Raw genomic sequence first — 282,300 nt, 5'->3', positions numbered from 1 at the left:
GTCCCCTTAGCTGACAGAAAACTAGACAGAAGCATAGGCCAGTGTGACACACCACACCCCTAATTCATGGAAAGTAGTGGGATGACGCACTGCATCGTGAGCACAGCACATTTCTCTGACTGGATAGTTTAACCTTAGCCAGTAGCCTATACCCGAAGGGTGTATTTCAGAATGTTCTTCCTCAGCCCTTTGTCAGGCTCATTTCTTAACGTGTGGGTTGCACAATTGCTTTACTGCAAACCGGTTTTGCATTTATTGCATTTATACAATCAGCCTCACAATTCAAAGTTTTCTTAAAAAAGCAGGTCAAGTACAAGAGTCGCCACCGCCCCCCCTTTCTTTTTCATTGTAATAAAGAGCAGAACATAAGAAAATCCAGCACTCAGAGCTAGTTTTAAAAAACAAAGGTCTGAATTATGGTACATCAAAGGGAAACAGTAATTACTAACTCTTCATTTTTACATGTATGTGATTCATGAACTGCTTTATGAACATGAAGAAGTGATTTAGGATGGCTCAGACCCTGGTAAAAAATTAAGTTAATAGTAATGAGCTGATTTCCATAGAAATGGGCTAATCTCTAACCCAGCTACCAGTGCCCGGCAGAACCAAGCCTCCCTGGAAATAGGCTTGGTGTTTGCAGCGCTTTTGCTCCTGCAAAGGACAGACCTTTGCTCCTGGCAACAGAGGGTGTGGTCTGAGAATTTAAGATGGGGGATGGGTTAAAATTCTATTTGACTACATTTCACACTATAATAGCAGGTGAAACTATGTAGATCTAGGAGAAATAGGTAGCTGGCAAACTGTGAATCAATTTTAAAAATAGTGTGTTATAACAGGGACACTCGGTATTATTCGGGAGAGTGGAAAATGCAAAGAGACATTTTTTAAAAAAATAGTTGAAAAACTTTATTAAGATTTTATTGCAAACAGTGCATCCACTTTGGTCACTTGGACAGTCAATCCAGCACCTTTCCCCAGTGCACAGTAGCTACGAAAGGTTCCTGATGCAAAGGAGCTGGGGCAGTTCTGCTGCATGGGAAAAGATGGCCAAGTGGCCTTGTAGAATGTCAGGGTTCCCTCCCCACTCTGAGGTACAAATGTGCGGACCCACATGAAAGACCCCCTAAGCTTATTTCTACCAGCTTAGGTTAAAAACTTACCCAAGGCACAAATCCTTCCTTGTCCTTGGATGGGACAAGGTGGGAGTGGTGTCAAGGTTCCTTCCCCACTCTGAACTCTAGGATACAGATGTGGTGACCCGCATGAAAACCTCCTAAGCTTACTTTTACCAGCTTAGGTTAAAACTTTCCAAGGGCAAAGGGTAAAATTAATTTGTACCTTGGGGATTTCCACTGCCACCACCAAACTTTTACTGGGTTTACTGGGAAACGTAGTTTGGACACGTCTTTCCCCCCAAAATCCTCCCAAACCTTGCACCCCACTTCCTGGGGAAGGTTTGGTAAAAATCCTCATCAATTTGCATAGGTGACCACAGACCCAAACCCTTGGATCTTAGAACAATGAAAAACCATTCAGTTTTCTTACAAGAAGAGACTTTTAATAGAAGTAAAGGAATCACCTCTGTAAAATCAGGATGGTAGATACCTTACAGGGGAATTAGATTCAAAACATAGAGAAACCCTCTAGGCAAAACCTTAAGTTACAAAAAAGATACACAGACAGGGATAGTCATTCTATTCAGCACAGTTCTTTTCTCAGCCATTTAAAGAAATCATAATCTAACGCATACCTAGCTAGATTACTTACTAAAAGTTCTAAGACTCCATTCCTGTTCTGTCCCTGGCAAAAACAGCATACAGAGACACACAAACCCTTTGTTTCTCTCCCTCCTCCCAGCTTTTGAAAGTATCTTGTCTCCTCATTGGTCATTTTGGTCAGGTGCCAAGGAGGGTACTTTTAGCTTCTTAACCCTTTACAGGTGAGAGGATTTTTCCTCTGGCCAGGAGGGATTTTAAAGGGGTTTACCCTTCCCTTTATATTTATGACGCTACATTGTATCATAATCAGTGGAACTGGAGTCAGAGGACCCATGTTCCTTGGTGGGACTGCTATTGATGGGACAAGGACACCAGGTGAACTAGGAAACACTGGAGTGCAGCTGGAAGCACCCAGCCACATGGATAGAGCAATCTATAAGGTGTAATAAAGTTCCACTTGTTCAGCTTAACCTCCACTTGGCTTCACTCATTGCTAATGAAATGTGGTGGCAGGCACTGAGTTGTGAGTTCTCTGCAGTACTGCAGGCAACAGCGTGAACCCTGGAATTCAATCTGAAGCCCTCTGGAAGCCTGGATTGTTCGTGGTGGATGGAGGCGTGTGAGCTGTACACGGACCTGGCTGCGCAGGAGGGTGACAACAATAGGAAAGTAAAACTGTTACTTTACCTTATTGGGGAACAAAGAAACTCAACACTGCCTCAAGCCTCACAGCATCCCCAGGAGCCATGGGGAACTATCGCTCCCGTAATTGAACGAGACTGTGAGATGACACAGGTTTTCATAGAGACCAATCCGAAGGGGAGGGGATAGACTCCCCTCCGCCAGTCACTGCCTTACGCACAGTGGCTGATACATGCAATTTTGAGGACTCAACAGACTTAATTCGGGACAGGATAGTTTGAGGCAAATGGGATCAGCACCTGAAGGAGCAGCTGCTCCAGGAAGTGATCTCTCCTTAGACAGATGCTCAGACATGGGGCATGCAACAGAAGCCTCAAGAGGAAGGATGAAGGCCCCGGGAAGCACAACCACCCCAGAAATACATATAGCACTCAGCAGGTGGCCAGGGTTCCACAGTGAGATGCATTGAATGTGGGAGACATTCCCACTCAGGTGACACCTGCCGATTGTGTGATAACCACCAGCACATGAGTGGGAATGAGTAGGTAAAGCCGGAGAAGCGCCCCGCACAAGTACAGCATTGCAAGGAATGTGGCAAGTTGAACCACTTGAGCAGCATGTGTAAAAACAGAAGAAGCTCTCAGAAAAATTGAGTCAGACTTGCACAAGAGAGGGAATGCAGATTTGACACCATGGCTCTCTCCTGGAGTCCTGGAGGGTGTCAGGTCCAGGCTGTAGGGACAGAAAAGCAACGAGAGACCATACCAAACTCTTTGCATGCAGCAATGGTAATAGGGAAATGCTATTTGCAATTTCAGCTAGATAGAGGGGCCTCCTGCAATGTGATTCCTCAGGATGAACTAGGCTTGAATATGCTCAGTAAAAAGAGCTGTTGCAATTTAATAATGTACAATGAGACCATAATGCAGCCCATAGGAAAATTTGACCTCATAGTAACTAACCTGAAAAATAATATATGGTACCAACTGAAGTTATAGATGGTGGATGACCACAGACCCCTCTTGGGAAATACAGCCATACAAGCCATGGATCTGATCAGAGTGCAGCATCAGAATTTTATAGTTGCAGTGCAATTCGCAAAAGGAGGCGTCCAATGGACAATGGAGACAATTTCATAGGGGGATATTTTCAAAGGCAATGGGTGTCTCGAAGGAAAGCTGCCGTTGGAAGTAGACCGCCCACAGTGGAACCTGTGTGCTTACCATGAAGGAAAATTCCAGTAGCACGACATACTCTAGTATGCAAGGAGCTCAAAAGTCTGCAAAGCAGGGGGAGCATCCTAGCATCTGTAGCAGCCAATATAACCTGGATTAGCAACAAGGTGCTAGTAAAGAAGTCATCAGGCAAATTATGCCTCTGCATAGACCTAAAGCCACTGAACTGGGCATTGAAAGATGCCACTATCCACTGCCCACAACTGATGCTAGAACTCTCCAAAGCCAGAATCATTATGGTTTGTGATGTGAGGAAAAGGTTTTGGCCCATAAGCCTGGATGAAGAGTCCAGCATGCTAAACACCATTTAGTCATGACAGATAGCTGCACATGCCAATGGGCATAGGCCCAGTACCAGAAATGTTCCAGGGAAGACTCATCCAAGCACTGGAAGGACTGCCTGGGGTGAAAATAATTGCAGACTATATTCTTATTATAGGTGAAAGGAGTAATGGTACAGAAGCTGAACAAGACCATGACTGAAAACTGCAAGCTTTACTACAGCAATCTGGGGACAAGAACATAACATTCAACCCAGAAAAAATGTTGACTCAAACTGCATGGCGTGATGTACGTTGGACATCTGCTCACTGCCAAGGGACTAAAAGCAGACCCCAACAAGATCAAGGCAGTCAGAGGCATGCCTACTCCAGTGGATGTGAAAAGGATATAGCACTTCATAGGAATGATAAATTCTCTGTCCAAGTTTTATCCACAGCTGGCTGCAGTAGCAGATCCTATACATCAGCTCACAAGGGAGGATGTTGAGTGGGACGGGGCAAGTTCCAGCAGGAAGCATTTGACATATGAAACAAACGGTAACAGGTGCCCGTCTTGAAGTACTACCAGCCCAGAGAGCCACTGACACGCCAGTGTGATGCTTTGGAGAGAGGATCAGGTGTAGCTTTTTTTCTGTTTTGCTGGAGCAGCTGGTCACTTAAGCCAGCAGAGCCAGGTCAGACCTGAACAGGGGTACAATCAAATAGAAAAAGAGCTTCTGGTTGTGGTATTTGGAATGGAGCATCAATACACCCTTGGTCACCCATTAATAGTGCAATAAACCACAAATCCCTAGAGACAACCATGGCAAAGCCCTTTCTTAATGCTCCAAAGAGATACCAGAACATGGGATTCCAGGACAATTACTGGTGTTAGCTGACACCCTGAGCAGGGCGTATATGTCCAGCATCAGTGAGTTTGGGGTAGGAGAGGAGGACATGGAATCCATGAACATGTCACACTATCTCCCAGTTCCATACAGTGACACTGATAGAAATCAGAGCGTCTACAGAAAAGGATGTCCAATCACAGGCAGTCAAGAGAGTGATACCAGCTGGGTGGCCAGAAGACAAAAGGTAGGAACAGAACCATATTTTCAAATTAAAGATAAGATGAAGCATGCAGGATGCAGTTATATGTCGAAGACAGAGAGTTGTTGTCCCCACCTCATCGCTTAAGGAGGTCATGCAACAAATACCTCACACCTGGATACTGACAGATGTCTCATATGGGCGCAAGCATGTGTTTACTCACCAGGAACGAATACACAGCTCAGCTCCTTGATAGAAGGGTGTGACACCTGCCGATTGTGTGATAACCACCAGCACACAGAGACTCTATTGCCAGTGAGCTGCTCACCCAACCATGGGAAAAGGTGGGAGCAGCCTCATTTACCTTCAGTGAAAAGCAATAGTTGATTAAGTGGATGACTATTCAAATTCCTGGGCAGTCAATGCCTTACCTGATACAAGAAACAACTCAGTGATTGGCAAACTGAAGGTCATATTGCAAGATATAGCATTCCAGACCCAGTATTCACTGACAATGGATGTCAATTTATCGCAGAAGAGTTCAAGGAATTTGCACACAAATAGGAGTTTGACCACCACACCAGCATACCCTCAGAGTTATGGTAAGCTGGAATCAGCTGTGAAAACATCTAAGAGACTGTTGCACAAGCCTGTGTCTTCTGGTTAGCGTGTTTGGCACACAGGAATACCCAAACACAGGGGTGCCAATCCAGTCCTGTGCAGGTGTGGATGCGATAAAGGACCAAAACCCTGCTACCAATGAGGGAAGAGCTGTTGCAGCCAGAAGGATGGAGAAACTGCCAAGAGGAGATGTCCAGCAAACAGAGAAAGCAAGCACCAAAATCAACAGGCCAGCCAAGGATTTACCGGCCCTGGAGACAGGCACGGCTATGAGGAGCCAGCCATTAGAGAGACACCAGAAGGAGTTGCGAGAGGTGCAGTGACACCCAGGTCAGAGGAGGTGACAGTGCAAGAGGAACGAGTGATCCGAAGAAACAGGCGGCACTTACAAGCCAGCAGACATGACACCTAAGTTCCCTCTATGTTGTGCGGCTGGGCGGCCGCCCAGCAGGTTATCAAGTGCCACACAAGTCAGGTGTAGCACTTCAGGTGTCCCTCCCCGCAAGACTGATGTCAGGGTGTCCCCCTCCCCCTGCACCCCATCTCCACGGAACCAGGTGGGATACGACAGGGCTCAGGACCAAGGGAGCTTGCTGGCAGTTGCAGCTGTGTCTGAACAAGCCAATCTACTTAAAAGGGCATCGTACCTAAAGGGACATCTCTCACACACACACACACACAGTCTTTCACACTCACTTCCCAACACATACTTGTATTATTGTTGTTGTTACTTCTTTCAAAGTGTGTTATTTTAATTTTTTGACTGGTCTATGCATTTCATAATTTTTCTCTCTCTCTTACGCTTCAATTTAATTCTTTGAATAGTGAGTTCTAAAATGCCTAACCTGTCCTGGCTGGAGTAATGATCCCTATGGTAGCTTTTAAAAATATATATATTATATCTAGGTTTTTGGTTTCTACTAGCAGCGCACATCCGCACATTGCCTCGGTATGGTGCACATAACAAAATTCATTCCGCACATGGATGGAAAAAATTTGAGGGAACACTGCACAACCCCCGTATCCCGCAGCTCTCCCAAGGAACTGCGCTGTCCCCACTAAGCCACCCATGCTCATTGAGGAGCAGCAATAACATGGAAGCTGGCAGGAACTGTAAGCCCGCAGTTATATTGGCCAAACAATACTTCCTCCGCTATATTTCATACTGCTCATTGTACTATCCAGCTTAGTAGAGATTGCAGCCAATCTAGTAGCAGAGGGAGTGCCGTGCAATCTACTTTGTACACAAAGGGCTAGATTCCCAAATAAATTTAGGCATGATGATGTTCAGCCTCACCACACCTAACTTTTAGGGGCCTAGAAAATCACTGGCATTCCCAAAGCCTGTGACCTAGGCTCCCTGTACAATGACATTCAGTGCCTCGGCTCCGTCTACAGCGAATGGGGAGACAGAAGCTCCTTAGAATGGGATTCACAAAAGCCAGCCAATGGGTGATGCCAAGCTGGGGATGTGAACTAGGTGCCGCTCCCTCTCAGAGATTGGTGCCGAAATCCAGGCTGCAGGGCAGCACCTCCCTCTGGTTGGGATTCTCCATTGCAAACCCTCATGTGGCCTCGTGTGGCCGTTTTAGCCAGGAGGAGCTCTCTTTTGGCCCAGTGGTAGAGCCCTCCCCCCCAGGTCACATAACCCCTCAGCCTGAAGGGGATTTGAACGGTCATTGGCCACCTCTCAAGTGTGTGCCATGGTCACTGGGATAGTCTGAAGGGTTGCCTCATTTCTCCGGTTGAAGCTGTTCCACTGTGGCTAAATCATTATAAAATTCATTGGAGCAGGGGGATTGGATCCTGGGTCTGTCAGGTGAATGCTCTCACCACCAGACTGCAGAGTCATCCGCAGGCTTGCTCTCTCTCTGGCCCAGCGCTGAGGCCGTTGTACTGTGGATAACTAGAAAACAAATCATTGGGTACACACCCATCCTCCTTCCCAGACATTCTGTGTAAGCTCGTCTATTGGGGCCCGAGCCAGCAGACGAACTCGGAACATGCTTGCCTGATCGGGCCTGATCTACCCCCAGGCCTTGTATTGCCAGCACTCTGGGGTTTAGGTGTCTGGCTCCCTGGCATGGGGCCGCAGTGCACATGCACTGAGGCAGAAACATAGGTACCTAGGGAACTTTTACTACAAAAATTTAGGTGAGGAGCAAGTTTTGGTGCCTACAGGGTTCAGCAGCAGCTGAGCAGATGTTGGTGAATCCAACTGGGGCCTGATGCTGGGCTATAGGCATCTAAGTCCTTTTGTGAATCTAGCCCAAAATGTCTTCCATGCAAATTGCAGGCCAGTGTTGCAGCATGACTGTAAATGTAAAATAGGGTTGCCAACCCTCCCAGTTTTGCCAGGAGTCTCCCAGAATCTGGCTCTATCTCCCGGAGGCTACTGAAGCCAAACCAAGAGATTTTAGGCTGCTAAAAATCCGGCGGCGCAGCAGGGCTAAGGCAGGCTCCCTGCCTACCCTTGCTCTGCGCCGCTCCCGGAAGCGGCCAGCTTGCTGCCCCTGGTGGGGGGGCAAAGGGTCTTTGTGCACTCCCCCCTTCCCCCCCAGCACTGACTCCGCAGCTCCCATTGGCCGGCAGGGGCAGCATGCAGAGCCCCCAGGCCCTTCCCCCACCAGGGGCCACAGGGATATGCTGGCCACTTCCGGGAGCGGCACAGAACCAGGGTAGGCAGGCAGCCTGCCTTAGCCCCGGTGCACTGCCTACTGGGAGCCGCCCAAGGTAAGCACCACCCAGCCAGAGTCCACACCCCCGCCCGCACCCCAACTCCCTACTCTAGCCCTGAGTCCCCTCCCACACCCAAACTCCCACCCAGAGCCTGCACCCCTCACCCCCCACACCCGTCCCAGCCCTGAGCCCCCTCCAGCACCCAAACACCCTCCCAGAGCTTGCATCCCACACCCCCTCCTGCACCCCAACCCTTGCCCCAGCCCAGAGCCCCCTTCTGCCCACAAACTCCCTCCCAGAGCCCGCACCCCTCACCCCCTCCTGCACCCCAATCCCCTGTCCCAGCCCTGAGCCCCCTCCAGTACCCAAACTCCCTCCCAGAGCTTGCACCCCACACCCCCTCCTGCACCCCAATTCCCTGCCCCAGGCTCAGCCCAGGGCCCTCCTCCCACAGTCTGAACCCCTTGGCCCCAGCCTAGAGTCCACCCCAGGCTCAGCCCGGTGAAAGCGAGAGCAAGCAAATGGGGGGAGGGGAGATGGAGTGAGCAGGGCGGGGCCTCAAATAAGGGGCACAGCCTCAGGATAGGCCCTCAGGACAGGGGTGGGGCAGGGGTGTTTGGCTTTGTGAGATTAGACAGTTGGCAACCCTAATGTAAACACAGGTGTAAATGATACAGCAGTGCACAGAGTAAGGGGCGGGCTCAGGGCTGTAGCTGAGATTTAAAAGCAGACAGAAAATGTCAAAGGCAGTTTTGGGCAACAGGTGCTGCTGAGATGTGACCCTGTGAAAGAGCAGAGGCGGCCAGTGGCGAGAGAGCCAGTCACGAGTGGAGGGAGCCAGGGGAGAGGCCAGCACCAGCTCATCGAAGGCTGGAACACACAGGCAGACAGTTGGGAAGCAGATAGCGAAATGAATGGGGAGCTGGTGCCGTTGTCTGAGGACGGGTGGGATGTGGCTGTGTCCTCGGACACGTGAGGAGGTAGGCGGGCGGCAGCGTGCTGCACGTGGGGCTAGTATAAGTAACCATAGTAATGTGCTTAGCTGAGCACAGAGCTTCAATCGGGCAGGATTCAGCATTTCAAAGCACAGCTCTCCTTTGTGACTCCTACTATAGGCTTAAAATAGACCACGGGTTATTTATAGAAACTGTGAGAGCTAATCCCGCTTGGATCCCTCGAAAGGAATCATATGATGAAGGGGGTTTTAAGTCACATAGAGCCCAGATCCTCAAAGATATTAAGGCACCTAATTCCCATTGAAATCAATGGAAGTTAGACACCTAAATACCTTTGAGGATCTGGGCCCTCAGCGTATTGCCTCCCCAGCCCTAGGGGAAGTTAGACTAGACCCATGGCTGGTGCACCTTACGCTCTGCGTATCGTGGTCCCCGTGAGTGCTGGGACGTAGAAACAGCCATAGTGCAGTGCAGTCCCCTCCCTCCCCAATCTGTACCTATCATTGGGTGCTGGGAGCAAAGACGGTGCGGAGCCCTTGTGCTAGCTCTACGTCAGCCAGGGAGCCCCCCTGCACAGGAGGGATTCCCAGCAGTCTTTTTCATCTCATTTTAAAGTCCCTTTCTGCTGCTGCCTTAGTGTAACTGAGATCCAGGCCCGTGGCCTGCTTAGGATTAAAGGTAGCTGGAGTTTTCTGACCTGGTGGCAGGCAGTTGGGGGAAGATAACACTTTCATCTGATCATACTCACAATTATTTAAAGACTGGGCAACAGAGGCCAACATAACTGAGATCTGGTTTTCTGGACTGAAACTAAGGAAGAGCAAGATTTCAGACTTCTAGTCACATGAGGCCTGTGGGGGAGCCGTATCCTCCAAGATGAGACATGGAGGCTGCTGGCAGACTTGGCTTGTTTCCCCATCTGCACTAGGAGAAAGGGTGTCAGTCACTACAGCCTGCTGGTTGGAATAGCTGGAACGTACAATGCAGCAGGTACTTGACATGGGCTGGTTTCTCCAGTGGGTTGGAACACCTGGGATGAGCTGTTCGACCCAGGTGCAGCTGAGGTGAGGGCTGCTCACAGTGGTTTCTCCCAGAGGTTGATGTGGCATGCACAACTATTTTTGGCAGAGTTGCCAACTTTCACACGGTAAATAAGCACCCTGACTTTCACAATAAGCCAAAAATCAAGCTAATCCCATTTCAAAACAAGGCCAAAACAAGACAATCCCTAAGAACCCCAACACTCTATGTGACTAGATCCCCTGGGGTGCAGCTTGGGACTGTGGTGAGCCCACTGTGCACCCCTGACTCTCTCTCCCCCCTCCTTACCTCTGCTTACTGGGAGCCAATAAAAAAAAAAAAAGCAGAAACAAGCTACAAGCCAAAAACTAGCCAACAAACAACTCACAAGCCAGTTAAGCCAAAAACAAGCCAATTTCTGCATTTTTTTTTTTTTTTGCGGGTTTGGTGTGTCTGATTTTAGGTTCATTAGTTCAGTCAGTGCCTGCTGATTCCACACTTCAGTACCAATCATAGGGGAGTTACCCCAACTACTCGCTCCCATCATGGTCTTGCCAGGTGCTGCAGAAGATCCAGAATGAACTGGGATTGGCTTGGTTGTAAGGAGTGCAGGGTACATGTAGATTTGCCAACATGCTTCTGTCACTGGTTTTGCTGTGTGAATGTATGCAACTGTTGCCCTGACCAGCGAGACAACCAACCATTTCATTCAGTGTTCCTGTCTACTGTAACTAATGACAGTCACTGGTATGCAGCACCTCACAGGATCAAGCCCTTAGACACATCCTGAGTTAAACGAAAACACATAACTCAGACACCAGTCACAGAGCTGAGGTGGGAACAGCTTGAGAGGGAGTTAGAGAAAATGAGGCAAAACTCCCTGTGACATCAATAGAAAGTATGGTGGGGCAGGAAGAGGCTCAAAGGTGGTTTATAATCACCTTCCCATTCCCCAGATCCTACCTGGCTGTATACCAGGCAGGATTTCTGGAATAAGTTAAAGCAGCCTAAGGACTGCTCTAAATTACACCATTTGTCAATGTTCCTGATGGGCTGTGATGGCAGGGGTAGGACAAGGCAACCCTAGTCATGACCCCCTACATCAACCACAGACTGGGAAGGAGCCATTAGCCTGCTCCTCACCAGCAGAGGACCCCCCTCTGCGCTGAGCTCATCCTTCCCTGGCTGCGTCCACTTTAGAGCATGGTTCTATGGACTGGAGAATGTGGCTCTTTGTGACAGAACTACAGAATCCAGTCCTCCCACCCCCAATTAGTGATGCAGCCCAGCCCACTCTGCAGCATCTGCTTTATGATGCATACATGGTAGAAGCTGTTCATAGGTCTCTTTTGCCACTGCACATGCACATGGGGTGACACAGGGGTAGGGAAAGTTTACTGCCTTTTTGTGGTCTGAGCGGCTATGGCAAACGGCTTTTTCCTGTAATGTTGCATAAACCTGATAGTGCTGTGTGCTCCAAAAGGGGCTGGGGCGGGGGGGGGGGGGGGAATCTGTTTTCCTCGTCAAACCAAAGCACATCAAAGCTGCCCTAAAAAATTAAAACTTCTGGTTAGGGTCTTAATATATTAATAAAAAGCAAAACATGGATCTATTTCAAAGCACTCGTTCCAAAGGTCCTTGCTGAATACGAAACGGGAAATGGTTCCCGTTCCTAGACACCAGCAAAACGGCAAGCCTTGCTTTTAATATTTTTCACCTGCAACCCTGGCCTAGCCTATGGGCTGACGAATATTTCGCTCTGTGGACTAATCTGATGATGTTGCACAGCAAGAAAAGAAAACATTTCAAAGGTTGAAAGAACTTGGAAAAAAATAAAGTCACACACGCGACACTTCCCCTTCCCCAGAGAGATAGGATTGCTGCGTGGCTTTCCCTTTCCTGACGATAAGCATATCCTGGTGGATAAAAATACATTTGTTCTTACCGTAAATTCCCTTTTGTCAACTCCTTCATCCCAGGCTGGGTGTTGGGATTTAGGCTTCCTTACAGGCATAGGAAGCCCAAGAGCTTTGCCTGTTTAAACTCTGAAGAGCAAAGGGAGAAACAATAATAGCCTGAGTTTTCTCACATCAAAGTCAACGACACAACACCCATTGGCTTCACCTGGACAGACCCCTCAAGATCTAGACCATGGCAACAGGAATACAGCTCTAAATTACATATTCTTTCACAGGGTCCCATTGACTTGGCAGCAAATTGGACCTCAATTCTTCAGCAACTTCAAATACATGAAAGAAAATGGAGGGCTTTGTTGAATTAAATCTGAGCAGCAGATCTGTTGTCTAATTAAATCCTCTTTCCCTACATTTTCCAGTGTGCCACAGATTTCTGTACTGGCAATGCAGAGCGATGTGCCACAAAGTGGGAACAGATGGTCTAGGGGGTAAAGCTCTAGTTTGGGACTCCAAAAACGTGGGTTTAATTTCATGATCTGCCATGGGTTTCAGGTGGGCCAGAGCCATAAAAGGACTTAGGTATCTAACTGCCACTTTAGGCACCAAGTCCAACCGTTAGGCACCACTAAGGTCTTCAGGACCCCTGCTCAGCTGCTGTCTCATTTTGGAGGAATGAAAGTCCCCATGCTGCTTAAGGGTCTGTCAGTGAGCATCAGTGCCCATCTCACAGCTAAGCCCCAGCAGGGTTGGCTAGGCCTTGCCCTGCTTATCTCAGTCAGGAAGGTGTTGACAGAGCATATCTAACGCCCCAGAGAACATCCAGGCATGGGCGGCAGGTATCACAGGCCAGGGGAGGTGTGGGCCTGCCCTGCCCATACTCCGCCCCCAGGCTTCCTCCTGCCTGCTTCCAGTTCCCCCTCAACTGCTGGGGCTTGGGTTGGGACTCAGGACAGCGGGGACTGCGCTGCCCGGCTAGTGCCACACTGCTAAGACGACCATATTTCCCCAAAGGGAAAACAGGACCGCACAGGGCTGGCCCCAGTCACTCACCCGAGGCCCCCTCCCCCTGCAGGGCTAGCCCCAGCTGATTGCCCAAGGTGCTCCCCAGACTGTCACTGGTCCCTCAAACCCTGCCAATCCCCTGCTCGAGGCTGTCGCTGGTCTCTCGTCTTTCGAACCCTGCTGGCGCTGCTCTCGAGGCTGTCACTGGTTGCTGGAACCTTTCCTCCACCCACCTCCACCCCAGCCTCCCGCCTGCACAGGGCTGGCATCTCCACTCGCCCCCTGCACATTCCTCCACACTGCAGCCCACGTTTTTGACAAAAATGGGTGTTTGTCCCGTTTGTTTTTGATCAGTTGGCAAGAATGGGACAAATGCCCTTTTAGGCCAAAAAAGTCAGGACGGCTGGGACAGAGCTTAAAAAAGGGACTGTCCCTGCCAAAATGAGAGGTATGGTCACCGTACGCACTGCGTGCCCACCTGGCACTCTGGGGTTGGGGCAGCGCGGGGCTGGCAGCTGTGGTGGGGGTGCTCTAGGCTCTGGCAGGGGAGGGGCCGGGGGCTAGCCTCCCCCAATGGGCAGATCACGTGCCGCCCATGTATACAGGGGAAGCAGCTGCTCCCTTATAACCTTTAGCCCAGGGATTAGGGCATTCCCCCAGGCTGTGGGGAGACCTGGATTCAGTTCTCCTCTCTGCCTGATGTGGAGAAAGGATTTGAGTGGTGATCTCTTACCCCTCAGCTTCATTCTCATGCTCTTTCTCTGGCCCAATGCAAATTTAATTATTTGATACGAAGTGGAACAGCTTCAACAGGGGAGAGAGACAGCGAGCCCTGTCCCAGAATGCCCTATAGCTGAGCCCTGCCCCAGAATGCCCTATAGCTGAGCCCTGCCCCTGGGAGATTCTCGGATCAAGGGCCTGCCCCACATCAGGCACAGTGGGGATTTGAACCTAGGTCTCCTGCATTCCAGGTGAGTGTTCTAATCGCTGGACTATAGGATCCAAAATGGGTACCCCTCCCAGTGTTTTGTGCTGGGCCCTATCCAGTAGGCATGCTCAGAGCATGCTTACCAGCTCAGGTCCCGCTGTTGAGACAGGCAGGGGATTACATAGTCTGAGGATCTCAGCAGCAGAAATTTAGGCAACAGCTAAACAGGGGTTTTGAGGATCTAAATTTTGGAGTTGGGTGCCTAAACCCATTTGTGGCTCCAGCCCTGTGTGTGTTACTGGCCAAAAGACACAGCCAAAGGAGCAGGCATGATACCAAATGAGTTTGTGCTAGGAGTGCTGTGATGGCCGTCCACTCAGCCACTGTGGGCAGGGTGTTGCCGTACTCAGCAAGGCCCACGGTGCTAGGGAAGGCAAAAAATAAAATAAAATAAAAAAAGATGTTTTGAGAAGCATTGAGGAAGGGGCAGCATGGGAAGGTAGCTCTGCAGTTAACAGAACAAACACCTCAGTGTTCTGTAAATACAATAGGTGCCTTTCCTAAGCAGACACGAAAGGCCCATTGCTCAAATTCATCTGGAGGACAGAACTGCTACGTAAAAACCTTTTATTGTTGTTAAGTGCAAAAGCTACATAAACAAGAAGCACAGATCCAAACTCAACCGCCAGGAAGGTTGGTGCAGACAACCTGAGGGCTCCAGTGTAAACATGGGCTCGATGATACAGAATCTAATGTTGATTTACTTTTGTTGCTGGTGTTCCCATGGTTATTGCTGCGTAGATGGGCTCTGCCGTATCTCCTCTGTCTCACTGAGACTTGGAAACAACGAGGGGAGGTTGAACTTGGATTTATCTTTATTCCACGGGCCGGAATCCTAACTGCTGCTGGGTTTCCTTTGCCTTTCATGTACAGTGGAGATATTGCTCCCCCGAAGGCTTGAAGACTCTATTTTACCCCACCCAGAAAGTGGAGGCTTATTTTTTGTTTTAATTTTTGAACCACAAAGGGGACAAAAACCAAATGATTTGCAAAGAGTGCAGGTAGGAAAGTACTGTAATGTGTAGACATAGCACTTTTCATGCAAGGATCTTAAAAGCACTTTGCAAAAGATGAGGAAACTGAGGAACAGAGAGGTTAAGTCACTTGCCCAAGGTCATACACTAAGTCCAGAGACAGGACCACAGATTTCCATGCTCTAGCCATGTATCACATGGTGGATGGCATAATAGCCTGAACCATCAGGTCTGAAAATACCACATCTTGCTGGAACTACTGACAGCGCCTTGTCATACTAAGTTAGATACTGGCAGTGAACTATCTGGTATGCAGTGTAGGGCACAGGAGATCTCAGCCAAGGTGCGCATGGGCACTGAAGAGCCCAAAGCTATTTTCATAATTGTAGAGTTTAGCCCTTGGAGACTCAGACGAAAATGTCACCCTCTCACTACTTTTGCAGTGGATGTTGCCCTCCACCCTATAGTTAGCTGCATTTCACTGCCCACCCCCGATAGCATACAAATTACTTTGAGACTTTTGGAAAGAAAGCCTATTTATGGATATATAAAATATAAGGTCGGTATGGTCCTAAGGACTCCAAATTCTGCTAGAGTTGCAACCAAAATAGCAGTTACCTGGGGCATGGACAAGGCATCATTTCTGGAATTCCAGCTTTCATATCACAGGGTCGTATCTTCTAAGGTACTAAGTGCTTCCCACAAGGCCCTGAGCATCCTCCAACTCTCACTTGCTTTGACAGGGACTTCGCACCTCCCAGGACTGAGCCCAAGTGGCTCTCTTAGGAAGTAAGGTACACAGGAACAGATGCACACCACAGCATTAACTATTTGCTGAAGCACAGCAGAGAGATGACATTCCAAATATCAAACCAGTCACCATCTATTGATGTTGCTGTTTATCACACTCATCCAAAGATCTACAAGCCATACACCCATGTAGGGCTGCTAGTGGTTCAATAGGGTGAGTTAATCTGTGCAACACTAATTGACCAGTTATTCAAAAGTAATTGGGCCAAACAGTCCTAATACAAGCATGTGAAATTGTTGGAGCTGCACCCACTTGCAGCAAGTCTGAATTTGGTTTCCAGTTTTGGTTTCTTTAATATACTTTATTGCATAAAGGAGCCATTCTAGAGAAGCGTCTGGAGAGGATGTGCCTCCAAAATGGTCAGAGCCATAGTTTCTTCACTGAACGCAAAAAGTGAATCTGGGTCGGCCGGAAAAAAGATCAGGTTTGACTGTTTGATCAAGTGAAGAGCCTGGGACAAAAATTCATGGCTTCTGGTGAAGAATTGTGTCTTGCTTCTCTAGCCTCACCATGACAACTGATAAGCTTCTGATTAATGAGAAGCAGCACTGAAGGAAGGGTCTTTCAGTCATGCATGCAGAACTCTTTCTAACCTATAGAAGAACTTGTGACTCTGATACTAGTTAGGTTGTTTTTGTTACCTAGTACTTCAAATTGCATCCTCTTGCTTCTCCCAAGATCCATCTTTCTGAATTTCATTTATTACCCAAATCTAGTTTTTATGAAAGATGTGTAAGCCCCAATAGTCCAAGAAAGTGCAAAATGTATCTCTATCATATTTTATATTAAGGTACCATTTATACAATGTTAATAATATATGTTGTTATACCCATGTTTCAGAGATGAATATTGAGTGTTATAAATGATAACTACATCGATAAGTGGTGTTATATTGACCTGGACTAATAGTTATCTATCAATCATATACTTACCCCTAATAAATGGAACATTAATATAAAGTATGCCTGATAAGGACAGAATGCATATATACCTTTTTGTACTTTATGTGACCTATTTACCCATCTATTTTTCTAAGTTTGTTACTTTGGTTAAAAGTTTCAAAAGTGCCTATGTGACCTATGTGCTTTTGAAAACTTTTATCTATTGTATATTTGACAGCACTTTGTGCATAGTTAAGTTTTCACTGTGTGTGTGTGTGTGTGTATTTTAAAAAGGTTTCCCTCCTTTTCTGCTGCTGCTTGAGACAGGAAAATGTGAGTGTAAAATCATAAAAATTGGCAAAGGGACCCAGGGTAAGGGGGAGCACCTGAAAATACTAATCATTCATTTAAAAAAAGAGACTAGATTTCAAGTTGTGTCCTCTTTTTAACCTTCCATTTAAAGAAGAAAAGGGGAACACTGAAAATTTCACTTGAAATAATCAATTTTGGTGGTTCAGTAATCATGTTTAAAAGAGATCAAAATTCACTTTCAAAGTTATAGGGAACTACATTTCACCATTTAAAAAAAAATCAGAAAAATAAAAAAAAGATGCATTAGGTATAACATGGAGTAATTCATAAGTCTTCAAGCCATTAATGTTTTATTTTGTTAGTTTATTAAACACCTTTAAGACAATTACTTTTGGTCTGCACCCTTCTAAAAATATTTCAAGTTTTGAACGGACCTCCAATACGTAAAGCAAAGGTTACTTTACCATACACAAATTTCAGATCAAAATACAACACACTGTTTTCTGACATTTATAAAACCCGGTCAATACAAACTACATTAAAAAAGATAAAACACTTTCACTGATCCTTGGTACAATATTACAGCACAATTTGCACATTGGCAACTAACTCCCCAGAGCACAATTCATGTGCTTTTAAAAGGGAACCTCCCCTTAGTTACCCACCATTATACTGAACATGTAAACAAAGTAAGTGCTACTTAATCCAGGAAAAAGTTTTTATTATCCCTTTTTGCATCATTAAAACATGTAAACCTTAAAGCAATTCTGCAAGAAAGGTTACTGATAAGACTCAATTAATTGTTCCACAGTGTAACTAAAGTTATGCAGGATTACTCCATGAAAATAAACTGATGGAGGTGGACCAGAGTTTGTTGGGAGATTTTAGACAAAGTACATTCAGCAACATATTATTCCTAATAATGTATTATAAAGCTCTCAAATCACATCCCTACCAAATTATTTGAGGGTACATCTTGAAAAATTACCAATTTCAACACTTGAAAGACATTCAAGTACACACAGTCTTCTTTTAACTGTTTATACAATTTGTTCCATTGCAAACCCCATTTTTTCAGCAGTAGGTCACAAAGTGCCGTTTAAAATTGCACATTTAAAAAAAAAATGAGAATACATGTTTGTTCATAACTATTCCTAAGAGCTTGGACTTTTGCTAACCTATGAAAGATGTGGAATCTCTTATTAAGCAAAACACACCAACAAATCAGAAAATATATACAACTATGATGAAAATTGAAGTGTGGGTTGACAAACATTCACTTGGAAGTCCCTAAGTAGCAAACATAACCAAAATGTTTTGGAGAAGAGAAACTAAATCAGAGTAATGACAAAATATAAGCGATCTGATTTTTGCAAACTGTATACCTTATGTTGCATAGGCAGTCGAGGCAATTGCTCATGCAAATTAGTTGTGCGATTCATATTTTCTGCCTGCAGTTTTCAAAATCAGTCTTTTTATTTTTCCCTGTAGTAGTTCTCCAGTAGCCTAATTTTGCTTACAATTTAATTGAAAGTTCACTTACTTTATTGTTTCCACTAATGCTAAAAGAATCTTGTGGATCAGTTAAGGGAAAATATATAAACCAATCCAATTACATGTATATTTAATTTTTTTCAACACATCTCATCTGGTTCTGATTCAGAGCCCATTAACTGGGATACCATAAGAACTCTGGAACTTTTCAGGTTGGTGACCATTAATGTCACAATGATATAATGAAGGAAAGTTGCATACTGCACAAGTAGTACATATTCTGTAATTAGCACTCAAATGTAAAAACTATAGGATGGAAAGAAATTACAATAACTATAAATTTGGTAACTTAATTGGTCAAGTACGACTGAATTACTGCACACTGCTCTTCTCAAAAGATAAAATGTTCCAGCATTCTGCCCACACTGCTAGGATTATTCCCTTAAAGCTACAAGTCCATTCTAAACTCACTATACTGATACTACGAAAAAACTTTGTGGGGGGGGAATTAATGTACAGGGTTAGCTAACAGCTTTGTAGTAACTGAATGGAATGGAAGGAGGAACCATGGGAAAATTTCATGATGTAGTTTAAAAAATATTACAAATAATTTTAACACAAAACAGTAAGTATATTTGAAAAATGCATAAAAACCCTGTCAATACAAAAATCCCCACTAAAATTACATAGCTAATGAATTTTAATCTAAATATTGTATGTGCTTTTCCTATAAAGGCCACTTTGACATCAAAGTACAAAAATTGTACATTTCCCAAAATAATGTTTCTCAATTAAAAATATTGAATATGGAAGCATAAGAAACTTCTAATCTGCTAACAATGTGGACTGGCTACTTCTAAGGAAGAAAAACATTTCCTAGAATCTAACATTTTCAGTAAACAAAAACAAAACACTTTCAGACTTTGTTCTGATTGCATTGTTCTATAGAAGAATTGGGGTCTAGGACTGAAGTGAAACCAACAAGACATTTAATTTCAGCCAAGCAGAGTTGATTTCAGACACTTCACAGTGCGATATGTCAGGTCAGAGGGATATGTACAAGTAAACAAAGGCTAACCTGAATTACAAAGGGCAAAAAATAGTAATGGGGATTAAGAAAGAGGCATGGGGTAAGGTAAAAATATGTCCAGTAAACCAAAAAGTCCACCTAGAGGTTAATATAGAGGCGGCAAGTGAATGCAGGCAAGAGGTGGTAATTGAAAATTATTCCACTGATAATTTACCAGTAGAATGTACAATTAGAGGCAAACGTTTTCCATTTTTAATCGTGTTAACAAGGGGATGAGTCAAAGGGGATAGAAACACCATAAGACAAAACAAACTTTACTGGAAGACAAAATAGTGAGAGAACTCAGGATCTCTAGCAAGACTCCGGAGCACACAGGATCCATCTCTGAATTCTAATGTAAGTGGCAAAACCAGAAGAGTGGCAGAAATTAAACAGATTTAGGCTGGGTTTTTGGTATCTAACTTCTTTAGGCTCTTTTGAAAAGTCCAAGCTACAAGTATTTCTGAAAATATCAGCAGCACCAGTGGATGACATAGGGACACATGCAAGATCTACATTTACCTGGAAGGATCCAGTAAGCTACAATGACCCAATAAACCACTGGCATAAAGGAGTACAAATGCTATGAAGTTAATGGGATGATACTCACTCCAACTGCTGGTAGATCTGGCTCCATGTCTAGAAGCTCTGCTTCAACAGGAAGAAGTTATTGGCAATAGTAATAAGAGACTGCCTAGTGGGAGACACCGGGAAGTATATTATTTAGAGAGAGTCAGAATGCTTAACAAATCAGAGAAAAATCTGGCAGGAAATGGTGGATGTAGTTTATTTGGATGTAAGATTCTTGGGCATCAGTCCATCCAAAGCTTTCCGAAGCTAAGATCAGCATAGTATAAAGTGACAAGTATTTGAGTGGATAAGTAATTGGTTTTATTTTAAAGAAAAAATATCATAGCCAAAACATGCTGATATTAAAAACTAAGCACTTCAATAAGTTTCATCTTCAAAAAGCTTTAACCATTAACACCCCCATTTTGCAGAGGGAGTCAGAATAACCTGGGGAGACATTAAAGTGAGAAATCCAACCTCACCTCCATGACCATGGCAGGCCTCTCATGCAATAGAGCTATTGTGGTAGGGCTGATGGGGGAGAGGAAAGAGGACTGCATTTGGAAAAGCCACACAACACATGCACCCCTGTGTTGCAAAAGGATTGGCTCCATGGTGATCCTTGTGTGACTACACAGGGTCCCCAGTTGCACAGATCCTCCAGTCTTTCCCCTATGGAAGAGGCAGGGTGAGGCTAAAGAGGATTCCTACGATCATGAGTCAAGGCTCTTCCAGACCCCCATCTCTCAAGCAGATACACTCAACCTCAGCCTGATTCCCCGATTTGGCCCCGAGTGACTTATACTATTCAGTTTTAAGTCAATTAATGAAGATCCAGAGTGGGGAATAAGATGGAAATAAAAGATCAGTTTCCATAAATTACAAAAAAAAAAAAAATCCAAGTTAAAACCTTCAACAACCAGCAAGTTTACAGAATGACAGTCTATGAACAATTCAGTGATGTATTAACCTTGTTCCTAAACTGCGTATATGGGACCGACCAGATAAGCACGTCTCCAGAAAAACCTATACTTGGAGGCTTTCTTATGGAAAAGTGACAATATATTTTCCTTGACCCAGTCAGACAGGGTTTTACAGGAAAGTCCTCATAAGATAGTGCTGTCATAGAAGATATTGATGTAGGATACCGCAGGCGTAGCACTATGCAAAGGCTAGACATTATGGGGATGTCAGCATTCTGACTTTTCTAACACTAGTTTCACTGAATGACTAATGCAATTACAAATGCTCTATTGGGATTGTTATTGCATTGTCTAGTGCTAAAACATAGGAAGGAAACAAGGTGTGTGAGGTAGTATCTTTTACTGGACCAACATCTGTTGCTGAAAGAGACAAGCTTTTGAGCTACAGAGAGCTCTTCTTCAGGACACCTGAAGAAGAGTTATGTGCACCTCAAAAGCTTGTCTCTTTCAACAATGGAAGTTTGTCCAGTAACTTCACCCACTTTCTGTGTCTCATACCCTGGGACCAACATGGCTACAACTACACTGCAAAAAAACATTAAGGGCCCAGTAGGGATTGCATATGATTCAGCAGCAAGACTGGACCTAATAAAAAGCATGAGTGTTTTATTATTCTTTAGCCCAACTCAACAGGATCCACGATATTGTATATACCTGGTTTAAAGAACGCAAATCCTGAAGTCAGCGTAAGAAGGAAAACGGTGACTTTTCTTTTGAAGGAAAGATTAGAAGAATCTCAAATAGCCAGACTCCAAAAGAAAAAATCGTGAAAAGTGTTCAAACAATTAATCAAAGTGTACACATCCCTATAGTTCTTTTCTATATGCTTGTAAAGAATTTAACTGTCAAATTCTTCCTAATATTTATTACAATACTTGCTATACTGCCTTGTAGTAAGACTTCCACATTCTTCACTCCCAAATTTCCATTATCTTCCACCAACATGGCAATACTGCGTAAGAGGACAATTAGTTCCTCTGCCACAGGTATTAGCAGGGCTGAATTAATCACAGAACCACTGCTTGCAGGCCCACAAACCAAAGGGAGCCCTATTCTAGCCTTGTTCAGAACAAAAATGTTTTACGTTGTTGAGATTTGCATTTTGTTGCAATGTCACAAAAAACATTCCATTTTCATAAAAGGTCTGTGAAATTTTACTATTTCTCATTTTCACTCAAAACATCCTTTTTTGAGCAAAAATTCTAGCCTTTTTTAATGTCACTATTTTGAGTTTAAACTGTCTGATTTGGAACATTATCAACCTTCCCAATGAAGAACATGAAAAAATTGACTTTTTATAGCCATGCAAAAATCACGTTTTACAAGATTTCAGAGGATGGACATTGGACAAGCATGGAGTTAATTGCAATGAAATTGGGAGAACTGAAACAAAACACTTTCAGTTTCCTAAAGCCCTACCAGTATCACAGCAAAGTAGAATCACAAACTTCAACCATGATGTAGTGACATGTAATGCCACCTACATCTCTCATCCCAGGGCTTGTATAACCCATTTTTTCTTGCCCTGCTACATAGGAAATGATGTGGACCCATCCTTACCAAAACTCTCAGAGAGCTGCAGAGGCCACGTCTACACTGCAGCAGGGAAACGTTATTCCCAGTTTGGGCAGATATATACATACTAACTCTGCCATTTTTAGCATGCTCGCTCAAGCAATGTGGCCACACAGGCAGTAGTTCAGGCTAGCCACCGAAGCACAACCCTGTCTGAGATCTTGGGTATCTACTGGGGCAGCAAACCAGAGCCACCAGGGCCACATTGCTCTTTACAGCATGACACCTTGAGCAGAGCTAGCTTGTGTATGTCCACCTGAGCTAGGAATTACACCTCCCAGTTGTAGCGCAGACGTATCCAGAGACGATCTGTCAGTGGGTTTGGCTCTGGTGCCCCCTCCTTCAGCTTTCCTAAAAAAGGGGGAAGAGTCTATAATGAAGTATGGGGATGCTTTAGGTTCCATTACTTTTTGGTGAATTCCCCAACAGGCAAGTGGACAATGCATATAACTCCCATCCCCCCTTCACTTATGGGTTCCCTGCATGGAGGATTCTTAGTAAGTTTGTAATGCTTGCCATGGGGGTAGCTGACCCCATTTTATGTTTGGAGGAGTGACATAGGCTCATAAATGGCTATAATCCCATGATTCTTCCCCCTCCCCCAACTGGTGCAGGAGCAAGAGCTTCTATGTTCTCCATGGCATCAAAAATGTTTTATAATTGTCAGTTACCAATTCCCCAAACTAAGCTGATGATCTTGATTAAAAGAAAACAGGATTAAAACACAGCTTTTTATCCCTTAGCCGGCGTTTAAGGAACTTGATCATCAGACCCACTAAGACTGTTTTGTGCTGCTCTGCAAAGCAAATAAAGCTATACCACTTCAAGCTGGCACACCACGTAAGTGGCAAGGCTGAGGGAAAAAACGTGGGGGTAGAGGGAGGCCATATCCAGAGCTCCACTGTGGTGCAGTGGTCCCTAGCTGCGATAGTGGCCCTTTGTAGGCCACTGCACCAAATGCAACTTGGATCAGCCCTGAAGACTGTGCCTCAGGACTGGCCCAACAACCAGAAAAATCAGGGAGCCACATGGGTGGGAATGCTCCCCACAGGCAGGATGCATGGGGCAACCTTGAGCCAGATCCTCAGAACTGGCTGAAGAACTATGAATAAAAAGAATGTAATGGGTATCCCCTATGTTCCCAATGAAACGTTCCTCAATTCATAACTTATCAGTATACTCCACTGGCAGTGTACAGAGCTCCTTGTTTCGTACTCATTAAGGGTATATCTACGCTGCAATCAGTAGATACAATCTAGCTAGATCAAAGCTTGCCCACGTAACAATAGCAGTGAAGCCGGGGCAGCTGATCAAGTATGTACCAGGGGGGTGTCCTGGGTGGATGAGGCTAAATCATTCGGCCAGGGCTTCGCTGCTATCATTAATCTACCTAAATCGAAGCTAGCTGCAGTCACACCTCCCAAGTGCAAAGTAGATGACTATGCATGTTCCAGCAAATGGTACATTACAATTTTAGTTTAACTGGGTTAAATTTATCTGAACTGCAATTTAATATGAATATTTTGAGGAAAGCTTTCATTGTGAAATGTTTCATATTTTGATTTTACAGAAAGATCTGACGGGTATTTCTTAAAATTTTCATTTGTATCTTTAAGGCCCTTACAAGTTAAGGAGCTGTACAAAACTAAAGGTAATTGCATATAAGCACTGAATATTCAAGAAAAAGAGCACTAACAGTTATCAATTTACTAGTGTCATTTTAACAAGTCAAACACAGTGTTTAAGAAATCAGAAGTGTGTCAAAACAGTACATTTAGGAAAGAAAGAATGAATTGGTCCCTTTTTATTCAACTGAACAGAAGCTGGATACCTGAAGGTTCCAAGGTAGGTGGAAAAATCATGCTCTCAAATCTGGAAGATGGAAATCATCGTAGATATTCTGCTCTCCCTAGATGGGCAGGTTGGGAATTCCACACAAAAAGGGCCTGATCCAACATCAATCAAGTCAATAGGAGTTTTTCCATTTACTTCAAAGGAGATGTAATCAAGTCCACACAAAGAGCAGAATATACAGTAGGAATAGAGAGAAGCTTGTCCAACTGGTCTAGTTCACAAGTACAAAAAATTTTAATATATTAAAATACTTTCCTATTTAAAGCCATAAGAACATATGCCTTTGACTGCTTCTTACATTTACGGTTTTTACCCACGAAAGCTTATGCTCAAATAAACCAGTTAGTCTTTAAGGTGCCACTGGACTTCTTGTTTTTGTGGATACAGACTAACACGGCTACCTCATGATACTTATAAAAGTTTAGTTACTTTCAAGCAATTGTCTTGCAGCAGCTGCAGGAGAACCCCTATACCTGCTAGTGAAGACAAACATTGTTAAAGGAAACTAGGGAAAACCATCCTTGGACAATGGCAATATTCCACCCTGCTTCCCATTTGCTTCTAGCCTTTTGTTAAAGGCTAGAATGCAATCTAAAAAAAAAAATCCCACAATTTGGCAAAGTGCAAAAAATAAAATAAACCACTGAGGTAGCTGGGTATAAGGGTTTATCCCCAAACAAAAAAAAAAATCAAAGGACAAATTATTAAAAAGAAATACTTCCTGCTACAAATACAACAGATACGTGGAAGCGTGCTACACATGGTCTATCCATAGACCAATCATAGGTATTCAGGTGAATTATAACCCATACATATTGTAATTCTAGATGTTTGATGGAAAGCAAGTCTTAACTGAAAATGCACAACTGAATTATTAAAGATAAATAATGCAATGCGTAGCATAGAAGAGAGTACAAAGCCAACATAACATAAGAATGGCCATTGCCATTGGTTCTTATGTTCTTAACACAAGAATGGCCATACTGGGTCAGACCAAAGGTCCATCCAGCCCAGTATCCTGTCTACCGACAGTGGCCAATGCCAGGTGTCCCAGAGGGAGTGAACCTAACAGGTAATGATCAGGTGATCTTTCTCCTGCCATCCATCTCCACCCTCTGACAAACAGAGGCTAGGGACACCATCCTGGCTCATAGCCATTAATGGACTGAAACTCCATGAATTTATCTAGTTCTCTTTTAAACCCTGTTTTAGTCCTAGCCTTCACAACCTCCTCAGGCAAGGAGTTCCACAGGTTGACTGAGCTGAGTGAAGAAGAACTTCCTTTTATTTGTTTTAAACCTGCTGACCATTAATTTCATTTAGTGGCCCCTAGTTCTTATATTATGGGAACAAGTAAATAACTTTTCCTTATTCACTTTCTCCACACCACTCATGATTTTATATACCTCTATCATATTCCCTCTTAGTCTCCTCTTTTCCAAGCTGAAAAGTCCTAGCCTCTTTAATCTCCCCTCATATGGGGCCCGTTCCAAACCCCTAATCATTTTAGTTGCCCTTTTCTGAACCTTTTCTAATGCCAGTATATCATTTTTGAGATGAGGGGACCACATCTGTACACAGTATTCAAGATGTGGGCGTACCATGGATTTATATAAAGGCAATAAGATATTCTCCGTCTTATTTTCTATCCCTTTTTAAATGATCCCTAACATCCTGTTTGCTTTTCTGACTGCCGCTGCACACTGCGTGGATGTCTCCAGAGAACTCTTCACGATGACTCCAAGATCTTTCTCCTGATTCATTGTAGCTAAATTAGCCCCCATCATATTGTATGTATATTTGGGGTTATTTTTTCCAATGTGCATTACTTTACATTTATCCACATTAAATTTGCCATTTTGTTGCCCAATCACTTAGTTTTGTGAGATCTTTTTGAAGTTCTTCACAGTCTGCTTTGGTCTTAACTATCTTGAGCAGTTTAGCATCATCTGCAAACTTTGCCACCTCACTGTTTACCCCTTTCTCCAGATAATTTATGAATAAGTTGAATAAGATTTGTCCTAGGACTGACCCTGGGGGAACACCACTAGTTACCCCTCTCCATTCTGAAAATTTACCATTTATTCCTACCCTTTTTCCTTGTCTTTTAACCAGTTCTCAATCCATGAAAGGATCTTCCCTCTTATCCCATAACAACTTAATTTACATAAGAGCCTTTGGTGAGGGACCTTGTCAAAGGCTTTCTGGAAATCTAAGTATACTATGTCCGCTGGATCCCCTTGCCCACATGTTTGTTGACCCCTTCAAAGAACTCTAATGGATCAGTAAGACATGATTTCCCTTTACAGAAACCATGTTGACTTTTGCCCAACAATTTATGTTCTTCTATGTGTCTGACAATTTTATTCTTTACTATTGTTTCAACTAAGTTGCCTGGTACTGATGCTAGCCAGTAGCAAAATGCCAGTGTATACAAAAGTAGAGTTGTTTGTGACATATTCCGTGCAGTTCCATGCAAATTTAGGGATCAAAACTGGGCTGGAGCAGTAACAGAGCCATGGTGCTAGCAAGGAAGAAAATGGAGAGGGCAGGAAGTAGTTAAATAGCAGGCCCTCCACAAGAATGGCGGGAGACCTGTGACCCTCTGATTCCATAAGGATTTGAAAGCTGCCCCTCTGGATTTCCAACAGAGGTCTGCAAATCCTCTGCCCCTTGATTAGGCAATTGGTCGTTAACACTGCAGAGTGAGCTCTAGGCCCAAATTACTAGCTGTGTCAAATACGTGATGGATGCAGTTGAGGAGAGGGTCAGAAAAGAAGCCAGTTGCAGCCAGATTTCTACAAGGTCAGGCCCCTAGAGGCCATTCTGGCAGTTTAGGATTACTGGGGCACTGGATCATTCTAGCCATGGTTTCAATGCCAGGAGCTGCAAAGGAGGCAGCACGTGTGCCAGAATTTATGGGCCCTTTGCCTGGCATGCCACAAGACTCTAAGCGTGCGTGTCTGTCTCTAGGAGCTTGATATTTCCCTCCTCACTCTCATGTTTAATATTAATGACATTTTAAAAGCCCGCTATTAGTACTATGTAAGGTCTGAATCAAATGCACTTAAGTATCAATACAATATTGCACTACTCAGTATAATACTATCCAGTCTCAATGAGAAATATATTTCTCTAGTGTTAAAAAAAACAAAAAACAAAAAAACAAAAAACTCCAGGTCTGAGGAGAAAAACTACTAGGTTTTGGAACCTCAGGAAAAAAATTAAACTCAAATGGGGCTGAAGATTAGCCCTTTTTTTGCCCCAAAATAAGGATAAACTGTATTTTAGCAGATCATCCACAAATTATTCTGTGTGTGTGTTAGAGCCACCAACTAAAAAGTTTAACACTAATTCTTAAAACATTTGTTCATGTGACTGCATCTCTTGATTTCTACTGAAAATGATCTGAAACCGTAACAAGTGCTTTAATGAATGCTACCTTAGTACAGTACAACTTGATTACTGTACCAGACATCCTTCTTTGTACTCCTGCTGGCTCTTAGTCAATATACAACCTTAACGGAAGTTAGTAAATTTCTTGTTCCAAGTTTTGGGGAACAAAGTCTTATTTGTCTGTAAAGCATTTATCATTTACCAGCTCTTATTCTAACCACAAAAGGTTGAAAAGGTATTTTTCTGCTGCTCTAGTGCTACATTTTTTTAAACTCAAACCATTAATACAAGCAATAAGTGACACAGCTTACTTCTTACCTTTAAGCTAGAATCTATGTTTTCCTATTGTGCTCCATGAATAAATTAATCAAAACAAACAGATGCTGCCTAGCCGGAGCTCTCAAACATGAATTCACTAAAGAGAGAGAAACTCAGGAACAGCGAATGATAAATATGTTGTAGCCTACTTCCTATTGCACATTAAGACCCAGATTTTCAGCAATGGTCTTTGATTTTAAAGGTGCAATTTTGTGCAAAAAAATTGTTTTTAGCGTGCCATTAAACAAACACAGGTATTCATGTGCATGCACAAGATTACATCAATAAAAACAGTGACAGAGCTGGGACCTGGTTGAAAAATCAGGCCCCCAAACTGGATTTAAATTAAATACAGCTTTAAAAAAATACATTAACATTAGCACTGATTTGGAGAGGGAAGGGAAATCAGATTTAGAAGTACTTACTATGTATAATTAAAACCCCCTCCCCACATATTTACATTTTCATAACTGATCATTGAAGAAATAATTTAGGTAAGAATTTCTTCTAGAGATAAGAAGAAAGCTTCCCTTCACCAAAAAGGTCTCAATATGATCTCATTTCATTATTAAATGAGAAGGCCATACCTAGCTGATGGCATAATTCATCTACAGTCTGAGCAACTCTGTGACAGACGTATTTGGTATTCACATGCTCGTCCTGGTTGGAATTGAATATAAAAGATACCATGCAACAAGATATAAGCTATTATGCTGAAAAGTTCCAGCCTTCCAGTTGTTTTAAGGCATTACAACATGGTCTTTCAGCTGATCTCCAAATATTATTGGGTACAATTTCCCCTTAGTTTTAAACATGTATGGTAATTTAATTTTTATAAGTAGCATGCAAGCTACCTATTTTAGGTTTGCCAAGAAAATTTAAGGGATTCAAATCACAGAGAAAGTTAAAGTACCTCACCTGTTGGTAATGCCTTATGGTTTAATGCATTTATTACCATAGTCCCTATTTTATATAACAGAGAAAGCTTTGTGTCGGTTTAATTAGGCACTTGGAAAGGTCTTAAAGCATATATTAATCTAGATTTTATTTAAAAACTGGTAACTAGTCCAACTATTAAGTTACAGAAATGTCATCTGCCATTTTGCCAAACTCAGTAGGGCTGCCATGTTATTATAGCATTTAGTAAGTACTGTCTGTAAACAAGTGGTTCTTCCTAGAGTGATGAAATTTAACATCACACCCTACAGAGGTTTTGGAGATAGGTTGTGTATTCAAAAGGCCCAACCTACCAACAGACCTTAGAACATTTGCTTGTGCATTCTGAAGTAAAGCATATTTATATTTATACACCCCCTGGACTAAATCCTACAGGGAGCCAAGTGCTATCTTCAAGTCAATGGACACTGAAAGCAATCAGGTCCCAAATCTTATTAGATGAATGATGTAAGTGTGGTTGCCAACCCTCCAGAATTGTCCTGGAGTCTCCAGGAATTAAAGATTAATCTGTAATGTGATGAAACCTCCAGGAATATGTCCTACCAAAATTGGCAACCCCAGATGCAAGGCTTACAAAAGTAAACACTGTGCCTCAAAATATATGTATATTTTCCTTTATGATGTAGCATGCTCCTGAAACATGGACCCTACCTGGTAAAGAAAGCTTTTAATCACACTAATAAAGCAAGAGGATGGCAAACATTAAAAAAGTTACAGTACTAATGTCTGTCTAGAGCTGAACACTTGCCACCAGTTTAACATCAACAGCACCAAAAATCCTGCAAATTAACCAAGAATCAGTACATTCTAATTGAAAATAAATTTATATCTAATGAACCCTGGAGTCAGAATTTATACACGCAGCTCAGGAACAAAATAAAGTTAAGAGAAATCCAGACAGAATGCTTAATATGTCAAGAACAGAAAATATCCTGATCCTAAATTCAATTAAACAACACAAAACTCCTTGAAAAGTGTCATTGAGAGTGGCACAAAAATACACATTGGTTACAATATAAGGAACTGTAGCCTATGAGTACTTCTGTGTCCCTGTTAAAACTCACATTTGCTGTGACTTAACCTGAGACACAACCTTCTTTCTGCGGGCGAGATTAGTTAAAATGAATTGCACTTTATCTAAATATTATTATTGTCAGCTGCCATTTTTTATTTACATGCATGTAACTAGTGCCCTAATAAAGAGCAGAGTGACCATACGCATCACGTGGAGTGATGTTTCAAGGCAGCAACGTACAGTAACAAAAACCTGCAGAACAGTATTAAAAATAATAAAGAGATTTACAGTGTTTAAAAGAAGCATTATTTTACAAAAAAAATCACTTTTTTTTAACACAGTGAATTTTAAATATCCCTGTACCGCAACAGAAGAGTAGTGTATTATCTGTATATACAGAGAAAACCAAAAGTTTGGCACTTATAACAGCTTTCCTTTTGTTATTGCATACCACACCGTGTATGGCAAATACATAATACCATGAACAATCATCCTGTACAGACTGTATATTTATGGAACTACCAAATCAAGAAACTGCACTTAAAACGTAAAAATTCACTTTTGTACCATTGTGCAATTACCAAGACATGCAAGCACAAGAAATATTGCAAAAAAATTAAATACTACTACTACTGAACTCTTTTGAAAAAATTACTGTACTAACATCTCTACTGGAAATGAAACTGCCTGGGATTTTTTGGAAGGGGAACCCAATGCATAAAGGTAAAAGTCAAGTGCTGCTGTAGCTTTGATGAATATCCACCTTTTATATTTTCAGTGGTAACTCCGACTCATAAGACAGTGTATGAACACACTTTTGAGTATTAGGATTCCACAGGCACACAGGACAAAGTTTGTCTGCAGTGATTAATAAATAAGCCTTTAAAAATTGGGATTAATTTCCAGATTCATCTTTTCTTGTTAGTTTTAAAGAGAGCTTCAGGGCTACTGCAAGTCACTTGATTGAGGACAGCAAAGTTGACATGGCATTGTCAGGATAAATCATGTGCTGTTGCTGGTAAAATATTAAAAGGAAAAATGACCTGTTTTGCTATAGTTAAGCAGAGGACTCTTAACTAGAGCTGTATAAAGGGTAAACAAGCAAAGAGGTGGTGAATTTGAAACCCAATCTAGCATTGGATGTTCAGCAGCACAAATTTCCCATATGATTATCCAATGTGTAGAAATAGACTTGGATTCCCAGGCTTAAAAGACCAGAGACTGGTTACTATACTGAAGCCACATTGGTTGGCTGGGGAGGAAAAGGTGCCAGGTGGATCTTTCCTTAGCCTTTGCCAGAGTCCTCAAAGCAAAACTTTACCAGAAACCATGCACTATACTAGTTATTTCTGTTTTTGAACATGCCCTCTACCCCTCTGGCAAAGAAGCCACAGGCTTACACTCTTAAAACAGGAATAGGACAGTGCCCACTATGGTTAAGGTTGCAGAACCATTAACCCCTATTTATTTTATTTATTTATTTTAATAACTTTCCAAAACATTCACGTTTTATTCTGAAGTTCTCAACTCTAGCCTCCACCTTAAGGTGCATTTTTTTGGTAAAGTGAACAAAATTCTCTTTTCATTTATTTATTGTAAAGTTCAACCTAAGGGAAAGCAACACAAACCACCACTATTACCATTTTCAATTTTTTTTTTAAAGATAGGGCTAATACAAAAATGGCTGAAGTTTGAAACTTGACCCAAACAATTCTCACTGAGGCCTTTGAGTTTACAATAAATACTTTTCATTAAGACACGACCATTTAAAAACTGCATACTAAGCATGCGTGATGAATGTTTTCCTTAACGCATGCACTGTGTACACAGGAAGTTAGTTAGCTGTACACTTAAATGTACACTTATTGGTTCAAAAAATTTAGGCCCCAGTCCTGCAGTAGTTAATAGAACTATTCACATGCTTAAAGTGTGTAGGTGTTTCAGAATAAGTTGCTTACACTCCTCTGTCAAATCCAACAGAGTATTTTAGCTACACAAGACAATTATTTTAATTTTCCTTTTTTAGAAAATCCAAAAATAACCCTAATGTTAATCCTACTTTACCTTGTTAAATGTAAACTAACTTTTACTTATTAACTTTTACCATAAAACATGGCCAGAGCACACAGAATTTGTGATTTATTTAAATTTATTTTGTGTATTTACTACCCAGTCTTGCTGGGTGATGAATACCATTTGCTCTCACTAACTTCAGTTCTCAGGAGGTATTTCTTGCAAGATATTAGCTAAAGTTTTCAAAAGCATCTAAATTATTTAGGAGCCAAAGTTCATTTTCAAAGTGACTTGGGTACTTAGGCTCTTTAGACTTAGAGCATGTCTATACACAGCCGCTATAGTGCCATAGTATGGATGCTTCCCATATCAACAAAAGGGATTTTTCAGTCAATGTAGCTAATCTACCTCTTTGAGAAGCACGAGGCAAGTCACCAGAAAGCTCTTCTGTTGACCTAGCTGCATCTACACCTGGGGTTAGGTCAACCTCTAACTATGTTGTACCATGTATACAATTTTTCACAGCACTATGCAATATAGCGAGGTTGATCTAATTTTAAATGTAGACCAGGCCTTAGGCTCCTAAATGCCTAAATCATTTTTGAAAACAGAACTTATGTGATTTTGAACATTTTACCGTAAGCCTTTAATTTATAAAAAGTGGAAATCTTTACAAAACTTTTTCAACAAAAAAATCTGAAGATGGAAACAGAGGTTTATATTTTTGTAATAAAGAATATAACAAATTTAAAGACAAATACTAAGTCAAGTAAATTTCTACCGCAATGTGTACAAAACCATTAAAAATATAGTGATTAAAAATAGGTTACTACATATACTGTTCAGATTCTGCAGCACTTCAGCATTACAAAAAAAAAAAAAATCAATGGACTAAATTCTGCCTGCAGTTATTGATTTAATTGGATTATTCTGTTAACATTACAGAATGATGATGAAAATTAGTAAGCCTTGGAATGTTTCATTAAGGAAAATTTAGATAGTTGAACACTAGCTATTTTGTTCTATTTGTGGCCTGTATTTGAGAAGATTATTTTGGATGGATCAAAGGAGTTAATCTGGATTTGTGTGTGTGAATAACTGAGGGCAAAACCTGGCCCACTGATTTTTGATTGAGGTCCTTCAAAGTTTCCGAGTGGAAAGAACAGTGTCTTGTAATAGAACCGGCAACACTACAAAGTATTAGAAGAGTCTTTTTAGGGTGGAGATAGGGATAAGTTTCAACTGCATTTCCAGCTCAATTTCTTCCCCTCCCCCCTTTTCTTCTTTCTTTCTTTTGTTTTTCAGTAGTGTTGTGTGTCACCCATCACAAGTAACAAAAATGAAATTAAGTAATGAGGTAAAGTGTGTTCTACCAGCAGATCTTTCGTACTAACATAACTCAATTAAATATTACTCGCAGTGGTAACAAGACTTAAAAGGAAAAAGCCATAAGACAAATTCTTCACTACAACTGAATTCTAAAACAAGCTTTCAAAGCCAAAAACCTTAGCACAGAAATGATAAGTAAACCAGCTTCTGATCCCAATATAAGTTGCCTGTACAATTTCCTTTAAAACAGGAACCTGAAATCAAGTTTTCCACAATACATATATATCCCTTTTAATGCCCCACCTTTCCTTCTCCCCTTTTGCACAAATACACATCCTCAACACTGCAAACGTGCAGTGATTTTTAAGTGATCTGAAGGGAAAAGGAGTCCTATTTCTCTCAGAAAAGCGACTCGTGCTGCATTCCTTTACCAGCCACAGTAAAGGTGTGACATATTCTACGCCTCAGTCCTTCCCTTTACTTCACTCATTGCAGCTTCCAAAATCCACACAAAGAATGCATGCTGGCCCACCCCCAATACACGGAATCTTCAGAGCATTTGAATGACACAGTGTAGAAAAACAGTTTACACATCTACAATATATTGTAACTCTTAGTTCAATTTTAAATATATTTAAAAGATCCTTAGGAATGAAAACATCGGAAATGAATGAAAAACATATGTACACCTCCACCCTTGTAGGCACAGACCTTGACTAGTGAGGAAGGGCTAGAAATAAAGGTGCAATGACCAACATCTCCCTTGAACCGATTCAGATGAAGAACAGTCTTGCAGTATACCAGAGAGGTTGATTTTCATACAGCATATCTGTATTAAAGCTATCCAGTCGAAGACAGCATGCTAATTCTTATCAATTCCCCTCAGGGGAAATGCACCTTAAATTTTTTTTTTTACTTTTCGATACCATTTGTTATATTACCCATTCCTTCCTGCTTCAGACGCAAGGAACTCCCTCATTAGTGTAGTTTACTTTTTTAGATAGTTAGGACTGAAGGTGTTCCCTTTGTCATGGTATTTTTTTTGTTTAATATAGAGCTATTTATCCCCCAAACAAGAGCTGAGACTCAAGTTTTTAAGCATTTTAAAACAAAAACAAAAACAGATACCATACCAAAGCACAGCATATAATGTAAGTTTCAGTTGCAATAGCTTTGTTTTTCCTTATATAAAGCTATGTTACGGTGGACTGTGTTAGGTTTCTTCCCATCTCCTCCATTTTTGCAGGACTAATCATGGGGAAGGAACACGAATACGGAACAATCCTTGCTGAAGCTGCAGTCGGAAAAGCTTGCAGTTTGCAATCCGCAAGGCTGCGCAGCCAGTGCGGCGAAGGTCTGATGGAAATAATGGTTTAGTATGGTGCCATGTTCCTGTGCTCCTTTTAAACTCTCTAACGTAGTCATAATTGGTACCTAAAGTTAAATAAAAAACAGAAATTCATTGTACACTCAGTTACAAAGTATCAAGCAATTTAAATCTAATGATGCCAATATATTTCCAGACCAAATGGAAGAACAAAAACTGTTCTGATCAATTTCTGAATATGTTGGCAGACAAGTTTTCAAAAGAAAAGCTGAGAAAAACTTGTTTTAGAAGAACAAAACAAAGGAAAGAGCAACAACAAATTTGGGACCCATTTTACCTAATTTTCACAGTTACACATAGGTAGCTATGAAAGTAAATTAAAAATCTTTCAAGAGCCAGTAGAGAGGTAGGTGACATCCAGAGTAATTAGTTCCAAACATTGGTACAGGCAATGCCAATTTTAGAAGCTACAATGTTTGAGGATTTCAAAACACCAGTGGGATGGGTTCTTTGCTGGAAGATGGAGCACTCCATGTGAAAGAGAACATCTGGGAAAAAGAGGTTTAGCAATTATGAATAAAATATGTATGTCGTGTTCATATGACACCTAGTTTCTGTTGTGACAGATCATCATTTTGGGCAAGTTCCAAAGCAAAGAATTATAATACAGGCCTTTGAAAAAACATGTAGAAAACAAAGTCAGACATTCACCACAAGTAAGGAATAGGTCCATATATTTCAGAAGCTAAAGAGATGTTCTGTGGATGTACAAATCAATATCCTATACGGATGTAATGAACTAATTCTTTAATGTTTCAAAGACCAGTATCCCACTCTAATCATTACTGGAAGTGCCATGGGTACCTGCTCTTCTTTCTTTAAACTACTATAAAGATTTCTTAGTATTTGCTTGGCAACTATGCCAGCTCTGTGTGTCAGAGCCATTTCCAGCACAAATCCAGGGTTTAACAAGAACGTCGGGGGGCGGGGGGCGGGGAGCGGTAGGAAAACAAAGGGAAATAGGCTACCTTGCATAATGACTTAGCCACTCCCAGTCTCTATTCAAGCCTAAGTTAATGCTATCCAGTTTGCAAATTAATTCCAATTCAGCAGTCTCTCACTGGAGTCTGGGTAGGGAGAAAACCTGGATTTGTGCTGGAAATGGCCCACCTTGATCATCATACACATTGTAAGGAGAGTGATCACTTTACATAAGCTATTACCAGCAGGAGAGTGGGGTGGGGGGAGAGAAAACCTTTTGTAGTGATAAACACCCATTTTTTCATGATTTGTGTGTATAAAAACATCTTCTGTATTTTCCACAGTATGCATCCAATGAAGTGAGCTGTAGCTCACAAAAGCTTATGCTCAAATAAATGTGTTAGTCTCTAAGGTGCCACAAGTACTCCTTTTCTTTTTGCGAATACAGACTAACACGGCTGTTACTCTGAAACCTATCTTGAAGAGGTAAACTTGTAACACTAGTTTCTAAAATGTTTCCTACATAACTTCATTGCTCTCCTTTCTTTCAAATGTGCGGTGATTGTCCTTGGTATATATTCTCTTAGCAACATTTACTAGTGCAAAGAAGCAATGACATCGTTGCAGAAATCTCCACAGCATAGTCTTGCTATGAGTTATTATTGTTACTCAATTTGTAGGCTAAGCAGATGCACCAAATTGCTGACATACCAATGACAATGATTTTGAGGAACAGTTATGAGGTTCCTTCTCTATTGTACACACAAATCCAAGAACTTGCTGTTAGCCTTGGTCTATTTTCCTAACCTTAGCAGCAGTAATCAACCAAAATATCCTAAAAGAATTCTGAAATCTTCTGGGGCATTTTAAATCGTGTTGGTGCTCAGAAACACAAACATAGGATTCCCAGTCAAAAGGCTAAATTCTGCTGTTCGTTATCTGTCAATTTAATATAACAACTCCCCCACCCCCAAGGTCAATGGCAACTAAGAGCACAATGTGACTCAAAATCTTGAAACTTGGACCAAAATACAAAAATCTTACTCTTTTATTCTAAGAAGTCAATTTAAATAATTTTAAAACGTAAGAAAATTAGAAGAAAACAAGCAACCTGAAGTTACTAGTTCTGATTCTAACCTGTATCAAGATCTCCAATGACATAAATACTGGCCCCAATAGGTACAGCTCCATACACAAAGGAAGAACTGGCTGGGATGCATAAATTCTGATCATTTAGATAAATCCATCTGTAAGAAAAAGCAAAAATTTTGTACATGATTATTGACAAGATCTGTGCGCTAAAAACTCAGACGCTTTTCGACAAAACAGTTTTGCCAATTATAAACGAAAGCAAAATCATGCAAACTGACATTTTAGAAAGAGGCTCTCACTGGGAACTGGGCATCGAAGTTCCTTAGTCCTTGTCGATCAGCAAAGATATTGTGGAATAAGCTATTTAGTTATTCCACAATAGCTCCCTGTGTGGACGTTATTCCAGAATTCCACATGGAGAGTTATTCTGAAATAGCTTATTCCACAACAGCTATGCCGGTCAATTTCCCTGGGTAGACAAGACTTTAGCAAGCTTTGAAAAGTCTCAGTCTTTAATACTTGCTTTTACATCTATGCTGATTTTAGGACACAGTACAGGAAATAGTAAGCTCTTATACTATGTTTTTGTTACCAGTATCTCCCCCCCTAAAATTCTCATGCCAAACTTGTAGTCCTACTCAGTCATCGTCAGAGGTAAATTATTACTTAAGAAGTATGCAGCAGTTGATGAGTTTTATTTTCAAACCAGGAACAGGAGAGTAGACACTCAGAGTGCTTGAGGATTTTTGGTAAGTGAATGAAATGTCTAGCCTTTTCGGAGAGGAAGACAGTTTTTCCAATTTTATATCATGCTCTGTTTGGTTTCCACCCCTGTTGAAATACTAGGAATCACAGCTGTTTTCTCATTAAAAGGATCCTCCATCTTCAACACCATGGCAGTCTGACTTTCTTACTGACTGAAGAAGACCAATTGTTCCTACAAATACCCTTGCAAGCCAGAAAACTAATGTGCATTCACAACAAATATGCTGACAAGACTGGTTTATACAGTTGTCTGATTGTAAATACTTGAAGTACAGAGCTGCCAATTTAATTGCCTCTTCCATGGTTTTGAAGCAAATATCTACAGATTCCTGCCACATTTCTACAGATGCTGATATACTTTTATTTACAGTTCAGTGCAGAATAATCAAGACTACTTAAAAGTAACCTTACAAGGGCCATAAAGGACAATATGGGTAAGGACAAGAACTTTTGGGGAAAAAAATTTACAGGAGTCCTGAAGATTTTGGATAAAATGCCTGGAGATTTAAGGAAAAATATCCCCACAGATGTTGCCGACTTTTTTGTATTCCTGTTCCATCCCCATTCATTACTCAAAAGTAAATTCTTTCTTGATTCAACTCAGTCAATTTGATGGGAAGCTGATATACAAATAAGTTATTTTAGAAAGAAACCGAACGATTTGTAAGGGCTGATTAAAACTAAGAATTAGACGCCTACATTTCTACTTTGCTCTGAGCTTTCTGTATTGTATGACAGAAGCTCACTCCAGTCTCACGGTTCAGTACATTCAGATTTATATCTTTAAAACAAGCAAATAGCATCATACTTTGTTTAAAACAAGGAGAAAGGATGGTCTTGTGCTCAGGTACAAGACTAAAAGTCAGGAGACTTGGGCTGTATTCTTTTGGACAAGTCACTTAATCTCTCCAAAATATCTTTTCTAAATCACCACTGGTCTGCAACACCTTGGTAAACATACCAGTGCATTACCAGGGTCAGTGCTAATGCTGTAAATAATTTGTTTTAAAATCCATCCTTTTATAGAACCCCAACCTTCAAACCGGGGTGGGGGGGGAGAAGGAGGGGGAAAGTAAACAAGTTAGTCTGCTAAAAAACTGTAGTATCTTTCTCTGTGTTGAGACTGTTCAATGGGCTCAAACTACTTTGGAAATATCTTTAGAAAAGTGCTTCTGGGACACTACGCTGCATTCCAAGTTTCATCCAGAGTAAATTTTTATAGAACAGTTATAAATCCCTGAAAACAATGGGTTTGTAATGGAAACAGCTGTTCAAACTTAAGAGCTGTGTAGCGGCACAATTGAGAAACCTCAGAATTTATCATCATCAACGGTTGTTGCATCACTTCACCTTGAATAATGCACCCTTTTAAAACTCATAATTTTAGTTCTAAACTGCCATGTATATATTACATTGATTTCATCAGCAAGGCAGTCATGCAATACTGAGGTTTGTCTATAGAAGGTTCATTGATAGAGTAATAACTACATTATTGTTCCCCTAGTTGATTTGAAACATTTGAATTATTACAGGATGGATGGTAGTTGTCTTTCCACTGTTTACAGGCAACATAGGTAATACACATTGTAATTGCTACCTTTTCCAGGGATCTGGTGGTGATATGTATAAAATGTGTTTTTATGTATATAAATAATATGTGTTTTTATGTATATAAACCCCCCCACCAGCATGTCCAACTACAGTTGAGACTAATGTTAGTGAAGGACTTCTTTCCTCCAGCTTGCATTCCCACTCCCCACCACATCAGCCTTCCTCAAGTGTTGTCTTAAGATGATGAGCTTTCGAGCATGCCTTGAAAGTTTACAATTTACTTATCCATCCATGTTAAGTCATGGGGCCCGCCCTTACAGAGAACAGCCTGCCAACAGCTCCCTCCTACGGACCAGGCGAAGCTCCAGCTTGAGTGCTTCCACTGATCTCAGCTGTGGTAGTATGGTATAGAGAGGCAGGGTTTTTTAGTTGGTTCCCATGCCCTAGTCCCCCTCACACAAAACTTTTATGAAAGGTGGGTACAAATATCTGCTCTGCCTGATTCTTTCCATCCCCCAAGTTAACTTGATACAGCCTATCGGGTCCCTTCAAGTCTACAAGTATAGGTTTCAAGATCAGCTGAAATTTACAAAAGATCCAATTACTCTGCTTGTGGCTGCTCACTCTAGTTCCCATAGAAACTCACAGTGAATCACTATAACCTGGAAAAAGGACTTTTCAGTCTAATTCACCACTGCAGTCTTACTTTAAGATGGTGGGGTTTTATTCATTTATCTAGCACCAACTGGTACAACATCTGGGCATCTCGCATTATTTAACAAACCACATACACAATGTAACTTGTGTATAGGGAGAAAACCACTGCCAGTTCTGCAGGAGCCCAAGGACAACATTCACAATGAAAGGCAACATGAGACAACTTCTTCTATCACAGCACTCTAGAAAAGTTCAACTGTGAAGCCTACCAGAATAGTTGTGTTCACGCTGCCCTGCGGGTTACAATCTCGTGAATCAGAGGAAGAGAGAGTTTTACAGACAAACACCCCCTGCTGCAAACACACTGCTTCCCTTCTGTACCCCCGTGGGAGCTGTATGGAAACAACCCCTTACTGTTTTTGGCAATTTTACTTCTCTTTGCCTGAATGAAGGGGATTCTGCAGAAAGTACCAGATCTTGTTATAGCTGTCATTTATGGCTGCAGCTGAAGAGATGTGGGGCAGGAGAGCAACCGTCTACCATCAGCTAACCCCTTACAGAGCAGACACTTTAGGAGGGCCGCTTCATTGGGTCTCTTCCATCTCCCTTACTAAAGGACAGTCATGAAGGCATAGATTCTAAGATTTCATTTTTGCTTCCACCTACTGCAAGGAATGCACATACCAATATTTTCACTACATCCGAGAATCTCATTCTGGATTAGATCTAGATAAACTGACAAAAATTTTAATGTGAATAAAAGGCAAATGGGGGGGGGGAAGGGGAATTTAATTTGATTTACAATAAAAAATAATGAGTGGCTAAGTCATTATGCAAGGTAGCCTATTTCCTCTTGTTTTTTCCTAGCCCCCCCCCGCAGATGTTCTGGTTTAACTTGGATTTAAACTTGGAGAGTGGTCAGTTTTGAAGGGGTTTTACCAGCAGGAGAGTGAGTTTGTGTGTGTATGGGGGTGGGGAGGATGTGAGAAAACCTGGATTTGTGCTGGAAATGGCCCACCTTAATTATGCACATTGTAGGGAGAATGGTCACTTTGGATGAGCTATTACCAGCAGGATAGTGAGTTTGTGTGTGTGGTTTTTGGGAGGGGGGTGAGGGGGTGAGAGAACCTGGATTTGTGCAGAAAATGGCCCAACTTGATTATCATGCACATTGTGTAAAGAGTTGTCACTTTGGATGGGCTATCACCAGCAGGAGAGTGAATCTGTGTGGGGGGGTGGAGGGTGAGAAAACCTGGATTTGTGCTGGAAATGGCCCACCTGATGATCACTTTAGATAAGCTATTACCAGCTGGACAGTGGGGTGGGAGGAGGTATTTTTTCATATTCTCTGTGTATATATAAAGTCTGCTACAGTTTCCACGGCATGCATCCGATGAAGTGAGCTGTAGCTCACGAAAGCTCATGCTCAAATAAATTGGTTAGTCTCTAAGGTGCCACAAGTACTCCTTTTCTTTTTAATAAAAAATAAGACTACTTTGAGTAGGAGGAAGTTCTGAGGTTGTCAACCCTCCAGGATTGGCCTGGAGTCTCCAGGAATTAAAGATTATGTTGTGATGAAATCTTCAGGAATTCGTCCAACCAAAGTTGGCAACCCTAGGAAGTATACCAATACAGAAAGGTACGCTGAATATGCAGAAGCGTGAGAACTTTTCACAACTCCACTGGAAACATGTTCTTTCTTAATGGACCTGACGTCAGTTTGTGCTGGGAAATCACGTGAATCAATTCAGCTTTTGGGTTCATTTACACAAGGAACTCACGGATTATGAGCCTATGTGATCCTAAAACTAGCTGAGAGCCCAACAGCTTTTCTAGTGTGGACTGGAACCAAAAACAGAAATAATCGAAGTTGTAATTGCTCATGAAAACTATGTATTTAAAAAATAGCCAAACTTTTCAGAAATGATTACAGCAGTTCTAACAGTTAAGCAAGGAAGCAACAAAAACAGGAAGGGCAAGAGGTCATTTTTCATCAGAGTTTGATTCAATTCCAGCTTATTGTAGGTTGCTTATTTGCCTGCTGTTTGCATAGTATGCAACTATACTGTACTGAGAAGTTCACAATACGCAAGAGCTACGAAGTACTCTTTTGTAAGGCTACTCTTTTGTGCACTTATTTTCTGTAAATCGTTCTGCTGAAATCAAACTGAAGGAAGAGGCGGTGACAGCTTCCTTTGTAACTGTAGACAGAGCTGATAGATAAGGCATGTAAGACTAACAACATATGTTTGTATATCTCCATTGAAGATGACGGGGGAGGGAGAGGGACACTTGAGCTTTTCATTTTTTTTAAAGCAATAAGTGAATACAACTAAGACATGGCCCAAACAGCTGGAATTCATAATAAGAATTGGTAAGCGTTCTAATTCTGAATTAAAAGTGAAGTACAGAGACAGAATACAGCAGTTTACATGAAAAATACACTGTCTAAAGTGTGTACCTACTGTGAACACAATCCTTACAAATAAAAAAAAGTGTCTATTTTCAATTTTACTTTATACATTTGACAGCACTTCATGCATCGTCCATATCTCCTTTACTGATACTGAAGGTATCCTGGTACATTTCATGGGAGCATTTTTCTGTTTCTGGTTATAAATTTTGTTGCAAATTAAAAAAAAATAAAATAAAAAAAAAATCTGGACATCCTATTTAAAGGCTTCTCTCTCTATCAAATACTGGAATATTATAGAAATTAGTCAGTCATTTTAAAAAATTCAGTTTAACAAGGCATCACTTCTAAAACAGCCAAAAAAAAATGCATACAAATTTTAATAGTGCCTCTCAACCCCAAGACTATCAAAGCATCTCAAATCCAGTGTACAGAGCACCAGTGCTATGCAGCAGTTTATGGGGTTGAGGGCAGAGCCAGGAAGTCCGTTTTCTCACAGAATGTGGCACTATATGTTGGAGGAATGCAGAATTCTTATGGGCCACTCTGTACGTTTTTGAATGGAGTCATAGGATCCCCAATACTGACATTAAACAGGCAAAATCTTTGCTTAAAGTCATCATCCAAATTCTTCCATCCCCACACCTGATACACCAGGGTGAGCTGGATGTCGCTCATCAGATAAAACTTTGGAGGCATGAAAGACTGAGTTGCCTTGACCTGTGGGTCTTCAGAGTTCAGACACAAAGTCTGGTGCTACATCTTAAAGCCACCTCCACCCCATCTTTTCAAAACTTCCTTTAAAGCTATCTAAATATATCCAAACTGTTTTAACTAGGACATATAGTTCACAACCGAACTCAAACAACGTGGATTATAGAACGATCTCAAGAGGCCTGGAGAGCAAAATACATTACCGACATATTGTCAGTCAAATTCATATGCCTAGATGCAAGATCATTCCAAAACCAAACTGATGCAGAATTTTAAAAAGTGAGATTATCAGATAGAGCAACACTTAAGACGTCATGAGGACTACTAAAACTATTTAATCTTGTCCACATCATATTATAGTGTATGCTGACACTCCACCTTGTTTCCCTTTAAAAGCTCTGACAGCTATTTTATTAATGGTCCTTATAATTAAGTTTTGTACAGGTCTCAACATTTAGACGTTTGTTTCTAAAAATGCCTCATCTGGTATGAAGAGATGTAGGCAAACTGCTAGGCATTATAAGAGTTTGTAATAACAGAAAAAGATAGTAATTTAGGTGGGGGCAGAGGGAAAACTATGAACACTAAAACCATATGTGGCAGCCTATTGTCAGAGTGAGATAAAGGCATTAACAAATTAAGGCCTCGCTCCTGCAATTCAGTTCATACCTTCTGCTTCCATACCAATGCACCCTTGAGCCTGTGCAGATCAGATAACCAAAATGAGGCCCAAGTTCTCAAGTAACAAGATCCAGGAGTTGGAATGCTACTGAAGGGGTGAGGGATATAAGAAGGGGATTGGATAATCGGCACATATATGTTGCTATATAAGTAATAAATATTAATATCAAATGGCTGAGTTGACAGCTGGGGATTTATTAAGAAAAATTTGTTTCCATTCACAAAGGAGATGTACTTCATGACAATGTACAGACTATTCCAGCATCTGCTACCTGTAACTAACCTCAAATCTCCACGATCTGCAAGTATGCAGCAGCTGTCGTTTTTCTGCTTCTCTCAGAGATGTTGGGCCAAAACAGGCAAAGTTTTTGTTGTTGTTGTTGTTTTAATTCATTTTTGGGGCCCACTTACAATTTGATTTCCTGCTATGAACATATCAATGAGAACGTGAGAATCTTCCAGTCAATAGTCTAAAGATGTTTATTCATGCAGCAAACTGTAGAAGGGGATGTTGCTATCATCACAAGTGAAAGCCAGAGAACAGAAAACATTTAGTTTCTGTCTACACAACAGTAATTGGCTCTCTGTGGTACAATACACAAAAATCAACAGATAAAGGAAAAGTCCAAAAGGTTTTTTGTAAGTATCCTCCCAAAGTATGTATATTATGCACTAATCTCATTTCTGCTCCTCCATTTAACACAGAGGCAAAATCCCAATTATATTTCCTTAAACTTAACACTCTGGATAGCTGTGAGTCACATGCATACACACCAACACCACTGCAGCTTTAGTCAGAAAATAAGTGGTTCCAATATCATCCATGCATTTTAACTAGACACAAATTTTGAAGTGCACTGCCTTTCTAATGGTATTGGGATCCGAGATGTGTTTTCTCTTCCTTTATATAAGGGAAGCCTTTTTGAAGGGACATCTTCAAAGCATGCAGTTTCCTTCACAATTCCCCTACTATGGGAACAAGTAAATTGTCCAGTGACAAACTACTATGCAGTTAAGAGAAGACGGATTAATTAGCGGCAAACAGGTAAAGATTTAATATTTGTGTATATCATAGTAATGACATACTGTTGAATCATTCTGTAATATGAGGAGCAAATGTTACTCATTTAATTCAAAACTCATGCTCAGCAGAGTGTTAATGAAGTTATAATGATGTATATAACAAAGCATATCTTTTATAGGACATAAGTAGAAGATTCTGTACTCCAAGCAAAGCAGTACAGATATTTTTTATTATTATTAGAATACATTATCCACAGATTTGAACAATTATTTAAATTTCAGCCTTCCACTCAAATTCAAGTAATGAAAAGTAGGAAATGACAAGGCTGAATTAGATGAGAAAAATGAGTTTTACATGTTTTTCCAGTGACAGCCAACTTACCCTCATTTTGTTTCATTTTGAAACTTAACACACACTGTATTATATCAGTAACAAGATCACTTCATTATACCAGCAATCTTTCTTCAGAGAATATGAGCACTATTGAGACACTATAAAAAGTGTTTTGTTTCTTAAAATGCAGCCTCTTTGTATACAGTCTTTTTTAAATAGATGTGACTGCAATAGTTACAACTTCACTAGACTCTAAAATGCTTTTAATGACTAAGATGAACTATATTCAAGTTATGCAGCATTCTGAATGTATTTGAAATACTCAATGACTGCTAATCTTCATTACCAAGATTTATTCAACTAAAATATTACATGGTAATATAGCACCCTCTTCTGGTAAACAGCATTATAAAAAAAATACTATCCCTTCTAGCTCTGGTTACTGAAGCTACCATACCATCCAAGACAGGAAGCAAGTGTTACAAAGCTGGAATATTACCATCATTTACTTCTGGACTATGGGCCAAATTTTTATCTTGGTCTTCATCACTTCTCCATTTTTGCAGGCACCAATAAACCTAGCATAATTTTACACTTGTGCTTCAAGATGCTTAGAAGTCCAGGTCCCTAAATGCACTCTTAGTTATTGGCATCTGCAAGACACGGAGGCTATTGTCTGAAATCCTGGCCCAGATGATGACTAAAATGGAAGTGAAGGTTAAATTTTTTCTGCGGGGAGGGAAAGAGACCTTATAGTCTTGAGAGATATTCTTTAAAAATTTGACAAGTTCAATTAACATTGACAGTTACAGTATTACTAATTTGCCTTTTCCTTTACTAGTTTTACAAGAGTCAATACCAAAACTTACTATAAAGAAACCCATCATTGTAACTGCTGAATAGTTGTAGCTTTACTCAGTTGAATAGAATCTACTGTGGTTCCTCATCTAACGTCTCTGCCCAAAAGTGGCATCCTTGGAAGAGTTTTTAAACCATTGCCAGTTATCAACATTTGTACTAAACCCACTAAGAAGCAATGACAACAACTCACCTGTCATCCCATCCATATCCAAAACTTTTTAGAAACTTTAACATGAATCAATCAGCATTGCTGGAAGTTTTAAAATTATCATGTTAACATGGGATCTGGAGTCCTACTCCAAACAACTTTTGAAAAACAGATGCAACCTGGAAGCATTTCAGTACAAAAGAGTGGCAGTCAGTGGGGGTGGGTGTTTAACACAATTTCAGAAGCTAGATCTTTCTTTTCTGAGCCCCCAACCCTCTTGCCATTTTTGTTGGTTTATAGTTACATTTTCCCCAAAGCCTCTCTCCCCTCTATTGCTATATGAAGGGACCATGGAAGCAACAGGAGACACCAATGACAGCTGGACTATACACAAAGTAAACAAACTGGAAAAAATATAGAAAAAGCTATTTTTCTTTTAGGTTATTTCAGTTATAGTCATCTTCGGTTTTACTTGTAACAATAGATAAAATATTTTCACACCAAAGTTGACGATGTCACTTTAAATCTCCATCTTCAGAGATAAAAATCAACCTAGATCCCACTATTTTATTTTCATTCAATGGAAAGCCCACAAGTCTTTATATATAAAGACAAGGTCTTGAGACATGAACATTTTTATCCCCTCTATCCACTCCAGGTCACTCCTTGAAACTCTTAGAATTTTTGACAATTATAAAAACTAGAGCACATTCCTGATTTATAGTGAAATAAGGAGGGAAAGAAACACAGCAGATATTAGACCTTGTAAGTTATGAACAACCAGGAATTATGCATAGCCATTACCTTGCTAACAGCCACTTCCTTTGATAAAATTGATACCACAGTTAGAAATATCTAGGTCAGTTTTTTTGAGGTAAGAGGAAAAAGAATAATTGGCATTTGTTGAGAAATTACATGAACTGCAATGCTCTATTATACCACAAGGAGAGAAAAAAAGAGTAGGAGCGGAGTTAGAGATTTTCTAGGTCTACTCCTAGAACTACTTACCTTTTAAACTCATCATGATAGAATTCAGATTTGCATGTCACCATCTCACTGGCCTGATTATCATCACGACTTCTGACTCCACCAAACACGTAAAGCTCTGAGGCAACTCCACATGCCACTGCCCCAAATCTGAGAGCCAAAAGGAGAAGGAAACAAAGAATATTTAACATATATACACCCATCACCCTGTCCATGCCCTAGCACAATTCTCTAGCTCTTCCATATTCAGCAGAATTAGATCAAGTATGAAGTAATATTTAAAACCGCTCATAAGTCATTGTACAAAATAATAGAGCAGCAGAGTATCTCTTTGGAGACAAAGATCTAAGTTCAAATTCAGTATGAATTGTAAATACTGACACAATACCATTTATGTTTTTCATCCTGTATAATAGCAGTAATTCTTGCAACATAGGGAGTCTACATGAAACAACTATCTTTGGCCACAGATCCTCAGCTGCAACTGAGAAGTATCCAATGCTTCTCGGAGCAAAGGGGGTCAAAGGTGGCTTTGACCATGGAGTTGTCTGAGAATACTGCTCTAAATTGCAGTAGCAATAGGAGAACCAAAGGACTGTGTCAGCAGCCAGAAATCACTGGGGCCTACACAATGGTGCCCTGGCTATCCCCTTTCCCATCCCACCTCTCCAGCACTCCATCTGAGGCAGCAGCTACTATGACAGCTTCACACCACCCGACAATTAAGTGAGACACACGGAATCCACCTTCAGGCCACTTTTGCCAACTTCAGGGCTGCTTTGCATTACCAGAATGGCACAAAACAGCCTCAACTTACCAAATGACCCGGGCCTTAGTGTTAAAACAGCTGTTAACTAGTAAACATATACTAATGTCAGACACGCACACAGCCACACTGAAATTAACATTAACAATTGATTAGTTTTTTTAAAAATAAGTGGGTTGGGACCATGTTTTTAAATCCATATAATTTTTGGTTTTAAATGATAAACAAGTGTCCTTGTAACCTGGATGTGCATGTGCATCTTATTCACCTTCTCTCTTTTAGTGGACAGATGGCTGTCCATTGCTGAATCCGAGGATCGTAACATTCAACAGATTCGAACAGTTTTCCATAGGAGCCTCCGCCCATGGCATAGATTTTCTTCTTCATAGCTGCATAGCAGCCAATCTTTAAAAAAAAGAAAAATCAGAAGTTGAAATCTATAGTACCTTAAACAGACAATGTTCTGTGTTCTAAAAGTGGCAATAAATTCATTGTTCAGTAGTCAGCCAGTCTCATTAATACAACACAGTCTGAGCAGTAAGGAAGCAATTTCTAACAATAAATAAATACTGAATTTCTAGTTTTCAGCAAAAGAACAACATTTGTATTTGCTTGGAAAAGAAAAGAAAACAAGTTCACATTGAGTTACACACCCCATTTTCACTTAGAATTACTCTGTAGAAACAGTAGAACAAGTATCCCCTAAAACTGCCCCTTATAATTAGCTAAAAAAATATAAGACTTATTATGGATAGATAACCATAAATAACAGTCCGTTAGCTTATTAATCTCTGTCCAAAGGGAAAAAAGTACAGCAAGAGTGAAGGTAAAGCAATTTTCACATTGGGCTGCAGTTCAGTTTGTACAGTGATGCCTAAATTTTAAACTCATTTATTTCCATTTATTATACCTTCTTACAATGATTCCTGAGGTTCTCTTCAACAAAATGTATTGACTGTACAAAAATGCATTACCAACATTTTGCTTACAAAATAAAGCCAATGAATTAGCTGTAGGATATATTAGCTTTCAAATTTTCATTAGTCAGACTGATGTAGTTGCACTAGTTTTTCTTCAAGTTTATTCATTTTTAGTAATAACATAAAAGAGATCAGACCAAATGAAATAAGATTTTACATTATTTTGAAAGGGCAGTATCATTAAACAAGTAAACAACATGCATAAAAAAGCCCAGCACAGGTTCCTTCTTTCATTTTAAAATTAATCACCATTGATGAATTTTGCATCTAAGGGAACGATGAAAGCTATGGAAAGAAAAGGACATTTGGTTTACCCAAACTGCATCTCAAACAGCAAAGTCTATAAAAATTTGGTCTAGAAAAACATTTTGCTTTGATATATAAATTAAGAGAAGAGAGACTCCTTTGCTCCCCCCACTCCACCCCCATATTATTTTCATTGAGAAATATTCACTTCAAGTAAAAGCTGTAACATAAACAGTGCAAGTATTTGAATAGGGACTTTAAAAAGAGAGTTTAACAATAATGCTTTTCTAAATTATGATAAAGTTCTCTTACCTTTCTAACCATGGTCAGATCTGGCTGCTTGGTCCAGGTCTTGTTATAAATGTCATAACACTCCATAGAGCATAGCTCCCTTTCTCCATCCTCACCTCCCAGAATATACAGAATTCCATCAATCTCTACCAAACCAAAATTATGTCGTGCCTATAGGAGACACCAATAAACACTGTAGTAGCATATTTACAACAGTAATGGTTGTGTAATCATTTTTAACACTTGCCCTACCTGCAGAAGTTTGTAACTCAGATCACCTCTGTTTAAAAAAAAAAAGTCATGATGCAAAATATCAATCTCCAGAGCAAGCTTTTAATTCTCTAATTTAATATAAGAACATAATATAGGACAAATAAGAGCATTATGTTAAAACAGAGGTTCAGCAAGTGAATTGTAGCATGTTTCTTTAGTATTCAAGTATCTGAGCTATGGACCATACTCCATTCTTCAACTAATCCGGAAGCAAGAATTTCCCCTTCCAGTGACCAGGTCTGGCCAATCAATGCTGCAAACAAACAATCTGCACCCATAATTCCGCATTGGTCCAGCTCTCCGGGTGGTAGCAGTGGTGGAACCTGTAGTTTAGTCTGAGTACAAGTATTTTTAAACACGTTTTCTCTAACCTTATTCAAAGTAGGCTGTAAAAACACTGCTACAGATTCCACCATCATCACCAGAAGAGCTATGCTAAGATCTTCTCAGGTGCAAGGATAAGTTATTTAATAGGAGGCCTATGGTGAAGAAAATTCTGCAGCACAATCAACTTCTTAAATAAAATAAAATCCCATACCTGCTTAAAAAAATCAACACCCCATAAATGTGACTTTCAGGACCTAAATTCATAAAAATTGGAATAGTCACTTTTTGATGGCAACTAAAACATGAAAAAAGAACCCCCCCATCCCCACCCACGAAGCCAAGCTGGCAAGTCTATGATAAGGTTCTAGACACTATCTATGTGTTGCTCTGCCCCCATTTCCTGCCCATCCTTCTGCATGGTCCAATCCTCTCATCATGTTAGATTCTCAATACTATTTTTATATATACACATTTTTTTTTAAAAGGCCAATAAACTCTAATGGGTTACTTCATGAACAGAACCAACCACCAGAGTTCATAAGGAATTCTACAGCTCAGCTCCATAGCTAGTTCTTCAGTAACAACCAATGTTTTCCAGCAGTTGCAGTTATTACTAATCCAAGCTTGGCATCTAGGAAATATACAAGAAAAAAAATCTGCACCATGGCTTTGGTTGGATCAGGTGCAAGCAGCTGGAAAATCAAATTGGTCTGACCTATATACTTCATCCTATAAGTACCATCTGTCCATGGTACTTATATGAACCTCATCAACATAGCATCTGAGTGCCTCCAAATCTTTTAATGTATTTATCCTTACAACATTCCTGTTAGGTAGGGAATTACTATCATCATCATTTTACAGACCGGGAACTGAGGTACAGAGAGGCCAAGAGACTTGCCCAAGGTCACAGTAGAAGTTTCTGGCAGAGCAGGGATCTTCCAAGTCCTAAGCTAGTGGTCTAACTACTACGCCATCCATCCTGTATTTTTCAAAGGAAAAATAAACCCCCATACAGTTGGATAGTGATCTTGCCTCGTTCATTGCTGGCAAGGAACTCCATGAATTGGTATCAGGATCATATTTTTCTCCAGAGCTCAGAGTTTCCTTATTTTCATCTTGACCTCCAAGTACAAACAAAAATCCTTCTGTAAAACAAAGTGCATGTGAAGATTTTAAAATGGAAGTCACACCAACACTTGTCACAGGGCATTGAGCTACATCTTGGAAATCACGGGTTCCTAAAAATGCCTTATTGAACTCCAGACTGGCAAAGGATAAAGAATGTACTTTTCCCTGTGGTTTAACCCACCAGTGCCGACTCTACAGGCAAATTCAGCACTGGTGTATCCAGTGCAACACTACTGAAGTTATAGTGTGGTTACTTGAGTAAAACATTCCCAAAGCGACAGATTCAGCAGACTCCAACAAAATATCAAATTATGATTCCATCAGAGGGAATCCTCACAAAACAAAGCAGCAAACTGGGGGAAGGCGGGTGGGGGAAACGAACAGGTTTGAGTGCAGCTTGCTCTAAGAAAGCAAACTACATTACAAACTATACCCCATTTTGACAATCTGGTGAGTTTACACTCCATTGGCTTAAAGTAACATGCTGTCATTTACCTGCTGAGAGTACTCCATGGTTGATTCTTGGAATACTCATAGGGGCAAGTTCAATCCAGAGTTGCCTATTAGGATCATAAAGAGGACACATGCATCGCATCACAGCTGTTGGTTTCCGTGACCTGAAAAAGGAGGAAATACAGATGTTCTATTTTATATATGTATGAATGAATACTTACAATGCAGGGTCACTAAAATTGCTTGCTCAGTCAAGTATTTTAAGTATAGATTCATAAACGTGTGCATCTGGAAAATACCGCAAAGACACGGTCCCAGCACAAAAGAGCTTACAATCTAAGTTTGTAAGCATACAAGCAAGAGGGAGGGAGGTGGGGAGAATATGTGATGCAAGGTAATTAGATATGGCCCTAGCCAATGAGGAATTTTATATAAAAAGCAGAGTATACTATCATAGAACATTAGTATTTCTTCTCCCAGTAGAATGAGTTTTAAATGTAACTGAACAAGATGTGTTACTGAGTTTTTATCAATAGTGAGTTAAGGTCAGAGCAGGGTCAGCAAAGAACAATTCCCTCCTCCCAACCCCACAAAATACTTGAAAAAGGAAAGGAGAATGGACATTGTCACCTTAAATTGCAATGTAACAAACAAAGAATCTACTTTGGCACTGCAGGTAGGTCCTGATGCTAAAGCAGAGATTTAATATTTTATTAAAATGTAACACTGATCTGAAAAAAAAAAACCCTGTAAAGTAAGTGTTACTTTTGGTGTTCCATATTTATTCTTATTCAGGACTTTCACATCAAACCCACTCAGTTTACAAGTCTGAACAAAATTTTTCTGACACCAGCATATGGCACCACAAAAAGTGAGGCAGAAAGCCGAAGACACAACAACTATCAACACTGTTTTAATCCGAAGTTTGCTATGGAACCACACTGCTATTATAAGGACACTCAGAAACCTCACTCAGCCAATCAGTGGACCTATGATTAAATTTGATTAGAATAGTTTTTGTTTGTATGGTGTCTAAGGACTATGATAATGCTAAATATTTAACAAGTATTAAAATACAAATAAAGATGGATTTTCAGAGGTTTAAGTTAAGTAGCTCATTCACTGAAGAAATTTGACATTCTAAAATGGATCAAACATCAGGGTGTTCTAGGCACATCTAACCATGATAAAAAACAAGTTTTGTAAATGTGCCCAATTAATTCAGCACTAAATGGGCTAATATTAACTTCACTTCTTTATCATTAGTAAGAACATAAGACTGGCCATACTGGGTCAGAGTAAAGGTCCATCTAGTCCAGCATCCTGTCTTCTGACAGTGGCCAATGAATGCCAGGTGCCCCAGAGGGAATGAACAGAACAAGTAATCATCAAGTGATCCATCTCCTGTCACCCATTCCAAGCTTCTCGCAAACAGAGGCTAGGGACATCATCCCTTCCCATCCTGGCTAATAGCCATTGATGGACCTATCCTCCATGAACTTATCTAGTTCTTTTTTGAACCCTGTTAATAGTCTTGGCCTTCACAACATCCTCTGGCAAGGAGTTGCATAGACTGACTGTGTGTCGTGTGAAAAAATACTTCCTTTTGTTTGTTTTAAATCTGCTGCCTATTAATTTCATTTGGTGACCCCTAGTTCGTGAGTTAGGAGGAGTAGCAAATAAAAAATTCCTTACTTTCTCCACACCAGTCATGATTTTATAGACCTCTATTATATCCCCCCTTAGTCATCTCTTTTCCAAGCTGACAAGTCCCAGTCTTCTTCATCTCTTCTCATATGAAAGCTGTTACACATTCCTAATAATTTTTGTTGCCCTTTTCTGAACCTTTTCCAATTCCAGTATATCTTTTTTGAGATGTGGCAACCACATCTGCATGCAGAATTCAAGATGTGTGTGTACCATGGATTTATATAGAGGCAATATGATATAATTTTTATGAAAGTTACCATCGTCCCACTAATTGCTTAAATAGTGCAAGTCATTTCTGTCAGTAACATACTGAATACTTACACTCTTTCTTCACCACCAACAGTCACTATACACTCAGAATAACCTCTGGGCTTGAAAGAGGCTAACATTGCCTCCCCCTGCTGTGGTGGAGTAAGTGGAATGTTGTTACATTCTTTGACAATCTCCCGTACCAGTGGTTCGCTCATCATCTGCTCACGCAAATAAGTTGAATCTAATCCTGAAACCCACACTGCTGACATGACATCCTTCAGGTGAACCTAGAGAACCAGAAAAATTCAATATTTCCAGAACAGTTTAAAAAACAGAATTTTGTTCACCATACTTTAGAATATAGCTTCAAGAGAATTCTAATGTGATGTATTTATTTTATACACAGAAAATACTGAAAAATATTTTATGGATAAAACAACTTTCTAAATAAAACTATTTTAGTAAGCACAGTTTAAGTCTCTAGGTCTTGTGGCAAACAATGGTTACTTCCCCATACCCAACAATAAGCTCATACATCAAACACACAAAGACTAACAACTTCTTTCAGTGTTTTTATCTGCAATAAGAAGGGATGCAGCTACAGTATAAGCAAGAATTCAGCTCAACAGCCCCAATCTACTTTCCATCTATATACACAGTGTAATATCTAAATCCTAGAAATGCAAGAATACAGGAAAAAGAAAATTTATCTACACTGTATTCCCATCAGGGAACTTTAAACAAGCATAGAATGTGGGCCCAATTTACTAAACAGACTACTTAATTTAGTGCATCCTAACCTTTCTTAATTCTGAATCATGGGAGATCCATCTAATTACTGCTTCAAATACATATCTTTCATTTCCAACATTCAGCTTTTCCAGGGATAGCACTTCTTTCAGTTTTTGGGGACTCAGTTCCAGGAACTCCTCTGTGCTGCTGACATCTCGGAAGTGAGTTTCCAGATACTCCGAGGCAAGGTAGTAAACGTGATGCAAACAATAGTGCAGTGCAAAGTCTCGAATACCAATACAGTTCTCAGCAGCTATACAACCTTCTAAAAACTCACAGCAGAGAGTTTTAAGATCTGTAAGAAGCAGGAGATCAGCTGCCTGCAGAACATCTTGGATAGTGTCTTCATTTAGCCTGATCTGCAAGAGTTTGTTGTAAAAAGTTACAACTACAATTCACAATTCTGTCTGATATAACTTTATAACTGGTTTCAGAGTAGCAGCCGTGTTAGTTTGTATTCGCAAAAAGAAAAGGAGTATTTGTGGCACCTCAGAGACTAACAAATTTATTTGAGCATAAGCTTTCATGATGAAGTGAGCTGTAGCTCACAAAAGTTTATGCTCAAACTTTATAACTGATTCTTAGGGCTGGTCTACACTATCACTTACGTTGATGTTCACACTTACCCAGGGTATGAAAAAGACAGCCCCCTAAGTGACGTAAATTACATCCATGTAAGCGCTGTCCACACCTTATGGAGGTGCAGTAATTATGCCAACAGAAGAGTGCTCTCCTGTCAGCATACCTTGTCTTCACCAGATGCGCTGCAGCTGCGCCAATGTAGGCTTCAGTGCAGACTTGCCCTTAGTGGCTGAATAATGGAATATAACACAGGTGTAGAGGATGATTCGAAACTACCATGCAGAAGGATAAAGCCACTGCTGGTGGGCAACTTAACTGGGGAGAGGGAGGGTGAAAGCTGGGTAGAGGACATCTGAAGGGGTGTTTTGTCTGAAGGAACCATGAAATTGGTAAACTCATCTGGGAAAATGAACTATATTATGCTGGTAAGACAAATCAGTACATGCAGAAAAGAGACATTACAGCCCCAAATGCACTTTTTTCTTCTTTATTGTGGCCTTGATGAAGAAACTATTTTTAAAAAAATGGTTTCAGCTAACCAAGAGCCGATGCCACCTGATGCCTGTCTGGAGACCTATTTGAAATTAATTTGGCAATGTCAGTCTTGTTCCTGATGGACAAAACAAAAGTGGATTTTAATCTGAATTTTGCTGGGAGTCTTAGTAGGGATTAGGGAGGACTGAACGGCTGTGGAGACAAATAGAACTTTGCCAGCCTTAAATGGCTGGAGTTGATGGATATCGGCAAGGCAATGAGGTGGGAAGCGTGGACTGCCCAGATAGAAACTGTTCTGTGGGAAGGTCTTCAGTCTCCCAATCCAGACACCTTTCACAAGTATCAAATCACACATGCTTTAAAACCAACTCAGTGAAGAAACTAGTAGGGTTTTTCTTTTTTGTGGGTTTTTTTAAGTTTAACGTTTATTGTTTAAAGTTTGTTTCTTGGGATACATGACATTAAGCAGAGCAAGAGAAGCACATCTGAAGTGCTTACAATCTATTTTTGGTTCATACCAGAAGCCTGCATTCTGGCGTACAGAAGTCATTTCATAGCAAAGACTTAAAGCACAAAGTTCACTATTACTGCCTTTTTTGGATGACAGGATAAGACAAAAAGCAGGGGTTTATCTCTAAATGGTCCTGCTGAATTAGACAGTGAGAGATGCAATAATTCTGTTAAGCACTGTACCTGCCCACTGAAGATGTAATCCAGTATCTCTCTCATGATTTCGACAGAGATCCCTTCGAGTTCAATCTTATATGTAGATCCATCATCCTTTGGAGGATTATAGTTCAATTTTGTTCTGGGGGGAAAAACAATAACCAATGAGTCTGCAGTATCTGATTACCAAAACATCATGGGTAGTACTTCCTTGCAGAAGCTCTCAAAGCAAGGTACCAGGATATTGTTAGAAGAAAGGTATTTTTGTGATATCCTACACAGATACCTGAGCATTCCAACAGGGTGAGGGGATCTGAATCTAGATGTAATGTATATAACAAACAGACTTTATACCAGCTATGTTGGAGAAATTAGGTTAATATAATTTAAGAGGCTAGTCCGATTAACCAGTAATCATGATTATGGCTACATTTTAGTCACGGGTATTTTTAATAAAAGTAATGGACAGGTCACAGGCTGTAAACAAAAATTCACAGCCTGTGACCTGTCCATGGCTTGTACTATATACCCCTGACTAAAACCTGGGTGCTCAGGGCGGCGGGGCACGCCTAGGGTCTCCACTAGTGCTGATCTTAGCATCAGAACCCACCCTCCTTAGATCACTTCATTGTATGGACTTAAAACAGAAACCCTCCTATTAATGAGACAATTCTGTTTAGAGGTTTCAGATCTAACCAAATGTACGACTGTCTTAAACAGTGTCCTGTTTCAGGCCATAATAATGGTTAACCTGAAATCACTTACTTCAGCCCAAATCCAAAAAACAAGAACAGAAAAAAAAAAAATCTTGAGAACATTGTACTTTTACAGAATGGGCGATTATGTTTTGGAGAAAAAGGACAAATATAAGAAGCCCAGAAACATATATCTATTCAGAACCATGCAAATGCACACTGAATATACCCCTTTCAACCTTAACTCTATCCCCATATTCTACCCTGAGGACAACTGGAAACAATTAGACCACATTATCCATTAGACAGGTTAACTTTATCAGTGAGCACAAAAATGTTAATAGCTTACTTTTAATCTTAATTAATTTATGTGATAGATAAAGTGGTCTTAGAATTTCTATTTGTTCTCAGTGTGTGAAAAAAAGGTAGGTATAGGTATGGAGGCTGGGCTGTGCTTAACTGTGAATTTCTGTAATTTAATTTTAAAAGATTTTGAAATTGTTTAAATAGAGATGTTTCAGCCAGTAAGTACACACGGATGGTAGAATAGCAGATATTTAATTAAAATTCCCAGGACACTGATTTATTCCGAGTGTCTGAGTTGCATACCTGCTGCATAGTCACATATCTAAGTGACTGGGGAGGCTGACAGCTGTTATTAGCAAACCCGCATGTATTGATTTACATAATTGCAGTTTGGTTGTTTCAGTCTCTAATTTGGGAATAGGCAAAGGTCTTTTCTCTGATTGGCTCCTATACAATTCTCCGAACTTTGGAGTTGTTTGGCATCAACAGATAAGGCTGCTTCAGCTTTTCTTATGTTAACTTAAGGAAATACAACACTAAGATTTACATGCAAGGCAAAAAAAAAACGAAACAAAAAAAACAAAACAAAACACCCCAACATATCAAAACAGCAAAGAAAACATTGTATCAACCAGTAAAAAGGGAAATTAGGGTAAGGAAGAAGGGGTAAAGTGGAGTTTTTGTTTGTCCACTTCTCAACTCGGCCCTCCCCTTCCAGAGCATCAATCTTTTTCCCTACCAGAATAGCTGCAATATTTGTTATTACATTGTATGCCCTGGGAGTAAGTACAGCCTCTTGCTCCAAATTCACCTTTGAAAACAATGTAAGCAAAAGTATATTGTTATCCTGGGGAGAAGAGCCCTGCTGACTGAAGTGGACAGAGAGATTTCTATAAGAGGAAGAAGAAAAATAAGGGAGAAAGGTTAAGAGGATTTTTTTAAACTATTTTCTTAAACCATTTAATTTGCAACAGGTTGAGAGCATATTTTATTAGGGCGTATTTTATTAGGGTATTTTGAGAATTTGTTTTCCCTACTTTCACTTAAAATTTGAATACAGTGCTTAATTTCTAATATCAGTATAATACCATGAAGCTGCTTCCTATTTATTCAGTAATAAATACAAAATGTTGTGTGCGCAATTATATATAGATACCCATAAATAAATAAAATTATGAAATCCCGTCTTCCTGTTACGAAGCCACAGTGCATGTAGGATATCTGAAAAAATTAGCCAAAAAAAGTGTGTGATATCAGATGTGCAAATCCAGAATCTGCTCTTGAAAAACAATATGAAAAAGACAATATGAAAAAACAGAATGACAGCTGTTTAGTAAACATATAACAATTCACATATATAAAGGAGTACTTCAGATGAAAAGAAAAGGCCCACGTTTAAGGACAAAGTCTGAAGTTGACCAGAACCACACATTCACAACCAAGGGTATACAATGAGTTCAGCAGATTCATACAATTTCAAATCAGTAAAACTCAAAGTGACATTACTCTTGGTCAATTTAAGTTTGATCCTTTTAGGCACATCTAGAAATAAACATTTTACTTAATGACATATCCACCTTCCATTGTGCTGTGACACTGGGAATACCTTTCCCAGACCTAAAGAAGAGTGTTGTGTGGCTCCAAAGCCTGTCTCTCTCACCAACAGAAGTTGGTCCAATAAAAGATATTACGTCACTCACCTTGTGTCTCCAATATCCAACCAAGTCAGACACATTTGTGAAAGGGGAAAAAAATATGAATAAAATGCAATGCTTACTTATTGTGAACTGACAGTAATAAGATAGCAGTATATATTTCTATAGTAGTAACACCAGTTATAATACAGTTTTAACCTTCAGAATGCTGGCATGTTCCTCAATGACACACACACACACAAAAAAAGCAGCCTAAGTGGAGGACATAGATATTATGTCTGCAAAGGCTCCACACTCTCAAAAAAGAGATGCAATTTCAGCCTTTTTGAAGAGTACTGCCCTATTCTTGTGTACCTCCACTGATTACAATAAGGAAGTCTGGGGCACAGTCTTCATGGCGAGTTATTTTACCTTCAATAGGTTACAATAAGAAATAAATCTTGTCTTTGAAACTGAACAGTAAATAAATAAGTTTGCTAGTCTCTAAGGTGCCACAAGTACTCCTTTTCTTTGAACAGTGAAAAATTCTCAGCTACTTTATCTCACATTGAAAACCACCCAGCTTCATAAAAATGCCTACAAAGCTATTGTAGGATGGCAAAAAACAAAAATCAAGAAATAAATACCTACAATTTCTCACTTTAAAAACAAACAAACAAACACACACACACCTTCCTTCCCGGATTATCACTTTGCACCAGAAAGACTAAGCTATAACTAAACTATAGGTAGACCAGCAAACCCTCCTAGCATAGACACATCTTAGATCAACAAAAGAGATTTGTTTTGCCGGTATAGTTTATACCAGTTCCTTGGAAAAAAAAAAAACTGTATCAGCAAAAGCACTTTTTTGTTGGTATAACTGCATCTACACTTGGACTTTGGGCAGTTCAGAAGTGCCAAAAAAAGGAATATCCTTTACCAACACTGCTATTCTGACAAGTTTCTAGTGTAGACCTAGCCTAAGGCTAAAACATGTTTGTCGTAGTGACTCAATCCCAAATTTTAGAAAGTGAGCTCTACTCAATACTAGTTAGAGAGATTTGACATGTCAAGGCAATACTCCAGACTCCCCATCAATAATAAGCATTGAAACCTCCTCTGCAGATTTAGGTACAAACCTGCTCCACGCCAAGACACAATTAAGGCTAACTTGGTCTCCTCCCAATTCAGGTCCCACATATGGGTTTGAGACACATCAGAGCACCATCTCCCCACATTAACACTAAGTCTTGTTTAATTTTACCATTAAAAAAGCTAGACATCTGATAATGTGTTTGGGTTTATACCTGTAACACTCTCCTCTCATTAGGCTTGAATTTTGCGCGTGCAAAATTTTTTAGATCATATTATAAAATAGGTCAGACATAGAAACATGATGAAGCAGTTTAATACCACCCACTTCCTCCTCCAAAATACATGTTACAATGAAAGAAGTAGGATTTCTTTTTCAGGTCACACCCCGGCCCTTTGGCAGCACACATGAAAGATATCTGTCTTCACCACACCCTGTAAAGAGTGCCAGCTTTCCAAATATTTTGCCTACGTACTTGGTTTTTAGGTGCTCTGTAACGAATGAGCAATGTCAGATCCCAAGGCAAATAATCCACACAACAGCTCAGTGTAAAAAATAAAAAAGGGGAGGGGGAAGGGAAAAGGAGAATTTTTTTTTTAATTATTTTTTATTTTTTGTTTTGTAAGGAGGAGGAGGAGAGGATTGCATATAGTTTAAAGCTTTTCAGAGTATAGAAAAATTAAGTTTGGCTAAAAATTAGATAATTAAGTGTTTGCATATTAGAGGAGGAACAAGACAATTCCTTCAACAGCAGCCACAGAGACAGTTAATACATAGCATTCAGCATGTTTTTCTAGCACTATCAGCATTTCCAAGTTAGGGCCCCACTTCTATAACGTCACTGGAATTTTTGATTCATTTTACTGTGTTTTAAAGGCATTGTGCTGGATCATGATTTCATTTGCCCCACTAGAAATCTGATAGTATTCTGCTGCAGCCAATGGATTTAAGATTTACAGCCAGTGTGGATTGGAATCTGGCCGTCAAGCCTGAGGCCTTCTCTATAGTTGGGATTTAGCCATCAGTGGCAAGATGGATTGATTTAAATCATCATTTTAGTCAACTTTTCTATTTGTTCTTCAGTTATTTTCTAAAAAAAGATACATCAACCAGTGAGAATGTAACTACTAAAATATGTTGATTTACAGCTAAACAGAGCCTTTCTATTCAATTTAGTACATCTTCTTTGCTACCTAGGAGGGTAAGCTGTAACTATATACATTTATTTAAGCAATTACATAGCTTACTATTTTCAGATTCTTATTAGCTGTACATTGTTAGAAAATGGTGAATGATGGGTGGAATCAAATATTCATAACTTGAGAACTGAGCCAAGCAAAGCTTAGGGAAAGAGACTATAAAATAGGTGCATGAAACCACTGGGGTGAGCTCAATGGATGATCCTGATGATGGTGTATCCTGGAGTCAGAGGCTGGCTCCCAATGCCTGTGATGATTTTTCCAGTCTCTTGCACCCAGTAGGATAGCCTCTAGCTCCCCCACAGGATCAAGCCCTTAATATAGTACATGACCTATTGAGACATATTTATAAAGCTTGATCTCAAAAGTTAGATGTTTTCCCCTGATTTTTCTTTATATAACAGAGAAGTAGCCTTTAACTAAAGTTTTTCATAAAGGTTTATGCGGATTCAGCATATTTTTTTAAAAAGAAAAATTATAATTTAAATAAAAACATGAAAAATATCCAATATAAATTAAAAAAATTACATTTTGATTCCCCCCCAGAAAATCACTTCTTTTTATCCACCCTTATCAGTGGGCAGAAACTACTTAGCTATGCCAGTGCAAAACCCAAGCACAGACAAAGAAGCTACAATTTGCAACAGTTGAGTTCATCTTGGTTCTAAAGTTAGATAATCTCAACTGGTACAAATTGCAGTTTTCCTTGTCTACGTTTGTGATTTGTACTCATGTAGCTGCACAAGTTTCTGGCCACTGATGGAGAAAATCACAACTAATCCCAACTAGAAAATCTTGTCCACCACAAACACACTCATTAGTGACAACAGGCATATCTGAAAGTGTCGATCACAGCTTGTGTTCGTTTGAACTGTGATCAGAACCAATTCAGCTATGGGTACATTCTGCACATAGACAATCCTTAACCTTTTTGTGTCAACGCATTTGGAAAGTGAACTGAACTATTCTAAAGTAATCTTTAAAAAACTACAAAAACCCATACAATATTATTCAACAGGTAACAGCTTAGCTAGTATTAAAAAAAAACTAGTCGTCATTATCTCTCTTTGATTAACTTTAACTTAGAGTTTCAATTATAAAGCTTCAAGCCATCATTCTGCTGCAGGTGCCACCTAAATTTGGCCATTATATAGCTCATGTTTTCTAACTTCCACTTCATAACAACTTGAAATTGAAAATAGCTTGCAGATTCTTACTAAAACATTTCCATATGTATTAGGCATCATTTTGAAACTATTACTTGTCTACTTTGTCGTCTCCACTTCTGTTCAAAGGATGCCATGCCTGGAGTTTGGCTCTTAACCACATGAGCTGGGCCTTTGCCTTGCTTAGAAATACAAACTGTCTGCCAATTTGTTCACTCTGCTCTCAAACATCTTACCAACATGTACTAGAAAGGAACAAGACCAACTGCAGATTAGGGTTGCTAAATGTACACATTATAAAAAATAAGATATATATATTAAAAATATGAGATGGCAGGTCCCTGCTAATAATTTAGAACTTGCAACCTTATGAGATCATCATAATTGGAAAACATTGGCCTTAATGAGTTACCAGAGAGAAATCTATTTTTTCAGGTCTTTATACATGCCCATCACCATGGTACCTGAAAGAAGAAAGCAGCAAAATGCAGCCAAGCTTTATAGCAACTGGAGGATGAAGCAGTGTGAATGAAAATAAATTATAAAAAAACCCAATAAAACAGTGTGAAGATAGGGGTGTCATGATCATGCTACTTTGTAGATGTGAGAAGGCAGTCAGCTGGACAACTGAGATCTTGGGAGGCTATGAGGAAGGAACATGAGACAGTCAAGGAGAAAAAGAGATCAGATGAGGATTTCAGCAAAGGCAATGATGCACACAGCCAGTATTGCAGAGTGCAAACTCGCTGGCACAAGATATTGGGTAGGTCTACACAGCAAAGAAAAACCTTTGCCAGCTTACTCGGGCTCCAGCCCAAGCCCAGAAGCCTACACAGCAGTGAAAGAGCCCCGCAGCCAGAGTCAGCCAGCACCGGGTTTTTCTTTGCTGTGTAGACATAGCCACTGAAGCCAAGACTTAGGAGGATTAAAAAAAAAAAAAGGGGGTAAATATTTGCAAAGATAGCTACAGTCGCACTAGATAGAATAAAACTGTAAAAAGGTATAAACCCACATGCCTCAGGATTTAACCTATCATTAAGTATTTGGGATTAGGAATGATTTCCCTTTTATTATTCCATAATGTACACTATAGAGTTTCTTGCATTTTCCTCTACGGCATCTGGTACTTCCGAAGACAGGCTACCAGACACTATAAACTGATGGTCTGGTCCAGGATGACAATTCCTAGGTAGTGACAGGCTGATTTACATAAATAGAAGTGTGGTAGAAAGAGAGTTTGAGATCAAGGAGAACATACGTGGAGGAAACAATTGGTCTGAACTGACAAGGGAGCTAGAAGAGAGCGCTATTTGATTCCCAATTGGTTTCTCAAATTTGAATTCTCTTGTCCAAATAAAAGAAAATACAGTAACTACAACGTTAAGTGAGGAGTTACGATCCTGAAAAATGCAACTTTAAGCGAAACGATGACAAGTGAATCCAATTTCCCCATAAGAATTCATGTAAATGGGGGGGGGGGGGGAGAGGGTTAGGCTCCAGGGAAATTTTTTCACCAGACAAAAGACTTATTTATATATATATACACACACATACATACACATACACAGTATAAATTTTAAACAAACAATTTAATACTGTACACAGTGATGATGACTGTGAAGCTTGGTTGAGGTGGTGAAGTCAGAGGGTGGGATATTTCCTAGGGAATACCTTACTGCTAAATGATGAACTAGCAATTGGCTGAGCCCTCAAGGGTTAACTCATTGTTGTTAATGTAGCCTCACACTCTACAAGGCAGCACGAATGGAGGGAGGAGAGCCAGGGCTGCCAGTTCACCCTGGTTCCAAGCCCCCACCAGCTAGCTGCAACGGGCTGCTCTTCCTGCAAGCAGTGGACAAAGCAGGCAGCTGCCAATGACTTTATAAGGCAGCATTGCACAGCTTTAAATGAGCATGTTCCCTAATTGATCAGCAACCTAACGATGAAACAACATTAACTGGGATGACTTTAAATGAGGAGTTACTGTAGTCTCTTTGTGTAGAACAGGCCACTGAAAACAAAATCAAGTTTATCAATTCAATAAACTGTGCATCTAGGGTATTGCACAGACCTTCACCAGTTCCATGGCTCTACATTCTTAAGGACTCGAGCAGTAAATATACATTTTTGGATTGATTGTGTTTAGTATGAAAGATAACAGATTAGTAGACATTCATATCGTAGCGACCTCTGTCTCTTTAGTATTACAACTTTTTATGTAAAATCAAAATGGGTTAGAGGCACAAAGGGATTTAGGCACTTAAATCCAAAATTTAGATTCTTAAAACCCTGCTTAGCTGATGTCCAAATGTCTAGGCACCTAAAATCCCTTAGGTACCTAAATTTCTGCCAGTGAGACCTTCTTTGTATAGTCCTGCTTTAACAAGCCCTAATTAACATCTTCCTTATCAACCTTAGCATGAGCATTGTATACTGCATTACAACCTCATTTTATATACAGTATATCATTATGCTCCACCATGCCCCCATCCAAATAAACACACTCTTAAAAAGCACTTCTCAGGAAGGCCAGACACATTGAGTTTCTCGGCCAAGCTATTTTTTGGGATATGGTAAACCAAATGAAAGTTAGAGAAAGTTTTTCAGAAAGCCAACAACTCAGATAAATTTTCAAGCATGGCGTTTAAGAAGTAACTCCATTTAAGTCAATAGGAGTTTTTACACTGACTTCAGTGGGGCCAGGATTTCTCCCCATTACTTTTAAAACTACTTTTGTGATTTATTCCAAATGTCCTAGAAAAATTCTACCTTAAGACGCAGGGAGACTTGTAAAGAAGATTAAAGCTAAGGTGAAAACTAGCTTCCCATAACATCCCTGGACTACAGAATGGCTTCAAACCCAGCACATTGAAGAATGTATTACCATTGTATATCATGATTTGTGTGTATGTAATTAAAAAGTAGCTGAGCTGAAAGGAAGGGTGAGAGTTGAACTTTGGACTGTGGGTAACTATAGGAAATTTCAATCCCTAAAGTTAGTTTTATCAGTACATGTCGGAAAAAAACAAGGCCTTGTATCAAGAGTGCTTCTGCAACTTTAACTACAGCAGAATTTTGCATTAAATTATTTCATTGTTAATGTCACAATCTCATTCAGTTAAGGAGACTGTTTTCAAATAGAAATGTTTATGAAACATCTATAGAAACCTTTTGTAACTGCAGAGAGCAACTGAACAAATGAACAAATAAAAAGCAAAGAGAAGATTCCAGCACTCATGAGGAAAAAGACAACATTTATATTAGCCAATAAATGATGTAAGACAAGTGATACTGTGGCTGCTATATTATTTTCCTAATTAAAATCTTACATAAATTCTCAGACTGATTTTGAATAGCACTTGTTTATTAAGTCCAGTGTTAAGCAATGCTTAGAACTAAATGTATACAATGAGTAAGACATTTTAGTCATCTGGCTTCTCAGACTTCACAACAACAAATCAAAATGCTGTAAATCAACAGTACTTAGGATAGAGGGAAACACGGGATTAATAATGTGACACAAAGCCTTTCGCAGTTGGGTCTCCAATTCAAATCCAGTTCAGTTAAAAGTTGACAGAGACAGGTTAACATCCTAAGGTTGTTTATTGTTAATAATGTACATTATAGTAGTGCCTACAGGCCAACTGAGAACAGGGCCCCATTGCACTGGGCACTGCACAAACAGAATAGTAATCAGTCCCTGCTCCTCAGAGCTTACAGTCTAAATAGACCAGACTGACACAGGATAAGGGAAGGAGTACAACACAGGCAGAGTGAATTGTGTAAAGGCAGCAAACATCTTGTTAGTTTCAAGGCTTGTTTTATTTAAGAACCTCCATGAGATGAGTTGGTCTCAAGTTTTGAATGGAGAAGTTTGCACATGACCAAAAATACATAAATAAACTACAGTATTTGTTTGCCTGAAAGCTATTTCCATGAGACTGGGGTTAGAGTTAATTTTAAATAAATTGAAAAATACTGTGTGCTTATTTTTACATATACCAGATTATTGTACTGGAGACAAACCAAATTAGATTACTAGAGAAAAAGTAAGATGTGGTAATAGATATATTACTAAATTAGGAGATTATTTAGTAATAGCACCATGTGCATACGTCAGCTGCAGCTAAGCATAGCGACAGTTTGAAAACGAAGGACAAAAACATGTCCATGTAGCTGAAAGTCTAAATTTAATTTCAAATACAATACTTAACCCTTCAAAGCACTGACTCTATAATAAAGTTTATTTTATCTATAAATATGACCTCAGAAAATTTTTCTTTGTTAACAATAATCCTCACAGGCATATCTACAGCAAGGTCTACCATAAAATAAATGAACTGATTTGATCCTATTAGAGGATCATTTTAAGTCTCCTAGGCTATGTCTTCACTGCAGTCAATTCAGGTGCTTAGCACCCAAGTCAACCTAGATCGGGAGTGAACAGCCATAATGCACATCCCAAATCAAGTTCCTGCATCCTCAGTGCTGCAATCACATGTGTGTTGCTAGGAGTCTTAGTCCTATTCCATGTGCTGCATGCAGTAAGCTGAGCTGTTGTATAATCTTTTCCCCAGTGAATTGTGGAAGAACTTGTTTGTCCTTCTGGGTACATGGGAGCAACTGTGGGAAGGCACTGGAGGATTATCAGCACTCGAGTAATTTATTCTTTGTCCTCAGTGCAAAGTGGGTCAGCTACTAGCCTGAGCACTAACCTACACCCCCCGCCCCCCCCAGCCAGATCAGCTAGCCTGGAATTTAAAGCATCACTAAACTCAGGTGAGAGGGTTTTCGTGTGTGTGGACAAGTGGGGGGGGATCAAGGGGCAACACCCAAGTAACAACCCGAGTTAACTGCCGTGGAGATGTACCCAACTGTCCAGCTCAGTGTAAATAGTGTTCTCTTTAATACGCTATTACCCAGGTTAGGACAGATAATCTTTGCATGTTACCTACTGAATGTCACTTTTTTAAAAAAAGGCAAGAGAGAAATAACTTTGTAAAGTGCTTTAAGATCCTGTGAGGAAAGATACTATAGAAGTGCAAATTAATTTAAACAGCCCCAACAGTATTGTGAAGTAGAAAAGCATTATTATAGCAATTATACAGATGGAGAAAATGTGGCACAGAGGGCGTAAGGGTTACGTTTTCAATGAGTCTCATGCAAGCGCACAGCACTGTTTGTAGGCCTTTGCAGGCCCTTGCTGTTCTGCACATGTAAGACAGTTAAGATTTTCAAAGGTTTAGGTATGCACATTGAAAATTATGGTAAAAATACCAGCCAAGAACCTTAGTACAGATGCAGCTTATTCCAGTAAAAGAATGCTTTTGCTGGTATAAAGCTTATACCAGTTCCCTGATGGGAGGCAGGGGATCCGAGAGGTTAGAGTATTGATTGGGCCTCAGGTGACCTGGACTCTATTCCTGGCTCTGTCACTGGCCTACCGGGTGACCTTGGACAAGTCACTTCACCTCCCTGTGCTTCAGTTTCTCCCATCTGTAAAATGGAGATAATGACTCTGTTTCATTTGGTACAGCACTTTAAGACGTAATGATGAAAAACCCTAGGAAAGGGGTAGGTATTATTATTACTCTAGAGCTTTTACCAGTATAAAAATGTTGTAAGAAGCCATCATCAGCAGTACAGACCTAGCTCTATTCACCTTCCCTGGGTTGTGTAACAAAGTCCCTTTGGACATGTCAAGATATCAAAAGGGCCATTTCTAGAGGCTGCAAAATGGTATGCTGTAATTCTCCTCTGCTCAAGCCTAGTGATGTACAAGATTCAGGTGCCAGAGATGCAGGTGAAGTCTTCTGCCTCTTGTGGGTGAGAAACTTTGCCCTGGTTACACATTGTGGCATCAGATAAATATGTACATCTATAAAGTGCCTTTGGAAGCACTCACCCAGCCTCCCTGGATCTCACTGCCCTCATAGTATTACAAATGTGATTGGACGGAAGATCATGACAAGCCCGCAGGACAACTCAGCAGTGAAGACCTTACTGCCACTTCAGCCAACGAACATTCACAGATTAAGCAGATTTCCTTTACTTGCATCCCAGCTAATGCAATATGGGTGTCCACAGGGAAGCAAAGGCAGATAGGAACTAGCATATGTAGACCTTCTGTATGGTAAGCCCGTGGAGGTTCAGAATTGCTGAGTATTTGCCAGACCCTTCTTTCCTTTCCTTTAGCAGCTGCTATTTTTAACTGCAGTGGGTAATCCGTCTGTCAGAGGACCAGTGGGAAACCACCGCATCTTTGCCTCCTAACATACATGTGCCTAAGTCACAACTATCAGTCTAAGCAATCCTCATGCAAATCTAAAAACAGGCCATGCACCTCTCTCTGTAGCCATGCCAAGCAGAGCCTCTCTCTCTGACACACCCTAAACTAAGTATTTACATGTTGATTTGGGCAGACAGTACACAGATTTGGAAAATCTGACCAACGACTTGCCCAAGGTTTCAGTGCATGTGACACAGCAAGAAATAGAAACCAGAACTCCAGTCTTGACTCCTGTGCTCTAAGGATTATCTCTACTTCCTCCCAATTTGGTTACATTTAAAATACCACCTCACATACTGGGTACATACAAATCTGATTTCCCAAGCATAACTACCCACTTCTTCCAGGCTAAGGAAAGCTGCTAGGACTGTTTCATTAATTCTAAACCTTAAACTGGGACCTATACATTGAAGTGAAGTGAACCCATATTGTGTTGAGACCTAGGAGATGGTGTCTCGCACTGAGTTCACAAGACAGACACACAAGGTCTCATTTAGAATCCTTAGTCTAGGCTTAAATTGGATGACTGGCGAAGCAGCAGTTCTGCAGAAAAGGACCTGGGGATTACAGTGAACAAGAAGCTGGATATGAGTCAGCAGTGTGCCCTTGTTGCCAAGAAGGCCAATGGCATATTGGGCTGTATTAGCAGGAGCATTGCCAGCAGATGGAGGGAAGTGATTATTCCCCTCTATTGGACACTGGTGAGGCCCCACCTGGAGTACTGAGTCCAGTTTTGGTCCCTCCACTACAGAAGGGATGTGGACAAATTGGAGAGAGCCAAGCGGAGGGCAACAAAAACGATCAGGGAGCTGGGGCACATGACTTACAAGGAGAGGCTGAGGGAACTGGGCTTGTTTAGTCTGCAAAAGGGAAGAGTAAGGGGCGATTTGATAGCAGCCTTCAACTACCTGAAGGGGGATTCCAAAGAGGATGGAGCTTGGCTGTTCTCAGTGATAGCAGATGACAGAACAAGAAGCAATGGTGTCAAGTTGCAGTGGGGGCGGTCTAGATTGGATATTAGGAAACGCTATTTCACCAGGTGGGTGGTGAAGCACTGGAATGGGTTACCTAGGGAGGTGGTGGAACCTCCATCCTTAGAAGTTTTTAAGGCCCGGCTTGACAAAGCCTTGTCTGGGATGATTTAGTTGGTGTTGGTCCTGCTTTCAGCAGGGGATTGGACTAGGTGACCTCCTGATGTCTCTTCCAAACCTAATACTCTATGCTTCTATGACTTCAAGCTCCAGAATATCTTACAGTGACACCAAATATAGCAACGATCAAGCAGATCTCAGAAATGCAGTACCATTTAAAAATTAGTATGGTTTGTACAACAATAAATGGGACTAATGTTCACAGCACCTACATAAAAGTTAAAGATGAGTTACAGAGCAAAGTAATAAAATCATTTTAACTTTACCACTCCTTTATGATGCATAAAACTGACCTCATATTATTTTTAAGCTGGTTTTTGCCTTGTTTTTAGACTTTCTACATTTCACACACACATTCCCATAACATCTCAGTCACAGGCTACTTCCTAAATTTTACGTTTAGATGTGAAGAGATAATTCCCTTATTTGCCATGACCTATTTCATCTGAAAGGGAAAAACTATTGAACTGTCAAGTTCTGCTCGACACTTCTGTTCTCCAATGCCAGTACCCTGTCTTACCAGTTTTGCTAAACTAAAGACCCTGAGAAGTCAGGGAGTCAGGCTAGACAGCTGCGATAAGAAAAGGAGAAGAGTATAGGAGGCAGGGAGAAGGGTAGAAGTAGGGAAGATGAGCAGCCTTGGTAAAAAGTGGTTGGGGGGTGGGGAGGGGCAAAATTACAGTTGTATCTCAGAGTTTGGTTTGGAAGAACCTGGTTATATGTTGGAAGCTCAAGGGAATTCACTGAAGAGATGAGGAAACTGAGAGAAACATGATCTTTGAGTGTTAAGATATGTCAATGAAGGTTACTTTTAATTAGCAAGTTCCTTGTGAAGGTGGGATTTGTGCCTGAGTAACCTTAACTCTTCTAGCACATTATCAAGGGGTGCAGTGCATGTACTCTCAAAATGCATGATATTTTTCTTCTTCTTCCATAGAGAGCATCTCAAATTGATCTTATGGTATCAATCAATAACTCTAGTCTTTTAGTTAAAAAAATGTATAGGCTTTTCAATTGCGAAAGTAGCCTACTTAATGTAAATAGATACACTGTTACCCTGGTTAAACCAGCCTTGCAAGAATATGATCTCTCTAAACCCCTCTCGGCAGCCTAGTAACCTCAAAAAGACATTAACTTCAAATCCTACTGGGGACTAACAAAAATGAGTAATTCGAAGAAATATTCAGTTGGCAACAAGGCATTTAAAATATTGGGCCAAATCCTACCCACATTACTCTCACTGATTTCAAACTCATGTATTTGATTAGCCTATCACTGACTTCCCTCCCTTAATGTTGATAGTTTTAAAAAAATATGGATAAAATGCTTGTTGTTACTTATACATCTCATTTTATTTCACTGTCACCTGTTTTCTATACCCTCTCTCTTCTTATCCCACCGTGTCATGTCTTACTTTAGGCCCCAATCCTGAAAGCCAATCTACAGAGCAAATCCTTGTGCTCTTGCAGAGAGTAGGGCCCTAGCACTTAAGTTGAATGGGTAGGGAGTAGTTCTTTTTTGGTCTCTCTACTATCATGCAGAAGTAAAAGTACTACAGAAATAATCATGAAGTCAAATTTAAAATTTATAAAGTTCGTGGCTGTTTCATTCTGTATATTTTTATTTAGTTTTAATTGCTAAGCATGTTGAAGCTATAGTACTGTATGTTCAAATATCACATTATCTGAAGTGTGTGTAGAGTTGCCATAAATACAATAATACTGAAGGGAAACAATTTCTAGAATGCATTTTTCCTTAACCCAAATAAAACAATGTATCTCTGGGTGTGTCTACACTGCCCCACAGTTTGGGCAACAGGGGTGTAAATAGCAGTCAGCAACAAAGTGCTGCACTGTAACTCCCCCATGTGGATGCAGCAGGCACGCATCAAAAGGTTCCTAGTTCACATTAACATAGTCCTGTTTGAAGAGGATCATGTTAATGTGCAGCACATTGGGGTGCACACTGCTATTCACATCTCTGTAGTCCAAACTGTGGGGCAGCAAAGACACGCCCTTAATTCTGACAGGGCTGATGCACGTAGTCAGAACTTTACTAAATACCTTAGGGAAACATGTTCAATATGTGATGCACAGCATTCTTCCAAGATGCTGATCTTCAGTGAGTGTGGGTTCATTTATGTTAAAAACTTCAAACAGTTTGTGAACTTGGACTAAATTAAACTGAAGTAGTATTGCCTGACAGATTACTGTTCAAACAACCATCACACATGTACTTCCCAGAAAGTAGTCAACTACACACGTCATCTACATCTAGCCCAATCTATGCAGATTATCGTAACATTTTCTACAGGCAAATGCAACTGGCGTGGATCTGAGCAAGTACCCAAGTATTAACAGAGGCCTGCCATCATTTGGGATTTACTGTACTTTAATAATAGTCAGCCGTATACTGCCTCTTCAGATACAAGAGAATTAGACATTTGTCACCTGCTAACAGTGGTACAATCCTTTAAAATGTTTAAAAAATAATCATTTTTAGTTCATGTACTCTGAGTCACACACTGCCACGTACTGTAAATATCCTGCCATCAAAGGCAAAATTGTCACATCATTGGATTCTTAAACTTTGACTACACTAGGAAAGTTTCCCACTGCTAGCAATGGCTGCACCTGAACTCAGTGTAATTATGGTTTAATTGTGAGCACAGTCCAGAACAAATTGTTCAGCACCAATTCAGAAACCAGGATTGTGTTGACTATTGTCTGTTCTGTCCTACACTTGCAGTTAAACTGTGACCCCCTTGCCAATAACAGCCAGTTTTCGCAGTGCAGACTCCGCTATGGTATGTTTGGTGAGATCCAAAGAACATTTCATTATATTGTTAGGGTAAGAGAACTGCAAAATTTTGTACAAAGAAAGAAGCAGCCCATTCATGTTGTGTTTAAAGTTAAAATAGGTGTATTTCAGAACCAATAAGTGTCTGCTGGAAGCTTACATATTGCCAGAAATAAAACATCTGACACCATCTGTGACACAGGCAATATATTTAATACTAAACCAAGCTTTAAAACAAACAAACAAAAAACAACTTTAAACCAACAGTGAAGCAGGATAATGACTAGTTTACAAACCCTGGAAGAGCCAAACTGTCACATGAATTTACAAAAAGCAAATACCCAAGTCTAGAGTGCTGACTTTGTTTAGAGCATCTGACAGACCATAAACCCAGCATTTATAAAGATGAAATTACTTAGCATATGTGCATTGCTCTGAGAGCACTATACAAAGTACATACTATTGAGAACAACAAACCATACTGAAACACTGCCCTTTACTTTCATAATCTCCCTACCACTCAGAATTAACTTTTGTTTTCCTGGTTTGTTGGTTTAAATCATGCCCTTAATATTCCCTAAGTAGTTTGGAAAAGACAAAGTAGGTGAGGTACTATCTTTTATTGGTATGAGAGGCAAGATCTCCAGCTTACACAGAGCTCTTCTTCGGGTCTGGGAAATGTAATAGTTTAGGACATATTCTGTTTAACAAACAAATAACCTCATAATAAAGGCATGAGTTAATGCAACAGAATATCACTTTTCCTCCAAAGGCATTTCAGACCATTCTACACTCAGTTATATAATTTTAATCAACTTGAATTGCAGCATTGGTCAAGTTAAACTTTTCTTTTATAAAGCGTTTTTTGGTGTGTTTTAATCACTAAACTGTAGCAGCTCTTTCTTTAGAATGGTAAAATACTCAGGAAAGTATTAAAAGCCTTAGATTTAATTGACAGCATATCTATATAGCAGATTGTGAAACTTCCATCTCAGCTGTTTACAACTTGTCTCCAAAATGCCAAGGGCAATTAGATTTCCTCCTTAAAAACAAAAGCTTTTTTTCTTTTAAAGTTATAGGACCACAAGTACACACACAAAAACCCACCCACTTTCCAATTATTTCCCCTAGGAGAATGTCAAAAAGCTAAATGCAGGAGGTCTCTCCCCTTAATTTTCAAAACTAAACAGGTCTCTCCCCAGCTGAGATTGTGTTTGCCAGGTTGTAATGGAAACAAGTGGATAAGCACTTAAATAAATAATGTTGGTAAACAAAACAAAAATCAGACTTCCTGTATCAATTTACTGGCAGCCTCCTAGGAAGAGATGGGCTGGGCGGGGAATTGGCAGAGCCATCCCACACACACACAGCAAGTGCCCAGGCACTGCAAGGCTGGCGCCCGGGGCTGAACTTACTTTCGGGGGCGGGGGGGAAGAACCCGCGCTCTGCTGGGCCCCTGTGCCCGCTGCCCTTCCCGCAGGGCAATGGGCTCGCCCGGGGCTCACCTGCCGATGGGGGCCGCGGGCCGGGGCCTCCGAGGGAGCGGAGGGTCTCGAGGCGGAGTCAGGGCCCGAGCAGCGGCCTCAGCGCGGGCCGGGGCCCGCTGCCCCCTTTCCCTCGCGGACACGCCAGGGCCCTGCGCCCCTCCACCTCCGAAGGCGCCGTCCCTGGGCTCCGGCCCGTGCCCCAGGACCCCGCTCCCGGCCTTGTCAACATGCCCCCGCCGCCCCCTCACCTGATGTAGGGGCTGGCGGCCGCCAGGATGTTCTTCTGCACGGGGATCTCCGCGCCCTCCAGCACCAGGTGGGCGTCGCAGAAGCGGCTCTCCTCGCGGAAGGAGCTGAGGGCCCGCAGCAGGCGGGCGGCGTGCTGGGGGTCGCTCACCGCGCTCGGTCCCGACATGCCGCCGCCGCCCAGGGCCGCGTCGCCGCCGCCCGCCAGGGCCGCCGCTGAGACCGGGGCCGGCTCCGTCTCGCCCGGCTGCCGCGTCCCGCTCCTCCGTCCCCCGCCTGCTCGGCGACCGGCTTCCTCCCTCACTGCCCCGGCACCATCGCGCCCGGCCCGGCTCGGAGCTGACATCATCTCCCTGCGCTCGCCGGCCCCGCCTGGCGGGGAGGAGCCGGGGAGCCGCGCGGGGCGGCGGCGGCGGCTGCGAGGGCGGCTCCGGCCTCGGGGCTGGGGGGAGGCTGCCGCCCGGTCCTCCCAGCGCGCCGCCCTGCCGCAGCGCCCGCGGGGCTTCCCGCCAGCGGCTCCGCTCCCGGCCCAACTCCCCTCCTCCCGCGCTGGGGGGCTGGCCGCACCGCGCCCCTCCGCCTCAGGGCTGAGCCCCAGCCCCCCTCAGTTGACACAGGTCAGGCTGACTCGCGTCAGCCGGCGCTCAGGCCCTGGCTGTGGGGCTGCGCGGTGGGGTGGGGCGGGGCCGAGGCGTGTTGTGATTTAGGTACGAGCCCTGTTGGTTTGCTGTGTGGGAGCCGCGCGAGCCATGGGCCCGAGTTAGAAGGGCTGCATAGTGCAGTGTGGATGTGTTAGCACCTCCGACTCAGGTGTAAACACAGGATTACAGGGCAGCGTGGGTGCTCCAGCATGGGCTTGGAAACCGTGACTCTGCAAGCCCAGGTCCCATAGACCTGGCATTACAATGTAGTGCAGTGTAGACATGCCCTCTGAGGCCTCCCCTGAGCCCCACTGTAGGGCCTAGGAAGCAGGGACCTTCCCGCTGGCACAGGCCCTTGTAACTGCTCTGACATGGGAAGGAAAGTGATTCCCGAGGCTAGGGACTGACCATCTTACAGATCTCTGTAGCTGGTCTCATGGCCTTCCGGATGTTTGGGTGTAAGGTGCCTTGGCCTGGACAAACTGGAGAACCGTTTATTTTTGAAAATTTAGGGGGGAAACATCATCACTTTTGCTTTTTTGACATTATCAAAGGGATGGGACTGGATGCAAAGCATTATCCATGTGAGTTTGGTCTTCCCGGAAGATTGGAAAAGGGCTAATGTAATACCCACCTTTAAAAAAGGAAAGGAGGAGGATCCAGGGAACTACAGGCCAGTCAGCCTCACCTCAGTCCCTGTAAAAATTATGGAGCAGGTCCTCAAGGAATCCATTCTGAAGCACTTAGAGGAGAGGAAAGTGATCAGGAACAGTCAGCATGGATTCACCAAGGGCAAGTCATGCCTGACTAACCTAATTGATTTCTATGACAAGATTACTGGCTCTGTGGATGCAGGGAAAGCAGTGGATGTGTTATTCCTTGACTTTACAAAGCTTTTGATACAGTCTCCCACAGTATTCTTGCCAGCAAGTTAAAGTAATATGGGCTGGATGAATGGACTATAAGGTGGATAGAAAGTTGGCTAGATCATCGGGCTCAAGGGGTAGGGATCAATGGCTCCATGTCTAGTTAGCAGCCGGTATCAAGCGGAGTACCCCAAGGGTCGGTCCTGGGGCCGGTTTTGTTCAATATCTTCATTAATGATCTGGAGGATGGCATGGACTGCACCCTCAGCAAGTTTGCAGATGACACTAAACTGGGAGGATTGGTAGATACGCTGGAAGGTAGGGATAGGATACAGAGGGCCCTAGACAAATTAGAGGATTGGGCCAAAAGAAATCTGATGGAATTCAACAAGGACAAGTGCAGAGTCCTGCACTTAGGACAGAAGAATCCCATGCACTGCTACAGACTAGGGACCAAATGGCTAGGCAGCACTTCTGCAGAAAAGGCCCGAGGGCTCAAAGTGGAGGAGAAGCTGGATATGAGTCAACAGTGTGCCGTTGTTACCAAGAAGGCCAAGGGCATTTTGGGATGTATAAGTAGGGGCATTGCCAGCAGCTCGAGGGACTTGATCGTTCCCCTCTATTTGACATTGGTGAGGCCTCTTCTGGAGTACTGTGTCCAGTTTTGGGCCCCACACTACAAGAAGGATGTGGAAAAATTGGAAAGAGTCCAGCAGAGGGCAACAAAAATTATTAGGGGGCTGGAGCACATGACTTATGAGGAGAGGTTGAGGGAACTGGGATTGCTTAGGCTGTAGAAGAAAAGAATGAGGGGTGATTTCATAGCTGCTTTCAACTACCTGAAGGACGGTTCCAAAGAGGATGGATCTAGACTGTTCTCAGTGGTAGCAGATGACAGAACAAGGAGTAATGGTCTCAAGTTGCAGTAGGGGAGGTTTAGGTTGGATGTTAGGAAAAACTTTTTCTCTAGGTGGGTGGTGAAGCTCTGGAATGGTTACCTAGGGAGGTGGTGGAATCTTCTTCTTTAGAGGTTTTCAAGGTCAGGCTTGACAAAGCCCTGGCTGGGATGATTTAGTTGGGGATTGGTCCTGCTTTAAGCAGGGGGTTGGAGTAGATGACCTGAGGTCCCTTCCAACCCTGATATTTTATGATTCTCTGAAATGAAAAGTTGTACTTGTTTAACTAAAGATGTGATATTGCACTGATGGGAGAGACCAGGGGAAGCCTACATACCAAATTGTGGCCCCAATTTAAGGTGTGAGAGGGACATAGATGACTATCTCACTGCCTTTGAGAAGGCTTGCAGTTTGAACTAGGTTGATCCTGTGGACCGGCACCACTGTTGTCACCCCCGTACTTGCTCCCAAGGTGATAGAGGCATATAGCCAGATGGATGGAGGTGATATTGGGGACTATGAACAGTTCAAAAAGGCTCTACTGACTAAGCTTGAATTGACACCTGAGGCTCAAAGGAAAAGGTTTCTGGGTCTGCAAAACACCAAAGGTGTGACACCCTGCAGGGATCAGTTCTGGGTCTGGTTCTGTTCAATATCTTCCTTAGTGATTTAGATAATGGCTTAGAGAGTATACTTATAAAATTTGCATATGATACCAAGCTGGGAGGGATTGTAAGTGCTTTGGAGGATAGGTGATAGTTAATGGGGAGATATTCATGTGGTAGAGAGATTCTGGGGGAGAGAACTCTTGGCAAACCCTGTGTGGTAAAACTCCATCAAACGCTGAAGGGATGTACAACTCCGAGTAAGGTTCCAAATGTGAAGCCATGTGCCCTGCCTACAGCTTGCATCCCTGTACAGACACAGGAGTGATTGGTAGCAGGGTTCTTCATGATCTCGCCTTTGACATCCTTCTTAGGAATGACTGTATCACTTTAAGACAAAACACAGTGACTCTTCTTGTAACAGCCAAGGGCTTGAACCAGGCGCTGACACGGAGCCAGAGAGCTGCACAGAAGGTGTTAGCCAAAATGCAAATAGAGTGGCTGGCAGGGAGCAGGAGGGGGTTTCCCCCTTTATGGTAACACAAGGGAAAGGCTTTTAAGCTCAGGATACCTTCCTGTCTGTAAGCACACACCTGAAATTGAGTGGGGTGGTGGGAGGAAGAGTTCCCATGCATCTCCACACTGGAGGTGTGAGTCACCATGGAGCTAAGGAGTGACCCCCCTGGAGCCCAATGCTATGACCAAAGGAGCAAGCTCACTGCCTATCCTTACACAGAAGCAGAGGAAGAGCTGAGCCCTGGGTGGCTGAGACCCCAGCTGAGTACAAGGAGAGACATGCAGGGAAGGAGGACTGCCAAACATGTTTGCCCTGTCTTGGCATGAGAGAAGCCCCAGAGAAAAGTAAAGCAACCAGAATACTACTGCTAGTAAAAGAAGCATAGTCATGTGGTGGCTATAGATATGGTGGGTTCTCTTAACCAAGAGATCCCCAAATCACTTCCTACCGGGAGGGGGCAACAGGTTGATTTCCAAAAGGGGAAATGTGTTCCTCCCATATGCACAGTCCTGGGGTGAAGACACAACTCGGGGGGGGGGGGGGATCTGTCAGTGCTGGGGAGCGCCATGCTATCCAATTTCCAGAGTCCCAGAAATACAGCTAGGTTAAGATGAGCTTTCCAGGTGAATAAACCTACCTAGATCCCCCCAAATGCTCAAGAGGGGGGTCATTTCCTACCCCCACTAGAGCTAAGGACACCCCAGGCTGCAGCCAAGATGGCTGACACATGGAGGAATGTGGGATCACTGCCCTCCTCACCCCCTGGAAGGCGAGTGGGCAGAGGTGATGGCAAGATCCCATTCCAGTTTCAATGCTAAAGGTGTTGGGATGGCAAAAGAGCAGAGGGATACATAAAACTCCCCATGTGCACACTACTAGTGTCATCTCAGACAAGTCCTAGGGGGAGGATGTGGAACTGCTCCGTACTGTGCTATGAAAACTGTGCTGTACATAAGAATCTTGAAAGTGCCCCATAGGATAGCTACCAGGTGGATGGGAACTATGGTGGTAACATCTATGAATAATGACTGGAGGTTCAAACTTCCCTAGGTTACTGGTTAAAGTGACCCCACTCTGTTTGCTCTCAAAGGGGGAAGAGATGTGACACAGTGGGAATTTTTAATAATATTTTAAAGAATAATATGCATGCCAGTAGTAATTTGACTGGAGATTGCTATCCATTGGGTGCCGAAGGCAGAGCTGGAGACCTGAGGGAGGGTGTGTTTCACAGAATCATCTGGGGTGATAAGAAAGGGTCATTAGAGGACTGGCTGAAACTGACCCATATCAGTGGAGGATCAGGAAAGACAATGGAGCCCCAAGGACTGAACAGTTTGCACCTAACAACAGGAAACTCCATCAAGCAGGTGAACCCACTGTGGTCCTGCAGAAGGACAATGGGCTGAAAGGCATCAGGTGGCTTTTGGAAAAACTCAGCAGCTCTCACCTTGGACTGACAAAGAGCAATCTGGAGAGAGCCAAAATGGATTGTATAGCAGCTTGGCTACACTAGGGGCAGTTATACCACTTCAATCATACCATTACAACTTTTGTGTATAGACAAGGCCTTACATTGGTTTAGTTTGCCCCAGGACACTATCACACCTCTAGCTAAAGCATCCCCCAGAACATGTATACCTTCAATAATAGAATGTAGGGTTTGAAAGATATGCACTCAGCCCTTTCCAAACTCTGCATTCTATTATTGAAGGTATACATGTCCTGGGGGATGCTTTAGCTAGCTAGAAGCACACCACTTCTGTATATGGCTCTGGCGTGCAATGCCATGAAGGCAAATTCTATAGATCACAAACTGCTTTAAAGGGTTATCATCAGGTCACTTTCAGCCCAATGTTCAATCTGGGGAGTTGTGGGGGGAAGGATTGTGTATGTGTGTCTTGTTGTGTGTTGTTTTCCAGTATACAAACATTTCTATTGGTCTTTAGGGTTGTAAAAGTTTAAAAAAAAAAAAAAAGTTAAAATGGCCAAAGTTCCCCTCGCAGAATCTCCAACCAAACAATGCCACATCCTATCTAGTGCATGAGTCCCAAAGAAGAAACTGACTCACTTACCTTGCTGAAGCAGAAGAGAATGGAAAGCAGAGTGAAGAAAATTTAGATATAAGTACTCTTCCAGGTCTAATCAAAGTGTTGTTTGCAACACAGGTGAGGAAATAGTTCTGTAAAATAAAAATAATTTTGGCCTGTATTCCTTTAAAGTGAATTTGGCTTTGAAAAAAGGTGACAGTCTGTTTGACCATCATTGAGAGACACAGGAGAAACGTGGCAGCATGACTGGGTTAGAGATCGAAGAATTCAGCTTCAGAACAGCTACAGCACAGGCACTGCTGGGCAAGCTTCACTAAATGTTCCTGCCAATGTGCCTCAACTTTGAGCTGGATCTGTCTGTTCTGTCTCTTTGCTCATACCATTCAATTCTTGCTCTTAATGCTGAAATTTGCCAAAAATGGGGAAGGGATGGAGCATTATGGTAGTTTTTGTGCTGAGGGCGAAGTCTTAAACCACCAGTGAATTTCACACCATCCAATGCCCAATGTGAAATATATTGGTGGTTTTAGTCTAGCTTAATTTTTATTTGGGAAATGAAATGGTGGGTTTAGTCCAGCTTCAATGGACTTGTGTTCTCAGCTCAAAAGTTAAAATATAATTCCACCTCTTCCTCCTCATTGAGAATCTCAGGAGAACCCCCAGGGTTTGATGTCAATGAGAATTTATAGCAACATGTGAGATTGGACCTTCAATTCTTTTCTATCAGAGCTATTGGATAGTGGAAATCCCTGAAGGCAGTATTGCTAGGGTACTTTTAAAATGGAGGGGCAATAAGCTGAGGCAAAAATAAAATAAGGCTGGTGAGTCAGTTTTTCCTTTTGGGGGGGTTCAGGAAATCAGTCGCCCAAATTCAGGTTCACATCTTCAGTCTTTTTTATTCTGCTTTTTACAATATTTATGTTTTTTCCTATAAAATCTGACACTTGTTAGAAAGACATCTTTTCACATTAAGAGAAACTAAAGACTAACCATTAACAAGAAAAAAATTAAGAAAATAAGAAATAAATAAAGCGAGATTTATTTGGATTCATTCATTCTTTTCAGAGCCACAGCTGCCAGCTAAAGTAACATTCCCAGAAGGGAACCAGAAGCTGGCCCTTTTCCAGTTATAGAGACTTTATTTAAAAAAGGACTCTACACAAGATTTTTAGGCCATATATTTAACATGCCTTCATTGCACATTAGGAAATGGCCTGATTCCAGCTGATTCTCCTTTCCTTAATAGCATTCAGTGTTTAAGTGATATCAAAATTACAATTTGGCACTGAATAAAAATGTCTTAACAACTGTGATGCTACTCTATCAAAGTTACAGTGTGTCTGATCCCCTTATATACCAGCTCAGATGCATATTTTTGTTACTCGCTTTTCTTTAAAGCGGAGATATCAGAAATTATTTTAACAACAAAAATATACTTGAAATCAGGAGGACATATAAATTTATACTATCTTTTATCATATGTTAAATGTATGGCTTAAACAGCTTGATGGCGTCTTGTTCAATAGTCCTGCTACCGGAAGAATCAAAATGTAATAGCCTTAAATAAAATTTTAACATGAGAAATAATGAGTGGTTTTGCAAAGGCAACTTTCTCTTCTCCGAGCAACACAGCATCCCTAGACTATGATATTTTGCTCTTCATGAAGGCAGATCTAATGATGGCGCTGGGAGATCTGCACCATAGGCCCTGATACAGCAAGGCACTGAAGCAAGTACTTAGCTTTTAAATATGTGAATAGGCTCATTGAAGCCAAAACTTACAGTTAGACACTTGTTCATGTGCTTTGCTGAATGGGTGTCACAGAACAAAAATATCATGCTCCAGGTTTGTTGTGCACATCTGAAAAAGAATGTTGACAGACATTGAGTATGTGCTTAATGTCCTTGTACAACATAAAAGAAAGAAAGCACAAAAATAGAGGGGACTATGTGACTTAGAACCCCAGCAGTGAAATACTTTCCACTACATGGTCAGTGTGATATAAAACATGGATAAATATATATTTTTAAATATCAGCAGGCTAAATCTTCTGCTTTGGGTGCAAGTTACTGGGTGGGGCTGGGCTGGGGAGACCCCAGAAGGTGCCAATGCCCCTCAACTGTTGAGGTGGGTGGGAGTTGCAAGCACTCTGCACCTTGCAGTATATATTGAAAGGGACATTATTACTCATACTTTGGGGCTTGCACAACCAAGGGAGTAGTGCTTTGAATAAATTAGTTTGAAAGCTGTCATTAAGTGGCCTGATTTATTCAAAAACAAGTAAGTTGTTATGTTTCTACTGCCACCGGCGTGGGTTATTATGTAGGGAAAACATGGTTGTGTGTCTGGTTTTCCCTCAAATTAGTAAACCATGACTTGGTTCCTCATATAGTATATGTAGGTCAATAAGGGAAGGTGTAACAAATAATACACAGTTTTAGTAGGACAAAATAATTGTCCTGCTTTGCTATTTGGGCCATTTAATGAAATGTTTGGATTAGTTGATAAAGATCACATGAGTACTGGTACCAGTTAGAGGGCCAATGGTCACATCTTTGGAGTAATTATATCCTGACTGGCCTGATTCTGCTGCACGATAATTTCTTGTTTTCTAAATTCAATTGGGGCCAGTTAAACTACGTTACTACAGTTCAAAGGCACCAGGCTAGATTCTCTCTGACTTACACTGGTAGTCTCTTGATCTATATTGGTGCAAGAGGAGAATGAAGCCTTTCAGTTTTGTTCATAGTGAAGAATGGCAGGAGTCCAAGTCATTGTGATATACATCTGATTACCACATATCCTTTCCACAGGCATAGATTTATGCCAAGTTGCCACACCAGAGTAATCAGTGAGCCCTGTCCCAGTCTGCAAAAACACACACCCCTTGATATTTTCAGCCTAAAAGTGACAGTATTGTCATAATCAGCCACAAATTACATCTTAAAAGAAGAAACTTCTTCCAAAATTCTGCTGGAGCAACTTTTTGGGTTATTTTATTCTTGATTCCAAAGGAATCAATTTGGATGGGTAGGCTAGGAATTTAAAGAGTTGTGGCCTGTCAAGTTTCCTCCCCCACTCTGAACTCTAGGGTACAGATGTGGGGACCTGCATGAAAACCTCCTAAGCTTACTTTTACCAGCTTAGGTTAAAACTTCCCCAAAGTACAAATTAATTTTATCCTTTGTCCTTGGAATAACCACTGCCACCACCAAACTCTAATTAGGTTTACTGGGAAATGTAGTTTGGACACGTCTTTCCCCAAAAAATCCTCCCAACCCTTGCACCCCACTTCCCGGGAAAGGTTTGGTAAAAATCCTCATCAATTTGCATAGGTGACCACAGACCCAAACCCTTGGATCTGAGAACAATGAAAAAGCATTCAGTTTTCTTACAAGAAGATTTTTAATAGAAATAGAAGTAAATAGGAGTAAAGGAATCACCCCTGTAAAATCAGGATGGGAGGTATCTTACAGGGTAATTAGATTCAAAACATAGAGAATCCCTCTAGGCAAAACCTTAAGTTACAAAAAAGACACAGAAATAATTATTCTATTCAGCACAATTCTTTTCTCAGCCATTTAAAGAAATCATAATCTAACGCATACCTAGCTAGATTACTTACTAAAAGTTCTAAGACTCCATTCCTGTTCTGTCCCTAGCAAAAACAGCATACAGAGACACACAAACCCTTTGTTTCTCTCCCTCCTCCCAGCTTTTGAAAGTATCTTGTCTCCTCATTGGTCATTTTGGTCAGGTGCCAAGGAGGGTACCTTTAGCTTCTTAACCCATTACAGGTGAGAGGATTTTTCCTCTGGCCACGAGGGATTTTAAAGGGGTTTACCCTTCCCTTTACATTTATGACATGGCCCAAACCATCTTGCTTTCAAGTCAATGGGACCTGGAGTACACTTTTGGGTTGGTAAGTGGCTTTTAGTTAAATCTGAAAATTTTCTTCATTTGTACTGTTTCTCTCTCACTTCAATCAGACAGTAGAAATCATGTTAACATGCCCTGCATTACATAGCCCAACTATGTATGGAGCAGCTCAGGAATAATAAAGCGATGAATAAAGAAAATAAGTCTTACAATGACTTTTGACTGTTTTTCTACCTTCAACATAAATCCCAAATACTTATTTAGAAATTAGTAGACAGATCTGAATTATTCTTGGAAAACATTTTCCTGTACCACATTTTATGTCTACCAGTGTCAGAAAGTCCCAAAGCTGACTAGGTTAAAGAAGTTGACTGGGTTAAGAATCACATTTGCTCTACATAATTACCATAGACTTGGTAGTCAAATATGAACAATGCGTTTTCTACTACAGATGGAGTCCACACCCCACATCGTTACTAAAGGGAAGCCTGCAGTGGTGGTTAAACACCTGTCTTTTTACTTGAAGGCTGAAGCCCAACAAGTTTTAAAGGTGAGAGCTATTTTACATGAATGTTTGCAGATAAAGGACAGTAGGCTGGCTTTCTTTTAAAATGGCACTCTCCAAAGAATGGAAGTAATCGCTCTTATTTTAAGTGTAGTTTTCCACACTGGTGGTGTTATTGGGTTACTTATAAAATGTGTGGCAAATTGCCAGTACGATTATGATGGGTCCCGCATTTCCTCTTCTTGTTTGGGGTGGGTGTTCAGGCACAGTTTCCTGCCCCTGAACTAGCATATTTACTGTCCCACTAGTAACCAAGAGAAGGGTAGGGGAGAGGGAGGGTCCCAGCCCAGGGGCCCTAGGGATAGTGGTAAACCACTTGAACTAGTGCTTCCTTCCCTTGGGCTACTTCCCTCTCCTGCTCTTCAGCTTGTGGGACTTCCCGCCCTCTCTCTCTGCACAAGCCGGGTGTCTCTTTACCTAGGGTCTTGGTCTTCTAGCCAGCCACAGCACTTCTCCAAACTCTCCTTTGCTCTAACTCCTTCCCCTGCCTGATTGAAGCAGGGATTTTTTAATTAGGTGACTAGCTTCAGGTGCTCTAACTGGCTTCAGGTGCTTTTAATTAATCTATAGAAACCCTTCTTCCCTCTACAGGGAATAAGGCTTCTCCTCATCCTGGGACTTACATATCTCTCCTATATCACTCTCCTGCTGCCTTCTGGCCATGCTGTATCACAAAGGGTAATCAATCTGTTCCTTAGTGGGTCAAGTTCTAGGACACTGGGAGTGGAGTGGTGTATGTGTGTCTTGAAAACCTCAAAGACTACCATTTGTGCATGCACATCACATTGTGAAATGGCTCGTTAAATTTTAGGGTAGAAATCTATTCGAGGGCATGCAAATAGTTGGATGCCCAAAACTGCATGATTAATTTAGAGTCTGGCTTCAAGCCATTTTGATATTGTGGGCTAGATCCACAAGAGGATTTCGGTGCCGAACTGCCACTTTAGGTACCTAAATCCCAGAATCAGGCTCGACTGGGATTCACAAAAACATTGGCATCTACATTTTTGCAGTAAACGTTCCCTCTGTGCCTATGTTTCTGCCTCTGCATATCTGCACTGCAGCTCCATGCCAGGTGTCCGAATGCCTAGGCCCCAAAGCAATGCACAAACTAGGGGAAAGTAGGCGTTCCTTTGCCTACAGGCCTGATCCCGTAAGTGTGCTCATAGCTCACTTACTGAACCAGGCCCTTATAGGCAAGCTTGCACAAAATGGAGGGAGGAAGAGGCTGAACTCCCTCATCACTTTTGGCCCAATAGTTAGGGTACTCAGCTGGGATGTAGGAGATCCCCAGTTCAAGTCCCCCTCCACCTGGGTGGGGAGAAGGACTTTGAAAAGGGATCTGCCACCTGAGTGCCCTAACACGGGGCTGTGGGATATTCTCATGTGGGGCTCCCTCAGAGGAGGCAAAAGGAGCAGGGATATTAATGCGCTGCCACGGCAAAGGACCCTGTAGCGCTTTAACGTCCCTGGCCCTTTTGCCACCCCCCACACCGCCAATGGACCTGGTGGGGGCAAAGGGAGCAGCTGTCCTGGGGCCGGCGATTTAAAAGGGCCCGGGGCTCTGGATGCCGCTGTCACTACCCCAGCAGTGGCATCTGGGGCCCCGGGCGGCAAGGGCCACACAGCAAGGAAGGGCTGGCTGGAGGATGCTGACCCTAGCCCCGCCCCTTCTGCTCGAGGCCCTGCCCCTTCTGGGGGCCAGAGGCGCCCCCCCCAACCTGTACCAGTAAGTGTCCTCAGTTAATTTCACCCCTGGCCCAGTTACAGTACAAAAATAGTCATATACTACCATGCTTGTCTGCAATGCTTTGGCACCGTTGTGCTCTAACAATTTTTTAAACTGCAAATATGGGGGGAGACAAAAGAGTTTTCTAATCACATTAGGGAATATTTGTCCTGTCCACTGCAACAACAGCATACCCATATTAGAACACAGATGCTCCAAACTGATCATGGTGCAAATGCCTAGCCAGAGTAATGATAGACAACACCTGTTAGTGCACAGTTATACTTGCCGTGCAGATAGGCCCTAAGTTATCTTTCTTCCCCTGTGTGAAAGGAGGGGGTAAGGTAAGAGCAGTGGAAGTTTACCAGATATAGAACAAAGGAGGCCAGGTGACCAGGAGGGGTTTAAAATAAAGAACACAGAAGAACAGGGGTCATATGGGAAGAGGAAACACAGTGCAGGAGAGAGTGCAAGGTCACTAGGACCGGCTCTAGGCACCAGCCAAGCAAGCACGTGCAGGGGCAGCATTCCGGTCTTCCTTTTTTTTTTTTTTGGCTTGGGCAGTCGCGCTCTTGGAGCTTGGGGGCGGCAAATTTTTTGCTTGGGGCGGCAAAAATCCTAGAGCCGGCCCTGAAGGTCACAAAGCTGGGTAAGGGGCACCAGGAGGGAGAGGTCACATAGCATATAGAAACTGCATGGGGCCAGGAGTCCCTGCCTGCTTTCCTGAGTTCAGATGGCCCCAGGGACTCTGGACCACCCAAAGAATGGCCTAGGGCAGGGGTCCCCAACGCGGTGCCCGCGGGTGCAATCACGCCCGGTGGGGCAGTTGTGTGCGCCCGCAGGACACCGCACCGCCGAAATGCCGTCGCCGAGAAGTGTTGCCTTTTCTCAGCGGCATTTCGGTGGCAACGCTTCTTGCCGTTGCCACTTTTCGGTGGCATGGTGTCTGGTGCCCACCACAGTCTTCTGGAAATAGGAATATGTTAGTCCCACAGAAAGGTCGGGGACCATTGGCCTAGGGTAGTGAGGAAACTGAAGCAGGGACATGCATTTGTTTTGTATGATCGGTACTTTTCTGTGCTTTGTATGATTAAGTAAAGAAAAGCATAAAGGTGTTAGACTGTGCAAGGTGTGTGATCATAATTGCTGCATGCCCCTGAGAGAGTTAAACTGTCACCTGAAACTTCACCCCTTTTGGGTGGTGGTCTAGGAGCGGGGTGTGTTTAAGTAACTGGGATAGCTTGGGGATCAGTGCTGGTTCTGAGAACCTGGGATAGGTGCCTCATTTCCAAGAAGACGGTCCCTTGATATGCATATAACAACATTACAAGTAAAGAGACAAATCATCATTTATCTTTGAGACAATACAGTTAAATGCCATATCAGATATTCCTAAGGGAAAAACAAACATAATTACAGTGCAAGGTAAAGATTAATTTAAATACCATTAAAATATAATTAAGTGTTAATAAAAGCATACGTTCCATTTGAAATTAAGTTACTTAAGCTTCAGTTTCTTTCACAAAGCTCACCACCCGCTCCCTTTTTTTAATGCCACAAAATGATTAATACTGCAAAAGTTTTCTAGGCTCCTGATCAAAAAGCTGCAACACTTTAGACATTTCGCTTTGGTCTTACTGGAGCTTTAGAAGTCAAGCACCAAAGCAACAGATTTCTATGAATCATTACTGCCGTAGCTCATACTTAAAAATATCCCAGGAACCTATCCTTGCAACAAAGCCCATTGCCAACTGTGCCCACATATCTATTCAGGGGACACCATCACAGGGCCTAATAACATCAGCCACACTATCAGAGGCTCGTTCACCTGCACATCCACCAATGTGATATATGCCATCATGTGCCAGCAATGCCCCTCTGCCATGTACATTGGTCAAACTGGACAGTCTCTACGTAAAAGAATAAATGGACACAAATCAGATGTCAAGAATTATAACATTCATAAACCAGTCGGAGAACACTTCAATCTCTCTGGTCACGCGATTAGACATGAAAGTTGCTATATTACAACAAAAAAACTTCAAATCCAGAGTCCAGCGAGAAACTGTTGATTTGGAATTCATTTGCAAATTGGATACAATTAACTTAGGCTTGAATAGAGACTGGGAGTGGCTAAGTCATTATGCAAGGTAACCTGTTTCCCCTTGTTTTTTCCTCCCCCCCCCCCACGTTCTTGTTAAACCCTGGATTTGTGCTGGAAATGGCCCACCTTGATTATCATACACATTGTAAGGAGAGTGGTCACTTTAGATAAGCTATTACCAACAGGAGAGTGGGTTTGTGAGGGGGAGGGGAAGGGGAAGGGGTGAGAAAACCTGGATTTGTGCTGGAAATGGCCCAACTTGATTATCATACACATTGTAAGGAGAGTGATCACTTTAGATAAGCTATTACCAGCAGGAGAGTGGGGTGGGAGGAGGTATTTTTTCATGCTTTATGTGTATAAAAAGATCTTCTACACTTTCCACAGTATGCATCCGATGAAGTGAGCTGTAGCTCACGAAAGCTTATGCTCAAATAAATTGGTTAGTCTCTAAGGTGCCACAAGTACTCCTTTTCTTTTTGCGAATACAGACTAACACGGCTGTTACTCTGAAACCTTAAAAATATCAGGATTTCTGACAGGAGAGAGAGAGAGAGAGAACTTTGATCATATGCTGTCTTGAAACAATCCATGGAAGTTATACAAACTGGGCAAGCCTGACTCCTGCTGTATGCCATATTGTAAATACAGTACCTCCCCTTGCTCAGTATAGTCAGTGATGTATAGAATAAAACACAGCTCACTGCACATAGTGTATACAACTTGTAAGGTGTTATGTAAGAGAGAGGAGTGGTCAGCGTTCAGCCTTGTTTTGTATTCTGTTAAATATTGCTTTTTTGCAACAGTTACTTGCCTGTTGTGCAAATCACTATTATTTGTAATGAAAAGTAACTGTATAGATGTAGTATTTGGTTATTCTTTGCCATGACATAAGGTGGTTCGCAAAGGACAAAAGGGGTATTTGCCTAGGGTCAGGAGGTGGGTTGTTGCATTTTAATGTTCATGTAGTAAGATGAAGAGTCTTCTATTCATACTCTGCATTCAAATCCTTCTCTGGTATGAAGAGTCCATGCAGGTCCAGATGCAAGTTTACATTAACTGTGGCCCGAGCCATCTCTGTGAATGTTTTAGCATCCAAGATGAGCAGGAAGGGTGCTTTCCTGGGATCTGATGTCACAATGGAGGATAAAATAAGACCTAAAAAAAGTATAAATAAGGAATGTATTTAAAAAGAGAGACAGACTTGCTTTCCCAAATAGAAAAGGCAACATCATCAACTGATAAGTCTGGATAACAAAGGACAGCAATGAAAACTGCTTTGTGGATCAAAAACTCTGAGGCCTGGTCTACGCTGGGCGGGGAAATCGATCTATTATTGCCATGAATAATGTAGCTGAAGTCAACGTACTTAGATCTACTTACTGCAGTGTCTTCACTGCAGTAAGTCAACAGCTGACGCTCTCCTGTCAGCTCTGCCTATGCCTCTCACCCTGGTGGAGTACCGGAGTAGACAGGAGAGCACTCGGCAGTCGATTTATCACGTCTAGACTAGACACAATAAATTGACCCCCGCTGGATCGATTGCTGCCTGTTGATCCAGTGGGTAATGTAGACAAGCCCTAAGAATGCTAAAACAAAACTAATGAATGCCTCCATCTTGTTGCTGGTCTGCCTGGTGTATGCCACAAAGAAAAGACGCTGAAGCAATAGTCTCAATTACACATCACAACTGGTAACATTGTTGGGCATCTCAGCTGTGAGGCTAGGGACTTGAATGGGTCCGACTGCACTCCCCACCCACCCCTGTGGTTCCTCCAGAATAGCACTGGCAGGAGATGATGTGGGAGCTTGCAATACTACTGCATCTGTTGGATCTGGTCTGTAGTTAGACAGCTTCAAGCTTCAGACCATTCAGTCTAGCAGTTTTGAAGAATTCTTTGATGCCAACCTGATAAAAGATGGCTCCACTGGGCTACATGAAAAATCCAGTTGTTTTTAAAGTCTAGCTTGGGAGCATACACATGAGTTGATTTTGGCCCATTGTTCCTTTGCAGGAGTGGAAGGAAGCAGTCATATGCCCAACTTTGAGGAAGGGTGACACAATGAAATGTAAGAACTAGCAGGTCATCTCCTTCCTCATTACAGCCTATAAAAATCTTATTTTGGATACTCTTACATAGACTTATTGCTTGGAGTGGCTAAGTCATTATGCAAGGTAGCCTGTTTCCTCTTGTTTTTTCCTACCACCCCCCCCCAGATGTTCTAGTTTAACTTGGATTTAAACTTGAAGAGTGGTCAGTTTGGATGAGCTATTACCAGCAGGAGAGTGAGTTTGTGTGTGTATGGGGGTGGGGGGGATGTGAGAAAACCTGGATTTGTGCAGGAAATAGCCCAACTTGATTGTCATGCATATTGTGTAAAGAGTTGTCACTTTGGATGGGCTATCACCAGCAGGAGAGTGAATTTGTGTGGGGGGGTGGAGGGTGAGAAAACCTGGATTTGTGCTGGAAATGGCCCACCTGATGATCACTTTAGATAAGCTATTACCAGCAGGACAGTGGGGTGGGAGGAGGTATTGGTTCATATTCTCTGTGTATATATAAAGTCTGCTGCAGTTTCCACGATATGCATCTGATGAAGTGAGCTATAGCTCACGAAAGCTTATGCTCTAATAAATTGGTTAGTCTCTAAGGTGCCACAAGTACTCCTTTTCTTTTTGCGAATACAGACTAACACGGCTGTTACTCTGAAACCTGCTTCAAGAGAGGAAATAGTAGGAGATGATCAGTGTGGATTCTGGAAAAACAGGTTCATTGTGGATCAAGTATTTTCAATTCATACACTACTTGAGGAAAAAATGGGAATATGATCAAAATATTGTGACAAGGCACCTTCTTGGTTGGGGTAAAACAGTCCCTGTTGACTGCACAGGGGCAGTCCATCCTTCTCTCAGCCAGTGTTTTGTGCTTGTTTTTCTCCCTTATGGGAGGGAATGCAGCCTCCCTTCCTAGAGAGGATTGCTCCTCCCCTACTGGTAGCTTTTTTCTCTCTCCCCAAAGGGGAGGGTTTAAAAAGGTCTCACACAGCCCTTAGTTGGAATCAGCTGATCCTAACTGACCTCAGGCAACTCCCTCTCAGCTGATCCTAATTATTCTCTGGTAACCCCTTTTCAGCTGAACCTGATTGACCTGTAGTCACTCCTCCCCAGTTGATAGGGAGGACGACCTTTTAATCTTCTGGGACTGCTTTCTACCACCCACCCCCCCCTTTGCAGTAATTTGTCCTGAGTTTGTCACAATACATACATAGTTTTTATAGACTTTATAGGAAAGCACATGATCGTATAATCACAAGATGGCCTCTGGGCCTCAAGGAAAAAATCCCTGACAAAATTATTAGGATGGTACAGCTGGTACTAGCATGATCCTCAGAATGGAAAACCCACCTTATGAGAGGAGCCTCAAGGAGCTGGGCTTGTTTAGCCTAACCAAAATAAGGTTGAGGGGAGATAGGACTGCTCTCTATAAATACATCAGAGGGATAAATACCAGGAAGGGAGAGGAGTTATTTAAGTTAAGCACCAATGTGGATCCTAGAACAAATGGATGTAACTGGCCATCAACAAGTTTAGGCTTGAAATTAGGTGAAGATTTCTAACCAGAGGAGTGAAGTTCTGGAGCAGCCTCCCCGGGGAGCAGTGGTGGGCAAAAAACCTAACTGGCTTCAAGACTGAGCTTGACGAGTTTATGGAGAGGCTGGTATGACAGGACTGCCCCCAATGGCATAATGCCGATCTGCAACTGCTAGCAGCAAATATCGCCAATGGCTGGTAATGGGACACTAGGTGAGGAAGGTTCTGAGCGAAGCATATCTTGGAAGGATAACCTTACGGTCTTTGACCTCATGGCTCACCAAGGAGAAGATGGAAGAATAATACTGAGAAAAATCTAAGAGCGCCTAATGTGAATTACCATTAACAGAAAAAATTACCATTAATGGGGAAAATATGCCATTGAGAGAAAGAGGTTAGGGCAGATGGTGAAAGAAGTTAAGGACCTCCATCTCCATGGGCTACAGAGCGAGGGAGAAGAAGTAGCAGACATCTTTGTTTGCAGGAGCACAATGACTGGGGCTAATTTTACTTACCCTGTGGCACCGTTGCTCAGTGGAAGAGATTTCATATTAAAGGTCATTGACAATAAAACAGTTAAAATTTCTGATTCTTCATTGCAAGTCATCTTGACAGCTAAGGGCTCTACATACTTATATATATATATGTTTATCCCCAATTTATCAGAAGAGCAGTCTTCTTACCATCATCTTCTTCTTTTAAATCAGGACTGGGAACAAAGACAGGCTCGGCTGGCCAGCAGTGCTCCTCTTCCCAGCTGAGCTTTTTCTTTGTCAGAACATCACATTTTGTTATCTAAATTATTAAGACAAAAATAATTCTTCAATCTCCATTCTAGCTCTTAATTTTACAATCGTTCTGTGTACCGTACAACAGAGTGGCTGGGTAAAAAGATGGGATCAGTACTGCAAGTCAGGAAGCAATGAGATATAATTACTCCAGCATGCCACAGATGAAATATTTGGAAAACTTTAGGCTCCTCAGTCAGGTTTAGTGGCTGTATAGCCACAGAATCTTTGTATTTAATAGGAGACAATTTCACTTTAGAGCAGAAATTGATACTGTTTTACTACATTACAACTATACCTGTCAACCAAGGATCTCAAAGCATTTCACAAATATTAGTTAGTTATTTAAGCCAGATGACATCTCTGTGTCAGGTGAGTCAATTATCCCCATTTTACAGAACATGAGCTAGAGACACAAAGTTTAAGTGACCTGCGCAAGGTCGCACAGGAAGTTTATAGCAAAGCAAGGAACAGAATTCAGAACCTCCTGATCCTTAGTCCTGTGGTTCAATCATTTTCTTTTTGGTGTGACCTCAGTCTTCACCGAGGTAAAAAACCTTAAGTAGTTAAACCAAACAAATATTAAAACAAAATCAAAGAGACAAGGTGAGTGAGGTAATATCTTTTATTGGACCAGTGTCTGTTGGTGAAAGACAAGCTTTTGTGCTTACATAAAGCAGAAGAACGCATTGTCAGCTTGAAAGCTTGTCTCTTTCACCACCAGAGGTTGGTCCAATGAAAGATATTACCTCACTCACCTTGCCTCTCTAATGTTGTGTAATCAACACAACTACAACCACACTGCAAAAAACAAAGTCAGTTCATTGTGATGGTTAAGTAGCTAGTAAACCAATGGGGCCAGGATTTCACCCATGTACTGTAAATATCTCCACATCTCACCCAACGCCCAGTATGACAGAGTTACTATTTCACATTCAGCTCCGTTATCTTCTGTTTGCATCTGCATTGCTAAAGGTAAGTCACAGTTCCCCTTCTCAACCCCAAATCTGAAGAGATCCCTGACTTAGAACTTAAAGGTATTTAAATAAATTATAAGAGAAAATATACAAAACAATATCAGATGTCTTCATTGCATCTACTGCATATCACAGATGCCCAAAGGATTAGGCAATGTAAAAAAAAAAAACTCACCAAAACAAATTCTAACAACAACAATGGTTGTATTTAAGTCATCTGTAAAGGATGATTATCTTTGTTAGAAATCACAAAATTGCTGATTTGTTTGAGTTAGTACCAGATACGCTGACAAACATTTTATTGCATCATCGACTATATAATATTACATATCCAACTTTATTTTGTAAGCAGCTGGGATAATTAAAAACAGGAACAAATAGTGAGCTCTATCTGCTTGGCCTTATATTCTCAGTGTAGGTTTTAGGATAGATTGTGCTGAATGAGCAACAAGCATCAAGAGCCAGCTTGTCTACAGAACTTTCTCCTACCCTCAGTTAACAGGATTTTCTAGCTTACAGTGTACTTGTGTCCTAAGAAGTCTCTCTTTAAAAATTGGTATCATGGAGGAGTGTGGGGCTGGGGCTCTTCCAGTCTAGGGCTGGTGCTGCAACATAAGTTAAAGCTTCCTGAAAACATCAGAGGGTCAGAGTGAAGGGTGCGTTGTGATGAAATAGGCATCTCTGTTTGTGGTAATAACCATCCGTATTCTCAGCTGGTGTTAAGTGGACATAGCTCCATAATGAAGCTACGCGGATTTACAGCAGCTGAGAATCTGGCCCAATTGGTTTTATTTTTGTCATGTGGGCAATGTAGGACTTATGTCCTTAACTTTTCATCCTTTTGCTTTTAAGTGCCGGAGTTTGTAAATTTGATACGTAAACATATTGTTGCGACTTACTTGTTTAAGAAATGTGGATTTTTTATGTTTGGAACATTCACAGTACAGAGCAGAACCACAGGTTAGTAGTGTTCCAATTCTGACCTCACAACCAGGCAGCTTCACTATGGTTGTATGGATGTAGGTCAGGGCATAATTTGGACCATGTAGGTTAGCTAGTGAAATAAACTGCCTTCAGTATTTGAACACAGTTTAATTTGATTTGGGTTATATGAATACAGTCATGCAATATGCAATCAGTGTTATATTATACCTTTGTGGGAACTGGACTCCACCGAACTTCTGTTGCATAGAAATATCTGTATTTTTTGCCATTATAATCATAGTTGATGCGAGGCAGCTCTATTCCTACAGGTAAAGTGAAACATACATACTGATAACAAGGAAGAAAAATAGCACAACTGTACCCAGAATCATAGAATATCAGGGTTGGAAGGGACCTCAGGAGGTCATCTAATCCAGCCCCCTGCTCAAAGCAGGGCCAAACCCCAATTTTTGCCCCAGATCCCTAAATGGCCCCCCCCCTCAAGGATTGAATTCACAACCCTGGGTTTAGCAGGCCAATGCTCAAACCACTGAGCTATCCCCCTCTGTAAGACATGTTAAAAAAAAAAGTAGTAAATATCGTCAAGATCTTCACTTAACCTCTGCAATTTATATGCCTTGGCACGGTCTAAGTTAAGTTTTGCTTAGACTTTATGTACAGATATATGGATATATTTTTAAAAAACTGAAAGCTGAACAAGTATATAGGTGATACAAATTCATAAACCACTAACATTTCACTCTCATGGTTTAGCCTCAGCCTCATAATCCCCCAATGTATTTATAGCCTTACTATTCAGTTACCTTTCATTTTTCCATAAATACATAGTAATATAGTGTTTACCTGTGAGGTGTAATTGGAGATCTCTTCCCCAAAGTAAAAATAGATAAATGTATGCATATAGATAATCTTGCATATTTAGATCCTATGATCTCAGATCTGACCTGTAACCTTAATGTCATGATATTTTGAGCATTCATAATCTACTGTTCCTTGAACAGCTATTCCTATTAGACTTGCATTAATTCTTCATTTAGCCTGGATCTAGTAGTTAGGTCACCGAGGTGAACCCATGTGGCCATGCAGAACCCCACTGTTCACCTCCAGGACCTGACTGCTAGATCAGGGCTAGATTATATAGAAGTATTTAAGAGATACAAGCAGGGTGCTGGGACAATTTTTTATAGTGGGGGTGCTGAAAGCCATTGAACCAAACTGTAATCCCTGTATTTGATGGAAACCACTTCAAGCCATGGGGTGCTGCCGCATCTCCAACACCCCCACTTCGAACACCCTCGATATCACACTAGTCTGTTATTATAATGTACCTACATTTGAGAAAATACAATGGAAGATTTTTAATGAACACATCTCACCCTCACATAACATTTCAGGCTGACAATAGATGTTTCCATCTTTTTCTTTCAGAGCAGTTGCAGTAGTTGATGGAAGTTTGACTAAATTAGTACCTACTTCTGCATCCTGCAAGAGAGAGATGCTAAAAACAACAAGACATTTCAAAGGACATATTTCTAATTTAGGACCTTCATCAAGGTTGATTTTACTGTATGTAAATTGCTATTAGGTTCCATTTGGCATAAGCCAGATGATCCAACTTCAAAAGGCTGCCTTCTCAGATGCATTTATCTTGCATTATTAAACTATGAGCATTTCCATTTAAAAGCCCTTAATTTGCAGGGGATTCTAAATTCTAATAAATCGGCTATAGGTCAATCTTGATAAAGGTGTCAGCCCAGATGGTATTTTTGCTTTATCACAGCAGCAGTGTAAATTCATCATGTTATTTGGAAATTAGGGCTTAAGGCTGGGATTTTCACAGGCATTTAAGGGAGTGAGGCACCTAAGTCATTAGGGCTTGGGCTCTCATATCCCTTCAACTCCTTTGAAAATCCCAGTGTATAAAAAAATAATTGTAATGGCTTCTCATTTTAAGCGTGCGCATGTGTGTGTGTGTGTGTGTGTGTGTGTATATATCTAGCCCATGTATTATCCTCAGACAATGTTAAATAGACACCATGTATATTGAGGCCATTTGGTGTTTTTTAAAAAGCTTAACGCTGATATTTACTTTAATGAAAATGCCACAGAGTGTTCATATTAGTAGTTCAATGAGATTTTTCAGTATAGTGTCTTTCTGTACAATGTTGCTGAATTCTTAGATTGCAAGGTAGGAAAGCAGGACAATTTGAGCGGATCCATCATAAGAATGCAAGAACAGCCATACTGGGTCAGACCAATAGTCCATCTAGCCCAGTATCCTGTCTTCTGACAGTGGCTGGTGCCACATGCTTCAGAGGAAATTAACAGAACAGGGCAATTTCAAGTCATCCATCCCTTGTTGTGCAGTCCCAGCTTCTGGCAGTGGGAGGTTAGGAACACCCAAAGCACAGGGTTTCATCCTTGACCATCTTGGCTATTAGCCATTTATGGACCTCTTCTCCATGCATCAGATGTATCCTCCTGCATTGCTGCAGAACTGTTTTCATGGCATTAACAAGACCCAGTTTCCAGGGCGTAACAAGGCAGACAGTATCAGCCATTCCAAACTGAATCAGGCTGAAACTTGCCTGGCAAGTTGCTGAGCAGAATATGAGTTTTTCCTACAAAACAATGATGTTAAACAGATAAGCTGTTTCAAAGCTACAGAAAGGTTTGATCCTTTTCCCCACTTTAGTAAAGCTCTCATTGAAATAAAAATCCCATCATCTTCATAAAATTATTATTGAAAAGCAGCTAAGCTTTTTTTCAGAGGGGAGTTTGGTGGGTAGGTTGCGGGGGTTCTGTGGGGGGGGGGGCGGGAATAATTTTTCACAGGCTTCCACTAACGTGCATCAGATTGTATGTGCAAAAACCCATGCTTGCACCTGCCAATCAAGAGCCATATTGATACATCTGTTCATGTGGGGTAGCACCTTGCCCCACAAACAGTTTCATTGTCTTTGAAGAGACAGGTCCTATTCAACTTGACTAGTCTCCATGAACAAAGGAATCAGAAGCTGGCACCAGGTAACTGCCCATTGCTTGTGCAAATGTAAATTGCCCTGTGCACACAAACAATTACATACCTCCCCAAATTTTGTGGCTATCATTTAAAAAAAAATCAGGAATTTGGATGTGGCCTGGCAAACCAATGCTTCATACGCTTTTTCATTTAGTGAGTTATTCAAAATTACTGCTCAAATACAATAGATTGAACATTACCTTGCCAAACCGCAGAGGTACCACAAATCGCTTGCAGGCTGGTATGGAAGTGAGTTTGGTGTTTTCCTCAAAGCCTTCATTCAAGTTTTTTAAATAGAACATTTGATACAGGCTATTGTCTGAATAGGAAATGACATCAATAACAACATGGCCATCCTCCTCATAAGCATTCACATGGTGAAAAAGGACCATGGCATCTGTATAAATCTTGGTGGATATATCCTTTTTGGTCTGTTTGTCTATGAGGTGAATCCAAGTCTGAAAGATGGCAAACACACTAATGTTTAATAAGCAGCGAATACTTAATTTTTTTAAAAAAAAGTTATTTCATTGCAAACCAGTGTTTCTAACTCAATGATGGTACATTTGGTTTATTTATAATGATGGATTTGGAGTACTCAGGTTGTGCCATTAAGAGGCGAGATTCTGGGTAAGAGGCACAGCACAGAGCATGCAGGCTGGAGGTGGGGTGAGGCGGCGGCTTTCAATCCAGCTTTACACCCTCCCAATTCAGGGCTTCTCTGGGAGCTGAAGTGGCCCCCATAAAAAAATTTAGGACCCCTGGGAGGTGTCTAAATTACAGTCACCTGCGTCACCTGACCGGAATCTACACAGTGCTACATTCAGAGGCCCAACATGCCCTCTCACCCATGATTCCAACTCTGGCATACCAGGGGCATCCTCAGAAGACAGCCTGCATTTGCCTTCTCCTGTTTCTGCATTAGGAGAATTCTCCCTCAGCCGAATCCAGGGTTTTTAGAGTGCCTTTATGCCAATCTGGTCCTCTTGCCTCACATAAAGGAGCCAGAATGGGGATTGGAATCTCACCTAAAGTCTCTACACTTATTGACCTAAATGTGTATACTATTATATAATATGTTGTTTAAACTAGAGGTGATTGTACGTGGTTACTTGGCATGACAGATGAGCAGAATCTCTCTGCTGGTGTGGGATATTTCTATCCTTTTTCTCAGGTACCTTGACACCAGAGATTTACTTACTGGAATTTTAGATGGGGTGGTTTAGGAGTCTTAAGGAAAGAGCCTGCTAGCTACTGAAAATATATGTAGGAAGAGAGGGGAAAACACATTCCTCTAATGGGAAGTTACTGAACTTTTACAGCCAGGGAAAATATAGTATAGAGTGAGAGTGGTTGTGATTATTTTCTTGGCTTCCCCCACTGCTTGGTACGTAGTAGGAAAGGTACCTTATCTTCCTTATGGAAGGAAAGGCAGGATGCCCAGTTGACACCTCTGAAGTAGGCAGTTGCCAACTTGAGAATGTCCAGTTTGAATGGCTGCTCCATGAAGATGATATAATTTTCTGTAACTCCAAAGCTGTGATAGTAGCTTGGGTGAAGGAGAGACTGGGAAGGGATAGAGCACAACACTTCCAGGTGTTTGAGACAGGACAACTTCTTTTCTTTCTCTGAACATAAATTAGAAAGATGAAACTATAATTATGTACATAGTATTTGCCACCCAGAATCCTTTGCATTCTCCTCATAGGGGCAGAGTTCCTTCCCTTCTCCAGGATTATCAGGGGAATTGGCCCCCTAGCCAACAACTCACACAGATAAGACCAGGGCCATCCATGCAGAGGACCTGAGCCTTTGCAGTTACTCCCAGCCACTGGGGAGTTACTCACAGGCCACTGCCCCTGAAGTTCCAGCATGGAGGGGGACAGAAGATAAGTACTGTACGTACTGATAGCTGTACAGAAGTGACTGTATGCCCCATGCTAGTGTAACCTCCTGGTGAGCTTGTGCTTCTGGTCACTCTGTGCCACAGATTATTGGAGTCTATTACAACCCTACCTATAGTGCCTGGCTCTTAAATTGTAGCCGTTCATTCTTTTCACTCTGGAAGGCTCAAGTTCAGTCCTGGTGTGTTGGCCATTAGCAGCCAGGCCCTGCTCCACTGCTACATTTAACAGAAATACACAGATAGTAGATCATCGTAAAGAAGAAAAGGGGAGCAACTGTATGAGCTGCGACACGAGTGCAAAGAAACCAATGAACAGCCTTTGCTTTGGTGAGGGCTAGCATTGGCAAAGCTGGTGAGGAAACAGTTTCATGTATTGTGCCTCACTCTAACCAAACACTGTCTGTCCCCACTTTTATAGGCATTTTCACCCACTGTCCTTTTCCCTGAAAGTATATTTATAAAGAGACACATTTTACAAATTCAAATACTACATACTGGATACATTTTTTTTTTCTGTGCATCATCCGCTAACATATCTCACAATGCAGAGAATGGCAAGCTAGGAGTAGGGACCAATCCTTCTGAAACAACGACATTCTTTGGTACTGAAATATGAACAGGATACAGTGATAAAGATGAACCTGTTCAAACACCAAATACCCAACTAGGCCGAGCAGCTAGTTCAGGAGTCCCATCAGTCTTTTTTCAGTGTAATTTACATGCAGTTACTTACCACCTGTCACCTTAACAGTGAAATGTCAAATGTCTTTGTACAAAGAAGTGATGTTAAAAAACAAACAGTGATTCAGTTGGTTTCTAGACCGTTTGTGGCACAGCCTTCCACCCTCAAAAGAAAACAACAAGGAACTCGGACACTAGCAGAAGCCATCTCTTACCTGGCACTGAGGAAGGAATCTTAAATATAACATATTTTGTCTTCCCCTTGTCAACTATAGAGGTGCCCATATTGAGAACATTTCCAGCGCTGTCATAATGGGGATGAGAAGTCGCCAGGTTCACCGCTACATATTTATTGTAGTCAACCTAACCAAGTGACAGCATAAGGATGTATAAAGAGTACATGAAATTACTTAACCTATATCACAAAAACTCTCTCTACCTTTGGCACTAGTGGCCTTTCCACTGGCAACCCCAGCATGAGACCAAAGACTCAGGCCCTGTTTCAGGAAAGCCTTCCAATTCAGGAAACAACTTGCTTAACTTTTAAGTCTTGAAGTTAAAAACATTGAACTCAGTGGGACTTAAGCATGTGCTAAAAGGATTTCCTTATTCTGGGCTTGAATGGGTCATGGATGCTGAGCATTTAATCCTAAAGGTCACCTCCAGGGTGAGGCACATGGGAAGAAGGTTTGTGTAACCAAAGGTAATTGCCATTGCCAATCCCTTACTGAATGGGCTTCACACAGCAAGGCTGTTAAACCAGCAGCTTTCATGAGCAAAAAGATTTCTAAGTTATTTAAAGTCGATAAACCGTATTATAGCTGGGGATAGGGCCTGGGAGGTTATACATAGTAGAAAAGGTTAACTAAAAACATGTCTTAATGTATCTAGACTCACTTTTTTAGAAAATTAAAGAAATGTCTTGCATAAGGAAATTCAGATGGTCTAATGACTGAGAAAGTTGTGATATAACTGGCCTAGAGAATTAATTACACATCATATAAATTGTTGCATAATAGGGGGGATAGCTAGTAGGATCATTAATCAACCAAAAATAATCAGATGCCATAAACACAAGACCTGACATTATGCCTACAGCCAAGTAGGATTATGCACAAGTTAAAACTGCAAAAGCCAATACTTACCCTAAGACACCGGGAATTTTGTAGTTTGAAAGAAATGAAGAATAAAATATTGTAAGTTAAAATAACTGACATTGTAAGTTGGCAACAACAACCACCCCAATCTCCATGGCTCCCAAATGGCCTATTCTGACACAGGAAGCACTGGCTAAAAAAACATCTTTTCACATTTACTTATGTCAAATTTGGCCGCCTTTAACCTGACACCCCAGGCTGTAAAGGTCAGCATGACACTGTATTCATTAGCAGATAAAACATGGTATCCAACATGGATGCTTTACCTTCTCTAATGTCTCCAGGGTGTGAGGATTAATTTTCCTAATGAAATTAGTCTCGCTTGTAGCATAATAATCCTCACCAGTTTTCATAATATTGATCAGGCAGTTGTCTGTGAACTCAGGAATGGTGTGGGACAAGTAGCAGAATGCTCTGTGGGGATGAAAATGTTATATAAATACATTAATCTTTGAGAAGTTGCTTTCGCTCTCAAATGGGACAGACGTGATCATGGCTCTGTTTGTTACTTGTTTAGTGTTATCCTCCCCGTGAGCCACACATAGAACTGGAAGTTGTGCCTGCTATTGGAGAGCAGGATGTGACCTCTATGCGGCACAATCATTGGAAGTGGGTTTATTATTGAATTTGTACTCTCTCTGCTGGCTAGTCCTACAGCAACAGTCTTAACCCAATCTGGAAGTGTGGACACACACAACTGCTGCTTTTACATGCACAAACAGTTCATCTAATATCTGGCCCATCCTGCTCCTCTTGGAATCAATGGCAAAACAACCATTGACTTGAATGGGAGTAGACACTATCGTGTGTGTGCGTGCATGCAGTTAGAGATCACATTTTGAAAGTCTGGTCCAGTAGGTCATAGATATTGATAACTTTTTCAATAGGCTTTGGTAAGAAAGTGGTGGATGAATACTTCCTCTGACAATACCTTTTTATTCCCAATAATATTCCCTATCATATCACCACAGCGTTAAAATAAAGACTTTGGGCATAAACTGCTTGATTGTTTTCTGTAATTCTTGCTTAAAGAAATCAAAAGATTTATTGGAGTACTGCAAGTAATAACTCCAGCACACAGAGGCAGGACTTAAATTTGTAGTTGTTACTTGCAATGTGCCAATAAATCCTTTGATTTCTATAAGCAAGTATTAAATTTTTTAAAATGTATAGAAAGACTGGGAATTAGATCCCTGGCATTGCCAATGGTGTGTCAATTCTAAACTTACATACAAACATTGGGGCTTATTTTGTATATGCAGAGGGGAAATTGAAAAGCAGTTGTGTTGGAGAAATAGATAGCAGAACCTCGTTAGAAAAACATTGCTTACTTGGCAAATAGGTTTTTGCATGGATCTGGATAAGCCATAGTTCCAAACTCTGACACCACAATTCTGTTTGCTTCTATATTACAATTGTATGCGTCACTGCGGAGGTATTTACTTCTGTAGTAAACTTCGCCTGACAAAGGGCAAACAAAATCTTTGTATTACATGCATCCTCAGAAGATATTTATTTTCCTTAGAAAATTAATATAGAACACCTGTCAGATAAAGAAATTACAGCAGAACCTCATCTGGTTGGCCTCCAGTTAAGCAGACTATGGATTGCTTTCAACCCCTAATTTTTCAGGTGGTGTTCTGGGTCTCTGAAAAAATTTCAGGGGAAAATGGGGCTGTCTGTACTTTATTCCCATTGTTTATACTTATGGGCTGTCAACATTGATCGCCCAAATTTTGACTTACCCATTTTCCTTGGTTCACAAAATGTTTAGGCAATATTTTGTGTATCGGATGTTGAGAAGGTGGTTTTAAACTAAAAATGCCAGCACGCGAAAGCAACTCTACATTAACTATCTACATGATGGAGCGGGAAGAATAAATTGTAAGTTTCAAGTTCCTAAGGAATTGTTAAAACAAACATTGAGGGAGTTCTAAATTTATGAAAGACAACATGGCTTTTTCCTTTTTAAAAATCCCACTTTACTAAATTTGACCACTTAAGCTTTAAAGGCAGTTTCTTTAAACTCTCAATGATGCTGTCACTAAAACAGTCCCCAAGAAGAATCTGTAATTTCTCTGATGATGATTACAGAGCAGGAAGAGTCCTATTAGGTCATCTAATCCACCCCTAGTCCAGAATAACCCTTTGTTACATTCCTAAAAACCTCCTCTCTAGAGCTGGAATACTTGCAGGCAGCTGTTCATGGGCATGTTTATGATACTCATCACTAACATATTTGAACACCTGTAAACAATGAATTACGCCTCACAGACCCTTGTGAAGTAGGGAAGGATTATTATTCTCATTTTATACACTAGGAACTATCACAGAGAGGTGAAGTGACTTGCCAGTCATCACATAAGTCTGTGGGAGAGTCACACACAGAACCCAGATCCCAGAACTCTTATTTCTGTGCTTTAATCACCAGCCCATGGTTCCTCCATCAGGAAAACAGTATGTATCCCCAGACAATGGGGGAGGGGTGGTGGAAATTGATTTTCTTGGCAAATTTCAGTCTCCAGTATTTGTAAAAAAACCAGCACTCTTCTAGGCCTGAAGGAATGCCTGTACAGAGTAAGCCACTTCAAGCATATGGGCTTGTGTGTCTGAACAAACACAGCTCCCTTTGCTTTAGATGGTGCAATAAACTGGCAGTTTCAATGTCTGGCCATTTCTGTTTATGGCTGCATTCTTAACAGGCACTGAACTGGGCAGGCAGACAGGAAATGTGTTTCTGGAATCTCTCATCCCAACACAGCAATGGAAAATAAAAAAAATGGGGGCAGGGAACCCAATTCTCCTACAAAGCTAGTATATTGTGCAGCAAATAAGCACAATGAAAAACAGCCCCCATTATATTCTAAAGCAGATGAAATAATATTCTATTTCCATATTTTACGGTCAGGTTCAGATTAAAAAGAATATGGACAGAGGAAATATTGCTTCTGATCATTTCCAGCACCTTGCCTGAGGGTAGTAAGTAGGATTTGGACATTCATTTAAGTATTGTTTATATAAGCACATTAAATATACATGAGACCTGATTTGCAAGCTAAGTGGCACAGTGGCCTAGTTTCACTCTTGGCTGCTGTCTTAACTAGGTTCAAATCCTAAGAAGGGTGTTTAACCCATAATGTAAATAGGCTGTTTGCCCATGTCCAGGAAACCTCTGTACATGATGGTACTATTAGCTGATTCAGTTTGGAATCATGCAGGTACTGGGGCTCTGGAAGGAAGCATAGTAGCAAAGTCTCTATACCTCCTGGATGCGCCATGGTTACCTTCAGCTGTGGTGGAGGCAAAAGCTGCTACGTGCTTCCAAACAGCTGCAGAATGGAAATTGTAAATGGAAATACAACTCCTATTGTGAGCTGCGTTTCTTAATCCTTTACTTTAATGACAGGTTTCAGAGTAGCAGCCGTGTTAGTCTGTTAGTTGCCAACTGTGTCCACATATCTATTCAGGGGACACCATCATAGGGCCTAATCACATCAGCCACACTATCAGAGGCTCGTTCACCTGCACATCCACCAATGTGATATATGCCATCATGTGCCAGCAATGCCCCTCTGCCATGTACATTGGTCAAACTGGACAGTCTCTACGTAAAAGAATAAATGGACACAAATCAGATGTCAAGAATTATAATGTTCATAAACCAGTTGGAGAACACTTCAATCACTCTGGTCACTCGATTTCTGATCTCAAAGTGACTATCCTTCAACAAAAAAACTCCAAAAACAGACTCCAACGAGAGATTGCTGAATTGGAATTAATTTGCAAATTGGATACAATTAACATAGGCTTGAATAGAGATTGGGCGTGGTTGAGTCATTATACTAAGTAAAACTATTTCCCCTTGTTTATTCCTCTTCCCCCCTCCCCCCCACTGTTCCTCAGACGTTCTTGTTAACTCCTGGAAATGTGCTGGAAATGGCCCACCTTGATTATCACTTCAAAAGGTTTTATCTCCCCCCCCACGCCACAGTCCTGCTGGTAATAGCTCATCTTATGTGTATTTTTTCATGGTCTGTGTGTATATAAATCTCCTCACTGTATTTTCTACTTTATGCATCCGATGAAGTGAGCTGTAGCTCACGAAAGCTTATGCTCAAATAAATTGGTTAGTCTCTAAGGTGCCACAAGTACTCCTTTTCTCTTTACTTTAATGTCTACTCAAAACCATGGTATCTAGACCAGTCAACCAGAAATCCTGGCCTAGAGTGAAATCTTGATCCCACTGAAATCAGTGGGAGATTCGCCATTGGCTTCAGTGGAGCCAGGATTTTACCCCGGTGTAAATATTCTGTATTGCACAGCTCTACGCTTAGTACCCACAGCACAAGCCTGAGAGAGCCTCAGACGCCCCAGCTCCCATTGAAGTCAACCTCAGGAAGGGTCAAAAGACCTGGCCCTTTAATGGGTACTAACATCCTTGAGGAAAACATAATTGACTTACATTTTTAAAATATTTCAATGAGTTACTATGAGCCAGCTTTTTCTCTGCATTAGGGCAGGTTTGTCTCATGCCACACCAGCATAAATCTGACCTAAAGCCAGTTTAGCTGTCCCAGGGAGGGTCACCCCAGTGTAAGGGGGGGATCATCTTGTGCCACTGAGCCACTACAACAGCTCCTAGGCACCCCTTTCCCTGCAGCCAGAGAAGGGCTGTAGCTGGAAGAAAAGGGCATGGCTGGGCATTCCTGCTGCCCAGCAATCCTAAGGTTACATAGATACATAGATATTTAGGTCAGAAGGGACCATTATGATCATCTAGTCTGACCTCCTGCACAATGCAGGCCACAGAATTTCACCCACCACTCCTAAAAAAGACCTCACACCTATATCTGTGCTATTGAAGTCCTCAAATTGTAGTTTGAAGACCTCAAGGAGCAGAGAATCCTCCAGCAAGTGACCCGTGCCCCATGCTACAGAGGAAGGCGAAAAACCTCCAGGGCCTTCCAATCTGCCCTGGAGGAAAATTCCTTCCCGACCCCAAATATGGCGATCAGCTAAACCCTGAGCATATGGGCAAGATTCATCAGCCAGATACTACAGAAAATTCTTTCCCGGGTAACTTGGATCTTACCCCATCTAAAAACCCATCACAGGCCATTGGGCCTATTTACCATGAATATTTAATTACCAAAACCATGTTATCCCATCATACCATCTCCTCCATAAACTTATCGAGTTTAATCTTAAAGCAAGATAGATCTTTTGCCCCCACTACTTCCCTCGGAAGGCTATTCCAAAACTTCACTCCTCTGATGGTTAGAAACCTTCGTCTAATTTCTAATCTAAATTTCCTAGTGGCCAGTTTATATCCATTTGTTCTTGTGTCCACATTGGTACTGAGTTCTCAAATGGCTTTTTGGGGCCAATGGTAGCTGGTGCAAATTAGAGCAGCCTTTAGAAAGACTGATCCAGCACAGAAGCCCCAGGATCAGGGGAACATGCAAGGCTGACTTTAAGCCACCTTTGCACATTCCCCTTCTGAGGTGAGCACAGCATTTCCACCTCAGAGAAGGAAAGTCACACTGAGAAGGGCAAGACCAGCACCTGTTCTCTCTTTGGCAGCTGTGTCTGTAAGACTGCATTGACTGTCCTTCCCTTCATTTGATCCTCACTAGCTACACAAGCCCTTGTTAGTCTGATGTTTTGCAGGACTCCTAACCAGCCGTATGTCCGACAGGACCTTTAGCTAAGCATCTGAAACAATTCAATACACGAGTATTGTAAGCAGACTCCACCCACATTTATAAAACCTCACACTCCTGTTTAGAGACCAAGACTTGGTTTGGGTGCTCGCGCTATAAGGCTGCAACCTACCATTTTTAAATGTAAAACTGTGCATCAGAGCCAAGCCATCAAACCAATGATTATAGTGGGTTTCCCCCACTGTGTGCATGCCTGGACCATTGCGAAGAAGAATCCCCTGCAGCCAGCTTGGTAGCTCACCTGTAAAGAGAAAGGACACAGTTCACTTCCACTCCAAGTCAAAGGTGACCTTGTGCACTAAAGGACTAATTTCCAAAGGTAAGCAAGTCCATGGGTGATGCAAGTCAGGATTTTACAATTACGTATTTGCTCGTGCCATTTAGGTTTGCCTAACCATGTGGCCCTCATTATACGCAAACCTGAAAACATGAAATTACCTGAACATAATTTATTAATTATAAGAGATTGATGAGGGAGGAGCATTTTCTTCCTGAACTTTCATTTTAAAATTATCCATCTAATCCCATTTGCTATTCCCAGCAAAAGCCAGGCGTTACCAGATATAAATTATAGGAGTTATTTACAGATCAAATGCTTCAGTGGCCAAGATGCCATTGTAAACTGAAGGCTGGTTGAATTCCAGTAACAATCCCACTAATGAAATTACACAGTGTAATGAAGCGTTGTGATGGCAGCACTTTAGAACACTAAATGTCAATTCTCAGAGTGTAAATAAAGATTATAAATATTGTATTGATGCTACATAAGTGCTGTCCAGGGTTGAATACAAGATATAGGGATTTGGTGATTTATGACACATGAGGAACAAGAAATCAGCTAAGTTACTACATGTTATTCACAAAAGAAATCTTTGCTAAAAAAGCATTAAGGTTGCCAAGTCAAGCATTCACAAGTTAGGAAATGCCAGAATTAAGCTTGCCTGTTTTTCCTTTGTCATATGCATATGCTATTGTCTTAAATTACTTTATCACATTCTATTTTTTCCCCACAAGACCTCAGCCTCAGTCAGTGCACAAAATGGATGGCACTCATTTAATGAAAAGCTCTTCAATATTTTGTGTCTTCCTCATTGTTCAATGGGAGATCCCACTACACTCTGTTCAAACCCTGCTCCAAAGACAGAATTATTAATAGAGCTGATCAAAACACTTTCAATGAAATGTTTCGGAGTAGCAGCCATGTTAGTCTGTATCCTCACAAAGAACAGGAGTACTTGTGGCACCTTAGAGACGAACAAATTTATTAGAGCCCATGAAAGCTTATGTTCTAATAAATTTGTTCGTTTCTAAGGTGCCACAAATACTCCTGTTCTTCTTTCAATGAAATGTTTGTCAAAATATCTGGGTCCATCAAAGCTGAAACATTTTGCAGGGATGTACTGATTTTGACTAAGTTTTTGATAGGAAGATTTTTGAGGTCCAGGATGGTCTTTCTGGTCACTTCCACCGAGAAGCATTCCTGATCTTTTCTATCCAAAAAATGGCTGTTTGAACACAGTTTTGGTTTGTGAAAATGGTTGAAAAGTTCTGGTTTTGTTCCAATGCAGAATGAAAACAAATTGTGAAACCTTGAAGGCTGTCTTGAAACTGAATGGTCATCCTCTAGTCAGCTCTAATTATTCATTGCCTCATAGGCTTTTTTGTGAAATGTATTGCTCTAGTATCTGACTGCTTCATAAACATCAATTAATGTATTTTCACAACACTCCTTTGAGATGAGGAGCTATTATTATCCCTATTTTACTAATGGGAAACTGAGGCACAGAGAGTAAGGTCAAAATGATCCACCAATTTTGGGTGTCCAATTTAAGATACCTATGACCTGATTTTTCAGCATACTTAGTATTATATAGCACTTTGTTAAAAGCACAGCTCCCACTGACTTCAATTGCAGCTGTGAGTGCTCAGCATTTATTTTTCTTTAGTAGGTATAAACTTTAATTCTTTGTAGTTTAAGTAGGATGTGTTATTAACAGGCTCTAAGGCCACTCTGTCTCTCAGCCTTGATGCAAATAGGAAGGTGACCCTTCACCTAATTAAGCCATGAACAACTTGTTCCCTAATTTTTTGCTGGTAAAAAGGGCAAAGGGCAGTTGAAAAGGGACCTCTAGGAGTATTTTAAGAAAGGCTAAGTGGGAATATGAGTGGGTGAAAAGCAATGGCAGTCACCACTAGGTCATAAGTCACATATAAGAATGTGTCAAGGCCCTAGTAAATTCAGGGCCATGTGCACTCCCAACTGTTACCCCCACCAGAGGAGCAGAGGGGGCTGAGATACTTCCATGAAGCAATCTCCTGCTTATCACATTTTTGGAGTAGCCTATGCTTGTGGTCTAGTCTAACACCGGTTATTAGAAGAGAACTTCCAGTTAAAGGAGGAACTTTCCAAACTGACCAAGAGCCAAGCTTGTCCATCCGTGACTGGGAGAGGACCATGTTTCTGGGTTATTAGATTTGTGGTCCCCTGATTGGCTCCAGGGAGGTGCTATAAGTTCGGACAAGCTAAAAATCACCACCATAAGGATCAAGGTAGATGTGGAGAATGGCATGTTCCTCCTACTCCACCACAATGTCAGGAAGGGCTGATGCCTTTGCTTTCTGTAGGCTAGCTCTAACGAGGAGGAGACTAAGACCACCACTGGTTACGCCAGCTTGACTAGCACAGAGAAAGCCCACCGGTCAGCATGAGATACCAACCAGAGATATCATCTGTTCCCCTGACCTGCAGCTCTGTGCTGATGCTCTGAAGGCCACGAAAGCTGAAGAGCAAATCTTTTTCTTTTATTAAGAAACTTTCTTCTCCCCCCCACCCTATTTTGTTATTGGCAGGTGTCTCCATGCAATATTTCTGATTTTTCTTTAACCCTTTTAAAGGGTGTATGGTGTGCATGTGTACAAACTGTGCACATGTAAGCAAAAGCGTAAGTAACAGTATATGCCATGAATCATTTCCCAACCAACATGCTAAGTGAGTCCTCCCTTAAACCATTTTGTTACCTGGTTTGTGTCTGTATGCACCGCTCTGCACTAAGAGGGGAATGGAGAGTTGCAGATCAGTTCAAAAAGCAGATCCACATGGCCTGAGCCAGGGTTTAAATTAATGAAAGGGGAGGTGAGGGACCAGCCAGCTCCCTTCATCCTAAACGAGCCCCTGAGTGCTTAGAGACTCTAAAGGGGATGGACATATGTTCCCCTCTCCTATTCAGCTGGGGCCAGCCCAACTGCCAAGGTCTCATGAAGTTTCCCACCGGGTTGAGGAGGCACATCAAGGACAGAGAAGGAAACACCACCTTCTTAAGCTTCCAGCATTTAGTATTTGAAATAATTGACCTGTTGTCTTAATTTTATGATTTGATTACTGGCAGTGTTCATTTGCTACTATAATCAATTGGTGATTCCATTCCATATCATTGTTAAGGTGCTTCATTCCAACTGTGACCTTGATGTGAAAATTTGTATTGTGTGGTCTTACTTAGTTTAGTAAAAGTTTAAATAATTACCCACAGTGAGAAGTTAATTGACTAAGTTTGCTTGTTTATTAATTTGAAGAAGGGGTGTGTGTGTTGCCCTTTAGGTTGTTCGGGGAGGAAAAAAGTAATTTCGTAGAGTATTTGAGGGCTATTTGGCTCTGTTTCCAAATAAATATTTATCTTCCTTACAAATTAAAAACTGCATCATAATGCATATTCACAAGGGGTCCAAATTAAGGTTGTAAACAAACCAAAAATACAGCTATTCTACTATGTGACATCATGAGGGATGCAACGGTCATCATGAGGGATGGAACCTTTAGAGCCACCACTCAGACCTCGGCCACTTCAAAAGTAACTGATAGTACAAGTAGGTTGGTATCCTCTGTGGACCAGCACTAGAGGAGGATGAGACAAACACTTTCACAATGTGTTTCACAGATATTTGCTAAAAGCAGAGGAATGGTAAGACTCAGGAATCATGAGTTCCATTCCAGACTCTGGAGGAGTGTTATTTAATAGGCACAGACCTCTGCCTGTTCTCCCCAAATGTGACTCCTTCTGCCATACCCCTGCCAGCCTGTCCTGTCTCCAGTCCTCTCTCTTCTGCACATCTGTATCATCACCCTGTCCCATTCTCCACTTCCAGTCAGCACTAATCAGGCTTCTTGTTTCAACTCCAGGCTCTTTACCCAGCAAGTCTTAGTCTCACCCCTCTGGAATCCCTGTCCCCCAGCCTTCCCCCCATCCCAACTCCCAGTTCCAGTCTCTTTAACCAGACATTCCCAGTCCCCATCCCAGTCCTCGCTCCTCAATTAATCTCCATCCCCACTTGCTCCTACTCATCCTCCTGGGATCTTTGTCCAATGTCAGTGAGACCTCCCCAAGCTCCTTGTCCTAATCTCTTTGTCTAGCCTGTCCCAGTTCTCCTTTGCCCCAGGTCCTTTTCCAATCTGTTTCCCCACCCCTCTGACCTCTTTCCTCCTGACCCACTCATTCTCAGTTCCCATCTCCGTTCCAGACAGTCCCCGTCTCCCCCCCACTTATTTACTCTCAGCCCCTTCCCCGATTCCAGTCCCTCTCTCCTTCCCCCACCCGTTCAAGTCCCCCATGGTCTCCTTCCAATCTCTGCCTCAGTGCCAATCTCCTTGCTCAGCTAGTCCCAATCTTTCCCTGCCCCACCTTGACTCCCACCACCAGCCAGCCTCCATGCCCTTTGTCCCAGTCTATTCTCCTCTCCCAGGTCTGGCTCTTGTACTCACTATGTTTGAATCATGCAATTTTCTCTTCCATGCTGCCTCAGCCCAGCAGGAGGCATTGACTCTCCTGGGCTATCAAACACCCTACTTTCAATTCCAGGGAGATCTGGACCTGGCACAGCTCTCAGCAGCCCAGAGCTGCAACCTCAGGGACAATCCTGCTCAGCCCAAACTGGAACCTGCTCAGACTAGATGGAATCTTCAAGGAATCTGAATACTAAAATTCAAGTCTCTACCGAGCATGTGTGGACTCAGATGTTTTCAAAGACTTATAACTTGGCCAAATTTGCATAGATTTTCACAGGGATAGCAAAAGGCACATCCCTGACACAAAGGCCAAACCCCTGTCAAAGTTCAAGTCCTTTCTCCAAAGCATGGAGACAGGGAGCAGGACAGGCCTAATACAGTTTTTAAAAAAAAATCACCAAAATTTTTGAAAATACACAGAACATCTTGTCCCACCAGCCTTGTTCTCAAAACTGGCTGAACAATTCTGGCTGACATTTTTCAAAACACATTCAGCCTGAGGCAGACACCCGGCATGGAAAATTTCAGTCCAAATGGGTAAAGTTTGGCAAAGTTCTAAGCAACTGAAAACAAGCTAGTATAATGGAAAGAGTCAGGCAACCTTAATAAAAGGCAATTTTAACAGGCCCGTCTTTAATACATTCCAAGAACATTTATTTAACTAATACTGGATACACATTACTACTATTTATATTATAATCAGTCCAGTCATGGACCAGGATCCCATTGTGCTAGGCACAGTACAAACATACACACCTTCCTATGGTATTAGGTTTGCAATTCTGTGCAGAGGGAGAATAAATGGATGAAGATAACAGATGCACATTTGACTGTTCTAACAAGAGCTACAGAAGAGTCTAGACTCTGACAGCATAAAAATTCTTGTTACATGTTGTCAAGGTTCCTCCCCCACTCTGAACTCTAGGGTACAGATGTGGGGACCTGCATGAAAAACCTCCTAAGCTTATCTTTACCAGCTTAGGTCAAAACTTCCCCAAGGTACAAAATATTCCACCTGTCGTCCTTGGATTGGCCGCTACCACCACCAAACTAATACTGGTTACTGGGGAAGAGCTGTTTGGACGCGTCTTTCCCCCCAAAATACTTCCCAAAACCTTGCACCCCACTTCCTGGACAAGGTTTGGTAAAAAGCCTCACCAATTTGCCTAGGTGACTACAGACCCAGACCCTTGGATTTTAAGAACAATGAACAATCCTCCCAACACTTGCACCCCCCCTTTCCTGGGAAATGTTGGATAAAAAGCCTCACCAATTTGCATAGGTGACCACAGACCCAAACCCTTGGATCTGAGAACAATGAAAAAGCATTCAGTTTTCTACAAGACGACTTTTAATAAAAATAGAAGTAAATAGAAATAAAGAAATCCCCCCTGTAAAATCAGGATGGTAGATATCTTACAGGGTAATTAGATTCAAAAACATAGAGAACCCCTCTAGGCAAAACCTTAAGTTACAAAAAAGATACACAGACAGAAATAGTTATTCTATTCAGCACAATTCTTTTCTCAGCCATTTAAAGAAATCATAATCTAACACATACCTAGCTGGATTACTTACTAAAAGTTCTAAGACTCCATTCCTGGTCTATCCCTGGCAGAAAACCAGCATATAGACAGACACACAGACCCTTTGTTTCTCTCCCTCCTCCCAGCTTTTGAAAGTATCTTGTCTCCTCATTGGTCATTTTGGTCAGGTGCCAGCGAGGTTACCTTTAGCTTCTTAACCCTTTACAGGTGAGAGGAGCTTTCCCCTGGCCAGGAGGGATTTCAAAGGGGTTTACCCTTCCCTTTATATTTATGACACATGTGCAAACACAAGAGCCAGATAAGAAATCATCGCTGAAATATGAGGGGGTATATGTTATTATTCTAGTCTTCTCATGTACTTTCCTTTAGTCTGTAAGAGTTAGCCATATGAAGAAAGTGGCTCTCTTTAGTATTGCCACTAAAGGGCTGAGAGTAGATAAATAATGTACGTTTAATATATTCCAAGGGTTTTTCAGATTGCAAAAGCTTTATTTCTTGTTACATGTATAACAGAATTGCAGGGGGAAAACCACAAAAATTCACTAACTCTCTCTCTCCCTTTCCACCTCAATTCCCCCAAAAAGGATTCGTACCTGGAAGGGGGGGGGGGGAACAACCCTATAATCTAAACACCTTCCCTGCTCCATAAAATGCGTTCGTGCAGAGTTTCCCCAAGGCACGGGACTAGGCAGACACAGATTAAGTAGGTCTCTAACAACACATGGTGGGATTGCTTTCAGCCTTCATTAAGTGGGGCTCAGCTGGAAGACATTGTTACTGTATGTACACAATACTGTATACAGTAGAAGAGTTACTCTGCACACAGTGAAAAAGACTATTTCTAACACTGATCTTGTATCTATTTTCATTCTCTTAGCGAAAACAGCTAGAATCCTAATTAAAATATTTCATCATCATTCCCATAACCGCATTTGGTTGTTGGGGCACCCTATGAGCAATTAACTAATTGTCTCCTTCCCTGACAATTGTGTGTCAGTGCTTGAGTCTCTGAAGTCCATTCCTGTCCACTCTTTTATGTTGTCATTCCATCTCTTCTTCTGTCAATCTCTTCTTCGCTTCTCCTGTACTATCCCTTGGAGGATGATCTTGCATAGGCCAGAGTATCTTGTTACATGGCCATGCCACTTCAGCTTGCGCTTCTTTACAGTCATCAGGAGGTCTTCGTATGACCTACTGCATTGGGTGATGATGTTGCGGACCTCTTCATTAGGGAGGTGGTAGAAGTAGGAGATTCCCAGGATCTTACGGAAGTATCTCATCTCTACTACTCGTATTTTCTGTTCAAGTTCTGCCATAAGGATTGTGGAAGTATAACACTGTATAAGTATAGCGTTGTATAAGGGGACATGCTGGATACATTGTATATGAGAGGGCATGCCAAAACAAGTATCTGAGGGAGCACATGTAGGGACAGTTAGCTTTTGAATGGAGAAGCAATTAAGATAGAGCCAGCAGGTCTAAGAAGCAGGCATCAGAATGGAAGGTGTGAAGGGCAATTAGTTAAGTTAACTGGAAGCTGTTAAAGGAGATTGTTAAGGGTGGCAGGTAATTGAAGATACGTGACTGGTCTCAGGGATCTCGAAGGGTGGTGACTAAAATCTTTTTTCTTCTTTTGTCTGTAACTTGTTCTCCAAAAACTGTATAAATTAAGAGACACAAGCCCCACTCGGGGGGCTCACTTCTAAATGTATTAGCAGAGCAGCTTTGCTAATAAAACAGAGTGGTCTGATAAATTGTAAGTCTGAGTCAAACTTCGACAGGGTCCATGTGTCTCACACATGCAGAAAAATGGAGATGACCAGTGCGTGCAGCAGTTTCAGTTTGGATTCCAGGAAGATGGTCTTACTCCTCCAAATTGGCCTTAGCTTTGCCACTGCTGCTGCTGGCGCAATTCTTGCCAGAATTTCTGCTTTGGATCCTTCATCAGTGAGGACTGTCCCCAAATACTTGAACTGTTTCACTGTCTCCAGCTCGTCCACCGAGTGATATGTGAGCTGATCCCATCACGTTTGTCTGTCATCAGCTTGGTTTTCTCTGCACTAATTTCCATGCCGTATTTTGAGGAGGTTTCATCCAATCGTTTCACAAGGTTGGCAAGTTTATCTTCACTGCCTGCCAGGCCATCAATGTCATCAGCGAACCGAAGATTTGAGATTGTTCTCCCCCAAGAGCTGACTGTGCATATGTGATCTTCTAGGGTATCAGTCATTATCCACTCCAAGTAGATGTTGAACAGTGTGGGCGAAAGAAGGCAGCCTTGCCGGACTCCAACGTGGTGCGAAACCACTCTCCTATTGTGCCATTGACGAGAATGGCACTGCTGGCCTTGGCACACAGTTGTCTAACGGTAAGAATAAGCTGCCACCAACATTGTACTTCATGGTTCCCAGAGAGCTTCGTGCTATACTCTGTCAAACGCCTTCTTGAAGTCAACAAAGACGTGGTTGATGTCCTGCTGGTGTTGTAAGTACTTCTCACATAGAACACGAAGGTTGAAAATCTGTTCTGTGATACTTCTTCCAGCATGAAAGCCAGCCAGTTCTTCAGTGATGATGCTCTCCGCTTGTGATTTCAATCTGTTCAATATGACTTTCAACATCACTTTGCTGGGATGGCTAATTAAGCTTATGGTCTGGTAATTTTGACAATTGCAGGTGGCCTTTCTTTGACAGAGAGATGATTAGTGACTGTGTCCACACGGAGGGCCACTCACTGGTCTGCCAAATCTTGTTGCAGATCTTGGTGAGTATATCTATTACTATTTCTCCTCCGAATTCCATAAATCATCAAGACAAAGAAGGGAACAGTCTTACAGAAGAAAGGGACATCAATAGGTGGACAAACTACTGCTCTGATCTATACAACCACCAGACAAATGGAGATCCTAGTGTCTTAGGCAGCCCAGATTCGACAGAGGAGGATGACTTTCCAATACTGCGTGAAGAAGTGGAGACAGCTGTGAAATCACTCAAGAACGGAAAGGCTTAACAACATAATTAAAATATTTACAGACTATACAAACTTCACGGGACAAACTTCATTGGCCTTATTCACACAAGTAGTCCCAGTGGAGAGAACAGATTTACTTTTTGGAGTAAGGTGAGCAAGATTTGGCCCTAGATGCATAGAATTACCTAAAAGGTGAAGAGCACTGTAGAAGATAAATGGGGAAAGGGAAGATGATAAAGCAAGAGAGTGAACAAGAGAGTGTTCAGAGGGAGTAGTAGTACTCAAGAAATGACATATGGTAAGAGATCCAGCCTATTCAAGTTAGATACAATACAACATTTTTGCTCAGTAGTATATTTAGTTGAAGTAGCCCAGTATAAATATCTGGGAATAGGAATTTTATCTAACGCTCTTATTTGCACAACAGAACACTTCAGGTTATGCAGTCTCCAAAGACAGTCTAGGTGACTGTGGCCCTTTGTGGGCCCCTCCCAACCCTAAATGGGGCATTGGAACAGGAATCTGTGCAATGAACTTGGCCCACTGGCCATGTCCCAGACAACCCTCATACCCCTAAGGATCAGGCTAACCTGCCTTTCCTACCATGCATCCAAAAAAAAAAAAAAAAAAAAAGGTAGTATTTCTGCAGCATTTGGGGCTTTGTCGATCGGCAGAGGATTTGGCCTTGGTAAAGCTATGCTCTGCCCTTGGATATTTCACATAAGAAACGGCAATCATCTTTGCAATTCAAAGAACATCTAGATTCAAGTTAAGAGAGAGTCCTAATTAAAACATGTTCTCACATCAGATTAAAAATACTCTAAAGATATCTGGAGAGTCAAACAACAAAGACAAAACTCTTTCAGTGGCATATATAATGGGGCAAGGATGGTTTTGTGGCTAAGGTATTGTATAAAGCTTTAGAATACCTGGTTCAATTTCTAACTCTGCCACAAACTTCTTGCATGACCTTGTACACATAACCCAGGGCCATATTTTAAAGGTATTCCGGCACCTCAAGGTGTATATAGGCACCTAAATACCTTTCAGGATCTGGATACAGCTACACTGCAAAATAAACCCATGTCAACCCGTCTCAGAGCCTGGGTCAACTGACTCAGATTGTACGGGGAGACTTTGGCAAACCAGTAAAGTGCCTGAAACCACTATGGCTTATTGCTAAAAGCAGCCAAGTCAGCAAGCTGTAAATTGGCCATTCAGCAGTCTCAGTTTAACCAAGGCAGGAGGGGAGGGAGTTTTCTGGGTGCCACAGAGAGGACAGTATGCCCCCCGCCGTCCTTCCTGGTAAGAATTGTGTTGAAGTTGCTGATACAAGCATTTTAGAAGAGCAGAATGTGTCCCAGGAATGTCTATTGGGGCCTCCAGGCTTCAAACTCTGGAAAAACCCACACCTGGTTAATCGATAATCAGAAGGAACCTCTCACTTGACCATTGAAACTGCTTTCTTAACAAGTTGCTTTAAGGGACATGTCATTCTATTACTAATGTATAAATAAGGGGGAAAGTTTGAGGTGGTGGGACTCTTCAGGACTGGACTCTCCCTCTGGATGCATCTTGTGTTCCCCAGCGGCAAACAGGCTGCTGCTGTGCCACTCAAGAGCCACACTCAGCTTTGGTAATTATCAAGGGTTGGGGGTGTTGTGGATGTGTGCATAAGTGCTTGAGACTAAGTAAAGTTTAGCTTTAAGTGAAAGCACTCGTGTTGTTCTGTTTGTGCCAGCCATCTATCGGTTGGACGGCCGTGTCTCCCCTGATTTATTTCCGGACACCACCTTGCGCAGAGTAAAAGTTACCAAGAGCTTTGGGTTGAAAGAACCCTGGGTAACAAGATTTGTGAGGCTTGCGCCACGGGGCTAAAAATCACAGTGTAGACATTCCTGCTCAGGCTGGAGCCCAGGCTCTGAGACCCACCCCTGAGTGGGAACATCTACACTGCTATTTTTAGTCCCCTAGAGCAAGCCCAACACAGCAACTCGCTGCCGTGGGATTTTTAACCAGTGTAGATCTATCTTAAGTCCACCCTTTTGGCACCACTTACATTTTCAGATCTGCTGCTCAGCTGCTGCCTAACCTTGTAGGTTTTTAAATTGCCACCGGTCAACATTTGCAAAGCTGCCTATGCACTGAAGCCACTCCACAGGTAATGAGCTGCTTGCAGCCCTAGCTCAAGCCAAAGCCCTGAATCAGGATTCTCAAACTAGGTGGGGGAAAGCCTATCTTGCCAGCAAAGGCCAGTCAAGTAGGCAAGTTCTGAGCACACCTAACATTTGCTTCCTACCAGCGCCCTGCAACAGAAGGAAGCCACTGATGCATGGAGGCTCAGCAAAGCTTCTGCACAAAAGGCAGCCCGGGGCACTGGGAAACATAGGTGAGAGACAGACACACTGTTTCAACTGCTAGTCCATGGGCTACATAAGCAGATGACCTGTCTTAGGCACCTAGCTCCAGGAGAGGATTCGCGGCTGAGGCTCCCAAGCAGAGGTCAGCCACTTTAGGTGCCTAAGCCCCTCTTTTCTCTCTACCCCTCACCTCAGCATACCGCTCTAGGCTAGTTTAGGCAGCTTCCTGCTCAGCTGTCCAGATTCTGAAGATCCCTTCCATACACGAAACTCTCTCCTCATGAATTATAATCCCACAGTATTCTTACCAGCAAGTTAAAGTAGTATGGGCTGGATCAATGAACTATAAAGTGGATAGAAAGCTGGCTAGATCGGCAGGCTTAATGGGTAGTGATCAATGGCTCCATGTCCAGTTGGCAGCCAGTATCAAGCAGAGTGCCCCAAGGGTCGGTCCTGGAGCCGGTTTTGTTCAGTACCTTCATTAATGATCTGGGAGGATGGCATGGACTGCACCCTCAGCAAGTTTGTAGATGACTCTAAACTGGGATTGGTAGCTACGCTGGAGGGTAGGGACAGAATACAGACGGACCTAGACAAATTAGAGGATTGGGCCAAAAGAAATTTGATGAGGTTCAAGAAGAACAAGTGCAGAGTCCTACACTTAGGATGGAAGAATCCCATGCACTGCTACTGACTGGGGACCGAATGGCTAGGCAGCCGTTGGACGAGAAGCTGGATATGAGTCAACAATGTGCCGTTGTTGCCAAGAAGGCTAACGGTATTTTGGGATGTATACGTAGGGACATTGCCAGCAGATCAAGGGACATGATCATTCCCCTCTATATTCGACACTGGTGAGGCCTCACCTGGAGTACTGTGTCCAGTTTTGGGCCCCACACTACAAGAAGGATGTGAAAAAATTGGAGAGAGTCCATCAGAGGGCAACAAAAATGATTAGGGGGCTGGACCCCATGACTTATAAGGAGAGGCTGAGGGAACTGGGATTGTTTAGTCTGCAGAAGAGAAGAATGAGGGGGGATTTGATAGCTGCTTTCAACTACTTGAAGGAGGGTTCTAAAGAGGATGGATCTAGACTATTCTCAGTGGTACCAGATGACAGAACAAGGAGTAATGGTCTCAAGTTGCAGTGGGGGAGGTTTTAAGTTGGATGTTAGGAAAAGCTTTTTCCACTAGGAGGATGGTGAAGCACTGGAATGGGTTACCTAGCGAGGTAGCGGAATCTCCTTCCTTAGAGGTTTTTAAGGTCAGGCTTGACAAAGCCCTGGCTGGGATAATTTAGTTGGGGATTGGTCCTGCTTTGAGCAGGGGGTTGGACTTGACCTCCTGAGGTCCCTTCCAACCCTGATATTCTATGATTCTATACTAGGAGGAATGGAGCCTAACTCATGGCTGAAGATCCCACTGAGCAGCTGGTCAAACATTGCAATGCTGAGCAGAGTAATGCCTAAAGTACCTAAGGATCAGGGCCCTAGTGAGAATTTTTTCCCCCTCCATCTGCAAAGACTAGATGATATTTCCTATGTCCCCTGAGCGATGTGAAGATGAATCCATAAATGTTTGGCAAGTGATCAGACATTACAGTGGTAAAGTCATGTTAAATTAGCATGTTATTAGATAGGTGTCAAAGTCAGATTCAGGACTCACATAATTTGTCAGATCACTCTGTTTATTAGCAAAGCGCTTTGCTGATGCACCCAGATGTGAGCCCTCTCTGAGGCTCAAGATAACTTATTTATACAGTTAAGCCAAAGCCAATTTAACATAAGAGACAAAAGAAAGCAGAAACTGACAAATATACATACATATCTTATTTGCATACTAACGTTTACCAATCTCCTAGTTCAGTAGGAGCTCTAAGTTAATTAGTTTGAGGACCCATTGTCTCACACTCCTTAATGTTTCTCTTCCTGACAACTATATTTCAACAAACCCTTCAAGTAGCATTTCTTTAATGAATTATAATTTCAATATAATTCATTCTACTTTCACAATCCCTCCTTTTGGTCAAGCTACGCAATGACCAATAATGACTGGGTTCCACATATCAATCGTTCTTTATCTGTTTGTTCATCAGTGATATTTAAAATCATCAAATTAGCACTCTGGTTTGGGGCAGCTATCTGTGTAGCATGCCTGACACAATACAACAGGAAAGTAACTGAAAACATACAAAAATTATTAGGATTCCAAACAGGAGAGTTAGGGCTCCCTGAAACAACCAGTTTCCTATGCCAGAGAAATTGAAAAGGTTACTTAGCCACTTCCATAAAGAACTTGGCTCTTCGTGGGGAAGATATGCGATTTGTTCTAAGTGGCTAGCACGATCTATTACCTCATTGGTGTTGTCTGGTATATACACACAGCAGTCTTTTCCAATGAGAGCACAAGTCCCTCCTTTTGCCACGAGCACTATGTCCAATGCCTGACGGTTTTGGAGGGCCATCTGTCGGATTGCCCCTGTTTCTTTGGCCGGGGCTCTTAAACTTTCTCCGGTTTCATTTGCCATTATTTCAACTACTGCTTGTAACCTTAGGAGCCTTTTTGCATGATGTATTACTCCCCCTAATGGTATGAAGGAACCGCCAGTAGCCTCTTCCCAGGTTAAGGGGCTTATGTTATTTACATACCATTGGGCATCTGTTAAGTCCCTTCTTTTTCACTTGAAATTGCGGAGGCGTTCTCGAGGGAAGGTTCCTAGCACTCGGAATTGTGGGAAGAGTCGGGTGGGATAACAGATTCCTGACCAATTAGCTGGTAGTGTGGTATAAGCTCTGGTCCCACACACCCAGTGATGGCCTATTAAGGCCGGGAAGGGTCAGTTGCACCCATTTGTCATATAGGTGTTTGCAAAGGAGGAGTAGTATCCCCCAAAGGGTACAGGGTAATTCTCCTTACGAGGAGTGGTGTTATTTGCATGACATTGAAAGATTGTATTGTTTTCACTAAGGTTACTGTAGGGGGAACATGAGATTGATTTCTCGGTTTGATCCCAGGTTGAGAAAAAAATTCATATCTCCATACCCGGCCCGCCACTTTTTAGTTTTGTTTGAATAATCCCATACACCATTGGCCACAATATGCTGAAGGCAAAGGCTTTTCCCCAGATCCAGCCCTGTCCCATTACACACCCAACACCAATGATCTTTTCCCTCCACCACACTTATCCATTTAGATGCATTTATTCCCACCGCTTCCCAAGTGTCATTGCTGATCCATATTTTGTTAAACTGATGAGGCCCTCCAGTGAGGTCTGGGGACTTGAGTGGGATAGCCAGGACAGGAACACCAGTTTGAGAGTGGGCTGGGATGTGGCTGCAGACCCAGCAATTAGAAATATTAAGGGTCCGAGCTATCCACACCTGCTGCTGGATAAAAGAATGGTCATCGTGGTCTCCCCAGACCATAAGATATCAGCAGCTGAGGAACAGGCAGAGGAGCATGTTGGAGTCAAGGCTCTTCTGGTTCTGACAACCTCAACTGAGGGAACCTCAGTCACAGTTTTACGCCCAGCAGGCGCTAGGCTCGATACTGCTTTTTTTTTTTGGTTCGTCATCTGCTTCTGGCAACCCTTATGAGAGCGTAGATTGTAAGGTATTGCAGACTGTTCCTCTACACCTTCTTTTGGAGTCAAAATAGACTCTGCGTTGTCCTGAGGTGAGGATTGGTTCTCTGGGGATGGTGCCTTCTTACACTGTGAAGCATGTATCCACGCTGCGATGCCAGATAGTTTAACAGCCGTCTGTGTAGTAAGCAGTACCTGATGAGGACCCTTCCACCGGGGCTCCAAGGTGTGCTTTCGATGATGGCGCCGTACATAGAGACCCAATCACCTGGCTCAAGTTTGTGCAAGCGTCGGAGGTGGGTTCCGTGGGCCAGGCGGCTCGAACCTGTGAATGGAAGTGACTTACAGCTTGCATTAGTCCCTTGCAATACTGAAGGAGTGCACTGTGAGTCAAGTTCAAATCTGGAACGGGAGTAATGGTAGTCATAGCTCGCATAGGGCGTCCCATAACAATTTCAAAGGGACTTAATTTATGCCTTTGGGATGGAGTGGATCTCATGTCCATAAGGGCTACTGGCCAGCTTAATCCTGTAGAGTCACAAATTTTAGCAAGCTTATTCTTACGTACACCATTTCGTCTTTCAACTGCACCTGCACTCTCTGGGTGGTAGGGACAGTGCAATAGGTGTCTGGTATGCAATATACGGTCCAGGTGTTGAACAAGTTGTCCAGTAAAATGCGTACCCCGATCACTGGACAGAGTAGCAGGAATTCCCTTGGCAGGCATAATGAGATTTAACAAACATTTGGCAACAGACAGTGAGTCAGCCTTGCGACAAGGAGAGGCTTCAATCCAACCAGAGAATAAACATACCATAACCCATATAAATTCATATTGTCGACACTTAGGCATTTGTGCAAGAACGGTGCTTGAGGCAGGCCCCGGAACCCCTGGGCCACTTTTACAGATTTACCAATATTATGGCTTTGGCAAATGGTACAGGCTGCACAGTGGCGGGCTGCAAAAGAGCTAAAATGGGGGGCCCACCATCTTGTCTTTGTTACAGCAGAGACCATCCCCTCCTTTCCGACATGCGAAACACCGTGTAGCAGGGCGGCCAGAGATGGGCAGAGTGAAAAGGGGGCTACAAAGGTGCCAGTAGGCGAGCGCCAAAAGGAATCGGGATGTAGAGAGCAACCCTGGGCAACCCAGGATTCTCTCTCGGTTTCTGGGGCAGAGTCTTGGAGCAGAGTGAGGTCAGCGAGGGACCAGGAGGGTAAGAGGAGAGCGGAGAACAAGGGCATCAGACATTTCGACTAGGCACGCTGCAGCAGCCACAGCACGCAGGCGGGGGGTAAGCCTTGGGCAACAGGGTCTAAAGTGGCAGAGAAATAAGCCACTGGGCGGTTCTTTTCTCCGTGCATCTGAGTGAGAACTCCAAGTGCACACCCAGATTGTTCGTGGCAGAAAAGGGTAAAAGGCTTAGAATAGTCAGGCAGCCCTAAGGCAGGGGCAGAAGCCAAATCCTGTTTGAGGGAAACAAAGGCAGAATTGGTCTCAGGGGGCCATGGCATGGAGTCAGGCACAGAGAATCGAGTGAGTTCCTGGAGAGGTTTTACAAGGGAGGCATATTGGGGAATCCATTGTCTGCAAAATCCAGCCATGCCTAAAAACTTCCAGACCTGGCGTGGGGAGCAGGGTCGGGGAAAGCTAAGGATAGCTTGGACAAGGGTGGGAGAAAGTGCACAGGAACCCTGGGAGAGGAGAAAGCCAAGGTATGTGACAGAAGCTTGACAGAGTTGTAGTTTAGAGCGAGAAGCTTTGTGACCCTTATTTGCTAGGGCAGTAAGGAGCACTAAAGAGTCAGTTTCAGAGGCAGACAATGAACAGAGGAGTAGATCATCTACATATTGGACTAGTGTGGACCTGGACGGGAAAACAAGGTCAGCAAGGTCTCGGGCTAATGCTTGGGAAAAATATGACGGGCTTTCAGTATACCCCTGGGGCAGTGTGGTCCATGTGTACTGTTGCCCCTTGTAAGAAAAAGCAAACAGGAACTGGGAGTCAGGGTGAACCGGGACAGAAAAGAAAGCAGAGCACAAATCAACAACAGTAAAATGAGTTACATCTGGTGGGATAAAAGCCAGAATCGTTGAGAGAGGCAAGTTTTGATTCTGTCCACCTATGATTTGCCTCTTCCCACCACTGCATGAAACAATCAACCTCTCCCTTTGCCAATTTAGTTTTAAGTTGGCCGAGTTTGTCTTTTAAGACGTCTACTCAGTCTTTGTCCCAAGATCCTAACAGGGGCCACTGAATTTTGGGATTCTCCTGAGTTAGCTTTTTGCATTCCCATATACATCTTCCCCTTCCACCTCCCCAAGGTCAGCCTTTTGAAGCCACCCCCCACCCATGTCATGAGGTTTTCTGTTCATTAAAACACAACAATGCTAGCAACAAGACAAACACCACAGACAAACACAAAACCTAGATCCATGGTATTCTGAATTTTTCTTCCACCAGCGCCAGCTTGCTTGTAGAGTCTAAAAACAAAAGAAACAATTTCCAGCCCCCTGGTGGGGACAGATTATTGCTTCATAATAATACCACTTTCTTTTACAAATTTCCTTGCTAATTGCAGGAAAAACAGAAGAATTACCTCCAGGCTCTCCTTATTTTGTTCTATAGTCAGGCTAGTGAATTACCCCACTCACTGATCATTTATGAAATTCATGAGCTGGTGTACCTCAGTTTCCCTTCTTGTGCAACAGACCATGTTTGCAATAGTTTCTCTGCTGTACCAAGCTATAAGTTTATTCTCAGGTAATAGCTGAGACAGCTTCAGATTTTAGCACTATACACACACACACACACAAAATTCTCTTTTGCCTAACATCCCTTGCATTGGGATTACTCTTTTACACAACTGTACCCCGATTACACTTCCATCTTGTACAACTAGACACAACCAGGAGCAGCCAAGTTAAGTTCCAATAGAAACTCCTTACATCCTTTAGTGATTTTGATTACATTACCCAATCGTCAAACAATTTTGATCAGATTCTCTCTCTGCCTGCAGCAGTCCCTTATAGACCATTTCTGTGGGAAAAGGGCCCATTTTCCCTCAGAATAGCTGTAAAGGCTTCTGGGGACAGAAGCGTAGTGGTGGTAGTAGCCACTCTACCTGACCCCCTTAGCCTAGACCATTTTTCCAGAAATTTACAGGAGTCCGAACTCTTCCTAAAATACATAAACTGAGCCAGCGTTCCTTTAGGGAACTGTCCCGACTTAGACGCCTGGTTACCCATACAGGAGGACTTTACACACCAATCACACAAGAAGGAAAGTTGGGTTCGTCAGAGCGATGCCCGGTGCAACACACAAAAGGAGCCCACAGGCTACTGCCTCAATCGCCCTTGCTTTCACACCAAGGGTTTTACCCAAGGCGCGGTGCGGCTGCGATTGTGCAGATTTCACTCACTCAGACCGTGGGGACAGGAACCCTTTGGTCAGCCGATCCCCTGACGGAGACGGCACCCAGACTCAAACACACCACAGGGAGGACGGATAGACACAGAGACAAGACAGTCCTCAGTCCGGACAAAACACAGAAATAATTACCTGACCATATTCCTGATGTCAGATCCTGGGATCCCTACCAGAACAGAGTGGGAACCAACAGGTTCGATGGTGTAGACTTCACTGTGGTCATGTACCCTTCCGTTCTGGCGGAGGACCGCTCGGGCCAAATGCCCAGGTGCCGGCTTGCCACGGCCATCCTAAGAACAGTCAGGAGTCACACAGCCCCAGAGAAGACGGTTGCCATCTCGGTGGAACCTCCAAATTGTCAAAGTCAGATTCAGGACTCACATAATTTGTCAGATCACTCTGTTTATTAGCAAAGTGCTTTGCTGATGCACCCAGATGTGAGCCCCTCTCTGAGGCTCAAGATAACTTATTTATACAGCTAAGCCAAAGCCAATTTAACATAAAAGAGAAAAGAAAGCAGAAACTGACAAATATACATACATATCTTATTTGCATACTAACGTTTACCAATCTCCTAATTCAGTAGGAGCTCTAAGTTAATTAGTTTGAGGACCCATTGTCTCACACTCCTTAATGTTTCTCTTCCTGACAACTATATTTCAACAAACCCTTCAAGCAGCATTTCTTTAATGAATTATAATTTCAATATAATTCATTCTACTTTCACAATAGGATAGCACAGTGAGTTGTGAGTTAAATTCCTGGAAAGAAGGAAAGCCAAATAAAGGCCTCAGATGCAGACTGAGATCAGTACATAGAGTGAGTGATAATAGAAGCCACTGAAAAATACAGAGAAGGGGAGGTGTGCATAGCTGACTGAAAAAAATATTGAATGTTTAAAGATTTTCTTTGTTTCCTCAATCAATAAGTAACTGGACCATCATCTGTTTTAAGTGTGTTCTATTCTGAAAAGTGACTTTAAAAATCAGTATTGTGGGATTCTGTGCTCATTGTCTCTGCAGCATGACCTAAACCTGGAATCTGAGAGTCAAGTTGGGTCCTCTGAGGCACTGCATCTCTACTAACAAAGATTTTGCAGGTGAGATTTTAAGCAATTCTGGTTGAGGATTGCAAGCCAGAGAACATAGAATCCAGCTCACCCCTTATCTGTGTTAGCCATGACTACAGGAGTGAAAAGCAATAAAATCTTGTTTTTGTCTCTAACATCAGACGACATGATTCTGAATTCACACCAGGGGCAGATCTGTTGATTCAGAAGGTGCCACTTTTGCCTACTTGCTGTTCTGACAACCAGCACTCTTTATAAATCATTCTTCACCTCGCTGCATCACAAAACTCTTTAGAATGAGATAAAATGTGGCAATCAAATCAAGGCAAAAATACTAACCATGGACACAGTATCTACTGAAATGACTTCTGTCATAAATATAAAGGAAAGGGTAAACACCTCCTGGCCAGAGGAAAAACCCTTTCACCTGTAAAGGGTTAAGAAGCTAGGATAACCTTGCCAGCACCTGACCAAAATGACCAATGAGGAGACAAGATACTTTCAAAGCTGGAGGGGCTGGGTGGGGGAGGGAGAGAAACAAAGGTTCTCTTGGTCTGTGTGATGCTTTTCCCAGGAACAGAAAAGGAATGGAGTCTTAGAACTTAGTAAGTAATCTAGCTAGATATGCGTTAGATTCTGTTTTGTTTAAATGGCTGATAAAATAAGCTGTGCTGAATGGAATGTATATTCCTGTTTTTGTGTCTTTTTGTAACTTAAGGTTTTACCTAGAGGGATTCTCTATGTTTTGAATCTGATTACCCGGTAAGATATTTACCATCCTGATTTTATAGAGGTGATTCTTTTACTTTTTCCTTCAATTAAAATTCTTCTTTTAAGAATCTGATTGCTTTTTCATTGTTCTTAAGATCCAAGGGTTTGGGTCTGTGTTCACCTATGCAAATTGGTGAGGATTTTTATCAAGCCTTCCCCAGGAAAGAGGGTGTAGGGTTTGGGAGGATTTGTGGGGGCGGGGAAGACGTTTCCAAGCGGGCTTTTTCCCTGTTATATATTTGTTAGATGCTTGGTGGTGGCAGCAATAAAGTCCAAGGGCAAAAGGTAAAATAGTTTGTACCTTGGGGAAGTTTTAACCTCAGCTGGTAAAAATAAGCTTAGGGGGTTTTTCATGCAGGTTACCCAAGAATTTCATGTACCCTAGAATTCAGAGTGGGGAAGGAACCTTGACCTTCACCCAAAATGCATTCTACAAATATATATTTTTTTTCATTAAATCACCCACTTAAATCACATGACTTTAAATTATCCTGACTCAGGAAAACCGTTCTTTTCTCTGGTTTGTTCTGCTCTCTTTGTAATAAAGCCACTTGGCATTAATTATGTCTGCCTTTCTATTTGTCTTTCGAAACAGTTCTACAAACAGTTACAGTGTCCTGCTCTGACTCCAGGAAGTGAAAATGACAATGTCAGCCACTTCTCTGAACTGCAACATGGAGAAAGTGACTAGAGGCTAGTGACGGACTACAGAAAGAGAGAAACTGAAAGGACAAAGAAAGGGGGGGGGAAGGGGGGTGGCACCAGATCTGAATCTACCTGACTTTGTCGGCAACCACCAGTTTCAGTGACTCCTTTTCAAACTTACTTACAGGAAACATACATCCAAAAATGTCCATAAAGTGAGAAAAGTCCTGCAATTAGGGGATAGAAATTCGATCTGATCTCAATCTTCTAAACAGCCATTCACCTCTCTCTCATAGTCTCCCTTTCATTAGACCCAGCAGTTCCCCTTTTCAGTGTTGTCTTGGGGAAACAAGTGCTAGATTATTAACTCATTTGAAAACACAAAAATACCCACCCAGTTTGGACGAGATTTTCCTTACCTTTCACCTCTGCCTTTATGGGCTCTGGGTGCTCCTCTTTATTTCTACCAAAGATCACATCCATGTCTGCTGCACTTAAACTTCTTGTATATCCGCTGCACAGCTGGTGTTGCTCTTGTGGTACCCCCTCTGACTGGGCTGAGAACAGTTCTTTCCTGTTATTTATAGGGCCAAAGTGCACCTCCAGCCAGCTGCTGGTGACTGATAGCACGTAATACTATAATTCTCTCCCTCCCTCTCCACACTTAACTCTTAATCTCAGCTCCTTTGATGGACAGAGAGAACTAATTCATTTGTCGTGTTGCTCATGATTGAACAAGAGATCAGTTCGGCAGGGGGTTATTGTCTGATCCCACCTGAATCCCAGGGATTCTGAGAAACTTTAGATATTGATTAGATAGGGATCCTTGCCCATATGACAATGTTGAAGGAAAGAGCAAAAGAAATCTCCACCTGCTACTGTGATCCTGTTTTTAGAAGCTAATTAAAAAAAAAAGTCTCCAGAGCTGATCACATCCTTCTCTCTGGAATACAAGCTTGTGCCATTCTAAGAATTAGCAGAAAATGATCAGTGCAGTGCTCTGTGTTTTATTTTTTGACCAGACTGTTGGAAAGTAAGCTAAAGGGCACCTCTCTGAATGACAAATGGCTGTCTTCACAAACAAGGGTTGTAACATACATACCGTTGTGTGATTTGAGTGAAGTGGGGTTAGAGATTTTCTTTTTAAAGGAGTTTTAACTTCACTGCTTTTGTTTCAAGATTAGGTTCTGAGCTGATTCCAGTGTTGTTCATTTTGAAATGCTCCCGTCAAAGAATTATTTCAATATAAATCATGTGATTGCTGAGCAAACCAAGGGACTACATTTAACATGAACGATAAGACTCCTTGTACAACTGAATATTATACAACTTCATATGAGATTACCTTGGAAGTCAGAGACTTATTTGTTCCCATAATATGTATAAATCACCTCCTAATAGCTGATTAAGCAATGAAAATATTTACATGCTTATTTTACGTAAAATGTAGCTTTCATTACTTATGACAGCTCTTGCTTCCTTGTGGATATTGCTCCTTTTATCCTTACTCGCAGTCTTCCCACAGGTCTGCCTTCACACTGCACAGTTCCTCAAGGCAGCTATCATGCCTTCTTCTCCATTTGGAAGACACCTCACACACTGTGGGATCCACCAGAAATAAAGGATAATACATTAACACAAAACGGCTTCTAAATATGGAAATAAAGGTGCTTTGCTGGAGTCTGTAACATTAGTGAAGAAGCACAAGGATTTTAACAGTGAGGGCTTGAGAGGGGAGGAATCAAAGGTTGAGTAATGGGTTTGTTAGCAGTGACAGAGAATGGAGAGCATTTGGGAGGAAAGATAAGGGGCCTGATTCTCACACTACACCCATTTCCCCCTGTGCAAAGAGCCTCTCTTGCAACATAAGGCTCTCCACTGGTCCTGTTCCCTGCCCTGGTGAGGAGGGCATGGCCAGAGTATACTGCACAGGGCAAATAAGGGAGCAGGGGAAGCAGAACATAAAGCAGAGTCTGATCTAAATTACATCAGGAGCCAAACAGGTCCCTGCACAGTCCCAGAAAATGGGGAGCACAACGATGGCTTAAAACCACCTTTTCTCCTCACCTCCCAAAGGCCAGGAAGGAAGTCACTGAGAATCAGTCCCAAGGAGTCTGACGCCTGGTCTACAGTACATGGTTATTTTGGAATTAGCCTAGTTAATTCAAAATAAAACTGAGTCCATCCATACAACCAAACTGGTTTTGTTGATTTAAAGGGCTCTTTAATCCGGTTTCCGCACTCCACCTCGACAAGTGGAGTAGCGCTAAAATCAAGATCACAGTTCTGGGTCACAGGTACCGTGGATGCAATTTGGCGTTATTGGCCTCCGGGAGCTATCCCAGAATGCTCCCGTGACTGCTCTGGACAACACTGTTCACTCCGATGCACTAGCCAGGTAGGCAGTAAAAGCCCTGGGAACTTTTGAATTTCAATTCCTGTTTGTCACCGTGGCGAGCTCATCAGCACAGGTGACCATCAGCACAGTCCACCATCACAGGCAACCATGCACAGTCCACCATCACAAGAGACCACGCAGTCCCAGATTTGCAGACAAGCTCCAGCATGGTCCAAACGGGAGGTACTGGATCTCATTGCATGTTGGGGAGGCTAATCTGTTATGGCAGAACTACGTTCCAAAAAAAGGAATGCAAATACATATGCTAAAGTCTCCAGGGCCATGACAGAAAGAGGTTACTCCAGGGACATAGAGCAGTCGTACAAAAATCAAGGCGCTCAGGCAAGCGTACCAAAAAGCCAGGGAGGCGAATGGGTGCTCTGGGTCACAGCCCCATACATGCTGCTTCTACCGTGAGCTGCATGCAGTTATGGGGGGTGACGACACCACTACCTCACCACTGTCCATGGACACCTGCAAGGGGGGGGAGTTGCACGGAGCGAGGAGGATGAGTTATTGGAGGACAAAGAGGAGGACGACAGTGCAAAGGCGGCAAGTGGGGAATCCGTTTTCCCCCCTAGCCAGGAACTATTCTTAACGCTGGAGCCAATAGCCGCCCCCCACTCCCAAGGCATGCTCCTGGACCATGACCCTGGAGAAAGCACTTCTGGTGAGTGCGCCTGATTGGAGCCATGCGGTGGGGGTGAGGGGAAACCCAGCCGTGCTGGGCTGTTCGCGTTTAGTTTAAAGGGTTCATCCCTGCTCAGAGCCTCATCGGAGCCATGTGGTGGGGGCGGGGGTTGTGTGAAGCAATCATCCCAGACAGCCTGCAGGCCCTCCTTTTATATCGCAAACCCAGGCATTGCTTGTTATGAGAAAGGGGGCCCGGCAGTTTGAAAGCATTGAAATGAATGTGAAAGAAGCAGAACCCTGCATGCCCCTAGGGCTTACCATGACTGCCTGCAAGCTGAATTCTGTTGCCCAGCTGCATGTGATGGCTTACTCACACCAAAGTGGCAGGCACTTCAGTATAAGAGGCAAAATACAACCTTGTACAGAAAGAACATGGTGTGTACTATGAATTGCCTGTTTCACTGAGAAAGAGTGTCCCCTTTGTTCTCTAAAATTTATCTTTTAAAATACTACCCTCCCTTTTCCTCCTCCCGCAAGTAAAAATGTTTCAACGCCTCTATCTACTCCGTCCCAGAGGCTGGTCCAGATTAGAAGGTGGAAAAAATGAACTTGAGACTACATGTCTGCTGAGCTCTTGCAGTCCCCCAGCAATGATAGGGCCCAGCTGAATGCGTGGAGGCAAACAATTGCAGAGTCCTGTACAGCATTACATGAACATGAAGAGAGGAGGGACGCACGCGATGAGAGCAGGTAGGATGCTATGGTCAAGCTCATAGGGGAGCAAACTGACATGCTCCGCTGTATGGTGGATCTAATGCAGGAAAGGCAGCAAGACCACAGACCGCTACTGCAACCCTGTATAACCGCCCTCCCTCCTCCCCAAGTTCCATAGCATCCTCACCCAGACGCCCAAGAACACAGGGGTGGGGAAGGCTACGGCGACCCACACACTCAACCCCAGAGGATTGTACAAAGCACCAGAAGGCTGGCAAATCCTAAATTTTTATTTGGTTTCTGGACTTGCCCTTCCCTCCTCCTCCACCCCTCTAACCAAATCCCGCCCCCGCTCTACCTTCTCATTTCTCTCAATGTGTTGTGCAACAAATAATAAAGAACGGTTTTTAAACTATTGTGACTTTATTTCCTTTCATGTATCTAGCTATATAGATATAGGGGGCGGCTAACTTCAAGAGAAAAACAACTATCACACTGTACCCTGACCAGTCATAAAACTTACTTTCACAGCTTCTCTGATGCGCAGCGCACCCTGCTGCGCTCTTTTAATCGCCCTGTTGTCTGGCTGTGTGAAACTGGCTGTTAAGCAAGTTGCCTCAACCTCCTACCCCACCATAAATGTCTCCCCCTTACTCTCACAGATATTGTGGAGCACACAACAAGCAGCAATTACAATTGGAATATTCGTTGTGCTGAGATCTAACTGAGTCAGTAAACTGCGCCAGCGCACTTTCAGACACCCAAAAGCACATTCTATGACCATTCTGCACTTGCTCAGCCTATAGTTGAACTGCTCCTTACTCCCGTCCAGGGTGCCTGTGTACAGCTTCATGAGCCACGGCATTAAGGGGTAGGCTGCACCCCGAGGATAACTATAGGCATTTCAACATCCCCAACAGTAATTTTCTGGTCTTGGAAGCAAGTCCCTTCCTGCAGCTGCTCAAACAGACCAGAGTTCCTGAAGATGTGAGCATCATGCACCTTTCCCAGCCATCCCACAGTGATGTCAGTGAAATGTCCCTTGTGATCCACCAGTGCTTGCAGCACCATAGAAAAGTACTCCTTGCAGTTTACGTAGAGGCTGCCCTGGTGTGCTGGGGCCAAGATAGGGATATGCTTTCCGTCTGTTACCCCGCTGCAGTTAGGGAACCCAGCGCATTAAAGCCATCCACAGTGGTCTGCACATTTCCCCATAATTACTACCCTTGATAGCAGCTGGTCAAGGATTGCGTTGGCTACTTGCAGCACAGCATCCCCCACAGTAGATTTGCCCACTCCAAACTAATTCATGACTGACTGGTAGCTGTTGGGCATTGCAAGCTTCCCCAGGGCTATGGCCACTTGCTTCTCAATTGTGAGGGCTGCTCTCATTTTGGTGTCTTTGCACTTCAGGGCAGGGGACAGCAAGTCAAAGTTCCATGAAAGTGGCCCTACGCATATGAAAGTTTCGCAGCCACTGGGAATCATCCCATACCTGCCACGCTATGTAGTCCCACCAGTCTGTGCTTGTTTCCCGGGCCCAGAATCGGCGTTCCATGGCATGAACCTGGCCCAACACCACCATGATCTCCCAATTGCCACATGCCGTGCTTCTAGGAACACCTGTGTCCATGTCGTCATCAGTATCGTAATTGCACTGTTGTCGCTTCCTCGCCCGGTTTTGCAGGAACTGCACGTACTGCTGGATAATGCGCAAGGTATTTACAATGGTGAAAACTGCAGCGGACACCTGAGCGGGCTCTATGCTTGCTGCGCTATGGCACCTGCATGGGTAATCCTGGAAAAAGGGCGCAAAACCTAGGAGAGCAGAGTGGCAGCGGAAGAGGTGCTGTTCGATTCATGATAGCCAAAAAAAGGCAGGAAAAGGTTGTCTTCTGTAGCTTCCAAGGAGGCGGGAGCCCAGGGCAGACAACATGGAGAGGCTCGGTCGCGCAGCAAGAGCAGGAGAGCAGAGTTGGCGGCGGAAGCTGTGCTGCTTGGTTCATGATGGATGAGCAGAGTTGGCAGCAGAAGCAGTTGAAGAGAAAGAGTAGATATTATAGAGATCACATAGGAAGAGGAGAGGAAATGCGAGGTGGATTCACAGTAGCAGGAGAGCTGCGGTGCACCATACTGCACTGTCTGCTGAAAGCAGTATGGCATCTGCATACCAAAAAGGCAAGAAACGATTGTCTGCCATAGCTTTCATGGAGGGAGGAGCGACTGATGACACACACCCAGAAACACCCGTGAGAATGGTTTTGTCCCATCATGCACTGGGAGCTTATCCCAGAATTACAATGGGCAGCGGGGACTGCAGGATAGCTACCCACAGTGCACTGCTCCGACGTTAGATGCTAGATGTGGACGCACTCCGCCGAATTCATGTGCTTAGGGGGACACACAAATCCGAATGTATAAAATCACTTCCGAAAATTCGAATAGAATAATTTTGAAATAATTTCATACTGTAGATGTACCCTGACTGTGTTGCAGTTAAGCTCATGATGTGACAGCACTAGGTTGACCAAACAGCAAGTGTGAAAAATCGGGGATGGAGGTGAGGGAATAGGCGCCTATATAAGAAAAAGCCCCAAATATGGGACTGTCCCTATAAAATCAGGACATCTGGTCACCCTAGGACAGCCTGTGATGTATATGAAGATTTGCAAATCACCAGCATGCAGTTGGCAGTGGCAATAATGAGAATAAACCAGAGAAAAGGTGTAAAGGAGGAAAAGGAGGCTGCCAAGGACAGAGCCACATGGGAATCTCAAACTGTGGGAAAGAAGAGGACCCACTTAAAGAAATGCTGAAGGCAGAGAGGCAAGAGGAGAGCCAAGAGAGAAGAGTCATGAAGGTCAAAGGAGAGGACAACATACTGAGGAAAGTTTGAATTTTAAGAACAGGCTGGAAAAACACCTGTCAGGAATGACTTACTTTCACTTGGCACCGCTTCAGCCCAAGGGGATGATGGACTAGATGCCCTCTCAGGGTCCCTTCCAGGCCTATATTTCTACAAGTGACAATGTAAAATCAGCATAGAGATCCAGGGGCGGAGCTAGGTTTTGCAATGGGTCATTGGGCTGGAGAGCAAGCCGACCCCACACTCACCCAGCATGCAGGGCTCCAATGCATCACAGGGCTGGGCCCAGCTCCCCTCTCCACATGTTGAAACCTGGCACATGAGGTCACAGCACCTCTCAGGTTTGGCCTCGCTGCCCCTTCATTATGACTGAGGGGTGGCCAGGCCAAAGTGACCTCATGCACCACGGTGCAATGCCCAAAGCAGAGAGCCGGAGCCAGGCCCAGCCTGCAGGACAGGGTTCACTCTCCAGCCTCCAAAAGGTGCCATACATACACTAAAGGCTGCCAGGGAGCAGTCACCCCCTGGAACCAATTACCGCTGCCACTGGAAAGACCTAGGATGATGTGGATGGGGTACAGGCCTTGAGATTTGTCTAGGAAGAGCTCATGAGAAAACTTGATGAGAGTAGTTTGAACAGAAGACCGTGCAGCTGCAGGTGCTCAGACCCTCTGAAAAATCAACCCACATGTGTATTTTGCTGCTTAGATTTAGGTTTTGATAGTTAAACTTTAAAAAGCCATGTTTCAAAGTTTTGGCAAGTGTATTATAGCACTTAGCTAATACAGTATTTTCAGCCTTACAAGGGTCTATTCTACCACTTGCCTGGGGTAAGTAAATTTTTCCATGGCAAGCTAAGTGTTTTTAGTTTGCCTTCATAGATCATAGAATATCAGGGTTGGAAGGGACCTCACGAGGTCATCTAGTCCAAACCCCTGCTCAAAGTAGGACCAATCCCCAATTTTTGCCCCAGATCCCTAAATGGCCCCCTCAAGGGCTGAACTCACAACCCTGGGTTTAGCAGGCCAATGCTCAAACCACTGAGCTATCTGTCCCCCTGTCATCCTGCCCCATCAAATTAGCCATTTGAAAAGTATCTTAAGTTAGCCAGCTTTTTGGGGTTTGCTATACTGGAGTAGCATATAAGTCAAATATTTCAATACCTTTTCCTGGTACCTGACGCTCCAGAGGAAAGAAAACCCACTAACTTCACACTATACCCGATAGTAGTGCCATGCTATACATGGGGAAATGGGGAACTCCTTCCTGAAAACAGTGAGCAATCCCCTTACACTGCATTGGATTCAACTTCCCAGTTATATCAGCATATCGCTGTCTGAAATGATGTACATGTACAGATGACCCCAACTTCTGAGCAGCAACAACAGACTGACATGGGGGTTGGGAAAATGAAGGAGGTGGGAAAGGAGTTCTGCTTCTCGCTCACTAGGATCGTGTCTCTCAGAGACATTTCAAGGCATGTGGGTGCAACATAACCTTGGGTTGCCCTTCTGTATTAAGACTTCATCATCATGCTAATGATGGCATTTGAATTTGGGGTGGTGAATTTTCATGGTATTTTTACAGAACTGTATTTTTCCTCCCTTTATGTTCAGCCAGTAATATTACATACAGTATTATTACATTTATTTTAAAATAATACTCAGTTAGCAAAGGAAGAAGGTGGGAATTGGATCAAATTTCTGATTTCCCCATCACTTAATAGAATTTCTACCTCTCTGGTAGACCGAGTCCTCTGCTTTGGGAGTTTATTTACCCTACAGCAAGTGCTTTCTAAACAGGTGTAGACAGTAGATTATTTCTTGGTTGATAGTTTTCTACAGCAAATAGTTTCTTGGCCAAATATGGATGGTGGCAGGCAGTCAGAGCATGGCAGGGTGTGATTTCAGTTTCTCTTGATTTATTTTGAAATTCAAAGAGAAGAGTATACAATTTTACCAATAAGATCCTCCCTGAGATCTAAGGCTGTTTGTCAGCACAAAACGGTGCATGCTCAGAGTTCCGCTGGGAGCTTGCCCTGGAAGCATTTACACTGCTGTACTCTGGTTTTGGATCAAACTCTCTTTGTAAAATGGAAGACAAAGAACATACCACAGGACTACACCCTTGCCTGGCTCTGTGGTAGGGACACCCCGCAGCTCTCATATCTTGGTTTGTCAGAGGCAGGCGAGGGCACTGAAGTGACATGAGATCAGTACACAGGACTATAGTTGTCAGCCTCAGCAGACTTTGTAAGCCAAGGCAATCAAGTTATCACTATGTTGCACCTGGGTAGACCACGTTCTACAGCATCCATTTTAAGTCACCTTCTTTGAAGATGTAAGTGGACAGTTCACAATGCAGGGAACAGAGATAACTAATGGGTATGGAGGAGGTCCACAGGAGGAGAAAGTGAGGAAATAGAGGGGTTTTTTAACTTCAAGATAAAATAATGAATCAGGCCAGTGGTTACATATCAGCCATACCTCAGTACAGCCTGCCACTGGCAGCGTGAGCAGCCATTTTGCTGTTCCTTGAGTGGAGTGGAAAGAGGCCCATACTACTGAATGCTTGAGCTGATGTGCACAGGTTCAACAAAAGAGCCTGAAAGCAGGCTGAGCCCAGCAGGTCTCAGGGGTGGTGCTTTGGTGGCTGCATTGATAACACTATTGCTTTGTGTTTTCTGTTCACTGTCTCTCCCAGGCCTGTGGGTACAGAAAGTTTGTATAATTTGCATAAAACCTCCATGTCCTAATTTGAATATATACATTACCTCATTTACAAAAGTTATCCTCACAAATTCTTCACTTCCTCATCTCCCACCCCTTGCCAAATCCATCCTCCCCCTCAAGTTTCTGCTCCTTCCCTTCTCCCTGGATTTCCCAACTCACCACCCCACACTGGCTCCTGTCAAGTTTCCTCCACATCCCCCTTTTAAATTCCTTGCCCACATCATCTAGAGCCCCCACTTCAAGATTCCCCTCCAACACACTCTCTCCCTCCCCCCCACCCCCCACTCTGCCTCTTCCCACCCCTGAGCGTCTCTCCCACCTACAGCACAGTCCCAAACTACACAGTCAAAGAGCGATGCACTACATGATGGCTAGAGCGATGCACTACACATCACACTGCCTGGCACTGCACTCACCGTATCTCTGTGGCCATGGACAGCTGGGAGCTACACTCAAGGGGGAATCTTTAAGGCTAGTCCTGTAGGACTGCCTAGAGCAAGCTATAGCCATAGAAATGCAGCCGAGAGCTCTCCAAATGTAAACAATATTTGGGAGCCAGGTGGAAACCACTCAGTCAGATCCCTCCCAGCCAAAGGGAGGCTTTATATTTCTGAGCACTTTTCTTGGGAATAGAGTTTAGCAGACATTTAATACTCAGTTCAGTGCAGACTGTTGCCGAGAGGAGCCAGACAAATAACATACATCTATATTAGACAGTGGTGCACTTCTTTTCTAGCACTGCTGCTAATAACAGTGAAAGATACAGCACTGACAGAACTCGGGACATTTTGTGCCTGTCTCCTGTCAAGACTAGCAATGACACTGTTACTAAAAATAGTACCACTGCTGACCAATGGAAACAAAATTTTCCAGCCAAACAAGGCCTAGTCTTGTTCCTTTATTATAAAATAAATATAAAAGTCAGACTGTAAGCACGTTTGCTTTTGTGTATGGAAAAACAGTAGTGAATGTTTCACACAGTTCTCCGTATAGCTGCATGATAATAAAAACATAATGAAGCAATCTGTTTATCCTTGGACTTTGTGTGCATGTCCTATCAGGTATAATTCGTAACAACTTGTAGTTTGTCTACTCAAGAAGTAGATTAATACCTTGCTAAGCAGATGGGCAATGATATTATTGCTTATATGTATTTTCAAACACAAGTACTTATCAAAATGACCTTTACTACTGAAGGACCTTGAAATTAAAGTGAAATTATCATCAATGCTTGTAAGCGAAGGTACAAATTGTTGGATTCAGTTTCTATAGTACCCTGACTACATTTTCCCATCTATTATTATTTTACCAGGTATGGACTGTTATCTTACTGAAATTATATTGACTGATATCTCGCTGTGCCAGGAGATGTAAGCTGTATTTTTTTAATCTTTGTTAACGATTGCCTTGTGAACTTGATCTTTTTAAAAAAAAGTCAGATTTATCATCTATGAATAATACTTATAAACAATTATTGACATCTACTGATAAAATCCTTAGCTATAATATCAATAGCTAAATTATAATAATTTACTTGTTTACCACTGTTTTGACCAAAATAATTGTTTCTATAAGGAAAACTTTGTAAAAAATGATGAGACTTGTCTTTTCCTACATTCATCTTCATTCATTCTAAAGACAGAAGATGTTATCAGCAATATTAAATTCATCATTTAAGTAAATACGACACAAAACTGTTAATTAAGGATATGTCGACACAGCAAATAAAAGGTTTATTCTTAACTCTGATTAGCTAAGCAGCCTTAGCTAACCTGGGTTAAAACAGTGAAGATACAGCACCTCTGCTTTTAACTCAGATTAGCAGCTCAAGCTAACTCTTACAGGGAGTTGGGGTTGAACTCACACTGCTAACCTGAGTTAAAGGCCAGGTAGCGGTGTTTTCACTGCTATTGTAACTCAAGTTATTTGCAGCATAGACATACTGAGAGTTAAGGATGCTCAAGTGGTTTCCTATCAAGGGAATTACCAATTGAGCCAACATTAATATCCACACCAACCTCAACTCCTTCAGTCATCAAAACACCCTAACATTCAATGACTGCTGATTCCACAACAGCCTCCTCCTCCTCCATTCCAGTGTGTAACCAAGTACGATCCACACTTTCACTTACTCACCATCACACTCAGCCACGTAATCGTAACGACAACCTCCAACAACGTCAGGCCATTTACGTGTTCTAATGTTCAACCAGCATGTTCTAGAATTTACCGAGATGTTTCTGTCTGTATGAGCATGGAGAATATATCTAAATCTCACGGAGGCTGGAGTTAGGCTATGTTGAGTGAGATTGTGGATGGTGGAGGTATAAAGGGATCTACAGTAGGAGAGATCAATGGGATTCCACTATATTTCCTATTATCTTCTGGTTTACGTTGTTTGGTGAATTTTAAAAGCCTAAAGTGTTTTTTTCCTTCTGTGCATTTTTAGTTTTTCAGTCAGACTAATCTGCAGCTGTTTTCAGGAACCCTGCTGCCTAACCCAGTGTGGCCAAGTGGCTAGAACAGTGGACTAGGACTCAGGAGGTTTGGGTTCTCCTCTGTTCTTGGTCATGGGTCTGTTGTATGACTTTGGGCTCTGTGCCTCAGTTTCCCCATCTGTATAATGAAAATAATGATATTTATCTACTTTGCAAAGTTGCTATCTACTGATGAAACATACTGTAGAAGAGCTTTATTATATTATTATTAATGAATCCCACCTGTTGTAATCCTTTTCTCCTGTAGCAACTGACTTCCTGGCCTCATGTCAGTTGCTTTTCTCCTCTAAGCTCAGCAGCAGCTCAATAAGCAGAAGAAAAACTAAGCACCAGTTTAAACATCAGAAACAACAGGTCTGGTTCTGCTCTCACTTACACTTGTGAGAACTAGGAGTTGCAATGGCTGGACGTTCTGAATCAACCCAACTTTTTTGCAGTTCTGTCCATGCTATGGACAACTTTGTGTCCAACTATTCTTGTCCAACACTGAAAAGATAGTTAATGCTTTACCCAAGGAGGTTTAGAATGATAAAATCGCAGCCCAGGTCTCTAATTAAGATACCATCCAACTGTACCATTAGGGAGCTGTCAGGACATATCAGCAGGTATGTCATACAGCCCTTCCACATGCTATCTGAGTTCAAGACTAACCCAGATGCTCAGTGCAGGGGACATCTGACCAGCATGATCATGAGACACTCTTTGCACAGGTTTCTCCCAGTGACCTTGGCAGCAATCAAGTGTAGGAAGGGGCAAGAGATGCAGGAGTCTCAGCTGGGGAGGGAGTAGAAGACTGTAGTTGAAGAAACTTGTATTACTAGACCCGAGACAATTTTTAAATTTCCTCTAACAATATGCCAAGGGCTGAATGGAAGACCAGGAGGCCAGTCTGCCCCAGAGAGCAACCAGGCCGTATTCTCCAAACTGCCCCTTGTTACAAGAGCACTCATTTAGCACTATGCAGTGTTGTAGCCACAAGGTGGGTGAGGTAATATCTTTTATCCTTTATCTGTGAAGAGCAGCTCTGTGAAACTGCAACACTTGTCTCTCTCACCAATAGCAGCTGGTCCAATAAAAGATATTCTCTCCTGCATCTAGTCTCTCATTTGGCACTCACATTTATGCTCACCCCACACAGGCCTGTTTTATTCACCTGTCTGTGATGGTTTATCACTCACTTGTAGAGATGGGTGAATAATTCCCAACAAATGATGTATCGAATGCATTGCACCTCTTTCAGTCTGCAAATTGTCCATGAGCAAATAGATTTGCTGTTTGAACTTTTTCCACCAAATACATAATTTTCATTTATGGCAAAGGGGCCTACAGCTTTTGACTTGTTTAAAAAAAACAAAATAACCCCACAACTGTCAGCCAGGGACCCAGTCAGATTCTGTGCTGTGCCTCTCAGGAGGTGCAGAGAAGCAAAGGAGCAGGTGGAGGGAAGGTGGCTGCAAAATGGTGTTGCTACTTCCTAATATTAGGCTGCTCTCTGGGCTGCATGGCCTTTGCACAAATTAAAGCAGCCCTAGATATTACTCTCATTTAGGGCAGCCTTACCTGGTTCCCTGTGAGCTGTTCTGTAGCCCCCTCTTGCTTTCAACGTATTCCGATCTCACTCCCAGCCTGTGCCTAAGGGCAGCATGTCTATGTTGCCCCTGCTCCACTGGAGGTGTTCCCCAGAGGATTGCTGCAGCCCCTTCACGACACTGAAGCAGAGTAAAGTGGATATAGCAGGGCCTCGAATCCAATTCAATTTATTTTAATGGGACTGTTTTTGTTCTGTGTTTGTACAGCCCCTAGCACCTTGTGGTCCTGGTCCATGACTGGGACTCACAGATGCTACAATAACACAAATAATTAAAACACAAAGCTATTCTTGAATAGACTTAGTCCCATACTGGGTCATGGGAACAAAGAGGACACCTCTTTCAGGTTAGCACTGAACTTTATTTAATTCTTTCTGCCTCCGTGGTGATGTAGCTAAGATAACATGGACACTAATCTCTTCTCTACAGCCCCTTTTCACCTACATAGGCCTTAGTGTAGAATGCATTCCAAGCCACATCAGGCAATTGCTTACAACCCAACCATTCTCCAGTGCTGCAATAATCCATAGTTAGGGCCCTACCAAATTCATGGCAATGAAACATGCATCACGGACTGTGAAATTTGGTCTCCCCCCTGTGAAATCTGGTCTTGTGTGCTTTTACCCTATGCTATACAGATTTCACAAGGCAGGGTGAAACCAACATTTCTCAGACTGGAGGTTCTGACCAAAAGGGAGTTGCGGGGAGGAGGGGGTCGCAAGGTTATTTTAAGGGGGTCACAGTATTGCCACCCTTGATTCTGTGCTGCCTTCAGAGCTGGGTAGCCAGAGAGCGGTGGTTGTGGGCCGGGCGCCCAGCTCTGAAGGCAGCACCACTGCCAGCATCAGCGCAGAAGTAAGAGTAGCAGTACCGCAACCCCCCCTACAACAGCTTTGTGACCCCCAACTCCTCCTTTTGGGTCAGGAGCCCTACAGAAGGTCAGGACCCCTAAAATACCGTGAAATTTCAGATTTAAAAAGCTGAAATCATGAAATTTACAATTTTTAAAATCCTATGACTGTGAAATTAACCAAAATGAACCATGAATTTGGTAGGGCCCTACCCATAGTAGAACATCATGGCTGCTCTAACCCACACTGGGGGCAAACCAACCCATCCTGGGTTAATGGAAGCATATTTCCGCTCCTCTTGGTCCATGTAGCACAGAGATCAACTCCCCTGTAAGACTTTGGAACTGTTTTCAGCACAACTAGGAGACCAAAGTTCAAAAATATGAACCTTAGAGAACTGTAAATGCTTGGATGAGTCAAGCTTTCCTTACAGGAAAGTTTTGTAATAGAACGGAGCTCTGCAGTTGTTTGAACGTAACCCTGTGCTGTGGCTCGAGGGCAGCACATCTATTCTGAAGAGGAGTAAGGCTTACATTTTCAAACTGTGACTTCCAGTTGTGGTTGCTCAACTTGAGACCCTAGGGCCCGATTTTCATGGGGCCGAGCACCCACTGAAGTAAATAGGAGTTGTGGATGCTCAGTACCTCTGAATTATCAGGCTCAATGTCAAGCTGAGGTTCCAAAAACCAACATGCATTAACCAGCCCCAAGCATGCAAAAATAAGGAGTCAAGCCACAAAGTATCAAGAGGTTGGCTTAAGTATAATGAGATTTTAAAACTAAATGTTGGGTTATTTGTGTGTGTCATATGTTCAAGCTGTGCTCCAGAACCACGAGGGCTAGAAACTTTTTTTTTGGCCAGGGCGGCGGGGGGGGTGGGGGGGGGAGAGAATGAAAAGTAAATTGTGATGTTCTCAAAATGCCCCGACTCTAGGAACTGGGGATTTAAGTAAAACACCAAATAAAACAAAACTTGTGATAAAATTGTGAGAGCGGGCACCTCTGGTCTGTCTATAATGATTGACGGTTTCTGGAAACCAAGGCCTGACTCAAGCAAAATCTCACATAGAAAATCAAGGGCAAAGTGGGGAACAGAACTCAAAAGTGCTGATCCCCAGTCAATACTCTAACCACTAAACCACATTACCTTTGCAGTCTCCCATGTATTAGTTTTTTGTTTCTACGTGTTTATTGCATCAGCCTGTGGTCAGGCCCCAGTTCCAGCCCCTGCATCAAAGGTCAGCTGGGGCTTATTTGAAGCCCAAGAAAATCATTCCTTCTTAGAAAACCATCATTTACTTTCCTGAAATGCCCCATCTCTGCCTCTGGGATGGCTTCTCAGATAAGCCAACATACACAGAAAAATAAAATGCCACCCTGCACCTAAGCCGGTTTTCCAGGATCTACACACTGATATTCCCCACACTCTTGAAGAAATGGGAAGCGGCTTTCTTTGCCTAGGACGTTGCCCTCCATAGATAGGCCTCATTAGGCATAAAACACAGCTACCTGGGCTCCAGAGGGATCCCCTTGTCTCATCTCAGCTCCCTGGAAACTCTCCTGAGGCCTAGCTGCTCCTGGAGCCTGTCTAGGCCAGTGTTGTGTCCCTTCATTACGAAAATTGGGGCAAAGGTGTGGTGACTACGTAGAACCCCTTTGGGGCCCGGAAGAGTCATGCAGCCCCTGTCCAGATAGACAGACTCATGCAGACTCAAGCTAGCATACTAAAAATAGCAGTGTGGACATTGCAGCTCAGGCTGTAGCTTGGGACCTCAAGACTAGGGGGCTGGGTGGCCTTCAAAACACAACATAACATCCACCCCATTAATTTTAGCACACTAGTTTGAGTCCCGCTAGTGTGAGTCTGTCTACTCAGGGAGGATGGCTCCCTCCCAGAAGTAGTGTAGATATACCCAGACATTTCAGGACAGCAATTTGCTGTCAACATTTTGCTGTCAACATTTTAACACAGTATCCCTCAAAAACTTTGTGCTGACTAGTCCAGCATTTTTCTGCTGCTGAACTGGACTCATCCTTCTACCTGGTTTTCCCGGTGATGTCACAAATCCTGGACTGTGACAAGTTTCAAAGGGATGGCATCGGCAGGGATTTGCTACGGCTGCTGCACATCAGAGATTCTATTCTCACGTCACCTGACCTGGCCTATTGACAACATATAAAGCCATTGCCAGGAGAGTTGAGTCTGAGTTGTAGAAATTAAGACTAGCCAAATACGGGCCAGATTAACAACCACCATCATTTAGGGGAAAAGGCCAAGATTTTCAAACACAACAAGTGATTCTGGGTGCCTCAGTTTTTGGCAACTGAATTTAAGACACCTGAAAGGGGCCTGATTTTCAGAAAGCACAGAAGCCCTCTGAAAGAAAGGGCCCTTTAAAACATCACAAGCTTGGCACCCAAACTCACTTTTGAGAGTCTTGGTCATAGCTTCTGATCTCTAGAGAATGTCAAAGACTTCTCCCACTGCTGGTACACTCTCTCTTGGCTGGGTACAGCAGAGCAGGCTCATTCTACATGTAGCACCCAACAGCCACACCAGCCCTGCCATGGTCCCTCTTCCAATAACTCATCCAGGTCAGCATTTAGTTGCACCCCTTTCAGAATAACAAGAAGTCCAACAGATAAGTGTCCAGTCTCTCCATCCAGCCCACAGCCCTTGATCTAGGCCCAGTGGGTCATATGCCCCTTCCTCAGGGCTTCCTGTCATCCCTTCCCAAGGGCTTATGCCACCTCACCCATGGCAGACAGAAGAGCGCAGGTTCACCCTGAACACTGGAATCCAGTCAGGGACCTTAAGACAGACAGTCAAGGTTCAATCCCTCCAGCACCTTGCTGCTACCTTCCTAGACTTCTTCCAATCAAGCCTGCGAACAGGGCTCTCCCACAGCTTCTTCAAACTTACCCTTCCTGCAGGGGCTTGGATTCACAGGGCTCTCCTCTCAAATCCCTCAATAAATCCCAGAATAAGAGTATTAACATAACCCCCATTCTGCCCTCCTCAGGCTTGACTTTGCATCCCTCTTTTAGCCCTCAGTAGAGCACCTCCAAGGTACTTTCTACCTCTGATCCCAGAGAGAGACTGTAAAACTCCTTTGTGAGCCACACTTCCTTTCTTTATAGTAACCCCAGCTCCTCTCCCAGCTGAGATTCATCAGTAATTGGGGCTAATCAATCCTTCAGGTGAAACCAGGTACCTTAATTGAGACCTCACCTCCAGTTAACCTTTTTTGGGCCAGTGTGGTGTAAACACCACATCACACTTCCAAACAGTCTAGCAGTTGTCTTTCAATTCAACAATTACCACCTGCAAAGGTAAAAAAGGGGAAACGTTTTGCAGGGTGCTTTTGACAATCAGGTCTTATTTCATTGTGGTTTGTACCAAGGTCTTTTCTGATGTTTCAGACAGCACAGTGATTTCCCCCAGAAGACTTCACTTGATGGCCACCATCTTGTATGAGCTATAGGACAGGTTAAGACTCCTAGGAGGACCCCTAGACACAATTCTCAGAAAGATGATGGACTTATTCCAATAGGAGCAAGGGAGTTCACAAATGAAGTAGTTATTATATGGCATCTTGGAGTGACGGTTTGAAAATATGGGAAAGCTTTGTCACTGTTATAGTTAAAGCTACAAGACACAATCACTTTGCAAAGTCCATTTCATTTGGATTAATGTGCTTTAAATTAGCAAGTCATTGGGACAGAACACATGCTATAGGACTGGCTGGTCTGAGACAGCAGATACATTACACAACAAGGATTAACATGTTCTGCCCTTTCTTTTACATTTTTTAGAGAGTTTGTCAGAATGCCTCAGTGCTTTGCAAAAGGCAAACAAAAAACAGAGTGAATGGCTTTAGGCATACAAAAAATCCAGACATCTGAAATGCTCCATTACGGCTAATACTTTCCTGCTGAAACCAGAGTGCTGTACAGTGCTTTCAACATCTAGTGGTGATCAACTGCACATCCAACAACCTACCTGGGACAATGAGGGAGAGATTTAATTAAGCATTTTTATGTCTCCACATCAAAATATACAAATGCAGATCAAGCACTCATATGCACCAACATGATCTTTTGTATATATCAGAAGCACATGGCTATTTGAACTACTTTTGTTACCCCTATGTATCCCCATTTCATACAGTCCAGGAGAACAACAAACTATTGTATCTCGGTTCAATGAAGCCTCAATACTAACTTCTATCTTGAGGAAACTATCTTAAATGAAGATGAGTTTATATGGTAAGAAAAATGTAAAAAATCATGTTTTTTACAAAGCATTAAATTCAAGGGGCACTTTCCACTTGAAATCTAGTCAGTTTCCAAAAATTAGTTTAAAGGAGTTTCAGGTACTGCATCTGCCCCTGAAAAAAATCCCTGCTGATTTTGGTTACTTTACAGAGATATTTTGCTGTCTTTAAATGTTTTTCTCTCCTCTGTTACTGTGTGAAAGACCCACACAAATACCAGAAAAGTAACTGACTGTTCACGAGACAGTGAAATGCACAAAGTCAGCAAACTTCTCTAATCTCTTTCACTTATAGGCGTTTGACGGGTTACTCGTGGCAACAATAGATTTAAAAAAAAATCACGCAGCTGCAGAAACTGTTAGCTGGGGATTCATCTGGAGAACCTGCTTTATTCTTTAGGCAGTTCTACTCACCACTGTGCTCTTACAGGCCTGATCCAAGGTCCACTATAGCCAAAGAAAAGACTTCCCTTGACGGCAGTGGACTTTGGATCTGCCCCATCAGTTCTTCCTGTGGCATCTCTAATTCTGGCATTTCTAACAGGATCTGCATGAAACTAGATTCTCAGCTGCAGAGAAAGGATCAAAAGATATGAAAGGATAGATCCATATCTCACAAATATGGCACTGTGTATCATTTGGAGGAACTGCATATTCCCATATCACTGAGTCAGACTCATGTAATAAAGCACAGCCTTCTGTATCTGGGCCTCCTCTCTGAAACCTGTGCTCTCAGAAACAGCATCTGTTCCACGGACTTAAATCAAGTCCAGCTTCCTCAAGGCCAGCCAGATCAACAGGGTATGGGAGGATTAAGGCCCTTTCAGAGAAATGTAATTAAAATATACAGTATTGAACCAAGTAAACAATGCACACATTCAGCTCTGCGCCTCATGACAAACTTTATAGTGCATGATTTGACCTTAAAATACCTTAGTTCTTCTGTGCCCTGCTGAGCTAGTTGAGTGGCTGGGAAGGGGAGTTGCAGGACAGTCTTTGAATTAGAAAAACAACAACGAGGAGTCCTTGAGGCACCTTAGAGTCTAACAAATTTATTTGGGCATAAGCTTTTGTGGGCTTTAACCCACTTCATCAGATGCATGGAGTGAAAAATACAGTAAGCAGGTATAAATATATAGCACATGAAAAGATGGTAGTGGCCTTACCAAGTTGGGGGTCAGTGCTAATAAGGCCAATTCAATTAGGGTGGATGTGGCCCATTCCCTCCACCTGCAACAAACCCCGTTGCCAACTCTGTCCACATATCTATTCAAGGGACACCATCATAGCACCTAACCTCATCAGCCACACCATCAGGGGCTCATTCACCTGCACATCTACCAATGTGATAAATGCCATCATGTGCCAGCAATGCCCTTCTGCCATGTACATTAGCCATACTGGACAGTCTCTATGCATAAGAATAAATGGACACAAATCAGACATCAAGAATTGTAACATTCAAAAACCAGTAGGAGAGCACTTCAGTCTCTCGGGACACTCAATAACAGACTTAAAAGTGGCCATTCTTCAACAAAAAAACTTCAAAAACAGACTTCAGCGAGAAACTGCAGAACTGGAATTAATTTGCAAACTGGACACCATCAAATTAGGCCTGAATAAAGACTGGGAGTGGATGGGTCACTACAAAAAATAATTTTCCCTCTGTTGATACTCACACCTTTTTGTCAGCTGCTGGGAATGGGCCACATCCATCATGATTGAATTGGCTTCGTTAGCACCACAAAAAGTAATTTTCCCTCTGTTGATATTCACCCCTTCTTGTCAACTGTTGGAAATTGGCCACATCCACCCTAACTGAATTGGTCTCGTTAGCACTGACCCCCCCCCCAACTTGGTAAGGCAACTCCCATCTTTTCATGTGCTGTATATTTATACCTGCCTGCTGTATTTTCACTCCATGCATCTCATGAAGTGGGTTATAGCCCATGAAAGTTTATGCCCAAATAAATGTGTTAGTCTCTAAGGTGCCACATGGACTCCTCATTGTTTTTGCTTATACAGACTAACATGGCTACCCCTCTGAAGTCTTTGAATTGACACTCATACTGTAAGTGCTCATGGGCTTCAGTGCATATGGTTTTCTTGGTAAGAAAGGCTTGAAGCATAAGACTTAAAAGTGTCACATTTTTGTAAGACATGATTTATCATCAAACATCAGAGCCTGAATCTCCTTGCACTTACACTAGTGTAAATTGAGCAACCACACTGAATTCAGTGGAGTTACACCATGTAATACCCAGTGCAAGAGGAAAATCAGACCTGGAGACTCTAGGGTAAAAAGAGCTCTAATCCTATTGGGTATGCAGAGCCAGCAGACTTTGGGAAACTTGGAGGACATCCTTTGAATGAAAGCTCAAAAGCACGTATGCAATTTAGCTCATAAAGACTGCGGTCTAGCTTCCCAAAGGCCATCCCACTACTTCTTATTAGAGTGTCAGATCCACAGGCTTACAAATGTAAACTTAAGGTCCCCAAGACATTCTGATAACCAAGGAAATATTTTAATTTGAAAAACAAGTTTGTTTTAACATTAACTCTCTCATCTACTTTCTCTTAAAGCCACAAGGCAGCAATGATAGTATAAATAATGGAGTTCTGTTTAGCTTCACAGGGGATCATGCAAGCATTTTCTTTTTTGTCACCAGATATGGAATTCACCTGGGTTGTTTACTTGTTTTGAATGGAATGCATTAAAAATCCCAAAGTGAAACTTAACTGGAACAGCTGAGAGTCTCCTGGCTGTGTGTTAAAACAAGAGCAGAGTGAATATCATATGATAATTATATATATCTTACACTAGCATCCCAAATCTGAAATAATAATAAGAGAAACTCAAGACAATTAGAGAATCTAGATGAGCAGCTTGGCTCTTTCCCATCTCTATAATTCCCTGTCCTCCTAAATTCTGATTTTTCTCCTTCTTCATTCATTCCTACTGATTACAGCTCTTTTTGTTGTTGCGAAGCACTCACCCACAAATGTTCAGTACAATGAATCCTTTGACGGCGAGGCATTATCTTAGCATACCATATGCCCAATGACAACATATATCAACTTTATCTTTTCCACTCATGGATGAGGTGAAAAGTCTAATGACCACTATGCAAACCGGCTTGATTTGGAATGGGACGTTTACACAATGGTTCTCATATCGCCCATTGCAGTGACTTAGCATCAACACTTACTGCATGTAGCCCCAGACGCAATAACCTTTATTTATTAGGAGCAATCTGTTCCCCATGCTATTGCTGGTATTATGTGACAAACAGCAAGGAGGAAAAAGAAAGATTAATGGTGTAACAGGATGACAGCCCAAGCCTTTGAAGAGAGAGGGACAAAAAGGGTGGTGATGTGGTGCAAAAAACCAGTGCTATGGAGGGCTCCAATCACTAAGTTAAGATGTGGCTTCTAATCACTGTTCTCTCCTCTCTTGTTCTCTGCTTGGCTTTGGAGAAAATTGCTCTTGAAGAGGGGATACCTTGTTCAAAGTACCAGGTGGCTTTCAACCTTTCGTGCTACGAGTTTGTGAGACTCCAGCGCACTTTCACGAGTGCCCAGAGCTGGTGCGAGAGAGGAGGGGGGCACCTCATTTTTATTGAAAATGAGGAAACTCAACAGTTCTTGCAGAAACATCTCTCCGAGGACAGGGAGTGGTGGATAGGACTGACCTCAAGTTCCCTTCAGAATGAAACTACAGAAGGTAGGTGATCTCAAAAGAGAAATAGTGCCTTCTTTTAAGTTGGGTTGCAACTTGAAAGAGATAGTACCTCACTGTAGTAATGCAAGGAAACCCTACTGTAGGGTTCTGCTGATGAGTCACTCTTTTGTTCTACTATCATCAGAGGACATCTAGGGGCATATACCAATGTATTACAGAGCTGCTTCTATTATGAGAGGCATCATGACCCTCTGGACCAGGAGTCTGGGCGTCTGGGTTCTATTCCCACCTCTGCTACTGACCTTGGACAAGTCACTTCACCTCTTTGCACTTCTTGTCCCCCTCCCACTCTTTGCCTGCCTTGTGTGTTTTGACAGTAAAATCCTTGGGGCAGAGACTGTCTTCTAAGATGTATTTGTAAAGTGAGTAGCCCAGTAAGACCCAGATCTTTGGCTGGGGCCAGTAGATACTATTGCAATACATAAAAAGAAAAGGAGTACTTGTGGCACCTTAGAGACTAACAAATTTATTTGAAAATAAGCTTTCGTGAGCTACAGGTCACTTCATCGGATGCATTCAGTGGAAAATACAGTGGGGAGATTTATATACATAGAGAACATGAAACAATGGGTGTTACCATACACACTGTAACCAGAGTGCTCACTTAAGGTGAGCTATTACCAGCAGGAGAGCGGGGGTGGGGGCCGGGGGGATCTTTTGTAGTGATAATCAAGGTGGGCCATTTCCAGCAGTTGACAAGAATGTCTGAGGAACAGTGTGCATGTGGGGGGAATAAACATGGGGAAATAGTTTTACTTTGTGTAATGACCCATCCACTCCCAGTCTTTATTCAAGCCTAAGTTAATTCTATCCAGTTTGCAAATGAATTCCAATTCAGCAGTCTCTCGTTGGAGTCTGTTTCTGAAGTCTTTTTTTTTGAAGCATTGCCACTTTTAGGTCTGTGATCGAGTGACCAGAGAGATTGAAGTGTTCTCCAACTGGTTTTTGAATGTTATAATTCTTGACGTCTGATTTGTGTCCATTTATTCTTTTATGTAGAGACTGTCCAGTTTGACCAATGTACATGGCAGAGGGGCATTGCTGGCACATGATGGCATATATCACATTGGTAGATGTGCAGGTGAATGAGCCTCTGATAGTGTGGCTGATGTGATTAGGCCCTATGATGGGGACACCCATGTATGGTAACACCCATTGTTTCATGTTCTCTATGTATATAAATCTCCCCACTGTATTTTCCACTGAATGCATCCAATGAAGTGAGCTGTAGCTCATGAAAGCTTATGCTCAAATAAATTTGTTAGTCTCTAAGGCGCCACAAGTCCTCCTTTTCTTTTTGTGAATACAGACTAACACCGCTGCTACTCTGAAACCTGTCACATTGCAATACATATAACTACTATTGTTATATGGACCCTATTTGGAAGACCTTACTGAGGTCCTATTCAAGCTGATGGCCCATTTTAAACACACTCACATATCCACACTCATGTAGACAAGAAAGACCATCTCAAACACAAGCCAGGACCTAATTTAATGGCTAGGGCAGGAAACTGTAAGCAAGGAAACCTGAGTTTTATTCATAGCTCTGTTACTGATTTTCTGTGTGACCAGGGGTAAAATCATTTTATCTCTCTCTGCCTTAGTTTTCCCATCTATATATTGGGGATAGAAACAATATTTAATATCTACTGTCCCAAAAGCTATAGGAATGTTATGCTTGTAACAGAAAAAAAACCCCAATGTCATGCTTGCTTTCTGCTTAACTCATTTCAAATGACTGAAGGGTTGTTCATCAGTTGTAATAATGGGCTAAATCCTGCTCTCCGTAACTCCAGTGTAAATCCATTGTAGACTTGCTCTATACTATAAAGTTAGAGAATGGAATTAGTCCAGATTTTCACTGGTATAGCAGAGCAGAATTTTGCCCTTTTTTATCAATATATATACACATAATATATACATATACACACACAAACAAGGTAAATTTGAGTGAAATTTAAGGGCCTGTGATGTGCAGGGAATCAAATTAGATGATCAAATGGTCCCTTCTGGCCTTAAACTCAATGAATTTATGAATGAATATAGATTCATAGATTCATAGATATTTAGGTCAGAAGGGACCATTATGATCATCTAGTCTGACCTCCTGCACAATGCAGGCCACAGAATTTCACCCACCACTCCTAAAAAAGACCTCACACCTATATCTGTGCTATTGAAGTCCTCAAATTGTAGTTTGAAGACCTCAAGGAGCAGAGAATCCTCCAGCAAGTGACCCGTGCCCCATGCTACAGAGGAAGGCGAAAAACCTCCAGGGCCTTCCACTCTGCCCTGGAGGAAAATTCCTTCCCGACCCCAAATATGGCGATCAGCTAAACCCTGAGCATATGGGCAAGATTCATCAGCCAGATACTACAGAAAATTCTTTCCCGGGTAACTTGGATCTTACCCCATCTAAAAACCCATCACAGGCCATTGGGCCTATTTACCATGAATATTTAATTACCAAAACCATGTTATCCCATCATACCATCTCCTCCATAAACTTATCGAGTTTAATCTTAAAGCAAGATAGATCTTTTGCCCCCACTACTTCCCTCGGAAGGCTATTCCAAAACTTCACTCCTCTGATGGTTAGAAACCTTCGTCTAATTTCTAATCTAAATTTCCTAGTGGCCAGTTTATATCCATTTGTTCTTGTGTCCACATTGGTACTGAGTTTAAATAATTCCTCTCCCTCTCTGGTATTTATCCCTCTGATATATTTATAGAGAGCAATCATATCTCCCCTCAACCTTCTTTTAGTTAGGCTAAACAAGCCAAGCTCCCTGAGTCTCCTTTCATAAGACAAGTTTTCCATTCCTCGGATCATCCTAGTAGCCCTTCTCTGTACCTGTTCCAGTTTGAATTCATCCTTCTTAAACATGGGAGACCAGAACTGCACACAGTATTCCAGGTGAGGTCTCACCAGTGCCTTATATAACGGTACTAAAACCTCCTTATCCCTACTGGAAATACCTCTCCTGATGCATCCCAAGACAACATTAGCTTTTTTCACAGCCATATCACATTGGCAGCTCATAGTCATCCTATGATCAACCAATACTCCAAGGTCCTTTTCCTCCTCCGTTACTTCTAGTTGATGCGTCCCTAGCTTATAACTAAAATTCTTGTTATTAATCCCTAAATGCATGACCTTACACTTCTCACTATTAAATTTCATCCTATTCCTATTACTCCAGTTTACAAGGTCATCCAGATCCTCCTGTAGGGTATCCCTGTCCTTCTCTACATTAGCAATACCTCCCAGCTTTGTATCATCTGCAAACTTTATTAGCACACTCCCACTTTTTGTGCCCAGGTCAGTAATAAAAAGATTAAATAAGATTGGTCCCAAAACTGATCCTTGAGGAACTCCACTGGTAACCTCCCTCCAACTTGACAGTTCACCTTTCAGTAGGACCCGTTGTAGTCTCCCCTTTAACCAATTCCCTATCCACCTTTCAATTTTCCTATTGATGCCCATCTTATCCAATTTAACTAATAATTCCCCATGTGGCACAGTATCAAACGCCTTACTAAAATCTAAGTAAATTAGATCCACTGCGTTTCCTTTATCTAAAAAATCTGTTACTCTCTCAAAGAAGGAGATCAGGTTGGTTTGGCACGATCTACCTTTTGTAAAACCATGTTGTATTTTGTCCCATTTACCATTGACTTCAATGTCCTTAACTACCTTCTCCTTCAAAATTTTTTCCAAGACCTTGCATACTACAGATGTCAAACTAACAGGCCTATAATTACTTGGATCACTTTTTTTCCCTTTCTTAAAAATAGGAACTATGTTAGCAATTCTCCAATCATACGGTACAACCCCTGAGTTTACAGATTCATTAAAAATTCTTGCTAATGGGCTTGCAATTTCTTGTGCCAATTCTTTTAATATTCTTGGATGAAGATTATCTGGGCCCCCCGATTTAGTCCCATTAAGCTGTTTGAGTTTCGCTTCTACCTCAGATATGGTGATGTCTACCTCCATATCCTCATTCCCATTTATCATGCTACCATTATCCCTAAGATCCTCTTTAGTCTTATTAAAGACTGAGGCATGATCCAGTACCTAAATGCGATGCAAAAGGAAACATTTTCTCAGTGAAAATCACTGAGACTTGGAAGACTCTGTTGTGAAAGGTGCTAAGCATTTAAAAATACAATTTTAAAAGAATACAACCAGAGTCTCTTTCCAGGTCTTCATCCCCCACCTCTTCCAATGGCACAAGCTGAGCTCTGTAATGTACTAACAATAAATTCCATAGGCTTTTCAGGAATAGGACGACCAGATAGCAAGTGTGAAAAATTGGGATGGGGGTAGCAGGTAATAGGCACCTATATAAGAAAAAGCCCTAAATATTGGGACTGTCCCAATAAAATCAGGACATCCAATCACCCTATTCAGGAACTGCATATGAGCATTTCCATCAAAATGCAGCTTTATATAAGTTTGTCTGACCAATACTGGTGTTTCTCCCCTCAGTCATGTTTATGAGAATGCATTCTTATTTAAATGGCGATATAATAGACTAGAACCCCCAGTCCACCTTGTGTGTCCATGGACCCCTGAGACATAGGGATTGGCACAGGTTGAGCGGTGCATTTTTGTGGGTGTCCTATGTTAAAATGTTGGAAGCACCTCACTGTTAATATTATTATAACTCTAATCCAAGGACAATTCAGACACATCTTGCAGTGGCTTGAATTTCCATGGACTCAATACCTGCTCAGGAGGAAAACCTGAATCTCTGTCAGAACAACATGCCTACATTACTCCAGCATAAGCATTTGAGAGGATATACAATGTTGGTGACATTGAGCTTGATCCTAGCACCGCAACTCAGGAAAAACTGCCTTTGGCTTCAGTGGGAGATTTGTCAGAGTAAGGACTGCAGGACTTGCATTACAGCTGTGCTTCTTACTGACAATAGCCCATATCTTCCACGAGGTGTGGCTTGAGCCTCTTCGTTGGAACTCACTACTTGGAGTGGCTGTTCCCCTCTCCTCTTATGGTTTGGGTTCTGGGTTCTTTTTTGTGATACTTGGTTTCTCCCTCCAAGGTGACTTCCTCATTGTGCTGAGATATAAAAGGGTGCTGTCCCTTGGGAAACTGAATAAGTTGCCACTGTTGGCAAGGAGTATAAAACCCAGTATACAGGAAACAACAAAGTACATCAATACAAACCCCAGCAAAAAATGCCACCAAAACCAACAGTATAACAAAGGTGAACGTTCCTGGGAGCAGGAAATTAGGATCTGGGGAAGGAAAGTGTTAGGATTAATTAACAAGTACTAAAAACATCACCAAATTTCTCACCTCCCACCTCTTCCCAACCCCCAGCTGCCCGCATGGCACCTTTCCAGGCAGATGGTACTCTGAGGGGTTGCTGCAGCACTGAGAATGTTGGCTGGTTTAAACAAAAAAAGGATCCTCTTACAGTGTCTTTGCCTCCAGTTGGAGCAAAGGCCTCTCCTGGCTCCCTGGGCTGCAGTCTTGTGACCACCTTTGTTAGATGGAGGAAAACGACAAGAAAAATAAGGCACAGTGCTTTATTTTAAGGGATATTTTAGGGAAACACCATTTCCCTTAGCATATCACAGATTTTTCTCTCAAGTGTACATTTCTACTGCCCTCAGTATGATATAATGAAATTATCATGCTTCAATTTAATGTTTAAAATGGTACTTATAATACATATCAATAAATCTTAAAATCAGTGACAGGTGGTCACCCTCAAAGGGACAAACCAATGAAATACGGGATGGTCCCTGAAAATAAGGGATGGTGCTCAACTTACTCAGCTGGCTCTCGGTAGCCGAGTCAGGTCTCTGCCACTCAATGCTGGTCTCTGCAGGGCTGGAACTGCCTGACCCATGCCCTAGATCCCACAGAAGTTCAAAGACTCTCTTTGTGGGGAAGGGGAGTTACTCAGAGACTGATTCTGAACTGTTCTGCTTCTCTCTGAGCTGCTCCCAAACTCCAAATTGAAACAAAAACATGCCTTTATATCTCTGAGTCAGGCCGTCCTCTCCCAGAGCAGATGAGCATCCCTGACTGCTTGACCCTATCACCTCTCTACTGACCTAAGCAGGAGTTTCTAGTCCATTCTGTCCCAAATCCAGACTCTAGTAGTCTTAATTGTTGTAGTCTAGACTCTGGAAGCTCAGTCCAGAGTTCCAGGAGCTGGCTAATTCCAAGTGATGGTTACAGACATTTTTGATGTGGTTTACTTTGTTCACAGGATCATTGATTTGGTTGGACACTTCAAATATAAGCTACAGCAACTGGCACGAGGATCAGCCGTCTCTCTTAGCCAATTGTGGGTACATCCTGAAGAATGCTGGCTACGAATGGGGCATGACAGAAAACTGCAGTCAGGAGTTTGACTTCATTTGTGAATTTGGTAAGGTGCACAGCAGATGGTGCTAGAACTTAGCATGCTGCATTTCAGGCAATGTTTAATTCAGCCAGGATTCATTAAAAGTCATCATTCAGTAAATAAATATCAAGCTTATTTAAAAAAAAACATAAAACCCAGGCAGCTGTCCCCTTTGCCTATCTGCTGGCAGAGGGAAAGATCCAGAGAGGGGTTGAGCACCAGAGTCAATGGGAGTTGTGGGTACTCAGCACTTCAATGGTACAGGTTCTAATCCTGACAAAGGAAGTGGTTGTTGTATGATATGGATCTTGATTGCAACGAGGGGCAAGGATGGGACTACCCAAGTCATTTCCACATGTGCCCAAAGCGAAGAATAGAAGCAGGTTCCAGAGATGAAAGGCCACTGCATTCGCTCACTAGGCAACTAGTGACTGGTTAATTTGGTCTCTAAACTCATAGTAGTAACTGGAAATCATTATCTGAGCATGTTCCTTTTGTCTTCTCTCATACCACATCTCCTGTACAGCACTGCAGCCTGCAATTTCCCCTAAGGTAAGGAGAGGGACTAGACCCAATAGTTCCCTCTGGCTCTCCAGCAGGAGACCAAACAAATGCAGCCTATGGTGCCTAATATTACCACCCAGGTAAATCCTGGCTTGGATCCAGCAGCCCTGGAATGGAGTGCTGACTATACTAGTTCATCCAATATACACACCCACATATAAGGAGAATTTGTGCTTCTCATCGGTTTCATGTGAATGAGGCATTTTAAGCTGCTCATTTGCATAAACTAGAGCTAAGGTCACAGGATCTTAGTATTATTCAAGATAGTTAAGTCCAAAGCAGACTGCGAGGAGTTAGGGGGGGATCTCACAAAACTGGATGACTGGGCAACAAAATGACAGATTAAAATTCATTGATGATAAATGCAAAGTAATGATATTGGAAAAAATAATCCCAACTATACACATATAATGATGGGTTCTAAATTAGCTGTTAGCACCCAAGAAAGAGTTCTTGGAGTCCCTGTGGATAGTTCTCTGAATATTTCTGCTCAGTGCACAGCAGTGGTCAAAAAGGCTAACAATGTTAGGAACTATTAGGAATGGGACAGAAAATAAGACAGAAAATATCAGAATGCCATTATATAAATCCATGGTGCACCCACACTGCTTTTGAATACTGTGTCCAGTTCTGGTTGCCCATCTCCAAAGGATTTAATGAAACTGGGAAAAGTTCAGAGAAGTGCAACAATGATGATCAAGGTTATGGAACGGCCATAAAGGAGAGACTAAAAAGGATTAGGGCTGTTCTACTTAATAAAAGAGACAACTAAGGGGGGGTGGATTATGATACAGGCCTATAAAATCATGAATGGTGTGGAGAAAATTAATAGAGAAGTGTTATTTACCCTTTCCCACGCTACAAAAATGTAGGGTCACCCGAGGAAATTAATAGGCAGCAGGTTTAATACAAACAAAAGGAAGCATTTTTTCACACAACGCACAACTAACCTGTGGAACTCATTGCCATGGAATGTTGTGGTGGCCAAAAGCATGACTCAATTTTAAAAAGAACTGGATACGTTCATGAAGGATAGGTCCATCGACGGCGAATAGCCGAGATGGTCAGGGATGCAACCCTACACTTAGGGCAACCCTAAACCTCTAACTATCAGAGGCTGGGAGTGGAAGACAGGGGTGGATCACTTCAGAAGTGCCCTGTTCAGTATACTCCCCCTGAAGCTCTGGGCTACTGTCACAGAAAAGATATTGGACAAGATGGTCTGACCCAGCCCGGCAGCTCTTTTGCAGCAGAGCCTGGCTGCAGGTTGACTAATATACACAGTCTCTGAATCCAGTATCCAGGCAGAGGCTGCAACAAGTTCTAGCAATGCTCCTTCCCTGCTCCACTGTCAAGTACAGTATTTTATGTATTTAAAATTAAAACAGGAATTTTTATTTACAACCAGAATTATCACCTCTCTCTTTGGAAGGAAGTCAGTGTTCATTACCACAGGGCCTAATCCAAAGCCCTTTAAAGTCAAAGGGACTCTTTCTATTGATTTCGCTGCAATGGGGTTTAGATCAGGCCTTTAATGAGCAATATTAGGGTTCAAAACGGATTAATAACAATGGGTTCCCTTACATTATTTGAAGCATAGAAACTCCTGGCATCAATCAACCATTTCAGAGACTGATCCAAATCACTGACTTGTTTTCAATATCTCCAGTCCATATCCACCAAGGCACAAATAAACTTCACTAATAGTTAGAGCAGGGGAGTGGGAGAGAGAACTATGTTCTTTTACCAGTTCTGCATGCTCTGAGTCTGGTCCTATGTCCACGGAGGTCAATGGCAGTCTTTTCATTGGCTACACTGGGTGTTGGCTTGAGCCCTATGTGATCTTTAGCCGCTCACATAACCGCATTGTACGTCAGTTTGCCCAGGTGTAAAACGGGAATCACAGTATTTAGTACCCCCCCACAGGGCTATTGTACGGGTTGAATAATACTTCTAATATGCTTGAATCCTCAGCGTGAATGTCTCTAAGGTCTAACAATCTAGTATAAGTGATCCTGTGACTAGATGTTCAGATACAATGTTGGCAAGTGCAGTATAAAAGCACAGATAGATAGATGGACTTGTAACTAAGCTTTCCTCCCTTCTGTCGTTCTTCCCAGAACTTTTCATGCTTCTCTGTCTGCAGTTAGAGCTTCACAGACCTTGTGGAATTTATTCTTTCCATTTCGCTGTTAGATGCATAATAAACCATAGCACCATACTGTAGTCAAAATACACATTTCTAAACAGGTTTTGAATGGATAGTGTTAGTCAATGCGTTACCTGGGGAGGTGGTGGAATCTCCTTCCTTTGAGGTTTTAAAGGTCAGGCTTGACAAAGCCCTGGCTGGGATGATTTAGTTGGGGACTGGTCCTGCTTTGAGCAGGGGGTTGGACTAGATGACCTCCTGAGGTCCCTTCCAACCCTGATATTCTAGGATTCTATGAATTAATCCTACTTTTTTAAAGCATAAATGCCATGCAAAAGTTGCTGAGGGAGCAACTATAATGACAACATTCTTTGTGGAAGGAAAAAAAAAAGCACTAGATAATAACCCCAATTAGAATTTGACAGCAAATTATGTTACAAGCTTATTTAGACAGCTCTAATCTGTAATCTGGTCATGTTGCTATAGATACAGCTAGGCTTAGATTTAGCCATTAAATAAGGAAAGCATACAATTACCACAGTGTGCACACACTGGCACTGCTAATTAAGGCTTTCAAGAGGAATGGTCACAGTTCCATTGGAGAACGATGTACTTAAATCTGGGGCAATTGAAACAATGTTCTTCTGTGGCTCCCATAAGTGACACCAAGGGTTTTCAGGCATCTTCTTTCTTAAATAATTCAGGTCACTGGAAGAATCCTAGACAGTTATCATCTTGCCCCTCAAAGAATAAGGTATGTGTGTTTAGGGGCATGATCTTGCTATGTTTACTCACCCACACAGTCCCACTGAAGTCAATGGGACTTCACATGTGAGTAAGGGGTGCTCCCATGAGTAGGCTGCAGTCAAGCCCGCTATTCAATAAGTAGGCTTTTCTCCTGGGCAGCTTCCTGAGCCTAAAGCAGATCACACATCACCTCGGGGCTGTTTCTGATCTTATAAGTAGCCTGAAACCTTTAACTTTTAAATGAAAAATTTTTGAATGAATTTTTTTTCAACGTTCTTCATTTTTAATTCACTTTTAATTTTTTAAGAAATGAAGTCTGTAAAAATGTTCTTTTTTTGGTTATCAAAACCAAAAAAAATGATGGTTTTTGTTCTTTGCCCCCTCCCCTTTTCCTCTCATTTCCCCATTTTCTTCTTGTTTTTCTTAGTTGTTGTCATTGTTCTACTGGGTGAGAAGAAAAAAGGGAGAGAAAGGGGGAAAACAACAAAAACTGAAAATTTTTGGTTTACTTTTTTTGTCAAAAAAACCCAGACATTTCAATAAAATGAACTCAAAACAAAAGGCATTATTCATTAAAAAAACTTGATGAAAAATTACAGCCAACTTTACCTTTTTGTTTTCCATCCCAGTGTCACTTAAACTTGTTTTTTTTAATACACACACTCTGCAGAGCCTTCCATCCCTCACTTCCTTCATATTGCAAATACAGCTTTTTGCTCATTCTAAGAGGCATTGAGGAGCCAGCATGCTAACAGTTGAGACTAGAGCAAGAGCTGATCAAAAAAGGGGGAGGGGGAGGGAACTGCAGTTTCCCCCAGCCCCCCGCCCCCATTTTTTCAGAAATTCACAGTTCTTAAACATTTCAACCAGCTCTGTAGTTGTTCAAAAATGGAGAAAGTTTCATGAAAATTCCATCTGCATTCCTCCCCTTTTTAAAAAATGTTGCAATTTTGTCAACATTTCAAAATTCAAAAAAAACCAACCCCACTTCAAAATAACTTTAGTTGAGACCCACCTTCAGGATTCACCTTGGGGGGTCTCATTTCCTGGGCAGGATAAGACAACACAGATTCCTGGTAGCGGAGAAGCTGTTCCTAGTCCCTGTGGCAGAGGATGAAAATAGGGCAGAGCCTGCACTGTATATCTTTGTCTGAGATGACATCTGCTCTTCCTTTTCCATCAGAATCTGGCCACAGCATTGCTTGTGATAATTTCAATGCCACCATGCAATGTGGATCAGGAGAAGTCATTCAGATTGCTGACAGTTTCTATGGGCGGAAGACCCCTCACTACTGTATATTGGAGACTCCCCTCCAGTTTGACATGGAAGAGGATTGTAGCTGGACCAGTGTCAAGGATGAAGTAGCAGGTAAATATCTCATTGCAGCATTTGTCAGAGTTCTACAGTAAACACTACAATGTGGTACCTAAAACAACTTACCTTGCTTTATTTCAATGGATGTTCATGGGTCAAATTCTGCTCACAGTAACACCAGTGCAAGGCCAGAGTTGAGTTTTATATTAGTGTTAGTGACAGCAGAATTTGGCCTATTAGTGGCAAATAAAAACTACATATACGCAAGCTTGATTCTAGCTGCCTTCTCCTATATAGCCCATTGTCCAGTGGTTTCAGCCACTAATCTAGGATTTGGGAGATCTGGATTCATGTCCCTATTCTGCCAGAGGCTTCCTGTGTGACCTTGGGCAAGTCTCTTGACCTCTCTGTGCTTCAGTTTCACATTTGTAATGGTACTTTTCTGCCTCACAGAGGTGTTGTGAGGATAAATACATTAAACATTGTGAAGACCTGATGCTGTACTGATGAAAAACCTCTATACAGAAGCCAGGTGTTATTACGATTCAGCTGTGCACTTCTTATGTTTTTAGCTTTACTCGTTTTTTCACAGCATGATCAAAAGCTTTCACTGTCATTTCATTGCAGTTTTCTCAGCAGAATTTAGGTTCATGCCTTGTTCCTTCTTTCTATCAGACTAAGATTTTATGGAACACATTTAATTGTTTATTTCTAAGGCAGAGCCCAGTGGCAGTTGAAGTGAAACCTCATGGAAGAAAAGTACATGTATGTAGATGAAAAAGACTGGTATTTATCCACCAGATTTTAGGCTACAAAGTCTTCTATTCACTTGGGACTTTATTCATCCATTGTTTCCTTTGCACAAATCCCATTAAAGTCAATTTCTTCCCACATTTCTCTTGTCTCTCTGGCATGGAACCTGCACAATATCATTGACTCTAATTCATTATTACATCTTTATGTTTATCTTTCCATCCTATTTAGGATGTCAATTTCATCTACTAAATACCTAAAAATTGGGTTCTACTTTATAATTGACACAACTATAAATCCAATGCACATCCTAGTTCCTTCCACTTTTGTAATAGTAATAAGGTTTTTTTTGCTGGTCTCCATCCAAAGCATGACTGATTCAAAAATCATGCAGCTTGTCTGATCATCTGTTCCTTATAGAATCATAGAATATCAGGGTTGGAAGGGACCTCAGGAGGTCATCTAGTCCAACCCCCTGCTCAAAGCAGGACCAATCCCCACTAAATCATCCCAGCCAGGGCTTTGTCAAGCCTGACCTTAAAAACTTCTAAGGAAGGAGATTCCACCACCTCCCTAGGTAACGCATTCCAGTGTTTCACCACCCTCTTAGTGAATTTTTTTTCCCTAATATCCAACCTAAACCTCCCCCACTGCACCTTGAGACCATTACTCCTCGTTCTGTCATCTGCTACTACTGAGAATAGTCTAGATCCATCCTCTTTGGAACCCCCTTTCAGATAGTTGAAAGCAGCTATCAAATCCCCCCCTCATTCTTCTCTTCCACAGACTAAACAATCTCAGTTCCCTCAGCCTCTCCTCATAAGTCATGTGTTCCAGTCCCGTAATCATTTTTGTTGCCCTCCACTGGATGTTTTCCAATTTTTGTACATCCTTCTTGTAGTGTGGGGCCCAAAACTGGACACAGTACTCCAGATGAGGCCTCACCAGTGTCGAATACAGGGGAACGATCACATCCCTCGATCTGCTGGCAATGCCCTACTTATACATCCCAAAATGCCATTGGCCTTCTTGGCAACAACGGCACACTGTTGACTCACATCCAGCTTCTCGTCCACTGTAACCCCTAGGTCCTTTTCTGCCCCTCTTTTCCCCATTTTTCCATTACAGAACTACGTTTGGTCATTTCCTTTCACCACTTCCACAACATGAGTGTAAGGTTCTGTCTCAGGCATTTAAAGTCCTTCTCTCCGGATTTACATATTATCTGTGTAAACTGGTTTCTGAATATGTATTAGACAGACTCTCCACTGAGTCCCTTGTTGGTCCATATAGCTATATTTTTACTAGTTGCCAATTCTAAATGTTGGGCTGTTGCTGAGATTCTGGGCCAGACAAAATCAAAACTAGTTCTATCCTTCTTAACTTTGTTTTTTGTTTGTTAAGCACTTCAGTGCTTTTGAAAAGCAGCCAGTTAACTACATAATGAAGTAAAAAGTAAAATGGGACTTTGCTCAGAAACCGATGGCATGAAAATGCCCCTTTTTTACTTCAATACCTACCTTTTCTTTGAGTTGTTGTGAAGTTTAAAGTTTCGTACTTTAATATATCAAATGCCAGTGCACATGAAACTGTGATGCCTTCCAGGGCAGTGCCACGGACTCCAGGCGTGCCAGGTGGCATCAGACGGGACCTTCTTTGGAGATCCTTGTCCTACATTGGGGAGCTACTTGTCTGTTCAATATCACTGCATGGAAGGTAAGTATTAAAGTTGTAGCCATAGTGCCCATGTACAATGTTTTAACATTGTGACTGGTGACATATCTCCTTAAAATAGCTTTAGAAGTTAGAGACAGGTCTGAACCAAGAATATCAGTCATGGATCTGAAATTCCCCAGTGTCTGAGGAGGTTCAGATCCAGCATTCAGGTTGGGATCCATCACACAGAGAAAGCCCCAAGTGGAGAAGTTCAGGTCCAGACCAAAATTTCCCCCAAATCCCAGGGGTTCCAATGGTGCTGTTCCAAATTCAGGTCCAACTTTAAAGGCAGACATTTGCTTTCTTTTATAATTTAATTATATGTGTGTGAGTGAACTCAGTACTTGTGAAAGATGCTGGCATGTTAGCAGTGGATATTTTAATATATCCACATGTAACCCTTCTGCCAATGGCATCAGCACCAACAAGGGCCAGATTCTTATTTTAGGAGATTTTCAATAATTCCTTAATTCTTGGTTCAAACCCCCATCCAGTAATCTGGGAACCTAAACCACTCTGGGGCCTTTGCTAGGCAAATCTGTACCCACGCTCAAGTACAGAGGTTTAAACAAATTAATTTTATTGGGGCCGGGGGAGAGAAAAGGAAAGTCCAGGTTGAACTAGGACAAATATTTCCAGTTCAATACCTTCCACCATCATTTACCTCAGGGTGTATAAATCAGAGTCCCAAATAATTAGACCCTGAATGGTTGATGCAGTTTGTTCTGCCTCCCATCTCACTTTGTGGGTCCCCAACTTCCTCACTCATAGTTTGTGATTCCAAGAGTCCAGGAGGACAATCAGGGTCCCTATTTTGTAGGTAGCTCTCTGATTTCAGCAGCTAGGACAGGGAGACCTCACCAGAGTCACTAGGCTGACAGATTGTTACTATGAATTCCTCTGTTCCCGCTGTAGTGCATTCAACTACTCTCACTCTGTTGTGACCTACGGGGGAATGCAACTACTACTTTGCTCTGTCTGCTGCTCACGTGACCAAAACTGCTGCAGGGTTCTGACCTCTGCTTGCCACTGGGTAGACAACTGGAACCTCTGGTGATCTCTGCTCCCCTAAAGCAATTACAGCTCTTAGCTCAGCTCTTCTAGATATAAGGGGACCAGTGGTGTTATGAACCCCTCAGAATCCCTACCACTCAGGAACAATGCATTCTCTCTGCCCTTTCTCTCTGGCTTTGTCCAGGGCCTCTTACTGGACTAGGGTTGCCAACTCTGACTGAAGCTATTCTGGAAGATTTTTTCCCCCCAGCATGATGTAATGTCATTTTCTTAAAATATCCTATTAAAATCTTCTGGATTGCTTTCACTAGTCACGAGGAGATGGATACCAATTCCAGGAGACTCCAGGCCAATCCTGGAGGGTTGGCCAACTTATACCCCCACCTCAGCAAACATCACTTTCATCAGGATGACCTCATACCCAGTCATTGTCCAGGCTTTGCCCAGGGAGGCTCCCAACAGGGTAATCTCAAAAATATGGGCCCTAAGTACAAAACTTAGTCAAATTATATATCCCAGTGTCCCCAAACTACTTGCAGTTAATATGTAAATAAGATACTGCCTCGCACAGTTGACTCCCCTGGCTGTCCAGTTGATGACAGCAGAGAACAGAGTTGATAGTTAAATGAGGTACTGCCTCATTTAAACTCTCCTTGCTCTCCAGCAGATGCCATCAGAGAGCTCACTCAGTTACCTCCCATCTCTGGTAGGTATCAAGCCACAGGGCTTACACAGAGAATAGGTGTAGCTGAGGCAGTAAATAGTACAAGTATCCTCAAAACTGCCTCAACAAAGTGGCTCAGCTGTGACAAAGAAGGGCTACTCCTAAATTTCCATGCCCATTCAATCCTTGGCCTCTCTGCTAAGAAGTTATCAGTTAGTGTGACACAGACACTTGTCCCCCCAGAACTGAAATGAGGCCACCAAACAGCCCTCAGATAGTCTTGAACTGGACTGGAGTAGGACCAGTGATCCAGAGGTGAATCTATAGCCTACTACCAGTGCCCTGAGCTACACAGTCCCCCAATTTTTTCTTCCTTCAGCTCCATATTCTCAAGGAAGGCTAGGCTGGAATAAGGATATGGCTAAATACAGATTAATTGCATAAGAAGAGTATGCTTAACAAGAAAGGTCACGTCAGATGACAGCTGTATAGGGCTTTGAATAAATACATATGACTAGGAATTTCAAGTATGTACAAAACACTCAAGAGTATAATTATGTTTCAACAAGAATCATGACAAGCAAAACCACGAGCAGGTGATGATGCTGTGCTCTGTGCATTATGTTTTACAGGTTTGCAGCTGGCCGTGACTGATACGTGCTTTATCTTTGAAAATATTACAGTTTCTCTGAAATGGCTACTCTCTCCCTATTCTGGCAACCTCTCCTGTATCATTAGCACTGGAGATGGACACACTATTGATCCCTATTACCCTCTAACGTAAGATGAAGATTTTGTACATGATTTTACAGAAAGGCTAAGGATTTTTTAGTTTTAGAGGTTTTGGGGGTATTTTGTGTTTCAAGTCACTTAAAATGAGACGCTGCAAATAAAGCAGTGACAGGACATGCAGGCAAGATGGGTGGATTGTGCTGTAACTTGCTTTGAAATTGTTAAAAGCAGCAATGCCTATTCTGCAAAGCTGCCAGGCATGATCTTTCATCTGCTCAGTATGAGTTAATTCCTTTTCCTTCCTAAAGTGAGCTTTAATGTAGATTCAGTACACACACAATTACTGAGAAACCTGTTGCCCTTCTAAGGAGAAACTGGCAAGGAGCTTAAGGCTAATATTTTGTTGGTTTTTTTCCAAAGAGTATTTTGCCATATTATTGAAAATGGTCCCATGGTGCTTTATTTTTCTTTATTTTTTTTCTAATTCCATGAAAACCTGGATTCTTCATTGCTGACAATTTTAAATCAAGACTGGATGTTTTTCTAAAAGCTATCCTCTAGGAATTATTTTGGGGAACTTCAATGGCTGGGATTACACAGGAGGTTAGACTAGAGGGTCACAGTGGTCCCTTCTGGCTTTGGAATCTATGAACTTTTTCTTTTAACAACCAAATATTTTTCTGCAGTATTTGAAAATCACACCTTGCTGCATTGTTCTAGTGCAGGGAAATCCAGAGAGAGAAACAGCCTAAAAACTCATCCATCTACTCACAAATCCAAGATGAGCAAAATGAAAAAAACAAAGAGCAGAAAGGGCAAAAAGTAAAGTGGCTGTTCAATATTCTTTCAGTGTTAATAGCTTATGGTGTTATTAATGACACAGGTAAAGAGCTTTATAAAAAAACATAGTATTATTTTTAGCTTGACCGTGTCTCAGCAAGTGAACATTTTTTATTGTTACCTCATTCCCTCACTCCCCCACTAACCTGGTTTGTCTGTTTCTGCCACCCGTTGTGTCTTGTTTGACATCTAGACTGGGTGCGCTATAGGGCAGGGATTGTCTCCTAAGGCCATGTATTACTCAGAAAAAGTGGTCCAGCTGAGATTGTGCTTAACCCACCTCAGCTAATGCATGTTAGCTAAACCTTATCTAAACTCAACCTTTTTCATAGTCAAGATAAGACCTTTATTACATGTCTATACAATGCCTAACATAACTTGGCCCTGACCTTTGACTGAGCTTCCTAGGTGGTACTGTAATAAATAAATAGTTCATAAATAATGGTCCCAGGGATATTTATTTTCTGCATTTATTTGCATTCCATGGTTTATCTCACCTTCTTATTCTGCTGTGGGCTTTGAGCTGGGCTAGACAGCATGGGGAGAGATTTTCAGAAGCCCTTAAGGGAAGTAATTGGGACTTGTGATCCTAAACCCCTTAGGTGCTTTGGAGGCTCTCCCCTGTGTTATTACAAACCCCAGTGGCTACAGGAGCCTTTACTATAATAGTGTGCCTACCAATGATGCTGCTAGTAGAGCTGCAACAGTGTTAGCAATGAGGAGACATTTTTGCCAACAAATCCAAACTGTCATGAGCAGGGCATGGGCAGTCTGAGCTAGTGGCTGGAGCAGGAGTTGGGAGCAAGCTCAGGGCAGATATCAGGAGATCAGATTCCAGGGCAGACTGACAGTCAGGAGACGGGCAGGGTCAGGTTACCAGGAGATCAGAGTCAGGCAGTAGGAGTAGGTAGCACCAGGGAAGCAGTCCTGGGAAGGGGAGGGGGCACTCACTTGAATGGACAACTTCCTATTCCTGGTTTAAATAGAAACAGGGAACCAATCAGGACCCCCAGCGTTCCACCAGTCAGATGGCAGCATTGGAGTCGTCTGTTGGAGTTCAGCTTTTAGTTCTGAGAACTTGTTAGCAAGTCACTGGGTGGCAGGTTGGAAGTTACTGGTGCCTGTGGACTGGGCTTCGAGACCCGCATTCCCCGACACAAGCATAGATAAGACCATGCTTAGGGAGAGAAAAATAGGCCAGCACTGGGATGATCTTGCAAGATGCTGAGTATCCTCAGCTCCCACTGACTTTAGCAGTAGGTTAAATATGGGGATGAAAAATTGGGAGGGAAGAAATGTAGTGTGACCATCCTCGACATACCGTGTTACAACATATGAGCTGGGGACAGAGAGACAAACTTAACCTTGGAATAATATGCAAGCAAAATAGGAATTGCTGTGGTTGCAGGAGATAACAATCTCCCTTAGAGCCATAATTCAGGAATGGTGGCCATTGCTTTCAGATCAGACAGCTATAAACCTCTCAATGCAACCTTTCATGACAATTGGATGTCCCCTTTGCATTTTAAGTTTGTCCAGCAATGTGACACACCAGTATACCTCTCCTGGAGAGTTTACTGTCTTCGTGGAATGCACAACCAGTGAATGGCACGTCACAGCACAAAAACTGGTGACAGTTCAGGATAAGATGGACCAGCTCAGCATTACTGGGTGCTACAGCAAGTATGAATCAGGAAACAGTTCTCACTGCAGGACCCTGTATGGGGAGATGTTATGGATCCAAGTTGAACTTAATGGAGGTGAGAGTAATCAGTTTGCACAGTTAAGTGGCAGGTTCAGTGGGTACAAGCAGAATCTCCACTAAGCAAATCTGTATTTCTTTAAATGAAAGCTTTCACTAAATGTTAACTTTTTCAAACTAACTTCACTGCATCCCCGTGCTATGGAGTCTATGTTATAGCTTCTGCAACATTTCAGATGTGAGCACAAACCTTTTTCTCTTCTGGATATGTCTGACAATCAAGGAGCACACAGGCCTAAAGAATATACCCTGCTCTTATTGGCACTGTGTTTAATAGTTAGAGCAGGGGCACTGGGAGTCCCATTCCTTGGTTTCTGGCTCTGCACAGACTCATGTGGCCTTGAGCAAGTCACATCACCTGGCTGTGCCTCAACTGCCCATCTGCATAAAAAATATAGCAATATTGACCTACCTCCGATGGAGGTTGTTAGGATTAATTCATATTTGTAAAGCATTCTGAGAACCTTGGGGAAAGCTGCTAAATAACTGCAAAGGATGATAATTATTATATATTAGAGCTGGGTGAATAATTCATTACAAATCACTTATTAGATGAATTTGTCACAAAAAGACCGATTTTTCTCAAATCATAGAATCACAGTCTATCAGGGTTGGAAGGGACCTCAGGAGGTCATCTAGTCCAACCCCCTACTCAAAGCAAGACCAATCCCCAACTAAATCATGTGTTTGTTATTCAAAATTATTTATGGAATAATTTCTATAAATGGTTCTTGGTCTGCAGCTTGTGTTGAACATTTTCAATAATCAATATTTATGCTGTTTTGACTGGACACATAGTGCTTGATCCTGCCAGGGAGCCGGGTGAACACTCTGGCTCCAATCCAGCAAGGCACATAAGCATGTGCTTAACTTTAAGCACAAGTCCCACTGAAGTCAACAGGAATACTCAGAGCCTTAAAGTTAAGCATGTGCTTAAGTGCTTTGCTGAATCAGGGCCAAAGTGCTCAGCATCTTGCAGGATCATGCCCCATGGCACGTCTCTAGTCCTTAACTGGGTGTTCAGACCTCTTAGAATAAGGCTTCTAGTCTACATGCTCGTGATTAAGAATTCAATATTATATGCTTGAATTTTGTTGTTTCACCTTACATTTCTTCCTTCATTTGTTAGAATAATCATAAAAAGCAACCACAAAAGGAGCACAAAAACAGATGAAGTGAATGAATTGAAAAACTGAGATGAATGTTTGCAGAACACTGTTGCAATAGTTGCCCAGCTTGGTTATTTATGCCCCTGAATGTGACACGGAACAGGTAGAGTTGGATGATCTGGGACTAAGTTCTGAAATCCTACTTTCCAGGTACTGGAGTGACCTACACTGTAACAGCTGACAACACAACTCTGATTGACTCCAGCGCAAAGGAAGGAATTGTCCCTCACAATCTGACGCTTGATGGTACCTCTCAGCAGCTGATTGGCCCAGGGGTGCATCAACTGGAAATTCTGGCAACCAGCAACACAACAACGTCCGAGATTTCTGAAAGCATTGTTGTTCATTTAGTTGAACCTATATCCAGTCTTCAGGCTGCATTAGCCTCTCACACACTGGAAATGGGGAAAGACCTGGAAATAAATGTCTCTGTGGCTCATGGTGCACCAGATAAGCTGAAGTTTGAGGTGGTCGGGTCTAATGAAACTTACTCTCACCAGAAAGACAGCCCTAAAGGAGAACCTAGAATATACAGTATTCCTGTTCATTCTGAAGGTACAGCTCACTAGCATGTTACTTTTTCCCATACACAAAGAGTTTGAATTTTTTTTTTTACTTTAGATTTAGGAAAGCAAGAAAGAACAAAAGTCAAAGCTCCATGCGAAAGAGCAGTGTCTGTATCTCCTTTGCAACAGGCTGCAGCAGTTCTGAGAACAAAATAGCGGCTGTCTCTGCACACAGACTAAGTTCAGATAGACGGAAAGGTGTCCTACATAGAAAACACGAGCATCGCCGTTTCAGAGCTATATAGGCCACATAGCAGATACTGTATTTTTTCTCTCCTTTAATATTTCTTTATAATTCTTTAAGAAGGCAAATCAATAGTTACTGTCAAGTCTCAGTTTGACAAGAGGTTTATTGTGTGTCTGTAAGTAGAGTGGGACATGCAGCTTGTTGCGCTCTCTGTGTGGCTGCTGTGCAGTTACATATTTTCTGTTTTCACTTCTTTGATACAAGCAGTTATTTTTGTGCAGCCTAAAGGCTCAGGGCCAGTTCTTTACCAGTGTGACTCCAATGATTTGACTGGTGTCAGGTCAATGCAAACTTGGTGTAACAAAGTGGAGAACTGGGCCTTCAGTCTTTTATTTTTCTAACAGATACAAGATCCAACACTTAGCAGCTGTGTCTGCCCATGAGCATGAGTGCCTGGTAATGACCAGAGCTGGGCTTTCTGGCATTGCAAGCCATTGTACACCAGGCTTCGTATCATGACAGTGGTAGCACAACTTTCAAACTCTTGATGTGAGTCAGTGCAGTTAAAGTGTTCTGCCTGGTACCTGGAGTTTGGAGGGGGCCCCACAGTATCTGCAAGGCAAATGAGGGGCACACACTGTGCAAGCACATTTCTCTGGGAGAGTGAGGGGACAGTCCTAACAGACTCGGAGTGAGACTTGAGGCAGAAGCCACATTGTCTGGATGGAGTTTGCTCTGATGTGAGTCGTCTTGGACTGACAATCACACTGGAAGGGTTGTTGTTGGCCCTGACTCCAGCTATTCTGTCTCCCTCGTGGGGGTATTGTAAAAAGCTGCAAGTGTAACACTCACCCACTCACTGTAGTGCTCTCTCCCCCTCTAGTGGTGGCTGGGCCACGCATAGAGGTTGATAAGTCTGCCACAGCTTGGTGAACAGTAAATTTTGCCTTTTAGCTCAGGCAGGAGAAGCTTATGCTTTTTAGATTCAGAGGTCACAGGTTCAATTCCCACTGCTGCTTACTCACCCAGAGGCAAGGTGTTAACAGAACCCTAGAATCTGGGTTCAGAGTAGCAGCCGTGTTAGTCTGTATTCGCAAAAAGAAAAGGAGTACTTGTGGCACCTTAGAGACAAATAAATTGGTTAGTCTCTAAGCTGCCACAAGTACTCCTTTTCTTTCTAGAACCTGGTGGAGTTTGGGATCCAGTGAAGTTCAGTTTGGAAGCAGGCAGGTTACATTGTTCCTGGATTTGTTAACAATACCCTGGGATAGTAGGTGCTGAGCTGTTTTCTGGATTTGAAATTGGTGTAAATAAGACTGTAGTTGGAGGCTCAGAAGAGGGACAGAAGAAAGAGTTCTTTCCTCTGGAGCTAATTTGACTGAATTTTATGGGCCAATAATTGTAATTCTTGTAAAATCCCAAGAGCTCAATGATCAAATAACCCCTAAATAACTTATTTTAAAGAGGTAGTTTATTCCAGTATTGCCTAGTAATTCACAAGGGAGGAAGAGGATTTCTTCGTGAAGGCCTGGAACACAAAGTTGGATATTATGACTCAAACATGTAGGTCTAGTGCACTGCTGCTGCTAATGCCCAATCTACGTTTGGCACCCTGTCCTTCCTAGGTACGTTTGTGGTCAAGGTGCTAGCTTTGAATGCCTTCTCGAACATGAGTCTGGAGATTGGGAGCATCACCGTATTGGCCAACAATTCTCTTAAAGAAGGTAAGAATGCTTACCTAACACTGCTGTCTGCAGTCATATTCTGTGACCCTTTACAATAAATCAGTTCACTGCACTGAGTGTTTGCATGGTCTGCACATACGACTCTAATAATTGCTTCCCTCCAGAGCCAGTGCTGATAATCCTCTTGGACACTCTGGGGAAAGAAACCAGAGCCTACATATATACTAATTATATACTACATATATACTACATATATACTAATCTCCGTAGAGAGGCAAGAGACTGACTAGGCATGGAGAAGTAAAAACATGCTCCTCACCCAGTTCAGGTGTCCCCTTATATAGGGGAGAAGGCATGTTGGCTACGCAATACAAGGAAGCCGACACTACTCATTCTGTTATTGTCTCATTCAGCCCCAGTTGCACTACAGAACCATTGGAAGTTTTGCCACTGACTTCAGTAGAGCAGGATCAGGCCCTATGTGAGAAAATGGACTTCCAAGGACTGTCCATTTTGCACCTCTTACCAGCTCTCAATTCACTTTAAAAATAAAGTGAGAGATACAAGAATGTATAACCTTCTCAAGTCTAAAAATCCTTAAAAAAAAAAAAAAAGGCCAGTAGCTTCTTATTACTTCTGCCTAATGAAGAGAGCTACCCTGGCTTTGAAGTGGTCCCAGCTTGGGGTCTCTCCACATAAGGTTACACATTGCACATGTGCTGTTTGTGCTAGAAAGAATTAGCTATAGATGTGGCCTGTGAAATACCTCCAGATGTTGTGTAATACCTGAATCTCAGCATAACGTGAACTGCTGTTGACAAATAACATGCTGCTAGATAGTTCAAGTCACAGCTACATTCCTACTAGTGTAAAGATAGTGATACATTCGATCCCATGAAAAATGGGCTATTGTAATAACACTGAGCCCTTAATTTCCACTGTTCTTTCTCAAATTGTCTTTGCACCCCCACTTAGGCTGTAAGCTCTTTGGGGCAGAGACTCTCTCCTTGCTCAATGTTTTTACTTAGCACAATGGGATCCCAGTTCATCATTAGGGCTCCTGTGGATCATAATAATACAAATAGAGTTCTGATTTTTATTTCACTTGCACCAGTTTAACTCCATCAACTTCAATGAATTTACTCCTGATTTGCCCCACTGTAAGTGAGAGGAGAATCAGGATCCTCCTCTTTATATTAGTTGCTTGTTGTTATTATTTTGTCCATTGCAACATTTCTGCTTATCATAACCAGGGAGTTTGATTCCTGTAACCCTGACTTTCAGACAGATTGCAGGCAAATCATGATTTATTTAAGTCATAATGCTCAGTCACTGCTGTCTGGCAGCCTCACAAATGGCAGTAAAACATTCTGTTATCTTTTTTATTTTTAACAGATTTGTCTCAGAACAAAGGCAAATCCAAAGCAAACAGCCGAAAGACAAATGTGAGTATTGTTCAAAAGGTATAACCTTAGGTGGAAATGCTAAGAAATACCTCTTCATTGTTAAAGTACTTCCTGAAGAACATTTGCCACGCACATAATTATGAATCCGATTTTTCGTGTTGCTGAGTACTATCAACTCCTGTTGACTTATTGGGGTTAAGAACATAAGACTGGCCATACTGGGTCAGAGCAAAGGTCCATCTAGCCCAGTATCCTGTCTTCTGACAATGGCCAATGCCAGGTGCCCCAGAGGGAATGAACAGAACAGGTAATTATCAAGTGATCCATCCCCTGTCGCCCATTCCCAGCTTCTGGCAAACAGAGGCTAGGGACACCATCCCTGCCCATCCTGACGAATAGCCATTGATGGACCTATCCTCCATTAATTTATCTAGTTCTTTTTTTAACCCTGTTATAGTCTTGCCCTTCTCAACATCCTCTGGCAAGGAGTTCCACAGGTTGTCTGTGTGTTGTGTGAAAAAATACTTCCTTTTTTAGTTTTAAACTTGCTGCCTATTAATTTAATTTGGTGGCCCCTAGTGCTTGTGTTATGAGAAGGAGTAAATAACACTTCCTTATTTACTTTCTCCACACCAGTCATGATTTTATAGACCTCTATCATATCCCAATCTTATTACTGTCTCCTTATACAGCAGCCATTTCATACCCCTAGCTATTTTTGTTGCCCTTTTCGGAACCTTTTCTAATTCCAATATATCTTTTTTGAGATGTGGCAACCACATCTGCATGCAGTATTCAAGAAGTGGGCATACCATGGATTTACATAGAGGCAATATGATATTTTCTATCTTATTATCTATCCCTTTCTTAATGATTCCTAACATTCTGTTTGCTTTTTTGACTGCCACTGCACATTGAGTGGATGTTTTCAGGGAACTATCCACAATAACTCCAAGATCCCGTTCTTGAGTGGTAACAGCTAATTTAGACCCCATCATTTTATATGTATAGTTGGGATTATGTTTTCCAGTGTGCATTACTTTGCATTTATCAACACTGAATTTCATCTGCCATTTTGTTGCCCAGTCACCCAGTTCTGAGAGATCCTTTTGTAGCTCTTTGCAGTCTGCCTGGGACTTAACTATATTCAGTAGTTTTGTATCATCTGCAAATTTTGCCACCTCACTGTTTACCCCTTTTACTAGATAATTTATGAATATGTTAAATAGGACTGGGCGCATTACAGACCCCTGGGGGACATCACTATTTACCTCTCTCCATTCTGAAAACTGACAATTTATTCCTACCCTTTGTTTCCAATCTTTTAACCAGTTACAAATCCATGAGAGAACCTTCCCTCTTATCCCATGACTGCCTACTTTGCTTAAGAGCCTCTGGTGAGGGACCTTGTCAAAGACTTTCTGAAAATCTAAATATACTATATCCACTGGATCCCCCTTGTCCACATGCTTGTTGACCCCCTCAAAGAATTCTAGTAGATTGGTGAGGCATGATTTCCCTTTACAAAAACCATGTTGACTATTCCCCAATAAATTATGTTCATCAATGTGTCTGACAATTTTGTTCTTTTGTGCTTTACTATAATTTCAGTTGAGAAGCTTAGCACATCACATGACTGGGCCCTCTAAATCTGAGGCATTGCTACCTAGAATGTTAGATTAACATAGAACCCACACTGCATATCTTTGAGGCAAATACAGTCTTTAGATCTGTTCTAAAGCTCTTAGTAAAAGCAGGCCAATAAAAATAAACAGACTAGAAAACTCATTTCTCCCAATGACTGATCATGCTTGGACTGAAACCCTCTTACAGTTTTTTAAAAAGTCAACTAAATTTTTTTTTTTAAATCCAGCTTCTGAGAAGGTATTCATTAAATAAAATGTCCCAAATTTATTTTAATGCCTTTTTACATTGTTTCTGAAGGTTTTTCTGCTCCCCTGTTGATATTTATAAGGATCTTTTCAGCAAAGGAGAAGCTAACAGTCTACTGAGAGTAAAGGATGAAATTGATGATACCCTAAGTGCAGTCAAATTCACAACATTAAATGAACTGTAAAAACTAATTAAAAATAATGGTTTTGTTTTCTTTGCAGTGTAATAATCTTAAGGGTTACTTGTAACGATAGCAAGTACAGAATTTCACACGGACATGATTTTCATGACAACAGTATCCCTTAAAAACAGATTTCACTCAAAACAGAAACTATGTCAGAAGAACAGGAGACATTACTCGTCTTTATGACTAGAGCCATTATGTGTCAGAACGCTGAGAAAAAGAAAAACCACATCATTATTCATGTGTGACCTATTGTAAGAGGAAGGATTGTCTGGTGGTTACAAGCACAAGACTAGAAGTTGTGACATCTGGGTTCTAGTCTCAGATCTCCTATAGACTTTCTGTATGATCGTGGACAAACCATTATTTAAGCTGATTGGGGCCTAATTTTTTAGCCCTGGCTCTCTCTGCTAATAGCATACTGCAAATCCCTTTTTCTTATTCATTATAAAATAATGAAAGGTTAGACAGCTGTTAACACACATTGCTGCTCTAATTGGTACTTTCACTTCTTGTTTAGGATGACAAAAGGAAAAATAAAATATACATTAAACCTAGTCGCCATGTGGATCCATTCACAACAGTTACCCTTGACTGGCCAGATGACAATGATAATTCTACCTTCACCTGGGCATGTGGTATGTGCAGTGCATGTTTTGACTTTTTCCTCCCATTAGCCAGCTGCCTAATGGTAAACTCACCATCATACTGTTTGTGCTGTGCCAGTCTGACTGTAAGAGGGTATAGAACCCACCTGGCTTTAAACAAAAGCTACATGCTCGTTGTACAGTCAAAATATAAACCTTCATGCTAATTCCACAATACTACTACATGGACCCCAGTCTAATCTTCTCCCTAGGGATGGTTGCTCCTTGAGCTCCATCTCTCAAGATGTGTATCCCCAGCCCTGAGCCTCCTCAGCCGTGGATCTACTTCCACCTGACCCATATTCAGAGTCTTATGAGCCCGCAAAAATTAACTGGCAGATCCCAGCAGAGTTCCAACACCTGACAGCAGAGGGTCAGTGCTGCCGGAGTATGATATCCCCTTTTTACACTGAGGAGAAGCAGGCCTGCTGCATCTGAAGCTGGGGGAGGCTTCGGTTTTTCTGCAGCAATGAAAAAGCATCAAGGTTTAAAATTGGACCGGGACTCAGGAGATCTGGGTTCTTTCCTCTGCCACTGGGCAGGTGGGCCACTCTGGTTAAGTCACTTCACCTCTTTGTGCCTCAGTTTCCCCATCTGTGAAATAGGGATAAAGAAGCTTGCCTCCCTTGTGAGGCATTTTGAGATCTACGGCTGAAAATCGCTACAGAAGAGCCAGATATTATTACCAACATTAAAAAGGAAATGTTTGTGCAGGGTCTTGCTGGCCTGGGTGGCAGGAATGTGTGCAGCAGCAAGTAATCCCCACTGACCACAGCATGGCACAGATCCCGCCTTCCTGCCTGCCCCCACCAAACTCAGCGGTGACCCTGCAAGTGATAGTCAGAAACCATGGAAAAGAAGAGAAGCAGGACGAGCAATGTCTGTACGTGACTGCCAGACAAGAACTGCACCCAGAAATCAGGTCTGCCTTGGAACCGTAGTACTTATTCCCCATTATTATTGCTACATTTCCTCTTGCAACCATTGAAATCAATGAGAGTAATGTGCCGATTTTCAAAAGCACCAAGGGGTCTATCTGCATCTTTAGGCACCTAAATACCTTTGCAAATATGGCCCTTAGGAGCCCAAGTTTCATGAGACTTAGGCCTGGTCTACACTACAGACTTAGGTTAATGTAATCTGCTTCATGTCGACCTCACTGTTAGCATCTACACTAAAATGCAGCTCCCACCAATGTAACTCGCCCACTACACCAACTTAATAACTCCACCTCTGCAAGAGGCATAGCACTTAGATCGATGTAGTTAGGTCAACACAGTGACAGTGTAAACACTGCATTGTTTACATAGACTGTTGCTGCCTTTCAGAAACCGTCCCACAATGCCACACACTAGCAGTTAAATTGGTGCAAGCGCTCCTGGTGAGGACGTGCACCGCTGACCAGGAGCGTAGTGTGGACATGTAAAACCAATTCAGTTACTGCAGGGGCTGTGTATCGTTGTAACTTAGGTTGATGTAATTTTGTTGTGTAGACTTGCCCTTAGTCTTCAAAAGCCTGGTCGACACCTAAAACTTAGGTCGACTGAGCTACATTGGTCAGAGATGTGAATTTAAGCCAACAAAAGCCCCAGTGTAGACACTGCTAGGTTGAGGGAAGAATTCTTTCACTGACCTAGTGACCACCTCTTCAGAGGGTGGATTTAGTACAACAACAGAAAACCCTCTTCTGTCACTGTAGCAAGTGTCTACACTACAGCTGTGCCACTGTAGCATGTGTAGTGTAAACTAGGGCTGTGAAGCGATTAAAAAAATTAATCGCGATTAATCGCACTGTTAAACAACAATAGAATACCATTTATTTTAAATATTTTTGGATGTTTACTACATTTTCAAATATATTAATTTCAATTACAACCTAGAATACAAAGTCTACAGTGCTCACTTTATATATCCCTTCATACTTCAACCACCGTTCCAGAGGACATGCTTCCATGTTGATGATGGGTTCTGCTTGATAATGATCCAAAGCACTGTGGACTGACGCATGTTCATTTTCATCATCTGAGTCAGATGCCACCAGCAGAAGGTTCATTTTCTTTTTTGGTGATCTGAGTTCTGAAGTTTCCACATCAGAATATTGCTCTTTTAAGACGTCTAAAAGCATGCTCCACACCTTTCCCTCTCAGATTTTGGACGGCACTTCAGATTTCTTAAACCTTGGGTCAAATGCTGTAGGTATTTTTAGAAATCTCACATTGGTACCTTCTTTACGTTTTGTCAAATCTGCTGTGAAAGTGTTAAGTGAGCGGTAGCTCACGAAAGCTTATGCTCAAATAAATTTGTTAGTCTCTAAGGTGCCACAAGTCCTCCTTTTCTTTCTGTTCTTAAAACGAACATGTGCTGGGTCATCATCCCAGACTGCTATACCATGAAACATATGCAGAATGCGGGTAAAACAGAGCAGGAGACATACAATTCTCCCCCCAAGGAGTTCAGTCACAAAATTAATTGACGCATAATTTTTTTAACGAGCATCATCAGCATGGAAGCATGTCCTCTGGAATGGCGGCCAAAGAATGGAAGGGGCATACGAATGTTTAGCATATCTGGCATGTAAATATCTTCCAATGCCGGCTACAAAAGTGCCATGCAAACGCCTGTCCTCACTTTCAGGTGACATTGTAAATAAGAAGCAGGCAGCAGTATCTCTTGTCAATGTAAATAAACTTGTTTGTCTTAGCAATTGGCAGAATAAGATGTAGAACTGAGTGGACTTGTAGGCTCTGAAGTTTTACACTGTTTTGTTTTTGAGTGCAGTTATGTAACCAAAAAAAATCTACATTTGTAAGTTACACTTTCACGATAAAAAGATTGCACTTCAGTACTTGTATGAGGTGAATTGAAAAATATGACTTCTTTTGTTTATCATTTTTACAGTGCAAATATTTGTATCAAAATAATAATATAAAGTGAGCAGTGTGCACTTTCTATTCTGTGTTGTAATTGAAATCAATATTGAAAATGTAGAAAAAGATCCAAAAATATTAAATACATTTCAGCTGGTATTCTATTGTTATAAGTGCGATTAATCGTGATTAATTTTTTAAATCACGATTAATTTTTTGGAGTTAATTGCGTGAGTTAACTGTGATGAATTGACAGCCCTACTGTAGACACATCCTCAGTACCTCTGTTCCTTTTGAAAACAGGACATAGGCTTCAAAGTCACTTGGGAGTTTTTGAAAATGTTGCTGTTTGTGACTTCTGTGTACCACCTGCCTCATAACCCATGAGTTTGGCAGATTCCGTCCAAAAGACGGAAAAAATAGGGTGGGCTTTTAGCTGGGATTACTGTCATCTATTGGTTCATAACTATTGTCTTGCCTTCCTTTTAGGTGTGAGACAAACTGCAAGCTAGTGAATGTCACTACAGAAGTTGCTTTGAGAGCCACTGTGCAGGAAGGCTCCCAGGCCGTACAGTATAACTGGTATTTAGACAACACATTCCAGTCAAAGGTGAGATGAGTGGGTTGGTCAGGAATGCTGCACCCTCAAAAAATAAACACCCAGATTGAAAGGAAGCCCTTTGAGGTAGGGGAGGGGATGTCTCCCTAGGTACCTTTAAGGCATTTGCTGCCAGTAGAGATAATCATGGTAATTGCATGTGTAAAAGCAGGCACACAGTTGCACATGCATTTTTCAGACAGATTTCCAGCCTTATCATGTGTATTCAGGTGGATGAATATTTCACCAAATATAATTCATTCTTTGTCACTATTAGTGCACCGTACTCCCATGTATCATAGTTGGGAAAATCTCCTTCTGATGTCAACAGGTACGTTTTTTGAATAAAGGCTTCAGGTCTGGGTCTATAAATAATGTAGCACACCGAACTCTCTGGATGGAAATCGCAGTAAACAGCCTCTTCTGCTTTGTTAATTTTCCTGTTGGGTTTTCCAGCCTCCCTCCCTCCCTTCAGTCTGCAGTCTGAAGGGTTTCCGACAGAGCTCCTTGACTTTGCTTCAGAGCAACAGATCTACATTGGTATTGAACAGCTCCTTTCTGCAGACACACGGAGAAGCATTTCGGATTAAAGTAACAGGTGGGGAAAGCCAGAGTTTTGAAAACTCCACCAAGATACAATCTCTTTGCAATCTGGAGACATCATAGAATCATAGAATCATAGAATATCAGGGTTGGAAGGGACCTCAGGAGGTCATCTAGTCCAACCCCCTGCTCAAAGCAGGACCAATCCCCAACTAAATCATCCCAGCCAGGGCTTTGTCAAGCCTGACCTTAAAAACTTCTAGGGTAGGAGATTCCACCACTTCCCTAGGTAACGCATTCCAGTGTTTCACCACCTTCCTAGTGAAAAAGTTTTTCCTAATATCCAACCTAAACCTCCCCCACTGCAACTTGAGACAATTACCCCTCGTTCTGTCATCTGCTACCACTGAGAACAGTCTAGATCCATCCTCTTTGGAACTCCCTTTCAGGTAGTTAAAAGCAGCTATCAAATCCCCCCTCATTCTTCTCTTCCGCAGACTAAGCAATCCCAGTTCCCTCAGCCTCTCCTCATAAGTCATGTGTTCCAGCGCCCTAATCATTTTTGTTGCCCTCCATTCTTTTTGATTTTTGCACATCCTTCTTGTAGTGTGGGGCCCCAAACTGGACACAGTACTCCAGATGAGGCCTCACCAATGTCGAATACAGGGGAACGATCACATCCCTCGATCTGCTGGCAATGCCCCTACTTATACATCCCAAAATGCCATTGGCCTTCTTGGCAACAAAGGCACACTGTTGACTCATATCCAGCTTCTCCTCCACTGGAACCCCTCGGTCCTTTTCTGCAGAAGTGCTGCCTAGCCATTCGGTCCCTAGTCTGTAGCGGTGCATTGGATTCTTCTGTCCTAAGTGCAGGACTCTGCACTTGTCCTTGTTGAACTTCATCAGATTTCTTTTGGCCAAATCCTCTGATTTGTCTAGGTCCCTCTGTATCCTATCCCTACCCTCCAGCATATCTACCTCTCCTCCCAGTTTAGTGTCATCTGCAAACTTGCTGAGGGTGCAACCACACCATCCTCCAGATAATTAATGAAGATATTGAACAAAACCGCCCGAGGACCGACCCTTGGGGCACTCCACTTGATACCGGCTGCCAACTAGACATGGAGCATTGATCACTACCCATTGAGCCCGACAATCTAGCCAGCTTTCTATCCACCTTATCGTCCATTCATCCAGCCCATACTTCTTTAACTTGCTGGCAAGAATACTGTGGGAGACTGTGTCAAAAGCTTTGCTAAAGTCAAGGAACAACACGTCCACTGCTTTCCCCTCATCCACGGAGCCAGTTATCTCGTCATAGAAGGCAATTAGATTACTCAGGCATGACTTGCCCTTGGTGAATCCATGCTGACTGTTCCTGATCACTTTTCTCTCCTCTAAGTGCTTCAGAATTGATTCCTTGAGGACCTGCTCCATGATTTTTCCAGGGACTGAGGTGAGGCTGACTGCCCTGTAGTTCCCAGGATCCTCCTTCTTCCCTTTTTTAAAGATGGGCACTACATTAGCGTTTTTCCAGTTGTCTGGGACCTCCCCCGATCGCCATGAATTTTCAAAGATATTGGCCAATGGCTCTACAATCACATCCACCAACTCCTTTAGCACTCTTGGATGCAGCGCATCCGGCCCCAGGGACTTGTGCTCGTCCAGCTTTTCTAAATAGTTCCGAACCACTTCTTTCTTCACAGAGGGCTGGTCACCTCCTCCCCATGCTGTGCTGCCCAGTGCAGCAGTCTGGGAGCTGACCTTGTTCGTGAAGACAGAGGCAAAAAAAGCACTGAGTACATTAGCTTTTTCCATATCCTCTGTCACTAGGTTGCCTCCCTCATTCAGTAAGGGGCCCACACTTTCTTTTACTTTCTTCTTGTTGCTAACGTACCTGAAGAAACCCTTCTTTTTACTCTTAACATCTCTTGCTAGCTGCAACTCCAGGTGTGATTTGGCCTTCCTGATTTCACTCCTGCATGCCCGAGCAATATTTTTATACTCTTCCCTGGTCATTTGTCCAATCTTCCACTTCTTGTAAGCTTCTTTTTTGTGTTTAAGATCAGCAAGGATTTCGCTGTTAAGCCAAGCTAGTCGCCTGCCATATTTATTATTCTTTCTATACATCAGGATGGTTTGTCCCTGTAACCTCAATAAGGATTCTTTAAAATACAGCCAGCTCTCCTGGACTTCTTTCCTCCTCATGTTATTCTCCCAGGGGATCCTGCCCATCAGTTCCCTGAGGTTGTCAAAATCTGCTTTTCTGAAGTCCAGGGTCCATATTCTGCTGCTCTCCTTTCTTCCGTGTCAGGATTCTGAACTCGACCATCTCATGGTCACTGCCTCCTAGGTTCCCATCCACTTTTGCTTCCCCTGCTAATTCTTCCCAGTTTGTGAGCAGCAAGTCAAGAAGAGCTCTGCCCCTAGTTGGTTCCTCCAGCACTTGCACCAGGAAATTGTCCCCTACATTTTCCAAAAACTTCCTGGATTGCCTGTGCACCGCTGTATTGCTCTCCCAGCAGATATCAGGGTGATTGAAGTCTCCCATGAGAACCAGGGCCTGCGATCTAGTAACTTCTGCAAGTTGCCGGAAGAAAGCCTCGTTCACCTCATCCCCCCGGTCTGGTGATCTATAGTAGACTCCCACCACGACATCACCCTTGTTGCTCACACTTCTAAACTTAATCCAGAGACTCTCAGGTTTTTCTGCAGTTTCATACTTGAGCTCTGAGCAGTCATACTGCTCTCTTACATACAGTGCAACTCCCCCACCTTTTCTGCCCTTCCTGTCCTTCCTGAACAGCTTATATCCATCCATGACAGTACTCCAGTCATGTGAGTTATCTCACCAAGTCTCTGTTATTCCAATCACATCATAATTCCTTGACTGTGCCAGGACTTCCAGTTCTCCCTGCTTGTTTCCCAAGCTTCGTGCATTTGTATACAGGCACTTGAGGTAACCTGCTGATCGCCCCTCTTTCTCAGTATGAGGCAGGAGCCCTCCCCTCTCACACGCTCCTGCTCGTGCCTCCTCCCGGTATCCCACTTCCCCACTTACCTCAGGGCTTTGGTCTCCTTCCCCCTGTGAACCTAGTTTAAAGCCCTCCTCACTAGGTTAGCCAGCCTGCTTGCGAAGATGCTCTTCCCTCTCTTCGTTAGGTGGAGCCCGTCTCTGCCTAACACTCCTTCTTGGAACACCATGCCATGGTCAAAGAATCCAAAGCCTTCTCTCCGACACCACCTGCGTAGCCATTCGCTGACTTCCACGATTCTACGGTCTCTACCCAGGCCTTTTCCTCCTACTCGTACATAGTAGGAGAAGAAACACTGTAAAGGACAAATATACTGTTAAATAATTTGATACACTGAGTGCAATGTTTACAGTAACCTTTTCTTTATTTTGCCAGAATATGATGTATAGTATGGTACTCACACACTCACACACACACACAAAAGCATAGAGTAGAGGTATGGCAAAGCTGCTACTGAAACACGTCCCTAGTGGCTATATGTGGTATTGCAACAGCTGTGCCTCAGTTTGTCCCGTGCCTTCTATGGCTGATTTCAGCCATTGGTGTGTTCTGGCCTTCCTGCTAAGCCAGGTAACAGAATCCAACCCTTCTCAGGGCCTCAGAGTACTTCATTTAACGTCCACCAGAATGCAGCAAAACAACTGAGTCTTCAGCCCAGCTGGGCTCGACTGGTCGCCTTCTTTTCAAACCATTCCAACACCAGCCCCAGGTCCTGGATTTGACTGTTACCACTGAAGGTGGTCAGGTCGCACTCTCCCTCCACCCACGGTTTCAGGCAAGCTGCAGTCCCTGATCAGCCCCTATTTCCAGTCAGACTTCCAGCTCAGGGCTCAGCCACCCAGGCTTCTCTCAGCCCTCAAGAGAAAGCTCTCAGCTACCATTCCTCCCTGGCCCCTCCTCTGGCATACCTTTTTTCTTCCTTTATGAAGACTCAGCAACCCTAGCTGTGTTTGACCTCCAATTAGGCCAGATCCCCCTTCAGGCAGGGATGCTGGAACAATTTGCATAGTGGGGATGCTGAGAACCATTGAGCCAAACTGTAATCTCTGTATATGATGGAAACCACTTCAAGCTAGGGGGTGCCTTCAGGTGCAGCCTGGTAAGTTAATTGGCCTCTCAGGCCACTTTAACCCTTTTGTCACCTGTATAGCAGTAATTTGAGGTGAGTGAAGGCTTGTCTATATGAACACTTAGTTTGTGGCAAAATGCAGTGGGAGGGGGAAATCTACCCCACAATGGCATGCTGTGCATCAGGGGTCTATGTGGACCCTGTTGCCATGTGCTAAAAGTACCCTAGTGCACTTTAGCCTACTCCCATTTCAAAGAAGTGTAGTGCCCAGCCACAGGGTCGTTACAGACACTTAGTGCATGGCAGGCTAGTGTGGGGTAGATTTACACTCTAGCTTGCCACAAAGTGTTCGAAAAGACAAGCCCTGATTCAACAACCCTAATCCAAGATTATGTTAATCATCTGATTTAGACACATCTGGAAATAGCCCTATGATGAATATTCAATTTTATAATCCAGGTTCTCTTTACAAGGGAAATAAATCTGTGTTTGCATAGTGTTGTCTATGCTATAGATTAGCCTATAAAGGTATCTCAGCTCTGGTTAGACAACATGCCATTCCCAGAGCCTGAACAAACTGCATCATTACTAGTGTATGATGCTCAGTGCTGGTGAAAGTCATCAGATGATCATCACTGATGTTTTCCCTCTGAACTTTCCAGCAATGACTCAGCATGAATATGGCGATGAAACCTACGTTGTCAGCATGGTGCCCTCACCAGTGGTCCCAGTCTGTGCTATATTCCCAGAGGAGGGATCGGTGTGCACCAGCTTCACAATCTCCTGCAGTACTGCCTGCTCAGAGGACTCCTGCCCCCCTGCACACAGCAGTCTGCTCACGTACTGCTTCTACCTGAAATCAGGTAAATTCTGGGGCTGGTTTGTTTGACTGGCAGCTTCCCTGTGTGTGCACCCAGCCTTGTACTTCCACCACTAACGAGCAAAGGCTTAACCCACTTCCACTGCTGGCCAGATAATAACTGGACAGATTCTCATACCCTCAACTCAGACAGAGTAGCCCCTTGTTCTGCACATAGGGTTGTTCACTTTAAACTTGTGGAGTAAGATGCAGCCCTTGCTCAACCTGGCCCTATGACAGCAGAAAGAAAAAACATGTACAAACAGGGCATATATGCATAAGAGGGCCATGAACTTTACAATAGTTTCCCTTTAGAAACTGCAGGAGATTTTTAAAGAATCCCTTTAAGGACTGTGGAATCACCTTAGGCAAGGAATCTGAATTTAAGGGTCATTATCTATTTTTCCCCAGAGGAGCTATTTTAATTTAGCAAATCAAAGCAAAGCGACATGATTCCATAGTGATAACTATAGGCCCAATCCTGTGCGGTGCTGAGTGCCTCTTTGGAGGATGCTGAGCTGCTCAGTAGGGTTTGAAGTGTATGACGGGTAACACTGTCTTTCCTCTTTCAGGTTCCCTCCTGAACTGTGGCCCACATCCTGAACTCCTGTCAGTTTATCTTCCTCTTGGAGAAGAGGAAAATAACTTTGTTTTACACATTACAATTACTGTCAGCAATAAGTTTGGTGACACGGTTCAGACTGATGCTACTGTCAAGGTACATGGAAAAATCTTTTCCCTTCTAGCCTTCTGACTGCCAAAAGCTAAACCTGTGATTCTGAGGGTTGGGCCACCTTCCAGAGCTTCCTCTCCCCATTTTATACCCATTACTCTCCTGCGATCCACAGCCACCATCCTTCTGACCAAGGAGGACTAGACAAGCTTCCTTGTAGAATCCCATGTGCAGCCAGCAGTTTCTTCCATCACAGTTTGTTCAGGCCAGAATTTAGGGAGACAGTGAACAGCACAGGCTATGTTTAGTTAGTCTTGGAGTTAAAAAAACCAGAGAAATACTGGAACCTGTCTCCAGGGGGCCCAAAAATAAATCTTCATACTAATTAAAAGAATGTGCACCATTGCTTCATTAGTGTTATTCAATGGAGTTACTCATCACTACGCTGATTACAATGGCATCATACTGGAGTCAGACTGAAGTACTGCAGAGGTGAATTAGGCCCGCTCTCTCTCTTCTCTAACATGAAGGATACTACTACCTATCAGTATCTTTCTTCAGTCAGTCAGGTGGACCAAACCAGAGGCATCTCCAGAAGAGACTGTAACTGTTTTGTAAGTTAAGAGTTGGAAACTTTTGATCAAAACATTTTTTCAGATGAAAACAGAGATTTTTTTTAAGCAAATGCTTCTGCAAATGTTCTTTTCTTTTTCCTGGGTGGTTCTAAAGACGGTTGGAAAATTTCATTGGAAAAAAAAGATCCTTGGAAAAAGATGGAACAAACTCAGTTTCTTTATCAGCTCTCATTATGAACATTGTTAGGATGATAACGGAGGTTGTGAAAGGGTAATAATACCAGCAGGCAGCAGTAACAATGCTCTGAGCATGTCTAATTGCATCATCAGGTTCGACGTGAAGATATGAACACTGGGAACCAGACCCTGCAGGCCACTCTGGCTGAGAAAGCTAATGCTATCCTAAAAGAAGGAAACAACAGCATGTCCCTGTTCCAGCTGTATAAGTCAGTGTCTTCAGTCCTTAATCAGGAGAGCCAGGGAGACACCTTTAATACATCTCTGCAGACTGACACCCGAAGGGAGGTCAGCCAGCTGGTTTATTTTCTTACACTACAATGATGCAGTTTCCATTTTCTGTAAAGACACTGGACCATTTCTTGAGTAGCACCAAGGGCTTACATACCTCCTTCCGAAGTCAATGGGAGTTGTAGGTTCTCAGTATCTCTCAGGATTTGGGCCAGCATTTGCCATAGGTTTCAGCTAACAAGAAGCAGCTGTTCATTTTTCACCACTGGCCCTTTTGAGTCATTGACTTTTCATCCCTTCCATGTCAACATTCTCCCTCTTGGCTATCCCAGCACCACCTCCCTGAGTGCTGCTCATGACATTGCACTTACCCAGAGACTGACTGCGGGCAGCCAATCCCTACTAAAGCTAGGGCACTAGCCCACCAGCAGCCAGTGGGGGATGCTCAAAAGGGGTGAAATCTCTTCCCTTCCCTACCCCAGGCCCCTTAGAAATAAGAGATTCCCTCTGTGATTCTCCAAACCCTCTCCCCCTGGGCTGAGGTAATAGAGTCCCAACATCTGCCTTGCTTCTGCAATCCCTAAGTAAACTGCACACGAAAAACATCATTCATGTTGAATGTAGTGGGGATCTCTCAAGGGTGAGAGTATGGCTGGAGCAGGGCACTGGGAGTCAGGACTCCTGCATCCTATTCCCAGCTTGGCCACTATTTGTGTGGTCTTGGGCAGCAAAGCACAACCACACTGGACCTGTTTGCCTGTGTGTATTACACACCTCGCAGCAGTGGGATAAGGCTCCATTCAGGTGTGGTATGAGGCTCAATTAAATGTTTCCACTGCCTTGAGCTCCTCAGGGGGGAAAGAGGCTAGAGAAGTACAACATATCCTGAATTCATCAGCTATGATTCGTTGTTCTTCTGAACCAATTGTCTGCAATTCTGCTTTCAGTGGAGGTGGTATTTGTACACTAAGGCCTATACATTCATCCCAACGGGTAGGAATTCACACAAGTTGCTTTCATTACTGTTAATGGATGTTATATGTGTAAATCCCCTGTGTCTCAGAGTGACAAAATATCCCTGTGATTATACAGTCAATAGCTACAGAAAGTGGCAATTTGTAAGTAGAGCTAATACTAGCTTGAATTATCCATCCTGGGGAGCTTGTTTCTGCCATTAGATCTATAGCAAACTAGACTGTCAATATTCAGCACTATTTACATTTACAGTCTTAATTAACATCTTTGTTCCTGTCTCTAATTATCTCCTTTCATCCCAAGCTGAGAGAGCTGATGCTGACAACTCTGTCTGCTGTTAATGTAACATCAATACAAACTGCTCTTACGATGTCAGAGGTACTGAAAGAAACCACTTACAGGAGTGAAGAGCTCTCTTCCTCAGCACAGGTAAGCAGAGCTTTGATACACATCTTCACCCACTGAACCACACCTCCTGGCCCCTGGCCCTGGGAGAGCATCACTACTTGCAGTAGCCTGTTCTTTATTTAATGTTTCAGAGACCAGGGATCATATCAGGAGACAGTATTGTCTAGAGTGGGAGACAGGGAATCAGGACTCATGGGTTCTATTCCTGCTCTGCCACTACCTCACCAACAGTGAATGGCCATTTGGGTTAAACTTAGTGACAAAGCTATAAAATAGGTATAATAATACTTAGCTGTTTCACAGGTGGGGTAATTCATTCATGCCTATAAGACACTTTGAGATCTTAGGATGAAAGGTATTGCTATAAATGTGCAAAGCTGAGTTATTCCAAAATCCATTTGACTTCATGCTTGTAACTTCCTGGCATTTGCCTCACTGTCATGTACATGCTCTCACTGAACTACATGTTACAAGCAACTTTCCACAAGAGGAGTTTCACAGCAGCAGTACCTGGGCATAGCTGTTCAGCTTTACCATAGGAATCCCTGAATGTTACTTGAACAACATTATATAGTCAAACAAATTTATTTGAGCATAAGCTTTCGTGACCTACAGCTCACTTCATCGGATGCATGCTGTAGCTGTAACTCACGAAATCTTATGCTCAAATAAATGTGTTAGTCTCTAAGGTGCCACAAGTACTCCCTTTCTTTTTGCGAATACAGACTAACATGGCTGCTACTCTGAAACCTGTCATTATATAGTCAGTGGATGGTGCTATTTGTTTCAATTTTCATCCCAGTGTTTTTTGTGCTGTGCTGTTAGGGAAGTGAGTCAATGGGGAAGGGACAGAATAATTCTTTTTTGCAGGCTGTGTTTTCCCAGCACACAATTTATTCACAGCACATTAGCAATAAAAAAGCAGTTTCTCCTGATTTCTGAGATTGTTTCAAATGCAGCCAGCAAATGATGATGGAATATTTCAGCAGTGGCCAGGAACCATAGTCAAGACAATGTAGTTCAGTCAGATTCATGAGCAGAAGCTTAAGATTGAAGTTGCTGGGGTAGCAGATCTGAGGGACAGGCAGCAGCTGCACTGTGTAGTAAAATTTGCACAGCCCCTTGACCACTCTGGGCCAGGCTCCTGCCCGGGTAATTATTACCTTGGTTTCATGATCACAAAATACTCAGTGTCTATACTTAGGCATAAATGGGAATGCACAACACCCTTCTATCTTCAGCATGGAGCACAGGGCATGGAGAGAGGTAATATTTGTTGATAAACTGACAGTTTTCATGGAGAAAAAAATTGAAATACGTTAACTACATACACTTAACAATATAGTAGCATTTCTTGGGTACCGTGACAGGGACACTCATCTCTCGTGGGTGCCTCCTGTCACCTGGGTGGGATGCTGCAATCCCTTTTCTCCCGTGCTCTTGGCACCCCCTGTAGGTTGTTCACCTCACTGGGTGGGTCTTCAGTGGCTCAGCCCTCCAGCCAAGTCACAGTCCAACAGTGAATGGACCCCTTATGGTAGCAAAGAGTTCAACACACTGTCTGCCCTCACCAGTGTCTTCAACCCTGTCTCAGGGCCCCTTTAAATCCTGCCTTGCACTTGGGCTTCCCAGCACAGCCTTGTCCCCTTCTTGGGTCTTAGGCCACTTTGCTGGAGGGCCAGTGGAGGGGACCCAGGCCTGCCCATTCTTATGTGTGCTCACCCAGGGATCTTACTCAGAGCAGCCCTGTATGGCTTCCTTCAGTTTGCTGCTGCTGTTCCCTGGGCCTTTTCCCCTGTAGCCCGTTTCTCTTCACCCTGACCTCAGGGCTGAAGTTTTCAACTCTTCTTCCTCCTCGCTGAATGCAAGTACCACCAGAACCCATCTTGTGGCACTCACGTGTGCTCCTGTGACTAGACTCTGCCATTGGGCCAGGTTGTGATATGCTCTCTCACACTGAGCCATTACTTAGGTTGTAAACTGTGTGGGGCAGGGAACACCTGATTGTTCTGTGTTTGTACAGCACCTAGCACAGTGGGGGTCGATGTCCATGACCAGGGCTTAGGCATGATGGTAATACAAATACATAATGATGGCAATACAAATACATAATAACAGTAAAAATACTTTTCTCTGCAAACAGCCCCATTGGACTATTCATGTTGTTTGGCAGTGTTTCCCAAACTTGGGACGCCGTTTGTTCAGGGAAAGCCCCTGGTGGGTCGGGCCAGTTTGTTTACCTGCCGTGTCCGCAGGTTCAGCCGATCGTGGCTCCCACTTGCCGCGGTTCACTGTGCCCGGCCAATGGGGGCTGCGGGAAGCGGCAGCCAATATGTCCCTTGGCCCGCACCGCTTCCCGCAGCCCCCATTGGCTGGGCACAGCGAACCACGGCCACTGGGAGCTGCATCAGCCGAACCTCTGGACGCGGCAAGTAAACAAACTGGCCCGGCCTGCCAGGGGCTTTCCCTGAACAAGCGGCGTCCCTAGTTTGGGAAACACTGCTGTAAGGGACCATATAGCAAGAACAGTGGCTTATTTTAATGCGTATTATTTTTAATACACACACACAACCATTTTCCCATATCTCCTGTTCAGGTGGAAGCCAGTAACTCTCTCAAAGATGTCAGTGAGTTCTTACTCACTGTAAGCACAGAGGACAGTGAGGATTATCAGAAGCGAAAGGATGCAGCTGGCTACCTGTTCAACGCAGTGAGCAATGTGCTCACAGCTTCCATACAAAATGGGACGGAGGACGCTTCACCGTCAGAGGCTGGACAGGTTGTTTTCACGTGGTTCAGTTTCTAATGTACAGTGCGTGTGTGTCTGCCTGGCGTAGAAGATAAAAAAAGCCCTTCTGACTTGGACATGTTTGAAAGTGGCATTGCTTAGAGTGCACGGGGGAGCTACTCAGTGCAAAGGGGTTAGGCTGAACATCAAGGTAAATAGGATGGTGAGATCTGTTAGACTATGGAATAGTCCCTTAAGGGAAGTGATAGCAGCCTCTTAAAACATTACTTGAGATATATGAAAACAGACTGGCCAGAGTAGTATATTCCAGAATATACTGTAAGGAGTAATACTTCCCTTTGTGGATAAATTAGATCACCTACTGTAATAGGATTTTTCCATCTCTGATTCTATCCTTCCCTACTGAACCAAATCCTAGGAAGTTACATGTGCTCAGCACCTCTGAGGCTTTAGCTCCACTGATTTCATCAAGGGACTAAACTGAAATCAGTTACCTTACTTGAACCTTCTGAAAAGCTTCCACCTGATTTTCTATTCAGATTTATGTGGTACGGGTTTTTCATACTTCTACGTGAATTATTTCAAATGCCTTTGTATGCTTCTTATGGGGAACAAGCATTTTAATTCCATCACTGTGAGTAGGGTGTGATATTAATCTAACCTGAGAAGTGAGGATATGAATACTTTATAGGGACAGCACAGGGTATTCAGTATAGAACATTAATACATTAATGGGAGGCTGAAGATACTAATTTTGACAGAAGGGAGACAAAGTGATCTGATGACCAACTTAAGGGGTAGAGTTCGCTAGCGGCTAGAGCACAGGCTTAGCAGTCAAAAGATCTACATTCTAATCCCAGCTCTGACACTGGTCTACTGTGTGATCTCCAGACAATTTCACTTAAACTCTCTATGCTGCAGTTTTTCCATTTGTAAATTAGGGATGATAATACTCCCCAGGCCGGGGTAGTGTGAAGGGTAAGCAATTGGGCCCTGATTCAACAAAGTATATAAGCATGTGCATTAAGCACAGAATACTCCCTTTGAAGTCATGTACAAAAGGAACTATTCACATACTTTGGCATAAGTAACTTCTTCTGAATCACAGCCATAAAGTTTGTGGTGCTTTGAGATCTTTGGATAGAGTAGTACATTATAAGATTATAATTACTATTATAATATTTAATTTATTCACTGTATGCATTGCTCTCATGAGAATTATGGATATGGACTACACCAAGATACCCTTTGCATGCTTTCATAATAGACTGACCTTTAAAACATCTAATCTAATCTATCTATCATTTTGCACTATTCCATCACTTTGGTATCTGAGCACCTGATACTTCACTCTTTCATTCACAAACAGTACTTTTCCAATTTCTCCAATTTTCTCCAATTTTCCAATTAACACTAAGGCATGTTAATTATTTATTGGAGTCATTTTATTGTTTATAATAACTTTATCAGAGGTTACCAAGATTATTACCCAGTCTGCTGCCTTAAAAAGAAACACTGAAAATTGGAATTAGGGAAGTATGGTTATAAATTCAGACAGATCACAAATGGAAATTAATAAAAAGAATGCGTTCCCTGCTCTTTTCAAATAACAAGTGCATATCAGGAGACACCCTTGTCCTTTCCAGAGTTTGGTCTCACACCAGCTGTTGGACACAGTTGAAAACCTGCAAAGCACACTCCTGATTGGGAAGCTGCCAGATGATGAACCAATGGTACTGATCGCTCCCTCTGTTGCAATGTACATAAACAGGTAACAGTCAGCACATTTCAGTTATGGCCTGTGCGTCTACACACCTGACAATCTCCAATCGTTCTCAAGGAAAATATCTATCATTTTCTCATTAAATGGAGTCACCCAACCAAATATTATACAGGTGATAAGAAATCCATAGGTGCTGTGATGTTGTAACTGGTTATCCATTGTAAAAACAGTTTTAACTCCAACTAATTTCAGTAAGACTAGACTGAAAATTCTCATATATGATCTGTAGCCAGAGAACGATTCTCTGGGATTACATAGGTCAAGCATCACCCACTTAAATTTGTAGGTATGTGGAAAACACTTGTTGTAAAAGGCTAATTTTTCTTTCTTACTGATGCTGCTCTAGGTAAAAAATTGTCACAGGTTTGGGCAGAAGAAAATGTGAGTTCTCAGGTCATAAAATCATCCCCAAATCTGTTTACTTAGAGCATGATTTTCAACTATGCAGATCACACTTGACATTCAATTGCTCATCTAATTTGTGCAGATGCAACAATAGTGCATAGAAATCAAGTATTTGCTCATGTAAATGGATATTTAGATGCACTTCTCTCCCAATTCACAATATGAGTATAACTGCAAGCCCAAATTAAGTGCGCAATTGCAGGTGGACATTTTTAAAAAATCATGCCCTTTAATCATTCATTACCAGTGGCATGCAGAGCGTTACAGCAAGCAGAGACAAGACCTGAAGTATTTGCCACTGGAGTTAGAAATGGTTCTCCAGCACAGTTACACTCACTCAGCCAGGAAGCCTTTCTGGATGTAACATCAACTATGCTTAGCAACCCTGCACTGGGCTATTAATACTTCTCTGTCTTTGTCTCCATCTGTTCTTATTTTCTCTACTTGCATCTGACCCCAATTCTGGACAGGTTACAAACAGACAGTATGGACAGCACATCCATTAACATCTCCAATTCTAGCTCGGCCAGCTTTACTCTCCCCTCTGCCTCCTCTCTCAGTGTCTCAGGAGACAGTGATGAGACTGTGGATATAAGGGTAAGTGACTGTTACTCTGACTTGATGTATTCGATGAACACATTCATTCTCTTGTTCTGATGAGTTTGGAGCCTTTTCTCCTTTCACACTGATCACACTGGCACATGTGGTGTCCTGGTTCTTGGCCTTCCAATTATGTCAGCAAATTCACTTGGAATTTATCAGGCTTGAGTAGCCTTTTCCATTTTCTTATTGCATGGGATTTGGTGCAGGTAGTTGAAGGGACCTGGGAGCCGACTGGAAAGGCACCTCCCATCACAGCCCCTGCCTGATTCACTGCTCTCTCGGCTGCCCACAGCAATGGACTCAATTGATAACTCTAACCCATTCACCATTTGGTTGCATTCACTGTCATGAGGAGTCAGCTGATCACAGTGTCTATACCATTATTTAACCAGCAAGGCTGAAACACTGCTTTCCCCAAGCGGCATATGAGTCAGTTGGAGCTACTCAGATCTTATAGGGGACAATAGGGGCCCAGGTTTCCTGCCAGTTGGGTGTCTTCCATTGTCTGATCTAGGACACACGCTATTCCCTAGTACATTTTTGTGTTGTTATGATATTTTTATATTCCTCTTTCTAAGGGTCTCCCAGGCTGATTCAAAACAATCAGCCTGGTGAAATCCTATATACTGCTGCAGGCTAAGTGTCTCCTTCCAATTCCCCCTCTCTATTTCAGCTCTGTTACGTCATGACCCAAAACTTACTTACATCAGTGGAAACACTCCCATTATCTTCACAGGCTTTGGATGTCCCTCCTTTTTCCCCCTGCATCTCTGTACTCATGACTCTAACATACTCTGATATGCACCCCAGGCAGTAGATTTATATATGTTGTCAACTCCAGTAATTTCAGGAGAGGCACAGCAATTTGACTTTGATGGAATAACTCTGGATTAACACTGGTGTGACTGAATTTGGCCCCAAATATCTAAATCAATGGTTCTCAACCAGGGGTACACATACCCCTGGGGAAAAGCAGAGGTCTTCTAGGGTGTACATCAACTCATCTAGATATTTGGCTAGTTTTACAACAGGCTACATAAAAAGCACTAGCGAAGTCAGTACAAACTAAAATTTCATACAGAAAATGACTTGTTTATACTGCTCTATATACTATACACTGAAATGTAAGTACATTTATATTCAAATTGACATTTTAAAATTATATGGTAAAAATGAGAAAGTAAGCAATTTTTCAGTAATAGCGTGCTGTCACACATTTGTATTTTTATGTCTGATTTTGTGAGCAAGTAGATTTTAGGTGAGGTAAAACTTGTGGGAACGCAAGACAAATCAGACTCCTGAAAGGGGTACAATAGTCTGGAAAGGTTGAGAGCCACTGATCTAAATGACCCATGAAGAGGATTACATATGAATGGAAAGTGATTGCTGCATGCTAGAGATACATTAGAGATGGGTCTGAGCTGCAATATTGATATGCAGATCACAATCCAAACTTTCCCACAATGTAAGGTCTGGGATTGGTCCATTATTGAGATATGGGCCAGCTTCAAACTTGGATCTGGATCTGAACTTCCCTGAAGTCCAGGGTTGTTTGGCTCTTGGGTTTGGTTCTGACTTCATCTCCAATCTACATGGAAATCTAAAAATTGTGACTATAATAAAGTATCTTGTACAACTCAAATGCTGCTTGTCATTCATGTCTCCTTGTAGATGGTGAGCTTTTCAGTGAATCCCTTTTCTTTAAGTGACACCAGTTTTGAGATCAGTGGAACCGTGGGAGGCCTAAGTCTTACTAGTGTGGATGGATTGGTCATACCAGTTAATGACCTTACTGAAAACATTGAGGTAAATCCAATCCTCTCTTTCAGTGTGAACTGGAGTCTAATTAGATCCGTGGGTGGCACGTGCTCTATAAATGTCAGTTGTGTTATCATCATCATCATCTCTCCAAGTAGCAAGCTCAGTAGAGAAATGGTAATGTTGTGTTTACTGCCAACACACAAAGAGAGAGCATGGTGTATGCACATGCTAGGAAGGACTACATGTGGTTTGCAGGGTGAACACAATAAGCATCCCTTTCATGAGGTCTATGTGTGGGACCCTAAAGTGCATCTTACTTGTACAAGTGATTCAGCCTTTCCTTCTCCTTCATCATGTGGATGAACAAGGAGAAACATGAGAATCCTACTGGCTAAGGAAGATGGCTGCTGGCTATGGTCAGCCTGAAACACACTGTGATGTCTAAATAATAAAACCATCATAATCCTGCCTCGGGGTAGGGCAATGGACTTAATGACCTCTTAAGGCCCCTTCCAGCCCTACATTTCTTTGATTCTATCATCCCAATATTGCATGCCCATATTACTATTTCCTAGGCCTCCTAGCCCGTGTGTAAAATCATTAAACTAATGCCTAAATCATTCAACAATGCATTTACATATCAATTTGTGTTTCAGGATGACCATAATCTCAACTCTTTAGATTTAGCAGGTATCTGTATTGTTACTCATCTGGAAGACACAGTCTGGAATCGTTTTGATGAGTAGCATGCCATTCATTTCCTAAAAACTCACATATGGAACACTTGCAAATGTACTTCAAGCCTGCCCACATTCCTCTCTAACCCATGTATGCACTCAGCAAAAAGAGCTTTGAAATGAACCAATGTAGAGTTCATATGGACTTTTCAGAAGCTTGTTCTAAGTATCAAGCAAATTGCATTTGAGCAGGCATGCAATAGGGAAGTCTTATTTACGATAGCTGTCCACCAGGATGGATTTGCTTGGGAATGCTTTCCCCACAGTATGTTTTGAAAGAAGAAATTAAACGGTTTTTAGAAATAAATCCCATAAAATGTGCTTTGATCTTAGCATGTAGCCACATCGTGTTACTATGTAATAGGATCCAGGCACTGTCATACATTTTTAGGAATGAATTTCTGTGTTCAAATATAGATAATGCTGCCAAGACTTTCAGCACCTCAGGAAGACAGAAGCCTGTTGAATCTGGGCAATTTTAGTGCTCTCCAAGTCAATGTCACCTCAGAAAATACATCTCTAGTGATCCACCTGGAAACTGAACAGGATATTCCACTAATACTGTACTTGGGATATGGCTACCATCCAAATGAGACTAACTATGATATGAAAGCTCATCTGCCCCTTAAGAAAAACACTGGAGGTAAGATCATTTACCGAGGACATTTGATTCTGGGCACTCTAGGCTCATCTGCAAACTACATGAGCACCCTTAACTCACACTTTCCAATAGAAGCTTAGCACACTCAATATGAGCTCTTAGGCCCAGATCCACAGAGGTACTTAAGCTCCTAACTTCCACTGATTCAAATGGAAATTAGGATCCTAAACACCGTTGTGGATCTGGGCCTTAATTCTCACATATAGTGCTGTCATCCACATTTTTGACAGATAAGAACAAATATAAATTGTAGAGATGAGCTCAAGCTCAGAAGTTTGGATGTGTAAATGGCAATGAACCGCCTCAAAGACTGAAAGAGTTCCAATCTGTGTCCTGGTTCAGGCCATCTCTAGTAAACACTATGCACAAACAGAAGCAAAGAACAGGTGCTTTGAATAATTAACCTAATAAATTAACCAGAATAATAACCTATACTGACAGTTGTTCTGATAACTGTTCTGTTATTCTATTTAATTTATTTATTGGCATGTATACAATATATCTGTACATTGCTGAAACAAATGCTTTCTTACATAGCCTGCAACTAAATATTTCTGTTCAAGATAAGTCAAACACATGGGTTCTTAGCCCAGAAGAACTCATTTTCGGAGAAGGGACTTACTATCTCATGATGGAACAAGACATGGAAATGGATTCTACAACCAACCGTGATCTAACCATAGCTGTCACTTCCTTTGTATCACAGTGTGTGTTCTGGGATGAGCTACGGGGCAACTGGAATAGCTACGGGTGCCATGTAAGTAGAGAGAAGCAGAAGAATGTTGTCATGGATCTTTCCTCAATACATTTCAAAGCCAGCCTAGATAACAATAACATTTGTTAAAACGAGTGAACATGTTTCTTTGAACTCTTGATAGCACCATGAAACAAGACCAATTTGGGATGGGAGAAGGTCATGAAGCTCAGGTTAGTCCAATATAAAGGGGAACTTAGACACGTTTTCTCTAGGATGTGCTTCTAAGTGAGAAGTGGTTGAAGCATTTTGAATGGATTATGTTTAGTACTATAATACCCACTTCCGCTTAGGTCTTAGAATCACTGTCCTCTACTGGATTTTGTAGGATCTGCTTACATATAACAATGCTTCACACCTATCTCAGCTAGCTTTCCTGTTTCTTTAGCTTGGTAGGTAAGTAAGCTGTACACTTTGAAGCCAAAAGTTGAGAATGTTTTGAACATGATCATTCTTTGGCTTTCAGGTAGGTCCAAAAACAACCCCCAGCAGCACCCAGTGTCTCTGCAACCACCTGACCTTCTTTGGCAGCACCTTCTTTGTCACGCCCAACACCATTGATGTCAGCAAAACAGCGGAGCTTTTTGGCACATTTGTGGACAACCCCGTGGTAGTGACAACTGTGGGCTGTATCTTTCTTGTGTATGTGCTGGTGGCTATTTGGGCTAGAAGGAAAGACATTCAGGATGATGCCAAAGTAAGCATTGTGCTAATAGATAATGTGATAGGAAGTATTTCCCCTCTGTCTGGCCTGCTCTGCTGTGGTCACATTAATGCAGTCACTTAGGACAGAGCGAGCAGTCAGCTCCCTTTGGAGCTGATGCCACTAATTCTCCCTAAAGGGATTGTGATCCAGGAGTGATTAAAGAGCTAGCATTGGATTGTGTAATTTTTGTGTAATGTCTTTCTCTGTCATCTTCAGTGTGTTCCCGACAGTATACATGAAGAAGGAGGGAGTCTAAAGTTTTAGTGGTTTGTTTTCATTAAACTTTTACATCAAGAATATAACACAAGACTGAGTTTATCACTCAGGGTGTCCCCAAATGCTGTTCATTTCTATGTCTCTCTCTAGCCTACTTCTAGACATAGCCAAAAAATGGAGGGGAAGTCCTGTGGAAAATACTGACAAAAACAAAAGAGTTTTTGTCTAAATATTTCATGGAAAATTTTGGCTTTCTGCAGAAATTTGAATACTGAAAAATTTGGGGGTTTGGCCAGTATATCTCAGCTTTCAAACATTCAGCTTTTCAACAACAAAAATCAAAATTTCCCATGGAAAGTGGACTTTTTAAAAAAAAATTAATTACATCATAAACCTAGTTTTGTATCAAAAAACAATTTTGACGAAAAATTTTCTACCAGCCCTACCTATTCCCCTTGCCTCCACACTTCCTGCTAGGTATATTCAGTGTTCACAAGATGGCACCGTGTCACATTTCCCATCCAGGAGCCTGGAGAAAGCCCTGCTCCAGGCACTGTTACTATTTTACCATTCATAGGATTCTCCTGGTGGTGTTGTCTCTCTTTCCAGGTGAAGATCACAGTGTTGGAGGATAACGACCCCTTTGCGCAGTATCGTTATCTTGTGACAGTTTTTACAGGGCACCGTCGTGGGGCAGCCACAACCTCCAAGGTACTGATGGAATTACAGATCTGTAGGTATCTTCTGAATGTTTAATAGACCGTGAACATATAGAGCTCCAGCTTCAGAAACATTTGTCTCATCAGGAAATTGACCATGTCATATTTAAACCTAGCGTGTAAGGGAGCCAGCAGGCTACCAAAGAGAGCTTTGGCTCCTCCAAGGGAAAAAGCAAGTAATGAAGCGTTTTCTCTTCCCCTCCCTAGGCCTGGGAAGGGGACCTCTGGATCTGGCGGCAGAGGTAACAGCAGCAGTAGGCAGTGCCTGGCTCTGGAGGAGGAATGGGGAAGTCCAGAGGATTCACTGGGCACGATTAGATCTGCAGCCTCACTCACTCTGCTGCAAAACAGGCCGAATGAGTGAAGCTCTCCCTACATGCACAACGACGTAAGAGCAGTTGCTCTTATGCTACTCAGCAGCTGCGACAGCTTCCATTACACTCAGTTCACAGGATATGGCAAGGCTGTCGTGGCATCCTGCCAACTGTAGGCCAACGCCTGAGCTCCTGACTCAGTTTTCACTAAGTCCCTTTGGGGGGCAGCTTGGCTTCAGTTGGAATTTGCCAGAACAGAGGCTCAGTAAGGAGTTCAGGATTGGAACCCATGTCAATACAAAGTATCCACGTCCAAGCCATGAATGCAAACAAATGGTGCCTTGCTGTCAATTATCAATACACTCATCCGGTATGTCTTTCAGGTGACTCTCACGCTTTACGGCCTCGAAGGAGAGAGTGAACCCCACCACCTGACTGACCCTGACACACTAGTCTTTGAGCGTGGAGGAGTGGATGTTTTCCTGCTCTGTACCCTGTTTCCTCTTGGGGAACTGCAGCATATCCGACTGTGGCATGATAATTCAGGAGACAGTCCATCCTGGTAAGCAAGGGGAGAGGCTATGAGGAGACAGAAGATTATCCTTTCTGATAACACTTTGCCCTTCTGTTGCACTTGTCAAACATTCATGTATTTATCCTCTCCCCACCCTAGGAAGTTGGAATGAGTTATCTCCATTTTGCAGATGGAGAAGCTCAGTCACAGACAGGCAAAGGGTCAGAGTCTGACACCCAAACTCTCAGTGAATTGCACTTCCAGTGACCTGAATTCCATAGCGTCTTCCCCACATGAGTTAGTTCTTTATTTTTATGGCACAGGTATGTGAATCGCGTGCTGGTCCATGATCTGGCTCAGGATCAGAAATGGTATTTCCTCTGTAACTCTTGGCTGGCCATTGATGTTGGAGAGTGTGTCCTAGACAAAGTGTTCCCAGTTGCTACTGAGCAGGACATGAAGCAGTTCAGGTAACTTCTGCCTTGAGTTTGGTTATTGGCAGCAATCCATTTGAAAAAAGAAGGGATGCAAAGAGGGCCTAACCCAAAGCCCTTTAACGTCAATGAGGTCTCAGCCTTGACTTCAATGGACTTTGGACCAGAGCCAGAGTGAGGACTGCTTAGCTGCGTCTGACTGTTAAAGTGTGGTATTACTGCTCTGCAAACACTGAGGAGAGGGGAGAAAGACAGTTGGAAGTACCCAGTACAAACCCCAGCGCCAAATCCGCTTTACTATGTTTTTTCCCTGACAGACTAACAGAAATTGCTTTTGATGTATTTGGTCCTCACCCTACAATTACAGGGACAGGAGCTACCTTTTAGGCCTCTGCAAAAGGCATTGGTCTCGTGGATTTTGGGGGACTTGGCTATATCCAGTGCTAACACGACCATCTCACACAACCCAAACAATGAGAATCCTGTTGAGTGTCATCTCATTGTTATTTAAAATCTGTATTGTGGGAGCACTTAGAGGTGTCAGCCAGGGTGGGGACCCAAACTGATCTCTCTTTCCCCCTCTCCTTTCTAAGCACTTCCTTGCATCCCCCTCCTTCTTCCCAGTAACCTGTTTTTCATGAAGACTTCCAAGGGTTTCCAGGACGGGCATATCTGGTATTCGATTTTCAACCGCTCCCCACGAAGCACCTTCACGCGAGCTCAGAGAGTGTCGTGCTGCTTCTCCCTGCTGCTCTGCACCATGCTGACCAGTATCATGTTCTGGGGGGTGCCGAAGGACCCAGCTGAGCAGAAAATGGACTTAGGTAAGGCTGAGTGACTGCTCGGGCTGGGCAGGGGGGAAGGGGAGACACAGAGCCAGGAAGCAGTTTCATTGGGGGATCACTCAGCAACAAGGTTTTTCCAAAGGGGAGGGGCTCTAAGTCTGGCATTTTCACTTTGCTCTGGGACTATTTTTACCCTTCCTCTCTGCCTGACGATGGCAGGTAAGATCGAGTTCACATGGCAGGAGGTGATGATCGGCTTCGAGAGCTCCCTCCTCATGTTCCCCATCAACCTGCTCATCGTGCAGATCTTCAGGAACATCCGATCCCGGGTGACCAAGGAGCAGAAGGAGAAGAAACCAGGGAAAAGTGGCCGAGTGTCTCCAAATCTGCCCCCTCCCCCTCAGGCAATCCAGAGCATCACACTCACCCCTGAGGCTGTGATAAAGGCAAGTCCCTCTGCGCATGGACTGTTACAGGGAAATGGTTGAGAGTACTGATCTGCCCCAACGGTGTATAAAATACAGTGCACTGCCCCCTGCTGGTGGCTGTGTGCACCAGCATGAACTCACTGTTTACTATATGTGGCAAGTTTCAGAGTAACAGCCGTGTTAGTCTGTATTCGCGAAAAGAAAAGGAGTACTTGTGGCACCTTAGAGACTAACCAATTTATTTGAGCATAAGCTTTCGTGAGCTACAGCATCCGATGAAGTGAGCTGTAGCTCACGAAAGCTTATGCTCAAATAAATTGGTTAGTCTCTAAGGTGCCACCAGTACTCCTTTTCTTTATGTGTGGCAAGAAAGCACTATTTTGTCCTGTACCAGATGTGCTTCATAATTCCTTAAGTAATAAGCAAAACATTCACTGAGGGGGTGTCTCTTTGTTAGAGGTCCTCTTGACTCTGAAGGATGGGATTAAAGAATGAGGGGTACTTAGCTAGGATTACCATTGTCAGGGTCAAATTCTCCATGTAGGGGACTCTCGCTGATTTCATGTACCTCCCTAGGCAGATATGGAGCCTTATGGGTATGTACTGAGGGACTAATATCACTGTGTTGTGTGGTCACAGTCTAACATCAAAGAAATGGATAACATTTGTTCCCATGATACAACTAACAACATGAGACATATGTGTAGTCATGTTGCTTAATGCACAACTGAAAGGCACTCCACTCCTGTCATGATGAGCATGGTATAAGAACCTATATAGAATAGAATAGACTCCCCAGCCCTGGTGAATTGTGTGTATTTTCACATCCTGCAAGCTTATATTGTTGGACTTAAACCTGTCAGATCAGGGCTGTCCCATGGGACTGTCTAAGCCTGTGAGAGTCTAAGGCCTTATCCACACGGGGGCAGCACTGTAGCTACAGAATCAGTGCAAACCCCCATTGTAGATGTGGTACACCCACCAGTGAAGCTTACCATGGTTTTAAACTACATCAGTGCAAGTAACCAGAGCCACTAGGTGACTGCCATGCTGTTGCTGCATCTTCCAGGATATCAGGAGAATTGCCAATTCACTGTTTAAAACCCTGAAGACTCCGCTACCCTCCTCAGAAACAGACCCTGGAAAATCTACTGACATCAACACACTCTTGGCCTTGGTTGAGGATATCATCTGCCAGCAGAACAGAGCTGGGCAAGAGTTTTATGATGAGAGTAAAAAGAAGGATGATCCTATTATCATCACACTAGGGTCTGTAGATATACAAGGTAAATCGCAAGCTAAGAAAAGCCTCACAGAAATGCCTGTAAGTGAAGCCACCGCAATCGCTAGATATGAGGACCACTCTCTTACTTCATTTTGAGTTAAGGACAGTTCAGTGTAAATACTTTGTTTCCTTTGCGGTAGAGTGAATGGTGGCTCTCAGCTGTCCTGCTTTTAAAACCAATGCAGGCTTTTCGGTGTTTATGACGAGTCAGTGTCCATGTAGCATCAAGAGCCTCATGTCTCAGTGATTCCATAATCATGTTGTCCTTTCCCTCATCCTTCCTCTCTCTGTGCTGTTGTCCCCTCCAGTTCCAACTCAGGGCTTGATTCTGCCACCAGGGCTCACGTTGATTATTAACTTAGTCTGTAAATTGCCCCAATGATTGCAATCCCAGTTTGCCATTGGCTTTTTCAATAGATTTATGCAGTTACAGACTGCACAGGTAGCCTATGAACAAGGATGTTTGGTCTTGGACTCATCTGTTGAGGATCTGAGGTTATTGTCATAAAATATTGTTTGCCAGATGTGAGGAGAATGCTACTGCTACATGGTTGTATAAGTTATGAAAGCTAGATTATTAGTATTAGCAGTCACCATAGATGTGCATCACCTTCAGTGTAATTCCCCGCCCTGAAAATCCTAGGCCCTGATTCTGCCACTCTTATTCACACTTTATTCCATGAGCAACCTCATTTATTTCCCTTTTCCCGCCCTCCCCCACTTCCTGGAGAAAAAACAAGAAGCCCAACTCCAGAGAAAGGAATGGGTGAAAGGCTGAAACACAGTGACTACAACCGCTACTTGTACATGCAACTCCAGCACGTGGAGATGGAGTTGGAATTACTGGGACCTCATAAATTCCAGAAGACTCAGAGTTACGTCCAAGCTGTTAGGCAGGTCCAGCACATGAAAAGCCTCCTGGAAAGCCACCTCTGCTCTTCAGGATCCATCAGTGAGAGGTAACAATCACTCTCATCATTGGTATACGTAGATGCAGGTCACTGGTTCAAATCCAGCCCAAGCTGGTGGTGATTGAAAGTCATTACCATCTGATGACTCCTTGATAATTGTATAAACACTCTTGGAGGAGCAGCAAGGGAATTTCAATTGAATGATTACTGCATACTAGAGATGTAGGGGCAACTCATCACTCTTTTGTTTATACCAGTGGTTCCCAAGCTGCTTCCTGCAGCTCCCATTGGCCGAGAACAGCAAACCGCGGCCACTGGGAGCTGCGATCAGCCAAACCTGCAGATGCGGCAGGTAAACAAACCGGCCCGGACCGCCAGGGGCTTTCCCTGAACAAGCAGCACCCCTAGTTTGGGAACCACTGGTTTATACATTTATACCTCCAAAACTAAATGTTCCAATGTAGTAAAACATTATAGTAAAGAGCTGAGGACAAGCTCTGAGCTCCAAAGTGCTCAAGGGTCTGTAAAATAATGGATGTGTGGAAACCTGTTAACAAACAACAGAGACAGAAATGGGTCAGAAAAATCTGATTTTTAAGTAGGAAGTATTCAACAATTTAGTGATGCTACTCTTCATGGTCTCTAAGCCCTTTTTTATAGGGGCATCCAACAGCCACAATGTAGTGGTGGGTCTGTCAGCATTTACATTAGAAATCCTATTATTCTGGGGTTTTAGAAATAAAGCCCATAAAATGTGCTTTGATCTTATATCTATATGCCTGTTTGTATCTGTATACCTGTGATTTGTGTACCTGTTTTTGCCACTTTCTGAATACTATTTATATCATTGTATCTGTCAAAATTATTTGAAAATAGTTAATAGTTTTTAAAATCTGACTTTCACATAAGGTGTTTCTTATCCCTGTTAAGTCCAGAGTTTGCACTTTATTTTGTCTTATTTGTGGTTTGCTTCTGTCTCACCGGTAAAATGACTTTCTCACGATGGTTGACTCTCCAGGTGCTCCCCCACTCCAAGTTTCTCTGGGGATGGCAAGAAAGGTTCCTCTTTCAAAGGCTTGCCCTGGTGGTTTGTTTTCATTGGCTGGTTTCTCATAGCTGCCACCAGTGGTGTGTCCGGATTCTTCACCATGCTTTACGGGCTACATTATGGCAAGGAGAACTCCATCAAGTGGCTGATCTCCGTGGCCATCTCCTTCTTTGAAAGTCTATTCATCACACAGCCCTTAAAAGTAAGGTCACTATCAATACAAAACACTGGCTAGGGAAGGGTTGATCCTGCAGCCCTCTCAGGCACATCACTCCCATTGAAGTGAACTTGAGTTTTACATTCAAAAGGACTGCAGGACAGAGCTCTTAAGCAAGAGATCCTTCCTGTAAGTTAGGGGTTTTGTTACAATTGAGTTATAATGTCGTGTTGATTTGTCTTGGCAGGAATCTTGTTCCCGTTAGCTTCATTTCATTCTTATTTTGCAAAAAGAAAAGGAATACTTGTGGCATCTTAGAGACTAACCAATTTATTTGAGCATAAGCTTTCGTGAGCTACAGCTCACTTCATCGGCTGACAAAAGTTTCCAGTGGGAAAGGTATGGCCAGAGGCAAAAACCAATCACATTTAGTGGGATTCACACAGCATCTTGGGGTCCACTCTCTTTCTGATTTCTTGTTCATGGAATTAGCCTGTGTTTATAGAGCAAATTAAAAGGCAAAATTCTCCTCCCCAATCTGCAGTGCATGGATCAGAGACAAGCATTTAAGGCAAGGTCTAGACCTCTCCTCATGCAGAATGTGCAGACTCTGAACAAATAGCTAATGTCTTCCAGGTGTTGGGATTTGCTGCTTTCTTCGCTCTGGTTCTGAAGAAGGTGGAGCATGAAGACGAGGAAAACACTGCTATTGCTGGACCTCTGTCTGCACCAGGTAATTGTGTGTCAGATGTAAAACATGTGGGGACTAATTAATTAATGTGAAATGTCTTATCTGAGACTTTGAAGTGCTTTATTCATGCATATGGTCAAGATGGACAAATGTGACCAACCGCCTATAACCTTTGTCTGCTCCTGATCCCTAGACCAGCTGCTCTAATTTACACCAGCTAATAACAACACAGGCCAGGGACCCCTGGAGTGCCCAGCGGATCTAGCTCCATAATTTCCCCTGAGCATGTCTCCAACATGCCCTCTAGATTGGGGGGAGGAGGGGTAAGCAGCTACATTGGTTCTGTTAGTTAGGGATTTCCCCTTGCTTGAGGAATTCTCAGGTGCCCCGTGAGGGCAGCTTTAGGGCCCTTTTGAATGTTTAGAGCATAAAAATCTATTGGAGTACAGAAAAGCTGCTGTAGGCACAATGAAAAGGAGAGCATAAAACCTGATCATACGTTTTCTTAGGAAGAAACTCTACATAGCACATAACAGGAGGGCCACAGAACCAGAAAAGGAAAAATCTTGGATCAAAAAGAACTGTCTATCCCCATGGGTCTTTCTTCTATATCTCAATTCACACCCCTTTGACCTAGCACTGTTGTGAGATTGCCCTTGTAACTGGATGGGTTTAATCCTATTATTTGGGACTCGTCTACTTTCAGGACTCTGATGTCAGACCCTTCCTCCCCACCATCACTTGCTCTGTCCCCTCTCAGAAGTGGGAATGAACAATGTTCTCATTCTTAGTAGTAGTAGACCAAGAACCGTGAATGGGTCCTGTTGCTATGGCTGACTGCTATTGCCTCCCGCACTCTCACCTGCATGCTGCAAACTTCAGTTACAGTTTCAATATCCAAGTAACAGAATTCAAAAGAAGGGAATAATATTTAGCAGACTAGCTGAAAACTTAAGAACTAAAATAATGGAGTAGGATTTCAGAGAGATGCATATATGAAGAAACCAATTTAAATGATTCAGCTCTTATCCAAAATATAAAAAACAAAATTGCATATGGAAGAAAGAATGCACACAGCTTTCCATTCCTGAACACAATGCAATTTACATTAGTGCTGTGCTAACTTCCCAATGTTTATATCATGGGTTGTTTTGCAACAAACTCCACAACAACTCCACAACTTAATGAAAATGCACAGGGTGATATGCTGCACTTTTCACTAGATTTTGTAAACCCGGGCCTGCAAAAATATCAATAAAACCCAGCTTCTATCTTAGACAAGTTCCCTACATGTTCTTCCTTGCCATTATATGTAACTCCTTAGTTTACTACTGGTTTCACTTCTCAACTGTTGTTCTACCCAAGATGGAACTAATGTGCTACATTTCTCATAATGCAACTGGTGGCTCATGTGGCCTTACTACACTTTATTTAAATAGTGTGTATAAATAAAATGTATTGTAGTTAGTGGGGAGCTCCATTGTCCAGTGTGCAGAGTACTGCCTTAATACTAGAACTCGTTACCACAGTTCTCAGGCTTCTGATAGGCACCTCCTACTGAGCAGATCCTGAAGAGTCCTTAGGACACCTCCGTTTGCCTAAGTAGGAGGCCCAATGAGACAAATTGGGTTACATAGTCTCTTTGTGTTGATGAGGACGGGGCTCTTAACTCTCACTCCCCTAGTCCCTTTGGCTACTCTCAGATTCTCTAATCTCAAAAGGGGACAAGGGCTTGGGGCTTGCTGGACCTATCTTACCCAGCCAGTACACCCGGGGTTGCTGTCTCCTTATAAGCATGGGGCGGGGGCAGAGGGGAGCTGGTAAATGACCTTCCCAAGGGCAGATCCCCCCAAAAGCTTCCAGGAGTCTCCTCTGCGAGCGTAGAACCACCCTGGACTCTCTCCTAGAGCTGTTCTGCTACTGCTGGGAACTTCCCATTTTTAAGACCTTATTCCACCCTTGACATGACTGACAGGGCCGAGGGGCAAAGCCAGCCTTCCCCAAGGCAACTCTTAAACCCCTTCCATCACTGAGCAGGGTTTATATACCCCATCACACTCCCTCCCCAATATATCACAAGAAAGACATCCCAGTAAGGAGTCGTGGACCTCCCAAACTGGTAGAATGAAGGAAATGGTGCTATTCCCCAGAGAGAGGGGCTTTGTGTTTGATTTGCTATTTTCTTTCAGCCGGATCTTAAGAGGCCAGCAAGTTCTAGGCCTGCTTTAATTTATTCACCAGGTGGGGAAGGGGGGTTCAGTGGGTAGAGGAAGCAGTTTTCACCTGGAAAATTGCCTTTTGCTGTAGCAAATGCACCAACCCTCTTACAATTTCCGGCACTGGACTGGACGTCTGCCAGGCTTCCCTGTATCTTTCTGAAGTGTAAATCCTGCTGCCTGTGATCAGCCCTGCAAGCTGTGCGCAGGTCATTCCCCATTGTGTTGGGATCTATTTTTATCTTTCTCTTCATCTGAATCTTCTTTTTCCCCTTCTTACAACCCAGATGGGTGTTAAATCATTTATGGTACTTGATATTTGTAGCCTGTTTGAGCTAAAATCCTCGGTTCCTTGTCCTAGCTAGTCGGTAAGTTTCCATTATTTTTCATTTTCTGGATGTTCAGCCTTTGCTGCTAGGCTTAGTTATACATGTATAAATATACCGTGTAAGTGTCTGCATGTATGTACCGTATGTACATACGCTCTGGGCCAGAGTGTGGGGCAGAACCTCAGTGGGTGGAAATTGTCTTGGCTCAGTGAACTCTGATGGGACTATGACAATTTACACTGGCTGAGGGTCTCTCCCATGGCTTTACCATTTACTGCTGTGTGAGATGGGTGCTGGGGGACACGCTCTCCTGGCAGTTCGCAGAGGCACTGCGGGAGTGCACACAGGGACTGGAATGGCAGAATCTGCTGCCCTGTGCTGAAAGGGGCTGGGACCAAGGCCCCGACCTTCCCAGCTGTCTTTGAAGCCTGTGCTGCTAACCCCGGCCCCATTGTACTAACTGCACAGGACACAAAGACTGGGGACATGCTGCCTACCCCCTACCTCTGTGGGCTGGCGTAGGCTGGTAGACAGAGCCATTTCCTTTCTGGCCCTTCTCTCTCCCCCCTCCCTTTGTTCCTATTTGTCATTTCTTATTTTTATCTATTTTTTTCTTTTTTGCTCTTCTGCATGTTTTTTGCTGACTTTTCTCACTCAGCAGAAGGCTTCATGCTGTTGGGCATTGGATCTGTTGGGGTGGGGCATCCTTTGGAGCCACCCCAGGCTGGGCTGAGAGCCGTGGGAGCAGAGAAGAGAAGCCTGGACTGTTGGGTTGTGGCCTGAGCCTGCAGCCCCGTGTTTATAAGCTGCCCACACAGCTATCTACATAAGGGACACAGTGGGAGCGTGAATGGAAAGTCAGCAACTTTCAGACTGGTCACTTTACCTGAAGAAGTAGCAGCATGTGGATCTGGTAGTTTTCCCCCAGCACTGATCCTTTCCTCAGCCCTTCACCTCCATTGTCCTTTGAACTAGCCTGTTGCCCCAGCCCAGGGTTAGTCTCCCCCACCCCGGATGAGAAACCCTGTATAACTAAAAATGTTTCCCTGAAATGGCTGGGGTTCCCTAAAAATAAAAAGTAGGACTTGGAGGAGCTACTGACATGTTGGCTTTTATCGCTCTTGCACACAGGCGACTCAAACCCTCTATTTGGAGCTCGAAGGGATAGCAGAAGCAACATCTACCAGCCACCCCCTGCCACAGACATTCAGAGAATGAAGAACAATCACATCAAGGAGCAGAAAGCGTTTGCCTTAATCAGAGAAATACTGGGTCTGCAATCTGCCCACAGATGATCTTCTTGTTTTAGTGACAAAGCTCTTTCATGTGTTTGCAAATCAGTGCTAATATTATCCTGCTGGACTCCTTGGGTGGGGAAGGGAGAGCTTTACACAGGCATACCTATTGGATATATGGATTGTAAATAGTGCATTCAGAGGGTGAAAGCGATAATGGGGTAATAGCTGGCGATGCCAGTGGGGTTAAAGGTGGGTTTTCTGAGGAAGGGGTGAACACAGCTTGCTTGTATTTTAAGAGAACAGGCCAGAGGAGTGTGAGAGTTTATGAAGAAGGCCGAGGGAGAGGATGAAGGAAGTTAGTAGCTGGGAGAAGATGGGTTTGCTCCTTCCTGTGAGCAAGAATTACTCATAGTTACTATCCTAGGCGCCATTCTTCCTCCCTCTGAAGGCAAAGAAAAAAAAATTGCCTTGATTTCACTGAGAGCATCTTTGAGCCTCAGGTCCTTTTTATAACCTGAGTTACTGCTGGTGTCCTATCCATTTGTCTGTTCTTTTCTTGAACCCTACTCAGATTCTGACTGATGTGATGTGGGAAAGACACAACAGTCTAAGCCAACCCATGTAAATTCAACACTGATCTGATATAGTCCAGAGAAAGAAATTTTTCTAGACATCTTCTTAGCCTAATACTAAGTGATAGCAATAATTGTCATGTTGTTCTGTACTTGACGAACGATATCAATTCTAACCTAAAAGCATATTTGCTGTTCTTTCCAGCCTACCTGGGATTTTTATGGATGCTACTGTTGGTTGCCTATGGACAAAGAGATCCCAATTCCTACTACCTGAACAAACACATTGAAAGCAGCTTTACGGATGGGTTTCGGGATATCTACTCTTATCAGGACTTCTTCACATGGGCAAGAACTACCTTAGTCAACAAGTTATATGGCTCATATCAAGGTGCAGAGTTCTGACTGGATTTCACATTGTTTGACTTGGCATTCAAAACTCTGACTTTTGTGCATGCCCCCAACTTGTCCATGTGTATTGGGCTTCTGGGGAGGGACATTAGGGTCCAAGTCTGGTGTCCTGATAATTTACACAAGTTAGTGTCATCCAGTACATTACCCTATCAGCTGATCAATATCTGCATAGCTGAATGGATACAACTCAGACTGTGCATTTAAACACAATGGGCCAAATTCATCTCTGGTGTAACTCCATGGAAGTCAGTAGAATGGCCTCAAGTTGATTTTGTCCTGATACTTTAATTAACTTTTTTATGTAATGTACAAGATCTGTGTCTTATTGTAACGTTACATAATCTGTGTCTAGTGTTGTACTAAAATATATGTCTGATGGTTTTTCCATGAGCTTCTGTCATTTAAAACAAGGCCAAAGAGCTAGATGGCAGGAGTGATACTACCAGCTTTTCCCCCAGATCTGTGCTCGTGGCTTAGGTCACCAATGAATACAAGTATTGGGGTTCTCGTCCTGCTCCCCATCAGGGCAAATCCCAGAACATACATTCAGCCCATTTTTGGTGCTCCAAAGTGTCTCTGTGCTATTGAAGTGCGTTGGCAGAGTTGTGTGTAGGGTAACTTTGATACAATAGACCAAGACTCATGAGTTCTAGGTTCTATTCCTGGCTCTTGCCTAGGTGGTGACCTTAGACAAGTTGCTTCCCCTCTCTGACCCTCAGCTTCCTCAGCTCTATAATGGGGATAATGATACTGACTGCTTGTGAAATACTTTGACATCTATGGATGAAAAGCTCTAAATAAGAATTAGCTCTTATTATTACATTATGCCTGACTCAAACCAAGTTTTCTTTGTTTTCTTGAGGATTAAATTCACATTGGTTTTGTTTTATTTAAGAAACAGAATCAAATAATAAACAAGACAAAAAACAATCTTTCAGTGAGGAATAAATGGGAGTTGAGACTATGGTGATTATTGAGCCTGCCATAATGTCAACACTGACTCTTCTACATAACTCTTTTAGGCTTCATTACAGATGGCAACTCCAAGTTGGTAGGCAGTGCCCGAATTCGTCAAGTGAGAGTGAAGGGGAACACCTGCCCGATAGCTCCCAAACTGCAAGGCTCAGTCCAAGAATGCCATGCTACGTATTCTCCCCAAGCGGAAGACACGTCAGACTATGGGGAACACTGGAATATCTCAGCCTTCGATAACTCCTCTGCCTTGACTTCTGCATGGAAATATCAGAGCCAGTCCAAACTTAGAGGGCATCCAGTGTGGGGCAAACTTGCCATCTATAGGGGAGGAGGATATGTGGTTCACTTGGGAACTGATCCAAAGAATGCAACCAGGTAGCATTTTTATTGTATTTGGGTTTTGCTACTGTTGTGATTTTGATTTGATTCATGTTTTATGTCTATTGTCACCATGTGTTAGATCATGTATTAACCAAAATCTAATTCAGGATTATAACCTGATTTTCTAAGATTAGAACTATGTGCATGCACATGGATTCCAGATTTACACAAGCAATTACTAAACAATCAAAAAAATTAGAGCTGGAAAAGACCTAGTACTTCCTCCCACTCAGTGCAACATTACTCCCTCTTCCGCACACTCCAGCATTTGGTTTAGTCTACTTTTCAATGTTTAAAGCAATAGGTTTTCTACCTCTTCTGTTGACAGATCATTGCATAGTTTAACTGGATGCCATTGTTAGGAAATATTTCAGCCTAATCTTTCAGCCTAATCTTCCCCTGCTCATGTTCGTCTTAGTAAGATCTTCTTGGTCAACCCTATGCTTTTCATTTCCCTCCTCAGTGTTTATGCTCTTCATAGATTCATAGAGTCACAGATACTAAGGTCAGAAGGGACCATTATGATCATCTAGTCTGACCTCCTGCACAACGCAGGCCACAGAATCTCACCCACCCACTCCTGCGAAAAACCTCACCTATGTCTGAGCTATTGAAGTCCTCAAATCGTGGTTTAAAGACTTCAAGGAGCAGAGAATCCTCCAGCAAGTGACCTGTGCCCCATGCAACAAAGGAAGGCAAAAAACTCCAGGGCCTCTTCCAATCTGCCCTGGAGGAAAATTCCTTCCCGACCCCAAATATGGCGATCAGCTAAACCCTGAGCATATGGGCAAGATTCACCAGCCAGATACTACAGAAAATTCTTTCCTGGGTAACTCAGATCCCACCCCATCTAACATCCCATCACAGGCCATTAGGCCTATTTACCATGAATATTTAAAGATCAATTAATTACCAAAATCATGTTATCCCATCATACCATCTCCTCCATAAACTTATCGAGTTTAATCTTAAAGCTAGATAGATCTTTTGCCCCCACTGCTTCCCTTGGAAGGCTATTCCAAAACTTCATTCCTCTGATGGTTAGAAACCTTCATCTAATTTCAAGTCTAAACTTCCTGGTGGCCAGTTTATATCCATTTGTTCTTGTGTCCACATTGGTACTGAGCTTAAATAATTCCTCTCCCTCTCCGCTATTTATCTCTCTGATATTTTTATAGAGAGCAATCATATCTCCCCTCAACCTTCTTTAAGTTAGGCTAAACAAGCCAAGCTCCTTGCGTCATTATACAATCATTATATCCACCCTCTAGCCATAGTTAGAGATGGAGTGAATTGTCCATTACAGGAAACAATCTACAGTACTGTGTTTGTGAATAACAACAGAGATTGCTTCTAGGAATGAAATAACAGAAAATGGAGGCCTTGGGACCCAAGGCTTGGAGACAAGTTGGCAGATAAGGGCCCTGTGTATTACCAACAGGAAATAGTGTCCACCAGTGTTGGAAACCCACGTGTACCTATTTGCCTACAGGTAAATTAGATGTTGTTGGAGATAGCTGCATAGGAACTTAGCTTTTGCCTTGCCAGGCTGGGTGACTGATCCAGCCAGTATCTTGGCTTCAGTACTAGCCAACACCTGAAGCTTCATAGGAGAGTAAAAGCACTAGACTAATTGTGTAGTGTAGTCCATAGAGGGACAGAGAAATTCCTCCCTGTTTGGACTTACACTTCAGGTGTCCTTTGAAAGTCCCTGCCTCTTGTTCCCACTTTCTGTATGTAGTTTCCAAACACTTCTACTCCTCATGTAACACCACACACCTCTAATATGAGTCAAAAGTGATTAGTCACTCTCTCTTTTGTGCACTCTTTGGCAGAATTCTCCAATATCTCTTCAACAACGTCTGGCTGGACACCTTCACAAGAGCAGTATTTGTTGAATTTACAGTCTACAATGCCAATGTGAACCTGTTCTGTATTATAAGCCTGATGTTTGAAACAAACGCATTAGGTAAGAGCCCACTTTCAATTCTAGCACTTTCAGCTCTTGCACTGCAGTATACAACAAGGAACAGACTCAGGGAGGAATTTTCAAAAGAGCTGAGAGCTGAACACAGCTTTATTTTTTCAGGGGCCTTCTTCACGCATGCAGAACTGCAGAGCATCCGGCTCTACCCCTACACAGATGGTCTGCACATCTTTGTTGTTGCAGCAGAAGTGATTTATTTCCTATTTGTCATCTACTACATGGTAGCACAGGTAAAACCGAGCAGAAGCTTCAGTTGCCATGTGTCACTAGATCCGATTCTGATCTCAACAACAAGGGTTTTACATCAGTGTAATTCAAACCACTTCATTGGTGTTGCTCCTGACATAGGTGCTGGAAGTAGGCATGCTGGGGGTGCAGCAGTACCCCCTGGCTTGACGTGGTTTCCATTATATACAGGGTTTACAGTTTGGCTGAATGGCTCTCAGCACTCCCACTATACAAATTGTTCCAGCACCCCTGCCAATGTGAGGTCTGAATCAGATCCTGTACCTTTAATAAATAAAGGAAAGGGGGGATTTCACTTGACTGGAGTGCATGCTGAGAAGGTGGTAACTAGAGAACAGCACAAGAACTGGTTGAGCAGATGTGCAGGGATCTCTTCTTGTGCAGAGGGGACCATCTGAATCCCAAATGTTGGACTGAACTGTCTGTAGCTCCAGGCAGAGCTGGGGGCTGGATCAGCAGCCTTAGCAGAAATGAATGGAATCAAAGTTTGTTAGAGTAACATGGCAGTGATATATTTGATTTACTCTGCTCACTTATACAGTCATATTGCCGAGATTCTAGCCAAGGGCTGTTGGAACTGAAACTCCTGTTTTCACAGGGAAAGCTCATGAGGGCTCTGAAATGGAGGTATTTCCACAGCAAGTGGAACCTGCTAGAGCTGGCCATTATACTGATTAGCTGGAGCACCCTATCAGTGTTTGTGAAGAGGACAATCCTGGGAGCACGCGATATCAGCTACTATCAGCATCACAAGGATGAGTAAATGTTCCATGACTCTGCCTTTCTCTGCTTTAGCTTGTACCTCCCTTGTGTTCCCAGCACCTCTGCTGCCTGAGATATATGCTCTCCAGAGGTAGCTACATTTCACTGGTAGATGAAGTGAATCTGTATGGCTGTATTATGTAATCCGTGTAAGGATTTTAGGACTTGGATTTATGTCAGTGACAGAAATTAAAGCTACCTCACCTGGGGAAACGCTGAAGGACAGCAGGCATTAGCACCACCTCCCCTAACATGGTGTATATGGAACTGATGGGCCTTGCTGGTGCAGGCCGTATATTAGTATCATCTGCCTTTCCCTCATCTCACTGCAGCCACCCTGGGTAGGTACATGGCTACTGTTTAAGAGCTCAGAGCAAAGCCAGACTCAGCAATATCCTAGGACAGAAATTAATAACAAACCAGTCACAACAGAGAAGAATTCAACAGGCCCATGCAGATTTTAGACACCTTTGTGGTATGCTCTGTTGCAAAACAGAGTAACAAACATAACGAATGTGCAGCCCCTTTAAGCAGCAAAACACAAACATAAGTGGCTTCTCTCAAAGCCAAGCTTTTGAAGGATGGCTTACTTCAGCCAAGAATGCCCCCCTCACCCATCCTGCTCCAGCCCTATTGCTAGAAACCCCTCCCCCTTTCACTGTTAGATTTTTATTACCCAACTTCCTGCAGCACATTCTTCTTATAGAATTTACAGGGCATTGGTTATTTCTCCACAGCTGGCCCAGCCCTGCTATCCTGCAGACCTAGGAGGAAACTGGGGTCCTTTTCAGAGCAAGATAGTAAATGCCATCCCAGTCAATCTCCAGAAAGGGTCTATGCACCCCATTACACTACCCAACAGTAAACTCTAAGCATTTGCATTAGGTGCCTGTTACTCCAGGATTTGGTGAGTATCTAGCCTGACTGAGTATTAGAAGTACTCAGGCTTTAGTCTATACTGCAGATAGGCCAGCCAACTCAGATGTAAAGCATCACCATGCACAAGAGACTCTTGTGTGAGGATGGGATGGGAGGGGAGTTAGGAGCAACATGTTAGTAAGAACCTGAATTAACTTTGCAGTGAAGACAAACCCTGACCGACCAGTGCTACCAGCATGCTCATTAATCACAGTGCACAGAAATGTTCTGAAAGTTTTTCATGCATTGTTTATTAATCTTCTTTTCTCATAGGTGTGTAAGTTTCAATGAAACAGCAACAGCTGATGCAGCTCTTGGCTACCTAATTGCTTTCCTGGTGCTTCTCTCTACTGTGAAATTGTGGCATCTCTTGAGGCTCAACCCTAAACTAAACATGATCACCTCCACCTTGAGGAGAGCTTGGGGTGACATCTCTGGATTCATCACTGTTATTTTAATCATGTTCCTTGCCTATTCCATTGCTGTGAGTATCTTTGTGGTTCCTGTTTGCAATCTGCTAGCTGCAGATAAAATGAATAATTTCTGAATAGTGAAAACAATGTGGCTCTGAAATGTAAAATGAAATAAAGCTGTCCACCTAGATCTTAGGTGAGCAGTTTGATGGCTGCAATATGCTGCAGAAGGATCCACTCTCCAGCATATATGAGTGGCAAGTTAAAATATCCACTTGTCTGCCCTTTTGCAAACTGAAATGAAGTTCAATAAACAAACAAGATGATAAAAAAAATAGAGATTTCCTGTGCATGGTGTATATGTGTCAAAGAGCAGAGTACAAAAATATACTTAGTGGGCAAAGATCTTACAGGACAACCAAACAGGGGAGAATGATTGACTGACAGCACCAGATATGATATGGTCTGGAACATGTAAAATAAACATAGGGAAGATTTTTTGGGTTTCTGCCCATTGCTGGTTATACAGGAATAAAGTTCATTATTGTGTAAATATACTAGTTTATTCAGTCAGGTTAATTAATTACAGCACTGTAACTATTTATGTGTATTTATTGTTTTATTTGAAACACTGTATTTACATTACCATGTAGTGAGCAGGTGGGATATAGAACAAATATGTTCAATCTGTCACTGAAAAGTTTAGGTAGTAATTAGAACTTTTCCAAAATAGCAATAAATCAGATCAAAACAGTAATCTCAAAGAAGGATAAAGCACTGAACTGGAACTCGGACCAGGGTTCAATTCCCAGCTCTGTCACAGACTTCCTGTGTGGCCTTGGCCAAGTTAGCTAATCCCTCTGTGCCTCAGTTCCTCATCTGTAGACTAGAGATAACAGGTCCAGTTTCTCACTCTTGTCTACTTACACGGTAAATTCTTCAAACTGAGACCCCCTTTTACTAAGTGTGTGAACACGCAGCGCGGTAGGGCCCAGTGTTGGTTGGGTACTATTGTAAAATAAATAAATCTCCTGCAACCCAAACCACTATTTGCATCTTCCCTTACATTATTTTCTATTTATATTAAGGTAGCATCCAAAATGCATTCGGTACTGTACAGGCAGAGGAAGATGTGGTCCTTATCCCTGAAGAGTTTGCAATCTTTGTTCATTAACAAATAAATTAATCGGAGAGACATAACTAAACAGTATTATTCACTTCCTTCCCTACAGTGCTCTTTAGTATTGCTCTGTATTAAACACCACAGAGGTGACTGCATTTCAGTGATAGGTGAAGTGATTTATGTATATAGTTTGTAGAATACTTTGAGATCTTCCAAGAAGAAAGGCACCATTGATCTGATATTGAGAAGTGCTGAGCACTCACAAGGCCACTTGAAGCTAACAGGAGCTGCAGGTGCTCAGCATCACTGATAAATCAGGTTATGTATGGATGCAAGATATTTTATTGCGGTTATGGCCATCCACCACGTGCTTCCTTGCTGCTGAACTAAACCCCAACAGCTGGTTCCCACATCGTCTCCCTTGCAAACACTCCTGTTATTGACATAGAGAAAGTCAGGAACTGAGTAAGATGACTTGTCTGATGGGCCCATTAGTTTGCATGTGCATCATGACCCAAGTCCCTGTCATGAAGGAGAAGTAACTCTCAGATCCTAGGTTCTTGCTTGCTCCATGTAACTTTGATGTCAGACCAGGACAACTTTCTGTGAACATAAAAGTTGTGAACTAAATGGACAACAAACCGGTGTGATTATGACGCAAGATCTGCCTTCTTTCCTTTGCAGACAAATTTGATATTTGGCTGGAAGCTGAACTCTTACAAAACCCTCTTTGATTCAGCAGAGACAATGGTCAGCCTTCAGCTGGGAATCTTCAACTATGAGGAGGTACCAGATCTACCCTTCAGAGACTTATTATTAATTACTTGTATTGTGGTAGCACCTAGGACAGTGGTGGGCAACCTGCGGCCTGCACGTTCCTGTGGCCCGCGCTGCTTACCGCGGCTCCCACTGGGAGCTGTGGGTAGCTGTGCAAATGTAAACAAACTGTCTGGCGGCCCGCCAGCGGATTATCCTGACAGGCCACATGCAGCCTGTGGGCCGCAGGTTGCCCATCACTGACCTAGGAGATGACCATCTTTTGTACAAACACAGCACAAAAAAATATAGTTCCTGTCCCACAGAGCTGTCAGTCTAACTAAGTTGTTTTTATTTGCAGACAAATAAAATGAAAAACCGAACCACAAAATCACGTTATGGTTTTCTATACTTAGGGCTCAATCCAGCTCCAATTCAAGTCAACGAGAGTCTCTCCATTGAGTTGAATGGGAGGTGGATCAGGACTATAAAGAGCAGCCATGTGGTTTCAGAGTGATTTATTTTAAATTAAAGAAAATGAAACATGAAAGAAAAAAAGTACAGTAAAGGCTCCAGGAGGGAGAGCACAGTGTGTGTTTTGTCTGTAACATGCTACATTTGCTCTGCTCCGCAAAATGACAGCAGCCACTGCAGACAGCAGACTTCTAGAAATGTACAGGTGTAAAAACAGAAAAACCTAACCTCCTAAAAGGTTGTATTTAAAAAAAAACACTTTAAATATTAATTTTAATACAAATTCATAAAAGTAGATCTGAACCCAAATCAGACCTGAGCAGTCCCAGAATTTGAGGAAGTAAGGGTACAAAAAGCCAGATCAGAATCTTAGAGCAGCACCCATGATTACTATTATTTCTATCCCCACCAAAATGTGTGGTGGTAGGTGCTTATCCCTGTCCAACAGAGATTACAAAATAGCTGAGGCACGACCAAACAAGGAGAAAACAAGACAATAGTGAGGAGCTGGAGCAGGATGGGGAAATAGCAATAAGAATACACAGTTACTCTGTGAAAGCAGTACACAGTTGAGTGGATTCAAGAGAGTGGGACTCATGATTTTTTAATGACTAAGTGAATGTCTTATGTAGCTAATTTCCTGTAGAAATTTCAGCAGCAGTGGGGTTTCTTATAAACAACAGATGATCTCATTTGCGAAGAAAAAGTGCCAGCTCTGAAATGTATTCACAACTGCAGAAAAGCAGATAAATAACTCAGTGGGGCACGATGAAACTATTTTGAGAAATTAACACAGCTGTATTTGAATGTTTTCCCTTTCTAGAAGAAACTCAAAGAAAGAACATTGCTCATGACAATCTCGAGTTCTGTCCTGCTGAACTCAAATCCGAGTATTATAGATAACACTTCTTCATTTTTAAGAAAACATTTAATATTTGATGCTGTAAAGGGAGAAGAGCTTAATGCTCTAAGCAAACAGGGAGACTTTAGATTAGTGTTAGACATGAGTCTGATTTTAAAAGCTCAACTGCCTGCTTTATATCTGAGAGCATTTTCTCATCAAGCCACGAAAGAGAGACTAGGGTGCAATATATTTCATACCCTATTCTCCATTTCATTTAAACCCTCTTGAACCCTTCACTAAGAAATGTACTCAGGTTTTAAATAGCCACCTTCCCTGCTAGCCAATACAAAATTATTGTATGGTTCATCTATGCAACAGACATTACTATCAATAGTCTATATGCACCCCTGAAACACAGACCAACCGTCCTCTTGGGGAAGCTACATACATACACCTTCTGCTCTCCAAGGGGAGTTGTGTTTGCAGAATAAGGGGCAAATGTAATGTCTGGATTTTTAATAACGTTTTATTTATTCCTGACTTCCCAAGAAAAATTCTTCCATGTTACAGTTTTTTTAAGCCAATTCTTTTGTGGATTAAATTAGTTCCTCTTTGTCATCTTTCATCACACGTGGGCTTCTCTTCATTGGGTACTGAAGGTTACCTTGTAGTCATATTATAGCTTTAAAACTTGTTTGTGTGCTGCTAATCTCTGTGACTCTTCACCTTTGATATAGTTATCTTGTGCACACCATCCTGTCCTTGTATGAAACATTTGTCAATCAATAAATATTTGCGCAAGCCTGCAAACAGTTACTACCATGTGTTCTATTTGCCACTGTGAGAAATCTCATTGAAGAATTGTAAGCATGAATCCCAGTAGTAAGTGTTTGCAGATGTCCCTCAGCCTAAAAGGAAAAAAACAAGTCTCTTTCACATAAGGAAGCACACTCTCAAAAGGAGTTAAACTTGTGGATACAGTAATTTATAACAATACATGCAAAAGCCCATGCTTTTCTTGTGCATTTTTGTGGACTATTTGAAAAACTAGTCCAGCAGGAGACTGGATGGTTCAGAGGACTGGCAATGGGCTAGAAAGGTGTTTCACATCTTGGTCCTAGGTTCAAATCCCACCCAAGTTGCTACATATGAAAAATTGTTGCTAGCTGACTCCTATTTTGTAGTTCTGATTAAATGAGTTTGGTGGCTCTCGCTACAAGCTCGGTTTGGCAAGTGTCCACATCACCATAGTTAACCTCAGCAAAGAGGCCCATGACTGAATACATATGGGGGCTGACCTGTCCTTTCACTGCAGGAGCAGACTCAGGAATGCATGGTGAAGATTGCACTGCCTCTGCTAGTTTGTGCTAGGGCAGTGTTTCCCAAACTTGTTCCGCCGCTCGTGCAGGGAAAGTCCCTGCCGGGCCGGGCCGGCCGGCCCAGCTTGTTTACCTGCTGCGTCCGCAGGTTTGGCAGATTGTGGCTCCCAGGGGCCGCAGTTCGCTGCTCCAGGCCAAGGGGAGCTGCGGAAGCGGTGCGGGCCGAGGGATATACTGGCCGCCGCTTCCAGCAGCCCCCATTGGCCTGGAGCAGCGAACCGTGGCCACTGGCAGCCACAATCGGCCGAACCTGCAGACACTGCCAGTAAACAAACTGGCCCGGCCCACCAGGGGCTTTCCCTGCACAAGCGGCGGAACAAGTTTGGGAACCACTGTTCTAGGGATAAGCAGAAGCCTTTGGTCTCCAGGTCTGTCAAACTGACACCTTCATGATCACTAAATTCGCACACAAACATTTAAAAAATAAAAGAAAGCATGACCCATAATACATATGGATGCATCACATGCATAAAAGTGTGTTCTATCAACTCTGATGTATAGTGCATCATGGCATGAAAATCACTCCTGGAGAGAGAAAATACATATTGCATACTCTATCAACAACTTGGATGCCCTCTTCAGGGTTTTAAGTTGACCCTACTTCCAACCTTTTTCTGCTATAATAAAAAACATAATGCCTTATTTTATTTATTCTCCAGGTCTTGGACTATAATCCAATTTTGGGCTCCTTTTTAATTGGATCCTGTATCATTTTCATGACATTTGTGGTGCTCAATCTGTTCATTTCAGTGATTCTGGTTGCTTTTAGTGAGGAACAGAAACATTATCAGGTATGTTCATCTAAACTGTTTTATTATTTAATATTTACATTGCAGTAGCACACAGAGGCCTTAATCTGGATTTGGATATCCTACTGTACTAGGCCCTGTACAAACACTGATGAGGACATAGTCCCTGCTTTTAAGAGCTCACAATCTACTCCAATTAAACACATTTTAGCTTTTATAAAGTTACACTGCTCTTTTCAACTCACAGAACTAAATTTTCTAAGTCAGCCTAAATTTTATTAATAGAAATATATACACTCTCAAAACAACTTGTGCACACAAGTCAGGTAAGCATCTAACTACCTACTTTTTGTGCATTAATCTTAGTTTTATCTGTAATTTCTATCGTATGCACCCACACCAAATCCAGCATAAAGGTTGAAATTCACTGAAGTCCATGGCAAAGCTTCCTATTAAGATATTGATACTGTGATATGAAATCCTCTTTGATACTATACATGAAGCCCTTGATGAATCTGTTGTATTGTATATAAAACCAAGGAAATGGAAAACAGAACAGATTGTTAATGTAAGCACTAGATGCAAGTATGCAACATCCACTCATTTTACTAGGAGTTATAGGCATGTATCTGTGGGAACTGTCTGGTGCACAGCTAGCTGATGCATTTCTGACCCCACTGAAGTCAATGGCAAAACTCCCATAGACTTTGAGTGGAGCCAGATTTTCACCCAGCATGTTGCAACACACTGAGGTATTGTTTTTTTGTTTTTTTTTCTGAAGTGATGGTGATATTCTGCCTCATCCACCTGAATCCATGTCTGTTCTACCTACAATATTTACATTCTCTATGTGTAATCTTGGCTCAGTTGAAGCCAATGGTAGTTTGCCATTTACATCAATGGAGCCAGGACTTTACTCCATTTGTTTAAACTAACAATCCATGCACAGCTGCAGCAGCATGGGGCTTCATTTTTGTCATTTTTTTAGGCTTCAGAAGAGGAAGAGATTGTTGATCTAATGCTGATGAAAATTTTCAGTTTCCTTGGGATTAAATTCAAAAAGGAAGAGAAACCGACCAATGTTGAGCAACTGAAAGAAGCTGCTAGCACCTGACAACTATAATGACCAATTGCTTTGGGTAAAGTCTTTCTCTCTATCCATTTTAAACTACAGCTGCTGTGGCTGGACTTAGATATTATGGCTCCTATGTGTAAAGTGGTGTCGTCTGCAGAGCTGTGACATAAGCAGGAATATGTTCAATAATAAAATCTTGTGTTGTATTATGTTATGGGATATTATCTGTGAACTAGTAGTAAACAAATAATGTGTCCAATTATGTTTATTGTCTTATTATTTCTGTAAATTTACTGTCATGTATTTAATAAATGCTAAGTGTTCACTGCAAAGTTTATCTAAATTATTTGATCATAAAATCACCAAGTGATAGTGTCCCACTTTTCCAGTCTGTGATTTAAATGTCTTAGAAGGAATATGCATTTAAAATTCAGCATCTCTCTTTGCATATTCAACATGGGCCATATCATCACAACAACCAGGTCATCCAGGGCAGTACTAAGGTCTCCTTCCCTGGAGCCATTATAGCTTGGGGACCAAAAGAGATCTTTCGAGAGACAAGGTGGGTGAGGTAATATCGTTTATTGGATAAGTATCTGTTGATCCAGTAAAAGATATAACTTCCCACCTTGTCTCTCTAATATCCTGGGACCAACAGGACTACTACAACACTGCATACAACACAGATCTTTGTTTTTCTTGGGAAGTGGTGTACTTAAGGATCATCAGACTTAACGGCCTTACAACTTGTGGACAATAGCTTCAGCCTGAGTCATTATCTTACCAAGTATCACTGTATCCCCACTGACTAAGGCTATGTTTACACTGCCACTGTGAAAAAACACACCCCTGAGCGACAAAAGTTTTAGCACTGAAAAGCGCCATGAGCCGCGCTTTAGAAAGCACTTTATTGCCAGGAGTTGCGCTCCCGGCGATAAAGTTACCACCCCTCGGCTCTGCCCACGTCACATCGCAGAAACACACCCTCTCCCCCTTATATGTTATGAGTAACAAGTAACATCAGAGTCTGCAAAAGTATGGTAAGTAAGGAATAGCACTTGACATGGGGTACAGTTGCTATGAGTTAACCACACACCTCAGGTGTACAGGGAAGCACAAAGGCCAGCTCCTGAGAAGAGCAGTTAGGCCTGGTTTACACTAGGAAATTAGGTCAGTATAACTTTGTTGCTCAGGGGTGTGAAAAATCCACAGCCTTGAGCGAGGCAGTTAAACCAACCTAACTTCTGGTGTAGACAATGCTAGGTCGATGGGAGAATTCACCCATCGACCTAGCTACTGCCTCTTGGGAAGGTGGATTACCTACACGAACAGGAGAATCCCTCCCGTTGGCATAGAAAGAGTCTTCACTGGGGGCTTGGCAACACTTACGCTTTATAGTGCTCTAACTCGCTGGCTCAGGGTTGTGAAAAATCACCCCCCCACCCCGAGCGCAGCAAATCAGCTTTAAAGGGCTAGTGTAAACAGGCTCCCAGCGCTCAGAGCTAATCCCCTCGAGGAGGTGGATTACCAGAAGCGCTGGGAGAGCTCTCTCCCAGTGCTCGCACACGACCAAACTCGCACTTCAAAGCACTGCTGCTGGAGCGCTCCCACGACAGGGCTTTGAAGTTTCCAGTGTAGCCATGCCCTGAAGCACTACAGCGGCACAGCTGCAGCATTTTAAATGTAGGCAAGCCTTTGGTTTACATCACCTGAGCTTCTAGTGAATTAGTCCACTCCAAAAATGGTATAGCTAACTTTTAGAGGCAAATTTCCAGAAAACTTCCTGAATTATTCTCACCAAATTTGCAAGCAAATCCGTTTTAGATAAGTGCACACCTAACAACCCACAGGGACACAGTTACCTGATTCACATGTGCAAATGACATGCTTCCAAATAGGCCCTTTGAAAAGGTTGTCTTCAGAATAACAAAAATAAATTATGTGGGCAGGAACCTTAGTTGCCTAATCCACTTGCTTCCTCAGTCCTGCCCCTTTTCTAGCTCTCTATTATAATAATAAAATCACAGTGTTGTTAGTGTGATATACACATCTTTAAAAAGAAAAGGAGTACTTGTGGCACCTTAGAGACTAACCAATTTATACACATCTTTGCATCTCTTAAACTCTGAAAAAGTCATTACTAGCTACCTTACATTATTTTATTGATACAGTTATTGCATATGAGTCATATTCTCTGATTGATTTTGTTCACAAACTAAGCAAGTAAGAAGTTACCACCAGCTTTCCTTCTATAGGTTGATTCTGAACATAGTACAATGGACACTCACAGTCCAAAACATACAGCCAATGAAATGAAAATATTCAGTGCCATGCTAAAGTGGTTACACAGGATTTTAAATAAAAGTTTGTCTACTCAGTAAGTGGCAATCTCGTCTCATTATTAGCATGTCATTGTGATAGTGTCCAGAGGCCCCACTAAGAGATCATGGCCCAACTGCATGAGGTGCTGAACACAAATATACATAAGAGTAGCAGCCCCGGAGACCTTGCAATCTAAGTATAAAACAAGAGATTACAGATGAATAAAACAAAGAGATGGGGGGGGGGAAGGGGGAGAGAGAGACCACAAGAGAAGAGACAATTATGACAAGTGCCTCCACTGGTGCAAGTTGCTGAGGGACAGACTTGGAAGGTGCATGGGAGGAAATACCAGTCGTCTGATCCTCCCGCACTACTGAGGGGGATTCTAGCCAAGCACTTTCTTCAAACGGTGAAGAAAACAGAAAATTATATCACTAGAACAGAGAAAAAAAAACCACTAGAGACCAGTAGGTTCTGCAGGGGATCAGCCCCTCTGGATATCTAGTCGTTACTGTATTGGTGATGCCCATAATTTTTGTTGTTATTATTTAGCTCTCTAAGGTTCCACAATGAGAACCATGCAGATGGTTCTCTGCACCTACATAGAGCACAATTTCTGCCTGAGCACATCTCCTCTGATAGTATGTTATCTGCTGGACTCTACTGGGGATCTCAGCTGTCCTCACACATCTTTTCACATACTGGGTCACGGCCTACAAATATGGGAAGAGATTTATGATAGCAGACAGCAGAAAAAAACATAAGAGCCAATGGAGGGAAGCTGAAAGTAGACAAATTCAGACCAGAAATAAGGCACAAATAAATGAGGGTAATTAACTATTGGAACAATTTTTCTAAGGAAACCAACTCTCTATTTAGGAGATGCAGTTTCTGGTTACGGACAGACTATCTTTCCACTCTGTCCCTCCTTGTCTTTGTATTTCAAAAGAGACAAGCATCCCTATTTATATTTTTCACCTGTTATCTTGTTTGGTTTTGTACCACACTGAAGCCATTACAACTATTCTGACAGGTAATTCCAAAGTACCCATAATCATAACATTTAGGCTCTGTTACACAGACACTTCCATGTAGAAGGCATAACATAGACAGGAGCAGGGCTCCCTGCCCTTTCCCCCCACTCCTGCAAGGCCCCTCACCAGAAGGGCTGCAAATCTGTCAGATATCACAAAGTTACACTTGGTTTGATTCCACATACCTCCCCCATATCAGTTTTTGGGAATTTTTCTACATTCAATCCCACTGACCCTAAAGCAGTGGTCCGCAAACTCCTGGGGGTCCGCAGACTATGTCTAAGATTTCCAAAGGGGTCCACACCTCCATTCAAAATTATTTAGGGGCGTGCAAATGAAAAAATGTTGAAAACCACTTCCCAAAAGGAATCTGGAGAACACTGGGCCCTTAGCCCCCTCCCCCAAGGTCTCCGCTCCAAGACTGCACTGGTGCCTAAAGTAGAGTAGTGCCTGATGTGTCTGTGCAACCCAGAGCCATCTTATCTGCCCAGCTACTGGGTGGGGACGGGGGCAGGAGCACAGAATGTTTGCTCCAATTGAGTGTGTGTAGACAGCAGGGTCCCCCAGTGACCCTGCTTCCACCCTGCAGCCTCAGCACCATCTCACACACCCTCCCACAACAACAAGCAACCTCCCCTCCCAGCTTCTCTTACCCCACACACCTCCCCGCCTCACACTCTCCTGCCTACATACCTTCCCCTTCCCCCCAGGCCCCTCCCAGCCCCATCCTCACCCCCCAGTTCTGTCCTTCCCCCCCACACCCTCCCTCTCATAGCCCCCATCCCCTAGCCCCCTTTCACACCCACTCCCCAGTTCTGTCCTTCTCCCACAGCCACCCTCCCACAGCCCCCTCTCACCCACTCCCCAGTCTGTTCTTCTCCCACAGCCCCCCACACCCTTCTCCCATCACAGCCCCCTGCCCCCCTCACACCCACTCCCCAGTTCTGTCCTCCCCCCACACCGTCCCTCTCTCACAGCCCCCCTCCCCTAACCCCCCCTCACACCCACTCCCCAGTTCTGTCCTCCCCCCACACCCTCCCTCTCTCTCTCACAGCTCCCCTCCCCTAACCCCCCTCACAGCCCCCTCACACCCACTCCCCAGTTCTGTCCTCCTCCCACACCCTTCCTCTCTCTCTCTCTCTCACAGCCCCCTCCCCTAACCCCCCTCACAGCCCCCTCACACCCACTCCCCAGTTCTGTCCTCCTCCCACACCCTTCCTCTCTCTCTCACAGCCCCCTCCCCTAACCCCCCTCTCACAGCCCCCTCACACCCTCTCCCCAGTTCTGTCTTTCTCCCAGAGGCCCCCACCCACAGCCCTCTCCTACAGCCCCCTCACACCCACTCCCCAGTTCTGTCTTTCTCCCAGAGCCCCCCACAGCCCTCTCCTATCACAGCCCCCCACCCCTCTCACACCCACTGCCCAGTTCTGTCCCGCCCCCGCCCCCAGCCCCACCCCTCCCTCCAACACGCCCCGCCCTTCCCCAGACGTACCCCCAGGGCGGATCGCGTCGGTTAGTCCCGGCCTCGGCTCCGCCCGCCGGGTCAGGCTCAGCGCGTCTCGGGACTCTGCGGGGCTGGCGGGCGCCGCGGCTCCGGGCGGCAATGGCGGCGTTGCGAGCGCTGCGGAGGCTTGGCGCCAGCCTGGCTCCGCGCTGCCCCGGCCCCGTCATCGCGCCCCGGGCGGGCTGGCCGCAAGCAGCCCCTGCCCGGAGCCTGGGCACCAGCGCGCTGCTGGGCTCGGGTGAGTCGGGCCACGGGCAGCCGGGGTTGGGAGCAGCGAGGGCGAGCTGCGGCCAGGCCCACAGGGCGGGAGGCCGGGCCGGGGCCCCGGTGCACGCGGGCTGCCTGGGGGGCCCCGGGGCGAGTTTACGGGGGCCTGCTAGTCGGGGGTGCGTGTTGGGGCAGGCGCGGGGGGGGGGCCTCCGCGTGCCTGGGCGGGGCTGGTGCGTGCGAGTTGCGGGGCTGGCGTTGGGGCGCGGGGCTTGGTGCACGCGGGAGTGGGGGCTGCTGCGTGGAGTGTGGGGTGCATGGACCCGTTAGTGCGTGGGCAGCAAGCTGTGTCCTACAGTAGTGTTTGACCTCTCGGGAGAGCAAGGCTTCCCGGTGACCGCAGTGGTTTTCAACCTTTTTTCCTTTGTGAACCCCTGGGAAGTTTTCAGATGGAGGTGCGGACCCGTTTGGAAGTCTCCGGCATAGTCCGTGGACCCCCGGTTGACAGCCGTGGCTTCGAGGAAAGGGGAAGGGTCTTGTTCTAAATGGCATAGCAGATCACTTGCAAAGCGGGCCGTCTAATCCAGAACGCCGGACTCTCATTCTCACCCTCTGAAAGCTATAAATCTGCCTGAGTCATTAATCTGCGGAGAAGGGGATTTATGCCTAAAAATCACACATTTTTAAAGACGTAATTTTTAGTGACGCACAAAGTGGGCTTGGAGTCAAGTTAGTAAATCATGTTCCACTGTATATAGCCTGGTTTAAAAACAACACATCACCTTTTGCAAAATGGACAGTGACCCATTATTTTGGTCACAGATGCCTTCTCTGCAATACCAAACGTCTCACCTGTTTTTATCAATAAGTAACGCTTCAGGGGGGCTACTACAGGTGTAAGCATTAGGTAGACGTGGTGCAGCCATTTTCATCACTATGGCATAATCCGACCACTCGTTAGCATTGCTACCCAAGTGACCATGTGGTGCTTCCCGTTGACGTTAGCGGGTAAGAAGTTTGCTAATGTGCCTTAGGTGGTTTTACTTCACTATGCATAGTGTGATACAATAGAAGTTTAAATGTTTACCAGATCTAAAAGAAGGCATTGGCAGGCTTTTTTGTAGACACAGGAATTGAACATTGTTACATATTCACTGATAGCCGTCGTATAGGTAAAGATGACAGATTAGGTGCTGATCCTGCAACTCTTATTCAGTGTAGATCCTTAGTCATCTAGCAGGTGTCAACAGGTGAAGTTTTGATGACGCACCAGCCAGTGTGATTACAAGTTTAAGGTGAATGAATCACTCAGCTTGCCTCTCAATGGACTATATGAATTTAGGACTGAATGAGCTTTATGCAGGCACATTCACAAGGGCACAGGAGTCCACTTTCATAGAGCTACTTGCAGGATCAGGACCCTGAACCCTGTCTACATTAGGGAACTTGGACCAATGTAACTATACTGATGTAGCTATGCTATACACTGATATGAACGCCTCGTATAGATGTGCTGCACTGGTGCAAAACTGGGCCTGCAGCAGTCTGACTTACTCCACTTGTGCCTAATGTAGGATAGGTACTTTATCCTGTAAGACAAAACAGTGGGATATGTTTCTCCTTTTGACTTGATTTACCATGCTAAAAAAGATTTCTGGCAAACAGCGTATATTACCCATGAAGTTCTTAATCAGAAGCAGGCTTATAGTTTAAGGCAGAGGTGGGCAAATGTCCTGCCCGGCCCTTGAGCTCCCAGCCAGGGAGGCTAGCCCCGGGCCCCTCCCCTGCTGTCCCCCCTCAGGGCAGGGGGTCAGGGTGCAGGACGGGTGTGGGGTGTGGCAGGGGGTTGGGCTGCAGGAGAGGTTTGGGAGGCGGGCTCCGGCCTGACGCGCACCAGGGTCAGGGCAGGCTCCCCGCCTGCCTACCCTGCCCCCGCGCCACTCCAGGAAGCGGCCGGAACCTGGTGGCAGGCGGGCGGGTGTAGGGGCGGCCACAGGGGTCTGTGTGTTGCCCTGGCTGTGCCTCCAGGCACCGCCCCCCACAGCTCCTATTGGCTGGGAACGGAGGAGTAGAGGGGAAAAGGAGCAGACTGGAAGTTGAAGGAATAGGATTGTGGACCTGTTTGTTAAGAAGAGGTTAGGGATTAAAGGTCATGGAGAAGAGATGTCTTCAAATGGGATTCAAAGAGGGAGAATTAAGTATGAGGAGGTAGGGCATCTGGAACATCAGCATGGAAAATGGCGCACTCTGGAGAGAATCACAGTAGTATTTGTAGAAATGTGACTAGAATACGTGCAGAAGTATGAGTGAGAATTGCTGTGAAGTGATCAAACTTTAACTGGGTCTTATATATAATTGTCTCTTAAGAATACAATTCTCTGGTGATCTGGCAGTAGTTGCACAACAATTATATAAATGTCCCAGAAATTGATCCTGCAACCTTTATTCCTGTGGGTAATCCGTACTTGCATGAGTAGTCTGATTAACTGTAATGAGCATAGGGTGCAAAATCAGGCCTCTTATCTGGATTTGCAGAATAAAATGCATTCAGTAAAATATGGACAGTTTTGGGGATTCAGTGATCTTATTTCCATTTTTTAAAACAAAGTGTGAATTATTGCAATAATGAATAAGTGAAAAATAAATGTACTTAAAAACCATTATGGTTGAGTTTCTGCAAGCTGAAATAGTTTTTCTGCAAAGGGATAGCATGACATCTCCATGTCATCTAAGAAAGTTAAAATATAGTGCATTGCATGAGGCACTCTGAAAGTTCCAGTGTTACAGAAATGTCATTAGGGCTGGCTTTAGTGGGAATAATGTGGAGAATTGGCTTAATTAAACAATTCTGAATTTGAGGGGAAAACCTTTTAAAAGTTGTATTAGACACACATAACAATAAAATTCTTAAACTGTCATTTTAATTAATAATACAATCAATCTTTTTTTCAACTAAATCCCATCGGGTGGTGGTTCATGCTGCACGCTTTGATTTGGTAGCTTTAAATGTGGTTTCCTATGGCATATTTAGATTATTCAGGGCCAGATTTTGCCATCTGTTATCAGCCCCCTACTGTGTAAATCAGGCAGTCTTTTTTTTTTTCTTTAAATGGATCTAAATGTTAATGCTTTAGCAATTCACACTTGCTATTTATATATTTTGGCATCTACAGGTAAATGATGGGATTCTGATGCACATTTCAACACCTCACATGTGGTCTGTGTTAATATAAAGCATAATACCAGTACCTTCAAAAAGCGCCCCACACATCCACACCATAGTTGAACAATACTGTTCAAAGCCAAACTCAAGAGAAAAGTGTTTAGGACTTCCAGTATATTAGAGTATTTATAAAAGTAAAATGTCAATTTTTTCTGAAATATCAAGTCTGTTTCATTTTAGCCCGCAAATTCACAGACAAGCACGAGTGGATATCAGTTGAAAATGGTATTGGGACAGTAGGAATCAGCAATTTTGCACAGGTATTGATTTTGGGGGAGGGGGGTGTCCTTCAATATTTACTTGTACATTCCTGCTCTTGTCTTTGATCTTTGAGTTGTTACTGTGTCCTTTTATTATTGTTGCATATACTGTACACTGAAGCATATTATGGATTTAGATCTCAAACTGTTTCTAAAGCACATTATGCCATATCAACATTTGTGGATAATTTTTTGATCATGTTAGTTCTCCATTGGATTGACTTAGACTTGATGAACTTCTTAGTTGTTAAATCAGAACAATAGCAAATCAGATTTATTACTCTTACTGTTTTAATCTTGTTTTTTACTTTCTTTATAGGAACACTAGACTGCATAAGGAAACTATTGCATTGTGCATGTTTAGGTCAAATTCTGCTCTGATTTTTACCCCTTTGATTTAAGTGGAGTTGTGAATAGGAATAGAATTTGGTGCAGAGCGCATCTGTAATGTGTGTGATAGTCATTAGCATCCTCATCTGTGATGCTTACCAAAGAGATTGGACTATTAGCTTTCAAATCCTTGGTCAAGGATATTTTTCTAACTTCAGTCCCTATTATGACTGGCTAATAGGATGCTAGTTAAAGATGTGCATTAAAAACGAAACAAAAAATCCAAAGACACATGCCTAAACCTGCTAACAACCAAACATGGGACATTGATGTACAATATACAGGACAATGTCAGAAGCTTTGACTGTAGTGGGATTATTGTTCTTTAGGATAAATAGCCTTTTGGTAATTTCAGCTTTCTGAATGTGTAAATAACATATATTATTATAATAAAAGATCCCAAGGTTTATGTGGGGTAGAGTTAAATTTGGGCCTTAAAGGGCTTGACCCTGCTCTTGTTGAACTTAATGGCATAAATCCCAGTCACTGAAATGGCCCAAAACCAGACAGCTGATGCCTAGTACATAGTACTCAATATGTAAATTTTCTGCATTGGAAAGATTAGGAGTCAGATATTGCATGGTCTTTCAAATGACACAAACAGTAAATGTTTCATGCTTTGAGGGTCAAACCTTAGTTCCCTGACATCACTGGGAGTTTTGCTGTGAGGACCCATTTTGGTTCTATAAAGATCAGTAAGAGTTCTGTCACATTGTGCCTGGAGGAATGATTTCTTTCTCATGGACTCACAACAGAGCCTTAAGCTTATTTAAACCCTAATATATGAACACATCTTGCAATTTAGAGGGCATGAGAAGCTAAGTAGTTTGCAAGTTGTTTATCAGAAAACATGATTCCTGTTAAAAGCGTGCAGACTTTGAGTGGGATGGGCACCAACATTAAGCAGAGGAATATAATTTTAGTCTAATCAGTTGTGTAGTTACAACCTTAAATCCCTCCCCCACATGCTCACTTAGCCTTTACTAGTATATATTCCTGATGCATTTGGTTTGTTTTTAGGAAGCATTAGGAGACATCGTTTATTGTAGTCTTCCGGAAATTGGGACAAAGTTGAACAAACAGGGTAAGTATTTTTATTTTAAGCTGTTAAACTATTGCTATAACGATTGTCTTAGGTTTTAATATAAACTAACGTTATGCCACTTCCTCAATTCTTGTTGTTTTTCATATAGTTGAACATTGTTTGTTTGATGTTACCCTCGGATCCTGTAAAATTTAATTTCATTTATATGGTTGCATACTTGTTAGATGTAAAATATGGATTGCTCACATTTTTAAGAGGGCTAAAGGCCTTATTTCTAAACTCTGAATGTTAGAACAGAGCAAATAGTTCTCAGATCTTGCTTAATGGGAGAACCTGCCTTTAAAATTGTAAAGAGACACTTAAAACCAGTTAAAAGAACAGGAGTACTTGTGTTCTTTTTGCGGATACAGACTAACATGGCTGCTACTCTGAAACCTTAAAACCAGTTGTTTAATTTAAATGTTTGCTTAAATCTTTAATTATACAAATTTAAATAGCATTGCTACAATAAACTTTTAAAACTGTACAATTTTCCATACTCTGATTTGACAACCTGCTAGTACTTCTAGATGGCTTATTTGTTGCTGTTTTGCAAGTTTCAGAGTAGCAGCCGTTTGTCTGTATCCACAAAAAGAACAGGAGTACTTGTGGCATCTCAGAGACTAACAAATTTATTAGAGCATAAGCTTTCGTGGGCTACAGCCCACTTCATCGGATGCATAGAATGGAACATAGAGTAAGAAGAGATCCACCTTCTCTGTATGTGTAAGTTGCCATACAAACTGTAAGCAACTAATTAATTAAGATGAGCTATTATCACTAGGAGAAAAAAAACTTTTATCGTGATAATCAAGACGGCCAATTTAGACAGTTGACAAGGTGTGAGGATACTTAACATGGGGAAATAGATTCAATATGTGTAATGACCCAGCCACTCCCAGTCTCTATTCAAACCCAAGTTAATGGTATCTAGTTTGCATATTAATTCAAGCTCAGCAGTTTCTTGTTGGAATCTGTTTTTGAAACTTTTGTGTTGCAGAATTGCCACTCTTAATTCTTTTACTGAGTGACCAGAGAGGATGAAGTGTTCTCCTACCGGTTTTTGAATGTTATGATTCCTGATGTCAGATTTGTGTCCATTTATTCTTGTGTAGCGACTGTCTGGTTTGGCCAATGTACATGGCAGAGGGGCATTGCTGGCACATGATGGCATATATCACATTGGTAGATGTGCAGGTGAACGAGCCCTTGGTGGTGTGGCTAATGTGATTAGGTCTTATGATGGTGTCACTTGAATAAATACGTGGACAGAGTTGGCATTGGGCTTTGTTGCAAGGATAGGTTCCTGGGTTAGTGTTTTTGTTGTGTGGTGTGTGGTTGCTGGAGAGTATTTGCTTCAGGTTGGGGGGCTGTCTGTAAGCAAGGACTGGTCCGTCTCCCAAGATCTGTGAGAGCGAGGGATCATTTTTCAGGATAGGTAGTAGATCTTTGATGATGCGCTGGAGAGGTTTTAGTTGGGGTCTGAAGGTGACAGCTAGTGGCGTTCTGTTATTTTCTTTGTTGGGCCTGTCCTGTAGTAGGTGACTTCTGGGTACTCTTCTGGCTCTGTCAATCTGTTTTTTCACTTCAGCAGGGTATTGTAGTTTTAAGAATGCTTGATAGAGATCTTGTAGGTGTTTGTCTCTGTCTGAGGAATTGGAGCAAATGCGGTTGTATCTTAGAGCTTGGCTGTAGACGATGGATCGTGTGGTGTGTAGGATGGAAGCTGGAGGCATGTAGGTAAGAATAGCGGTCAGTAGGTTTCCGGTGTAGTTACACAGCAGCTGATGTGGTGCTTTACAAATTCAAAGCTTTGTACAAACCTTGACCCCGATGGCAAGTAACCAGAGCTGGAATTAGAATTTGATAGTTTCCAGCTTCCAGTTCCATGCTTGGCTCATGCTACTTGTCAGTAATTTAATTATGTATTAAATTATTAAGAGTGTAATAACTTGTAAATCACTACAAAAGAGTGAGTGTTAGCAAGCAGAAGGAGGCTTTTCCTTTGTTTTCATGAGGAGTGCTGATGTTCTGGTACATGTTCCAGAAATCATTCTTGCTTAGAGACATAAATAATCCACCTGGACTACAGATGCAGGAAATTGCAAAACAAGATGACAAAATATGTAAAGCAGCAGGACCTCTATTCTGAAATCCTTGTAGTGTAAAATGTCCCCAGCAGATTATTTAGCCACATCGTCTACACAAGGCTTGAATGGTAAATGTTGGAGAAAGGCCCTTTGCTTTTGGGTTCTAATTAACAAACTCAAAATTTTTGTTTTACTTTATAGTGAGAAAATTCATTCCTCCTAGTTCCTATCTGCTTCACCACTTCTAATGCTGATTCTGCACCGTGCACATCTAATTCCAAATTCCCGGACCCATTTCATTCTGTGCTCATACCAACCTGCTGTTCTGACAATTCCATGTTTCTCCAGACTGTTTCTCATTTCATTACAGTTTATGGCTGCTTTCAATAGCATTGTCCCATCTGCCATTTTAATAACTGTATAAAAAATAAGGAGAAGGGGGTGAGCAATTCAATGGTCCCACTTCCTGATTCTGAATACTAAGGCATTTGTTCTTCTCCCATGCATGTACATTAGCTCCTGATGGTGTTTCTGAAAACACCAGGTGCACTCTTAGGCCTTGTCTACACTACCAAGTTTTGTCAGCAAAAGTTATGCTGCCTTAATTAAAACTGCTGTTGCATATCAGCACTACTCCTTGTGTCGGCAGAATGCATCCACAGTAGCGTAGCAGCTCTTGCATCGATACAGAGAGCAGTGCACTGTGGTAGCTATTTACTCTGCAAGTGACCGCAGGGTGCTTTGGGAATGGTTTGCAATGCCTCATGGGGCAGGGACAGTGTCACATGATGCAGGTTTCTCAATCCCATGGTTCCAGGGGCATCCTAGTAGATTATCAGCTGCTTTTTCAACTGAAGTGTTGAGGAGAGTGGTGTGTCTGGGATGGGGAGACAGCAGACTGACCAACTTATCCTGAGGCAGGGAGAAGGAGATGACCCCCACGTCAGCACCTGGCTCTGCTCGGCACAGCAGTTTCCCCCCAAGCAGCCCGCTCTGCCTGCCTATGGTTCTGAGATTCCCTTCTCGCAGCCATTTCAGCTGCTGGGAGCAGCATCCTGAGCAACTCTGTGAGAAATGTGCTGAGAAATGTCAAAGCAGCACAGCAGTCCCCCTGCCTGCTCCCCACAGCAGGCCCCTGTGTTCCTACTGCAGGACAGAACAGGAGCATTCCACGGTAATGATCTGCTCTCCAATGATCTGCTCTCCCTTCCCAGAGCAGCACGCTCAGCTGTCAGATACCCAGAGCTTTGAAAGGGGAGGGGCACCTGTCTGCAGGGCAGCAGAGATCGACACAGTGAGTAGAGCGGTCACAGCATTGTGGGATACTGGTGGAAGCTGGTTCTGTGGACAAAACAAATAGTAGTGTCTACACTGAGGCTTTGTCACTTTAACTTTTCTGCAAAAAGCTTTATGCCTCTCATTGAGGTGATTTGGTTTTGTCTGCAAAACAGCAGAGTTTTGCCACCAAAAGTAGCTGTGTGTGTGAACACCTCACCTGTTTTGTTGGCAAAAGGCAGCTTTTGCCAACCAAACTTTGTAGTGTAGACAAGGCCTCAGCATGGTGAGAAATCAGAGTTCAGGAGACTAGTGCTTTGACTGTTTCACAGGCAGATTTATTGAGGTAAAGGCTAGTTAGCAGCTACTCAGAATGGATATATATACTCTGCAGCAAAGGGCTAGATGTGGCTCCTGGTGCCTAGCCCCTCTTTGCTGGTCAGAAGTTTTGCTGTAAAGCATTGGAAGTAGGCTTGGCAGAATTCAAATTTTTTTTTTATATTTGACAGATAATATTGATGTTTAAACACTTTCTTATTTTGATCTATTCAGTTTTGCACAATTACACAAAATTCTGGGTTTGAAGGTTTATGTTATATCAATTTAAATGTACAATTGCAGAAAATTATGGGTGGTGGGTCAGAGGTAGCTATTTAATGACAGTAGATATCCTTAAATCAAATTCTAATAAGCTCTCAAGCAGCATTGGTCTTACCTGGCCTATCTGTACCTTTCAGTTATCGACGAAAATATTTTTTGTTTGTGTGCAATGAAATCAATATTTACTGACATTTACTGATAAAAATTGAATTCTTCCAAGCCTAATTGTAAGCAAGGCACCAGCCCGCAGGATGAGCTAAGTGACAAATTCCCATCCTTTGTGCAGTAGCAGGTAGTGTTATCCCTCGACTGCTGTTTCATCCAGAGTACATAGTGCAAAAAGAAATTTCAAACTTGAAGCCTCTAGTCGTTGTAATGAAACCAGGACCTTAACTTCAGCCTGTCTGAAAGTCTCATCCTTTCTTCCTTGTTTCGTTTCCAGAGACTTATTGGGGCTGGGTCATCTTTAAAACCTTTATTTACAAAAGTAAATCATCAATGTCTTTTTTTTTTTCTTTTTTAAATGAACACAATCCTGTATTTCAGATGAGTTTGGTGCTCTGGAAAGTGTGAAGGCTGCTAGTGAACTCTATTCTCCTCTCACGGGAGAAGTGACTGAAATTAACACCACCCTTGCAGATAATCCAGGACTTGTCAATAAATCTTGTTATGAAGATGGTAAGAAGCTATTGTTTCACGTTCAAGGAGTAAATGGCACTTCTCTGATTAAGATCCAGATGGTGTTTCTATCACAAGCGGATCTTTTGTTGTCCATGTCTCAAATTAATTATTTGGAAGCTAAAAACGACATGGAGGGAACATGGCCTGGTCCACACTACAGAGTTAAATCAACATAAGGCAGCTTATGTCGACCTAATTATGTCAGTGTCTACTCTCATGCTTTGCTCCCGCTTGATGTAAGTGCCTTACTACACTGACATAACTCCACCTCCATGAGAGGCTTATGTTGGTGTAGTTAGGGCGACACAATGTCTATGTACTTACTTACATCAGTTGTTGGCTATCATTCTTGTCAATTTCACAGCTTCCTGCTGGGGTCGTGAAATCGACCAGAGAGGCTGGAAAGCTCCCTACTGTGAACCCTATGCCCGGATTAGGCTGTTGCCCCAGGGCGGGTGGAGGTCTCCAGCTAGAGCCTGGGCTCCCCTCCCCCCTGCTCCGAGCCGGGCAGCAACCTAGGACTCCCCCCAGGAGAGTGGTGAGCCAGGGGGGCAGCGGGCTCCTGAGCTGAGCCCACTACCCGCACGGAGCTGAGAGTCTGGGTGGCAGCCTGGCTTCCGGCAGGGGGTGGGGAGTTGAGAGCCCTGGGCTCCCTGCAGGGAGCAGAGCTGAGAGCCTGGGCAGTAGCTGGGCTCCCAGAGGAGAGTTCTGCTCAGAGCTGAGATCCCGGGCTCTGAGCCCCCCACACTGCCCTTCTTAAGTCAGCAGAAATGCTTCTGGTGAGGACGCACACCACTGACCGAAGGAGGGTAGTGTGGACATAAACAATCGCAGTAACTACTGCAGTGGCTGTAAGTCCACCTAACATAGGTCTACTTAAGTTTGTAGTATAGACATGCCTCATGTCTCTGAATATCTCCAGTTTCAATAAACCCCATAGTATGAAATTGTTAAACATTTTAGTCCTGTCTTCACTAGGAAATTGACATGTTGCTTACAGCTTCCAGAAATCTTCAGAGCTAAATATACTGTGGTTGAGTTTAAACCTCCTTTTAAATAGCGAAGGAAGAACATATTTAGAGTGGTTATATTTCCTCCTCTAAATTTAACAGAACTTAAAAGCATCTGAAAATTGTTTTGCCCATACTAGACGACCAAGCCCTTGAGTCCACTACAGTTTTAAAGAGCTGTAGGTACATGGGGGTGAATTTAAAAAATTATTTCCTTAATGTTTGGATTTAGATGCCTTTATTTTAATAGGTCTAATTCATTTTTTTTAAAATGTAATTTAATTTCTTTCTTACAGGTTGGCTTATCAAGATGACTGTGGACAACCCTTCAGAACTTAATGAACTGATGAATGAGGACGCGTATGAGAAATTTATAAAATCCATTGAGGACTGACCTGGAATACTAAAATAAACCACTATAAAACACTTCAGCGTAGTTTCATAGATTAGTGGTGTACAGAAGGTTTGACAGTGGGCAGCTTGAAAAAATTGCATATTCCAGGAATTTTGGATAACATTTCAAGACAAATATGCTGCCTCTGAATCGTGTTGTACTAAAGATCAATCCTGTGACAATAAGAGATTGCAGATAGGAAAAAGAAAATGCTTAACATTTGCTCCCTTTTGCTAGTGATTTTTTTTAGCCTACTAAACTTAATTATGTAATTTTCAAAGTTTGGAATGTCATCTAGAGTAAAATAAATTTAGTTTGTAAAAATACACACTTAAAGCGTAGCATTGCAATATGCAACAGTCTTAACAGCAGCATGGTAACTGTGTTGCTTTTTTCAGCACTGTAGTTAGCTGTCCAAATACATTTACATGGCTAACAGGGTGTTGTGATAGAAAAGCTGCATCAGGTTTCAAGTGTGCATAACAATATAATCTTTAAAAAGTTTAGTTTTAGTTAAGATTTTCTACAGATAAGGCTACAGCCTTGCAGAAGACTAGATAACAGAAAATTAAAAAAAAAAAATGACTTTACCATTTATGTTTGCTGTTGTTTTGTACCATAACCCGTTTTACATATTTTATATAAAGTTGGTTATCCCGTTTGGAACTTGCAAGATTAACCTACCACTTGCACAACTTGGGACTCAAAATACATGTAACCCTTCAAAGGCTCTGGATCTGTATATTCTAACTATGCATTTGCGTGCTAGAATGACTAATATCTCATTGTGACACATACGTGATAGGACAGCCCTCTCTAATGCTTTAACACAATCTTATGCCCTTCTCAGGCAAAACTTTGATCGGTTCATTGATGGGTGAAGAGGACCTGAAGTTTCAGTGAGAGGCCAGCTGTATATTATGTATACAAACTGAAGGATAAGTCCAATGTACTTAAAAAAAAAAAAAAAAAAAGCCTGCTTTAGGATTGCAAGGGGGATGGGATAAATGGAAGTGATGGGAATGAATGGTAGTCTCCTGTTGAAACGTTTAATCTGGGAGGTGAGAAAAGGATACAAGCACAATTTGATTGAAGGACATTACCTGTATATGTCGCTCTTCATATGAGTTCTAGAGCTGTTAGGATTTCATTGTTTTTTCTCTAACCCTTGTGCAGAAAGAAACTGAACTTTAACATGATTTTTAATAGAAGTAAATGCTATCAACTGATGGTTAGGAAACAGCGGGTTCTACCCATTCTTGAATGTGACCCAATTGGGAAATGGTTGCTGTGATCATATGTGAATGTTCAGGATCATGTGTGACATCCTCTTCTGTATCCAAGTGGCTTTTCTTCACTACACAAATGTCAAGCTTTTGGAAAGTGGGTAGGGAGTGCCATCATAAAGGGAATTAGTAACAGTTTAAAATGTATTCAACTGCAGGAGTACCACTTGTTATAGCCAGTACTGCAAGGTGGCCGAGAATGACAAGAGTTGTGCAGCCTGAGCCTAATATAAGTAGGCTGTGAAACATAGTATGTTCCCTACAAGTTTTAATTTGCCATGTCAGAATATCCTGGGTGTATTATTGTGAAGGGGTCTTGCTTGGGTGTACTACTGCTCTTGTTCCTGGAGTTCTGCAGGGAAATTCTTTCACTATGTAATCAGTCTTTCTGTTCATACTTCATTGCTCCCTCATGGATGGCGCTGGTAGTGACATCTTTCATTAGACAATTGTCTTGTGTCTGACTCTCTCAAACTTTTAGCCCTGTATTATAAGGACTGTCCTAGGAGGCTGGATCTAAAATTCCGTACTTAAAACCTTTTTAGGTGATCCAGATACCAAAAAGCAAACTTCCTGATTCTTGACTATATCATCTTCAGTACATCTTAGTATAAAATCAAGAAGTTTGTCAAGAATAGGGATTCTATTACAGCCAGAGAAAGAATCCCCAATCTGTATGTTTTCATACCTCAAACTGCATCTTATAAGGACTGTTGCTGTCTTTCTTGTAGATCTGTAATGACTTTATAGAAAATTCTGTCCAAGAATCATGCCTTTGAAATAGTAACACTGTGATAGACAACACTATCAACATGTACATGAACTTAGGACTGCCTAAAACCTACTTTTTAGGAACTATTTGTTTTAAGCTTTTGAGTAGTACAAGTGAGAGAGAATGCCACTAAAGCCAATTGCTCTGAAATGAGTCATTTCCAGGAATATATGGAAATTACACAATCAGTGTCCTGCTTCCATGTAACTATTCATGAAAGAGGTTCTAGCTGGCAAACTATTATTTCATCGTTCAATCTTTGTTTACCTGGGATTTTTAGAGCATCTTGACTTTCCTTTCAGCATGAACTGCAGTCACAGAGATGTCATCTAGTGGCTTGATCACCTATCTGGGACTAAAGCAGTCTATATTTTAATCCTAGCTCCTTGGCTGACTGTGACACCTTGTGTAATTCATTTAATATTTAGGCTTCAGTCTCACCATTTCTAAAATGGAACTACACACACAAGGGTATTGTGAGGATAAGTAACAAATGCTGTCAGAGTGCTTTAAAAATGAAAAACCCATTATGCAAATACAAAGTATAACAACTGGGTCTCAGTAGGCCTACCTCATTGTTAACCCAAATCCACAACAGTCATAACCCATGTACTAATGTAGTGTTTCCCAAACCTGGGACACCGCTTGTTCAGGGAAAGCCCCTGGCGGGCTGGGCCGGTTTGTTTGCATGCTGCGTCCGCAGGTTTGGCTGATCGTGGCTCCCACTGGCTGTGGTTTGCTGCTGCAGGAAGCAGCGTGGACCGAGGGAGGTACCAGCCGCCACTTCCCACAGCCCCCATTAGCCTGGAGCTGCAAATCGCGGCCAGTGGGAGCCGCGATCGGCCTAACCTGTGGACGCGGCAAGTAAACAAACCGGCCCGCCCACCAGGGGCTTTCCCTGAACAAGAGGCCTTCTAAGTTTGGGAAACACTGTTCTAACACAAGGCTTTAACTTCCATAAAAATTGAGCGCAGAGAGGAAGGACAGAATAAAGTAATTCTGAAATATATGGCTAATCAGGATTTACTAACACAAAGGGAATATATTCTGAGATACGTTTCCCTTCTCTTACCCGCTTTCCATAATTGGGAAGAAACACACTACCATGTTTTGTGAATATGACATCTCAAGTGTTCTGTTATAGGGGTGTCTATTACATTTAGAAAACACTAAAAACAAATTACTAACAGCAGTTTATAGCCAAAGTGTATATACATTAGGATACTAAAGTCTAGTATTATATAAGATTTAGAGATGGGAAGGACCCATTAAATTGTCCAGATTTATTTGTTTGTTTTTGTATTTATTTGTATTTATTTATTTAGGATACATTAGGATACTAAAGTCTAGTATTATATAAGATTTAGAGATGGGAAGGACCCATTAAACTGTCCAGATTATCCTGCTGCCAATACAATATGTCCATTGCCTTGTCTAGGTTATTATATGATTTCAGAGAACCCAACACTTCCTTTGGAAGACTAGCTCAAATTCCTATTTCTGGACAGACTAGACATGTCATTGTGCAAGTACATCATGCTATTAGAGCACGGAAATACTGTAGGTATCATGTTGAAAGCTGTGCCTTGGAATATGTAACCTTTATACAGGTCTGACTGATTCTGTGGGCTTGTCTGGAAATTGAGTCAACAGCCAATAAGCCAGATTTCTCCATGCCATCTTTCTGAGAAACTTAGGTATGCTTGTCTTAGTGAATTAAGCTTCATAAAGCGCTGATTTGACCAAAATGGAGGCAGGGGGAGAGATGACTGGTGTTAGATCTGTCAGCATAAACTGATTTTTTTCACAGTGTCTAATTCCTTAAAAGGATTATTTTTTTATATATATTTTCATTCAATGCTTCACCAAATCTGTGAGTGTCCTACTAAAAAACAGTCATTTTTACTCAGAGCGTTATGGGACCATTAGAAAAAAATGGTTAATCACAGAGTGGGTCTAAAGCTAGATCTAGGATATAATCCTGCTCCTGTTGAAATCTAGGAATTAACCATTTACATCAATGGAAGCAAGATCTGGCTTCTGTTCTGTACAGCAGTGTTCCCTGGAATGTTCCCGACCATTCCCAAGAAAGTTCTCCAGCCATTAGAAAGCACCAAGTCCCAGGATTTTCTGACGAGCTGCCCAGTCAATCTAAATGAACAAACTCTTGTTTGGCTATCTTTAATACAATTCCTTGCATGCTCACGTATTCAGGTTCCATGGTGAAATTTCATTTAACCACTATGTAATAATTCCAATATATAGTTATATCCCTGTGTATTTTTATCTCTTACTATTTACCCTCCATTTTGCTCCTTGACATGAGAAATTCATACCACAGAACCATTTTCCTTCCAGTTTCTTTAAAAAAATGGACTGTGTAAGCCATATGTTTAGAAATTTATATATTCAACCTTCACATAACAAAATTGCCACAGTCCAAAGAAGCAAGAAACTATTGCTTAGCTACTTTAATAGTTTTAGAACAGAAGATGCTCTTGCATACAATATGATCAGCAATACTTAGGCACATTATGCTGAGTCAAATGCAACAACATGTAGGCACAAATATATACCAGTCACCAGCATGTGGCAACAGGTGTGAAAATTGAACTTTTATCTACCAAACCTGTGACCTAGGAAAATCAGTTCCACTAGTTCAGAACCTAGGCACGTACAAATACGTTTGACATTCCATCCACTAGAGGGCAATGGTGATTTATACACAAACCAGTAGATTATGAAAGGATGGTTGATTTGCAGCCACAAAGATATAACAAGTTTTTAGTCTAACGCTTCCTTTCCTACTTCAAAATAATGATTTGAAAATAAAAATAAATACACAACAATAGAAAGAGAAACCAAATATCACTAGTGGAAGATGACATAAAAAAGGCTTATTCATTATAAAAAGACAAATAAAGGCAAAATTCCAGTCCATGTTCCTTTGAGGGTCATTTTCAAAACCCCAGTCATTCTTCAGGTTGTAAAATACGCTAGAAGCTAGCCAAAAGACTCATATGAATACTTAAATGTCATCTCCCACAAAAACTGGAATATAGGGAAAGGTACAAGTTTTTTTGTCTTAAAAGATCTCAAAAAGAGTTTAAACGTGGCCAGCAGAGACTGGTTCAGCTGCGGCAGGGCATGGGGAAGCCCATATCTGATAGCTCCTCCAGCTGCCAATGTATAATTCTGCCCATTTTCTTCATGGAAGCTCCACTGGAAAACAGGGATAATTGGAACCTCAAGATCCTGTGTCTTTATTAATGCAGGTTTGTCATATACACACAAATCTCTTCTACACCAGAACACTGCAGCTTTCACAGCTACCGGGCTCCTTGGCAAAGATGCCTTCTTCTTTCTCCTTCCCTTTTCAGCTCTGTTTATAGTCTTATTTGCAGGTGAGATCTTCACTAAGAACAAACACAGTTATCCAAAGAATACAAAACACAATCTTCAGGCTCTGGTTAGCCATGATATGCACTTTCTATAGCTATTGACAGTTGATCAGTCTCATAACTTTTCTGAGGACATTTTACATTATCAGAGCAGCTGTTTTTCAAAGTTCATGAAGATGTCCAGTTTTCATTTTTGCTCTTTGGTGCTGAATTCTGGGCCACAGCAGCAAATGAAAGTTTATTGGAGATGCTTTGATTCACACTTAGAAATTCAGGGTGAGTGGTAGATGAGCAAAAATTCCCAGAACATACTTTGGCTGAATCAGCCTCCTGAACAGACAAAGGTAAAGGTAGTTCCAGATCTGTCTGGAGTCAAATGAGGGTAGGAGTGCCTGAAAAACATGGAGAATAAAAATGTGCTCATTTGACAAGTTAAGGCATTTTACCTTCCAGCATTATCCCTTAATCTTTACAGTGAAGCGTTAAGTATCCAAGCATTACCTGCCCTTCATTCACTGTTACACTGTCACAGATGACATGTACCTTTCTGAGTCCAGGTATGAAATCAGTTAGAGACAAACCACATTTATTTTTTACCCATATTTTCTCCTTAAAATACTAGTTTTCTTTCCTTTAAATCAAATGGGTGCAAAACAGTCACCACAGCCTGGAGAGCATATAAGAGTCACTTCTGACATTACCTTACTCACCTTGTCTAATACCCTGGGACTGACACAGCTACAAGTACATTGCGCACTTCTGACATTGTCATTACTTAAACAGGCTGCTGGGATGTAGTCAAGTGTGAAAAAGTCTGTGTCCTCTCCCTCAAGGTTCTCTTGGCCTGCATTATAAAAGTCATGCGCTTGCTTCCAGATATGGGTAGCCAGAATGACAACTTTCTGAGCTACCAGCTGAGCCAGAATTTAACATTTCTTTAATGAAATGCACTTAGAAAAACGATGATCCTGTGATTAAAGCACAGGACTGGAAGTCAGGGCATCTGTCAATTCCCTACTGTACCATGGGTTTATGTGTGATCTTGAGCAAGTTACTTAGCCTCCTAGTTCCTCTAAAAAATGTGGGGACAATACTTCCCTGCCTTGCATGGTTTCATTAATTAATGTCTGTAAAGTGTTTGAGATCCTTGGATTGAAATACCTATGCCCGGATTATTATCAGAGAAAAAGCTTCCATACACCACTCACCAGTGTGACATTCATCAGTGTGAAACTAAGCTAAAGTAATAATAATAATGCTCTGCAGCTCTGTAACAGCTTGTACCTGGAGATCTGAAAGTACTTTACAAACACTTATTAATTAAGACTCAAAGCGCCCTGGGAGGTAGGTGGCTTGATATTAATTTTACGAATGAGGAAACTGGCATAACACAGAGAGACTGTGACTCCATGGCTATACAAGCAGAGCCAAGAAAAGAACCCAAGAGTCCCAACTCACAGTTCCCTGAGCTAACCACTAAACTTTTAATTATTTTTCTATAATTATAGACTTTAGAAAGTTCATCCATGGAATTTTGTTTTTGCTGCATTAATTTAATTCATCTCATTTCCAAAATGTTGCATCTACAGTACTGAAAAATGGAATCAGGTTTGCATGATAGTATTATTCCTTTTGAGAGCTAACGCTGTAATATTTACCGATGCACTACTGTTTTTAATTTGTCAGCAAGGTCATCAGAAGTATTCAGTATCAGCTTCACTGTCAAATTAAATTAGCAGTAAGACAATTACTTAAGCAGCTCTGATTACTGAGCTACAAAGATGGCACATCTCCATTTCTTAAATGCAGCATGTGTTTAAATTTTATAATGCTCTCTTTGACTGGTGCGTCCAGTCAATCGATGACCTGTAGATAAGGATCCTCTTTCCTTTTATTGATATATTTGGAATTTACAATCTTCTTGTATTAGTATCTCCCCATACAGAGTTGTAATATACCAAGCTGACATTTAAAAAACATGATGGTTATCTTCATGTCACCTTAGTTATCTGAGAAACAGAACTAAAGTAATAAATCTATCCAGAGCCATCCTCTGCTCTTCAACTGGAAATGTGAGCTTTCTGATTCTTTGTGCTGATGGGAAGTGTCAAAGAGTGCAAGGAATATGCTAGGACTGCACTGGGTTTTTTGGAAAGGAGAAGTATCTTGGTTGCATTATCACTATTCCATGACATCTGGGGCTGGGTGGAGTTTCATCTCTGCTATTCAAATAGTACACTTAATTGAAATACCATATTTCCTGTTTAAAACCTCAGTGCCACAATTCTACCTCTTGGGGCACTCAAAATGTAAAAGACAAATATCTGCCAAAGAAAAGAAAAAGAGCTGAGAGCCTGGGAGAATCAGGCCTAGTTTTCTACCCAAATCATTTTCCTCTCAAAGGCCTTGCATTAACATGCCCATCTCAGTTTCATTTAACTCCTCCATGAAATTTCAAGGGTGGAACCAAAGACATGATTAAACATAGTGGGCGGGGGGGAGAGAGGGGGACGGGTCTGACTTCATTAGGAAAAAAACAAAAAACTGGAACCAACATGATATATATGCAACAAAACAAATTATGTGAGCCTTATTTGTTGTACCCATCATCCTTCCCTGCCCTCTCCCCAATAGGCTTTTCTCTTCTTCTGCTGTGTTATATCTAACTGAAACTGTAAGCTCTTCATGGCCAGGACCTTTTTTTTTCCCCATGTGTCTGGAAACCATCAAGATTTACCACATTTAGGGGCCAATCCAATTTCCACTGAGTCAATACAAATCTTTCCATTGACTTTGACAGAGATGGTTTGAGTTTTCAGGCCCTACTATCGCTTCCCTTGAAGTCACTGGCATAACTCCCTTTAACATGAAAGGAAGCTGGGTCAGGCCCTGAGAGAGCAGAGCAAGAACAGCCAACTTACATAGGGCCAGATTGTTCCACCACCCTTACTTATGCTGAGCAGCGATACCTTTTTTATGCAAGTAGTCCCTTTGATTTCAACAGAATTACTTGTGTAGTAATGTAAGAGGGGTACAATCTAACTGTATGTATTTCCCAACAGTCAGGGCAGGAGTATCCCTAACAATGCTGACCTGGGGATTTCCTGCCAGGATTGAATCATTATAAGATAACTTTAGCAGAGTGAATGCCGGTACATTCTCCCATTTAGGAGGATAATATATCTCAAATTTTTGTGGGGCACCCAGATTGTATAGTGATGGGTGCATTAAAAATGTGCAATAAGCTGAGATGCCCACAATAAATAAGTTGATAATACTCCCTATTTCTGTTATCCTGACCTGTATCTTAAATAAACAAAAAAGAGTCACCAAGGTGTGCACATGCCTAAAGTAAACAAGCATGTTATTGTGTGGTCCTAACCTTTATCCTTTCTTGTCCCATCTCCACCTACTATTTACAACCCTCACTTGGTTTGTTACATCTAAAATGTACATTGTAAGATCACTGAGATAAGGGCTGTTCTTGGGTGAAGCAACTCGTACACTTTGGAATCTATAAAATAAAATCATAAATAGTAATCTTACCAGAGGGAAATAACTGCAGTAAATGTCCTGCAGCTGAGAGTGCTGATGTGCATGATGCCACCTCAGACTTTTGACAATATGCAGGAACTGAACTTGTAGTCTTATGATGTTCCAGTGAGGAAAGAACCAAGCAGAAACACTCCTCAGCTTCCTCGTTCCTTCTCTCCAATTCTAGCTTGTGTACATCAATCTGAAAGTCTCTCTCACTGGGGATCCTGAACTTATCAGTTTCTACATCCTCCATGGTCCTTCAACAGCAGGTACTTATCTGTTCCCAAAGCAGCTGTTATACAATCTTGACAACTGCATGTTTTGTAACATTGCTGAATTCACAACTGTCCTTTGTGACCCACTGTGCACATGCTCAGTCAATGTGTTTGAAGGCAGGGCTGCTCCTGGATTCACCTGGGCTGTGCGTCTAGCAGTGATACAACCTAGTTCTGCGCCTGCAGTGGATCAAACAGCAGAGCAAATTATCTGTTGTGTCCGTGCACCCCCTTCACCACGACCATCTCTTCTGAAATTCATCATTTTTCTCACAGGTTTATAAAATAAAGAAAACTGTAAATTTAAGGCTTCCTTGTCCTGTGATATCTGGGGTTAAGTTACTTGGAACTAGACAGCAACATTCCCCTGAGATTAACATGTATTCTCCACGAGGGCTCAGCCATCTTCAAAGTACAGTTCCCCTGCCTGCAGTCCTCTCCCTGTTGTCTTGGGTCTGTGCCGATGGGTGGGTGGGACTGAATGGGCCAGATGAAAGAATTGGAGGCTCAGGGCTAGGCGATGCAAATAGTTCCCTTTCTGGCCCTGCAGAACTTACTCAGAAGAGGAAATATACCTCCAGAACCAAGGGTCATGGTGGCAAGGGGTAATTTTAGGATGGCCCCATTGCTGCTCTGCTACCATGGTGCTGCGTGAGGCCCCTGGGGTGCAGAACTGGTGTGGAGGCAGCAGGCTTCTGTGTAACTGACCCTGGCCTTCCACAGATCCTCTGGGGTCTGCCAGGTTTGGGGATAAACTCTAAACATGTGTGTGTGAAGTAGCAAAACTGAGCTTGCCTCACCCAGTAGCGAATTTGTGTGAATGTTCCAAAAAGTCCCCTCCTATGGGCTATGATTTGGCCCTTGACTGCAAGCAAGCCCTGTGGGGCAGGAGCACTGCTGTGCCTTTTCTGTGTTGTGCAGTATCAAGCAGTTGGCAGCATGTTATAAAATACAGAAACAAATATTCTGGCATATACACAAAAATAAAAATCCACATAATTAACATCAATCCAACATTATTCAATATTTTTTATCAATGATCTGGAAGTAAATATAAAATCACAGCTGATAAAATTTGTGGGTGATACAAAAATTAGTTGAGTGGTAAATGAAGAGCAGTCATTAAAAGTGATCTGGATTGTTTTTTAAGCTGGGCCCATTCAAACAAAATGTGTTTTAATACAGCCTAATGCAAGGTCTTAGCTCTAAATATGAAGAATGCAGACCATATCTACAGACCTGAGGACAATATCCTGGTCAGCAGTGACACTGAAAAAGATGGAAGGGATCATACTCCACAAACAACTGAACAGAGCTCCCAGTGCAGTGCTGTGGCAAAGAGAGATAATAATGCAAACCTTGAGCGTATGAACAGGTGAGAAGCAAGTAGAAGTAGGGAGGTTATTTCACCTCTGTGTACAGCAGTGGTGAAACCAAAAACTGAATACTCTGTCCAGTTCTTGTGTCCATATTTTAAAAAGGATGAAAAATTGGAGATGGTGCTGCAAAGAGCCACGAAACTCATTCGGGAGCTGGAAAAAAATGCCTTACAGTGAGAAACTTAGAGAGCTCAATGTTTAGCTTGTCAAAAAGAATATCACGAGGTGACTTGATCCCAGTGTCTAAGTACCTTCATTGGGAGAAAATACCAGGTACTAAAAGGGCTCTTTAATCTAGCAGATAAAGATATAACAAAAAGCAATCACCGGAAGTTAAAACCCGACAAATGCAAATTAGAAATAAGGCACAGATTTTTAATTGTAAGGATGATTAACCGTTGGAACAGATTGCTAGGGAAGTGATGGATTCTCCATCTCTTGATGGCTTCAAAGGAAGACTGGATGCCTCTCTGGAAGACATGCTTTAGTCAAACACAAGGAACTGGGCTCAATATAGGGTAACTAGGTGAAATTCTATGGATGGGTGTTATACAGGTCAGACTAGATGATCTGATGATCCCTTCGGGTCTCAAAACCTACACATTAACTAACAGTCCAGAGTTAAAGAAGGAATCTGCAACATAATGTGCTGAATTTGAAGTTTGCATATTTAATTTTCAAGCTATATTTATGTTCATCTTCACTTAATGTCCTTGTATTGCTATTATTTGTTATCCTAATATATACAGTTCTTTCCTGCTTTTCCCATCATATATTAAGCAGGATGGTAACATTTTGTTCCTGCGTGTACACCTTATCTTTTTGTTTTGAACATGTTCCACTATCTTGGAGGAACTGTCCTTGGTGGGAGAGATTATTCAGTGGTATTTAGGTTTGGGTAGGTTCCCTCACAATATCCCTGCCCCATCTCCCTGCTAATGCAGAATTTGATCACTTGAGCTCTAATAGTGCTGCTCTGTTCAAGTATTGAACATCATTTGCTCTCAGACCATTTTCTTGTACATTTGTTTACAATCTTTATTCATGACATGGAATATGTTTTGCTTACAGATATATTTTCACACAGATACAGAACTTGATTTAGATTATTTTCTAACTATGAAAATTATTCCACAAACTCGGCGGGTGATTCTGTATTTTTTATATCAGAGAAGTAGTCTTGCACAAGAATTCCCCATATGTAGGGGATTTTCATGGATTTGCCACAGAAGCTCCTAAACCACTACTCCACCTTGCAGCCAATGCTGGGTTTGAAATTTGGGTAAAGGATTAAGGTTGAGACATTCCTATGCCCTGGAAATCCCTGGCTGCTATAATAGCCCCCTAACTTGTGCTGCTGACAGGCCCAACACAGAGCAGCCTGAGGCTCAAAGCTGGGCAACTGTATCTGTTCTTAGTTACCATGACAAAAGGTATCATTCTTATAGCAGATTAATTTTTGTCTTGATTATATGGTGTGTTTTGAATGACAGTCATTCAAAACATTCACAGGGAACAGTTTTTTCACTTCTCCACAGACTTCCATAGATTTGTCATCGCTAATAAATATCTCATCTTGTGTTAATACATACTTTCTGCTTCCTCATGCTATATGGATCTTACTTGATTTCCCTGAAAACAATCACACAAGTGTCTCTGGTCACGTCAGCCAATCAGGATTGTGTGTGCAGATTGGTTATGGGAAAGAGCCTAGTGCAGTGCTGGTGAACTAACATTTGCAGTTCTCGAGGTAACAAAATGTGGCTGCTGAGGGCAACTGTGTTAAGAAGAAAATTTGTATTTGATTAAGAATTGAAAATATGTTCCCTGAGCTGTGACTTTAAAAATGAAATATTTGTATCAGCTTAATCTATAGGGAGGAGGTAGAGGACAGAAAATATCTTCCTATCTGTCTCTCATCTTCCCAGCAGCCTCTGGTGTGAGCCAGAAGTGCACCTATCAGCTCCCATCCCTTCCCTATTGTAGCTTCTCTGGCTGCCTGCTGCTTTGCAAGGAAGGGAGAACAGTAGCTCTGGTTGCACCATAGCCTGCTCCCTTACCAGGTTGTGGGAGCCCCTTCAAAACAGGATGGAGATCAACTGGCTCTGCCTGAGTCTGGAGGAAAGTTTAATAAGGCTGTCTCCCTTCCTCCAAACTGCCACCAAAGGATAGCCCAGGAGAGGGTAGAAAGACGAGAGACTGAGAACCAACAAACAGGACAATCCTAAGCAATGGACTTGCAGTGCAATGCAAGGAAAGGGAGACAATCAAGTCTCTGCCCTACAGTATTACTTGTAACCCCTTCATCTTTCTGAAATAATAGATTGGGCCTTCAGGCTGAAATTGGACCCCACTGTTTTAGATCATGAACACATTAACTCTAATTGCTCTATGCTTGGTAAAGCTAATTTTTCCTTTCCTAAATATAAAGGCAAGATGGTGAAAAACACATTTAACAATGGATTGTTGTGGCTCTCAGTCTGACCACAAAAAGTGACGTTAAGAGATGGACTCATTAGTAACCACACTCCAAAGGAGCGTTTCAGTCTGTAATATCAGTGTGTTTGAAATTATGCTGATTTAATCTAGACGACAACAATCTAATTTGTACCGAGTGCTGGAAAAATCTTTTCCATACAGAACTCTGAGTAATTCTTTGCACTCCTTTTAGAACCATGTGGACAAGAGTTATTCTTCAAAATACAGCAAGCCATGTCTACGGGAATGTTACCTAAATCAACTAGATATTAAAAGATTGAGAAATTGGTAACTTGCCTGGATACACAGCTACAGAGTTTTATAAAACAACAAACAGTTTAATGGAAAGGAACCAGAATGCCAATCCAGTGTTCAGGAGAGGACAGAGCCTGTGGGCTTACAACAATGCACAGCAGTAGCGTGTAACTGCTATAAGCCTTAAAGCAAGAGGAAAGAATCTGACAATTTAGTTCCACCTGACTAGGCCCTGGTCTACACTAGGACTTTAGGTCGAATTTAGCAGCGTTAAATCGATGTAAACCTGCACCCGTCCACATCATGAAGCCCTTTATTTCAACTTAAAGGGTTCTTAAAATCGATTTATTACTCTACCCCGACAAGTGGATTAGTGCTTAAATCAGCCTTGCCGGGTCGAATTTGGGGTACTGTGGACACAATTCGACGGTATTGGCCTCTGGGAGCTATCCCAGAGTGCTCCATTGTGACTGCTCTGGACAGCACTCTCAACTCAGATGCACTGGCCAGGTAGACAGGAAAAGAACTGTGAACTTCTGAATCTCATTTCCTGTTTGGCCAGCATGGCAAGCTGCAGGTGACCATGCAGAGCTCATCAGCAGAGGTGACCATGATGGAGTCCCAGAATTGCAAAAGAGCTCCAGCATGGACTGAATGGGAGGTACGGGTTCTGATCGCTGTATGGGGAGAGGAATCTGTGCTATCAGAACTCCGTTCCAGTTTTCGAAATGCCAAAACCTTTGTCAAAATCTCCCAGGGCATGAAGGACAGAGGCCATAACAGGGACGCAAAGTAGTGCCGCGTGAAATTTAAGGATCTGAGGCAAGCCTACCAGAAAACCAGAGAGGCGAATGGCTGCTCCGGGTCAGAGCCCCAAACATGCCGCTTCTATGATGAGCTGCATGCCATTTTAGGGGGTTCAGCCACCACTACCCCAGCCGTGTTGTTTGACTCCTTCAATGGAGATGGAGGCAACACGGAAGCAGGTTTTGGGGATGAAGATGATGATGAGGAGGAGGAGGAGGTTGTAGATAGCTCACAGCAAGCAAGCGGAGAAACTGGTTTTCCCGACAGCCAGGAACTGTTTCTCACCCTGGACCTGGAGCCAGTACCTCCTGAACCCACCTAAGGCTGCTTCCTGGACCCGGCAGGCAGAGAAGGGACCTCCGGTGAGTGTACCTTTTAAAATACTATACATGGTTTAAAAGCAAGCATGTGAAAGGATTACTTTGCCCTGGCATTCGCAGCTCTCCTGGATGTACTCCCAAAGCCTTTGCAAAAGGTTTCTGGGGAGGGCAGCCTTATTGCGTCCTCCATGGTAGGACACTTTACCACTCCAGGCCAGTAACACGTACTCGGGAATCATTGAACAACAAAGCATTGCAGTGTATGTTTGCTGGCGTTCAAACAACATCCATTCCTTATCTCTCTGTGTTATCCTCAGGAGAGTGAGATATCATTCATGGTCACCCGGTTGAAATAGGGTGCTTTTCTTCAGGGGACACTCAGAGGAGCCCGTTCCTGCTGGGCTGTTTACCTGTGGCTGAACAGAAATGTTCCCCGCTGTTAGCCACGGGGAGGGGGGAGGTTTGAGGGGGTAGCCACGAGGTGGGGGGAGGCAAAATGCGACCTTGTAATGAAAGTACATGTGCTATGTATGTAATGTTAACAGCAAGGTTTACCCTGAAAGACTGTAGCCACTGTTTTATAAAATGTGTCATCTTAAATACTGCTGTCCCTTTTTTTTTCTCCACCAGCTGCATGTGTTTCAATGATCACAGGATCTTCTCCTTCCCAGAGGCTAGTGAAGATTAGAAAGAAAAAAAAAAACGCACTCATAATGAAATGTTCTCCGAGCTCATGCTGCCCTCCCACACTGACAGAACACAGACGAATGCGTGGAGGCAAATAATGTCAGAGTGCAGGAAAGCACAAAATGACTGGGAGGAGAGGTGGTGGGCTGAAGAGAGTAAGTGGCGGGCTGAAGAGAGGGCTGAAGCTCAAATGTGGCGGCAGCGTGATGAGAGGAGGCAGGATTCAATGCTGAGGCTCCTGGAGGATCAAACCAGTATGCTCCAGTGTATGGTTGAGCTGCAGCAAAGGCAGCTGGAGTACAGACTGCCACTATAGCCCCTGTGTAACCAACTGCCCTCCTCCCCAAGTTCCATAGCCTCCACACCCAGACGCCCAAGAACGCGGTGGGGGGGGCCACCGGCCAACCAGCCACTCCGCCACAGAGGATTGCCCAAAAAAAAGAAGGCTGGCGTTCAATAAATTTTAAAGTTGTAAACTTTTAAAGTGCTGTGTGGCATTTTCCTTCCCTCCTCCACCACCCGTCCTGGGCTACCTTGGTAGTCATCCCCCTATTTGTGTGATGAAAGAATAAAGAATGCATGAATGTGAAGCAACAATGACTTTATTGCCTCTGCAAGCAATGATTAAAGGGAGGAGGGGAGGTTAGCTTATAGGGAAGTAGAGTGAACCAAGGGGCGGGGGGTTTCATCAAGGAGAAACAAAGAGAACTTTCACACCATAGCCTGGCCAGTCATGAAATTGGTTTTCAAAGCTTCTCTGATGCGTACCGCGCCCTCCTGTGCTCTTCTAACCGCCCTGGTGTCTGGGTGCGCGTAACCAGCAGCCAGGCGATTTGCCTCAACCTCCCACCCCGCCATAAACGTCTCCCCCTTACTCTCACAGATATTGTGGAGCACACAGCAAGGAGTAATAACAGTGGGAATATTGGTTTCGCTGAGGTCTAAGCGAGTCAGTAAACTGCGCCAGCGCGCCTTTAAACGTCCAAATGCACATTCTAAACACCATTCTGCACTTGCTCAGCCTGTAGTTGAACAGCTCCTGACTACTGTCCAGGCTGCCTGTGTACGGCTTCATGAGCCATGGCATTAAGGGGTAGGCTGGGTCCCCAAGGATACATATAGGCATTTCAACGTCCCCAACAGTTATTTTCTGGTCTGGGAATAAAGTCCCTTCCTGCAGCTTTTGAAACAGACCAGAGTTCCTGAAGATCCGAGCATCATGTACCTTTCCCGGCCATCCCACGTTGATGTTGGTGAAACATCCCTTGTGATCCACCAGAGCTTGCAGCACTATTGAAAAGTACCCCTTGCGGTTTATGTACTTGGCGGCTTGGTGCTCCGGTGCCAAGATAGGGATATGGGTTCCGTCTATGGCCCCACCACAGTTAGGGAATCCCATTGCAGCAAAGCCATCCACTATGACCTGCACATTTCCCAGGGTCACTACCCTTGATATCAGCAGATCTTTGATTGTGTGGGCTACTTGCATCACAGCAGTTCCAACAGTAGATTTGCCCACTCCAAACTGATTCCCAACTGACCGGTAGCTGTCTGGCGTTGCAAGCTTCCACAAGGCTATCGCCACTCGCTTCTCAGCTGTGAGGGCTGCTCTCATCTTGGTATTCATGCGCTTCACGGCAGGGGAAAGCAAGTCACAAAGTTCCATGAAAGTGCCCCTACACATGCGAAAGTTTCGCAGCCACTGGGAATCGTCCCAGACCTGCAACACTACGTGGTCCCACCAGTCTGTGCTTGTTTCCCAAGCCCAGAATCGGCGTTCCACAGCATGAACCTGCCCCATTAGCACCATGATGCATGCATTGGCAGGGCCCATGCTTTCAGAGAAATCCGTGTCCATGTCCTGATCACTCACGTGACCGCGCTGACATCGCCTCCTCGCCTGGTATCGCTTTGCCAGGTTCTGGTGCTGCATATACTGCTGGATAATGCGTGTGGTGTTTAATGTGCTCCTAATTGCCAAAGTGAGCTGAGGGGCCTCCATGCTTGCCTTGGTATGGCGTCTGCACAGAAAAAAGGCACGGAACAATTGTCTGCCATTGCTCTGACGGAGGGAGGGGCGACTGATGACATGGCTTACAGGGTTGGCTTCAGGGAGCTAAAATCAACAAAGGGGGTGGCTTTACATCAAGGAGTATTTCAGGCAGGACTTCACGGAGGGTTCCAATAAGAAATGGTGCACCTAAGTTATTGTTCTTATTGGAACAATGAGGTTAGTCTGGCCTCTGATTGATACATGGCTACATTTACCTTGCTGCACCTTCTCTGTGAGTGACTGCAGTGTGACCTAGAGGAATGAGTCCCCTAGATGGGGGAGGGGGAGGAAGCAAATGAGTACAGAACAAATCTGGTCTATTTCTTGTTTTGATCCACTCCATCTATCTTTTACATCTTTGGCTGGCAGCAGACGGTGCAGAAGGACTGCATGCCATCCACATCTCATGGCTTCCCGGTAGAAGATGATGCAATAGGACTGCTAGCAATCTGTATCGCCTGCCTGCTCACCATAAGACGGTTCAATAGGACTGACTGCAGGACTAAAGAGAATGACCTGGTCGAGTCACTCCAAATTTAGTCCCTGCGCCCATGTCTGCCCAGGCGCTCATGGCCGACGTGGCCACGAGCACCTCGGACATGACGAGGACGGCTACCAGTCATATTGCACCGTCTGCTGCCAGAAGGCAATGGGTTGCTGCTACTGTGTAGCAATGCAGTACTGTGTCTGCCAGCACCCAGGAGACATACTGTGACGGTTACCTGAGCGGGCTCCATGCTTGCTGGGGTATGGCGTCTGCACAGGTAACTCAGGAAAAAAGGCGCGAAACAAATGTCTGCCCTTGCTTTCACGGAGGGAGGGAGGGAACGGGGGCCTGACGATATGTACCCAGAACCACCCGCGACAATGTTTTAGCCCCATCAGGCATTGGGATCTCAACCCAGAATTCCAATGGGCAGCGGAGACTGCGGGAACTGTGGGATAGCCACCCACAGTGCAACACTCCGGAAGTCGATGCTAGCCTCGGTACTGTGGAAGCACTCCGCCGAGTTAATGCACTTAATGCACTTAGACCATTTTCTGTGGGGACACACACACTCGAATATATAAAACCGATTTCTAAAAAAACAACTTCTATAAATTCAACCTGATTTCGTAGTGTAGACATACCCTAGGACGGTAATGGTGACTGTGAAATGCTTAGGGAGATTAGAGAGGCTACAAAAATAGAAAACTCAAAAATAATGGGGGGATTTCAACTATCCCCACATTGTCTGGGTACATGTCACCTCAGGATGGGGTGCAGAGATAAATTTTCTAGACAGCATTAATGACTGCTTCTTGGAGTGGCTAGTCCTGGAACTCACAAGGGGAAAGGCAATTCTTGATTTAGTCCTAAGTGGAGCACAGAATCTGATCCAAGAGGTGAATATAGCTGAACTGCTCCGTAATAGCAACCAGAAAGTAATTACATTTACCATCCTTATGGTGGGAGGGGAATACCAAAGAAGCCCAGCACAATAGCATTTAACTTCCAAAAGGGGAACTACACAAAAACAAGGAAGCTAGTTAAAGAGAAATTAAAAGGAACAGTCACAAGACTGAAATGCCTCAAGTTGCACGGAAACTTTTAATAGAGGCTCAAATTAAATGTATATCCCAATTTAAAAAAATTGGACAAAAAAATTAAAAAAAGGACAAAAAATGCCAACATGACTTAATAACAGAGTAAAAGAGGCAGTTAGAGGCAAAAAGGCATCCTTAAAATTGGAAGTCAAATCCTACTGAGGAAAATAGAAAGGAGCACAAACTCTGGCAAGTCTAGTGTAAACATTGAATTAGGTTTCAGAGTAGCAGCCATGTTAGTCTGTATCCGCAAAAAGAAAAGGAGTACTTGTGGCACCTTAGAGACTAACAAATTTATTTGAGCATAAGCTTTTGTGAGCTACAGCATCTGACGAAAGCTTATGCTCAAATAAATTTGCTAGTCTCTAAGGTGCCACAAGTACTCCTTTTCTTTTTGCATATAATTAGGCAGGCCAAAAAAGAATTGGAAGAGCAACTAGCAAAAGACACAAAATCTAGGACGATATGTGATACCAATTTTTTAAAAAGGATCCAGAGGTGATCCTGGCAATTACAGCCCAGTAAGCCTAACTTTAGTACCAGGAAAACTGATTGAAACTATAGTAAAGAATAGAATGATCAGACATATAGATGAACATGGTTTGTTGGGGAAGAGTCGACATCGCTGTTGTAAAGGGAAATCGTGCCACACCAATCTATTAGAATTCTTTGAGGGAGGTCAACAAACATTTGGAAAAGAGTGATGCAGTGGACATACTGTACTTGGACTTTCAGAAAGACTTTGACAAAGTCCCTCACCAAAGGGTCTTCAGGAAAGTAAGAAGTCATGGGATAAGAGGGAAGGTCCTCTCATGGATCAGTAACTGGTTAAAAGATAGGAAACAAAAGGTAGGCATAAATGGTTAGTTTTCAGAATGGAGGGAGTCCTCCAAGGATCTGTACTATGACCAGTGCTGCTCAACATATTCATGAATAATCTGGAAAAAGGGATAAACGGTGAGGTAGGAAAGTCTGCAGATGATACAAAATTATTCAAGATAGTTAAGTCCAAAGCAGACTACAAAGAGTTACAAAGAGATCTCATAAAACTGGGTGCCTGGGCAACAAAATAGCAGATGAAATTCAGTGTTGATAAATGCAAAGTAATGCACATTGGAAAACATGATCCCAACTATACATACAAAATGAGAGGGTCTAAATTAACTGTTACCATTCAAGAAACAGATCTTGAAGTCATTGTGGATAGTTCTCTGAAAATATTTGCTCAATGTGCAACAGCAGTCAAAAAAGTTAACACTGTTAGGAACATTAGGAAAGGGATAGATAATACGACAGAACATATCATAATGCTACTTTATAAATCCATAAACCTTGAATACTGCATGCAGTTCTGGTCTCCCCATCTCAAAAAAGATATATTAGAAATGGAAAAGGTACAGAGAAGAGGAACAAAAACTATTAGGTGTGTGGAACAGCTTCCATAAGAGGAGAGATTAAAAAGACTGGGACTATTGATCTTGGAAAAGAGATAACTAAGGAGGGATATGATAGGGGTCTATAAAATCATGAACGGTGTGGAGAAAGTGAATAAGAAAGCATTATTTACCCCTTCACAGAACACAAGAATCTGTGGTCACCTGATGAAATTAATAGGCAGCAGGTTTAAAACAAACAAAAGAAAGTACTTCACACAACACATCTCTGGAAGTCATTGCCAGGGGATGTTCTGAAGACCAAAAGTATAATGGGTTTCAAAAAAGAATTTGATTCGTTCATGGAGGATAGGTCTATCAATGATTATTAGCCAAGATGCAATCATGCTGTGGGCATCCCTAAGCCTCTGACTGCCAAATGCTGGAACTGGACGACAGAGGACGGATCACTTGATCATTGCCCTGTTCAGTTTATTTTCTCTGAAGCATCTGGCATTGGCCACTGTTGGAAGACAGAATATTGGGCTAGATCAGGGGTGGGCAAACTATGGGCTGTCAGGGCTTTGGATCTGGCCTGCGGGATCTGGCCATCCCACACCCCAACCCACTGTCCCAGCCCTGCATACAATTTCCCCACCCAGATGTGGCCCTCAGCCCAAGAAGTTTGCCCACCCCTGGGCTAGATGGACCATTGGTCTGACCCAGTATGGCCGTTCTTATGTTATTAGATGAATGATTAACCACAAAACACATGCACACACATTTGAAGAGATGAAATTAGTGGCAATAGTTTGTTTTCTGCCTTTCCAAAATGACAGTGAAGAGAAAATGAAAAAGTGAAGACAATTAAGTGTACACTCTTGTAAAATGATATACCCAATGCTACAGATCAACCATGGAACTTTTGTTATCACACACAAAAAAGGCCAAACTACTGCTGCTTCTGCATCCAGCAGCTGCCATTCATTTAAAGTTACAAAAGAAAATGAAAGACAAATTAGACTTATCCCATTCCCCCTCCTTTTATCTTTTTTTCCCCCCATGTACAAAAAAAGCCTGAAAGGTTTTTCTCAAAGAAAGGTTTTTATCTGTATTTTACATTAGAAATTCAGGTCCTGGCTACCACAGAAGACTGTGAGACTAGTGAAATCATGACATTACAAGAGGCAAAATTGAGAGCTGAGCACTTGAGACGGAAATGCTTAATCAATACTTGGAGGAAAAGGATGTGTTGGTTAAAGCTTCAGCACCCTTGTCTCTTCACAGCTGAAGTGTACAAGCTCAGTATATCCTCCACCAAGTGGTCCTCCAGCAGTTAGGGTAAATTATACTAAATATTACTGATATTTCTAAAGTCAAAACAAACAAAGCTCACACCTTCAATCCTTACCCCTTCCAACCCTCAAAACAAAAGTGTTCCTTCACTTTCTAGCACCTAGAACGGGTTGGGCAAAATATGTCCCACGAGCCGGAACTGGCACATCTAACATTTCTGTCCAGCCTCCTCTGCCCTCATGCAATCTCCGAGTCCAGGCTGCTAGGAGTCCCGCGGTGCAGTGGGGCGCTCAGGCAAGCTGCCTGCCTGCCGTGGCCTCACACCGCTCCCAGAAGCTCTGGCTGTTGCTGGCAGGTCTCTGCATGCCCCTGGCAGGGAGGGTGGGGCGAAGGCAGCTCTGTGCACTGCCCCCACCCCCAGCACCATCTTCACAGCTCCCAATGGCCAAAACCCGGCCAATGGGAGCTGTAGAGGCTGTGCTTGAGGGCATAATCAGCACACGGAGACCCGCTGCCCCCGTCCCCCCAAGGGGCACAAAGAGACATGCCAGCAGCAGCCACTTCTGGGAGTGGCATGGGGCCACGGCCTGAAGGCAGCCTGCCTGAGCCCTGCTGCACCGCAGGCCAGGAGCGACCTGTGGTAAGCGCCTCCTGGCCAGAGTCTGCACCTTGCACCCACTCCTGCACCCCAACCACCTGCCCCAGCCCGAGCCCCCTCCTGCACCAAACTCCCTCTCAGAGCCCATATCCCTCACCCTCTCCAGTACCCCAGCACTCTGAACTAGCCCAGAACTCCCTCCCAGGCCCTGCAGCCCCTTCATTAATATAGTAGAAATGTGCGGCCCATGATGATTTACCAAAATTCATGGAGGGGTCCCCCTGCAAAAATTATTGTCCACCCCTGAGCTAGAACATGCCTTGGCAGCTGGAGAAGCTGAAAGCAGCCACAAGGCTGCTCCAAACTTATGCTGGGGGCTGTACTCATGCAAAACCAATCCCCAGGATTGAAAAGACACACAGAGCCCTTTTGATGCCTCCCCCACCCCAATCTGTACCCATAGCTCACTGAGTGAAGGTGAGTATCTGACCTATGGAGTGAGAAAATGCTGTATAGAATGTGTCTGTAAGATGTGCTGTGATACATGAGTATGAGGGTAGCTACATCATTTTTTTACAAGCTTAGAACCTGGCATGAGAGCTCCTTGCAGCTGGTGATACTTAACATTACTTACAGTAACAGAAAAGGTCAGATTTTCAAAAAAGAGCTCAGCACACAACAGCTCCTTCCTCAATGGAAGCTGCTGGATAACAAGTGCCTTTGGACGTCTGTCACCAATAGTAGGTTCTGGGAACTTTTGAAAATCTAGGCCAAAGGGATAAGTCTGCCCTCACATGTGCAGATATATTGCCCATTGCCTTCAAACAGGTTGTATGGACGTATAAGAGCACAAACATTGGCACTCTTTTTACACCCTGCAACTAATAGAACTTCTTAGCTCATCAGTTCAACAAAACTATTATACTATATTATATTAAACAATTCACATTTAATATAATTATCACACTCACAGTTTGTACCACACATCTTTAATGACAACTAGTAGTTACATGTTTATAAATATACTTTTTCCATCATAGTGACACAATCAGTGACTAGGTATGATTTAAGTAGACAAGACATGTAATGTTGTTGTAAGGCAAGATAAATCACATTTTTATTCACAGGCTTCAAAAAGAGAAAAGGCATTAAACCCCAGAATCAACGTTTTATATTACTGACAGGAAATAATTTAAAAAAAAAATTAGAAACAGCAAACCAAGATTAACTTTTGAAGTGCAAACATTACAGAAAAACACTAATATCAAAGCCAATTTACCAGTCCATGTTCAGAAAAGACAACTTTTTTTAAATAATGTCAAAGTGAATCAAAATATATAACAAAAGTTATTACAACAAATTGCATATGTTGTTAAAAGAAGGCAGTCTTGAACAGCTAGTGTCTTCATTTGTGATTAGAGAGAGAAACAATTTATGTAACACTGTAAAAGCAAAGTTTGTTTGGTTCAAACCATTTTAAGAATGGAAGACACCTTATAATATAGGCCTTAGTCCTGCAATTGGATCCATGCAGGAAGGCCTTTCCATTCAAGTAGAGCTTCTTGGATTATCAAGGGGTGAAGTCCTGGATCTACTTAAATAAATGGATTTCACCACTGCTCACATGGATCTGACTGAAGGATCAATGCCACAATTTGTTAGGATCCACACCAGCAAAGCACTTAAGCACATGCTTAAACTTTCAGTATGTGAGTAGTCCATCAACCTCAGTTGTACTACTTGTGTTTAACTTGAAGCACAAGTTTAAGAACTTGGTGGATCAAAGCCTTAACACTACTTAGTGTATTTTTAAGGTGTAAAATAAGAAATATGACCATATTAGTAAATAATAATAATACCATATTTTGGGGGCTCAAACCAAGCAGCTTATTTGAACAGCATTGCAGAAGGGATTTTATATACCAAATCTTCTGAAATGCTATTTTTTTAGTATCAACTATAAAGGGCCTGATCCTGCCCTACTGAAGTCACCTAAAGTTCTACCACTGATTGCAGCAGGAGCAGGATAAGGCCCACAATGCAAACATTATTTAAGACATATGTTTTTCTTACTAAGCCCTTTCATATGGTACTACAGATACAGTAGACCAATGCAGGAACATTAACTAACATTTCAAGTTAATCTCTAAAAAAATAGTTGTACCACAATATTGCATAGAAAAAAATCCCTGGTATAAATATGCTTACACTGGATATGGAGGCTTTTTGCCTGCATTTTACTAGAACAAAGCCCATATATTTTAAGTAGTACAATTCACATTTAATGATGATTTCCTTGACTATGTTCTTTGGAATTGCTAGTGTACGTATTATTTCAGTAACATTTTTTATTCTGCATGCTATTGTTAAGTATAAGACAATACACATTGTGTGTTGTTGAGTTTTACAGCAAATTTAACTATTTCCACTCCCTAACTTTATTGTGAAAATGTGTGTAAAGCCTTAGAATAACTTCAGACCTAACAAGTTTTCATTTCAATATGTAATTACTATGTTAACTGGTGATCCTTTCATATATCAGAGGTTGCACAAATGAGTTGCTGACAGTATACAAACTCATTAATATTCTGCTAAAAAGCCATGCGCATTAATTTAAAGCTAGAAGAAATTTTATTCAGAGACAGCATGTTTCTTATATTGAGCACTTGAATCTTGTGGTAAAGACTGTGCAAAGAAATGAAATCCATCCACAGATATCATGATGTGTATTACGCACCATACAAGCAACTGAAACACACATTTAAAGGAGGGGTAAACACTACACACATCAGCCTTGTAAAAAACTAGAATTTCTGATTCCACTGAGAATATACACTTAGAATTATATCTTTATAAAAAGGTGCACATGTTGAATAAATAAATATAAATTATGGTCACAGTATTACTTTACTTTCTAGACAATGACATGGGTTATAGGGTTACCAGGAAGACACATTTCTCACCAGAACACCTTTTATTACAATATAGGAAAATAGTACTTAATCCTTCTGGCTGCTGCAGACTGCTGGAATGCTCGCACAGTAGAAAAAATGTCACCAGATTAGTATGAATTCTTAGGTTTTTGTTATAAAATGCATTTTAATGGGAAAGCCATGAATAGATTGTTCAAAAAATAAGAAACCTAATTAAGGAACACATTAAATTTCTTATTAGTCATTCCTGAAAGGCACCTAAAAACTCATTTTATGTTTGAACATATGTTATAAAACAAATTATGAATGTTACTATAAATTAATTTACATTTAGAATTATATAGATTTAACAGATTTTTGCCTGTAGGCTCTACCAAAACATGCTTCAAGTATTTGATAAAAAGACCAAGGTTATGCATGAACAAACATCTAGTGATTCATTCTAGTGATTCATTTTCCCCATACACTGGCAGGAGAGTGAATTTGTGTGGGGGGGTGGAGGGTGAGAAAACCTGGATTTGTGCTGGAAATCACTTTAGATAAGCTATTACCAGCAGGACAGTGGGGTGGGAATAGGTATTGTTTCATATTCTCTGTGTATATATAAAGCCTGCTGCAGTTTCCACGATATGCATCTGAGGAAGTGAGCTGTAGCTCACGAAAGCTTATGCTCTAATAAATTGGTTAGTCTCTAAGGTGCCACAAGTCCTCCTTTTCTTTTTGCGAATACAGACTAACACGGCTGTTACTCTGAAACCTAACAAAATCAATTGTGTGTTTATCCTTTTGTTTAACAACATGTTGTGGCACAGATATCCATACTCAAAAAAATATTTTTATGATCTGACCATTGTGACTAGATGCAGGTAAAAATGAGCTTATCTTAAATAATTACATTGAAATTGACTGTGCCAATGTTTCAGTCATTGATTTTAAATACTAATGGGCATTACTATGATTAGCTAATTGAGGTTTAGTTTATAGTTACCTGAGTGTCACATTTCCTGGCATTCTGTTAAGGATTTCTAATAATGACTGAAAGAGCTGGAAAATATAGGCATAAAAGGCATTAGAATCACATGTAACAAATTTACAGAGTTAAATGTGAAGCAGCAGACATCGATGTGCATCATACATACAGTACAGTTTGACTTATAATACCATTATATTGCACAATACATAACATGGCACATTTCATAAAGCTACAGTTCTTGCACTGTAAACAACAGATACATTTTTACAACTATGACAAACAAAAATAATGAATAATTTTACTTAAAAGTAAAATATGTCATTAAATGTTATTGCCTTGGCAAGGTCATTTTAATATCAGTTGGAAAGGATGCTGTGATAGATTGACACAACTCATAGCTGACAACTTTTCTAGAAAATATCATCTTGCAAAACATTCATGTATTCCTAAAAAATAATTTTAATACTTTACCTTGGCAATATAGTATTCTCTTTATTCTGTGAGACTGTACACATTTGGTTTTAAAAAGTGGGCCTGATCCTACTCCCATTAAAGTCAATGGAAGTTTTGTCACTGACTTCAAATGAAGCAAATTCAGGCCTAATTTTTTTCAGAGCTGTCTTATTTACAAATATTACATCGACTGCCATTCTGTAGCTAGATTTTTTCATTTTTACCTCTCCTATGTATCACAGTGCTATGTAGCAACCCAAATATGGTATTAGACTGAGCATATAAACATATGGTAAGCATACATAAATGTTGCAGCTGGGAAAAATACTCACTATCAGTGCAACAATAAAAGGTTATCGGAAGTCTAAATAAATCCTCCTTAAAAATAAATTATTTTAATAAAAATTAAACTAATTCAATACACGATTAAAATAGTGTAACTTTAGCATATCACTGAGATGATTTAAATACCCAACAATGCATTGTGAGCGTGCTCCTGCTACCACTGAAATCAATAGTAAAACTCTTCAGTCAAAGCAGAAATGGGCCCAATATCAGCTTCCCAAAATTTGGAAAGATACACAAAATGTAGGTGATTGTTAATAACTAGATTTTAATATAAGCTTTTAGAAAATTACTGCCTATCCTTACAAATTTGGATCCAATCATGTAAACACACACATATTTAACTTTAAGCACATGCATATACCTACTGAAGTCAATCTGCCATCTGTTGAAGTCAACAAAGTTACGGAGGTGTAGAGTTAAGCATGTGCGTAAGTGTTTGCAGGATCTAGGGACTGGTTTTGCAAAAACACTTCTAGCTTTGCCCTGCTCTGAAATGCAAAATGAATTGATAAGAAACAGCTGGCTTGCGAGTTGGCTCTCGCAGTATACATTTTAAAGGAGGAAACCCTGCTAATCTGCTATAATGCGTTTACAATACCTCTGCTGAATAACATACACCTAGTTTTCCTGACTGACTATTTAAGAAGTTCACCTTCCAGATTTTGATATGAAAAATAACAGAACAAAATCAATAACGTAAGTATCTCAGCAGTATTACACAGTTTACACATTTATACCCCAATTCTGCAAGCAAAACTCCACTTGAAAGCAACAGCAATTTCACCTACATTAGGACAGCAGTTCAAGTCAGAACTACTGTGTGCTGATTATTAAACAAGGTAAAACTATAACTTCCTCATAAATATTTGGTATATGTGCATCCTTTATAGGCTTTCTGAATTTAAAAAAAATTAAGATACCGTTTATGAGAATAGATATTTTTAACAATTAAACATCTACAGACACTGAAGTAATCAAACAGCACTCAGATGCAATCCCTTTAAGACAATTGTTTCAAATCACTATAATTAAAGTCCTTCAGAGCTGAAAATGGTTGTCATAGTTTTCATATTTCCAAAGCCATTTAAAAACTGTATTACAGTAAATCTTTTCAATCTCCATAAACAAATAATAGCATATGTTATGTTTTATATGGGTAGATACTAGTCATTTTTTTCCAAATAGCAGTGCTTTAATTTGTTTCATAATCTGAATAACATTTGTATAACTGCATCTGTTACAAAAAGTATAAGCAAAAATATGTCAGAAAGCCATAACACATGCATAAAGAGATATTTGCCAAGTGTTTCTTCAATTTTCAAAAAGTGCTCCTAAATGGATAATACTCTCTCTCTCTCCCTCTCATACTAAGGCTCTTAGGAAACTGGTTAACTGAAAAATATTTAGCATTTCCTTATCAAAATATACCTCCTTATATAATTTAATAATGAACAATATAAGGCCTTGATTCTACAAGCATATGCACGCTTAGCTTTGCACACAGTGCATAGAGTTAAGCACATGCATAAATGTTTGTAGGATCAGGGCCTAAATATTCCAAATTGTGAAATACACAATAGGACTTCGATAATATGTCTAGGTATTTATTAAAATTAAAGGTATTGGAAAACTGGTTTGGAATAAACAACAACACCACCACCACCATGAGAAATTCTGTATTTGCTATTATTCCTCATGGGACTAGAAGCAAATGTAACTGAAATCAGGTGAGCAATTCTCTTCTCATGACATTTCGAGCACAGTGCTTACAGCATAACTCTCTTGAGTCTGAAGAAATCAAACAAACATTTGGACCCTTATCTGAATCAAACCAAAAACTAGAAACGTTGGGAATCATCCTGCAAGATGTGGAGCACAATCTGAAAGATGCTGAGTGCCCTTAACTCCCACTAAATTCAACAGAAGTTGAGGGAGCTCAACATCATGCTAGATTAAGTTGCTTTGGAGATTTGACTATTATTACTGACGTGAAAGTATACCTAAAGAACATATTCAAATGCCCATAAAACTCCATCCTAATGCAATACATAAAGGATCCAAAACACTTAGGGCCTGATCCCAAAGCCCACATTCACATGAATAGTCTCCTCTAAAGTCAGTCATACCACTCATATGAGTAATATGTGTGGTGGGCCCCATTCCGACACACACACACAAGCATAAGTGTTTGCAGAATCAGGGCCTTAATTTGGCCCCAGTACAATTCATATTCAGCTAAACTTCTCAATAAAATTTATTGAAAAATGAAAAAATATACTGACCTTGTTCACAGTTAATAAGACACTAAATGCTGATTGAAAGGTAGATATTAACATATGTTTTAAAGTAATTTCACATCCTCTATGGCAGTGGTGGGCAACCTACACTGCTTCCCGCAGCTCCCATTGGCCAGGAACGGCGAACCGCAGCCACTGGGAGCTGCAGGCGGCCATGCCTGCAGACGATCAGTGTAAACACTGTCTCACAGTCCACCAGTGGATTATCATGACAGGCTGCGTGCAGCCCACGGGCCACAGGTTACCCACCACTGCTCTACGGTGAATTGGCATCTGGAAAAAGAACCAAAGGATGGCCAAATTGTGTTTCAAGGATGTGTGCAAGCGAGACCTCAAAGAAATGGACATGGATGTGGACAAATGGAAAGATCACACTCAGGATCACAGCCTTTGGAAACAAGAGCTCAATAAAGGCCTCTGGAGTTACAAGAGGAAGAGGTCCAGCTTAGTAGAGGAGAAAAGAGCTCTCACAAGGTAGAGCCAAAGGGTTGAAACACCACCTTTAAATGTGACAGATGCGGCAGAGATTCTCTCTCTCAGGTCTCCTTCAGCCACGGCTGCCATAAAACCAACTGAGTAAATATTTTACCTCTCAGGGATGCATACCCATCGTCTCTCGAGATTGAAGGATGCCTACTACTAATTTCACATAATCATTTTGTTAATATTTATTTTGCTCTGTCTAGATTTAAAAGAAAACATGTCTTGTCATAATGAAAGAGATGTAGGGCCTTTATGAAATCAGTGGGTTAGTGGAGTTATTTCTAGTATTTTGGGCAACTTTTTTTCAAAAAGGCAGAACTCCTGCACTGGTACGTCAGCATAAACGATTCAGTTCAAACTGAAAAGCATTAAAAAGGATAGGGATGGGATGCAAAATATAATTATGGGATATTGTAATGTGTACTGAGAATAGGCTCAATTCTCAGTTTTTACTCAGGCAAATCCCCATTTGCTTCAGTGGGATTTAACAACTGAATCCTGCAAATAGCTTTACTAATGTGAACAGTCCCGCTGAGCCACATCAGATTTTTACATAAATATTTACAGAAAATATATTATGTAGTTTTAAAAACAAATATCAACTGAACACAAGTTTTTGAAAACCAGTTACATAGTCCAACATTTGTCAAAACATACACACAATTAAAAACTATTTAAGAGTAAACTGGTAACACCAAGGATGGAGGTTTGTAGCCTAGATTTTCACATGTACCAGTTTTCATGTGCCTGATATGAGGATGCATACTCTATAAGCAAACATGGACTTGCAAGACTGCATTTGGACTTACACTTGCAAGCACATCCAATTTGTGTATTTGCAAATCTATTCCTTAACTGACTGTGTTTTAATGCACAAATCACAGTGCAATGGACTGTGTGGACACACTGGAATTGACACTTAACAGTATTTTGCTTCCTCAGCACTCGTCTAAACATTTTAAAATAGACAAAACGAAGTTCTAAAATGAAAAACTTTATTCTAAATTGAATTATTTTTGTAGCATGAGAAATAAACCCATGCAAAGTATCTTCTGGGCTCCACCACTCAGCATTGGTTTGGGCCCAATACTGTAGTCTTTGCTCACTGAAGTAAGGTCCCAATCTGGCAAAGTAACACACTTGAGTGGATTCCTGAGCCCACATAAAACTACACTGACATCAATGGGGCACTGAGCAGGGGTCCAAACTGTTTATGCGTTTGTTGGATTGGGGGCTTACTTCAGTAGGACTATTCCAGTGAGCTAGGGTTGCAGGATCAGGCTCATTATCATATTCATCCTCTATGCTTCTAGGGTCTGATCCAAGTCATATTGGTTTTAATGGGAGCAGGACTTGGTCACCAAATCACTGGAGCTGGCTTGCTTGCTTGCACTCCAGGTTCCCAGTGATGACTAGAGCTAGAGGCCATATAAATACAGAGTTTGCTACAGATTATTCTGCAGTTGTCCAATCCATACTTTACAACAACTTCTACTATAACAACAAAAAATGTAGCAAGCTTGAGGTGGAAGATATGGTGGAACTCACAAATTACAGTAAAGGACTTGCACACTTTACTTCTTATGCTTTTTTGCCTTTGCAAAGAAGTTTGAAATGTTTTCCCCTAAATAAAGTTAGTTAAATAGAAAATATAAATGATTTATATTTATTTGTAAACAAAATTCAAAAAAATATCTTCTAGTGAAATATAAACAAGCATTTTTAAAACTAAGACTGTGACTGACTGCAGGGCAAACTGTATCTGTGAGAAAAGTGGCAAGATTACAGTGGAGCGGATAAATGACAAGGCAGAAGAGGATAACTGTAGATAAAATCTCAGATTCCCCCAGATCTGGTAGAAAAGCTCCTTAGTAATATTTCCAGTATGCCGAGTACAGTTTTTAGCGGAATAAAAAAAAGAGATTTGGATGGACCTGCCACACCGTACTTGCTTGCTCCTGTTCCCCAGTCCTGGCCACAGAATTCCTGGCGGGCGGGCGGTCCCGAAGCCCGCCGGTGGCAGCGCCCTGGCGAACAGGAGCCCCCTGGGCTCTATCACGATACCCGCTCGATGCTCCCAGGGTCCCTGTCAGGTTCATGGCGGGAAATTCCGCCCCCAGCCGCGCGCGGCCCGTGTGCAACGCGCCCGGCAGCCGCTGAACCGGCGAGGCGGCCGAGTCGGGGAAAGGTGCTGAGGCGGCGAGGGGGGCCTGGGTCCAGGAGGGAAGGGGGCGAGGGAGCACGGGTCTCCCCGGGAGAGAGCAAGCGACGCCCAACGGTCCCGCCGCAGGCCGCTCAGATGAAGTGGATCCAGGCGCCGCCCTCGGGCTCCTGGGCCGGGGAGGTGGCGGCCCGAGCGGCGCGCGGGCGGCCCCGCAGCTGGTAGTTGAGCCCCTCGTTGTTGTCCCAGTACTCGGTGCCGGCCACCCGGTAGCGCACGGCGAACTCCAGCGTGCCCCCCGCGGCCGCCGCCGGCAGGTGGAAGGAGAAGCGGTCGGTCAGGCCGTCGGCGGGGCCCGGCGACAGGTAGGCGGCCGCCACCTCGGCGCAGCTGACCCAGCGGTTGAGCGTGTAGCGCACGGACACGGCCTTCTCGTAGGCCAGGTTGAGGACGCGCACGGCGCCGCGCAGGCCGGCGGGCTCGGCCCGCACCCACTCCAGCTTCACCTTGTGCCGCCGCACCCGCTCCGCGAAGCCGGGGCTGGCGCCGGGCTGCGGCGGGAAGAGAGGCTCCAGCAGCGGCGACGGGCCGAACAGCACCGGCTCCAGCTCGCCCAGCGCCGGCGGCTTCCGGGTCTTGAATAGGTCGGCGGCGCGGGCCGGCAGGGGCAGCGGCACCTGGGGCAGGTCGGCTTCGCAGAAGTGGCGCACGGAGATGAGCTCCAGGCCCAGCGAGTCGGCGAAGCGCACCGTCTTCCTGCGGGACGGGCTCTGCTGCAGGGCCGGCCGCAGGCCGCGCTCGCCGGGGGTGGGCAGCGACTTGGCTCGCCGGCGCAGCGTGGGGCTGGGGGGCACAGGGGGCACCGAGGGCTCCCGGCCGCGAGAAGGCTGCGGCTTCTCCCCGGCGGCTGCCGCTTCTCGGACCACCGGCGTGGGGGACGGCTCCCCTTCGCGCTCCGGGCTGCAGTCCCCCTTGCAGTGCTCGGCCAGGCTGCCATAGAGGCAGGCGCTGCAGCTGAAGTTCCGAGGCAGGTACAGCCGAGGGGGAGGCGTGGGCACTGAAGTGTGCAGCGAGGTCGCCTTCTCCATGGGGGGCGAGAGGGCGACTAGGATGAGCGGGGCGGCTGCTGCTAGGGCTGAGCCGGGGTCTAGTGCATGGCCAGAGCTCTCCGTTCCGGCGGCTGCTGCTGGCTCTTCCGCGTAGCTCAGGGGCCTGGGCGCTTGCTGGCTGTGTCGCGCAGCCGAGTGCACGATGCCAGCACGATGCCAACTGTTCGAGCCTAGTGCATGGTGCTGGCCCGCGAGTCCGGCTGCTGCTGGGACGATGTCAGAGTCTCCTGTATGATGCTTCTTGGGGAGGCTGGTGCTCTCCTCGCTCCAGCTGCTGGGTCTGGTCGGGGTCTAGGAAACGACGAGGCCCGATTATCTCGGAGCTCGAGCCGAACCTGCTGCTTCTCCTTTACCGGAGCCTAGCGTATGCTGCTGCCGGGATCTGTTCCCAGACAGCGGCATATGCCTGCGTTATACCGGTAGCACTGCGGTATCCGTTAAGATTGGGGAGAGACTCTCTGTGACGCGCTCCGGCTCCCTAGCCGCTGCTGACGCACTGGAGTCATGCAGCAAAATACGCATCTCCGTCCCCGTGTCATCCTTTCTCCCCATCGCTACTCTGCTCTCCGTCCCGTCATCCCTTCCCTCCCACCGTCTCCTCCTACTCCACCTTCTCCCTTGTCCTCTTCCCCTCTATCATCCACCCCCTCTTCTCCGGCTATCCCCCCTTGTCCTCTTCCCCTCTATCATCCACCCCCTCTTCTCCGGCTATCCCCCCTCTTCCCTGGGTTGCAAGGTTCTTCCATCCACCCTTTTCCTATTCTGGGTCTTTCCTCAAGGATCTGATCCAAAAAATAAAAGAGGTGGTAGGGTTTCCCCAGTGGCAGCATTACAGTGCACTGCTGTACCACTCTTCCTATCCGATCCGTTACAGAAATAGCAGCGCCAAGAACGATACAAAGCGCAGCTCTGACAGGCAAAACGAATTGATAAAAAACAGCTGGCTTGCGAATTGGATCTCGCAGTGTACATTTTAAAGGAGGAAACCCTGCTAATCTGCTATAATGCGTTTACAATTCCTCTGTTGAATAACATACACTTGCTACAGTCCAGCTAGACATTTGCGTTTGTAATAAAAGCTAAGTCCCAGTCTAAACAAGGAGATTGATTACAAAATATGAACAGTTTGATCCTTTATGAAGTTAATTAGATTAGTAAACGGTATTCAAACGAATTATACTTTAATGACGACCAGCTAGCAACTCTTTCTCACAAGAGGTTCAAGGAGCTAACAGACTACTCACAAAGATGTTTCCAATCCAGACTCTTCGCAGTACCGATTTTAATTAGTAAACAAACATTATTAAAAGTAGCAACCAGGCAACAGAATAAACACCCAATGCAAAAAACCCCTGACACATCACTCTTCAGTTTCATTTCTAAGCTGGGTTGTTTTCATCGGTAACTCCAGCACAGCTCTATTTCTAGGAAGTCTAGACAGAGGACGCTGTGGGTGATGACATTAATAATGAGACGTATCAGTGTGACAAGGATTTAGAATCTAAAAACAAAAACATGCCAGCAGAAGACAAGGCATGGTTTTCCTATTGGCTTAAACTAAAACTGTCAGCACCTCACAGGGGAGTCATTTTTAAATGACCTCCTAGGGTTATATCCAATTTGTCTAATCTTTTTTTATGCTGGGTGAGTCATAATTAGGGAACAAAAAAAGGACTGTCCAACAGTGTTAAATATGACATTGAATTTGCTTCATAATGAACTGAAGTAGCTCTGTAGTCAGAATAGGAGGATCATTTTGGGCAGTACTCATGTGAAAGTAAAATGATAACAGCAACCATTACATTTGAATGCCATTACCATATACGCCAGTATATTGACATTGTCTCCCTTTCTTGTCCCTCATGCTGCCTTCCTGCACTGGCTTCCCTCCCTCCAGTGCAATTAATGTCTCAAGGAAACAGTATGAACCCCTGCATGCTTTTTCTTTTTGCCTGAAGCTGGGAATGGGGGACAGGCCTTGGATCACTTGGATTACCTGTTCTGTTAATTGGCCACTGTGAGAAGACAGGATACTGGGGTAGATGGACCTTTGATCTGATCCAGTATGGCTATTCGTAGGTCCTTATGTATTTTGATCTGTGAACTTAAATTTTGGAATAAAGATTATAGAGCCAATGCAGTGATTAACATGCATTTTAGTTCCATAAAGCTTATATATACTCTGTTCTATTTATTTTTACTAATTCTTATCCCCCCATCATGGGAATGTTCATTTGTTGTCTGTAATTCTATAAGAAATTAAAATGATTGCTGTCATGCTTTCGCTTATGTTAATTACTTTAATTTCACAACCACGAAATTATACACATTTTATTTGTAAGATTAATAATGTTCAGTAAACTAACCCTATGCATTCATATCACCTTCAGGAGCCTCAGATTTGATAAACTAAACGAAAGGCTTAGATCTGTTAACTACTTGCACAAGGAAAACCTCGATACAAGAGGATGGGGTGATAGTGTAGGTGGCATTTTTCTCTTTGTAGCAATGTCCCAGCAATCATTCTGAGTTTGGAGATGCTGTTTATGCAATATGATATTGTCACATTCTGTGGTGCAATTCAGACCAATGAAAGGTTATGTCATTGCTTGTCCTGTAACTCCGAGTATCTTAAAACACTCAGAAGCTGTAGCTCCCTGTCTGGATGCTCCCAGCCAGCATACACTATGTTGAGCAGCCCTGGTCCAGCAGCTCTGAAGCCAGTAGTCTGCTTGTTACATCATAGTCACACGGGTTACTACCAGCTATGTGACCACAAAATATCCCCATCCTGAATTTCCCCAAATTGCCCTGAAATGTTCAAACCTCTCCTGGAACATTCAGAGGAGTTGCTCCTTTACAGAGACAAAAACACTGTTTATTATTTTAGCTGGAATTAATAATCACTTCAGTTCAAACAAGGACGGGGCTGGTGTAAATTAAAAGTAAAACAAAACAAAGAGGTTTTAAGGGAGTTCAAGTACAAGGGATAGAGGCAAAGTGGTTACAAGCAAATACAAGTAAAATACACTTTCTAATGGCTAAGACTGAACAAAGCTATAGAATTGGTTTGAGGTATATTTCTTATCAGTCTTTCTTCTTTCCAGCCGTGGCTGACTTTCTCTCAGTAAGGATCTTACACAGAAGTACAAGGTGCTGGTTTTCCTTGTCTTCCAAGGTGAAAGATCTTTGCGTAAACTGGTTTCTTACCTATATTCAGTTCCCAGAAATTTAACCTGCGTTGGTTGAAGAAACCATTTTTTCAGCTTGCAAGAGATCTGGCCTCTTGAATGTCTGTCCAGTGATGGATGCCAAAATGGAGTTGTCTTGATCTTATATCTTCCAAAACTCACTGTTTTGTCCCCAGACTCAGGATGACCCCATGCTGTTCTTCCCTTCTTGGGGACTTCCCATCCCCCTGCTGATTCATATGTAAATAGGACTGCTATTGTTTTTGGTCACACCTGGCTTAATTTCATTGGAGACCAGTAGATAGCTGCCTTCCCACCTGTCTGGAAGAAAACCAGTTTCTCCCTTTCTTTGGTCACAGACTTTAAAGCGTAATATCAGTGAGTATTAATTGCTCATATAGTGTTAGTACACACGTTACAATGATATTAATTGCCACTGCATCATTAGCTTTCATAAAAGACCTTACTTGATACACTTTTATAACCCAGTAATATTGCATACAATCAATTGATTCACTTAATTATCTTTTGAGGTTCAGACCCCCACAAGAGGCTATTTCTCCCACTCACTAGGTTGATGGCTTTCTTTACCTTTTATGTAAATACACCTTCACTTACTCTGCCTGATGACCAGGCTGGTCAGCCAAGCAAATACACATTTCATTGTCTAGGACAGACTGGTCTTATGCATTGCTTGTCAAAGACATTGTAAGAACAAACAATTCTCTACATTCCCCATACATTCATTATGCAAGAATATTAATGATCAGTGAGTTAGTTTTCCAATGATATACTACTCGTAACCTTCTGGGTACATATCTTGACAACAGTGTATTAGGTGTAGTGAAGTATGTCAGGCCTGACAAGCGTTGTTGACACAGAGTAGTGAACCACCAGTGAGCCGTTGTGTTACAGATATAAAGAGACCGTGACTACTTGAGGTCATCAGAGATCGTGTAATACTTCACATGGCAGGTGTACTTAGGATTTCACCGCAGCTCTTGAAATCTTCCAATTTATTCCTCCAAAGTAAATAACCCAATCACAGAAATGAGATGAGTGAAAAAATCAGTGCCGCAAAAAAATAAGAAAAATGCCAACTCAAAAACAACTTCAGGCCAACCAGGTCATAGCAAAGTGAGAAGCAAACACACACTATTTTAAAGCTGTTCCTCAGTGACAACGCTGCTCAGGGAATGAGTGTTAAATAAAACATTTTAAATTCTTTTACTCTTCTCCATATAGAACCCCAAAGATCTTTTAACCTTACAAGAGAGTGAGAAGGGCTCACAAGGATGGGCATGTGGATGTGTGTGTGGTGGTGGGGGGGGAGAATGGTGGCAGTACAATAGACTCAATAAGATAGGCTCCTGCGCCACCTCTTCCCCCGAGACCGAGACCCAGCTCCACCTCTTCCCCCCCAAGACCCTGCCCCCCACTCACCCCTGTCACTCACCCCCCGTTCCAGCATCCCTAATCTCAGGCTGTGTCTACACTTAAAATGTTACAAGCGGCTGTAGTAAATACTTACTACAGCGACAGGAAGGGTTCTCCCACACTGCTGTAGGTAATCCACCTCCCTGAGAGGCAGTACCTACGTAGACAGAAGAATTCTTCCGTTGACCTACCGTGTCCACACAGGGGGTTAGGTCTGGCTTAACTATGTTTCTCAAGGGCGTCGATTTTTCCACACCCCTGAGAAATGTAGCTATTCCAATGCAACTTTTCAGTGTAGGTCAGACATTAGATGAGTTCATAGTGCTACCTTTTCCTCCTAAAATTAGATATAAGGTGAAACAGTCATAGCCTGAAGATCACTCAGTCCACAAACTGAGATCGCCGACACCAGGAAAATGACCTTCCTTTTAGGAAACTTGAGTTCATAGGTACTAAGTAGCTCAAAATGAGCTTTAATGAGTTGTGTCCGAATCACATTAATATCCTAGGAACTTCTAGAAGTGTCAAGTAGCGCATGGAACTGACAAGGGGCTTCAGAGACATTGACCTATCTTTGATTAATTTATGGCTGGCCAAAATAACTGCCAAATGAACCTGGCTGGAATTAAACTTTAAGGTAGATTCAGACAGATGAAGAAAGATTTTTTTCACGAGGCAAGAAAAGGATCCATTTGGGCTTGCTTGCACCATGCCAGAGACCTTTTCTACTTATAATTTTAAGACTTTCTAGTGGCTGGCTTTCAAGAGGCCACCAGAACACAAGCCAGCTTCTTGAAGACTATAACGTCATGCTCAGGACCCCGAAAAATGTGAGCTATTGTGTTACCCTTCTGCCAGAGCAAGAGTGAGAGCATTGCTTCTGCTAAGCTATGTATCTGCCCCCAAATACATCACCCTGCCTGTCTTGCCAGCAAACTCTAAGACTCAGCCAGTCTAAACCTTATCTTGCAGGAAACAATCAGTGAACCCCAGTGTAAGGATTATTATGACATTTTAAAAAATGAAGTTTGCTTAAGTTTGATTAAGAAAACAATATATATGCTAGTAAGAAAGAAAAGGCCCTAATTCACTAATAAAGGAAGACCATGAGAATAAGAAGTTAAGACTACAATGTAGTGTGGGAGGGATGTATGGTTCAAAAAGTAACTAATAAAATAAAGGGCAGCAGTAACAAGACAAAGAAAACCTGTCTTACAAGAAACAAACAAACCTCTCCACTGCCTGCTGGTTCACAAAGGATGGGGGAGGAGATAAGAAAGGAAAGCCTTAGGGGAAAGGGAAATAACGATAAACTGTTTCAAACCAGGTTTTAGCAAATCAGTTGAAGGGTATAAAGAAAGCCATCATCTCTAGCCCTCCAGATGAGGGATCCAGCTTTAAAAGTGCTATGCCCTCTCTCCTCTCAGTGATGGATCAGTAAACTAGCCATTTTGCTCCCCTTAAATTACTCCAAGTCCATGGTCTCCGCCTGAAGCCCCAGAAAGGGCTTCCTGGGGTGCAGTTTCTGTACCCCAGCCTGATTATTAAACTGTCTTCTCCCACACTTGTAAACAAAACTATTAAGCTAACCTTACCTGTAAATGTATTTCTGCTTTACTCTGCCTGTAACCAACCTGGTCAGACATGTAATTACACATTCCTTTGTCTAGAGCTGGATGGATTTTATGCTTTGCCTCCCAAACACATTTTAAGAACATACTTGCAGCACACATTTATAACTCTTTGTACAACCCGTACATACAGCACACAAAGATTTTTTGGGACCAGCGTATCACCAGGTATATATTATGATGTGTTGGGGCAATGAGTGTGTCAGGCCTGATGTGAGTGTGAAAGTAAAAATCAGGCCACAAGACCTAAGTTCCAGAGCTCTCCAGAGATTGGCACTCCCAGACCAGTGGCAATGAAAGAGCCACATAAAATAAATAATAATAATAATAATAAAAAAGAACCAGATCTGACCAGATGGTGGGAGGGCCCCTTTATCTTGTCCATTCATGATTCTGTCAAGAACGGACAAGATAGAGAAAAGATGCAAAGCACATACCCTGCGGAGAGCTCCTTTACTGACCTGTCAAGAAAATGCAGACTGGAAGGTTTCAAGAGTGGTGGTTTTAGTCTTGAGTGGCACAGTCACCTTAACAGGATGCTTGGCTTATGCCCTGACCCACAGCTGAAGTCCTCAGGGACCTTAAAGTTTATAACTTAATGAGTTCTATCTGTCTCACACTAAGGAGCACAAGAATAAGAATCCTGAACAAATAGTATCTTTTCATCCTTATATATACACACAATCTGTAGTATCTATGGTCAATTCTTCTGGATGACAAGTGCCATTTTAAAATAAGATATTACTATTATGACTACCAACAATTTGGTCAATAATATTTGATTAGCTATAATATAAAGACAGTATTAAAAAATCTGTGAAAAGAACATTGTTAAGGTCGCAAAGTCAAGCAGTCAAAAGCTTTGAAATGCCAAAATTAACGTAGCGGGGTGAGCCGGTCATTGAGAGCACAGGAGAGACAGTCTCCCTGCTTTCCGTTCTGGGGCCAGACATACACCCTGCACAGCCCACAGCAGCCCATAGTTTCAGTTGCTGCAACAAGCTCAGTGCAGACATATTCTCTGGGAAATTTAACTACTAAAATCTAAGATGCCTCAACTGTGCACATGCAAATTGCAATTTTCCAAGGCTTATAACTTGGAAAAATTTGGAAAGATCTTCACAGGACCAACAAACAGAATATTCCTGACACAAAAGACACCTCTCACCTAAATTTCAAGTCCCTGCTCTAATGCATAGAGGTACTGGAGCTTTCCAAAGAAAAGGTCACCAGCATTTTTGAAAGTGGGCAAAACAAATTATTATTCCCTAGTCTTGCTCTCAGAAACAGTTGAACCTTTTGGCTGAAATTTTCAAGAAAAATTCAGCCCAAGACAGACACCTGGCATAGAAAATTTCAATCTAAAAACAGTTGAAGTTTGACAAAGTTAAAAGCAACAGATGCCAGGGTTGTATAACGGGAACTGTTGAGCAACCTTAATAATAGGAAGCGGTACCAGTTCTGTGAATAGATACATATCAAGGCTCAAATTCTTAGACGCATGCATGTACTGTGGCACGTACAGGAACTGCATATACACAATCTGTTGTGTACACACCATTTAGGGTTTGTGGGCATAAATCCACAAATCTGTGCAAATCCTGACTTGTTCACAACTGTTGAAGATTTGAGCAGTAAGGGGTTCAAGTGTGAGATTGTATTGCTAACAAGTGGTCTGTGTCACTGTAAAGGTCAACTGCTGAACAAGCACCTTTTATAGTGATGTATTAGGACATGAGCCAGGGCACTTTTCTAAAGGATAATGCTATCAACAGACTAATTATTCAATCACTTGTCCTATCTTGGCCCCCTTGAAGGAATGATTCATAGGGGCTAATATAGTATGTTTTTATATGAAAATAGTGTCTTTGTGGAAAAAGCCATTTTAAAAAGTTTTGAATGGAACAGACCATTCAAAATACTGCAGTGATTGCCAACGGTATGACAAAGAGGGTGAGTTAATATCTTTTATTGGACCAATGTCTGCTGGTGAGAGAGAGAAGCTTTCAAGACACAAAGAAATCTTCTACAGGTCTGGAGGTGATGATCTGGTTGTATTACTCCATTATGTTCCTCATTCTCCTTGATTCCAGACACTGCAGGAGGCATCGGGTGTCAGCACTAGGGAATGGCTGCAGGATGACGCCATAGTGGGTGAGAGAAAAATGTGCCAGGACATACTGAAGTGGTCACTGCTTCATGGGGGTGCCCATTTTCAATATGTAGAATAGATTTAATTTTTGCAATTAGAATTGTAAGAAGATATACTGGATTAATGTACAAATTAGATACAGCTCTGAGATGTCACATCCCTGCTACAGACAAAGTACATTGTGATTATTTCGGATTTTGAGTTACAGTTATGGCTCTCAATATGCAAAACCAAGAGGTGAGATTCTGCTCTCATTTACATCTGTGCAACCCTAGTGATGTCAACGGGTTTATGTGGGTATAAAAGATTAGAATTTGGTCGAAGATCTTTATAACCAGAAGCTGATCAGTGTCTCTCATTTTATATGGGTTTAATATTGATATTTACATTAATAAATTGTAGATTTGGCAATGATATATTTGTACTGTGTGTGTTGGCATGTTTTTTAAAATTTCACTGGATTATTTCATTCTGAAGATTTGCTCACGTTCTATATTGTTCAGAGAAGCATCGAGCACTGTTAAATAGTAGAATTGCCTAAGATTTTACCAGATTATGCAGCCCTATCAGAAGATGAACATTGTGTGAAACATTGTGCTATAGTAAAAACATGTTACTCCAAATGTAGACTAGTGAATAGTTTTTTCTAGAGGGCTACTGTAATCTAAAGAGAAATGTAGCAGGTTTTTTTTAATCAGCATCCAAATAAACCAAGGAGTTTAAAATTGTCTTTTCTTATTAGAGTTAAGCTTAGCTTATATCATTGTAAATCTACCACACTGTTTTGCTTAATGCACCCTGCACAATTTTACTAGCTAAGCATTAACCCTCTGTGTTGCTTCTAAGTGATTAGCCTAAGAGTTCAGAGAAACAAAAATTGTAAGAGGTAACAAATAAGATCAATGGGGAAAGGATTAAAAACTGAGCATATTAATTTGGGAGAAAAGATCATACAGACCCTGATTTTATAAGTATTTATGCAAGCAGTTCCACTGATTTCAAAAAGACTGCTTGCTTGAGTAAGGACTAACTTACGTGAGCAAGAGTTTGGCAGGATGCCGTCCCTTACTAAGGACAGCTGCTGTACAGATTTTCCACACCCAGGCCTGAACATCTTCACCTTGATCTTGCCATCCTGACATAACAGTCCAGGGCATCCCTTGAACTGAGGCTGACATCACAGTAAATTGTATGATGATTTTGTAACCAAGGATGGGTGTCTCCAAGTCACATCCTCTGGTAATAGTGCCTCTGATTCAGAAACTCCAAGCCATACAGTATTTATCAAACATCCACATGATGCAGCAGCTCTGAATGCCTCACTAGAACAAATTAATTATCTTAGAAATAAAAAATATACTCAGTTTGGAACCAAGTAGAGTTTTCACTTCCATATTTTAACAAGACAGGTCAGGCAGCAATTCAAAACTTTCCTACACCTCACTGTGGTACAACAAAATGCAAAAAATCATTTACCTTTTCAGATTAATTTCTTAGTCTCTTCATCTTCTCATTTTTGTCCTTTGTTCTTTTCTTCTACTCTCTATTTTCCTCATGTCGTCTTGTCTGGCGCTGTTTTCCCCATACATTACTCTGATTTTCTATTAATCTTTTCTCTCTTATTATTCCCTGTCACTCTTTGCCGTGGTCTACACTAGGACTTTAGGTCGAATTTAGCAGC

General features: G+C 42.5%; 5 protein-coding genes and 1 long non-coding RNA gene across 12 annotated transcripts; 3 read left to right on the top strand and 3 right to left on the bottom strand.

Annotated features, from left to right (window-relative positions):
- Positions 1 to 17,414: 17,414 nt before the first annotated feature.
- On the bottom strand, positions 17,415 to 74,740 carry GAN (gigaxonin). Of its 4 annotated transcripts, none has more exons than XR_012154531.1 (12): positions 74,210 to 74,740; positions 56,167 to 56,281; positions 54,405 to 54,755; positions 53,674 to 53,891; positions 51,685 to 51,806; positions 51,094 to 51,206; positions 49,480 to 49,629; positions 48,210 to 48,346; positions 47,197 to 47,325; positions 37,087 to 37,196; positions 24,591 to 35,075; positions 17,415 to 20,325 (listed from the first exon to the last, which is right to left on the bottom strand). XR_012154531.1 is itself a non-coding variant. In XM_073308040.1 (11 exons), the coding sequence occupies exons 1-11, from the start codon at positions 74,554 to 74,556 to the stop codon at positions 34,894 to 34,896; spliced, it is 1,974 nt and encodes a 657-aa protein (XP_073164141.1). In that variant the 5' UTR covers positions 74,557 to 74,740; the 3' UTR covers positions 17,415 to 34,893. The 4 variants fall into 4 exon arrangements, 1 of the variants encoding a protein (XP_073164141.1); XR_012154530.1 differs by having other exon boundaries at positions 17,415 to 24,824; positions 34,775 to 35,075; XR_012154532.1 differs by having other exon boundaries at positions 34,775 to 35,075.
- An 8,491-nt stretch (positions 74,741 to 83,231) lies between these two features.
- On the bottom strand, positions 83,232 to 128,566 carry BCO1 (beta-carotene oxygenase 1). Of its 2 annotated transcripts, XM_073308033.1 has the most exons (11): positions 128,421 to 128,566; positions 106,962 to 107,090; positions 102,458 to 102,587; positions 101,393 to 101,540; positions 100,185 to 100,332; positions 98,790 to 99,010; positions 97,583 to 97,840; positions 95,737 to 95,842; positions 94,568 to 94,662; positions 92,334 to 92,445; positions 83,232 to 89,216 (listed from the first exon to the last, which is right to left on the bottom strand). In XM_073308033.1, exons 1-11 carry the CDS (start codon positions 128,482 to 128,484, stop codon positions 89,044 to 89,046), a joined length of 1,584 nt encoding a protein of 527 aa, XP_073164134.1. In that variant the 5' UTR covers positions 128,485 to 128,566; the 3' UTR covers positions 83,232 to 89,043. The 2 variants fall into 2 exon arrangements, with proteins under 2 accessions (XP_073164134.1, XP_073164135.1); XM_073308034.1 differs by lacking the exons at positions 106,962 to 107,090; positions 128,421 to 128,566 and adding an exon at positions 104,649 to 104,854.
- On the top strand, positions 126,563 to 129,390 carry LOC140896357 (uncharacterized). Its single transcript, XR_012154529.1, has 3 exons — positions 126,563 to 126,615; positions 127,304 to 127,347; positions 127,952 to 129,390. It is a non-coding gene; the product is annotated as an uncharacterized lncRNA (long non-coding RNA).
- Positions 129,391 to 149,981: 20,591 nt separating this feature from the next.
- PKD1L3 (polycystin 1 like 3, transient receptor potential channel interacting) lies at positions 149,982 to 223,561 on the top strand. Its single transcript, XM_073308427.1, has 44 exons — positions 149,982 to 150,282; positions 156,558 to 156,719; positions 161,339 to 161,524; positions 163,829 to 163,939; positions 166,250 to 166,397; positions 168,729 to 168,949; positions 170,271 to 170,675; positions 172,499 to 172,597; positions 173,954 to 174,003; positions 176,562 to 176,679; positions 177,403 to 177,610; positions 180,045 to 180,165; positions 180,610 to 180,751; positions 185,466 to 185,666; positions 186,235 to 186,380; positions 187,241 to 187,435; positions 188,657 to 188,782; positions 191,358 to 191,543; positions 193,157 to 193,281; positions 194,169 to 194,295; positions 195,973 to 196,107; positions 197,217 to 197,442; positions 198,024 to 198,217; positions 198,681 to 198,911; positions 199,746 to 199,847; positions 200,553 to 200,731; positions 201,007 to 201,153; positions 201,742 to 201,941; positions 202,122 to 202,339; positions 203,400 to 203,616; positions 204,346 to 204,512; positions 205,462 to 205,490; positions 205,545 to 205,776; positions 206,368 to 206,464; positions 210,099 to 210,239; positions 210,983 to 211,168; positions 212,214 to 212,541; positions 214,383 to 214,516; positions 214,637 to 214,764; positions 215,379 to 215,539; positions 216,734 to 216,944; positions 218,681 to 218,782; positions 222,109 to 222,240; positions 223,187 to 223,561. Exons 1-44 carry the CDS (start codon positions 149,982 to 149,984, stop codon positions 223,310 to 223,312), a joined length of 7,401 nt encoding a protein of 2,466 aa, XP_073164528.1. The 3' UTR covers positions 223,313 to 223,561.
- A 4,548-nt stretch (positions 223,562 to 228,109) lies between these two features.
- On the top strand, positions 228,110 to 239,937 carry GCSH (glycine cleavage system protein H). The gene is made up of 5 exons (XM_073308039.1): positions 228,110 to 228,371; positions 231,744 to 231,823; positions 233,234 to 233,297; positions 237,809 to 237,940; positions 239,250 to 239,937. The coding sequence occupies exons 1-5, from the start codon at positions 228,233 to 228,235 to the stop codon at positions 239,345 to 239,347; spliced, it is 513 nt and encodes a 170-aa protein (XP_073164140.1). The 5' UTR covers positions 228,110 to 228,232; the 3' UTR covers positions 239,348 to 239,937.
- A 3,911-nt stretch (positions 239,938 to 243,848) lies between these two features.
- LOC140896355 (protein phosphatase 1 regulatory subunit 3E-like) lies at positions 243,849 to 272,924 on the bottom strand. Of its 3 annotated transcripts, XM_073308037.1 has the most exons (4): positions 266,524 to 272,924; positions 265,373 to 265,428; positions 248,353 to 248,798; positions 243,849 to 245,198 (listed from the first exon to the last, which is right to left on the bottom strand). In XM_073308037.1, exon 1 carries the CDS (start codon positions 272,185 to 272,187, stop codon positions 271,234 to 271,236), a length of 954 nt encoding a protein of 317 aa, XP_073164138.1. In that variant the 5' UTR covers positions 272,188 to 272,924; the 3' UTR covers positions 243,849 to 245,198; positions 248,353 to 248,798; positions 265,373 to 265,428; positions 266,524 to 271,233. The 3 variants fall into 3 exon arrangements, with proteins under 3 accessions (XP_073164138.1, XP_073164137.1, XP_073164139.1); XM_073308036.1 differs by lacking the exons at positions 243,849 to 245,198; positions 248,353 to 248,798 and having other exon boundaries at positions 262,541 to 265,428; XM_073308038.1 differs by lacking the exons at positions 243,849 to 245,198; positions 248,353 to 248,798 and having other exon boundaries at positions 262,541 to 265,428; positions 270,887 to 272,924.
- Between the last annotated feature and the right edge of the window lie 9,376 nt (positions 272,925 to 282,300).

Source organism: Lepidochelys kempii, chromosome 12, assembly GCF_965140265.1.
Source record: "Lepidochelys kempii isolate rLepKem1 chromosome 12, rLepKem1.hap2, whole genome shotgun sequence".
In the NCBI taxonomy this organism is placed as follows: domain Eukaryota; kingdom Metazoa; phylum Chordata; order Testudines; family Cheloniidae; genus Lepidochelys; species Lepidochelys kempii.
This window is presented reverse-complemented; position numbering and strand designations above follow the sequence as displayed.

What these genes read in the sequence shown, in the direction of transcription:
- BCO1 (XM_073308033.1), bottom strand. Translation starts at nt 128,484, where the DNA reads ATGGATGTGATCTTTGGTAGAAATAAAGAGGAGCACCCAGAGCCCATA. An exon ending in TGCAAAAACCTATTTGCCAA is followed by an intron (nt 101,541 to 102,457) that starts GTAAGCAATGTT and finishes TCATCCCCACAG; the next exon opens with AGCATTCTGCTACTTGTCCC. An exon ending in CCTTCCATAAGGAAGATAAG is followed by an intron (nt 97,841 to 98,789) that starts GTACCTTTCCTA and finishes GCCATCTTTCAG; the next exon opens with ACTTGGATTCACCTCATAGA.
- GCSH (XM_073308039.1), top strand. Translation starts at nt 228,233, where the DNA reads ATGGCGGCGTTGCGAGCGCTGCGGAGGCTTGGCGCCAGCCTGGCTCCG. An exon ending in CAGCGCGCTGCTGGGCTCGG is followed by an intron (nt 228,372 to 231,743) that starts GTGAGTCGGGCC and finishes GTTTCATTTTAG; the next exon opens with CCCGCAAATTCACAGACAAG. An exon ending in GACAAAGTTGAACAAACAGG is followed by an intron (nt 233,298 to 237,808) that starts GTAAGTATTTTT and finishes CCTGTATTTCAG; the next exon opens with ATGAGTTTGGTGCTCTGGAA.
- PKD1L3 (XM_073308427.1), top strand. Translation starts at nt 149,982, where the DNA reads ATGTGGCTTCTAATCACTGTTCTCTCCTCTCTTGTTCTCTGCTTGGCT. An exon ending in CCTTAAGAAAAACACTGGAG is followed by an intron (nt 197,443 to 198,023) that starts GTAAGATCATTT and finishes TTTCTGTTCAAG; the next exon opens with ATAAGTCAAACACATGGGTT. An exon ending in GGGCAGCCACAACCTCCAAG is followed by an intron (nt 199,848 to 200,552) that starts GTACTGATGGAA and finishes TATGTCTTTCAG; the next exon opens with GTGACTCTCACGCTTTACGG.
- LOC140896355 (XM_073308037.1), bottom strand. Translation starts at nt 272,187, where the DNA reads ATGGAGAAGGCGACCTCGCTGCACACTTCAGTGCCCACGCCTCCCCCT.
- GAN (XM_073308040.1), bottom strand. Translation starts at nt 74,556, where the DNA reads ATGATGTCAGCTCCGAGCCGGGCCGGGCGCGATGGTGCCGGGGCAGTG. An exon ending in GTTGGTGGTGAAGAAAGAGT is followed by an intron (nt 51,807 to 53,673) that starts GTAAGTATTCAG and finishes CTCCTTTTTCAG; the next exon opens with GTCACGGAAACCAACAGCTG. An exon ending in CCTTGCCAGCAATGAACGAG is followed by an intron (nt 49,630 to 51,093) that starts GCAAGATCACTA and finishes TGTCTCCTATAG; the next exon opens with GCACGACATAATTTTGGTTT.